The sequence below is a fragment of the Parasteatoda tepidariorum genome, chromosome 4 (genome assembly GCF_982258835.1).
Source record: "Parasteatoda tepidariorum strain Cologne lab strain chromosome 4, Ptep-v5.0, whole genome shotgun sequence".
NCBI lineage: Eukaryota > Metazoa > Arthropoda > Arachnida > Araneae > Theridiidae > Parasteatoda > Parasteatoda tepidariorum.
The window spans coordinates 2,021,708-2,310,065 of record NC_141758.1 but is presented as its reverse complement, the minus strand read 5'-3'; the positions used below and the strand labels follow the sequence as shown (position 1 = coordinate 2,310,065).

Below are 288,358 nucleotides of genomic sequence, written 5' to 3'. Positions count from 1 at the left end.
TTATAATTTTAAAAATCAATTCGCTCAAGGGTTTACCTAAATTACTATTAATATTTAATACAGTCATTAAAATAAATTTCCTTGTTACATGTTATTTTATTATGTTCTAATAGGTTTAGTATCTCTCTTTTTCAAGAATAAAAATAGTTTCAAATTTTGGTCTTCATATAAAACTGAAAAATGAATTTTAAGTAGAGAGGGCTTCAAAATTATTTTTTGTAGATGTATGCTTCAGGGAAAAGAGGAGTTAAAATGGGAGTAAATGAAAATTATTTTACATACACTGATAAAGATGGTTGTTGGGTGTTTTTTTATATTTTGATTTCATATATTTTAACAAATGAACTGATCGGATAAATTTCAAACTTACACATTTTTATTTATAATTATTTAATATTTTCTACACAAAAATTTGGGTTTTTAACAATTGTCAAAAGGAGAGTTCCATATCAAAATAATTCAAGAACATAATTGATTGTTCATTTATAATTTTATATGTAGAATACCACTTAATTATAATGGCTAATAAACATCCTAACACCAAAATTTCGGATTTTTAATACTCGTCAAAAGGAGTTTTTGACATGACGGACAAAACCACGGTTAAAACTGTCAATTGTCGAAAACTTTCCCAACTCTGATACTAACATTATATTGATATCAGATCGGCAGCATAACGTTGGTAACGGTTTTCAGTAAATTCTTAGTAAAAACTCTTCAGTCAGCGGAAGCAATTAAATAGGTAATCCAAATTAAGTACTTATAGTTGGTAAGCACTCATTTAGATTTTCACTCTAGCTATATCAGTAATTCTAAAATTCGACCGTCATATTTAGTGGGGGGGGGGGAGATAAAATGCATCAGAGAGAGACAGAATCAGTGCAGATTTAATATGACAAGCTCGTAAACAGCTACAGAAGATACTGCAGACTTTTGCTAACTACAGAAAGATTTAATTAATGCTAAAGTTGTTCAAAGTGGCACACGTGCTGCCAGGTGTTCGTGGAAACACTCTAATATACCAGTTGGGCTTTTCCACGCTTCAAAGGACTTCCACTCTGTTTCCTCATCACTTTAAAACAGTGGCGCAGAATATTTAGCTTTAATTCACCTTAGTTCTGAAAAGCTATGCTATTCATCCTAGTCTTCGACTTGCTGTATGTTTGATTAACAAACTAATTTTATTTAAAAAGTAAGATTTTATTTATTTATTTATATATATATATATATATATAAAATAACTTTACTGACCCATACATAATAGTTACCAAATAACGAAAAAGGATGGTAGGAATTTTAAGCCAAGAAGGGTAAAAAAAAACATTCCTGGTGTAATGAAATACCAAGAACTAAGAGTTATGCTATGTTCCAGAACACTACTTTGGCGTTAAGTAGTTGCCACCCCTTTCGGTGATAAGACTCCATAAATTTTTCTCAGTGCAGATTCAGAGCCTGTTAGTGAGTGTCAACGTGGTACGCAACCCCCATAGAAAGTCTTCACCCATATATTTTGTTACACCTTTGAATATTTCGATTAAATCTTGGAACACCTTTTATATCAAATAGAGTATATGCAACTTAGGATTCCTAAAGGAAAAATACTGCTCATGACATTTCTGTTTCTTCCAGATTCAATTCTGTTACAAATTAGATTGCTTTTTTAATTGCAGTGATTATGCTTCAATAGGATGCTAAATGTAATTTTTTTACAGATAATTAAAATATTATTTCCATTGACAGAAAATCAGGAATTTTAAATAGTTATTTAAAAATTAAGTGTGAAAAGGAGGGAATTTCGTTTCTTCAAGGTGACAAAGGAATTTAAATTTTTATTAAAAATTATCATGAGATTGGTTTGAAATTTTCAGTATAAGTTCATATTGTTAAAAACTTATTTACAAAATTTGAAAAATTTAAGAAATTCAAAGAAATCAACGTTTGGAATTATATAGATTTTTTTGTATCATTCCTCACGCTTAAAATGACAAAATTCTTTCAAAATATATATTAGGTAACATAAAAAATTGGCGGAGTACTTTTTCCAATTGTTTACTATAGAAACAAATAATAAGAGAGCATTCAAGAACCAGCATCAGATTGCAATGAAAGATATATATATAATAACTAAATTAAAACTTTTTCCAACAAAGTGTTAACATTTATATTACTTTCAGCTTAATAGAATAAAAATCCATTTCACTGGAACAGTTTGAAATTTGTCAAAAAGGACAGGACAAATGGCTCTTTAAAGTTATTTATTGAGAATTCTACTTTAGAACAAAGTTTTCCTTTTTGTTAATATATAAATAACGAACTAGTTAAGTAATTAGACGCTTTTTAACTTAAAAAATAAACAATTTTCGAAACAAAAATTCTTAGGTATGCCGCTAGCTGCTGACGAGACAATGTAAACGAAGGGACGTGTTCAAAGCAGAAGACACCCTAACTTCCGTCAATTTGTACATATTCAAAACGTTTGTTTTAAAATGATTAGTTAAATGCCTGGAAAACAAAAATATATATCAAAAGATTTGACGAATTTTCGTTCATTTGAAAAGAACTAATTAGCTTCAACTCTTTCCATTCTATCAATCGCGTAACAGTGGAGGGGATGGGTGCACTTCTATAACCTGAAAAGTTCAAAAAATAAACACTAGTTGGGGAAAAATTGCGCCCTTCTATTCTACGAAGAAAGAACAATTTTCATCTGAGTAACAGAAATCTAGAAAGCTCTAGGCACACGTCAGAAATTTAGCACTTTAGTCTGTGGAATGAAATTGATCCACCGATTTATTGCCTATTTTAAACTGGCTGGAAGATTATTATATTGGATGACTAAATCGAAGAGCTATTCGAGAACCTCCATTATTTCCTTCAGAAGTATGGAATGTTTTTGAAACTATAAGTAATGGCACAGTACTAACAATTATCAAGAAGCTACTAGTCACAGAATGAAGGAGAGAGAAAAAAAAAAAAAAAAAAAAAAGAGTTCGACGTGGATCATCTAACGTTAAGGATAGTTCATAGAAGGCGTTTAAAGCATCCAAAGTGAATCATTTGCTCGGGTAGAAGAACTTAAGAAAACGAAAAATGTATCAAAATTGTGAAACGTTTTGAAACTCAAGCTTTTCAGAATAATTAGAGCTGTCGAACACAGAATATTTGTGAAGGATTGTCTACAATTTTATAATTAACAAAGACGAAGTTTCAATGAACACTAGCCTTTTCATATTTCATTATTTATATAATAACTAATTCTTAAAAGTGTATTAGGATTGTAAAGCTTGGTATAATTTATTAGAATTGCTGTGCTAACTACCTCCAAGCGGTGTCATCTGAAATCTAAAATAATTCTTACCTTGAAACAAAGAAAATGTTCGAAAAGAGGCTAAATGTTGTCAGCCATAACTGGAACTGGCAACCATAAACTGGATAACAGATTTGCCAGTTATCAAAGTAAACAAAATTAGAGATTACAATCATTGAATCTGTCACATTTATAATTCTCTATTTTGCTACTTACTAGAGTAAACTATTGATACAATTGGTAGCTATAGTTTATATTGTGGTATTGCAAAATTATTTGATCCAGGCGTGTTTGATAATTCCCTATACTTAAAATGTAGAGAACTCAATTTAGATAAATTCTTAATTGCTTTTAAATATGAGTCTATTTGAAAGTGTTCTGGAGTTAAAGGAGCTAACGACACTTTGAATCAAAATGTAAAACATTTATTAAAGAACATTTCCATGATATTTGTTATCTAAAAATATAAAACTTAAACATTAAAATGTAAACAGTTAAAAAATCGAAATAAACGCAAAGTTGAAGAGTTTGTTTGAAAACTTGAATTTAGAGAAGTTCTTTCAATATATTCTTCCTTATCAGCAGTCATTCATGGACTTGCTCCTGTGGTGCTGCAGTCTGCTAAAATAAAATTCAATAACTTAATTTGAAATAACTGATAGCATTAAATTTCATAGATTTAATATGAACAAACGCTATAATTTTCGTCAGACGCATATAGACGTACTGGTCTGAACTCTAGCTCTGTCGACGCGTTTTCCCCCAATAAGCCTATCTCATGGTTCCTTACTTCAGGAATGTAGTTCAGTAGTTAACAAAAAAAGGAAGTTTCGTCGGAAGAATTCCCAAGATTTGACAAAAAGCTCTGCCACGCTATTATGATTCTTGTAAACTCCGCAACTCTATTCTCGCTTCTTTGAAAGAAATGGGAATAATTTGAGAAACGCAAGTGATGCATTTCCGACGTATTTTTCAAAGTCTAATCGAGAGAGACTATACAAGTCAATAGAACACGCAGAGTTTTAAAAGTTGTGAGCTTTGTGTACAAAAGTACCATTTTTGACGTGACTTATGTACACTTTTCCTATCTACGAGCTATCTAATCATGTAAGGTACATTTTGCGATGAAATTTTATGTTTAATCAAATGAGAGAATTAGAGCTCATGGGATTAATAGTTTTGAAGTTTAGGGACTTCATGATAAATGCATTTCTGAATTAGCACATTTTATACAAAAATATACACTTCAACTTTGAAATATTAGCCCTTAACTCATCGTCTCATTCAATAACGCGAGAAAAATTTATATTAAAGAATACCTCACATCTGTATAGCAATGTAATATGGTTAAATAAGTGCAAGAACGAAATTTTAAACTAGTACGAAATTTTACTTTAGTACATAAAACTTCTAAGATATTAGCCCGATTGTCAGATAAATAGAATATAACAAATTCAGACTATGTGCCTTGGATGTTCAGAAAGTTCCTGAATAGCAATGTAGAGAGTATAGATGCGTGTCAAAAGTACTCTTTATACATAGAAAGACATGCATGTTTAGAATTGCTTCTATTGACTTATGCATAGTAAGATTTAGAGTAAGAGAATAGATAGGAAACCATCTCATTTGTTTAGATGGCAATATGAAACGAATCAATAAGGACAGAAGTTTGATCTTCGTACATAAAAAGCTTATAACTTCTAAACAATTAGTCAGATGTCTTTGGATTAGTCTTATTTAAGCCAGCTTGAACAATACTTAAAAATAATCACAAAAATGTCTGCCTTGCCTAGAAGATATTAAATTCACCCCTTCATATCACCCCCTTCTTTCACCCGAAGAGTTTATTAAGAATCATATGTAACATAACGAAATTTTCTTTGAAAAATCTTGCTTCTTAATTATTCTGAAGAAGCATTTTCCTGGATTCTTGGTATAAATCACTATTCCAGAAATAAAGATTATCAAGCCGGTTTCGGGTCCCTTGTAAATTCGGTATAAAGTAAGAATTTTAAGTCGAATTAATTAAATATAGTTAGTTTTTAGTTTAATATAGTTAGTATATTAAGTTTTTAATTAAATATATATTTAAATTCCAACACTAATATGTATATTTAAAAATTACTGCTGACACATTTCGTTGCTGTAAGCTGATTTTAAAAATATTTTATAATTTCAACTTAAGTTCAGTTAAAAAATCCGGAATAAATTTGATTTAAATCTATTCTTTTAAATTTCATTGGCAGTGTCCAAAAAACCATGTCTAGATATCAAGACGAGAAGGGTACATATTCTAAAATCTTTGTAAGAGTTGTTTGTTACAGGATTTGAATACAGAACAAAACTCTATACTTGCGGAAAACGAATGCCACTACAAGCAGAGCTGTTCATGAAGTGCGGTGAAACTGAAACAGAGAGCTGGTTTGATAAGATTAAGAGCTCCAGTTTAAAGCCAGATATTTTCCTACAATCTGAATAATTTTAAGCTAGATGGACATTAGGACCGTTTTAAACTGAGAAATCAGCGCTATCAATATAAAGTCCGCGCAGTTTTGCATGAATATTATACACTTTATACTTAATTAAAAATTAGCGTAAACAAGTTTGACTGCAAAGTTCTCGAATTTACTTGTTGTTTTCATTTATCTGACTCATTTTCAGAGATTTATTCTATTGTTCAACTTTCAATAGATTCTGATCAAATCTAACTGTAGCTTTTAGCGAAATATTGATCAGCCATTAAAAATGAAAGTATTCGTTTAAAGAAATTCAGAGATTCTTTAAATTTTGCTAATTAAAATATTACAAACCTCAGATTATCGTTAAGTAAACTAACCTTTTTTACAGATCCCTCCCCCCCCCAAAAAAAAGTCAACATTAACTCAAATCAAATTTTGGAGATCATGGAAAATTAATAAATTTGTCACCATAAAGAAATAATTACATTAAATCGAACATTCTTAGAATTCTTTTAAGTACAGAACTACGATTATTTAAAAAACCCCATTATCTTCATCTCAGTGCGTATGAGATCTACGATACAATTTGAAGAAATTTGTAACAAACTAATTCTAAACTGTATTTGCAAAGACTTTTTTTTCCCTCCAAAATTTAGATTTTGAATCTAGCTTTACTTCGCAAATAAAATAAGCGTCTCAAAATTAAGAGACTTCCCTAGTTTTGAAGAATCTTGCTTTCCCCTCCACAAGAAAGTATATTCCAACTTTCCAAATCTTCCGTAGGAAAAATGAAAGATTAGCCGAAAGCATGAAAAAAAGTGGGAAGCGTGAAAATCTCGTAACTTTGAGACTTATTAGATTAGGAGTACAATTTTAACTATCAATAATCAAAAATTGTAAGTGTCGAATTACCTTTCAGCAAATTTCATCGCTCGATGTGGATCAATGGTTCTTTAGGATCTTCATCAAGATTCTCGCTCTCTTCAGAGGTTTCTCTCACTTTAGATAAAAATAAAGTTTTATTTTACTACTGTGTTGTGACCTTTTTACGCAGAAAATAAAACTGTCATAAAAGAGCCTATTTTAGTTTTTAATTTACTTTATAATAAATGTACTCATTTTTTTAATGTTTGGGTAATTTTCAGCTTTAGAAAAGGGCTGACATTAATTGAATAAAGCACTGTAAACTCGTTACAAATAGTCAACTATCATCTGATCTCTAGATTGATAAATTGACAATTCCGAACAGAAGAAATAATAGCATGCCAAAAATTTTTTTAAACGTTCTAGCCTGGTGATATGGTCACGAGAAATAAAGGCGAAATTTCGCCCAGTCATTTTGACAACAGCGAGAAGGATTACAACCGGGGGGGAGGGGGACAAAATCTGGCTTTTTTTGTATGCTACTTTTTGGTTTAGGATGGAAAATTTCTGATGGCGTATTTAAAAACGAGAGATTTATACCCACATTTTGTATATGGTGTAATAATTCTACAAGCTCTGGACAATTTTATTACTCAGTACTAAACGAAAAACTTTAGAATAAATAGTTGTTTGAACGGTTATAAAAATTCTCTTAACAGATCATGCCAGGGATGAAAAAAAGTTTAAGTCCTACAGGAATTCCTCTTATAGCGAGTAATAAGCTTCCTTAATACTTCCAAAAAAATCATAATTTTAGGAATTTTCATCATTTGATCAAATTTGCAGAGGGTGTGTTTGTTTTTCAGGGGTGCCTTTTATGGCCAAGAATTAAGCCACCCATACGTCACATGCCGTTTAAAGAGCGGACTTATTCATACATCCATCCCTAGACGCAATTTTGACCTGAACCAGAGAACGATCACCATTCAATTCGGTACTCCCAGTAGTATGATTTGTTATGGGAACATTGTGGACTTTGTGAGTCGACAGATTTAATGTACACCAGTCATTTACTGCACGGGGAGACTTGTCTGCGGGGATCGAACTCGCGACCTCTTGGTCATGGGCCCAATGCCCTAGCAACCAGGCTATCCCGGTCTTCGAAGAAATGTAAAGTAGATGCTTTAATACTTTTGCAATAATTTTCATAAATTCTAAAATTAATACTTTTACTTCTAAGTGATCAGCAAACTATTAAGTGCATTTGAACAATAGTTTAAATTGACTACTGAAATATGTTTAAAGACTTTCAACTACATGTGCATGATAACACTGATCAAGGCCTGAATTTCTACAAGCTGAAAATTGTTTACTACATAAGTGTCAAGTGATGGAAATTATTAAATGTAGGTACGATTTTAGTTGAATCTCATGCGAAGCTTTTGTAGAAAATGAGCACGATTAAAATTACGGTTAAGATTGCGCATTGCGAACTTTGAAGTGAAATATTTTGAAACGTATTTTCTAATCCAGCCACTTAAACACGCATAATAGTGTAACTCCTAAAGTAGATTACATGAGCCGGAAAGCATATCTATAAATGTTAAATTGCTTACAAGAAATTTTTAAATCTAACTATATATAAATCTGTTGTACGTTATATATGTTGTACGTAAAAATCGTATTTAATATATCCTTCCGATTGGCAAGCCAAAATATTAAATAACCATTGTGAACTTACCCAAATTTGTTAGAATATATAAGGTTATAAAAAATATAAATGCGCACAAGCAAACAGAATTCTTTTAGTACACATCCTAAGAGAATCATTCAAACTTTTGTAAAGAAAAACTTTACTGCCGAGAAACAATTGCGAAGCAATAATCGGGGCTGGTGAGCGGTAGTGAACAGGGGGCTTTGTCCCTTAGTAAGTACAATAAAAATCAGTAAATCTATAAATGCTTACTTCTAAAAGCTCCAGTGGAAGATTTATTTTCTGGCAAATGGATTTCTATAGCAAGTTTATACAACCAGACACCGATAACAGCCCCAATGTGAGGAGCTATGATTGGTATTATAAAATAACCATAATTTCGATGGCTGTAAAAAAAATAGAAACTTATTTTACTGGTGATAAAAATTCCAAAACTTTATTAACAAAATATTTAAACTCATCGTTTCCCAATTTAACCAGTATGGGTATCGATAAATAAAATTGTAGAAATATGTAGTCACGCAAGCTTTTCTTCGAAACTATTTTTAAACTAAAAGTTCCATGATCAATATTTCTATGTTAACTGAAAACTGTTTCCATATTTTCTAAATTAATCTAACCAGTTCTCACAAACCAGATTTAGTTTAGTTTGTTATTGAGAATAATGTTTGCAAAGAGCGTAAAAAGTTTAAAATTTGGCTAATGACAAACTGAAGCAAAATTTAAACATTTTTTTTATCAAAGTTAAAAATAAGCATATCAGATTGAGTTATAATGCATTCAAAATATACTTAAAATTACAAAGAGACTGGGTATTAGAATGGGGAAAGATTTGTATCTGGCTTTATAAACAAGGAAGCAGTGATCTGATGCAGGCTCAAACAATATTAACAGTTTTCAATGTTAATGATTTAAAAGGCTACACACATGAACAGTCTTCACATTAAGGAAATATAACTACTTTTTTCAAAAGTTTAGAGCAGTTTTATAGATTGTAGTTAGATTTGTAAAAATACCTTTTCAGAAACTAAATAGAAAATTAGCTTTACGGAGCGATCTCAATCTTCATAATTTCAGTTCTCTAAAGGATTAAACAGAGGAGCGGATATACTGAATCTTTTAACAAAAGTATCAAATATTAGGGAGATTTCGCGAATTTACGTTAGCTTCCGTACGCAAGACTCCAAGAGCCCGTAAAATATATCAAACTTATGTAAGTGAAAATAAGAGATTTCGCAAAAATCCGTAAGTTAAAAAAGCTTCGGTAGTAGAATCTCATTTCAACTTTGATCACAAAATCAAAAGCAAACATTTACAACGGACGATCTTTGAGGCTGTGGCATACAAATAGAGATGCTTTTGCTCTACATATAACTGCGGATCTGTGAGCAGGAAAATTTGGTAGTTTATAGATTGATGAATTCGGCGATGAAGAACGCAGCTTATTAATATACAAAAAATATTATTGAACTTCTATTTAACTTCTTTTAACTAAATTGTATACTTAAATATAATTCAAAAAAATCGAAACTTTATGTAGTTTTTTTAGGGAAGAAGTGCTACTAGACAAACATAGTTCATTAAAGTCATAAAATTATTGAATGAACCGATTGTTGTAAGATTCATTTCTAAATTTCTTCAATAAAATTCTTCCAATTCGCATTCCATATTTATAAATTCAGTTAGATTGGCTTAAACAGAAACATTTAACAGATATAAGCAGCTTACTGGTAGCTTTGTCTCTGTAGCGCAAATAAAGCCAACATAAGTAGCATCTAAAATAAAAGAGAGCATGCGCAGCTACTTCAATCTTACGCACGGGAGCGTATGGAAGCTAACGTATTAGTGCAATACATGCCCATTAAATTATAAGCTATAACGGTATAAATCGAAAAAACTAGGTTCCGTAAAAAGTCCTTGAACAGAGTTAACTTTTGAAAACTAAGTTTGAAACCTTCCTGACGATCTATCGTGGGCTTCTCAACAAAAACATGAATATCAAATGGGCACATTCGTGTTTTTGGTGCAGTGAAGAGTATATATTGGGAAAATATGTTTGCATTTAGCTCATTCCTTAGATCTTTGCGAGATTTTTAACTTACTCCATTGCTTACCATTAAACACTTGCAATATAACCAATAGAATTATTCTTGGCGAGATTTTCACTCTTTTGTTTTATTTCTCTGCGACTGACAGAAGATTTGATCGTACTCAAGAATCTAGTGATAAACATCAAAAATACAATGGAAGTTTCGAACAGAAGTCTGGATAGATAAAAATAATAGCGTGCCTCAGGGTGAATGTATTCTCCATCTGATAATTATGGTAACGACCCTTATTTGAAGGAACAGTACTATTCACAGCATATATTTTGACGCGTGACAAGAGTCAAATTATCTGTACAGTCGTGAACACAATCTTAATATCTCTTGGTAGGACCAGATTTTCACGTACAAACATTTCAAATGTAAAATGAATGGATCAGAGGGGGGGGGGCTAAATTATAAACACTATTTTAAACTACAAAATGAGACAAATTTGCCTTTTTCTAAAAGTTTAGATCAACCTTCAAACAATGGGTTGTCACAATCTTAAAAATAAAAAACGATTCAGGCAGAATAGTTGAAAGTTTGTGCCACCCATAAATATTGGATACATTTTGGAATTTTATAATATAAATCTTATAAATCTAAAAATTTGTCCTTTACTAAACTAAAGCAAAATGTTGTTACATGGAATGAATAGTTTTAAAGGCACAAAATATATCCAATGACATGGTGAAATGCGCAAAACATTCAGAACTTATTTACCAAAACTAATTTAGTCATGCTTCCAGATTTTGGGTATTTCGATGGTAAAAATCTGTCGAAAAAGTTTACTCATACACATTTCGTTATTTGAAATATAGTCTGCTCAAATCAATCCGCATTTAATCTCTAAAACCATTAAAGTTTCATATTCGCTAATAAAGCAATCATTAGAAAAAAAAAGTCTATTATTTTATGTTGTGAAACGTTTTAATTTCTAGAAACACATGCAGTTTAAGAAAATTTAGAGATTGAATTTATTCGGTGAAACAAGAGAAAAAAAAGGTTTGAGTTACGGAGAGAAGATGAACATACCTGAAGACCTCCAATCCATATCCAGCCATCAGAGTAAAGAGTCTTGGAGACAAATCTCTGGCAGGGTTGAGAGGAGCCATGCAGTTGTATGGTAACGCATATACAATAGCTCCCAACGCAAGACCGATAAGTAACGGATAAAGACCCTTGTGTGTGGCTAGATTTTTTGGATCAATTATTGCCACAACGGCCATCAGTAGTATGGCTGTAGCTATTACCTGAAACAGGAAGAACATAACGTTCTGAGCAGAGTAGCATCCGATTTGAAGCCAGACTTTGCATAACAGTTTAAGATGAAACAAATTTTATGAAAACGAATGGAATACCCGAGGAAGTCATTTTAAAAGCAATGAATAAAACTAACGAATAAAGTTCTTGAAAGTCAATCGAAATCTTTCCGGTCCACCTGCATGGAATCTATAGTAAAATCTCGAATGTATTTTTAGAATGATTTGAGTAAATAGTTTCTTCTCTAGCATTAATTGCTTAAGAAAAAGATTTACAGACGAACCTGTTTTGGTGCGGTCTTGTGAGATTTTTAATTTATGGGATTTGTGCGATTTTTTACTCTGAATATGAAAATTTTAATCAAATTGGAACATAATTGACGAAGTTATAAAAGATTTCTTGTTGATTTTATCGACCATTTAGTTTTTCGATGAGTATTTCACTACTTTACATAATTGCGTCAGTAGGTTTTAGTTGATGAGATAGTTTGAGACTAGAAATTTGCTTATTTTATCGAATAAGTGGAAATATACTTTTTCATTAGTTTCTGATCTATGCAAATAATAAGTTCGCTTAATAAAGCGATTTCGCTTAATAAAGCGAAGAGGGAGGTAATTTCCTTAGACACTAAGACTGATTTCAAAACAAATAGCAGAACGAGGATCCACAACTCTGACTCTACGAGACATTTTTTTTACGCTTTCCCCATCTATATCTTGAAAATTTTTTTAAACTTATGTTGCGAAACTATTTTATAGCTATTCGTGAAATTTTGTGAGGCGTTATGCGTTTTTTATGTGGCCTATTTACCGCACAAAAGTGTTTTAGTAATTTTATTGAGCCGATGGCATCTTTCTCTAATAAAGCATAAGAGCCGTCACAGTATAATTTAACGTTACATTTTATTGCGCAAAAACTAAAAACTTCGAAACTTGACACAACAAAGGTGTGTAGAAGAATTTGGATTGCGAACGAATAAAATATTTAATTTTCTATAATTTAGAGAATTACTGTTTACTTTGAGGTAAAAAATATGCGGGTCACTCAACAGGGTGCAGAAATGCAATTTTAAAATTTTGTTAATAAACCTTTGCTCGAAATTGCAATTAGTTCGAAACTTATAGCAAATTTAAGTGGTTTTTACGAATGTTTCTCTTTTATTTTAAAAATAATTTAGATTTCTCCAGAGATCTTTGTAAGCTCGCGCTTCACATCAAAAATTATCAATAGTCATTAAGAATGAAAGTAAAAGATTTTGCTAGTTATAAGATACGCCATTTGTATCTAGTTTATATAAGAAGGCTTAGAGAGGATAATTTAAAAAAAAATTAGAGCTGTTATGTGATTAAGTTATCTTTATATATAGTTAGCTAGTAAAATTAGTAGCTCATTAGTTAACCGTGTGGCACATTCTGTATTCCTTAATTGAACGTTCACTTGCTTCGAAACGTTCACTTGCTTACTTGCTTTCGTTCACTTATTTTGCTATCATTAATGTACTAACAAAATTTCATTGCAAAAAATTAAATTCGGAAAATATAAGACTTAAGGAGAAAAAAACTATTGCTATGCATTTTTAGTCTAGCTTTATAGACTATTGCGTTAGTGCTTACTTATTATATTTACTTTTTATTTTGAATTTTAAAGTTCGGTGGGAAATTAAAACAAAATTTCTGAAAACCATTCCCATTGTTTGTTAGATCCTTTCTCTTTCATTTTAACTAAAACTATAATTCAGCGAGTTTTTCATTTTCAGCATGTGTAGACATAAAAAAATAAATTTAGAACTAGACTTTATTTCTCTTCATTTTCTGACGCAAACTTATTTTAATACTCTGATAAAATTATGAAAATTTTGTTGCTTCACACAAAATATTTAAGATAAGTATTTCATATGGTAAGTATATTTACAATTGCTGTTGAAATTTCTAATTCCGGTGTTGCACTATAAAGATAATCACTTAAGAGTACTTGGAATGGATGGTATAAAGAATATATTCTATTCAATTGACTCACCTGATCTACGAAGGCGGCCCACAGGGAGACATGCGGGGGAGGGTAGGTAGCAAATATTTGTGCTGTTGCATTGAGATGAGGTGGAACTAGTCTCTCGCCACCGTCAAAGTCGCCGATAGAATCTAAGGAAAAAACTTATTTCTAGAAACTTAAATTCAGGAGAGAAATTCAAATTCTATTCTTTAGCATTAAAGTAACAAGCATTTAAAGAAAAGGAACTGCCAAATTACAAACACAACTGTATTAAAAACTACTATTTCATCGAACATCGGAGCTATCATACAAAATTTAAATGATAAATCTCTAATTTGAAACTTATAAAATTAAATATAGCCTATGTTTTGAGGACCTAAAAAGTCCGTAAAAAATGTCACAAAATAAAAATTCTTAAAATTTAACATTTCAATCTAAAACTCTTTCCCGAAATGTATATTTTAGTAATATTAATGCATGTATATTAGCAGAGATAGATGTCATAAATCATATTTCAGAGCGAAGTAAATATTTGTGTATCTTACGAGTCAAAACTTTTCGACCCACAAATTATAAGAAATCGTAATCATTCAACAAAGGGCTTTTTTCAAATTAGTTTTGCAACTGTGCGAAAAGTTTAGTTCTTTTAATTTTATTGGTGTAACGGAATACCCAAATTTTTTTATTAAGGTCTAAATTCTCTTTTGCAGGTACCTATTTTGAGGGACAAAAATACGAATCAGTCAGCGAAGGTTATTCAGAGTATGTGTGTAGTTAAATGTCGTCTGCACTAGTTTTGAGCTAAATTTATTTTCTCGTGCCATTAAAATTAAACGTTATTACGTGAAAATCAGATAGCCGAGCCACAGGTTATTTAAGCTTTCTATATTTTATTTTGAGCATTGTACATAACCACGTGAAAATTTTCAAAATCAGATTTAATTTTAAAAAAAAAGTTAAAGAAACTCATTTTTATTCAAAAAATATATTTCGCAAAAACTAATCACCTGATTGGAATTTTCCAAATTTTGATAGTAATTTGAAATAGAATACCACAACAGTTGGTCAAAAAGTGGGTTATTAGTAAAATCCTCAACACATTTTATAACCAGGTTTACACAGATATTAAACTCTAGGAGTTCGTCGATACTCGTTGAACTGGAGTATCGACAAACTAATTTTTTGCAGTTTTCAGGTTTTGTAACTGGATTTTTCAAGCTGTCTAACGTTAAATGAAACAAAGACAAACATTTATGAGAGAAGTCTTACCATAGTATACAGCAAACACCAGAACAGCAGCTGTAAGTGCTCCCAGGTATTGTGCCAAGAAGTAAGGCAAAACTCTATTCAACTTTATTTTTCCTACTGTTGCAAAAGCCAAGGTAACAGCTGGATTGGCATGGCAACCTTAAGAGAAAGTGATTTTAATATCTTAACACACAATTTTATAGAAAACTTGCCTACAGGTTTATAAAGCATTACGAGAAACGAATTAGAGATTAAATGGGTTGTTTTTGTTTTCCTCTATAAGTCTTCAATTAAATTGTTTCACACACTATAATTATATACTCTTTAAATATAAGTACGAAGAAATTTAGTTTAAATTCCATCCCTCAGCCAGTTTAATTAAGAAAGAAGGGCTTCCCCAGGCTATGAACGATTAGAGAGTTCGCGTATTTAAAAATACGTATACATAGAGTAGCTGATTCAGATCACGTTAGTAAGATCATTAGCTGTAAGAGTCTATCATACTGTGTGACGTGACGGAGACTATGGTCCACAGCGAGTGCCTGGTCAGTCATCGGTGACTGACAGTGTAAAATGCGATATAACTAAACATTTGCACTGTTATTTGTGAAAATTTAATTTTTTACTAAACAAATTTTTACTTATTACAATCTGCTAGCAGTGCATTGCTAAACCACAATACGAGCGTTAAGCCACACTGAAGGTCTGACGGAGACTTCCTTATCTCAAAGTGTTACCCAGGAGTGATTTAAGTATACAATTAAGTGGTTCACTATTAACTCTTTATATCTCAACATCTGATTTTAATAAAAATTACTCATACATTAGAATACATCATTCTGAGCATGTAAAAAATAAAAAAATTTACAACATAAGAAAAATCATTGGAAAAAAATTGATTGTTGCATTTCTGCACCCTTATGCAAAATGACAAAAAGTGCTTGTTGCATTCCTGCAACATTGTGAAAAATGGCACTAACATTGAAAGATTAAAATTTCAATTGATATGAAATTTTTTAAAACAGTTGTTACTTTTGTTGTAACAAAGTCCTACACCACATTTCTCACAAATAGTTTGTGTAAATTCTTTGCATTTTGGGTATTTGCATCTGATTCTTTTGTTAGCCCAATTAGGCCAGTGCCCAATTTCATCTTGGCGCACTGGTTTTGGCCGACAATCGCCGAAATCGTCCTTCAAAATTTGTTGGGGCAAAGACATAGGCTTATTGCGTATGTTGCAGATATGCAACACGGTGATATCAAGGGTTAAGCATTCTGTTTCAAAATCTGTCCAAACAAAACTACATACACGTACCAGAAAACTGGAGGTGACGCATAAGTTCGCACTGTGGTGGTGCCTACGAAGTAAACTCTTCAAAATTTGGCAATTTAAAGTTTACAAATTATGAACCAGAAATTTATAAATTCATAAAATCACAAATTATCGTTCGTGAACTTTCATTCAACAGAATGATTCAGTTCTCATGAAAAGACTCAAATTTCTTCTGCTTTTATCAGCATGAATTTAAAGGTATCTTTTAAGTTAAAAATTATCCCTAATTTAAAGGTAACCTGTAATATTTATTGTGCTTTCTTTAGAGCCCAATTCTTACGTTTTTGGTAATTCCAATCTAAGGGCTTCAACTTAAAAGCCATGTTAATTATAGAAGTAAAGTATCCGTATGGTGGTTAAGGAGCCGACCTCTTGTCAGAAAGGTCCCATGTTCAAATCCCGTACAAGGCATTGATGTTTTCCTTCTCTGTATTATCTGTCGTTACTGTGAGAGCAATGTTGGCCCACCTAATATTAGTGATCTTTAGAGAGGGGCCAACAAGTCTGCCCTTCTCATATTCGAACGAGAAAAGTCAATATCCGGGTAGGCGATGGAAAAAATTATCGAGTAATCTTATCATTTAACAAATAAATATTTATCAGAATGTTCCATAATATCTAAACTTTTGACCGTTTTCCAATTAAGGACATTCAGAATAGGAAAAGTCATTCAAAAATCCATTATTTGGTTTTTAAAATATTAAAAAATTTACAGTTCACTAAGTAATATGCGCTTAAATCAGTTTTTCTAATAGAGTTATAAGTTAATGAATTTGTATTGGTCCATTCATCAATATGTAGTTTTTGTTGGCAAAATTTCTCTTGATGAAATTTTTCAATAGTCTCACAACTTCAAAAAGTTCCTTGCTCCGCAGTTTTAGTGTAATAAATTTTTTTTAGATACTCTTCGATGTGTTTTGTTTAATTTCAAATGCATTTGATTAACTCAATACCTCAATTTTTGTATAAATTGAGCATTGACATGTCCATTAACATTAAACATGTCCAGCATCACCTTAAAATGTAAAAATATATGTTTTAGTATAAACTTTGTAACTAACAAGACCAACTAGACAATTATGCAATTAAAATTATGAGTAAATTATAAGGCATTGGAAATTAAATTTCAGCTACTAAATTCTCTAGTGAAAACATAACTAGCCCTAAATTAAATATTTAATTTATTACAAAATCGTATGTGTGAGTAGCACTGATCATTTAGCAAAATAACGTTAATAGAATTGGTAGCAATCTACGAGACCCCTTTCGCAATTGTGATCTTTCGATTGAATATTTAATTTTAGAAGTATCAATATGTTGAACACGAAGAATTTTTTTGGAGCAAATGAGAAGCAAGCGCGCCCTCGTAGTTTATAGTTTTTTGAAGATAAGCTTATAAACGTGGATGTGGTATTGTTTTCTGCATACATACCAGAAGCTCTCCCAGTGACTGCAACAGCCACCATCAGTGCCAAACCCCATCCGAGGGGTGCTGCAGCCAGACCAACATTGTCGGCGCGGGCAAACATCAAAGTTGCTATGACGCAATCCCCCAAGAACTGAAACACAAAATGAATTATCAACAGGAAATATCTTAGCTAAGTTCTCTGTAGAAAATTAATAGTCCAGATCTTCTAGATGAGCGAATTTTTTAAACGAGCAAAGTAGCTTGATCGATTTATATTTGAACCAACTGAATCAAGCCTACAAAGGTGCAGTTGCAAATATAAAGAAATGACTTTTCGGTCAACAAGTATCTACAATAGGCCTGAGTTTTTGCAACGCTCAACGATTTTATAGGAACTTCCAATAAAACTAAAATGCAACACTGAGCCTGAAATATTCTACAAAAATCCGCTAAAAAGATTTCGGAACTATTTCTTCAGTTTGATTCCGTCAGCTGAATAAATTACCTGCAACATAAAAATGACTAATGATAAATGCTACTATGAAAATATTTTCGTAGAAGGAATAAGATAATTGAACTCTAATATTTAGTAACATTTCAGATTTGATTGCCGTGTGTTTCCGAATGAGGCATTTCAACATTTGACTGCTCAAGTTTTGCTTTTACTCTACTGTAGTTTAATCAAAACTCAAACCTTCCAACATAGCCAGTAGTCTTCATTCTGGTTTCAAAAAAGAAAACTGCATCCATCTCAATAAATTAAAATTACCAAGCCTTAAAAGTTATGTTTGAAACTAATTCATTTTACCGATATTTATCCACTTTATTTTAGAGATTTTCCAAGTCTGTTAAAATAGAAAAATTTCGTAGAGCCATGGACAATAGAGTAGAGATACAAAATGCCTCAGGCAACACGCTGAGGATAGAGGCGGCAAGTCAGGCATATGAGAGGCCCAATACTTTTGCATCAGCATATCACGTCTGCTCCTCTTAACGCAAAACTAGAGATGGTTGACTGAATGTAAACAAGAACAAGCTTCCTAAAACCGGAAAAATTTAGAAAGCTTCCGATGTATCACTCCGCTCATCGTACACTTACGAGGCGATGTGTGAACAGGCTTAATATTATGGGAAGTTTTATTGTAATCTGTGTTTAAATTTACGCGTAATTTTTTACCATCTATAAGAGTTCTTGAATTTACAAATTTTAACTGGTTATGAGATTAAAACAAATGTAAGAAAATTATAAAAACATAGAGTAAGGTTTGCTTTGTTTTGAGTGTTATCCCTTTGACTATATTTGTGCAAAATATCACCGATTTCTTTTGGGTCGCATCATAGCGTGCTAGCGGAGTTTTTTTGAATACATTTGCTTCGGAGAAATTTAAATTGAACACTACAAATATATTGGATGACGTGCTCTTTCAGGCTTAGACATAAAAATGATTCGGAAGTAGAAACCCGGAAGTTTGACGAATTTTTCCCCTAGCTCCATTTGTGCCTAGCTTTACACTGTCACCCACCCATAGAAATTAGCCATCTGTTCTTGACTGCTTGCCTCCTCAGTATGTAGCCCGAGAGCGTAAAAATTGGTTTGAACTACTTTAAGAGTACTTTTTTTTACCGCATAAAACAAATTTATCAGTAGACTGAACTGTATGAACTTATAATGAAGGAATGAGTTAAGGGGAGATTGCTCAGAACGAGATGCATGAAAGATATATGTGAATGACAGAAATAGGTGGTTGCTGACTTCCACCGGTGAATGTAGACAATCACATGGTCTTTGGTAAATGTCCGAGAGATACACTAGTTCTAGTTAAGTGCCACTGTCCGGTATGCCCTACAATGTTTTGAAGGCCAAGTGCCATTGCATTTAACCGGTATTCCGAGCATTGATGTTTCTCCTAATCTACCCTGTGTAGATACTAAAATATCGAATAAATATATTATCAATGAATAAATTAATATCAAATCGGATATAATAAATATTTCGGACATTCACCAAAGCGACTATGTAATTGTCGACAATCACCGGTGAAAGCAGCCTGTCTTTTGATTTCGGCCATTCTCTGTAACATCAAATCTATGTTTCAAATACTTTACCATAAAATATAAATTAATGAGAACTAGTTAAATTTTTAATACTCTGCCATGGAATAGACTCACTAATCATTTTAACTTTTAACATTCTAAAGAGAAAACTTTAGAATAATATTTTAATATTTTTATTAATATATTATAATTAATATTTCGTATTAAAACAATATTTTCATCTACACCATTTTACCGAAATTCAAAAATTAAAAATACGTAAATCTGTTAAGAATATTGGGGAAAACTAAAAAATTTTGAAAACTTTTGCAATTTGCAAAACTTCCCAGACTTTGATTTATTTTATTATTTTAGATATTCATACTGAAAAACTCATTTTGAACCATACACTTATATAATTAAGTATATTTGATATGAAGGGATCTTAATCCAATGCAAGACTGCTAATATGTCTAATTCCTGCAATTTAATGATCTACTATCCTTTATTCATGAATAAGCATTTATAAAATAACGTGAATTTCCTTTTCTGATGAAATTTCATTAGAACATTTATAAATCATAGAGTAAAATTTCAGATTTAGGTAGGTAATTATTGGAACTAATAAATTTCCAAACCAGCTTGCTGACCTCATTTTAATTTCTTGAGAAAATCTTTTTGCTTATAACTTAAATGTTATTCAGTGTTGAAATGTTTAGAATTAAACGTTTTTATTTTAAAAAGGCAATTTGAGTCTGATGCCAAGTAAGAGAACCGTAGATTAAATTGCACCATAAACTGGTATATTTGTTAAGTAGTTTTAAGGAACACTTTAAATGGTGTTGAGTAGTTACTTAGCAATTTATTTAGAATTTTGACTCTTTCCAATATATATATTGTACGGTATTCAAATTAATGCTCGAGGGGTGTGTAAGGAAGTAATTAAGCAGGTATGGGAGCATCGATATGATTTTTCTATCTCCAAACAGAGATAATTTTTTAATACTTCTGCTTAGAGAGCTGAAATGTCCCAAACTCACACTTATGGTAGTTTGAGTGATTTAATGGCTGCCGGACAGACTTTGAACTATTATGCAAGGAAATTTTAAGACAATGAATCTTGATGATATCACGGATATTCCTTGAAGATAGTTAAAATAGAAATCAAAGTATTTTCGCACGAACAAAGAGCTAGACTTAAAAAAAGATTTGGTTAATAAATTGTTTAAAACTAATTAAGGTGTTGGGTTTGAGAATTAAAATATAGCTAGCAATCAGCCTGCACAGCATTAAGTTTATATGTTGCATAAAATAATTTTTAAAAAGGGACCCAACTGGTATCTAAAGGCAGCTAATATTATTAAGAGCAGAAACTCGAGTTAATACTCACCACTAGTAAGAATGTTGCAAAGAATTCAGATATACTTTCCTTCAACATATCATTTTTCAGTGCTAGTTTTCTCAATTCGCCATTTAAAATCTCTTCTTCTGTGGGAGGCACTACAAGTGAACAAACATTTAGTACGCATTTAAATGTCTCCAGACTCAATTTTTATCAACTATGATATCTTACTAAAACATTCAAAACCAATATTCAAACTGAATTAATTTCTTAAACTTATTTCAGTCTGACTACAAGACTAGCTTACAGATGAACCAATTTACAAATTCCATGTTCAGAATTTGTCAGTTATGAAAATAGTTATGCACGAGAAGAGTGTTCTTTCGAGAACAGAACTTACTCTAAACAATAATTTCATATTACAATATTTTAAAGCATGTGAGTTCAAAGTTTAGAGAAATTAACAAATAACGAGTTTTATGGATTAAGTATAAAAGAGAATAGTCTTGGGGAATATTCAAGGTTATTTAATACACTTAGGATTGCAATCAAAATATTTTATACAACATAAAAACAATGGTTTAACAAATTTTTCCATAGTCTGTGCATTATGATTGGCCAGAAAAATCCGATGGTGGGATCTAGTTTTCTCACATTAATTTTCATAATGGTTTGGTTGTCATCATAAGCTTAGAATTGATGCAAGTCATAAAGGTATTGTTTTCCGATAAATAGTTTTGCATCCCTAATTTAAAGGTATTTACTTGTACTGTTATTAAGTTTGAGTGTTTTCTGCTTAAAGAGTTTAGGAGGATTGTTATATTATTATCATTATAATGTAATTTTACGCTACATTTTAAGATAGTTATTTAAATCTGTCTCATCTTATTAACCACCTTACATATATTTCTGGTGCAAATTTATTAATATACTATTATGAAATATGGTTAAAGAGAATATTTGGCTGATTTAGAACTAAATTTTCAGCTTCATGCACAAAGTGATGAATGCAAACATTGTTTAAAATATTCATCGTACATTTCATAAGCAAAAATATTTAATGACAGTTCATTTGTTATAGCAATATACTTTTAATTTTAAATGTTATTTCAAAAAATTTACTTAGAAAAATGATTTATGTTCACTAATAGATTTTAATAGTATAAGGGAAATAGTTGGACGTGGGAAGCGGCGGGACAAGTGTTTACTATATATATTTTTAGTTAAATAATTTCAAATGTTTTTTTTTACCAGGAACTATTACGAAGCAATCATCGGAGTAGGTGAGCGTCAGCCCCTTAGTTAAAGTTATGGTCTAATGCTTTATGATTTAAGTTATGATTTAAAAAATGTGATTATAATCCGTAGAGTACTTTTAAGGGAATCCGTTAGGTCACGTGCGGTTCACAAAAGCACTTGTTGCATAGCAATTAAAAGCGCACTACTACCAGATTTAAGTACATAAAAATTTCAAAAATGAAGTAAATTCAGTGATAATGTAAGTTTAGTTTTACATAATTCGACACTGTCACTGGTGACAGTGTATATAAATGTGAAGTTAGTGAAGTTGAGGCGAAACTTTTAGATTTAAACCGTATTGTACTTAAACCCCAATACTGAATACTACGGTCCAATTTTTACGAAACCACACATGTACTATTTTATAGATTAAGATATTTGAATTTATATTACCAAATGAATTCCTTTTTCTGTATTCTTAAAAATACTTAGGGTGGAAATTTTAAGTTTGGATAATTTTAAGAAATTCTGTAACCTTAGAATCTGGTTGTAACTTAGGTCATTTAATCTTGCTTTTATGAGTTATATTCAGCTAATCTTTTCTTTCAATGTAAGTCGAGACAATTTAAACTTAATAAAGAAAGTGCTAGTATAAAGGGCTATGCTTTACACAGCATATAAATTTTTAAAATAGAAACTTGAGAATATGCGTGACATGTAGAATTTTAACAATTCTTAAAATTCTAAAACCAAAATTTTATAAAATTCCCTTACTTAAAGTTTCCATGTGCCGAATCCGTAGGTTGACTTTATTACTAGTTGTTGGGATTTTATCTTCGGCCATGTCTCCTCACTTCAATTCTGCAGAAATAAACTAATTTTAGGTTGGATAAGGAAAAAATAGCAATTTAATCATTCACGCCATATTTTGTTTAAAAAAGGAATTTAATTTTAGTGCTATTTTACAACTGAAGAAAACAAATCTGGAATAGTTTATATTTTGCTTAATTTAAGAAAAATATTTCTCTAAAATGTTTGTTGAAAAAAGTTAGATTGTCGTATTTTTAAAACAAACATCCTACCTAAAGTCTGTTTTCACGTCCAATAACCAGGGAGTCCAGCTTTAAAGAAAAATTTAACCTTTCATTCCACGAAAACATGAAAAACTCGGAGAGGAGTCCTAAGACTAATAAACACAATGATTTTTTTTTTGTAATAAAGCTTGCATTTTCATTATAAGGTCAACTATTGCTCTATAATTCGACAAAATTTATAGTGAATAAAAGGACTTAAAAATCGACGCAAAATTGCAAGGAACATTGAAATCGAAACTTAAATAATGACGCATCAAATTTAAGGACTGGTAGCATAGATGCTATATTCCAAGTAACATCAATACAAATACATTATTATTAACATAACATTAACTTAAATTCGATGAGATTAAAAAATAATTACATTTAACCTGTTTATTTGAAATCTTTAGCTAATCAAACTAGAAATTCTGTATTTCTTACAGCAAATACTCAAAATTTTAAGTCTTAGAATAGATTTAATATGTACTAACTTACAGTGAGAAATCTAAAATCGTGTTGTAAAGTTCGGAATAGAATCACTTTCAAGACATATTAGATTGAAGCATAATTCATTAAATGTTTATGATATCTTAATTATAACTAAACCACGAAGTGAAGAGAATTTCTACTTTGGAACAATATTTAAAATCGATGCACGAATATCAAAATAAAGAAAGCGTTCAGAAAAAATGTGCACAATTGAGAAAACTAGAAATATACAACATAATCAAGAATTAGACTACTTTAATTTCTATTCTCCGAATACATAAATTATATTTGCAACCAGGCAAGTTAAAATTTATTTAGCCTTATAACTTTAGATGGAACAAATATATATGCTAAAATAAAAGTTACATAGAGATGTTTAAATTACTGAAGTTTTGTTATTTTCTATGTTGATCACTGGAGTTAAGTTTGTTTCAAAATGAATGTTATGCTTAACCCTCCATAAGATTATAAACAAACTTCAGAAAATTTTCTATACTATGCATTAGAATTTGAATGCCTTGGTAAAATAGTATTATTAGCTATCCTAAGCCCCTTTTTAGAGTTTTCCATTTAGCCAAACTTAAAGACTTTAACAAATAGGTTTGTAAGTAGACAAGAAAATTTTAAAAATTGTTGCATTGGGTATAATATAATTTTTTCTTAAATGTAAGTATTTGTAAACAACTATTCATTCTGACAATCTTAAAAAACCCGGAAACAATTACATTTATCTTTATTTTAAGTAGAATACATAAGAAATATATGGATAACAATAACGTTAATAACATAATGTAAGAAACGATAGGGAAGAAAAACTAACGACTCATTAATCATTAAAATTAATGACTGTAAGCCGACCTTTAGTCTAAGTTGACCACCAAGTGATCAAGTACCGTCAAGATCAACTAACACATGCTGTACTGCACATTTTAGAATTTCTTTTAAATAATAAAGTATAAGTGACATTAATTTATTATATTTGTGTTGGTACAATGCTTAGAAAACACAGCAAAATTTATATATTTGTATAATTTAAGCTGGTTGCATAGAAAAAAATAAAATCGTTAAGCAGCTATAGACAGTCATTTAAAACTCAATCTGCATCGTCAATTTTTTAAACTAGATGAATGTTTCAACACTAAGAATAAATTAATAATGTTCTTAATAAACTTACTTTTTTTTTTTTGAAGACTGCAAAAGGAGTGAGAGCATCAACTGAGTGGTAAGAGGATGTAGAAACACCAATTTTAGCGCATCACCCGTTTTAAGTAGGGAATTACTTACTTGAATTCAATTCAATTCGCTCAACGAAAAGAATCTGTGTCATCATTCTGTGAAATTCAGAGTAATAAAGGGGGGCCTCATTGGCCGAACAGGTCTCACAGATTCGCCAAACGCTCAACCGTGTGGAAGGTTCGAATACCGCAGTTTCCTTAGATATGTCTTTACATTGTTTTTCTCCTATTTTGTGCTTTCTGTTAATCAATATGACATTGTTCACTTGACATCTGTGCATCAACTTGTAATGTACTTTGCAACGAGCACACAAGTCTGCGTATGTATGCGGAACAATAAATACATTTAATGATGCTTTTTGTAAAAGCTCTGAGATTCTTTATTGACTTTGGGACACAAACCTACGACCTTCTTGGGAGTGATCCGGGGTCTCTAGGCTGATGGGTCGCTTTTAAGGTCCTACTAGAGTTACACAAATGAGACGATAGACAAATGTTTGGGATTAATGATGATTCGAAGAGGAGGGGGTTGATCGCTGCACGATTTAGATTGGAGGGCAGATGTTAATAGCAATGACACATCCCAAACAGGCATGACTGGAATCGCGAGAGATACGCCATTAGAGGGAATTCATGTACAAAAAGTGTAATCCGAAGAGACCTTCAGCCCCTACCAATCTATGGTAGGCGAAAATTAAACCCACCTCTGAGCGCTCTCTTGGGGAGTAGGCTTTATCGGATAGAGTTTAACTCACAATAAGGTCCTAAATGTGATTAAAATGGTACGTTAGTTCTAAGATGCAGAGTTGGGCGTCGATAACAGTCATCGATTACAACTTTTAATGGATTACATATAATGACTGTTAGATAATGAGTTGTTTGTAATCACAATTACTGTTAATTACGATTACAAGTAATCATGATCTCTGATTACATTAGAAAGGGTAAAATGTAATCGATTACTTTTTTTGATCACAGTAATCAATTACATTCAATCATGATTACTAATTTTGGTAACAGCTGTCATCAGATTTTACAATAATCGATTACTCTTAATCATATTTACAAATATTCATCATTTTGATTAAAAGTATAATCGTGATGACAATAATTAATTTCTATAATCAAAGCGAAAGTGAAAGAAAAAAAGTAGCAGAATAACAGCTTATGCGTTTCACTGAAACTTTTCGGAATAGAAATTCCAGATACTTCAGAAAATCTATGTCTTCAATCATGTTTTGATATTTATTTTAAATTATAGTCGGATATTCGATTGTAGTTTATTTTTCTTAGATTGTATTAAAGTGCACTCTTTCTGTTTCGGAAACATCATATAGATAAATGTAAGTGGTTCTTTTCTATTAGCTGATACTACTGTAACAATAAACAACACAATTTATACATGTCATATATGAAAAAAGTTATTTTCGATATAAAAATTTCATATTTTTAACAGAAATTATTGTTATAAAAAATTCAATATGAATTAGATTTTTTCGTTATTTGACATGCGTACTATAATAATAGAAATATAGATTTAAAATTCTTACTTTATTCTGTTCTCGAAATTTAATATTGTTTTAAGAGTCGCTAAATTTTTTATATATAAAGGCTACTCAAACTTCCTTTGAATGTTTGTTTACTTGATTAATTCTGCAACAATTGGCTTCCTTATTTGTTCATGCTACTGCACACCTGAAATTTGCATTTCTACTTTCAAAAGGTTAAAAAAAGTAATAAAATTAAATAAAGGAAAAAGGCACTTATTAATAGAAAAAATAAGTAAAGGTAGTTTATTTGCACCGCAATAGACGCAATGCACAATGGGGGTATTGGCTGTGAACATCCCTGAGAGGATAATCCCAAAACATATCATTACAATGGAATATTTGCAAGCGACATATCTCGATACTGATTGGTTGTTGAAACGTGGCATTTGTTTATGTTAGCAACTGTTCTGTCCATTCTATTTCTAGTAAGCCAAGCCTGTCAAGTATCAATTCTCGTAAGTGAGACATTATGTATTCTTACACAAAGATTTCAATTCTTTCACTTTCTTAGTTAACGCAAAGACAGACACGAAACCATGTAGAGCGTAAACAAGCTAATTATGCACCAAAGTTGCCAGGTACACAGAATAAAAATATATCACAGTTACAATAAAATACATTAAAAAATAATAAATCTAAGTTAAGAAAAAGACGTGGACGGGAAAAAAATTATATTTCAACAAATTCAATGTGCGATGCGACTATGTATTTAATTAATTTCACTTCAATTAAGATTTTAATTTATGTGCAGAAGCTTAACCCATCTTTAACACGCCATTTTGCTTACAAATAATCATGGCGTTGACGTCATAGATCACATGTGTGGGTATATGTGATCCTCTTCTTCTTGAAGTGCAAGTACCTCATTTTGATCTACAGCAGAAGAGATGGTTCTGCTGCTTTGGCAGCCCAACGAACTGTGTGCGAAATTGAGCACTTAACCATTGAGCAGGTTAACGAGGACCGATACCTCGCAGGTTGATGACAGTGGTCACGCAACTGCTCACTGACCTCTACAAGTGGTTTTTGACTTTGAATATCTACTGGGAGCCGTGTTTAACAATCAGCCTACTGTGGAGCTTTGAACAAGAAAAGTTACTTCAGTCTTAGCTGAATTTGATTGTATTCGTTTGCATATAGTCTTGCTCATTAAACTAATGACGGAATCTCTCAATTAGTGGTCCAGGAGATGCAACCACTGATACGCGTCTATAGCGCAGGATTCAAGCATTGAATCAGCGATCCAGTAATACAGAGAGAGGTCAATGAAAGCTACTCATCTAACAAAAAACAAATGAATCTCTTAAATTTCGGCAAACGTGTTCCAGTTGCCATAGCAACAAAATGAAATAAATGTTTACTAAATGAACTTAAATGATATTTTAATGTTGTGAAGAGCATTGTTTTTATTGTGTTTACGATGCTTGCTTGTGGAAAAAGTCACCTGTCATTTATTTTGAAAGGACGATACAGCAGCATTGGAATGGTGAATTGGAGTTTGAGGTTGTTAGAATGGTATTGTGCCTTTTAAATTATTCCATTTAATACAATAAGTATATTTTAAGTAAAACAATCTTTGTTTTAAACTCTTTTTACTGTTATAAATGTTTTCATTCATTTCATCAGAATAATAAAAAGGTAAGATGCATTAATCTATCAAAAATGAATTTTCCACTAACTCCGTTCATTTTTAGATGTCGATGGGTACTATTTTCTAACCATGATTTGTGCAGCCATTTGATGAAAACAGAAAATACAAACAATGAATTGATTTGTTTATATAAATGTGTGTAACACTATTGGCTTGTCTGGGGGTCAAAAAGAGAAACCGCGAATGGAGAGCTATTTTCTCTTGTATGCGTAATACGATCGCTCATTTATCATCCATTTTATTTGTAACAATAAATACATGATTTTAAAATTAGGTTATTTAAAAGCTCAGAAGTTCAAATTGACAGCCGATTATTCACAGTAGGCAACATTTTAAAAATCCTCCCCACCCGTCAAAAAAGAAAAAAAACTTTAAAAATAAAAATTTTTTTAGAAAATAAATTAAATGATTTTCTTGTAATAAATTGGCCTAAATCCTAAAAATATTTTGGTATACTAATATTATAAAAGATTTTTAAGAACTTATGAATCATTTAGGTTTTACATTCGCGTGATTTCTTAAAGCTCAATTGAAAGGCACTATTAACTTTTGAAGATAACCATGGTTAGGGCAACCGAAGATAGGTAGGCATTTTATTGACGCCGCACTAGAGCTGCTCAATGGGCTATTGGCGACGTTCAGGAAAACATCCCATAGGATGATTCGAAGACATGTCATCGCAATTTGGATCCTCTGCAGAGGGGATGGCTCCCCTGCTTTGGTAGCCCGACGACCTGAGCGTGAAGTTGAGCCCTTTGCGGTCGAACAATTTCACTAGGACCGATACCGCGCATCTTCGGTCCCTAAGCAGGCTGATCAAAGTGATCACCCACCAGCTTACTGACCGCAGCCAGTGATGCTTGATTTCGGTGCTCTAATGGAAACCGTGTCTTTACGACCAGTCCACTGCGGGAACGGCAACAGAAGAAACTATGACAGTTCGTTCTTGTATAATGAGGAAGCGAACGTAACCGTTACTACTCTAGTTCAGCCTTGGTTCATCTATTGTTTCCTATGCTTAATACGGTGATAAAATCAGAATTGTAATTTTTTTCTATATGCAACGCAATAACAAAAAAAGGAGTGAATGGGATAATTTTTTTTAAAAAAGAAAATAATTTTTTTAGGTGGACTAAAAGCAAATATTATCATATCACTTACGTAATGAATTTTAATTTTGACTAAAATATCCGCACACATGATTCGAAAGTTTACATCGCTTTTAAAAGATGAGTGAATTTCGAGAGTCATCGTTTTAAGGTCTAACAAAAATTCGATTACTAATTTTCTTTTTAGTTCACTTGAAAAATATTTGTTTTTGAAATATTTATTTTTTTTATCATTTTTAGTCTTGTTTTCGTTAGTTTGCGAAGAATGATCCACAAATGATATTTGTTTTCCCTATTTATAAGAAGTACGTTTGTGAGCTTTTTATTTTGGCACGAATTGGTTTTTAGGAGAAGGTCCACAACTTAAAATGCATTTTTTGAATGAGTCCCGAACTTCGGGGTCGGGATGGACGTAAACTTTTAGGCATCTCTTCGTATTCAGAACACTAAACAAAGAATGGTTTTTAAAAAAATCTAAACTCGTACAACCTCTATAATACCACTATCTATATATATATTTCTCTTACACGGCACCAAAAAAAAGCCTCATTACAACTCCCCGAATGGCAACGTTAGAAAATTGACCAATGATTGCGGCTAAAAATGTCACATGGCAAATGTCACATGAGGTGGCTCAACATATAGCGCTTTTAAAAACGGAAACAATAACCAGAGTTAACATTATCAATCCATTATATATATAACCAGGTTGTTCAATTCAGATTCATGCCCTAAAAACATGATAATATTTAATTTAAACTGACTCAACATATAGCTCTTTTAAAAACGGAAACAATAACCAGAGTGAGCATTATCAGGTTGTTCAAATCAGATTCATGCCCTAAAAACATGACAATATTTAAACTCAATTAGGAATTAATTAGGCTGGCCTTCTCCATGACTATAAATAAGGTCGGACTTTTGAGAAAATCAGTTTAGTATTGACTAAACAAGTTTTTAGTCATGGACAACTTTATGTTGGCCTGTCAAGAGTTAAGTCATTTGACAGCCTTTCAGTAATTGCTCCAAGATGCCAAATCTAAAATTGTGTTTTCAAAGAAATTCTAAATGCTTAGTGTTAATTTCTTAGAGCTTTGCAGAAAAAAATGTTATTGGAAAAAATTTAATTGAAACTTCTATTGGCAGTACGCAAGGGGAACTGCCAAAATCAAAACTCCCCGATTAGAAATGTAGCATGGCGACCTCCACGTGGTATTTCTCGGGTAATGCTAACAGCCATGCATTTTAATTTATTGTATGTAAAAAATCCTTATTTTGTTCTAAAATGTTATGTACTTTATCACAAATGTTAATTAATATAGAAATTGATTTCAATAATGCTGATCACCAAAAAATATTTCATTTGGCGAAAAAACAAATTTTTGTGTTCTTGAAAATGAAAGACTTTTTGAGGGTTATTATTTCACAAGGAAAAGTTAGGGTTTAAAGTTTATACTTTTAAATAATAATTTTTTTTTCTAAAACTTTCAGAATTTCTAGCATTAACAAATTTATTATACACATTTAGTTGAATTTAGGTGAGTAACTGTAATATTTGATAATTTATTTTGCTAATATGTTTCTCATTTAGCTAATGTTTTGATTTTTTCACCATGTACAATCTAAATAGCTAATATACTTTTTTAAAAGCCAATAAGAACATTGATAGAATTCTTCTACATAAGTACAATATAGGATTGCGTAGCAATTCTCGGGGGTTGGTGAGCGTTAGCGAGCAGGGGGCGGAGCCTCCTAGTTTATTATAAATTTCTAGGACTCGTCAGTGAAAAGAACTGTTGACGTTGACTTTTAAAAAAGACTAGAGAAAAAAAATGTGTTAAGTAATTTATATAAAAGGACAGCATCACATTATTTATCCATTAGTTTATCTCTAAAAAAGAACTATTTTTCATAAGAGAGGCTCGAATGCTATGTCAAATGCTACGTCCATATTCTTAAATATACATCCTCAGATTTGCCTATTTTCTCGAACACGAGCTTTGAGCTGTGTCCAATTTCATAAACGCACATTTTGAACTGTGTTCATTTTCTTAAACACGCATTTGAGTTTTCTTACATTTTCTCAAACTCTCATTTTGAGCTTCATTTTGAATTTTGGAATAAAAAATAAAGCGTGGAATCAGGTATGTCACAAAGAATCAGGCTCAAGTTTAAGATTGAGCACTCTAACTAGCCGGAAAGTGCTCGAATTTTTAATGAAGTATAAATACTGTTTGCACTATAATGCAGCACAGAGCTTAGTTTCAAACACTCCAATAAGTCTGAAAATTGGCACAGTTATGGTAAATTGCTTTTGGCTGAAAAAGGATAATAAACTCTAATTCAATTGAGCTTTGTATTGTCATTCAGCGCAGAGTTATATTTTGACCATTACGGTTGGTCAAAAAATTGTTAAAATTTTGAATAAAGATCCTTTCAGATATAATATGGCGGGTATTGTAGCTGTTATGCGATAATTTATTGTTATCAGGCCAAGAGATTTAGAGGGAGTTTGAGAACTTGAGTTGCTTGTAAAATTGAAGGAATTTTGATTAATTATAAATTCTATGTGATGATAATATGACATCAAATTCTTCTTATTACAGTCAGAAAAAACTTGCATTGACTTCAGAGATTCATTAAAGTCTTAAATGCAAAAAGTGGTTGAAATATCAAAGGTCAAGTTTCGCATTCACAGAGACGAAAACAAACAAATGAATGCACAGTAATAATGCTTACATAATTATAATAAATAAAATAAATATTTTAAGAATTACGTTTTTCAAGTTATGCTTTATGAATTACGCTTTCTAAAATACTCTATTTTTTGTCAGACCATAAATTTAAGATTTGAGGCGCATTTCTTTTAAAAGACGTGTGGAATATTTTAGAAGACGAAAGTAATGAGACCTACGTTTTTTTTGGATGATTTTCATTCTCCTAACATAATAACTGAAGTTAACATTCCATAACTTTAGCTAGGTGAACTTTTCATGAACGATCATTTTTAATTAGCGACAGTATCACGATAAAATTCTGCTTGTAATGGTCAGGAAATAATACAGAACTTGCTTTGTAGAGAAGTCGAAGGGTTCAGTTAAAATTTGTGCCCTTCAGATGGTCACAGCGAAAGTGGTTTCATTAAATTCTGTTTTAGCGGTCAGGCAACCATTGAAGCTTACATTGTTTTGCTTTATTGATTAATTGAAATTACATACATTTGCAGGCTTGTTTGCTCAAGGCTTACAAACTTTTGTCAAATTGAAGGATAGATAGAACATTTTAAAGAAGGACGTTACATCCAGGGTTACGGTGGGATTCCACGCTTCGCACTGCGTTTGGCGGGCGATACCGCTCGGCAAAGGAGGCCCCCTTGCATTGTTATCAGGCATGGAGCTTCACATAAAATTGCATAAATTAAGCGGGTCGAAAAAGGGTAACATTATATTTTTCCTTATCGCGGTTTCTAAAGGATTGAAATTTGTTTTGTGTCGAATAGCCCCGCCACTGTCCCCTGAACTGAATTGATAAAACGAAATTGTGGTTTTGTGATCAATAGTTTTAGTGTCTGCGTATGATTCTTCAATTTCAAGAAAGAACAAACATAGGCTATTATAGTCTTTGCTAAGGCATTTCAAAGTTACGTGCCTTTCCCAATCTCCACACTTTTCTCCTCACCCTTACCATGGTATCGACACATATTGCTTTTTCCTTTGGCTGGTATATTTTCATTTCTTACTGAAACATATTGCCGTTAGGAAAAAGCAAGATTTTCAGTAACTATGTAACGGAGAGGAAGAGTGTGAAAATCGCGTAACTTATATACAAAGAGTATAACTATATCCGCAAGCATTGGAGGATCATGTTTCTCAGTTTCTATAATTTCTTCAGATGCCACTTCTTCTATTCTTAGGAGAACTTCGATACTTTCAAGTCACCACTGAACATATATGGCAGTACTTTTACTTTCGTTACTTGTACCGTCGGTACAAGTAAAAAGTACGTACTTTTACTTGTACTTCGTTACTTTTTAAATTTAGTACTTTTACTTGTACTTCCGTTACTTTTTTAGGGAAAAAGTACAAGTACTTGTAACGGAAATGTTGAATGAAATCGTTACTTTTTTCTAAAACTCGGTAAGCTTTCTAAAAGAAAAAAAATTTTAATTAAAAAAAATGCTTATGTTTTTTTAATTGCATCTTGTACCTTGCATTTTAATTGTACCTTGCATCAAATTTAATTGGTTGGAAGAAAAAGCTAGGGAGGAGACTACAAAAAAATTGGAAAGAATTGTCCAAGCTGAACACCCTGCTATAACTAATAACGTAACAGAAAGAAAAAAAAACAGGGATTTTAAATTTTCTAAAGCTGAAAACATCATGCCAATCACCAGCGACAGAAGAATTTATGGCATACATGAGCTCAAATGTCGAAACGGAAAGCATATCAATTTTGAATCGATATCCAATCGTAAAAAAATTATATGTGAAATATAAGTACCTTCTAGTGCTCCCGTGGAGCGCTTATTCAGCGTGGCTAAGCACATTCTGAGAAATTCTCGCAGCAGACTCAGTGACACCACTTTCGAAATGCAATTATTTTGCAAAATGAATAAAAATATTAATTAGCAAGTTGTTTTCATTCATTTTCGAGTTTTATGCATTTATTTAATACATTTTAAATAAAAAAATGTTGGATTTTGTTATTACATTTTTCAATTTTTTTTTTGAACTCACTAATAATACATTTTTGTTTTAATACATTTTTTACTAAGTACATTTTTAACTAGTACATTTCTTACTAAAATTATGTTTATGCCCGACCTTGTCAAAACGCCCAGTCAAATCTTTAAGAACTTCAGAACTATTTGTGCTATTGAAAACTATTATAATTACTATTTTAACTCTTGAAAACTCGAAGGTATTAATTTAGCCGCTGATACTAAAATTCGTTTACAAATTTTAATTTTTCCGTTAGGCAGAAATGTTCGGAAAATGATTTTCGTGCATGACTTCAGCATTAGTCATTGTTACGAATAAAACTGTAGACTGTTCTGTTTCAGCTTATACTGCACATTCAATTATTTTTTACTAGCTCAAAGATCACAAAGCTATCTGAAACCCCGAGTTTGCTTTGTTTATGCTTTTAAACTGCGTTTCTATAGAGTAAAACAATTTTAAATCAATGATAATTTAAATAAATAAAAATAATAAACTAAAAATTAAAATCAATAGATAAAATTTCGTTTTCGCGCAAATCCATAAAAAGTTTGATATTAAAATTATATTTGATTTTAAAATTATATTATACGATTATATTATAAAATTATATTATAATATTCTTCCGAATTTGAAAATGAATTAATGTCCATAACTTTCAAAATTAAAAATAATTAAATAAATAACAACAATTTTGCAAAAACATTAAAGAACATAAGAATATTATTCAATAAAATTTTAGGTTACTTTGAGTTTTCGATTTCCTAGAAATGTACTTTTAAATCGTTACTTTTTTTGTTTAGTACTTGTACTTTTACTTGTACTTTTTACTCGTTACTTTTTAAAATAAGAACTTTTTACTTTTTACTCGTTACTTTTTCTAAAAATACTTGTACTTTTACTCGTTACTTTTTAAAAGTAACGTTGCCATATATGATTTCGAAGCAATACGAAATGAACTGCGAAAGCAGTTCCGGGGGTTGGTGAGCGCCAGCGAGCAGGGGGCGAAGCCTCCTAGTATTACTAATTATTACAGGTAATAACAAATAATCATAGTTATGACCTGCAATATAACCCGAATAGTTATACTACGGGTCTTAAAGTTACCCAGGAATTACTTAGTTACTTAGGATTACCATTGGAAAAACCAATTAATAGTTTCAATAATTTTTGCGACATTTTTTAAATATAATATGTAACTCATAATTATAGTAGTATCTAATGCAAGAATTGATCATGATTTAGTATCGATTTAAATATCTCCAATGTTAATAAAAAGAAACTTCCCCAGATTTTTTGACACTTTTCGACACATTTTTGAAGTCAAAAACCTAACCCTGGTTGGTATCTATTAACGATACGGAAATATAAAAGAGTTTATAGTGCTTGTTATAACTGTGTATTATCTTTGAATTTTTTTATTGTTAAACAATTACTAAAAAAGGCTATTATTAAATGTCACTTTTATGTAACAATTTGCCCTTTGCACTCTGAGGCGCCATCAACAGTCGCCACCATAAAATTAAAAAATGTTTACACCTTATTAATTCGTAACCACATTATTTAAAGAATTTTAAAATTTCTTTAAAAGTACTGTACTATGAATTTTAAATGATTTCGTGCTTATTTTAGCTTAAGCAACATTTTAAAGATCTCGGAGTGCAAAGGGTTAAGTAATGATGCAGGTTAACTTAAAAGAGTGAATAACAAAATTTATCGTTAAATAAATAATGGTATAACTAAACAGGAAAATGCTTCGAAAATTCCATCTATTTAACCGTTATGACAGCTAAATATATCTAGTTTTTTTTTCATTGAGTATGTCATCCATCTGCCAATAAAAGTTCAGAATCGGTCAGACGAGTCTATTTTTTTTTTACGTTTTTGTTAACTTGCTTTCGGATCAATAACGATGGAAACTTACAACCGTAATTTTATATCTCTTTCCGACTGAATAAAATGCTCACATTTTAACTTTAACTCCATGCTTCATGACAATGGAAGTTTCAATAATTTTCTAACAATTACATTATCGTCAAATAGAATTTATCGCCAATAAAAATCTCTTCCATTCCCCTATCTGGTAAAGGATTCCAATAGTAAACAAACTTCTGAATTTAAATACTATGCATGTTTCAGACAGATCTTGCCGACTTCTAGCAGAATTTATCTTCCTATTACCAAGTAGAAGTCATCATCAATAAAGACTTCAACCCATTTTCGAACAGCGTAAGTGATCAAATTTCAATTGCTGTTCCACGTCTGACAAGTTTCACAATGTTTTTCTGACAGTTGCGGACGAAATCACCCTCCTACATAATCAAATAGAATTTAACACCATTTCTAATTCCGACTATTTTCTAATTAGTTGTTATTCAAATTTGTCTTGGATCTCTATACTTCATGCCAACACAAGTTACAATTGCTCCCTAAACGATGCGAGAAAAGTTTTTCCACTAGTTTATTCTTAATCGAAATTTCCACATTTTCCATGTACAAAACTTAGACGCATAACTAAAAAGTCAAAAATATTAAAAAAATAAAGAAAAATTTAAAATATTGGGTTTTAATGTGGATTAAAAAGAAGAAAATAAGGCGTGCATTACTATAATATTAGGTGGACCGGAAAGTAATGCCGTTTCGGTGAAATTGAAAATTGTTATAAAGATTTTATTTTTAATCAGTAATGTATTCACTCACGTTAGCAACAACCTTTCAATGCCGGTTCAAAAATGAATCGAAATGGATCGAAAAAAATGAATTGGTTTTTGAGACTAACGAATGTTTAATGAGCCGAAACAACATTACTTTCCGGTCTACCTAATATTATATGTTATCACTAAGGCCCGGATTTTGATAACATTTGCATTTTTTTGCATTTTTGGACATTTTTTGTCCTATAGAGCATTTTTTGAGATTTATAGGGCATTTTCTTTAAATTTTGAGGCGTATTTTGCATTTTAAAGCATTTTTTAAATTTCTTGTTAATTTTTCCAATTTTTATTGTTTTTTATAATTTTTTATTATTACACTGTCTTCCAAACAATGAAGAAAATCTCTAGGATATTAACAGGTGAAGCAACATCTTTTCAAATTGAAGAAGAATTGTCAGTAAGTGTGACCGTCCTTCTCAAGTAAGCACCAATAACATTAGTAGACGTTGAGAGAAGCTTCTCCTGGTATAAAAATTTGCTTTCAGACAAGAGACGCTCGTTTACATTTCAAAATATTAAAAAAAAATTTAATAATCCACTGTAATTCTGATATTTAGTAATATTATGAGATGGAAGTTGTATATTCATTTAAGTTTCTTTACAAAATGAAAATGTTTTGGAGTCAATATATTTTCCTTTTTTTTTGTTATTTTAGGATATAAAACATATTTTTCAAACTTTAATGAACGTAGAACAAGTATTGCATTGCTTTATATTTTTTGAAACGACTCATAATAATTTTAAAGAGTAAAACATTGCTTTAGTTCAATATTTTTCCTCCATTTAAGTCATGTCATAAGGCATTTTTAGCACAATTTTCGCATTTTAAGGGCATTTTTTGCACTTTTAAGGGCATTTTTTGCACTTTTTAAGGGCATTAATTGAGATTTTTTAGGTCATCAAAATCCGGGCTCTAGTTATCACTATCAAAAATCCATTCACACGTCTTAATGATTGATACACCAAATGTTTTTCTGAAATAAGCAAAATTATTTTATTCTTTTCTATGTACAACGTATCTTTTAAAAATTTTTGAATTAGTTTAAAATACCCACCATCTTTATCAAGAAAACCAAACCTTTTGATAAGTTTTTTTTTTGTAAATAAACTGAGCTGCATTTTTTTTAATCATACGCTATAAAGAATTAATATAAACAAAAACTTTTTATTTCCTATTGAATATGCACTAGTTGCAATATGAAACGATTATTTGCCAATTTGGTGAAATGTGCAACAATTTTCCTGGTCGACGGAGTTTCACACTTCCAGCAAAATTTTTGAGAGAGAAGTCAAAATAATGGTATTTCGCAAAAATGAACGTCACGACTGAAACATGTTTGAAGACAGCAAAAATATTCTCACCAAAACATTGAAATATAAAAAAGTATGTTTTTCATGTTGATTCACGGTCAATAAGCCAATTCATCATCCGTGAATATAAGATAGTCAATGGCTATCTTCTTTGTATCCTATAAATTCTACCGGAGGACACATTCAATGAATGGACGGGGGAGAGAAATGAGTCACGTGTATGTTATCATAAATCCCCAACTTACCCTCCAAATTCAGCTTATCATCCCCTCATCTTAATCTCTAAGTAATGGATGATATAGGGATAATCTTGGAAATGAAATCAATAGCTTTTAGGGAAATGCTAAAAATGCGTATATAATATTTCTGAAAATATCGCGAAAAAGAAAACGCCGAAGGATTTTTCTCCGAACGTAAATTCAGGAAGGAATTTTTTTTTTTCTTTCACAGATGGATTTCAAAAGATTTTTTCTAGCTTGGAAATTCCGAATATAAATTCCTCAGCTTCCAGAGGGTGAGTTTCGTTAGGCATTCAGGCTTTTCTTCAACTTTTCGTTTCAAAATGATTTTGACTCCTAACATTGTTGAGGTCTCTTTCAGAAAAATATTTTTTTATCCTGAGACAAAATAACAATTTGAAATAAAGAAAGTTTCAATATAAATTTAAAAAAAAAAAAAACTTAAGCTACTTTTTAGGAAAAAAAAATGCCTAATAGTTTTGAAGATTATGACGCTAATATTTAAATTCTTCTCATGTTGAAAATCAAATATATATTAAATTTTAAAAATTTATTTTTGAATAAAAAATCATGCAATTGCTTTTTTTACTAAAAAGCTAGCCATTAGTAAAACATAAAAAAAATTTGGCTCAAATTTCTTTTACACTTAACCCGTTCGTAGCCATTATCACGTGCTTCTCTCTTTACAGTCCACGGTATCATTTATGAGAGGAGGCTTTAACACAGCGTCCCATGATTAAACAGACATGATCTTAATTTGGTGCTTGCGTATTAAATCTCTTATTAATGCATATACGAACTCTTTAGTACGTATACTCTCGGAGCACGCGAGCCTGGGGAAGCACTTCTTTTTTCTTTTGGTGGTCCTGAACAGGTTTTACAACGTTGGTATGAACATGGTTTTTGATGATAGAAATAAAATAACTATTCCATCAGGTAGAACACATATGTGTGATCTAGTTGTTTTGCTCAAGTACTGCAGAGAAATCAATAGGCTTTCAAAACAGTCCTGGCAATGTCAAGGATTTTTGGCGAATAGAGTATTTGATAGTCTGTGGGATTTAGGTAAATGAACAATTAAAAATATGACTTGGAGAGAATTGGATTTCAAGATAAGTGAGGACAGGTATTATAACTTTTTTAGTCATCAGGGGATATCTTCATTCCTTTAAAGTGTCCTGCACGTAGTCTGGCTACGGTAGTTGAAATTACCTGGTTGTAATTAAGTTCTGAAATCGAATTCTTCTTAGGTGGTTAGGAGGTAAGTTTATGTCTGTGTTTCAGCATCAGTAAGGGTTAGGCTATTGGAGAGTGGAGGAGAGTTTCAGGCTTCTTTGGGTAGGTTATCGTCCTGCTCATTGCTGAATATGTGTATGTGGGTCGGTATCCATTGCAAAGTGTATAATGTTTGGACTGCAGGCTTATTCTGTTTACAAGGGCAATTATTTCTTTGGCCCGCTGGTAATTGTCCCTCAAGATCACCTGGGTCACAAATCTAGAGTCTGTGAACAGTAGAATGCCATAGAAACTCTCAATTGCCCGGTTGTGGTAATTTTTTTCCTGTAGGAATACTATGGGATCTGTGTTCACCATTAGGATGAATGAAATAGATATAAGCACCGCCTTTACCAAGGTCAGAGTAAGAGGATCCATCCGCGTAAGTAATTACTTGGTTTTCGGCCGAATACGAAAACTCCTCGATGGTGTGGATGCTTTTCTGATTGAGAATTGCAGATGACTCCTTTTTATTACAAGGCTGAAAAAGGTTTAGATTGATTAATAGAATTAGATCATTAGATGAAGAAGAGGATCATTAGATTATTATAAGAAGCACGGACAGGAAGAAGGGGTTTCTTTAATGATATCTATATTTTTATGCTGCCTTATTTCATGGTCATATTACTGAGTGGAGGACCGTTTCAGTCTAGATCTACTTGTCTATGCCTTGAAAGTGTTGCTGGAGATGTGACAGTCTGCTAGACTTCGAATTTTGCCTGTAAATCTTATGGTGGCTAGTTTTCTTCTATTATCTTAGGGGGTTAGGCAACACTCAGTTTCTGGTTGAACGTTCCGACAATGAGTTGATATTGCAGATTTATAGACTTTGCAGAGTAATTTCATTTTTAAAAAAGGCATTTTAGAAGGTCCGGCAGCAATTGTACCAATCCGCTCATTTTCTAAACGCTGTTTTCCATCCTTTGATGATTTACAGAGCTGGAGTCGAGTTGTAAGATGGGCGGGAAAAAAGCAGTTGTTATAAAAGAACTCAGAAGCCTGAAAAAAAAACATAGCACTGATTAAAAAAAAGCACATGATTAATTGTAATACAAATATAATGGATTCGATTAAAGTTGTTGAACCTAAATAATAATTATTCGAACTAATTAAATTTCTCTTAAAAATTAATTAATATATAAGAATTTATTTATGACTTAAGAAAAGGAACCTTCCTCACTTCGTTCTGTTCAAGAAAATCATCCTCAAATTAAACTTTGAACCTTAATTAATTTTTAAAAAAAATATCTAATTATTACAGAATAATTATTTAATTACATTAAATTTGGGTTTGACGGCCCGAATCGATTTTAACGTTACTTTATATCAGAGTTGATGAAGTGCTTTTTTTTCTGTGATTCGTGTTTTAATTACTCTCTACACGAACGTCCTAGGCTCCCTGAGGTTGATATTTTTGTACATATTTTTAATTATGTTTAAGTCATAGCGGATTATTGTAAATTAAAGTAAAAATTAGCATAATGAACAGAAATACAAAAAGACGTTCCAGATAGCCTGACACATTTCAAAACTACGGTGACAAATGGAAAAAAATTGGAAGATAATTATTTTAGTTCTTTTTATTGTGTTAGAACGTGTTTTATCTTTTAATTGTGTAATTTGCCCCGTAACCTGAAGTCCTGCTCTTACTCAAATAAAAACATGAATTAGGAACAGTGAACAATCATTCTTATTATAATAAATCTTCCTTCTAAATACATAATTATGAATTGTGTAGAGGAATTGAAACAGAAGAAACTTTGAATGAAGACTTATCAAAATAATGAGAGTATTACCATCAAAGATTCCATTTCTCACTTCAAAACACGCTTAAAGACGAAATACAGGGTGCTTAAATGCAAATATAATAGCGAAGGATTTCTGAAAATCGACTCATTAAATATTTCACGTTTAATGATTACATTTTCAAACAAAGAGATTACATAATTAATGAATACTCGAGGAAAATGAAATAAAATTAAAATAATCACACGATTTTCAAAATACATTAACTGCAAAAAATGGATTATGTTCTGCCTTGGTTGTTAAGGGCATAGCGAATTTTATTCTGTATTTCGTATAACAAATGTGAGTTTATACGCGTTCTAACTTTTACAAATATACTAGCTGGACTACAGATGCAGAACGGAATTTTAAATGTTCTTGTATTGCAAATTACTGAATTTTAGTCATTAAATAATGATGTCTAATATTTCTTTTAATAAACTTAATATTTCTTACTATATATAAAAATCTAATGATGGTATAGTAGTTCTTCTTTGTTGTTAATACATTTCTATTGGCTAGAAAATCATATAGTGGGATGCAGTTTTCCCAGATTAATTTTAATATTGGTTTGGTTTTCATCAGCCTAAAATTGATATAGGTCATGAAGTTATTGTTTTCCTACAAATATTTTTGATTCGGTAATTCAAAGGTTATAAATACATCTATCTATATTATATAAAACGCTAATACGTACGTATGTATCAATAAAACCGATGATATTTCTTTTCTCGCGCTGGCAACAGTTTACATTTTTAATTGATTGGATTCGGCGCGCAAGAGCACGTAGTGAGCATCATATGGCTGATCTATATTATATAAAACGCTAATACGTTTTAATTGATAGGCTTCGGCGCGCAAGAGCACGCAGTGAGCATATCATATGTCTAATCGGGTGAATTCTCACCGAATTATCAAAAAAATTCTCACAAAATTATCTTCATCGAAGCCGATGCTTTACATCCGGCTTTCAGTACTATTTCATATTGTTTTACAGCACATGATTTTAGCCCTCTGGTGGGAAAGACTTTAAAACAAAACTTACAACAGTTACTTTTCTCAACAACTAAAATTTAGAATGGTGTGATTAAGAAAAATATGTGAACTGTTTGCAATTTTAAATTAATATTGAAATGTACAGGCTTAGAATTTTCTACAGTGAAAAGTTTTCGGAACTTCAGTGTTCAAAAAAGTATACAAAATCTAGACGTTAAGAACGTATCCAATGAGCAAGCAAAGCGAGCATTGGATTTCGAACATATATGGCAGTACTTTTACTTTCGTTACTTGTACCGTCGGTACAAGTAAAAAGTACGTACTTTTACTTGTACTTCGTTACTTTTTAAATTTAGTACTTTTACTTGTACTTCCGTTACTTTTTTAGGGAAAAAGTACAAGTACTTGTAACGGAAATGTTGAATGAAATCGTTACTTTTTTCTAAAACTCGGTAAGCTTTCTAAAAGAAAAAAAATTTTAATTAAAAAAAATGCTTATGTTTTTTTAATTGCATCTTGTACCTTGCATTTTAATTGTACCTTGCATCAAATTTAATTGGTTGGAAGAAAAAGCTAGGGAGGAGACTACAAAAAAATTGGAAAGAATTGTCCAAGCTGAACACCCTGCTATAACTAATAACGTAACAGAAAGAAAAAAAAACAGGGATTTTAAATTTTCTAAAGCTGAAAACATCATGCCAATCACCAGCGACAGAAGAATTTATGGCATACATGAGCTCAAATGTCGAAACGGAAAGCATATCAATTTTGAATCGATATCCAATCGTAAAAAAATTATATGTGAAATATAAGTACCTTCTAGTGCTCCCGTGGAGCGCTTATTCAGCGTGGCTAAGCACATTCTGCGAAATTCTCGCAGCAGACTCAGTGACACCACTTTCGAAATGCAATTATTTTGCAAAATGAATAAAAATATTAATTAGCAAGTTGTTTTCATTCATTTTCGAGTTTTATGCATTTATTTAATACATTTTAAATAAAAAAATGTTGGATTTTGTTATTACATTTTTCAATTTTTTTTTTGAACTCACTAATAATACATTTTTGTTTTAATACATTTTTTACTAAGTACATTTTTAACTAGTACATTTCTTACTAAAATTATGTTTATGCCCGACCTTGTCAAAACGCCCAGTCAAATCTTTAAGAACTTCAGAACTATTTGTGCTATTGAAAACTATTATAATTACTATTTTAACTCTTGAAAACTCGAAGGTATTAATTTAGCCGCTGATACTAAAATTCGTTTACAAATTTTAATTTTTCCGTTAGGCAGAAATGTTCGGAAAATGATTTTCGTGCATGACTTCAGCATTAGTCATTGTTACGAATAAAACTGTAGACTGTTCTGTTTCAGCTTATACTGCACATTCAATTATTTTTTACTAGCTCAAAGATCACAAAGCTATCTGAAACCCCGAGTTTGCTTTGTTTATGCTTTTAAACTGCGTTTCTATAGAGTAAAACAATTTTAAATCAATGATAATTTAAATAAATAAAAATAATAAACTAAAAATTAAAATCAATAGATAAAATTTCGTTTTCGCGCAAATCCATAAAAAGTTTGATATTAAAATTATATTTGATTTTAAAATTATATTATACGATTATATTATAAAATTATATTATAATATTCTTCCGAATTTGAAAATGAATTAATGTCCATAACTTTCAAAATTAAAAATAATTAAATAAATAACAACAATTTTGCAAAAACATTAAAGAACATAAGAATATTATTCAATAAAATTTTAGGTTACTTTGAGTTTTCGATTTCCTAGAAATGTACTTTTAAATCGTTACTTTTTTTGTTTAGTACTTGTACTTTTACTTGTACTTTTTACTCGTTACTTTTTAAAATAAGAACTTTTTACTTTTTACTCGTTACTTTTTCTAAAAATACTTGTACTTTTACTCGTTACTTTTTAAAAGTAACGTTGCCATATATGCCACTGAACAGCCAATCAGCTGTTTTCATTTCAACTTCTTAGCCTTGAATCTGAATCACAGGAGATCACTTTCATCTCCAAAAAGAATTCTTATGATCGAAACTAATCAGCATTCGCACAAAATGGAGGTGAAAACTACGAAACCCTCTCATGGTTAGCCCGATTCCGACGGAACTCTTATCTGTCTTTACCAAATTATAATTTGCATCAGCAGTTCAATCTCTGTGGGAAAAAGTAAGCTTTAACCATCGACCTCAGAGATTGTTTATAGGTAAATCTGTCTCTGTTAAGTCTTGCCAATTGGTTTTGTCAACTATTTATGGGTCAAATATTAAATATTAATTGTCAAATATTTGGGATGCAACGCAGACCTACCTCCTCGTGGTGCACCCTGGGCAACGTTCCAGTAACAGCAAAGTGGTCTACAACTTCGGCATTTTATCTGGATGCCTTCCCACCGACATTTTCGCCATGCTTCGGAGGTTAGCCTTGACGTTCTGCAGTGGAACGCAGGTGGTTTGTCTCTACCAAAAAGGATTGATCTAATTCATACACTCGCGAAACGGAACATAGATGTCTTCGCCATAATGGAGGAGAATCTTACTCATGATGCCACCAAATTTTATCCTTTTCCAGGATACACTACCTACCTATTACCAAAGTATTGAAAGGTAGCAAGTGGAATTTTAGTTGGCATTAAAGACACATTAATTTCTAACTTTGAAATTTGTAAAGAAATGGGAGAATCTGAAGACAAAAGCGAAATTGTTAAATTAAATGTTTGGAAAGAAAGTCTTCACTTTAAAGTTTATACGCTTTATATCCCCCCAGGTAGTAATCCCAACTTATCCACGCTATCAATTGATAGCAAGACCATTGTCATTGGCGATATGAATGAGCATTCCCTGCGCAGGTGTTATGGTGACACTAATGCTGCTGGGTTGGAGATTTAGGAATTTTTAAATTCTACTCCTCTTGAGCTTATTTATGATGCCTCTGATCCATCGGCCTATTTACATTACAGTGGAAACGGCACTACACCCGATTTGCTTTGTGCGACATCTGACCTAAGTGCTTTTACAGAGCGTGATGCTGTAGAAGATCCAGGCTCTGGACGTAGACAGATCATCGCTTCAATTCTTTTTCGTACAAACAAAATTGCTATACCCTCTTTTCAACATAAATCTTGGAATTTTAAAAAAGCTAACTGGGAAAATTTTCACATCTTAACCAAAGAAAATCTGCTGATGAAAAACTTTGATCTTACAGCGCATCCTAGCAACATCGTTTCCCAATTTAATAAGGCTATCTCACTTTGCGCGAAAAACTCCATTCAAAGAGGAGAGGTGAGGACTTACAAGTGTTTCTGGTCTGAGGAGCTGGATGGATCAAAAGCTAAGCGGGATAGATTAAGAAGAAAGGCTGAGTTAACTAAAAGACAAGCAGATGTCATACAATGGAGAAAACAAGTGGCTATCTCTAAGAAGAACGTTCTAGAGGCGGCTAAACAGAATTCCTTCGATAACTTTATATCCATCATCAACTACAAGGAAGATAGTATTAAAACGTACAAATTTTTGAAAAACTTACAGAATAAAAAATTATCCAATAAAAAAGTACCAATTGACTTTAATGGTAGAGCTTTAACTACTGATAGGGCTGTTGCCAATGCTTTCGGCCAATCATATTCAATGACTCAGAAAAAAGGGCCTTTTGCCCGGAAAATGTCAAAACAAATTAAGAAGGAGCTTAAGAAGGCTGAGCACGTGCCAAACAACTCTAAGGGCACCCATGATGTTTTTACAACTCCTATAACCTTAAATAAATTAAAATTTACCATCGAGAACCAAAAATTTTTTTTTATTTTTGCTTTGCCATTGGAAATAAAATAAAATAAAAAATTTTCAAATATTTAATAATTTGTACGAACTATGTATCCTCTCGCTGTTCTCAATTTAAATATAATTATTGACAAAAAAAGAGGCAATTTCTTTTGGTAATAGGTAGTACTGTTATTACTCAGTTGATGCTATTTTAATACTAATAACTAGGACTGGGCGATATAAGAAATTTTATATCGTGATGCATCGTCAGTTTTGCATCGCGATATAGCGATGTATCGCGATATAGTATTTTTGAAATTCATTTACTTGTAAGGCGCAGAAAGTCGGATTTCTATCAAAACTTCATACTCAGATTGATTTAAATCAATTTATGAATTTGATGTATATGTTTTGCTTAAGAAAGATATTAATGTTGTATTTTCTAAAAATGATCGCGCAAATAACGAAAGATTTCTTAGTTTAAAAGTAAATAATAAAAAAATAAATAAAATTAAAATTTATCAATATATTTACCTATCAATATAGAAAGAAAATTTAAAAATAAGTTCGTTAAAAATTATTTGTATGCTTAAAACAAAGTGCTAAACAAATTAAGCAAAAAAAAAAACACTTTTAGAACAACACTATTTTTTATCATTATTATTTCACATAAATAATAAAGTTAAATAGAATAATTACCGAATTCTGAACGAAAAAAACAAAGAAAGGTTTAATTTCTTAAAAATAAAAACTAAAGAATTATGATATTCGATAATGTATTCAACTGACAATATTGAAAGAAATTAAAAAGTGCTAAATGATTTTAATAAAAGAAGTCGCAATCGCAAACATTACTAATTTTTTTAAATAAACAAAGTTGATTGACTTATGTCCAAATCCGAAAGAGGAAAAATAAGTTTTGTTATAATTTTATTTATAAAAATGAAAACAACTAAAGATTTATAAATTTAAAATCAATAATAAACCATTAAATTATTATTTTATCAAAAAAAATTTTAATAAATTAAAATAAAGTAAAAAATAGCCTAACAAATTCAATTACTTTTTAATTTAATTCTTTATGGGCACCTTAAATTAGATTTCCGTTTGTAATAAATTCAATAATGTAAAATAATACTTAAACATATAATATCAAAATTAATTTTCACATTTAAAAATAAAAAATAAAGTTTTGTTTAAAAAAAAAATTACCTAATTAATTAAGAAGCACTTCTTTATATATTCTTTTCAATAATAGATTACGTTCAGAACAAGGTAACGACGGCGATCACAAAGTCAGTTTCACTGAAAATAATCTACAAGAAACGATATCAAGTCGCGACAAAGCAGGAAAAAAAACTAAGAGGTGCGGAAACGAACATGCGAGATCACGATATATGTTCTCAAAACTGATTCTGATTCTACCGCTCATCAATCAAGGCCGTATCAATGTAACGATACGAACATAGTCTTCCCCAGCGCGAGTTGGCATCGGAACGTAAAAGATCCTTTCGTGTCTTGCATCGCTATATCGTTCGTCTTCTTTACTCGGCGGCTTAAATCAGATTTCTGATGCATCGCCTGGAACGAAAGTCGCTGCATCGGCCAGCCGATACAGGCGTTAAATCGATATGTCGCGATATATCGATTTATAGCCCAGTCCTACTAATAACTATCTCTCGATATCTACTATAGTTACTGTGGAAATGAGTTTTATACGGCCTGCTGGAGAAACTGTTGATTAGGGTCATTTTTGACAATTAGGAGTTGGTCTCGACCCATGCCAAACGGTACTGGATATCTTTAATCTTTATTTTGATACCTTTAATCTTTTTTTTTAATCTCTAGGATGAACTTCTAAAAACATGTTTTCTTTAATCTAAAACGGCAAAAGCCTTTTGGAAAAGCAATGAATAATAATAATAAAAAACTGACATTGTTTTGTCTTAATTGTGTCAGTATATCTCTTTTAGTTATGCGCCTGATTTCATTTTGTTGATTTTTACCCATTTATTGATTACTTAGTTTTCTTTTTCATTCAGTTTACAACAATAACAACATACTGATAAAGCTGCGTAAGCACTCATTTATATTTATTTTCACCCCGAATATGCTCAGATTTTTTTCTTTAAAATTGATTAACAAGGTATTGTGCCTGAAACGCAAAATATTGCGAACCAGAAGCAATAAAATGACATATTGAAGCCTTTCAAAGGCTATTTTGTTTCGATCGATTTTTGAAGTATCGAATAGTAAAAAAAAATCTGCATTCCTTCTTAATGTATGGAAAATGCTGTTCCGGATTTTCAGTTTTCTCCCCATTTCTTAACGTTTGATGCCAACCGAGTGACCTTCTAAGGCTGATTGTTGATTTTTGCCGCCAAGTCACCTTGTTCTTCCATCCGAAGATTACTCAAATAATGTCACTTATCAGGTTCATCCACTGAATATCTTTAGAATGAACATATTTAGCAATATAAATGATTGTCATATATTTGTATTGCTAAAATAAGAACTTCCCACGAATCTTTTAAAAATTTCTCTTACCTGGTCTTTCCACTGAGCTCTTCAAATGTGTTATTGATCTTTTTAGAAAGCATTATTTTCTAAAAAAAAAAAATTATATATATATATATATATATATATATATATATATATATATATATATATATATATATATATATATATATATATATATATATATATATATATATATACATATATATATATACATATATATATATATATATATATATATATATATATATATATATATATATATATATATATATATATATATATATATATATATATATATATATATATATATATATATATATATATAAGTTAAAAAATTGAGAAAATATGGAAAAAATAAAAGATAATGACAAGAGAAGAAAATTATTAACAATAATTTTTTAAAAGTATTTAAAAAACATAATTTTTAACACTTTAAAAAAAAAAATAATAATTAAAATTTGGAAAACAAAACTAAGAAAAGATATAATCTCTTCATCAGCTCACACGATTATATCCGCAAAAGGAGTGCTTTCTAATATTGTATTAATATAGCCAAAGCAAAATATATCAATACAACAGTGTGAGGAGCACTAAAAAAATTTAAACGAAATTGGAACACATTAAGTAAAAAAATATGTACGGAAAAACAAACAAATATATCGAGCAAAAAACTGAAAATAAAATGTAAAGAGATTAGAGAACAGTACACGAAAGGAAATTTACATAGTGAGGAGCGAATTAAATGAACTTACGCGTACCGGAATCTTTCAAGAATGATTTATAATATTTTCGTAATAAGATTGCCAGATTACAATATATGAAAACAGAAGCATAAATAAAGTGATATCTTATGGCACGTTCTTACAGCAAAACTGAAGCGCGTCTAAGTTGTTAGTTACCTTGGGTGGGCCCGAAAATGGATGCGCGCAAGGTAATAATATAATACAGGATAATTTAAAGTTTGTAATTAAAAAGTTTGATAATTAAAACAATTTAAAAAAAAAAAAAAAAAAAAAACAGGATTTACTCGTTTTGAATTAATTTTTAGCAGGAGCCAAATTATTATTGCTGCTGAAATCCAAAAATTAGGCTCAAAGAGCAATGCCCTAAACACATGAAATTAGATAATAAAACTTATTAATTAGTTTCGTTTTTCTCTTTGTTTTCATTGTGCTATGTTATAGTGATCATATTTAAAGCAGCTTTAGCGCTTGATATTATCTACTATTACCTTACTTCCGTTTTCTTTTTGTTTCCGTTTTTAGTTCGGTTTTGTTTTTATTGTGCTATATATATATATATATATATATATATATATATATGTGGAGGTTGACGTCAGGTATAGTTTGTACCGCCGGTACAAGTAAAAAGTACGTACTTTTACTTGTACTTCGTTACTTTTTAAATTTAGTACTTTTACTTGTACTTTCGTTACTTTTTTAGGCAAAAAGTACAAGTATTTGTAACGGAAATGTCGAATGAAATCGTTACTTTTTTCTAAAACTCGGTAAGCTTTCTAAAAAAAAAGAGAAAGAAAAAAAAAATTCTTATGTTTTTTAAATTTATAAAATTAATGTGACATATATATGCATTCGCAGCTAACATCGTGTTTAAATACCTTTATCTTTTAAAATTGTCATTCCTGAAAGGAAAAAGACGGCTCTTTTGAAGAAGAGCTTCATAGTAACATTATTAAAACAACAGTTTGTAAACCTTCAACAAAGCTCTTTTAGATGGCGTGCGCGAAAGGTTTCGCTATGTGAAATCGCAGGAAGATTTATTATATGCTGCAGGTCTGGTACCTTGAATCAAATTTAATTGGTTGGAAGTAAAAGCTAGGGAAGAGGCTACAAAAAAACTGGAAAGAATTGTCCAAGCTGAACACCCTGCTATCAGGGGTGAAAGCGAGACGGAAAAGAGGAAAGGCTGGTAGTAAAACCATTTCAGTTATAGCTAGTTTTGGGGAGGAGTTTACTTATTCTTTTTTTAAAATTTTCAACTATATCTACTTTATCTTGGAAAAGAAGCAGTTTTATATATATGCCAGAATTATAAAAGAAATCTTGATAGTTACAGATATTTCATTTTTTTCGAAAAAAATGCTGGAATGAAATGTTTTACATACCAGGTTTTTCTCTTTTCCGTCTTGCTATATAAGGGCTTTCCCCCATGCCTGCTATAACTATAACGTAACAGAAAAAAAAACCAGGGATTTTAAATTTTCTAAAGTTCAAAACATCATACCAATCACCAGCGACAGAAGAATTTATGGCATACATGAGCTCAAATGTCGAAACCGAAAGCATATCAATTTCGAATCGATATCCAATCGTAAAAAAATTATATGTGAAATATAATACTGCAGTACCTTCTAGTGCTCCCGTGGAGCGCTTATTCAGCGTGGCTAAGAACGTTCTGAGAAATTCTCGCAGCAAACTCAGTGACACCACTTTCGAAATGCAATTATTTTGCAAAATGAATAAAAATATTAATTAGCAAGTTATTTTCATTCATTTTCGAGTTTTATGCATTTATTTAATAAATTTTAAATAAAAAATTTCGGATTTTGTTATTACGTTTTTCAATTTTCTGTTTGAACTCACTAATAATACATTTTTTACTAAATACACTTTTGCCTAGTACATTTTTTACTAAAATTATGTTCATGCCCGACCTTGTTAAATAACGCCCAGTCAAATCTCTAAGAACTTCAGAACTATTTGTGCTATTGAAAACTATTATAATTACTATTTTAACTCTTGAAAACTCGAAGGTATTAATTTAGCCGCTGATACTAAAATTCGTTTACAAATTTTAATTAATCCGTTAGGCAGAAATGTTCGGAAAATGATTTTCTCGCATGACTTTAACATTAGCCATTGTTACAAATAAAACTGTAGACTGTTCTGTTTCAACTTATACTGCACATTCAATTATTTTTTACTAGCTCAAAGATCACAAAGCTATCTGAAACCTTGTGTTTGCTTTGTTTATGTTTGTGCTCTTAAAACGCGTTTCTATAGAGTAATACAATTTTAAATCAATGGTAATTTAAACAAATAAAAAAAAAATTTAAAATCAATAGATAAAATTTCTTTTTCGTGCAAATCCATAAAAAATTTGATATTAAAATTTTATTTGATTTTAAAATTATATTATACGATTATATTATAAAATTATATTATAATATTCTTCCGAATTTAAAAATAAATTAATGTCCATAACTTTCAAAATTAAAAATAATTAAATAAATAACAACAATTTTACAAAAACATTAAAGAACATAAGAATATTATTCAATAAAATTTTAGGTTACTTTGAATTTTCGATTTCCTAGAAATGTACTTTTAAATCGTTACTTTTTTTGTTTAGAACTTGTACTTTTACTTGTACTTTTTACTCGTTACTTTTTAAAATAAGAACTTTTTACTCGTTACTTTTTTTAAAAATACTTGTACTTTTACTCGTTACTTTTTAAAAGTAACGTTGCCATGTATGTATATATATATATATATATATATATATATATATATATATATATATATATATATATATATATATATATATATATATATATATATATATATATATATATATATATATATATATATATATATATATATATATATATATATATATATATATATATATATATATATATATATATATATATATATATATATACCGCAAAAACCAATCTTAATATATAAAAAAATTTAGAATCTTTATAGAAAATGGCGAGAAATTATATACATTGATTAAATCAATATTTAAGAGAGGAAAAAAAGAACAAAAGCATTTCCTCAATTTGACTAATCACAGTTGAGGAAGGCTGACGTACAGAAAATTAAAACACGTTTGACTGCGGAAAAGAAGCAGAAAAGAGATGAAAGATGGTTCTGAGAAACACATTCAAGTTTTAACTTGCTGTGAAACAAATTTTGATGCTCCGTCTTAACTGTGATTTATTAGATTTTTCCTTTGCTTAAATATTAATCTAAGATCCTCCACGCGTAAATTTATTTATTTTCATTTAAAAAAATGCGTTCCTCATAGCTCTCGCTCGAGATACATATTTATTGAAAGTGTTAAACATTCTTTTGAAAGAAAATTTCTTAAAATGCTGAAAGAAGCAACTGTTAATAGAAATTTCGAATTGTAGCTGAATATTTAGTAGCAACAAAATAAGCAGTGAACGCAATGGAATATAATCTCCTCTTCTCCACCTCAACTCTCTGAAACTCAGTTTTCCTCAGAAATAGCAAAGAAATCATTCATTACAATGTTGACTTGAAATTTTATTCATTTCATTAAATTTGTATGTTCAGTTGGTGAAAGTGATGAATCTTAGTGATTCGTTTTGTTTTGTAATAGGGCATCAGACATCGATACGGGTAATAGAGACGCTTCGTAGAAAGAGTAGTTATGTTATTTTTTAAGGCTCACACTGTAAATGTAGGAGTAATGTATTTCAGGTTTCCAGTTTTCTTGAAATATTTTTCTGTTTTTGATTCATATGATTAACTTGTTTAATGCTCTTTCTTCGATGTTATTAATGAAAAATTCAATGTTTTGTTCAAGAAAATCTTTATACATGCATTGTTAAAATGAGTCTTTTTTTTGGAATAAAAAAAATTCTTATTATTAACCATTCATAAAATGTTTTTTTTAGCAATTGACTTACTCTCATTCCATTAAAGTGAGATTTCTTTTTAAAAAAAAAATTAAATTAATTAAGGAACATTTTTTTTTGGTACTGTGCAATATGTTTTGCAAAGTACTGAAATTCTCTCATTTTGATAGTTTTTTTAAAATTAATCTATACATAATAATAAAAGCGGCTGTGTGTGTGTGTGTGTGTCTGTAATCACAATATATCGCCCCAGAAGCCTCGCCCAGGCACGAAACTCGGCACATAATTGTGTTTTGACATAATGAAGAAGTATTTTTTTTCTTTTTCAAAAATTTGGATTAGTTTTTTAGTTATAAGTCATTTTGTAAGAAAATCTATGCTTTTTCGTTGCTTTCAAAAAATTGGCTGTTGCCAGCCAATTTTTTGAAAGTTAACTTAGAAATAACAAACCAAACGATGTTAACAAAATGCGTAGAAAGCGCAACTAGATCGAAATTATACAAGCGCAACTAGATCAAAATTATAATACCTGAGCGCTTGACGTAACAATCGTCTTCAAAGAGCCATATTCAAAAAACTAGAACCCCTGAATTAGACAGGCCGACTCATCATCTATTTTTGCTTCAAAGAGCTAATGTATGCTAATGCGAACCTTACAATTGAAATATTAATTTTCGACAACTTAAACCAATAATATACGAAGGAATTAATAATTTAATTGTAAGGTTCGCATTAGTTTACATTTATCAAAGTGGAGAAAAGTTTAACTTTTGTATTAAAGATGTGGCAACATATTCGATACGTAAATAGAACGCTTCGCTTTGATATATTTGTCGCTGTTCATAATTGTTATAATAAGTTTTTCTTCTTCTTTACACGCTCTATTTTTTTTTTCTTAAGCGAAGACGATAATTTTTGTAGCGATATAGATATAGAAATTGATACAATAAAAAATTATATAGAAATAGAAATTGATACCATAAAAAATTAATTCGTTTTCGTGTTCTTTTCATGTATTTAGCATTTTAGTTTTTTTTTCTTAAGCATTGTAGCTATATAATATATAAAATAGGAATTTAAGACAAAATTGCAGGACAGGAACACTTTAATTGTCCACTAATCTTCAGATTTCCTGCTATGTTTTAAAAAACTTTATTTGTGAAAATCTTTAGCGTGGCGGACAGCTGGCCGCCTCAGGCGGCTAGTGAGCAATAAATTTAAAAAAAACGTTGCTCACCCATGACTGCTTCTCATTCATCATCGTTCCTTTCAAAAATGTCGAACTCTTTCGAGAAAAAATTATTTTTTTGCTAAATAAGTGTAATTATTAAGCAAATTTTTTTTATTATAAAATATATATATCAAGAAGAAAACTTTACGTGATTAAAAATTTTAGAATATATTTCTAATTCCAACTTTTTTTCACGTAATTCCTATTACGTAAGTGTTGTATTTGCCAGCGTCGATTGTAAGACTTATCGTCACAGTCTCGGAAACGAGTTAACAAAAAAGTAGTAAAAATCGTTTTACCTATGAGAATTTAGCAGACATTTTTCGGAAGTTTTGCATCTCTATCCATCCTGAATTGAAAGAAATTTAAAAAAACATAACACTCAGTTGTGTTGTAACTATATATAGGTAGGGAAATAGAGTTACACTTTTTTCATTTGCTTTTCGTCCTGATACAAAATAAAATTTGTTTTTTCACCATTCTCTTGCATCTGTAACTTTATCCGCTCAGTAAAAAGGAAAACTGTTTCTTGGAATTAATGATTCTATTCTCTTTTTGAAATTTTTTGAAACACAATCCATCAAAGAAGGTTATAACTTGAATCTGATGAGTCAGTCACAGTAAAAGGACTTTCAAATACCCACCACCAGATCAGTGATGTTTCTTATTTCCTTATTAGTGAAACACAATACTCAGTATATTGAATTTATATATATCTTTATATATAAGAAGAGAATGTTTTTTTATACATAATAAGAGAATGGAATGATAAAACATAGCCAATCTCAGAAGACTTCTGGTTAGTAACGCAGAAAACAGTCAATCAAAATTGAGAACTCATGTGTGTGAAAAGGTAATAATTTTTAATAATGCTGTCTGCAGAAATGTTACAAAACTTACCAGCTAAATCTGGTTGCGATTTTTATTTTGTATTGAATGTGGGAAATATATTGAACAGAGTTTACTTTAAAATACTTATATCTTTTATTAAAAATGGATCGCCATGAATATCTTGGGCGATATCAACAGCGACATAAGGCTGAACATAATTTAGCAGCACAAAATTACCGAGAAAATAATCGTATTGCTATCGATATGCGACAGCGGAATGCGCGGCGAAGAAATGTTGAAGATTCAAGACGTTTAAATGAAAACGAATAATATAGAAAATAAATTGATAAAAAATGTTGTATATAAGGAGGTTTTGTAAATAATTTTTAATTTTATCATTGTTTTTCCTTACTTTTAATTGTTTTTTACTTACTTTCAAAAAATCGTTCAGCCAGAAATATTAATTTAACAGTTCATATTTGTTTGAGATATTTCTTAAATAATGTATAAAAGTGCAAATCATTGGTACACAAAATGATGTGAAACGAAAAATCAATGAAAAATGTACATATCTAGGTTTTGGGAATATTCAGAGATCTATTGTAAATAATTTTTAATTTTATTGTTTTCACCTTATTTTTGTGTAACAATTCGAACAAAAATGTTTATTGATCATTGATAACATAATTTTTTCATTTTACATTTGTTTTTTTATTAGTATTCAATATGACAAAAAAACTAAATTGCTTAATTTGTCGAATTTCAGTTACATATGTGCCTTTATTATATAATTTGCTTTTTGTCTGATTGAAACTAAAATATTTTGTCAGTTGACAGTATTGAAGTTATTTGGGCAATTACTTACAATGATTTTTGCTTTTGAAATATTACTCAGCATCAACTTATTATTGTTACATGTTTTAATTTGTTTGCCATATTTTAAAATTTTGTTTCATCAGGTTTTAATTGTTTTCAGTATAAAATTTAAATTACTGGGGGGGGGAGATGAAGCACCATATCGGGAGCGTCTGGCATCCTATGAGATCAACACTGACTTGAGTTAGGGGTAAAAATATATTTGAGGGTGCCCCTTGTCGAAATTGGCGACTTATGTTTGGCGCCATTCCTGTTAGCGTGGAACACAGTGGTAACAGGATTGGCTGCCAAAATTTAATGATATTTCAATAAAACATTAGAAAATTTCAACAAAACATCAGCACAACTAATAAATAATGTTACTAAAATCTCAAAGCAGATCTACAAGCTAAAACCCTCCAAGGCTCCATCCTAGCCAGCATGGTTTAATAGCAAGCTAAAAATCGATAGGAACAGACTAAGAGCTTTATGTAAAAGATACAACAACTGTCAGGACCCCACACTAAAATTACAAATAAAACTGGAACTAAGCAAAAGCAAAGCAAACTACAAAAAATAAATCAACAAAGCAAAAGAGCACTCATGGAAAACATTCTGCAATACTCAAACACATAACTACGGGGCTGCGTTTAAAATGGCCCATAATAAACTCTTCAAGCCAACCGACCTTAAATTACATATTCCTAACATTAGTCAACCAACCAAACAAGAGGCAATGACCTTCCTCACAAAACATCACTTCCCTGACAAAGACGCAAACATATCAGAACAAACATATAGCCTCCTCGAACACAAAACAACACCAACACAGAACCCAGGGTCGAGCAAAACGAGGTAAAGGATGCTTTATTCGCATTCAAAACAACAAAAGCACCAGGTCCGGACAGGCTGGACTTCATGATATGGAGAAGGGTCTTAGAAGCCGACTTAACAATCTTATCTAACTGGGTCAATAAATGTCTGGAGCTTAACCTTTTTCCGAACAACATCAAATCAGCAACAGTAGTTTATTTTGCAAAGCCAAACAAAGATCTAACACAACCAGAGGCCTACAGGCCCATATGTCTTCTACCAGGGAAACTCTGGGAAAAATTATTTATCAGAGACTGATCCATCACCTGGAAAAAAACAACAAACTCTGCGACTGCCAATTTGGCTTCAGAGAAGGCAGATCGACTGAGTCGGCTCTAAAAACTGTAATTAGCGAGGCCAAAACAGCCAAAAAGAATAAAAATTGTAAACGGCAATACTATAAATCCCTAATATCGGTCGACATCAAGGGCGCCTATGACTCCATACAGTGGACGCACATAATACACAGATTAAATTTTATAAACTGTCCAACTCAGCTCACAGACATAATCAACAGTAACCTCTCCCACAGGTCAGTTGAGTTCAACGGTGGAACTGATATAACTAAAATCGATATCTACAAGGGTTGTCCACAGGGCTCCTGCCTAGGACCCCTACTATGGCTTATCATTGCGGATATCTTTTTACAACAGTTCAAACACGACCAGGTTAAAACACAAGCCTTTGTAGATGACTACAGCTTCATTGTCTCAGGCAAAGCAAGGAAAGACTTAGAATCAAATGCTAATGAGGCAATGACACAATTCAGCAACTTTTGTAAGGCACAAAGCCTAAAACTGTCAATTAACAAGTGCAACTACATCACTTTTAATAATCCTTTCAAACAGAGACACAGTCTGCGTAGGGACCGAGGGTGAGCGGTATTGGTCCTCGTTAAACTGTTCTACCGTAAAGTACTCGACTTCGCGCGCAGGTCGTCGGGCTACCGAAGCGGGGGTGCCATCCCCTCTGCGGAGGATCAAAATTGTGATGGCATGTCTTCGGATCATCCTCAGGGATGTTTCCCAGACCGTCACCAATAGCCCATTGTGCAGCTCTAGTGCGACGTAAATGAACAAAACAAAACAAACAAACAGAGACAACCAATAATCAAAATAGACGGTAACACAATAAAATCAGTAAATCACATCAAATACCTAGGTATAGTATTGGATCATCATCTAAACTACCTAGAACACATTAAATCACTAAGAACAAGAGCCACAACACTACACAACAATCTCATAAAACTAGCCCCAAGGACCTGGGGCATTAATACTAAAATGCTCAAGCATTGGTACAAGACTGTAGCAGAAAAGGCCTTTACGTACGCTGCAGCAGCATGGGGTACTGAAGTAAATAAAACGGCGATCAAAGAGCAGCTCAAGGTGCAGTGGCCCCTACTAGTCAGAATAACAAGATCATTCAAAACAGCACCCACACCAGGTCTGAATGTTCTGGCAGGTTTACCGCCATTTCACCTGCAAATCCAAAAAGAAGCACTACTAGCTAACACACTAAGATTCAATCAAGAAAACACACAATATAACATAAAAGCGGGTGATTATCAATAAAAGATAAAAACACATATGGTCCACCCGGCCCATAAGACTAGCCATAAATACACTAACCTACCAACAGGTACTAGAACTAGCAGGACAACGACGGTACAAATCTACACCGATGGCTCCAAAACAGACAATGGCGTGGGAGCTGCATTCTGTGTTTACCACAACAACCAACATACAGATACATACAAATTTACGCTAAAACAAGAAAACACAGTGTTTCAAGCAGAGGTTTTAGCATCAAAGAAGCCATCAATTGGTTAGAGACACACAGCTGCAAAGATGCAAAAATTTTCACAGACAGTCTGGCTAGTATACACACTATTAGAAAAACGAAACAAAAAGACCCACATGTGGCAGCAAGACAAAGACAAATATAATGGGTGGCAGCGCACACAGGTAACATAGGTAATGAAGCAGCAGGTCACGGGATTCCCAGAGGTGTTCTGCTTCCGCCATCGAACCTAAGAAATAAACTTAAAAAGATCACACAAAAACTTTGGCAAGCATACTGGGACGAAAATGAAAAAGGCCATACAACATAATCATATTATCCTAAAGTAGACACAGACCGACTCATAGGCCATCCAGCAGCAATACAATTCCTTACTGGACATGGCTTCTTCCCCTCATTCTTACACAGGATGCAGCGAATAAACACAGACACATGCCCATGCGATGACACAGGTACCCCAAGTCACTACCTACATGACTGACCACTAACTGAATCGTACCACCTCAAAAAACCCAATGAACAAGGCAGAACGATATTTTCAGACAGTTTCAAAAACAAGCATATTATGCAAAAACTAATAAATATTCTAGCCATAACCAGGAACATCACAGACAATATGTCATAAACCTAATAATAACTTTGTAAAAATACTGGCAGCAAATACAATCATGAGGTGTCAGGACTCCAAGCAAACCATTGCTGCAGCATAAAAACACACTCTGGCCCCATCCCTGACCAGCAAACACTTGGCAGGCAGTCAGTCAACACAAACTGTTGTCCGTGAGGCTAATAATAATAATGATAATAATAATAATAATAATAATAATAATAATAAAAATAAATAAATAAATAAAAACCACAAGCTTGATCCACACAAACAAGAGATGGCTTAACTGTCGATAAACGCACACACAATAATACACTAATCTATATCATGATCCACCAAAAAACTGCCTCATACTCATAATAAAAATAGGTAAAACGCACAACACAACATAAACAAATTACATATCATACAATCAACCACGGACTGGCTCACAATAGCAGCCAACGTGACTGATCATCACACACGCCACACCACTGACCCTGCTCCCAGTCCCCGGGGACAGACAGTGAGTCCGGAGCTTTTCAGCTACCCGTGATGGCCATTTATGTTAAATGTAAAAGAAAAAAAAAAGAAGGAAATATTAAAAAAATAAATAAATAAATAAAATTTAAAAAAAATACCTGTGACGTGACTAGCTATTTTATATTGTACTGTTATTGTCGATGTCCATCCTTTGAGTCTGTAATGTAACGCTGCTAGTTTATCCATGTAAAATTAAATTGTCGCTACTAGGCCGGGATAGCCTGATCAGTAGGGTGCCGGGCCCATGTCCAAGAGTTCGTGGGTTCGGTCCCCGCCGGTCGAAGACTCCCCGTCTAGTAAATGGTGACTGATGCACGTTAAATCTGTCGAGTCTCTAAGTCCTCCATGTTCCCATAACAAATCAATACCTCTGGGGACCGATCCAGGAGTTTCCTTGTCTTCTGGATTAGTTCAAAATTACAAGGCTACGGCGTTGAACATTAGTAGTCGTAAACCCAAAAATTGGGTCGACTGTTCAACGGCTGTCATAAAATAAAAATAAAACGAAACATCAGCCAAAACTTTATAAAGAAACAGTGAACCCGATATGAGCAAAATTATTAAACCCAAAAAAATGCTTTTTGAATCGAGACAAAAATTAATGGAGTAAGCACAGAAAGAAAAGGAAAAAAACAACTAACTTCTTCGTTAAGCTTGAATAACCTCAGATTTAGGTGTGCCGAATTCTCTAATAGCAGTTATATACTGTCTAAATTTATCATGAATAGAATCTGTGTACCTCCATCGCCACATAAATTCGGCGAAATACGAATCGAAAATGGCGTCTGTGGTACCGGACAGGCGATGACACTTTTTTCTGAAGTCCCTTTTTATGACTGCCCACATACCTTCGATCTTATTGACCAGAAGCAAAAGTAACCTTACCAGCCGGTTTATAAAGTAGAACTAACGGACCTCTGAAATTACATATACCGATGAGCATTTAAAAATAACGCTAAAATCTAAACCAATCAGAATCACGATTGAGTTTCAACATCGCCCTGCTTGGCGATCAACCGCGATTACAACTTGGCGAGAATCAAGGGGTACCCTCAAATATAGTCTACTCGAGTTAGGCTCTGCCACGCGTGCTTCGGATACGGAGATTAATCTCCGACTAATGCCCTATAGTAATGTGTTAAATCATATTGCTTTCTCGCTTTATATAAGTTCATAATATTGTATGTATTAAAATTGCTTTATATAAGTTTATAATGCTGATAATAAGAACCTCTGACATTTTACAATCCTATCATATTCTCCCTATGTGATGTTGGTGAAGAAAAATTGCCAGCTAATCTCCAAGAGAATGACTTTAATTTTGTTGGCGAAGCGAACAAAAATGTAATTGCGTAGCAATTACACAGGGGTTGGCGAGCTGCAGCGAGTAGGGGGCGGAGCCCTCTAATATATATATATATATGTGTGTGTGTGTTTGTGTGTCACGGCGAAAGACCGAAATCGGTGGTTGTTGACTTTCACCGGTGAATGTCGACAAACACCAAATACGTCGGTGAAAGATCGAATATTTCATTACATTCTTGTACATTCGGGCCCTCACCGGTGTATGTCGACAATCACAGATATGCTTTGGTGAATGTCCGAAATATTTATTACATTCGATTTGATATGTATTCATACGTGGATATACTAATTACATTTATTCGATATTTTAACCCTACACTGATGTTTTTTTAAGGTTAAGTGCCCCAGCCCGGTATACATTTGCCCGGTATACCCTACACTGATGTTTTTTAAAGTTAAGTGCCACTGCCCGGTATACATTTGCCCGGCATACCATACACTGATGCTTTTTTAAGGTCAAGTGCAATTGCCCGGTATATATTTGCCCGATACTCCAAACACTGATGTTTCTTCTAATCTATCGTCAGTAAGTATTAAAATATAGAATAAATGTAAATATATCAAAAAAATATAATAATATTAACGAATAAATTAATATAAAATTTAATATGACAAATATTTCGGACATTCACCAAAGCGACTATGTGATTGTTGACATTCACCGGTGAGAGTCAGAAATAAGGGCATTTAGCAAATATTTCGGACATACACCAAGCGACTATGTGAATGTTGACATTCTCCAGATTTCGGTGTTTCACGTAACATACATATATATATACATATATATATATATATATATATATATATATATATATATATATGTATATATATATATATATATATATATATATATATATATATATATATATATATATATATATATATGTATATATATATATATACATATATATATATATATATATATATATATATATATATATATATATATATATATATATATATATATATATATATATATATATATATATATATATATATATATATATATATATATATATATATATATATATATATATATATATATATATATATATATATATATATATATATATATATATAATCTCGCTCACATAATAATATACATATTATCGTTAATTAGTTAGAAATGTAAACTTTATTTATAAAATGAATCTATACTGCTGAGTAAAATGCTTTTATGAAACTGAATTATCATTCACATGAATAAATATTTTGAGATTTTAATTCATCTTTATCTCCGTGTCTTCTTAATGTATCTTTGCCCTGCAATTGAAACAAACGACGTAAGTGCTCCACGAAACATTTCGATAAAAGTAGATTAAGAACTATTTTCTTTCTATTGCTATGAACACTAAAATAGAAGTTCAAAATACTGATATAACAATTTTTCTTTAAAAAAAAAATTGCCATCTCTAGTTTATCATACAAAAATGTCCTATGTATAAAAATCTCAATTATGAATTTTTTGTCGCTAGTGCTGAATTTTCAATTGCACGGTAACACAGAGTTTATCTAAGATCAGAGTTGGCTGGGAAACGAGCCTTTCGACTCATTGATAGTTCAGAAGATCTCAGATTTAATTTGAAAATGTCTTATGCTTCTTTTTCGAGAGTATCTGCTAAATGAAGAAGTAATCTGTCACTGAGAAACAACAGAAATATGAAGTAATACTTGTTGTTGATGTTTCTAATATCACCTGCCTAATACCAGCACGCCAGCTTGATGAAACCAAGTGAACTTAAGGTGGAGGATGCGTTTCTTATTTTTTTTAGTGTCGCCATCTGTGGCCAAGAAAGCGATTTCAACCAGACGCATGTCACAGCCCGTTGGGCGGACCCATTCATGCATTCATTTATTCATTAACAGATCGTAATGTTGACCTGAACCAGTGAGTGAATCTCTAATTCAGTAGGTATTGATTTGTTATGGGAACATGGAGGACTTTGTGACCCGACCAATTTAATGTGCATCAGACACTATTTACAAAATTAGAGTCAACAAAATTAAAGTCGTTTTCTTGGAGATTAGCTGGCTAATTTTCTGCACCAACATCACATAGGGAGAATATGATAGGATTGTAAAATGTCAGAGGTCCTTATTATCAGCATTATAAACTTATATAAAGCAATTTTAATACAAACAATATTATGAACTTATATAAAGCGAGGAAGCAATATGATTTAACACATTACTATAGGGCATTAGTCGGAGATTAATCTCCGTAACCGAAGCACGCGTGGCAGAGCCTAACTCGGGTAGACTATATTTGAGCGTACCCCTTGATTCTCGCCAAGTTGTAATCGCGGTTGATCGCCAAGCAGGGCGATGTTGAAACTCAATCGTGATTCTGATTGGTTTAGATTATAGCGTTATTTTTAAATGCTCAACGGTATATGTAATTTACTACATGGAGAGTCTTCGGCCGACAGGTATCAAACTCACGACCTCTTGGCTATGGGTCCGATGCCTTACCATCCAGGCTATCCCGGCCACAAGTAGGATTTTGAGAAACAAATGAAAATTAGTTCTTCTTAATTAGTTCTTCGGTGAGGCATTAATTGAGGTCGTTCCTATAATCTAATCAAGACAGCTTTCGAAATGGACATCATTCGAGAAAGAAATGAACATCCGAACAATCTCAACTCACTTGAATTTAAGCAAACATAGAAATTCATTTGCAAATTAGGTGTCTCTTAGTTTAGTTTAGGAATTGTTAAAATAATATATGAAACCAACTCCACCCACTTCTTTACCAACTCCCCAACTGTAAATACGATATTTTAATTTCTTATCTCCGAAGTAATACAATCCAATTAAATGCAATTCGGTACAAGAGAGGACTCCCCTTTGTGTGACCATTGACAGTCCCCAGAATCTGTAACCGACAGTAAGTTGCCTGCTGAAGTGATCCCAAACAATTTTTAACCAGATTTAGGTCTGGGGATATGGCTGGATAATCCCTTCAGCAAATATCTTTACTTTTCTTTAAAAAAAAAATCTCGACATTATGTGGTCTACGTGTCGTTCACTTTTATCCGTTAAAATAAAACCAATACTAACTAAAAACCAACCGAGATTCCTTAATAGGCTTTCGTATACTTGATGTTTCTTTGTTTTTTTTGTATTTAAAAACTTGACTTTTAATCTTAATTTAAAATCTAGTATCATGAGTAAGCACTTTCAGAAAAGATTCAAAAAAATGTTTATAATTAGACTAAGAAAAATAGTGTCTCTTAAATTTTATAACTTTTGCAGTAGATTCCTGCTGATTCTTTTTAATAAATGCTAACCAATGAAATAATACAAAGTATGGTTTTGAATAAAAAATTCGAAACTAAATATTTGTCTATTTTTAGCTTTTTTTAAAAGTTATTTTTTTACAGCTTAAATTAATAAAAACTGATTTAGATTGACGCTAAAAAATTTATTTTTCACCTTAAATTACGTAAAAATAGATATCATAAATCGTAAAACAGACGGCTATATTATACTAAACTACTTTTCGAAAAATACTGATCGCAATCCTGTGTTCGGATAATTTTGTCCGAAGAAATGTCTGAGTAATCTGGAATAACACACACCTCTATCTCAAATTCTGATAAGATGACTGCTTTATATTTTATATGAATCGAAAGATACTGCCGAATAAAGAAAAATTTCCATCATCAGTTTATATGTAAGGATAAAATAAAGAGGATCTAAAGCAGATTTCAAATATTTCCTCCCTGTCTCTACCCCTTCGAGAATTGTGCTCGGTCGGAAAAAGAATGGCCTCTTAAGAGGACACCATACCAGGGGAGAAATTTTTCATTAGAAATTCTGTTTCACCTCCGCATGTGGAACAAAAACAAAATTGTTATGCATCGAAGTTGCCAAGTACACAAAACAAATATTATATCACGGTTACAATAAAATACACAAACAAATACCTTTTCTTCGTCGTCGACAGTTTTTTTCTTTCGATCTCGTACAAATATGTAAATATTTTCTCTATTGTTTTCTATTTTATTTTATTGCACCAGTGTAAATGTTTATAGTATTCTGACTCCGGAAAATATTATTATATTCTAATCTAGTATAATCTCAATTATGTTTAATTTCCTATCGATTTTATCACATGTTTAACCAACTGGTTTCCTACTTATGACTTTAATGTTGGGTACTTGGCAACCCCCCTCCCCTCAATTCTGCTCTCACTTCACTCATTCCCCAATTATATTTCTCAAAAATCCGACGAATCAGATAGTGCCGCTTCGAGATAAAGCACTCAAATATGATTATATTCTAACAATTATAAAGAATCGTAGAATAATAATAGTGAAACTACTACCACTTTTACTTTTTAAATTATAAGTTGTATATATAACTTATCATTTGAACATCAGCAACAGTATACCGCAACTTATCATGAGTTTTGTAAATAGCCAAAAATTATTGCAAGTGGTGGCTATGACTTAATTAAGGTTAGAATAGCTAGTATGTTCCTAATGGGATACCTACAAGTGATGTCTTCTGGGTATCTCGATCTTGATTAGTTGTTGAAACGTGACATTTGCTTACGTTAGCAACTGTCTTTCCATTCTATTTCGAGTTAGCCAAGCCCGTGAAGCATCAATTCTCTTAAATGATGCATTCTATATTCTTACATAAAAATCCTTTCGCAAAGATTTAAATTCTTTCACTATATGATTCTTACTTTACACAAAGACAGAGATGTAGCCATGTAGAACATAAACAAACTCATTATGCCTCGAAGTTGCCAGGTACACAAAACAAAAATATATCACGGTTACAATAAAATACACAAACAAATAATAAATTTATGTTAAGTTAAAGACGCAGAGGAGAAAGAAACATATTTCAACAAATTCGAAGTGCGCTACGGTAATGTATTGAATCAACTGCATGTTAATTAACATTTTAAATTATGTAGAGACACTTAGCTCGACTTCAACACTCCATTTTGCTATAAACGATCTGTCGGTGCTGACGTCATAGATCACATGTGTGGATATACATGGTCTTCTTCTTCTTGAAGTGCAAGTACTCGATTGTAAAATAGATATTCTGTAATTTCATATGCTTATTTTATGGTTTAAAAAGGTCAAATAAGTTTAAAAAAAATTTATTTCAATGTATCCTTCATGTGAAGTGCTTGAAAAACGCGAATTATCTCAATATTTTTAGGTTTTTTGCCAATGAATCGTCCAGGCAGTCAATCAGTTGCAACATCAGATGAGCTTTAATTTCTTACACCAGTGTTTTTAACAAAACTAAAGGGTATTAAATTTGGAAATTTTTAATGTTTCAATTTTACGTTGATTTTCAAAATGAACCTCGATAGTTGTAACATTGAAATAAATTTCTTGTAATTTAGATTTTTTTTTTGATTAGTAGAAACTTTTTTAAAATTTTCTCTCCAAAATCTTCCCAACATAACTATTGTAGTAGGCATATTTGATACTTTTCCCCTAACATGGTCACTTACTTTAAAGTAGCATTATTTATTGACAATATCAATCAATTACCTTATTAGATAAAAATGAGACAAAAAAATGCATATATATGTAATAACAGGGCTCCAACCCTGTTATCAGTGTTGTATTTAGCTTGAAATAATTGCAGTCATAAGCCATCATACGTTCTAAACAGGTTTATTAAATGTAGGCTGGTATTGCTAACAGTTGACGTCCACGCTCCCTACGGGAGGGGAATGGACAAGACTCCGGACAATTCCGGCACAGCTTATTTGGATCACATCATGATGAAAAGGACACGCAAAACTATGCGTTCTTACGTTTTATACCAACATAGATTTGAAGTAAAAAGGCACATTCGTACATTCCTTGTAACCTTACGTATTAAGGAAAATCATTTCTGCTTCCTTTTTGGAATTGAAAAAGGGAACGATTCTAAAAATAACTCTTCCTTTGAAATATAAATCTATTTATATTTCAATGGTATGTTTTCAGCCTTGAATTCCCAAAATAGAATCTCTCGACGTTTATTTTTTAACAAAGACATTTTATGAAAACGAAAGAGATTTAATTCTTTTATTAATACAAAAGTATTTAATTTTTGTATTACATATATATATATATTTATATTTTGTAATTATCGGGCATTTAAGCTTAATTGACAGCAATGTTAAACAACACGTTTTTTTTTTTTGAAATAGAAGTCTTAAATTTAAACCATGCCTTGCTTGTGAGGTAAATAAGAAATTAAAAAAGTTTAATTTCAATATTTTTAATTATTAGGATAAGTATGGGATTAGCGGTTAGCTGGCCTGATGTTCAATAATATTTCAAAATCGGACTAAAAAAAGTTTCATTTTGATAATACGTAAATAATTAGGATGTTTAGTAATTATCGGTATAATTAACTTAATTGACAGGCATGCTTAATAACATATTTTTACTAAGGTAGAAGTCTCAAATTTTTGAGTTTGTTATTAGATAAAGGGAAAGACTTAAAGGTTTCATTTTGATATTTTGAAATTATCGAGGTAATAGGGGTAAAACAAATTATGTAAAACTGAAACTTTCATTCTGTTACCAGAATTAAGAAAAAAATATATCAATGAAGGCCTTAAGTTTCTTTCGAACTTTAATTCCAATCTTTTCGAACAACTTTTCCGTTCAGCTGTAATTCTTTCTTTCTTTGTCTTGTTAACACAGAGCAAACATTTAAAAGATTGTCAAAAGCAATTAAATCCTCCCGGCAAATCTATTCGTCATTAATTATACTAATTTATGTTTACAGAAAAACTAACTACGGAGTTGCTTTGTTCTTTTTTTGCAAAAAGGACATTCTTTTTATTTCTGTCATAATACCTTTTGATCCTAAATTAGCATTTATATTAGTTGTTTCTTGGCATCTCGATTCTAAAAGATTTCTTAACAAATCTTTGACGACGGGCGAAGTTTGATTAAATATGCGGATAATTAATATAGCGACGGGAAATCAAAGTAAAGAAAAATCAATCAATTTCAAAGGAAATGAATTCTATAAAAAGGTTAAGAAATGGTAGCCAAAACTGAAGCCAGAACCTTTTATTACTAAATAAAAATATTTGTTATTTAAGGTTACAAATAGACTGAAGGCTTAGCAAATTTAGGTATATATTCGGTAAAATATATTTTAGTTGCCCCTTAAGACCCATGAATGCTCAGTCGCCAAAAGTCATCTGTTTATAAAAAAAGTGATAACAAATATATTTTTATAAGAAGTAGATATTTTTTTGCTATTTACCACTTTAACTCTAAAAAACGCATTGAGATGTGACCTCAAATACAAATATAAATGTTTATATTATTGAAAAATTATCTGTATATCTTTCTTTCATACGGGTTAAGTAATTAACTCTGTATCATCGATTTATTTTATTTTATTTTCTATCCGTGGTTGAACAGCTGACCCAATTTTTTGGGTTTACGACTATTAATGTTCAACTCCGTAGCCTTGTCATTCTGAACCCAGTCCGGAAATCAAGGAAATTCCTGGATCAGGGAGAATAGGGAGAAATTTGCCTTCGTGGAGAACTATTTGATGGAACTAACCCGCATTTTCGTTACACGAAAAGAAAACCACGAAAAATTCCCACTGTTTGCTTGACGGCAAGGGACTTTAACTCATGATCCGTCTACCACTGAGGATATTTTACGTCAGCTCTGTGGTCGGTGCAAGCCGGATGTAAAATTCGTAACGACCAGCCATCGCTGAGATTCGAACCAGGTTCACCTCATTGGATGACGGTCGCTTTATCCCCTGAACCATTACGGCTTCCATCATCGATATAAAAAATAATCAAAAATAACATGGGGGAATATTTTTTTGTTATCTGTTTTATGGGTTTTTTGAATTTTTTTTATATATTTTCGGTAGCTGATTTCAAATCTGCAATCTGTTCCTCTCTTCAAGCTACAGTTTTTATGCAATTAATAATATATATTCCTAACTAGGATTTTTTTTGAAATTCAGTTGAGTAAATACTAAGTGCCCCCACATTTCTTCTACTCCTGTGGCTAATTAGGAGTGGTTTGGAGAAGGGGATAATGCATTTCAGTTTATGATGCGAAGCATTAAGGTTCTTCGCATTTTGTCTGAAGTTTTATTTCTTAAGGTGCAAAAAACTGTACAAAGTTCATATAAGCCTATACGCTCTTTATAAGCTCATACAAAAAAAAAAAAAAAATAAATAAACTGAACAATCCAAAAAAAAAATAAATAAAATAAACTGAACTGAAAATATCATTTTGTAAAATATTTGTAGCTTTCCGAAAAGAGCTAATTTGAGATTTGACATCACCACACCTAATTAGATAAGATAAAGTACTTGCATCAATAGCACAAGCAATTTATTCCCAGATATCATCAAATCAATACTGTAAGATCATGTATGAAACTAACAGGCATATGCCGACATTACAAATTAACGTAATTCCAATCTTTTTTTTTATTGTTTGTTGGTTTTTCCGATGAGTTTACATTGTTAAATTATGCAAAACACGTTTTTAGAAGTTCAATTCAGCGAAACTTATTTTAAGTATATTTTTTTCATTCCTATGATAATAGCCGATTTAGTTAAAATCAATCACAACGAAGCAATTTTCCTTTAACTACGGAATTCAATATTTCTTGTTTCAATTACTGTAGATTTTATGTTTATAAAAACGCGTTTAAAGAGGTTAACTCTAAACGAAAGTGGTTTCACATAACTTATTATTCGTTTTCACGTAGTATCCTCATTTTTTTTTTACATGAGCTTTTCTGACAACGATAATAATAACTGCGTACTTGCACTTCAAGAAGAAGAAGATCACATATACCCACACATGTGACCAATGACGTCAGTGCCCGCTTATAGTTTGTAAGAAAAATGGCGAGTTAAAGTTGAGTTAAACTTCTGCATATAAGTTAAAATGTTAATTAAAGTTAAATAAGTACCGCACCGTATCGAATATGTTGATATATCATTCTTTTTCATCTACTTCCTTTACTTAACTTAAATTCATTATTTGTTTATGTATTTTATTGTAACTGTGATATATTTTTATTTTGTGTACCTGGCAATTTCAGGGCAGTTTATATTCTACATGGCTTCGTGTCGATCTTTGTGTTAAGTTAGAAATATAAAGTTAAGAAATAGAAATCTTTATAAAGGAATCTTTGTGAAAGAATGTAGTATGTGTTACTTGATGGATTTGACATACTCGAAATAGAATGGAGAGAATAGTTTCTAACGCAAACAAATGCTACGTTACAAAAACCAATCTGGATCGAAATAACTACACTACGACACTTGCAGGTATCTGATTGAAAAAAAAAAAAAAACAGCAATTAACTTCTAGAGTAACTGAGGTTTGACGAAATAGAGTTGTAAGCTGCAAATATCAGTGATGTTATGCTTTAAATAATTGAAAAAATCCGTTTTCAGTTTAGTTTCTGACAATACGAAACGTTAAACTCATGAAAAAAAATTGTTTGTTTTGCATGCCTCCCGAATTTTCGAATTTGCATTTTTCAACCATTTTAAGATCGTTAACTAAAAATGTCTCTTACAGCAGTTGTCCATTCATTAATACCCTGTCACAAAACGGTTCTAATTTAGGAGAGACACATTCACATAAATTCTTCCTTTTATTATTTGGATTTTGGTAGCTAGAAATGTCTTGTTTTCGTCAAACAAATCATAATAATGAAACACTTGTCTACTTTTTTTCTTCTTTTCAGTAAAATGAAGAGTAAACACGACTCACTAATACCCATGAATTTAAAAAATCCCATTGGTGATCACTTTGATATTAATGTTAAAAATAGTTATTTATGAGATGAACCTCAAAGTTTGTTCTCAACTAAAGGTAAACGTCTTTTAGTTTCTTCCAAAAAACTTATAACATTTTGAAGTTATACTTCTTATGCGACTTCCAACAAGGTTGCGTTAAACGATTGGCCGAGAAATCACGTGGTAGGATCCAGTTTTCCCTCATTCATTTCCATATTGTTTTGGTTCTCACTAGCATAAAAATAATAAAAGTCATAAGAGTATTGTTTTTCTATAAGTATTTTTTTAGTTTGTTTTGATACACATATAATTTAATAGGGTAGTATTTCTTATTTTCAAATTTAGTGGATAACAATTGTAAAAAATGAGTGAAAACAATCTCACGGACAATGCGACGGATTTAAGGTTATGTCAAGGTACGTCTCTTGTGAATATCAATTGATTGTTAGGTTTTCTCTTTTGAAATTATATTATGACGCATTCACATACATTATTAATACAAATACATTTTCCCGGGCGAGACGATGAGGCAACCACAAGTACTTCCACTGGTTCAAGAGGTCCACGAGGGAAAAATGCACAATATTACCGTGATTACAGAGCACGGAAGCGAGCGAATAAGGAAAAAGAGTCGTTGAATAGAACTAGTGATCCTTCTACGACTGCTGATTCTTCTACAATTAACGTCGCAGGTTGCGAAGTTTAACTTCTTTTGCGCGGAGGGACTCCACGCACTATTTTTTTTTTTAACAATTTAGCTTTATACTGTCAAAAATCCACTGTTGAAAACTTTTTTTAAAGTATAATGAAACTGAACATTGCTTAAAATGCTCCGATTAAATATTAAACAATGGACCTAAATATTAAACACCTATGTTACTCTATCATTAATTTAAAAAAAAAAAAATATCTGAAAATTCGATTAGTTTTTTTTCTAACATTACCCATAATCATTACTCACTAGTTAATATTTTTACGAGATAATTGTTTAAAAAACGTAATCAAATGCTGCTCTTTCAAAAGCTCACTTTGAGAAATATCCAAATTTTTTTAAAACTTGTTTCCAATAATTTTGAAACGTATCAATTCTCAAACACGCAATTTTATCTATGCCCAAATTTTTCAACTGCGTATTTTGAGAAATTTCTATTTTTTTTTTTTAAAAAAAGGTGCACTTCAAATTAATTATCTTTAAGACACATTTGATGTTTTTAAACGTGCATATCCGTTTTTTTTAAATATGCATATTAAAGATTGTTCACTTTTCTCAAACATACATTTTTAGATCTGTCCAAATTTTTCAAACGGGAATTTCGGTAAACGTGAGTTTTTTTTAACATCCATTTCAAGCACTTCTCTTAAACACACATTTTTAGTGACGTTCGAATTTCTCAAACGCGTATTTCAATTTATGTCTATTTTCTTACGTGCATCATTTGAGCCATCTCTAAAATAAGAAGTTCGACAGCAAAACGCTGCTCTAGAAAAAAATTAAATCCTCTTTGTAATTCATATTATGCAGAGATTTTTTTTTTCGTGCAGTGTTGTGAAAAAACAAATGAATGCGTCGTAATGAAAGAGTACCGAGAAAAGTTATTTAATGCCATCGCTTAGTGTCATTAATATACTGGGTGTTAATTCTCATTAAAGAACTGTTCCGAAGGGGGATGTATCATCGAGTCTGGAGATCGAGGCACGAGAGGGCGTGCGATCGTCGAGGTCCCCTTCCATCGAAGGCCCTCACAATGTGGTCTGCGCCTCGGCACGAAACCTTGGACTTGGCTGCGCAAGGTAAGCGATCATTTCTGTTCTGTCACGCGCGCTTTTTCTGCCATTCTTCGGAACTTTTTTCTTTTCTTCGTCTTAAAAATAGAGTTGGGTTTCTTTAATTATTTTTTCAATCAAGTGATTCAATTCCATATTTTAATGGGTGAATTTTCAACTGTTTTAACTGTTATGATATATATAGATAAATAGTGTGTTCAAATTTATACCAGTAGGGTTCCGCGTTACTTTAAAGTGTTAAATCACAAAACTATTGTCATTAAAAATACAGTATGCTCTCGATACCTCAAAGTGGAAGGGACGCTAAGAAAATATCGAAATAACAAGATCAGAACTAAATATGTTCTAAAATGAAGAAGAGTGAAAAATATGACTCTAAAAAGTAAGAGTCATGAAACATAACTACCACTAAATATGCACATGTAATGGATAATAGTTGACTATAAGTCTAAATAAAACGATTATGATTTTATTTTTTTGAAAGTGAGACAAAAATAATGATGCATTCAATAGAAAATAATGGGTTTACAATGAACTTACATTGTGATGTGTGAAAAAAAATTCATTTTCTATTTCGAAAAAAATTCGCGATATCAAGCTTTCGAGAAGAAATCCTTCGACGTAGGAATTCAAATGAACATTATGAGTGGATATGTAACGCGAAGGGGAAAAATATTTTTTTGACATCACAATGTCTTCGAGCTATCGAGAGTATACTGTAGATAGAAAAGTTGTATATTTTCGAAAAATTAAAAGGAATGAAATTGATACAGAAAAAAATTGAAAAGTGAAATTCAGTTTCAAAAATAGAACATTACCAAATCATTAATAATATACAAAGTTATTTTTCTTTTACAACATGGTTTTAACCTTTACTTGTTTTGAAAAACATCAAAATGTGTTATTCCAAAGTAGTTTTAAAATCTTAAGCATCACAGAAAGTATAAAAAGACAGATACAGTCTCAGACTTAATTGTATCTCAAAATTTCAATGATCATTTTTATATTCAATTCCGATTTTAAAATAAATTAAAAAATACAAACATTTAATTAAAATTTGAAATCCTCTTACAGGAAAATATGACTTACATGACATGAAATAGGACTCCTTACTTTCAAATTGGAAACCATTTAATTTTTTCGTAAAATCAAAGACATTCTTCATCATCATTCATTTTCTGTGTACTTATTTAAAGTCATTACTACTTATTTCCCAAAGTATAAACACATTCTATTTATTATCATTCAGAGAATCATCCATAACAATATTCAAAATATTACATTCACAATGTTTTTCTATTTCGGATCCATTGAATTCAATTTATTTTGCTTAATGACGGTTGTTAAATTCTGTATAATTATTATGTTCCATGGTTTTTGACTACTCAATTAAATTTTATTATCACACTACTTCATTAAATACCTACTATTTCATTTAATCTTCAAATAAAGCAGACAGATAGCCAAAATGAGATAAGACTTGTTCTGTTTACCATTGAATCGAGATAGATGTCAAATTTAATATTAATAAAGAAATGAGACTTATAGATTATACTATATTATGCTATTGTTTAAATTTTAAAACACCACCTAAGTTGAATATAGAATGAGCTTCTTGTCATAAATAGTTTGAGATAATGAACTATATTACTATAGGTTTCACGAATATTGTTAATCAGCGAGGCAATTCATTTTATACTTTTTTTTCTTCACGAACCTTAGATTTGCTTTCTCTCAAGATTTCAAATCTCTACATTTTTAGAGCAAAATAGTTTACCCGTAGCACACTGAGTACTTCAAAAAGCGTTTTTTAAAATAATATACTTACGATGCAATATTATTATATAACAACTGATAACCATAAAACAATGAGAATATTACAAAAATGCAATAATAAAATAATGTGGAATGCGAAACTTTTAAATCTCAAACTGGGTTAATAACTGAAGCGACATCGGAATGCTCATTAAATTATTTCAGCAACAACAACATTATGGACTGGAAAAGTATTAAGCATTATATTGAGGTTTGTTAATGTATTATTTTTCTTCTAAATTTTCTTTTATTTATAACTTCATTTAAAAAAATCTCCAATTTTGTTTCGAATAAAAATTATTTTTCGAAATTTTTTCTCTCCATGTTTTCTTTGGAAACTTAGTGTTTCCTTTTTCAAATTTGTTTTCTTCATTCACGTCTGGTGAGTCTTGAGAATGAAATTTTTGAGCCAGTGAAAAACGTTGATATTATTCATCTGAAGTAAATGAAGCCCTTTACATTCTCTATAGTATACATGTTACCATAAATGAACAAAATCAAAAGAATGTCGACTTTCACCGGTGAAATGTCAACAATCACTATTTTGAGTGTCCGAAATATTTGTAATATTCGATTTGCTATTCATTTATTCGTTGAGTCGATTATATTTATTCGATATTTTAATATCTGATGAGGATAGATTAGGAGAAACATCAGTGTTCGGAATATCGCTTAAATGTATACCGTGCAGTGGCACTTCACTAGACCTAGTATATATTTCGGACATTCACCAAAGTGATTGTCAACATTCACCGGTGGAAGTCAACAACCACCCATTTCTGTCATTCACAGTAACATAAATATACTTCCGCTTCAGTTTTTTTTTTGGGGTGGGGGACTACTCATTTAACGTTTGTCTTTGTTTAATCGAAATGAATAAAAGAAATAAAATATAGATTACTAGTTTTCATTTTCTTGGGGAAAAATCACACAGAGAACACTCGAGTTTTTGTTGTTACTGAGTCAGAAAAAGGAGAGTGAAAGTTAAGTTTTATTTTATGCGTCCAGAATTTAAGAATTCTCATTCACTTAGCTCGAGATGCTTTAATATTCAATCTAAGAGTTGACACAACCGCTTTATTTCAACAATTTGAACTACTGGTAATTAAAGTTACTACATCAAGAAGATGACACGCCACACTCGGAAAATTTGAATGGCAAATAAAACATGTTTTTTTAATGCGAATGATCAGATTTTCAGCACATTCATTTGAAGCAGGCGACAGTGGCGATACCTATAATATGGTGATAAGTGTCGATACGTATAAAAGCAGATGTTCAACAGCAATTTTAACAAACCGATTTGCTATTGCATGTACAAATTGTTGCTCAAAAAGCTGCATTGAATGAAAAAATTTCTACAAGCAAGTGATCAAATAAAGACTGGAGAGGGTTGCTGTTATATTATTGCTGCTCGGGTTGACCGAGATCCCTCAAAATATTGAATCGATAAATTCATACGAAACGCTGAGTTCAGCGGACATCCACTAAGAAGGTAAATATATTATCTGCTTGGCACAACCACATTACGAGTGAGGAAGTCGTTTGTGAGACAATACGTTTCTGATGAAACAGTTCGATGATGTTCAAAACAGTGAGGGCCAACCAGCGTAGTAAACGAAGTTTGCATGGTTGCAAGTTAGCAACGATACATCACAGGCAGGAACACCTTCAGTGGTGGTGTAATCAATTACCATCCTGCACTCATAAATGGCGGCGCGTCATCTCTACAGAGTAATGCCGTGTCTATATAAAGAAAGATCTGTATGTTTGGTGACATCAAGAAGAACGTACGATCCAAAACTTGCATACTGGATCAACATCCACTGTGATTATATTGGTTGCTATTGGATAAGTTAGTCTGTAACATCTTGTTTGCATTCCTGTCTATTTAAGCGTCAACCGTTACATTTCAGACATATTAAAATCAGAGGATCTGTCCCATAATTGTGGATTTTTTGAGGTTCAATTCAGCTCGTTGCCAGTATTATTCTGATCTTTTGCAATACAAAATATCACCTGCATTTGTCGTAACCAGCACGTTCTCTTGATTTTTGGAACAATTGAAAAGGTGTAGCTAATGGTTTTCGAGAGACTGATTCGCTTTCACTCATCAATTTTATTTCATAACTGCCCACCCGGTTTTAGCTTCCCAGAATACTAAATAGCGATTAAAGTAGATGGAATTAAAAACACTTAATTTGTTTAATTTCTCCCGTACTTAAGAACTTTTCCGCACAATTAAAAGTTTATATATATATATATATATATATATATATATATATATATATATATATATATATATATATATATATATATATATATATATATATATATATATATATATATATATATATATATATATATATATATATATATATATATATATATATATATATATATATATGTGTGTGTGTGTCTCCCGAGGCCCTACCTCCAATGAAAATTAATAGGAGGTAGGGCCTCCTTTGGCTGCGATCACAGCTGCAACCCTTCTGGACACGCTTTCCACTAAATTAGCCATAGTGGCAAGAGGAATTTCCTTCCAAATGTTTAACAGGAAGTTCCATAGTTCATGCTTGATTTTGGGGAGTGGGGTGCAGGCCCTCAATCAACGGTCCAATTCGTCCCAGAGATGTTCAATTGGGTTAAGATCAGGGCTCTGCGCCGGCCACTCCATGCCTTTAACGTTGCTGTTCACATACCAATCAAGAGTCCTCCTTGCAACATGGGATCTTGTGTTGTCGTCTTGATACAAGCAATCATCCATATCGTACGTTGCCCACATGGTAGGAGGAACATGATTGTCGAGAATATCCCAGTATCCATCGGCATTCATCATACCATCAACCTTCACCAGTGGGCCAGCCCCATACCAGGAGAAACAGGCCCATACCATCAATCCTCCTCCACCAAACTTTACAGTTGTCCCGTCACTTTCTTCCAGATAGTGTATATATATATATATATATATATATATATATATATATATATATATATATATTATATATATATATATATGAGAGAGAGAGGTTGTCTGTACGTTAGCAGTGGACAAAATTCTTCTGAGTTGAATTCAGTAAATCAAAAATAAAATTTTAAATCGTAAAATTTACTATCACTCTAAATATTCAAATATAAATGTTCTTATAAATCGGAACATGTTGGCAAATATGCAAATACTACTGTCAATGACAATATTAAAACCATATTCACTGATATCTGTGAAAATAGCACATCAAGTCTGTTACTCTCCTTTTTTAGACATATAAATGGGATTTTTATCGGAGGTTTGTAACTTTTGGTTCTGATTTCTTAGGATTCAGCCATAATTTTTGAGTCACTCCCTCTTACCACTTACAAAATTCCCGAATATATTACGGTAAAAAGTACTGGCTCTCTGAGCACAGCATCCATGAAATTCATTTTACCATAAACATCCTTTTTAACTTAATTCCTTTTTAACGTAAAATGTTATACCGTTATATATATTTAATTAGGGTGGTACAGAGATTTTACAGCAAATATTACTGTCAATATTACGGTATATCAGATGCTTTATTCCTTAAATTTTCACAGTAAAAAAGTGTCATTTGAATTGTTCGATCTTTCAATTTAATTTTCTTATACTTATAATCTGCAATTTCTATTTCTCTGCGCATGCGTTATTTCCCCAGTGTTGAATTTAAGTTCAAACGTATTTTAATATAAATTGCATGATTCGCTCAAAGTAGAATTATTTTCATGCAGAGTAAATGAATTGATATACATATGCTTTTATAAATTACAGTAATTAAAGTAAGGAATTATTTATTTCTATTATTAATTAAAATAATATTATAAAAAAATTTAGTATTTAAATTTCTTTAAAATTTTCAGAATATTTTTCCGGCATGAAAACTATTGTCAAATTTTGTGACAGCTGATGATAAAAACAAAATATTTTAAAACTTGTTGCAGTCTTTTTTTAAAAGCCTTCGCTCAAAATTTATTTGTCAAACAGCTGAGTTGGAAAGATAGAACTAAAATCAATATTTCATCGCCGAATTCACAGTAAAAAAAAAAACAACGAAATGCCATTGGAAAATTGTTCAAGTCAACTATTTTTTAAGTAAAGCCAAATAATCTCGATAAATTGAGAACAAAGCCTTTATAGCTTTATTTCACGCTTATCACAGAATTCATTGCCATGCAAAGAACTGTGGGCCACAGTTTTGTCTGGAAATAAAAATTATATTTATTTATTTAAAAATTTGCATAAGGAAAAGTAATTGTTTTTCTTTAAATTGTTTTTAGTTTTTTCAATTTTTTGAAATCAACTCCATGAATTTATTTTTTGATTTATTCCTTCTTTTATAGCATGAAAAGCCCATAGTTAATTTTTCCTGTTATGCTGGCCTACATAAAATAAAAGAAAGTCAAAATACCCCAGTCTACTGTATTTCATTGACGTATACTTTTTTCATGATTTTTTTTCATGAATATAGACATTAAAATTTTTTAGTCTTTTTAGTGGAAACCCCGCTTAATGCATTTTATTTCAAATTTTCCTCAAACATAAATTCATATTAACTTACACAGCTGTAATTATTTCATTTTTTTTAAAATCAAGTTCATGAATTCATTTTCATTTTTCATTTCATTTTTTTTCATTTCAATTTCATTTTTTTTCGTTTACAATAAGAAGAGTCTATCATTAATTTTCTTTATTATACTAAACAACATTTAATTTTAACAAAAGCCAAAGTAACCAGTTTTATAACACTGCGTTGCCCTATACTTTTTTCGTGACTATAGTCACTAAGAAAAATATAGGCTTTTTAGTTAGTTAAACTACGCTTACTAAATATTTATCGAACATTGTGTCAAAAATCGGGAATTTTTCACGGCAAAGCTGACGTTTAAAACAATTAAAACCAATTTGTAAGTTGCATTAAAATGAATCTATAAAAGGTGTTAATTTTTTTTTATAATTAAGACTTGTTTTTATCTGGCTTTCTTCAATCGTCCATCATAAAGTTTTGTTTTGTCTGACTCAAACACTCATTCACTTCAATAAACTTTAAGGCGTTATTTTTTACGATTGTACCAAAAATACTTAACAGGGTGTTCCGTAAAGATCGCTCTTTATACATATTTTTAGAATCCTTATTAATAATGAAGTAAAGTGTGCACATACGAAATCGCAAAATAATATTTCAGTGTAATAAAAAATAATAACGCTATAAGTGTTTGATTCAACATAGTTGAGTAAGGCGGGTGAACAATAGATCAGAATCTGTTTAACTGCTCGTTGAAACTTTAAGGTTTTTCTAACGACCGTTATCCAACTCATCTCCCCTTTCTTCCCACAATCAAACACATTTTGGTGTTTGATACACCAGCCTTTTTCAACTGTGTATGTTAGGTTTCGTTAGTGTTCTTAGTTCGTAACCCCTAATGTCTGAATCTTTAGTTTTGATATGGATTCTTAAAATATACATTAAGGGTGGTCTTGACGTAACACTCTGTCTGTATGCATTAGGAGTCAGTACCGATTGACTCCTATAGTGGCATTATTGATGAATAGGATCCTGCTTTGTGATGATCGATCATAACCTGATTATCTCCCATCACAGAGTTTATTTGCACAATAACTAATTATGCACGTTAAAAAGTATATAACGTTGCATTCTTCTATGTCAAACCCTCTTTATAAAGCATTTTATGGTTAATCTCTAAATCATAATCATTCGGAAACGAGTTGTTGTTATCTAATCAAAACTTCCTGCATTTAATAAAAATGATAACGTTAAGAATTACGTTGAAAGGTAATTCTCACCAAATTAAAATATTTCAAGATTATCTCTTCAACTATTCAGTCTCTACGGTACACGTTGTACAGCAAATACATGACGATCTGAAGATTTTATAACAAGTATAGACTATGTGATTGTGAGCATTCCCTAAAGCGTCATCAAAAGGTTGACAGCAGTGTTTGGGGATCGAAGTTTGTTCTGAAGGTGGAAATTCATTAATACGAGTACGGGAAGCGGTTAATTACATTGGATGCAATTCTTCTCATTTGTAATTAGCCTTTCTCAAGTAAATGAATAGGATTGGAGTGTTAATCTTGTTGAGTATTTGTGATGCTAATGATGAATGTGCAGAATCTGTGGAGTAGGATTTAAAGAAAATTTTTGATGAATTCCATTCTGGTTAAACGAAACAACGAAATGAAGAATAATTGGAAAAAATATTTATAATTTGCAAGTGAACAAAAATATTACTCACCTGAATAATGAGACAAATATTTCAAAAATAACTTATCATCAATTTAATTTATCAGATTTAATTGTTTTTGAGCCTATGAGGGAAATATTGAAAAAGCATAAAAATTCCATAAACAAATTTATTTACACCATTTGAAAAATTGATTAAAAATATTGGCAAATGCATTTTATGTATCCTATTTTTAATTGTTTCCAAGTTCCAGAAAATTACCTGAAGAATCTTCTTGCAATGAAATGTTTATTACTTATGTGAGATATCGTGTTTGTGAGCTTTTAATATCCAGTTTTTCTCCAATAAATGTTTCTTAAAATTTCATTACTTGTAAAGTTTATTTTTTCAACTTTTTTTGTTATAATATGAAGTACTATTTTTCCAATTATGTAATTTTAAAAAATATCTCGAACTTTTATTGCGCATATATAAGTTGAAATTAATATTTACTTTGTATTATTAATATTTTTATCGAGGATTTGGTGATTTAATAGAGTACAAATTAGAGTCTCCATAGTTCTGATTACGATCATAATTCATCTTTATAAAGGGTATTACGATCTCACTGCCGTTAATATATATTTATAAATTAATTTTAAGAAATTGTAGTTAGGAAGTAAGATCAACGGGGCTCTAAAATTAACCTTTATGTGAGGACGAAACAAAATTTCTCAAAATCTGTCGAATCAGTAGTGAAGGAAAAGGTATAAAGCATTAAAAAAAAAAGGATTAAACTTGGAGGTGTCTCAAAAACTTCCTTTCAAATCTTTCCCTTTTCCCGGCAATCAAAGAGATTTAGATGATTTCAGTCTCTCTTCCTTTGTAATAATTCGTTAAATTTTCGTAGTGATTTTTTTTTTTTGGTTTTTTTTTTTGTTCACTATATGTTAACTTGAAATCCCTGTAGAATATACTTTTTCAGGTAATACTGATTCTAAAAATATGTATTAAGAGATGGTCATTGCGGAACATCTCTTCCCCTGTTAGTTAATTATTTTGCTATGTTTTGTTTCTCAAATTTGAAAGTCAGGACAATGCATAATCTTTAGTATTTTGTGTGCAGTGATATTTTGTGCAATGATTCTTTGGGGTGGTAGCGATCGGGCAACTGGAACACGTATGGAGTTTGAGATGAGTTATCATTAAAAACTATGAGCACAGTTATCTAAAAATTGATGATGAATATTTACTGATGAACTGTATGTACATTGCAAACACTTTGATGTAATATCTTTCGGTATATGATGTTGAAGAACCCAAAAAAATTAAGTAAAGGAGCACATTTTTCCGGGCAAACACCGACTCGAACGTTCATATAATGGTGGAATTTAAATCTAAACATTTTAAATTAAATACTCTTACACCAAACTCTTCCACTTTCACACCATACGAGAATTATTTTCACTGCCGAAAACACCAATGTTGGTGTTATTTGAATATTCGACATTCCAGAAACGCCAAGTAGAATATCACAAGTATTTAGCTCACGATCTGGAATGAGTTGGCGAGAGTTAATTGTGCTATTTAAATGCTGATATTCATCAACAAAGGCAAACATTTACCATTAAATATTATGTATGATTTGTGTTGTGTTAGAAGAATAATTATTACTAGGAGGCTCCGGCCCCTGCTCGCTAACGCTCGCCAACCCCCGAGAATTGCTATGCAATCCCATGTGGTTCACGCCGTGAATCATGGCTCGCTGCGCTCGCTTGCCAATGAACACAATGTTCTAGCACAAAGACATAGTATTTTATCATCAAAGACATAGTATTGTACTTATGTAGAAGAATTCTATCAATGTTCTTATTGGCTTTTAAAAAAGTATATTAGCTATTTACATTGTACATGGTGAAAAAATCAAAACATTAGCTAAATGAGAAACATATTAGCAAAATAAATTATCAAATATTGCAGTTACTCACCCAAATTCATCTAAATGTGTATAATAAATTAGTTAATGCTAGAAATTCTGAAAGTTCTAGAAAAAATTTTTATTATTTAAAAATATAAACTTTAAACCCTAACTTTTCCTTGTGAGATAATAACCCTCAAAAAGTCTTTCATTTTCAAGAACACAAAATTTTTTTTTATCGCCAAATGAAATATTTTTTGGTGATCAGCATTATTGAAATCAATTTCTATATTAATTAACATTTGTGATAAAATACATAACATTTTAGAACAAAATAAGGATGTTTTACATACCATAAATTAAAATGCACGGCTGTTAGCATTACCCGAGAAATACAGCGTGGAGGTCGCCATGCTGCATTTCTAATCGGGGAGTTTTGATTTTGGCAGTTCCCCTTGCCTACTGCCAATAGAAGTTTCAATTAAATTTTTTCCAAAAAACATTTTTTTGTGCAAAGCTCTAAGAAATTAACACTGAGCATTTAGAATTTCTTTGAAAACACAATTATAGATTTGGCATCTTGAAGCAATTACTGAAAGGCTGTCAAATTACTTAACTCTTGACAGGCCAACATAAAGTTGTCCATGACTAAAAACTTGTTCAGTCAATACTAAACTGATTTTCTCAAAAGTCTGACCTTGTGACTTATTTATAGTCATGGAGAAGGCCAGCCTAATAAATTCCTAATTTAGTTTAAATTAAATATTATCATATTTTTAGTGCATGAATCTGAATTGAACAACCTGATAATGCTCACTCTGGTTATTGTTTCCGATTTTAAAAGCGCTATATGTTGAGCCACCTCATGTGACATTTGCCATGTGACATTTTAAGCAGCAATCATTGGTCGATTTTCTAACGTTGCCATTTGGGGAGTTGTAATGAGGCTTTTTTTGGTGCCGTGTAAGAGAAATATATATATATAGATTTTAGTTTTTCACTCTCTGAGAAATATATTAAGTGATTTTATAGTTTATAATTTTTTATCAGTTTCCGTTTTGGTAAGCCTACTTCGAATTTGTGTTAATATTATCTGTGGGCTAAGTGTATGTTTGACTTACAAACTAATTTTATTTTAAGAACTAGTGTAAAATGAGCAAAAAAAAAACTGAATACCCTGAATAACTTTTGATCTAATGATCGTATCTTCACGTTCCAGGACTCAATCGTTATGGCTCGAAAGGGAGACCTCAACTATGCTAATTAATAAGTGCAGACGATGTTTTAAGTTGCAAAATCAGAGGCAAGAACGTATTTTCTCTGAATAAACATGTCTTTTTTTCCCTACCGATTTGGATTTCTAACCCCCAAAAAATAGGGCGTAGCCGCAATCTGGAAAACATGGTGTCAACAGTTTGGTCACGAGAGCGGTACAAAAATTGGACCCCTTAATGTTAATTTTACTTTGGCGTATTTCACTATATCTGGAGAACTTTTTAAACGAATAGAAAAATTTTTGCCCACAGTTATAAAATTCGTTTATCCAAAGGTAATTTGCAAAAAATAATTTTTAGTAAGTATTTATTATTTTTTATTATTTTCTTTGATAATGCTCGAATTTTTTTTAATTGCATTACAAATTTTATATACATCATTTTATATACAATTTCATATACAAATTTTACATCATATAAAAGAATATAATTTTACAAGGCAAAATACAAAATTTGAGCTAACTCGGACTAATAGTTCCTAGAAAATCAAATTTTAAATATCCGACTTTTTTGAAATTCAATTTCTTAGGAAATTGTGTACCGATTTTGTTAAAAATTTTGTATTTTGACTTGCAAAATTACGTTTTTAAAATGATTCAAAAAATTTCATGCCTTAAAATTCAAAATTTTTTCGGCCAGTTTTAAGTAAAATAATAAAAAATAATAAATATAGTGTAATGAAACGCTGAATCCAAGAACTATTAACTGTGTAGTGGTGTTGCACCAAATGGTGCCAACTACTTTAGTGTAAAGTACCATTTTCGACCTGAGGTACATGAATTTCTTTTTACGGTGAATGAATGTACTAGAATTTATGTTGTATGGTCATGATCTCGCATCACTGTTAAAAAAAAAGTCAGCGGTTCATCTGATACTGGCGTTCTCCTTAAGATTGCCAAATCTAAAAGTATCACTAACGTTTTCAGCCAAACATGTTTGCTGTGTTGTAAAAAAAGTTTCTATTCAATTTACTAAAATTACTGTTCAAAAGGATCAATATCAAGAGCAGTATCTCTGAAACCAACATTGATGATTTTCCTCATAATCTGATTTTGAATGCCGTGAAATTAATTAAAAATTTCTCTGGGTGGTCACAACCAAGAGAGCATTTAAAAAATGATTGAGAAAGATTAATAAACTCATTGGGTATTTGCACTTCAAGATGGAAATCAAATATACCCACACACAAGGGGACCAATGACGTCAGTTCCGGCTGATTGTTTGGAAGGTGTGTTAAAGAATTAGGAGAATGGATACTTGGCTTACACGAAATAAAATGAAAAGAATAGTTTGCGAGCTTAAACAAATGCAACGTTTCAAGAATCGAGATATCCACATGCTACGTCACTATACCATTTTCAGTGACCAATGTAAAATAGTTGCTAGAGTATATTTAAACTGTATTACAAAAGTCTAGTATGGAATTATGGTAGAGCATGTTTTAAACGAATTACAAAAGCTTTTGGACCCTCATTAGAAGTTCATGTAATAGTTCAACTTCAAAATAGTAACAGCATGCCGGTCAAAAGAGTGGTGAAATAAGAGTTTACTGGAAGTGTACTAGTTGAGTTGTTCTTGTCGGAATTAATTAGCGAATCGGTCATAGCCTATTTAATTCCAAGTAAGTTTCAATCCTCTTTACTAATTGATGAAAAATATTGATTGTGGTCGATTATTTGCCAAGCAATTTCAGTCTTCTTGCCAGATTGCTTTGACAAACTACTCATATGAACTACTATAAAATTCATGTATGTTTTTAATTGTATAATAGAGATATTTACGTTCTCATAACATTTACATAACTCTGTCAATTGTATAAAACAATTTCATGACATTTAACTTCTATTTACTTTGGTTCAGTTCGAATTCACATTAATATTCTGTTAAGGGGCCGATTGATTATAATGTAGATATAACTGCGTTTAATAAAATGTAGATATAACTGCGGTTGATAAAATGTAGATATAACTACAAAAGGAAAATATATCCATATAATCTTCCATCCATATAAAAATGAATGCCTGTGGATGTGTGTGTGTGTTTTTCATAGAATCCTAAACCATCTGACCGAAAACTATGAAACTTTGCATACAGATATTTCAAAGCACGAGGAAGGTCACGGTCGACATTAAAACATTCTACGACAAATCGTTCGACCGGGATGAGCGAAAAACGAAAGGGAATTTTCTGATTAGTTAAGCATTAGCCATTGATTTAAATTTAACGATTCAATTTTTCACAGATTTTAAAGATAATTGCTAGCTTATAGTTCTATTTCATCCAAAAATAGTTTATTGCACGCATTTAAATATTTAATTATTTTATATTCGCTATGTTAGATAAATTCAATGAACATTACCGGGTATCTGGTAGCACGCCTGGTGTACGTCACCAAATTTATACTTTGTCTGATACCACACTCTCTAATTTTCTTTATTTTAATTCTTTTAAACGTTTTTCTAGAAAATTACTTATTTAAAACCAACGGTAATGGAATAAAAAAGTATTTTTGTATTCAAAAGCAAAATTAATGAGAAAGTGGCACAAATTCCTTTAGTAGAAACATAAAAAATCGACCCCAATGAGGCTTAATAACGTCAATGATGATTAATTAAGATAATATATGCATATTGAAATTGAAGAAATAGGCTGTGTTCTTGAAAACAAAGAAATAGAGTAACAGTATTTATTTGAATAGAGAACAGTAAGAAAAATCGTCATACTATCACTGGCGACAATGATGCTTAATTAATGCTGGTAAGGTGTATTAGTTGAAATAAAAAAAGTTATTTCTGAACTAAAATGTTAAATTAAGGAGAAAAGATACTTATCCGCATTTTGGGTAACTAACCGTAAAAAATCTGCATATTATTATTGACGCTAATAGTAAATTAATATTGATGATGTGTGTTAATTGAAATAAAATAAAATAAGCTGTGTGCTGAAAAGCCATGAAGGAAAGATTAATGGGAAATTCGTTTAAGAAAGCAGTGAAAAATCGCCATTCACAGATGACGCATAATTCATATGTATCAGTGACGATAATATGTACTACTGGTGTTATGGCATTTGGCAAATTGGTTTTAATAGGAATTCTACTACGGGTTTTCCGTAGTTAAGGAAAATATTTCTTCCAGTAGTACCTAAGATAGTGTATTACTATTTGAATGAATATTAAAAGAACTTTTTTTCATCTCTACTTATGAATATTTTAACAGTAAATTAAATGTCAGATAGGGAAATGGTCATGCTCCAAAATCCTTTTCAAGTTCTAATATTTTTTTTCTCAAAAGTAGGCTTTAGTTTACTGACATATGTATAAACTCAAATGTTGAAGGATTATGTAATAAGTACCAAATATACTAATATAGGTATAAAATATTATGTTGATATATTTGGTGATTATTGAAAAAGTACCAATACTGAGCAGTTTTAATACCGATACTTTGGAATTAAACTTTTTATGGCCCCTCGAAAGGGATATGTACTAGAGAAAATCACTTAATAGTGGTAAATTTTAACTATCATGAATTGGCCGAGAGTAATAGCATCATGCCAAGTGGTGCTAAATACATTTTTATCTTTTTTTCTCAATGATATGAATGACAAACAACGAGCTTTACTTACTTCAATGACGTAAAGCCACCGAATATTATAACATATAATATTAAATAAGAAAATTAAATTATTTTAGCTGTCTTAATTGAAAAACTTAGTGGAAGAGTCAGGTAAGGAACATTTTCAGAACGGAAAAAGAAGTTGTATCCAAATTATTTTATATTACGAATTTATTTGAAGGTGGGACTGATAATTCTTTACTTTATTTGATTTACCACTGCCTTATTTGAAACAAAATCATGCAAGCATATTAGAAACTAATATGGATTAGTTATATTAAGATAAAAGTGAAAGCAAGAACAGTTCTGATGCAACCACTTTTCGTTATTTTCTTTAATTCATTAATATCCCTAAAAATGTCGTTCACCTGGTTCTTCCATCAAGCTCTTTAATTGTGCTGTGTTTCTCAGTACTGATTTATTGATTGTTCTATTTACCCCTTGCGGAGAACGGGTATTCAGCTAGTTGTATTTATAAAAACATTTGCTGACTTCAAACATACGTTATTTAATAAATAGCCAAAAATTTATGGTTTTCTTCATGATTTGGTGGAAAAACATTTTCGAGAAAAACAAGAACTAAAAGAAAAAAACACAAAAAATGTTATATCGTAGTCATTGAATACTAAATGTAATATTTCTGAATACTAAATGTAACATTTTGTATTATTTACGCGAAGGTAAACGCGTAATGTAGACAACAACTTCAAATAGTTAAGCATGTGATATCAAGTTTATAAATGTCGTTTGTGTTCAAGGATTGACAATTTTGTGAACGGAATTTATAATTTGTCAAATGAATTTACACTTTCCCTAAAGAAATAATTATTTTTTACTTACGAAATTCACCTTGTGTTCATAGACCATACATTTCTTAATCATATCTGATTTTTCCAAAGTAATTTCGCTTTTATTATACTAAAAATCTATTTTATAAACGAATAACTTTTGTAAAATTAAAAAAAGTTTTTGCTAAAATATTTATGGAATGCAAGTTATTAAATAAAAAAAAACATGCAACCCATCTATCCTTCTTTCCCTTGAATTTGTAAAAATACAGCGGCTATTAAAATCTGATTTCAAAGTAAAATAATCCATTATCATCCTCCAAATACTTGAGAAATGTTGTCATTAAGAATGTCTGAATAAAAGGAACACTTAATAATAATTTGTATCCAATTTTATGACGTAAATTTTTTTCCCCTGTATAATATGCTTTTTCTTTTATCAATGCTCAAACGAACAGCTCAATCACATCTGAATTTGATGTTCAAACGATACACTGAGGCAATCCATAGACAAGTTGGTGAGTTTTAAGTGAAAGTGTCTCGAAGGGTATAGTATCCAGATTATGTGACATTCATTCCGAAGGGCAGATGTTACCGAGAGGGGGGTCATGTCACAGTCCTACCAAGGGTCACAAACAGAGAATCAATATGAATCGATGCCTCAAGGAGATATGGAATGACAATTGTACAGAACAGCATTAAATGCCGTCACGTGAGAAGCTCTTGAAGTGCTCTTAGTAAATTGTTTGACTTGGAGTCAGGTTCTCGACTCTAGTACGCTGATGTCGTGCACTGCATTTATGATCAGAAATTCAAATACATTTATAAACATTCATTTCAATACTTGTGCTGAATTGGGTCATATGGTTAACTGTCGTACATATTTAGGCTGTTAGATTTTAAAGAAAATAACAATATGTTTCAATCTATGTTCAATCTAAAGGCTTATGTTTCTATCTTTATTCCAATGATTGCTGTGGGTCGATAATAGTAGTAAAACAGTTTAAGAATATTTTTTTAAAAATTTTTTTGTGCTCTCTTTTTAATCAGAAAACAAAGATGGTATGTATTTTTTTTAAATTTACGATTACCATGAGCTATGAAAATACCGATAAACAAATTTCGTTTATCTATTACGCTGATTAAAAGTTAAAAATAAATAATGGATAAGTTTCTAAACAATTTTTTCTTAAGAACCTACGATTCATAAATTGTCATTTTAAAACAGTTTAATTTTGATTCTCGCTATAAATCTGAAAATAACGATATAACAGTGACTTTTTTTGCGATTGGAGTTGATCAGAAAAAAAAAAATTAACACAATTCCTATTCTTTAATTTTCTCAGGAATAGCCCATAAAAGGTCGGCATCAAAAATCATTCCGTATATGTAATCTGACCGGCGTTCCCCCCCCCCAAAAAAAATCAAATAACTGGCTTTAAAATTTTTATTCGGATATTTCTATGCGGATCTAATTTAATTTAACATTCTGAGAACAGAAGAAATTCTTTAACAAGAATAATTATTTAAAATATTTGGAAAGGTGAAAAGTTATCGAATGTTTCTTTTTTAAAAAAATTTGCTATCAGAGTTTTAATTTGAGAACGCTGGTCAGCTTAAATGACAAATAATATATGAAAAAGGAAAAAAGTGGCAGTTCATATTTACTTATACCAAATGAATTTTTCATGATAACATTTTAAAAAAGCACTATATATTTACTTCTCATATGAATATAATTAATTACAAATATTGCAAACTATATTACTATTAATACATTATGGTAGACAGAAATATTGTTTTTCTGTAATTATTAATATATTATTGGGTAGACCGGAAAATAATGTCGTTTCGGTGAATTTGATATTTGTTATAAAGATTTTATTTTTAATCAATAATGTATTCAACCTCTTTAGCAACAACCTTTCAATGCCGGATCGGAAAGGAATCGAAATGGATTGAAAAAAATGTAAATTGGTTTTTAAGACTAACGAATATTTATTGCTCCGAAATGACATTACTTTTCAGTTCCCCTGATACTAATATAGATTAAGCATATATTACTGTTAATATATTATGGTCGGCAGGAATATTGTGTTCCTGTAATTATGAAGATATCATTTTATTCTTTTCTTTATTAAAAAGCATAGTACTTTTATGCTACTAAGGTTAGGTACTAATCGATTAATTAGAAAATAATGGTGGGACAGTTTAGAAAACGATTGCTTCTCTAGAGGGATGAATGTCAGTCAAAAAATAACGATTGAACAGTTTCAGAACAGATTAATATTTCAGCTTGCTGTTAATCTGAAAATACACAAAATTCTACTTTCTTATGATAACTATCATCTATGTGGAAAAAATCGACAAATTTATTGCATTTTTCCTTTATACGCTCTCTGTTCATTGGAAGTATGGAACTATTACGAAAACATTTACACACCTATAATCTTCTACCGTTACGAAAATAGCAATAGAGCAGTTTCAGTCCACTTACTTTAGTCAACAAATAAAGCAACGAAACAGTTTTTCGAAAGTAGTTTTTCAAGGTGTGTTAAGGGTAAGAAAATAATAACTGTTCTTTTCTAAACGATTATGCCTCGATGCTTCTTGTTTATAAGCAAAGTTATTACTTGATTTTAGATTAGAATTTTTGCTTTTTGTCTTAACGTATTGCGTCACCACTATTGCAGCATTGACTCAAACAGTTTTCTATTTAAATTTTTCGCTATAACTCAATAAAATATGACTGCTATAACAAAACCCTGTTATAACTCTTGGAAAGTAAATAGACTGTAGAAAAATTAAATTATAAGTGATAATATAATTCACGAAATAGAACGGCGTTTCGTGGTTAATGTCACGACACACCGGTGTGGCTGCTCAAGAACAACTTTCCATTTTGTCTTATCTGATGATGCACTTTTTTTAAGGTATTTCGGGATAAGATCTTGCTCAAAGCAATCAATGTTTCAGTTTTCCTCAAGTTCCTACACTATATTGTTTAGCCGTGGTACATTTTTTTTTTCTATCCTAACGAGGTGTCCCTCTCACTTTAATCTTCATATTTTAAATGAATTTCATAATATTCGTTATACCTCTTATAAAGTTGTGAATTGCGAAAGAGACCGTTGAAATCTAACTCTATAAACAAATCTAATGATGGTGTCACAATTTTCTATTGTTATCCACGCATTTTTATTGGCAGGAAAATCCCGTGGTAGAATCCTTAATTTCCATATTGTTTTGGTTGTCATCAGCATAATATTAATAAAAGGCATAAAGTTATTGTTTTTCTATAAATTTTTTTTATCCCTAATGTAAAGTCGTGTTCCTGTACTGCAATTGTTACACTTTTAGTTCAAGAATTTAAAACTAAGAGAATTGTTTTATGTATTATTATTATTACCATATAATTCTGCTCTTGATTTTAAGATAAAGTTATTTAGAAAGGTGGTCTGATCATTTTACAATTATTATTTTTGCGCCAATAACATTAATATACTGTTATAAATGACAGTTGAAAAGATCTGTTAAATGATTTAGAACTTAAACGATCAGCTTCATGCACAATGTTAATATGCAAGCAAAAATAGTATTTAATATACCCGCCTGTTTGGTAAGCGAAAATATTAAATTACAGTTATGAACTCATCAAATTTGTTTGAACAATTAAATGTTATAACGATATAAATTCTATATAGAAAAATGTTTTACTTAGAAAAATGACTTATTCCCAATACATCTAACTATTTATATTACTTATAGATAATAATATTTGGATTTGGGCAGTAAAGACACAAGCAAAGAGACTTTATTTTAGTATGTTAAGTGAATACTTTTAACTTTAAGAAACAACAATTATTTCGAAGCAATCTTCGGGGTTGGTGAGCAGCAGTAAACAAGAGCATCCTAATACAAAAAAGCAGAAGAAAACAAAAAGACCTTTAAATAAAGAAGTAGCTAAATAAAATTTTCTAGAAGTAGCTAAATAAATTAAGAAGGTGTAACGATGCTAATATTTCAAATATGACTTATTAACATGGAAGCATATAATCTCTCTCTCTCTCTCTCTCTCTCTCTCTCTCTCTCTCTATATATATATATATATATATATATATATATATATATATATATATATATATATATATATATATATATATATATATATATATATATATATATATATATATATATATATATATATATATATATATATATATATATATATATATATATATATATATATATATATATATATATATATATATATATTGCAGCGTATCTACCACTACAAAATTACAACTATAATTCACTAGTATATAAGACATGTTAACTCGACTCTATGTCGGGGTACCTTTTCATAGATGACGGTTGACATTTTCGATAACTCACCCCACATTGGTGACCCGGACGTGGTGTGAACGCGCTTACCTTGGCAGTACCACCCACTTCGATATGAATACGCCTACATCGACAGTAACGTCTACTTCATTGGATGGTCCACATTGAATTGTTGACTTGCTACTTGTGACTGCGACATTACCCACCACTGTTGCTACTCAGTCTCGATTCAACGCAACGTCGGCCTGCATACACTCGACTGCTAAAGGCAACACAGGAGCGACTACGACCGTGAAGTTAATACACCTCTCACATTCAGCACTCAAAAAGTACGGTGATCTTAAAACAGCTCTCCCGGCTTCGCACAAAAACAGCAATGATTCAACTAGTGGTATCCATTCATCGAATTCTATCACAGATATAATTCTGGTGGGGGAGTACTGTAGCGTATCTGCCACTACAAAATTATAACTATAATTCACTAGTATATAAGACATGTTAACTCGACTCTATGTCAGGGTACCTCTTCATAGATGACGGTTGACATTGTCGATAACTCCCCCCACAATATAAATGAATGTCTGTGTGTCCTTTATAGACTCCTAAACCATCCAACCGCAAGTTATGAAATTTGGCATACGGATAGTTTCAAGCACGAAGAAGGTCACTGTCAACATTAGAACATTCTACGACAAATCGTTCTAATAGGATGAGCGAAAAACAAACTGGAATTTTCTGATTGGTTAAGCGTTAGTCACAGTTTTAAATTTAACGAATCAATTTTCACATATTTTAAAGACACATCAGTGATAATTGTTAGCTTATAACTCTAGTTTATCAAAAAACAGTTCATTGCACGTATTTAAATAATTAATTATTTTATATTCACTATGTCAGATGAATTCAATGAACATGGTAGCATGCGTGATCTATGTCACCAAATTTATAGTTTGCCTAATACCACGCGTTTTTATTTTATTTACATTAATTCTTTTAAACGTGTTTCTAAAAAATTACTTATTTAAAACCAACGGTAATGGACTGGAAAAAAAATATTTATGTAATCAAAAGCAAAAATTAACGGGAAAGTGGTACTAAATCGTTTAGGAGAAATATAAGAAATTGGAGCCAATGGGGCTTAATTACTCCAATCATGATTAATTACTTAGGGTAATATATGCTCATTGAAATAAAATAATAAGCAATATACTCGAAAACAAAATAAATGGAGTAAAGGTATTTAAGAACAGTAAGAAATTGACATACTGTCATTTATGACAATGATGCTTAATTAATGTTGGTAAGGTGTATTAATTGAAATAAAGAAATGTAAAATCTGAGCTAAGAAGCAAAAATAAGTAGAAAAGATGCTTATTCGCGTTTTGAGTAACGGTAAAAAAATCAGCACATTATTATTGACACTAATACTCAATTAATTATTTTATTACCAATTTATTAGAAAGAGGGACAAATATCTCTTTGTTTTTATTTAATTACCCCCGCCTAATTTGAAATAAAAATCATGCAAGCATACTGAAAACTGATGTAATTAGTTATGTTAAGATTTGAGTGAATGCAAAAACAGCTCTGTAGCATTAAATATACCCGTATTGATACAACCACTTTTTATTTTATTTTCTCTGATTCATTAATTCCCCTAAAAATTTCACTATCCTGTTCCTTCCACCAAGTTCTTTAATTGAAATCGGTTTATGATTTTCAGTTTTGAGCATGTTTCTCAATACTCATTTATAGATTTTTTAAATTTTTTTTTTTTACTCTCCCCGTGCGACGAACGGGTATTCAGCTAGTGTAAAATAAAATATAATAAGTAAAGTAAACATAAAAAGTATCCATTTTTCCATTTTTTCTTTAAAAAAAAAACTTAAATTGAGAACAATATTGTTTGTAAATTGCATTCAAATTTAAGGCTTGAAAAGTAGAGAGGCATGGAATATAAGAGGCTTTCATTTAGGAATATAAATTGGAGAATCGTGCTTAAGTTGTTCCCAGAAGGGGATGAGATATCATTAAGGGATTATGAATGACATTAAGAATTAATTTGCCCCGCAGTCTCAAAAGAGGTAATCTATTTACATAGCCGCCTTTATGAAAACCTCTTCCCTGAATGTAAAATTGTTTCCTTTCCCCGCATTCATCATTTATCAAATTAGACGTCCAGTAATGAAGTGTTGCCACCGATGTCTTAAAATTCTCTGCCCAAGACTACGCAAATAGGAACCCGAAACGTGGTAAATGAATCGTGTAAGAAAGAGAAAGGTAAAAAAAAACTTCATTATTTACAATTTTTACCATCATCCGTCTCATCTTGTTTGCTTTTGGGGTATTTATCCATATTAAAATTGAAAATTATGCGATACTCCTGATGGGTTATGACAGCTCATTGTAAATGACACCCAGTCGGTGAGCTTTTTATTATGGACACTGATCAAATGGAGTGACTAAGAAAATGGACACATCTCAAAATAGGTGTTTAAGAAGGTGGAAACAGGGAAAAATGCTTATTTTCCTTGTTCAATTTAAACTTAACGACGAAAGAAAGGAATTTCATACTTACTTTTCGTTCAAGTACAATCATGACGTAGCGAAAGTTCGGGGATCGGGTATATTATACAGATAGGACTTTTTAGGCATCTCTTCGAATTCGGCACATTGCATGATAGAGTAGTTTTAAAAACTTGCCAATTCGTTCAGCGTCAATTTCATAGTACATATTTATAGAACCTGTGATACAGCCTCGTCAAAAGAACTGATGACTTTTAATAATAAAAAGAGACACTTTTGGAAAAATGCACAATGGGATTTTAGAAAATGAAAAACATCACATTTCGAATTTATTTGATAAATTAGTTTATTCTTAAAAAAGAAAAAAAAAAGCTTCTCATAAGAGAAGTTTAAAAAACAGAATCTAATACTATTTTCTCATTTCGAGTCGGAATTGTTGTAACAGATTCATTCCTAGCTTTCTCATTGGTTGTGATGCAAGCAGATCCCCTGACAATGTTATTTATACGATAAATCAAATGCAATGGCGGTTGAAGTTAGTTTTGAATCGGACCATTCACTGACTTCTGAAAAAGGAAACTAAATAGATATTGCACGAAAGTTATTCAAAATTTTTTTAAAAATCTTTTTTAAACCTTTATGAAATTTTATCAATGAACAGGACTGAAAAATCCTGAAGAATTAATTCTTGAAATTAAAAAAAGACTTTTATAGGCTTTGTCTTGAATGAGATATACTTTAATACTTACACTTTCAGAAAATCTGTTTGATTTAATGGAACCATAATATTGATACTTCGAACCATACCATCTTGCCAAAAATTCAGCAACCTAAATGACGTGTTAAGTTCAACCATGTTTTAGTTCAAGTTGGACTTATAGTATCGTGTAATCAAGTTCAAAAGACATGATAACATAATTTAATTTGAAATAGTTATAAATTACAGAATATTCGAACTATATCATAGTTTGGAAGCATTCAGAAATTTCCGATAATGTAGAGAACAGTCATTCGAGAAATCTGATATTTGACAAACGATCGAGAAATCTGATGATAGACAACAAAACTGCATGTGAAGTGCGCGCTAGTTAAAGACCCTGGGCACTTTTAATACGTTACGCAGAAATTAGTTATTATCATAGTCATATTAATGAACTTAATACATAACGCGCTTGCGTAACAATTGCTTAAAACTATTACGGGTGTAGCACACCCGTGCATAAAAGGAAAGAAGAGAGTCACAAATGCAAATTTTTCTCATTTTCAAACTTCGCAATATGCAAGTTTTGAGTTTGACGTCGAAGACGCTGCTTTAACAGCCGCGAATTTGATTTTGCTTTCAACTTAATGTAAGACAAAGAGGAAAGGAATGGTCAACATTCATTAAGCGCGTTGTATCGATGAGTGCGATGTCTCAACGAAGTCATTTAACCGAATCAGAAGCTTGGAGAGTTGTCGGCCAATTAGAAGGTGGTCAAACACAAGCGGAAGTCACAGAAACCATTGGAGTTTCACTTAATGGGATTTCCAGGATCTTGAATCGTTTTTTAGAAAGTGGAAATGCAGGCCGGAGATCGGGTCAAGGGCTTAGACGTGCAACAACGTTCAACGAAGACCATTATTTAACGTTAACGACTCGGAGACACCGAAATATGAATGCCACTTCTCTTCAATCTAATCCTCGCTCGGATACTGGCACCACAGTTTCGACTCAAGCTGTCTGAAACCACCTTCACGTTGTAGGTCTGTATGCTCGCTGACCAATAGTGTGTGCCGCGTTAACAGCAAGGCACTGTCGCGCCTGCAGGAAGTCAGGAACAGAGCACATAAACTGGATGAGAAGTGAATGGTGCAATATTCTTTTCTCTGACGCGTCCCGTTTTTTTTGTTCATCCTGATAATAAGCGTATTTTCATCTAGAGTGAACGTGGCGATCGTAACAATTCGTGAATGAAAGTGTAAGATTTGGCTGTGGAGGAGTGATGGCCTATGTTGGCATCTCCATTTTTTTGGAGCACCCATCCCCATACCATTCGAAATGGAGCTCTGACAGGTCACCAATATAGGGATGAGATCCTGGGACCTATTGTATTCCCATACGCAGCAGCAATTGAAGATGACTTCATGTTAAGAGACGACAATTGCAGGCCAGTTCTTGCTAACTTGGTGAATGATTTCCTTTTGGAGGAAGGTATGATACGAATAGATTGATCAGCGTGTTCTCCGGATATGAACCCAATCTGGCATGCTTAGGACACTCTAGGCAGAATAATAGTTGAGTGCCTACTACCCCCACAATCTCTTCAAGAACTGAAAGAAGCTCTACTGGAGGAGTGGGACAGAATGCCCCTCATTAATAACCTCATTGACTCGACGTTCTTGGCCGTCCGGGGAAACAATAACCCCACTAAAAAGGAAATACTATTTTTCTTATATGCACAAATTTTAATTTTTTCCTTTTCTAGCAAAAACGCATTTTTTTCTGCCAAATAAATGTCGTTTTTATTTCTACGTCTGTCGACAAAAGCTTTCCTAATTTTTACTTTCCTCATTTTAATCTTAAAAAAGTTCCAGACTTATTCAATTTGAATGCTCTCTCTAGCTTAACATTTTCTTATTTTTCTTTTAAATTCAAATAGCTTATTACATACATTACAAACTTTTAACGATTTCTTATAAATGTCTATTTACCAAAATTAAAAAAATAAATAAATAAAAAATAGGACGGTATGAGTAATAAATAATTTAGTTAAATAAAATCAGAGATTTCATTAACCATTTCACCATGTTTTATTTACCTGATATCCGTATCTTATTAAATCTAATCTAAAGACGACAAAATGGGCAGTCGTTTGCTATTCTTGTACTTTTTTTGTTATTTATTACATACTTCGCACTTAATTCTCTCATTTTTACCTAATCTAACACGCATTTTTCCCGAGAAAAAAGAAAGATCGCAGAAAAAAGGAGAAGAAAAAATAGGTTTATTTGAAAATGGGAGGCATATGTGAAAGGTACCTAATCTTATCTATGAAAAGACGACAGCAGAGAAAAGAACTTTTGTGTTTTCTCCAGCAAACGGATAAAAAGAGCTGGATGCGTGTGTGGACGAGAGAAACAATGTGTAATATTCCGATGCATGATTCTTAATCTTTGTGAGAAATCCATCTGCTGCATGGGATTTATGAATTTCTTTAGGTGAGTGCTTTGTAAAAAGAGAAAAGAGTGAGAATTCTCTAGTTCACATTCTGAAAAACAATAAAAGTTGACATATCAGAACAATTATGCTTGTTAAGTATTGTAAAATATATCAAAGTTCGATCATTTAAAGAAATCCAAGACATGCATAACAAAATTGTACATTTCATGTTTTTAATTTGTGGTAAAACTTTAAATATTATGCTTTAATATCAACGTTTATTTTACGTAAATAGCTAAACATTTTCATTTCCATCTTAATATTTTTATGAACAGGTTATGAAATTCCTTTATTTAAAATTTCAAAATAAAATAACCTATCTTTCATTTTTATAATTTTTACAAAAAAACTAGGCAGTATTTTTTAAAATTTATGTTGACAAATGGTGATAAAATATGCGTATTTTAAATGACACCCAGTTATATTTCAAAGTTTATGAGATACATCGTTTTAAAAATGAAAAAAAAATTTTTTTTTTAAAAATATATACAAAAAAAAACAAAAACAAAAAAAAACAAAACAGAAAACAAAGCTAATTCTTCTGTCGAGTTCTAACTGAGGGAGAAACATTTTACCTTTTCATTATTTTCGTCATTTGATTAGTTTTGGATAGATCCATTTTTTATGCAACATAAATGAGCCAAAACGTAACATTTGCGTTTCATCAAAAACTGAGTAAGTTGAACTGTTTCATTTTTTAATAATAGCTTTAATTTTTTTAATCTTCATTGATTTACTATGTTTTGAAACATTTCATTTTATGGTTTTGCTAAATATATGATATACAATATATCAGTCAGAAAAATACATGTTTAATAGGGTGTATACTCGCATCTAATACGATTCTCGCGCTTCATACTGTTGACCTGGGCCCAGGGCACCCTTGAGCTCATCGATGGTCATTGCAGGTGGTCATCGATCTGCAATTGAGTTTCTAAGGGCGTCCCATACGTGCGCGATGGGAATACTTATTACAATATATATATATATATATATATATATATATATATATATATATATATATATATATATATATATATATATATAGCTGAATAATTAAAAAAGAGAATAGTTTAACTCCCCCCGAAAACATGTTAAAACTGAAATGGGTTTACTGCCAGCTTTTCTTCTTTTCCGTCTCGCTTTCACCCATGATATATATATATATATATATATATATATATATATATATATATATATATATATATATATATATATATATATATATATATATATATATATATATATATATATATATATATATATATTAATAAATTCATAATTATTATGAATAGAAGAATATTTCAATATCATCTTATATTCTATGATTACGTGTAGTGCATTTTTAATTTTTAACAACGTCTACTCCTACCATCTTTAATGAAAATCAAACATTTCTTTGTTTTTTTTTCATTAAAATCAAACATTCCTTTAGGTAATAGCTCTGTGAGGAGTTAAAAAAAAAGTATTAATATAATCAACAAAATATTTTCGACACTAAATAAATGATTATTATTATGCAGCTTTTATCAGTATTTAAAACATATTATGTTTATAAGTATATTTTTATTTTAAGGAAGGAATTATATTGCACAAAATGAAAAATTCCTTTTCGAGCAAAATATAACATTGTATATTTTTGACTGAAATGTATTTAAATTTTTTTTAACATAAAAAATGTACTAAACTTTTGTTTAACATGGTCCTTTTCCCTATGCTCCGGTTGCGCAGTTGTTTGAAATATCGCTCACACCACTAATGAAGAGTTAAGGGTTACGAGTTTGATCCTATCTGCCGACTAAAGAATCGGCGTGTATGCGCGGGAAGATGCACGTTAAATCTGTCTTGTCTGAAAGTCTTCTCTTTGTGCTGCAACTTCATAAAAAACGAAGAAAAAAATTTTTCCGCTACGTTTTCCTCAGAATACTAGATTAATTGTGACCAAGTTTCAAACCTACTTACAAAATTCATCAACAGATGGTGCTACTGACTAAGAAAAACTTGAAGAAGATGTTTTCTGAAGAATATTCCTGTGACAATGGATGGTGTTTTCTACACTAGGAAGCGTTGCAAGCTCTATGGGTCACTGTTTCCGATGTATTTTAAAGCCATTTGGCACACAACGTGATCAAGACCGTAAGCATCCGGCTTGGGAGGTAATGAAAACGTGAAATCTATATCAGAAAAAGAAATATTATGAAACAATTATTACCTTGTAACGGATGCCTAAACAATACCGCATGCAATAATTAATAAAGGTGACGCCATATAATAAGAAAAAAAAATGAAAAAACAATACGCTTTTATCATTTAATTATTGGTAAAATTATAAAGGGTACCGTAAACCGGGGCGAGTCTACCCATTTTTTCAGTTTGTCAACTTTCAAGTGGTCAAACTTATGTAAATATTAAAGAAAAAAGGCTTTTAATGGGTGTTTCGGAATCGCTATTTATCCCTCTTTAAAGCTGTGAAATCGATTTTAGAAAATATTAACAGTTACGCTGTTACTGTATATTTTTATTGAACTGCTGACAAATCTCTCGTATGGGGCGAGTCTACCCATTCTACTAAAATGAATGTTAGCATTGTAAATAATCAAATTTTACTATTACACTGTTATTTTAGTTACTATATAGGATATTTATGAAGTAAAATTCATAACTTTATTATATATTCCATTTTTTTATTCATAAAATAACACAAATTGAGTAATTGATCGATTATCCCATTTTGATCACAGTTTTGTTTTTATAATCATTAACATTAAAAACTAAAATTTTTTTCTGATTATTGTTGATAAAAATAAATTAAAATTAATATAAATTTACAATTAAATAATCAATAAATAATAATAATTAAAGATTATTAACAAAATCGAAATTCAAACATTGGGAATCATGAAAAATTTCGTATGAATATAATTTCGAACCATCTGTAATAATAAATAATAATTTATTTAACTTGCATTAAATAAAAAAAGTTAATTTTGTAATATAAAAATTGAAAAAATAGGTAAAATAAGCATATTTTATATTTACATTTACATTTAACCTATAAATTTTCTTATTAATGATAAATTAATCAATACAGAATTAAAATAATATACTCAAATTCATTTAAAATGACTTAATTTTAATATAAACAAAGTTCTAAATTATATTATTATGCTTTATTAAAACTAAATACGAATGGGTAAACTCGCCCCGCGAATTCTGGCTTTTTGTTTACAACAGCAAAACTTACATTCTTTCTGCTTTTTTTCATATAAAATTAATGTAATCTTAGTCTTAGATAAGTTTATCACTTAACCAAAGTGAAAATAGTAATAATAATAATATACTTACGGAGCACCAACTAAAAGCTTGCTGATTTTCAATACAAATCTCTCAAAAGACGTTTGAACAGGTCGCTTAAAAAGACACCAAATAAATAAAAACGGATCAAACTGCTACAGCGCCATCTTCCTTAGAGTCTGAACTAAGTCCTCCGTCGGTAAAAATATTTTCTTTGCAATTTAAAGTAGTGAAAATTAAATAAAACTAAAATGGGTAGACTCACCCCGGTTTACGGTATGTAATTTTAACATTAATTGTGAAATAGTAGTGTTAAGCAGTAGTAACATACGGTTTGATAAATAATGAATAAGTAAACCTAACATTTGAAAAAAGAATCGTTATAAAACACTTCTTACCTTGTTAATAATATATGCTAATTTCAAATTCAAACCTGAATTATAATGTATAAACTTAATATTGCTCCTCGAATAATATGCTGACACTAACGTAAGATGGTGCCCAGCTTGCTACAAGAACAAAAAGTAATAAACAAATGGAAAGAGGCCAAATCAGGACTGCCAAAAAAGCAAGTTATTCGAAATCTAGCAACCACGTCACCTTTTTTAACAATATATCTATAAATAACTAAAACAAATTTTCACTTCAAACTGACCAGAATTACTTAATAACATTAATATCTTATGAAATACGGCAGATTTGAGCTGAGCAAATACTTAATTTATTTCTTTTATTGAAAACAAAATCATCCGTTTGAAAATATCGCCTCGCGGAATAAGCTGTAGTAAGCAATTGCAAACTTTCTAACCGGAACTAGAGCAGGTATTGAGCTCGAGATCGTTATTGTTTACATTTATATTGAAAACACCATCCATAACAATGTGGAGAAGTACTGCGAATACAGAAGTAAAAGTCGGTCGTTCAAATACTTTTGTTTAAATTATTTGACATGCAACAAAAATGTAATATGATTTTCGTTCGGCCACCCTATCTGTTTATGAACAGAATTACTAATTACAAAAAACCATACATTTCTATCTCATTTTCTTATTTCTATCTCTGTTTTTTAATTGACACTTTCGGCACACTTTAGTCACGCACATCGATTCAATAGAGTAGTTACGAATATAGAGGGGAGTTACAAGCAGCAACTATAAATATATGACGTAAGGGTTGAGAGTATTGTGTGGCAATTCATTGTCAGAAATGTTATCGTAGGAATATTATGTACTGGCAGTTCGTTCCTTTTTTTAAAGCTGTATTTTTATTAATCCAAATTATCATAATACGATGTTGATTTTACATTTTCTAATAATTATTTTAGAATATTGCATTCAAATCTGGCTATCTTTTCTTAAGTTGTTGATTTTTAATGACTAATTTTTAGAACTCGCCAATTCGGTTACCAAACCGGTAAATTACAATTAGGTATTATCTGTAAGCTATTTCTGTATGTAAATTTTGCCAATAATTGTAAGGAAGCAACATTTAAGCTTATTTAAAAAAAATAATAATAGTGTCGTTTCAAATGTATGCGCGAATGATGAATGAATGAAAGTTTGGGCTTTCAATATGCAAATCTTATCCAAGAGTTGCAGAAAATTCTATCAGCACCTTCTTTCCATTTATATTAATTTATCTTAATGGGTCAGGCTTTTCATGACTTTAATGTTGAAAATGACTTGAGCTTTCACATTTTTAGTACTGCATCATATGCATTCAAAAGCTAGCGAAGAAAATACAATCATTAATATTGCTTCAAACAAAAAGTAGCTAAACATATATTTTACAGCAGTAAAACAAATACTTTATACTAATAATTCACGTATCTTTAATTTATTTTGTTTAACTTATACAGGGTTAAAACTTCGCTGTCAAGTCTTCTTCGGACCAAACTTTGTGGCCAAATATTCCCCGGACCAAACCTTGTGCAGCCAAAACTTCCTCGATTCATTACTAAAGAATATTTACCATAACTTTGCGACTTCGCCAATCCATAATTTTGCAGGTACAACACTTCACCAGCTTATAACTTCACCCTTACTTTTATTAAAATTAAATTAATCCTGAATTTGAATTTATTAAAATTATATATCTTATAAATTCTTTTATATCTTATATCTTATATATTATTTTATTAAAATTAATGCACAAATTAATTACTAATTTAATGTTAGTTATTAATTTACGAATTTGAATTTACGAAGTTGCTTCCATTCAAAGTTTTGCACTCAAAGTTTTATGCAACGAAGTTTCGGCTGCGGAGTTTTAACCAGTTTGAAAATTAGTTTGTGAGCATTAGAAAACTACATTTTATTAAAATTTTCTGTGCTTTGTTAAAGCTTTAGAAACTGAAAAAAAAAATCTGAATAATTATAGTTTATATATGTTTTGAGTTTTAAAATTGGGAGAATGAGTTTCTAGAAATATAGCAAAGAGAGGGGGAAGTTGTAATATTTTCATATCAGTTGAATATAATATTTACTATCATGCAATAAATCATTCTGTCAATTCTTGTTTCCAAACAAAAGATTCCTTAGAGAACCAGCAATCTTTTTTGATGTAGAAAAAGGAAGAAAAAAATAGAAATTTTAGGAGGAAAAGGTAAATATTTTCTCTACAACTCTTATCTAATTCTGGATTAAAAAAAGAAAAGAAAACATGATAAGGCCATCTGCCTAAATTTTACCCAACTTTTTTTTTCTTCGAAATTTTAATAGATTTCTCTCCATTATTTTCTTCTTCAAAAATAAACATTTTCAAAACTCCCGGATATTGAGATTGAATATTAGCTAAAAATGGATAACTTTGATATTGAAATAGTGCATCGAAAAGATAAATGGTTTATACGAAATGGTAAATGAATAATGAACAATATTTTCTGAGAGATTTTTCACTATTAGTTTGTCTATGATTGATTAACTTGTTGACGGATTATAATTTATCGCTTTTGTTGTTACTCGTTGAATTACTTTTCAGTTTTTATTTATTTATTATTTCTTTAAACATTTTTTTGTAGGATTTACAGATATTGGCAGAAATATTAACTTTTCAGATAATAAATATTTTTTTCCCGCATAGTCCGTCTGAAAAAAAATAGCTTCACATAAAAATGAATTTTTAAAACCTTCAGGGTTACGGTTTCTCATTTCAATTGGACGTCCTATTTTAGAGATTTTTCTGATGTGATCTCATTTTTTAAAAGTTTAATCTCTGTTGTATATAGTTAATAAAGTTAAACTATATGAAATAAAGCTTAAATAATACCACATAAACACACTATATTTTGGTTTTGCAATGAAAAACGTTGATCAGTGTCCAAATACAATTTGAAAGAGGGAAACTCTGTGCACACACTGAAGGTTCACTAGAGAACCAAAACTACAGCGTGTTAGTTTACGTGGTATTATCTGTGCTTTATTCACACTATTTAGCTTTGTTCATTTATAAAACAAAGTTGACCCATTCTTCACTTGGATACTAATTCATCGTTCAAGAAAAATCATGTAGGATGGATTCTTCAGTGGTTCATTTGACCGTGATGAGAAACGACTTATGCTTGTAATTGTTTAACAATACGTATGTCCAAAAATGGAACACAAAGTATACACTTCGCTTAACAAATTTTGCTAATCTTAATGAATCGCATCTTTTAAATTTATGTATAGGAGGGTATTAGGAAGAAATGTAAACGAAAAATACTTGACAAATAATCCGGCAGTTTGTGTGTTTCGGCTGCAATAAATGCTTTAATTAGCAGATCATTAGAAATGCTAGTTAGTGTTGATAGTTACAGAATTTTGGAAATCTGCTGTTTCTGAGCGTTTTAAATAGATTCATTGATAATGATTTTCGGAAATAGTTTCAAAGTAGTCAAAAGTATTATTTAAATTAATGAAAATAATCTAAAATGCCTAACTCATATTTTTCGCTTGATAGAATATTTATTATGGCATCCAAAAGAAAACAATGTATTTTTTGACACTTTCCTATTATAAAAAGAATTAAAAGCATTAGTTTCATAACAAAATACACAAAATGTTGCAATTCCTTTTATATTGCATACGTAAAAATATTTAGTTTAATTTGGTTATAAGCTTACTGTGGGGAAAACATTCATAAAAGTTTAGATATGCATTGTGTTTACGTCTATTTACTAAGCAATAACAAAGAGAAAACTAATTCCAAAAGATATAGTTCCAAATTTACGAGACTCTCTTTTCTACCGCTTCATCTCTTGACGATACAGGACTGGAATCGAGTCACTGACCATGTGGGCACTAAAATAATGAACCGAAACTCGAGGCGTCCACTTACAGTGAATCTCATCACATGTTGGTGTCCCTGGTAATGAAGTCGCAGATAGTATAGTTAAAAGGGACACCGCTGAGGTTGCAACATCTGATTACCTATCAAGAGATTTTCTCTCTGAAGGCATGGTTAACCCTATTGTTCACCACTGGTTTTCTCTGATGGTGCTATAGCAATTTAAAGGTGGATCAAACGACAGTTTTGCGATCCATCAGTGGCCATTTAAAACGCTTAACTTTCGAATTTAGACGCAAAATCTTCTCAACATGTGACAAGTGAAATTTGAAACCTGCTTCGCCCGAACACATCCTCGAGTGTCTGGAATTTTCCTCTCTTGCAACCCATTTTCGTGTGTGACTTTGACAGACCGTTGTGACTCATGGATTGGATAAAGCTGTGGCTATAGTGTGAGGGATGGGAAACAACAACAACACGAAGAAATATAATTTATGCGCGCATTGTAAAGGATGATTCATAATGAAGTAAACAATTTTTATGCATTATAAATCAGGAACGATTTAAGGATATATTTTACCTGCAGCAGAACTGTTGGGATTATTTTAAGTTTTGTTAGTGACAGTCGTGGATGTTCTATGAGTAACCCTTTAGAGACACGACTGACATCTAGCCGGCTGACTCCATTTTCACCAGAACGCGTGTTGAGATAATCTGAATCAAATCAATAGATATGATACGCTGTTTCAGCTTCGCTAGATAAACTTGAAGAAAAGGGACGAATATCTTGTGCTATACGTAACCCTACGGTAAAAAATCACAAGATGTTACGGGTTTGGTCAGGACTTTTGAGTGGTCATCGGCATGTTGTAGCACGTGGTTCAACCAATCCATCGGTAAGGTAAGTTAATCTCGCAAGTAGGCGACCAGTGGTGGTGCATATATACAATTGGAGAATGAAGTTGTCAATGATTTCCAGTAACAGTAGCATCAACCAAGGAGTAAATATGTCCAAAAAATTAGCTTCCGTAACAGTTTGCTTTTGCAAAAAGAAGGGACTGAACACTTGGAGAATCTCTTGGGAGAATCTCGCACGTATATTGCTCTGTGAATTTGGGTTTCCCCAGAAAGCGAACATTTCGCTTGTTTGCGTCCCTATTGCCGGGAAAGGTTGCTTCATCGCTAAAAATTAAGCGAAATTGATCGCTACCTATGGATTTAATTCACATACCTTTACACACGTTTGGGCAGAAATGGATTACCGACTCGATGTAAGTCGTGTGACAGAAAGGTCAACTCATGGAACATCTGCGGCTGTTTAACAAAACCTAAAATAATCCCATACAAATCTGGAGGCAGGTAACGTAGTATTTTGCATTGATTAAAGTGCATTGAAACTGTATACTTTATTACGAATCACCTTGTATATCTAATTAAAATTTTATAACAGTTTTGCTTTTCTTGAAAGCTTAAAATTTCAAAGGTTTGGAAAAGTTCAATAGTCTCATTCAAGTCTTGTGTCAATAATTGTCTCTCGATGTTGATAGGTGTATTTCTTTTTCTTGACCAGTTAGGGTTCAAGACACTTAACCGTACAGCTGCAGCTTTAAAATATGGTTCAGCAAATAAATGAATAAATCAATAAATAAACAAGCTGAAATAAATAAATAAATAAATAAATGAATAAAGAAAGAAAGAAAAAGAGAAAGAAAGAGAGAAAGAAGGAGAAAAGCAATAAGAGTTAGATAGAGAGAGAGAAAGAAAGAAAGAGAGAAAGCGAGAAATAAAGGAAGAAATAAAGGAAAAAAGGAAGAGAGGAAGGAAAAAAGGAAGAAAGAAGGAAAGTGAAAAGGAAAGAATTTTGTTACCAAAGCCCCCCCACCCCCCAAAAAAGAGGAAGCTATTTTTTACTCAAATTTCAAGCCCGATGTGGAAGCAGGATCTATATTTCGATTAAAATTTTTTTTCAATCTATTTGTATTGAATCCACGTAGAACACTTGCCGATCTATTAGAATATAAAATTGCAAAGAAAATGAAAATGTGTTTCCGGCCTACCCAAATTCGCACTTCAAGATTTTAACAAATATCTTTAGAAATATACACCAAAACATCTGATATTATTCTTTAGAGTAAATTCCAAATGTTCAAACACACATTTGATACTGCAATACTTTTCGGCTGCGGTGCTTGAAAAAAAGATGAATTCCGGGTCAATTTCAAACAAATAAAGAACCGTGAGATGGAACATCCTTTTACTTTTCGTCTACAACAGTTCCATTTTTCTGGAGACTTATTGAAGTAGAGAGCAACGCTCAGTAGAGAGCTCGAGGGAATATTCCGGGAGAAACTGGAAAACCCATTAAAGTAGCTCAATATAAGACTCAAACCTGCTCATACACAAGAAAAAAAGGTCTTTTCATGCTTTTCTTCCGATATTTAAAGAGAAAAGACATCCGAATGCCAGATTTTTTTAAAAGTTTTATTCCGTTTCAGAAAAAATATGAAACCGAGAAAATGTTTATTTGACATAAATATAAGTGCATTTCGGAAAATTTCCAATGGAATGAACAGGAGAGCATTTGAAGCAGTTGAACGTTCTTTTAAAATAAGTAAACACATAGTCACAATTTCTTTTACCAAAGTTTTTTTTTTTTTTATCGAAGTCACAAATTTTCTATTTTAATGTTTGAAACTGAGTTCAAAAAATTTTGATTTAAAAGTGGTAATATATAGCGTAAATAATTAGAAAATATGTACGAGAGCCTTAAAATGAAAATTAAAGATGAAATTGCTAATTAGTTTAATCTTTCACTCTGCTATTTATTGACCTCATTATAACGATCGAAGCAAATATTTTACTTCATTCAGTCTTTGTTATGTTGCTTTCACATTAAAAAAAAAGATTTTAAGAAGATTTGCGTAACTGCATAGCTACGTTTAAACACAATGAATTGTTTTCTTCTGTTTCTACCATTTTCAGAGCTGCCGACTTACAATTTATAGAGATATTATTTGCCGAATAGTTTATGATATTTAATTAACAATTCCCAACATTGTTATCAATTCTTTTATCTAGGATGGCCACAACCGGGAAAATTAATAACGTGGCGACTCATATTTTTGAAGCAGTTGCACATTTTATAGGTCTTTATTTCCCTTTAACGATAAGAATTAAGTGGGTCACTCTTAAGATTTATACACATTTCTTTTAATTTACAAATATATGTAGATAGAAATAAGTAAAATTAATTAAAGCAAAAGTAACGTAAGTAAAGCACAAAATAAAGTAGAATAAAGCGAAATAAAACACAGTTAATAGAGTTCAGCAATAACAGTAATAATATTAATAGTAATGATAATAGTAGCACTGTAATAATAGTAAATAAACTACAGTAACTGTAATGAAAATTGTAGCAATGGGTAATAAAGAAGTATTAAACGTCCTTGATCAAAATTTCTGGAAGTGGATTAAAACTGGGTGGAAAAAAAATATTTATGAAACTGTTGACTTGAAAGTTCCAGCTTACCATAATAGTTTATGTGGTAATTTTTTAAAAAAAATGGCTATGTGGTAAAAAAGCAAATGTTTTAAAGTTTTGTCAAAACTTTAACTATTGACTTATTTTTATCGAATCATTTTATAGATATCCTTATTTAATTGTAGTTTTATTCAAAATCATACTAAATATAAATGTTAAAACTTACATTTTACTGCCCATTTTAATTTATGAGAAATCTTCTGTTGGAATGGAAAGGAATCGGAAGGGGAATATTATTTACTAAAATACCATTCATCATCCAATCAGCTTCTCAATTGCACAAATAAATCGAAAGAAAATACTGAGCTTCAAAAAATTCCATTCATCCTTAAAAATCAAGGAGCTACAAAATAGACGCCAATTTCTTTCATCGCAAAAGTAAAAGTTGATTCTTGGAGATTAGAAATAAGAGAATCAGAAAGCGGATAAAATCTTCTTTTAGTTTTCAAGATGGAAACAAATTGTAAATGAATCAATCGAACGAAATAAGAATCGTCCATTAAAACGAAAAGAATCGAAACTCTCATGTTGGTTTTGTTAGGAAAGAATAGAACCAAGTAAGTAAAAATAATAGGATGTTTTTATCCTTATCTCTGACAAGAACTATTATTTTTTTCAAACTTCGCTTTTCATTGAAGAAAAAAATAAGAGACATCTGAAAAATGGCCTCAAAATCGACCCAGTAGTATTTTTCCATACAAATCGGCTTAACGCTTTTTTCGGTTAAGGAACTAAATAATTACGGGGCAGTTTTAGAATTTTGTCCAAAAATACATTACATTATTATTATTTTTGAATGTTACTTCTAAAATTTTGCTCTAAATTCGAAGTAGCTATAAAAAACAATTATCTATAAGCCATAACAATTATCCATCACACCCATATTTTAAAATGCTTTTTAAAATATGACTCTACATAGACATTTAGTAACTCTTTTGTTTCATTCGTAAAATTTATCATAGAAGAAAACGACTTTCATGTTCACGGTAATTAATATTAATGACATAAACCAGCGGTTCCCAAATAGTGTTCCGTGGTGCCCGAGGATACCCTGGAAGGGTGCCCGAGGATACCCTGGAAGGGTGCCCGAGGATACCCTGGAAGGGTCCCAGGGATCCCGAGAGTTCGTATGTGACTTAAATTCATTTGTAAAATTTTGCTACACTTTACTTTCATTAGAAAAAATATTTCATAAGAACCTAAAATGTTGGAGGATACGAACTAACATCTTTAGGTGTTGAAAAAAAAGCAATTTTTCTTTCGCAGCAAATGTTTTTGAAGATTTCACGTGACAAAAATGTTTTCAAAATTTAAAAAATCCTGCTTGAAGCATTTAGAAATAATCTCATTTTTACTCAAACAAAGTTCGGTCGACCAAAATGAGAGTTGAAAGTTAATAACATCTTTTTAGATTTAATACAATAAGCAATTTTGAAATCATTTTATAGGATTGCAATATTTATAAAACAATTCTTTTTTAATTATAATGGTATTGAAAAAGGAAATAAGTTTTTAACTTCCTTTTGATCAATCCGACCTAAGCGTGTGTAAAAATAAACATCATTTCTAAAGTGATGATGTTTCGCATTGTTAAATCTTCCAAAACATTTGCCGCTCACAGAAAAATTGCTTACATAGGATTAGTATAGAAGTGCTTCCATTATCTGGTCAACCCGTATATTTGGTGCTTGATGACAGTATTAAATAGTATTTTTTAAGGAAAATTTAAGGGTGAAGAATTATCGAAACAGCTTTCCAAGAGTTCTGTTCGAAATTCTTGAAAGGCTACTTTTAGAGGTTTTGGTGGGAAAACAGCAACATAAAAGTATATCTTTGAAAAGAGCAAAAACTTTTATTTACATTCGATGCTACGTCGACTTCACAGTGAATTCCCAGACACTGTAAAATTATAAAAAGTGATGAATTAATCATAAAAAGAGCAACTGTACAACAAATTAACAATAATCCGGTTCTTTTGTCAACATGAAAACGAGTTATAAAAAGAAAAGTCTCCACTATATTCCATACAGAACTAAAACACTGTTGACCGGGAATGTAATTGATAAAGTATATTATGGTTATCTTTAATTTATAATTTATTTTCTTAAAATTTTTAATTCTTATGTCAAATACATGCCTACTTTTACGCCTATCGGGTAAAGTTTAAAGTTTTATATAGGAAAACGTGGTCAAATTTATACTTCCTTTTATTTTTTGATTTATAAATCTAATTTAAATTAATTTTGATCAATATTGAATATAAATAAACTAACATATATGTAAGTGCATGAGAATTAGCCGATTGAGCTAGTCAACTTCAACAAAATCTTCTTATTTGAAAATCTAACAGAAGACAAGAATAGCAGCACACTATTCCAATGACCCATCCTATTCCAGACATCAATACTTCAAGCTGTATAATCGCTCAAGTTGAACCTCGAGTGGAACCCTAATTTTATAATATTTATTAGATGATGGTTTTATCACCCTACTGCATATAAACTACAAAGTCATAATTTAACGATTCTGGAACACTTCATTTATTTTCCCACCACCTCACCGAATCATCACGTAAAACAAGTACATGATGAATGGAACCCAGATATTTGACTTAGTTTCGTTTTAGCCGATTGGACTTTTAAACTTTCAGCGAAAAAATATTTAAAAAATGTCAAAATACTTTATTAACACATGCGTTAAGCTTTGTATAAAATAGTTCATAGTATGAGAATTTTGTCTTTTTCCTTTTTCGAAAAAAATCACCCGCTTCATGCGTTAATTCTTACAAAATACCCCCAGATAACAATGCGTTAGTGGGCAAAACTAACAAGAAGTAGAAAAATTTCAAACATAACACTATCCCAGGCAGGACACACCATGAGGTGCAGTGACGACGTTTCACAGAATATGACTGTTTAATCGCGTTTTTGCACCACCTGACCTATGGAGGGTTGCCACATTTTCCATCCACGGTGGGTGGAAAAGAAGCACCGAAAAATAAAGCTCCTCATTAGAAACTATATGAATTGACAGATTCAATACAGAATTGATCCAGAATTTAATGTCATTCATTATTTATTTCAATGAAATTGGATTCTAATTAAAAATGAATGAGTGCATAAGGATTCATACAAAGTGCATGGAAAGGAACTATTCTTACTTCATATTATTGACGAAAATAATACATTTCGATTAATTGTATTTATTGCATTAAGATAATATTCAGATAAAACTTTTTTAACTTGTTAGTTTTGTTAAGATTCCTAACTTATCAAAATATGAACCTCTGCAAAATATTATTTTAAAGCATTATTTAAGTTATATAGAAAATTAAAAATGTATTAAATATTAAAATTTCCTTTCAGCCAACTTCAAGTTGAACTTTGAGTCTTAAATAATTCTCTTTTTTTTTAAATAAAGAAATATCGAATAAATTCTCAAATGTTTTTAATGACGTTAGTTTTAGATTCAAAGGTATAAATAGAATAGAACGTTAAATGTAGATAAAAAGTTGTAGAGGGTCTTTTAACAGTGCTTCATTCTCCACTCTCGAGCCTCTACGATAGCTCTGAGATGAGGAAATGACTTTATGTGCTTTTGTTTTCTTTTATAGAGTGAAACTTTCAGGAAAGACTATGCAGTGATCACCTTTATTTACGACCACTTTTGGGAGGCACGGAATTTTTTCCATAGACTTTGTGTTGAAAAAAAACTTTAAAACCTCTCCCAGGAAACGTCTGCACCCAATACAGAAAAAGTTCAAATAAGGAAGCACAAAAAATATCAAAACAAAGAATGTAACAAAACAAATAAGTACATTAAAATGTATTCAAAATATTCGCTTGACACTCTTATTTAGAGAGCTCTTTTTGACGATACAATCTCATGTTGCAATCAGATGATGCTATCAATGATTTATTTCTAGAGTTGAAAAAATTAAGTTAGAAAAAAAAATATTTTAGAAAAAAACAAGCATCTCATACAAATATCTTCTCATCTTTTAAAGCTAACTAAATGTTATGATATAAAATTAAATGCAAACTTAAACGGAAAACATATTTATTTACTTAAAATAGATTTATCATTCATAACTGGTAAATTTGTTTTTACACATAATTATATCAGTTGGGATCATTTTTCTAGACTCTAAATATTATTCATGGATTCGTCTTTTCACGACGCCAACAGAAATCACATTCCCACACCAAAAAAGAATAAAAAATGTTTCGCAGACTGAAATTAAAATAGTTTGCGAACTATTATGTACCTTTGATAACAATTTTGAAGTCAATGGAAGTAACCTCTAAGAACGACCATTTTACTGTGGAACGGAGAGTGGTCGTTCTCCTGAGGTTTTACTGTATTGTCAACCCTCTAGCATAAAAAAATATCTTCACTGTTTTGCCTTATTGGGTCACCATCATATAAGTATAACCCTAAAAATTTTTTACCTAAAAACTCATCTGCTATGTCCAATGATGGCGTTTTTTAGAGTCGTACGACAATGTAGGATGTCTTAAAAGATTTGTTTTATAACCCGGTATATATTATCTGAAGAAACTGTCTGCCATAGGTAGAAACCCGGATGTCGTAGCTCTTAGCAATATTTAACCCACTAATGGTTTAGCAAATTAGTAAATTTGGGAGAAGGTTTTTCCCCAGTACACTATTTCTCTATCTAATTAAATGAAGGGGAAAAAAACTTATTTTGTTACATGAAGAAAAGTAAAAGTTAAAATACGACTTTATACGCGCAGAACCGTGATCGCGAAACAAAAATTAAGATAGGATAAATTTTGCTAACACTTGAAAACTTCACTCCTGGTCGTTCAAGTGGGTGCCAGGGGCCACTTGCGGCCCTATTCCCATTCATCGATGATTTATTGTAGTGAGAATCATGGTGGTTGTGAAAATGCAAATGAAGTAGAAAAAGAGCATTTTGCCATTATAATATACGTAAGTGATGTTTCTTATTTTTCTTGTATCTTGGAAAGTAATGCATCATAACAGAAGAAGGCTGCTTTCGGCCGTATGCTAATGTCTTCTATTGACCTGGATGTCATTAAACTCGGTTTCGCTGTATTGTTTGACTTTGTAAAAGAGAAAACTTTGTGATTATCAGTTCTAATTTACTTGATTATATTATTTATATCTGATGGCCTTTTTAAATAATTTGAAAAAAAAGTTAACTGCTTTCGTTCCTTCATTTTAGTATTCCAAGATCCCAATAAAGTTTGAAAAAGGTATCCAATTCATTTCTAAAGGCACCCGACATATTACAGTATTAATTTTCACTTCATTTAGAAAGTGATAAGCTTTTAAGTCTTCGAGCATTTAAATAATTATCATATCCTAGTAGCCAAAAATATCTAGTTTCATCCAAAGAATACCTTTGAACAAAAATGCCAACTGCAACGGATTCGACAAAATATTAATTTAAAAAAAAGTGGAGGACTACAGACTAAAATTTGCGGAGTGTCGATTAATTTTGCCAACTTTTTTAAAGGGCTCAATACAGCCTAACTGTGACAAAGTGGTGTGTCATACAAGCTTTCAATTTATAGGTAGTAGGAGTAAAAACCCTATGATTCGAATTTGATAAATCAAGAATCACACATTGAAAGACTCTGTCAGGAACAAGTTGGCATCTTTGTTTCGCAAAATATTCCGCCGTAGTCTGGTAACACCCATTCAAAATATGGGGGTTGCACACAATCTGGGAAATAGAGTCGGATTGAATTATGTCAGTCGAATGGTTCCTGGAAAATTAAGTTTTAAATGCATGACTTTTTTTGAAATTCGATAATTTGAAAACTGCTCAGTTGATTTCATTCACATTTTGTAATTTACAATATAAAATCAAAAATCAAATTTTTCTGCTATTATTAAATAAAATGTTAAAGGATAATAAGTAATTATTACAACTTCTGACCTCTGTCTCGATGAAAATGTTGGGACAAAATTTTATTTCACAAGAACTGTTGGATCGATTTCGTTCCATCCGATCCAACCTTATTTCCAAATTGCGTTCTCATTATTAAATAAAAAGTTACTTAGGATGATCTGCTTTCATTTGGACGATGCACAAACTATTCATACAGAAATACAAATACAAATAACTGGCTAATAATTCCAACGACTCAAACATTTCTTTCAACAATTCGCTAACGAAAAGGGAAAAATAAATTTTTTTATTTACTGAGTCACACTACGAATCAGTTCTAGAATTTCTTCTCAACACTCGTGATAACGAGCGTCAAGAAAAATGTCGAATGCAGAAATTAGAAAGAAGTTCTCAGTTGAAGTACCTTTGGAAGAAGAATTATTAAAGAAAAAGAAAAATGGCATTTCCCGATTTTCATTCCACCGTCGTCTTGGTAACGGCAGATACGCTTATCTCCCCTCCCCTCTTTCAACAAATTTTTTTTGCCGGAGCATCGAAATTTATCTTAAAATACAGCCATTTAAAGCAAAAAAGACAGAAAGACATAACATAGATGCATAAGTTGTTGTTTTTTTTTTGTTCATGTCAGTTACAGTGTTTGTTGAAGCCACAGATAGGTTAATGAGTATATACAAAGATGCTCTCGGGGATAGCATTCGAGAGAGAGAGAGAGATGTCCAAGGCAAAGGCTGAACTATGTCACTTGGCTAGAATAATTCCATCAATTACGTGATTTCGTGGTTTTTGTTTACACTATTCCTATTAGGCGATTCTTATTACCATTTCAACAGATATGTGTTCCTATTGATTGTTAGTAGTAACTGATTGATTAATGAGATACCTGCAAGTGACGTAGTGTGGGTATCTCGATCCTGATTGGTATTTGAAGCGTGGCATTTGCTTACGTTATTAACTGTTTTTTTCATTCTATTTCGAGTAAGCCGCGCCCATGAAGTATCAATTCTCTTAAGTGACGCATTCTATATTCTTACACAAAAATTCTTTCACAAAGATTTCAAATTATTTTTATTTCTTAACACAAAGACAGGCATGAAGCCATGTAGAACATTAACAAACTAAATATGCATCGAAGTTGCCAGGTATACAAAACAAAAATATACCACTGATATATTACGATAAAATACATAAAAAGATATTAATTCCAAGTCAAGTAATAGACGAAGACGAAAAATAATTATATATCAATAAATTCTATGTGTGATAAATCGCTGTATTTAATTAATTTCTCGTTCATTAACATACTAACTTAAGGGGAGAAATTTAACTCAACTTCAACATGCCATTTTAATTATAAACGATCAGCTGGAGCCGACGTCTCTCTATGAATACTATTAAAGTTACGTCTGTTATTTACGCTCTGTTATTATCTGTTATTACATCTCTATAAAGTTACGAACTGTTATTAAAGCTGTTATGGAAGGTAACTTCGTCCAAACTTGTTTAAACTGTTTACAAGTTGAAAGTCTGTGAAATATCTCCCTGTTTTTTTCCTTATTATCACTTTTCTAACCATAGGTAGGCAATAATACTTGTATAACATTGGCGCTGAGTGTTCATCATTAAAATCGATAAGGAACAGAATAATGCATAGGTGAAATTTAATTTCATATAACATTATATGATACAAAGAAATACAATATATTTTTTGACATTAATATTCTGAAGTCTTGAAAACTTTAGTACAAGTTAATATACATTGTGTATAGTGTAGAATGCGTTATAACTGAAAGTATCTATTATTTTATAACAATGTAAATACCAATTATACAACAATGTGTTATAACAATGAAAGTACAAAATAACTGATGCGTTCCACATATTTATCTTCAGGGCTGTTTGTATACCGGATTAGACATAAAACTAGTAGTAAAATCATTTTTTTTCTAGCTTCGCAAGGAACAAATGTCCGCGATTCCCAAGACCTTAAAAGTGAACAGTCTGGTTTCATGCACTTATAATATGGTCCTTGCAGGCAGGGTTCTCCATTTCCCTCTCAAGAACATGCTAGATATGAAATGGTTTTACAACCAGTTCCATAATCTTTTCCTGAATAAAAACAGCCTTACTACGCTTTCTACTTTAACTTGATTACAAAATAGGTTTAATTTGCTTAACTTCAGTACAACTCAAGTGTTTCAGCTATTTTTTGTATTCCTACATATCGTTGAAATGGACAACTTAAAATATTCCTCGATTTCTCGACCTTAAGAAAAACATTAAAAATCAGGACAATCCTCACAGTGGTTGAACTTTGTACATTCAAATGCGTCGAGAGCTGTTTCAACATTACTTTGGCCAATTATAATTAATAAAACTTCTTAACAAATGATCTTTCATAATAGAAATAGTTTAGCTGTGATCATTCTCTGATAAAAACAAAAAGAATGTTGCATTTTAAAAGAATCTTTCGAGTTTAATTTTCCTTTTAATCCTGTTCTTTTGAATTCCAGTGAAAAATTTCTTCTCAGTATAAGTGAATAAAAGACTTAATCTTTTACGCACAATGCACACGATTCTTAAAGCGAGTTTAGAAAATTTAATTTAATTTTTGGATGTCCAAAATAACATTCTTTTAAAAGTAAAATACAATTAATTTAGAAAACGCGGGAAGGAAGAAGACGTTTTTCGAAATTCTTTTAAAGTTAGAAAGCTGAAAACATTTTATTCGACAAATTATAATTAACGTCACATCTGTTCTGTGGTGAAGTTCGTTTCCTGGCATGAAACATTTTTTTTCCTTCTTAAACTATCTTATGGAAATGAGTTTTATTTTTAATAAAACGCTTTTCACTCATTGGATTTAATATATTTTCCTTTCAATATTTTTTTCAAAAAACTGATAAACAAAGACAAATAATAGTGAATCTGAGAATCACTTTTTTTTGTCCATTTCTTTTCCAATTTTTGTAAATAAGAAACTCCCACAACTGTCACCAATCAATTCGAAAATGAAATCGCGTCAGCGTTTTATTCGTCGAACAATGAGGGGAAATAGTTTTCACCTCGGAAGTGTCGGAGGAGAAAATTGAAATTTATTTACTTCGAACATTACTTTTATTGGAATAAATTACTCTCGAAAAAGCATTGGTTTTTTATTTTAGACTTGATGTGGAATTGGAGTCAAAGAGAAAATTTTGTGGAATGCAGAGTTGGAGTTGAGGAGTTAAAGAAAATTTTGTGGGATTTCGGAGATGGAATCGAAGAGTTAAAAAATTTTAGTGTTAATCGAAGATGGAGTCGAAGAGTTAAGGAAAAAATTTTCGGATTCGGAGTTGGAGTCGAAAACATTTACCTCACTTCGACTGCAAAATAGAAAATGAACTAAAAGTTCTCAAAACTGACTGTCTAAAGAAAGCTTCAATTATAAAGTCCGAAAATAAGACTTATACACTTTTATTCTATCCTGATGGGAAGTTGATTCATTGTACGCATTAGATCTTCAGAGTTGAAGTCTGAGAAAATTTTGGAGTTTTGCACGACTCGCTTTATTCAAGTAGGAATTTTTTTTTTTTGATTGAATGAGAGCTATTTGAGCGAACAATTATGCTAACATAAACAAAACTATTACTCAATTGAATATTATGAAAAGTGTTTTGACTTATCACCATATATGGGAACGTTTCTTTTAAAAAGTAACGAGTAAAAGTACAAGTATTTTAAGAAAGAGTAACGAGTGAAAAGTAAAAAGTTTTGATTTTAAAAAGTAACGAGGTAAAAAGTACAAGTACAAAATAAAAAAAAATAACGATTATAAAATACATTTCGAGAAAGTTACAAATTCAGAGTAATCGTAAATTTCATTAAAAAATGCCAGAAATTTTTTTTTTAAATGAATTAAATTTAAATTTGAAGGTATAAAACTTTGAAATGCAGGAAAATGTTACAAAACCAAAAGAGAAATTCAATGTTAGGAATATGAAAAGTAATTTTAAATTACGCTCACTTTGAAACTACAAAATCTTTAGAAATTCTGTTTTTACTTTCAGAATTTTCAGTAAAAATTTAATAACATTATAATTCTTTGCTTAAAGAATTAAGTAAAAACAATTGTATTAATATACAGGCAAAATGCATAAAATTCATTAAAGTAAGGGTTTCACGTTCCCTCCCACCAGCCGCCCTCTCCCTTTCGGGAAATTGCAATTCTTAAAGATATTTCAAAAAGAAAGTTGGATTTCAAAAATATGTAATACATTAAATTTATAAACTAAAAAAAAAATTCGAAAATTTCGAAAAAAAAATTTTTTTTCTGTGAAGGAAAACTTATAAAAAATTTCAGAAAAAAAAACGATTTCCTTCGACATTCTCGTTACAAATACTTAAACTAAAATAACGAAAAAACAAGTATAAGTAATAAATTTAAAATGTAACGAATGCATGTTTGTCACAAACTCATTTAATCTTTTAAAAACCTTTTTTTTGACCCCATGTTTGACTGAACAACTTAAAAAGCGCTCAGGAAATTATTGAAACTATTGTAAAATCAAGATTAATAAAGGAATCATTAACAGCAAGTCTTTAAATTTATAAATTGCAAAAATAAATGTATTTTGCTAAGTTACTAATTTAGTTACAAAAAAATAACCTATACGATATTTTGAGTTACGCAAAAACATTTTTTCTCTGAATTAATATACCGTTTGACAGATTAGGATTTCTGACCTCCAAAATATGGGGGTTAGCCACATTCTTGGAAATAAGTTTTCCATAGTTTGGGACCAAAATTTGGACCTTTCCAAAAATACGACAATTTTGAAATTCGATTTCTCAGAAACTATTTGACCAATTTCACTCAAATTTTGATTTGATAAAATTATCTAAAAACGTTGTAAACCCTATGATTCAAAACTCTTTCTACTGTAATTAAATAAAATAATGAAAAATAATACATATTTACTAAATGCTATTTTTTGCTTAGAATTTTCTTTGGACAGAAGAATTTTATAATTGTCTACTTCAAAAAGACTGACATAATCCAGAATAATCTCCCTACAATACCTCTGTGATTGTAATGTTACCTCGCTTAAAGACGTTAAGTGATGATCAGCCATGGAGCGTAATGCATGCCCATACCGGCATGTTTGGAAACTACAGATCACGAACATGAACCTATTGCTTTACACAACATGTTTTCCTCTCTCTCCACACTAACTGGTAGACAGAATTACTTTTCATGGTGAATCGAGATTCGAAGAACATCACTCTGAACCTTTGCTGGTTACCCTCAACCAATACGTTCTTTATACCAACTCAATCTTTCTCGACGATGGTGTGTTTAGAGCGGGATACAACAAACAGGTTTCTGTACAAGTAAACCAATTTGATTTCATCTCATCTCATAGAGTTTTTGGAGAAACATGTGTATCTATTGTGTTTGCAAAGGCCAACAGCTATTTACCTAGGAGTGACATTACTGTTCTTCTTCACTACTGAGAATACATACAGTTACTCTTGTTCTAACAACGTTCACGTGCATGCTATCGTATGGCATCTCCGTCGGCCTCTTTTAATCGCGAGATGACACTTTTTCACACTCTCGATATTGCGGCATTAGTGGTGACATTTTGACCTGCTTCTAGTCATCTAACTGTTCGCTCGTGATCACTAGAACTCAAATTATATCCCGCTAACATTTTGCACTTAATTATTGCAACACCGCACCGAATTTCACAGAAATAAGTTCAACAACCTATGGCGCTATATAGAGGGGATGAGAAAACAGTATTCCTTTTTAGTACTTTAAGTAAATTATTTCAACTTTCGTTTAAAAAAATGCTTTATGCCAATAAACAACAGTTTTTGCGAAGCAATCATCGGGGGGGGGGAATTCATTGAACAGGGATCTTAGCCTCTCAGTATTGAAAAAAGGAAATCAAATGTGACTATTAAAATGAGTAATAAGTATATTTATTCATAATATAACATTACCTATTGCTAAAAACGATGCATGAAAATAGTCTAAAATATCAGTTGATGCAACATTTAAAAACTATTTTTTCCACCCTAAAAACCTTTTATTTTAATTTGCTACTCAAGTTTTTTTTTGTTTTTTCTTCTCATTACATACGAAAGCTTGATACAATTTTGCTAATCTTCCAAAATTCAGAGGGAATTCTTTTCATTTACATTATCCATTCTTTCATCCATTCAAAAAATAAAGGTACAGAAGTGAAGAAAAATAGTGTGTCATGTAGAAAATCATTGTTTATTGCGTGTTCTACTACATCCAAATCGGTAAGGATAATGTGGTTATGCTGAAATTTTTTTGTGATGGACTATTAACATTTGGGTTCACTTAAGCACTTTAAATTGATGTTATTACATTGAGTAATATTAATTTCCGATCTGAAACATTCTAAAAGAGGATTTCGAACATAATTTTGTAGTTTCGTCATGAGGTTTAAACAGAAATGAAAGATTCTTTCCATAAGGAAATAATATGTTGAATCATTCTTGCCATGACTCTTGTCACGTTGACTGTCAAGAAGCATCAACATATGTTCGAAACGAACATTCTTAAAAGAGATGCACCTGTCGCCTTCTGTAAGTCGAAACTCATCTCTTCAAACGCTATTCTGCCAAAATGTACTCCGCTTCCGAGAAACCGGAATACATTTTTGCCATCTCATATAATGCATGAATATTAAAACGAAAATAAATATTGCACTTATGTGTTAAAATAAAATATGTTTATGAAGTTACGAAATGTGTTTTAAAAAAAGATAATTTATATAGTATCTGTAAAGAAATTATAAATACACTCCTATTTTAGAAAAAAATTGAAAAGAAAAAAAGAAATGAATGTAAGTAAATGTTTTCAATTAAATTTTTAATGTTCATTTAAGCTACATGTTTTTCAAATGTTCGCAATCCAAACAATATTTCATAATAAATTAACATAAATGTGTATTATCGAATGACATACTTGTAAAGAAATTATAAATACACCTTTGAATTTTAACAATAAAAATATTTTAATGACAGGTAATATTGATTGGAACCTGCATGAGCTTTAAGAAGTGAAAATATTGTATTTGATATACTCTTAATTAAAAGTTGAATGTATCCTGTATCGATTTTGTCTCAGCATTCATTGCAATGAATGAACTGAAGATTTATTGTTTATTATTGGCATAAACAATATTTTCTAGTTGACCACAAGCGCTTACAATTGGATTGAAGCCTGGGTTTCGTGATGGTCAGTCCATCTCAAACCACTTTTTTGTTCTCATGTCGCAGTGTGGCAAGAAGCATTATCTTGAAAAAATATAGAATTTTGTTCGCCTAATAAAGACCCAAATGGTATTAAATGATAATATAACATAGATTGATAAGTTTTTGTATTACAGGGCCGATTGCAAATTATTAGCCAAATATCAAAAGTATTTGAGAATATTCGAAAGTCTTCGCCAAATCGAAATCTTAACAATTTTTATGATTTTTTTCTCGTAGAAAAGTATTTTACGGTAGCTTGTTTTAGGCTTATATTATTTGGACCCAATTCTGATTGGTTATGCTGCTCATCTAACAATAATTACCGTAATCGAATAAGAAATACTGATTTTAGAAAAAAAATCCTTTCGACGTATTCTTAATTTCTTTCCAGTGGAAAAAAATCATTCGTCAATACTTTCGCCAAAACATAATTTTATTCTCCTAGTTTACGATTTTCTCGCATATGGCGAAGGGGCGAATGCTTAGCGCGGGATCTGCATACATTGATTAATTATGGTTAAATCAGATCCCCTCCCCCAAAAGAAAACAAATGCATGCCCACCTTCCATTTGCTTGCCTACTAAAAAAACTCCGGTCAGATTAATTGCGAGAGGTTTTCGTAGTTTTCCGCTTCATGTAACGCAAATGCAGGTTAGTTCCACCAAAAAGTCCTCCACGTAGGCAAATTTCTTCCAATAATTGATCCAGGAGTTCCCTTGTTTTCTGGATTGGGTTCAATATTACAAGACTATGGAGTTGAACATTAGCAGTCACATTCCCTAAAATTGGATCTGCTGTTGAACGCCGCTTATAGAAAGTATTCACATTAGGATAGATTTTTTTCACGAGAAACGTACAGTAAAAACAACTCTCTTAAGCATTTAAGTTAAATTCCTAAATCTGATTCCTCTGATTCCTTAGCTTCTGAGGCAACAAAAACATGTTTTTAATGTCTACATTTAATATGAGGCGTTAAGCAAACGATTCATTATTTTTGTAGCTCCCTTATGGATTTTGAGATGTTACTACAAAATAAATTTAAGCTTGAATGCAGACGGTTTAGAATCAAGTTTTTTGCCCCCATTTGACGCGTGAAATGAAGTGAAAACACAGCGGTTTTTTTAAGTGATGACCGAAAAAAATGTACACTTAAAATAAGAAACTGACTGCCTGACTGATATATTTGAATCAGAGTACTTAACCCTGAGGGTTATTTTCTCCTGATAATTAAGGGCAGGGGGCGGGAGAGGAATAATAGCTAGAAGCTCAGTTTAAATTGGGTGAAAAATATTTATATCCTTTAAGAATGAAGTCTAGAATATAAGTAAATAACATAAAGGTATTAATCAAAAAATACATGTGCAAGAAAAATAGTTACAATATTTATAACTATATACAAAAAAGAGGGTAACTCCCAATGCACCTCCTCCTGCAGCCGGGCTTCGCAGGTTCAAAAATAGACAAATGTATTCTACCACTTTCTCATAGGAATGATTTTTTTACATATAGGCTATATTTTGTTCCTAAGCATTGTTTGATTAACTTTATAAATGCAGGGATACAAATTGAAGAACTGAAAATTAAAAAAACTTTCTTTAGCAAAAAATTATATGAAGTGGTAGAGAATTAAAGAAGAAACTTGCAGAAATTAATTCACCCATATCACTTTTTCACTCATTTTTGGGTAAATCTGAAATGCTCCTCTTGTTGTATTTGTAGAAAGAAAGGTTGAGTAACTAATTTGTAGCTTCAAGCAAAATAATTTTAAATCAAATTTTCTTAACCAACAATCATTGGAACAAAAATAAATTTTGCAACGACTAAAAATATTTTGCATACAAAGCGAAGCAAGTTGTCATCCCTTTAATTGTTGCTGTTGTAGTAGTTCATTCAGTTCGCACTAGAGCTGCACAATGGGCTATTGGCGACGATCTGGGAAATATCCCTGAGGATGATCCGAAGACATGCCATCACAATTTTGATCCTCTGCAGAGGGGATGGCACCCCCGCTTCGGTAGCTCGACGACCTGCACGCGAAGTCGAGCACTTTACGGTAGAACAGTTTAACGAGGACCCATACCGCACACCCTCGGTCCCTACGCAGACTGATCCAAGTGGTCACCCACCCGCACACTGACCGGAGCCAGTGATGCTTGATTTCGGTGATCTGCAGGGAACCGTGTCTTAATCATCAGTCCACTGCGGGACCCCTTTAATTGTTAAAAATTTAATTTTGATGAATCCTAATTTTAAGTAATCTGGTTTTATTAGTGAATGCAAAATTGTCCTTATCTAATGTAATTATATTGTTGTTTCCAATCCACATTTATACACTTTATTCAATTTTATAACCATCGTTGAACAGTGGACCCAATTTTTTGGGGTTTACGACTACTAATGATCAACTCCGTAGTCTTGTCATTTTGAACCCAAACCAGAAGACAGGGGAACTTCTTGATCAAGTATTGGGAGAAATTTGCCATCGCGGAGGATTTACTTCATAGATTTGACCCTTCAAGCCGCCTCTGGGCATCGAACCCCAGTTTCTTACAATGACAGTTCAGTGTCCTTAACCACTGATCTATAGCGGTTCAACCCATTATTGATCCATAAATATTTCCTTTTAATCATCTTATTAAAAAATTAATTTTATAAAAATATTGCTCATGTTTCAGTATTACATTCAAAGAAAAATGTGATGTGCTAACATGAACAAATTTATATTCATCCATATAATATTAATCCAAAAGGATATTTTAAAATAACTATTTTGCCTGAGGAATTTAAATGGATTTGAAACAGACAAGTTCCAACGATTGAGCTAAATTCTGAGTGACGTTCTTCTTCTAATGCACGTTAATTCTGCAGTATAAGATTATGATGCAGAAAACGATCTCTCACTCGTCAATGCCCCCTAGCGTTTCACAGAATCGAAGTTATCTTGCGTTATTGAAGCCGGAACGCCTGAGGGTGAGTCGCTAAGAAGTAGCACTTCACATTCGACAAATTTCCATCCATGCAAAAGATCTCTTCGAATTCAATTTGCGCCCAGAAAGACTAAAACTTTGACTAATTGAAAATACCAGGAATTACTTACAGTTAGCAAATGCTAGCTGCCACCCATTCGATAAAAATGATATCCAAACAACGATATTCACTCTAAGTTAATTTGATTTCCGGTGAATAACGGCCTAAAGTATTGCTTCAAATATATTTAAAGACACAATAAAATTTCGTAAAACCTTGAACCAAACATAATTATTTGAATGTACAAAACTTGCAAGCATTAGACAGTTAGTGTTTGATAAGTTATTATTATTATAGAAATCGAAAAAGAATATCTAAATAAACTTTGATCTTCTGTTTGGATTTTTATGTACAGTGCATAAAAAAAGCGGAATGCCCAGAATAACTTTTGATCTAATGTCAGGATTATCACTTGCATGGTTCGATGGCATCATCTTAAATGTGCTAATGAATGAATGCAGACTAAGCAACGAAATTAGACTGTACTGTTAAAAATGTACTTTCTCTGAAGAAACGTATAATTTGTGTCGACAGATTTGGATTCCTGACCTTTATAATGCAAGAAGGGGGAAGCCACAATCTGGGAAGCACAATCCCAATACAGCTGGAGCAGTCAATAGTTTAATGTTAAGTTTCCTTTTTGCGTATTGTGTCCTATCTCGAGGACTATTTAAACGAAGCAAAATATTTTTGCACACAATGATGAAATTTATTTGTCCTGGTATAATTCCATTAAAAAAAATTTAATAATTATTTATGCGTTTTTTTATTACTTTTATCAATAATAGTCAAAAATAATATTATAATGTAAGGTACGGAAATTTTTACTTCATTCCAAAGGATGTAATTTTATATGGCAAAATACAAAAAGGGATTAGTCGAACAGTTCTCAGTCGATTTTCTCAGCATGTGTCACGTGCGTTGTTCTAGCTTTATGGATGCCACTTGTTTTCTTTACATTAAATTTTTAAGTAACAATAGAGATGAAGAAACAGCTATGAAGGATTTTCTCCGTCCTACTAAAACGTTGAATGATACCCAGATTTGTTCCTTTCACCGCATTCAGTGATGCCGACATTCGAAGTATTTTTTCCTCTTCTAGAACATTTCTAACAATAAAAGTTCTAACAGGGTATTCAACCAGAGAGCACACGATTTCGAATTTAAATCGGAAACATTGGAAATAAAATTAGTATCTCTAAGAATTTCATAAATAGATTTCGAATAGATTTGGAAGATTAAATCATGATTAAAAATAAATTCTCAAAACTTATCTTGAATATTTCTTCCATTTATTTCGAAATTGAATTTCTGTATGGAAAGACTGACCATAAAAGGTCTGTGATAGCGAAATACGTTTTCTCTTTTGTTTTCAATAATATTTTATAAAGCATTGAAATGAAATAGATTAATAGTTAACAATTAGCTCTTAAGTGGGAATTCTGCAGTGTGTTCTACCCACTAGGATTGTTAAAACATCAATTTACTAATAGTATGCTAACTCGATGCCATCTTGAGGTACCATTAAATAGATGAAGGTTGACGCAGTCTCTAGACAAATAATTTAAAAATTCAAATAAAACCATTCTTTGGTAAGTGGTGTTGGCAAAATGTATGATAAAACATTTTTCGGTTTAGTTTGATTTAATTCATTTTTCCTTAATGCCAAGTCTTTTTAGTAAAACACAAACACGTTTAGTAGAAAGCAAAAATATTGCCCTATTTTAATAAAAATATGGAGAAAAAAAAATTATTTAATCTTCTATATTGACAAGTTATCGAATTTAGAGTATCGTTTATAATAAAATGAATTCTTTTTTTTATCTTGCACAATTCAAATCTCTATAGAAAATATGCGAACATTAATAGAGGAAAACAACATAATAATCAGGATTGGGATGGAAAAATGGTATTTAACACGCGATTTTACAATTTACGCGAGTTTTTGAAATAAATTTAATGCACTACGTATTTCTTAATGATTTATATATTTCTAAACCATTATTTTTAGAAACAAATTTTCTCCCAATAAAGTTTTCAAATAGGAACAAAAAATAATCCTACCTAGGTTTCATTAAAATATTTTAATCTTTATTTTCTTAAGATCATAATATATTTGATCCTTAAACAAACGGTTTTTGAGAGAGTAAATAAAATCGTTGGATGTTAAGATCTCTGAATTCTCTGAGAAGAAAAGAATTTTTCCGATAGTCCGAAGGGAACTCATTAAATATGATAGAAGAATACGCCCATTCGATATGGCTGCTGCAGAAATTTTACTCCGAGTTTCGAATTTCTGAGCAAATAATGGAAAACTTTTCCCTACATCTAATGCACCATCAAAACTTTGATAAAATAATAACGAAGTTTCCTTCAATTTCCAATAAAGTGAATGTTCGGAAAAAGGAATACTTTCACACATTTATTTAGACCTAATTAAATGACGTTTCATTATGTGCTTGTGGAGTGGAAAAAAAAACAAAAAAGTCATGGTTTAAAATCCGATTTAATCACAAAAATTATTTAGGTTTAATCTTTATGGTTCAATTGGACAACGTGCCCTATAAATTAACATTTTCACGACATTTGGAAGAAAATCTTGAAAAAAGTAATTCGATAAACTAATTAAAGAAATTTTCTACTATCCAATTATTAACTATTATATAATGGTAAATTTGATAAGGTTTTGATCTAAAAGAAATAGAATTTTCTATACAAGATTCTGAAGGATAAATAAGAGATTAGTGTATATACAACATACTTATAGAGGGAGAAGAAAATTCTGGTAAAATGACAGTTTTGAATGTTTATGACATTTTCTGGTAAAAAAAAAAAAAACAAACGTAATTCTGTAATAAAAACCAAAATATGCTCTTTTTATTATAATTTATTTCCCATATGGTAATTTTTTCATTCATATGGTAACCATTCATCCAGAAATTCTGGTATTCAGAATTAAAATTCTCATTACTAAACATTTAGTAAAAAATACAAAATTAAAAAGTAAATTAAATCGAATAAATTGTTTTTATGCCTTTCTCAAAAGAATTATTAAATTGAGAAATTACCAAATTTTATCACATTTACCAAATTAATCATAGCTTATAACACTATATTTTATGGTTAATTTTGCCAAAATCATTACCAAAGCGCTTCGATAAAAATTATAGATAAAAACTACCAGAAACACGAAAAATTTAACCATATTCTGGCACTTTTGTAGGCACTCAGTGTAGGCAGATTGCATCATAATAGCATTAAAATTTTCTAATCCACTGACGCTACGAAATTTTATTTTTTGGAGGAAACATAGACCTTAGTTAAAAATTAGTAGAGTATTCAATAAAAAAAAAGAACAAAAGGGCAAAATAACGATAAAATATTTTGGCGTAATATTCTAAGAATATTTAAAGTTCATATTAAAAATATCGGTTAAAAATGTTGCAAAATTCGCATAAATTTTTTTTTATGCGTAAATTGTACAGTAGATCCTCGATTAATCATTTCTCATAGAATCATTCATTATGAATACAGGAAAACAATGACTGTGGAACAACATAAAATAGCAAATAATTACTTGAAATGTATGAAATGTATTGCACTTAAAAAATTAGAAATTGAGAAGATTATGTACTACTGCAAGAATATTCACAATGTGAAAGAGAGATAAAGAAAAACTTTTATTCATTTAAAACTAGCTGAATACATTTGGAGAATAAAAAAGGGTAAAAAAAAAAAATCAATGAATCAGTACTAAGAAACACTACGAACTAAACTGAAAGGCATATACGGACAGAAAGAGCTTGATGGAAGAATCAGGTAAGTGACATTTTTAGGGGAATTAATGAATCAGAGAAAATAATGTAACGTCAATATGGATATGTTTAACGCAACAGAACTGCTTTTGCATTTACTTTAAGCTTAACATAAAAAATCCACATTAGTTTTCAGTATGCTTGTATGATTTTTATTTTAAATTAGTCAGTGGTCATTAAAATAAAAGAATTATTAGTCCTATCTTCCAATAAATTGATAATAAAATAGTTCTGCAGAACAACTTTTTTTTTCATTTCGGAAATGTCACTTATCAGGTTCTTCCACTAAATTTGTCACTTAATATAGCTAATGCTTTTGTGATTTTTACTTCAATATTTGTCGTACATTTTTTTTTTATTTAATTATATTTGTTGCTCTTTACTGTGGCTTTACGGTATTGAAGTAAGCAAAACTTGTTTTTATTAGTTCATCTCATTAGAATAAAGATAAAATGTACTTAGCATCAATTGGCGTGATGGCTTCGTTAAATATCCCTTAAGAGGGGGTAAAACACTTATTTCCAAAGTATCGATTTTGAACTGCTTAGGACAGTATTATTAATAACCAAATATATCAATATTATATTTAATACATATATTAGTCTATTTGGTACATATTACATAACCCTTCACCATTTGAGTTTTATACGAAATACATTTGTCAGTGGTAGCCAACTAAAGCTGAATTTTTTTTAAAAATAAAATAGAATTCTTATTAGAACTCGATAAGTAAACTAACTAACTAACTCAGTGGCGCGACAGCCCATTAAGAGGGCCAAGGCCGACTGTGCCCATCTCAGTTTTCTTGACCTTGGGCTCTGGGGTGCAGGAGCATATGTTCCGGTCAGGTGGTCAGCCGAACGCGGAACCCCCAGTGTTAGTTCCCAAGCATGCTTGGTACTCATTTTATCGACCCACTGAAGGGATGAAAGGCTGAGTGAACCTTGCCCGGCCCGAGGATCGAACCAGGGACCTGTGGCACGACAGCGCGAAGCGCTACCGCTCAGCCACCGGGCGTCAAACTCGATAAGTAGTCAGGATCATTTCTCTATCTGACCTTAATTTACTGTTAAAATATTTATAAGTAGTGTTGGAAAAATGTTAAATCAAATTCATTAAAATATTAATATATTATCTTTGCTATCAACTGAAAAAAATATTTTCTGAATCAGCGGAAAACCCGATGTAGAATTCTTATCATAACTGCACTAATTTCCACAATACTGCTATAAGTAGGACACATAAGCGTCATCTGTGAATGGCAATTTTCTACAGTTTTCTTCAACAAAATTCCTTTAACGAATTTCCTATTACCTTTTCTCCATTAACTTAGCTTTTTAGCACATAGCTTATTTTATTTTATTTCAATTAATATATGTTGGCGCCGTTGGCGAGTTTGAGTTTCGCCAGTAGCTGCAGCTCACTCCATATTAATTTTTTATAAGCTCTCGTTCTTATTGTATTTCGTTCTTATTATTTTTCGTTTAAATAAAAAAACTTGTTATTGTTATGAACTATTTGCTTACTTGATCTATGGATACTTTATTGTTATGGTAGGTTCGACCCTACAATATATATTAACAATAGATATTAATTAAGCATCACTGTCAGTAATAATATGGGGATTTTTTCATTTTCTCCAAAACGAACAAGTAATTTTCTTCCATTATTTTTGCATTTTAGTACACAAGTTATTATTTTTTATTTCAACTTATATACATAACCAACATTAATTAAGCATCATTGTCGCCAAAAATAGTAAGACGATTTCTCTAGTTCTTCTAGACAAATAAATACCTTTACTCCATTACTTTTGTTTTTAGAATATAGCTTATTTCTTTTATTTCAATACGCATATATTACCTAAATTAATTAAGCACCATTGGTGTCATTAATAATATGGGAATTTTTTACGCTTCTTCTAAACGAATTAGTACCACTTTTCCATTCATTTTGCCTTTGAATACATAAATATTGCTTTTTTTTTTTGTTTCAATTACCGTTGATTTTAAGAAATTATGTTTTCAGAAATACATTTTAAAAGAATTAATGTAAATAAAAAGAGCGCGTGGTATCAGACAACTTTAAAATTAAAAATTTGGTGACGTAAACCACATGTGCTAGCACGTAATGATTTATTAAGTACGTGATAACTATTTAAATTCGCGATCGCAACGAACTATAGGGGGCGTTGTTGTATGAGACGCTTACCTGCGATTTCCATATGAACCGTCATTCAGTTACTCTGGAGACGTCGTTAATGTAGCGTGTAGCATTGCAACGTTCCTTCTTTAATGTGGCTTATTAAATTTAAAAAAGAAAAATGCTTGATCTTCTTTCTTGTACAACCGAAAACAAAATGGTATCTCTTTTTATTAGAGAAGGAATATCCAAAACACATCGGAAAAATATTTGTACATTAACAGAAAAAAATATGTATATTCTTATAAGAGTTAAAACCTAATGCCCGAGAAATAGTATTACTAAATGTAATGATATAACATGAAAGGCCCATTTAAACTTTACATTCTATAGTTTTAAGAATCATATTAGTTCAAAAATTAAAATGAACAAAAAGTATACATAAGCCTCATAATTTTATGAAATTTAATTTTGTAAACAACGTTTTTTGACAACAATTTTTATTAAAAAATTTCAAGTTTCAATAAAAATCATTATTTAGAAACTAAGAAAAGTAAAATAAAGAATGCTGACGAAACAAAAAAAAAAAAAAAAAAAAAAAAAACAATTCTTTTTTGTCGCCATTTTTAGTGCTACGAATATTCGTCTTTGGGATTTGCCAAAAACAAAACAAGATGCAATTTTATTTTTTCAGGAGGGAAATATTTTACCGAAAGAACGAAAATGTACCAATTCCCACAACATAAAACTTTATCTTGGCAAACGTACGTTTTGGAAATGTTATTTCATTTGGAATCTTATTCATCAGAGTTCATATGGCGATATGATTGTTTTGAATCTATGCTAAACTCTATATCGGCTCATTTTCCACCGAAATCCAATTAACTATTTTGATTTTAAATAAAGTGTTTTATTTTATGAACTGTCGCAAAAATTTTAAGTGTAGATTGGCGGCACTTAAAAACCGCCAAATCTGTAGCGGCGGTGGCGTTAATACGTCGTAAGTACCGAATTTTTATTCCATACTTTTCTGAATCATATTATTTCAAACATTGGAATATACAAGAAGTATACATAAACACATAATGTTATAGCATTTAATTTTTCAAAAGTATTTTGAGAACAATTTTTATCAAAAAATTATAAACTAAAAAACGGAAAATAAAGAATTCTTAGGATAAAAAAAACGATTTTAAGAATTCTTAACATTGAAATAAAAACTTTCATATTGTTTCTTTTTTTATTATTCTTATAGTTCTTAATCAGACGTAAAAAACCATTCTGTAGAGAACCATCATCAAATGAAAAGAAAAATATTTACAAGCAAATTTTTTATTGTAAAAATCATTGCACTTACCTGATTTATGATTCCCGGAGAATTCCAAAATGATAAGTTCCTTGTTTGAAAACTTTATTCTCAAATAATAGATACATAGTTTATACCTTCATTACTTTTAGATAACATACTACACAGCAAAATTTTATAATTGATATGAATTTGAATATGTAGCTAAAAACAGAATAGCTGAATTCTAGTTGAACTTATTCTTTCAAAATTAAAAAAAACTTACCAAGAAAACGATTTAAATTAATTAAGAATCAGCACAAATGGCACTATTTCAAGTAACTTGGATAATTTTTTATTGTTGTTTTCCGAATTATATGGATACAGAAATATATACTATTCTATAACGAAGAAGAATATGCTATAACTATTACAATTCTGTATGTTCTGAATTCATATTTATTCACTGGAATGACGAAAGCAATGTTGACGTCACTTTAATTCGTAATGAATTGAAGACAGAAGAAATGCATTTTACCTTAATACACACATCTGTAACAGTATCCGAAATCGGAAGTCATCAGTTGCAAGTTTGTTGATAATAGAAATTAAAAATTATTGAGGAATTTTTCTTCAAATGTTTGGCGTGTTCTGTTCCTGAAAGATTTACTAATATTCTAGAGATTTTTTTCAAGTTCTTCGGCCTTTTCCTTAGGGAAATTTTGTTTCTTATTTGCTGCTAAAAAATGGCGTCTGATTCAGTCAATGACTTTGATGGAACTAAATGAAAACGTGATAAATTAATGTCCGATATTTACAGGCTCCCGCTAGACGGCGTACTCGAGCGTTGCGATCGCGAATTATTAAATACGTATTAAATTGTACATATTAAGTTATTTAAATAAGTGCAATGAGCTACTTTTTAATAAAATAGAACTATAAAAAAAACAATTATCACTGATGTTATCTTTAAAATATATGGGAAATTGAATCGTCTATAGATAAATTTAAAACAATGGCTAAAAATCAAAAAATTCTTTTTCGCTTTTCGCTCATCATGCTCGAATGGCTCGTCGTAGAATGATCTAATGTCGACAGTGATCTTCCTCATGCTTCAAACTATTTGTATGTCGAATTTCATCGATTTCGGTGGGATGGTTTAGGAGTCTATGAAAGACGCACTCAGACAGACATTAATTTATATGTACTCTTGACTCATAGTCATAGAAACTCATCTTGTACTCATAGAAATTTCGTATTAAACAAAGTCTTTTCTTTCCAACTCTAATAATACGTTTCTGACATTTATAACAGATTACTCTTTTTTTTTGTAAATTAGAGTGAGTGCAGAGAGCTACTCATTTTCCAAAGCTATGAGACCTTCTAAGAATTTTGGAACTGATTGCGGTTGTGCCTCATTGTCTTCATTGTATCATTTTATGATTCTTCAGTGTCGGTAACCATTTTTTCAACCAACATTGTATCCCAAGTTTCAATATTTTCATCAACTCATGCATAAACATCAAACATGATGTCTGAGTTTTTTTCAAACTTTTAAATTCCTTTTATTTCATTTATTATTATTATCATTCGTATTTTCAAAACGAAATGAAATTTTTTCACATGTCGTTATAATTTCTGAACGATGCACGCGGAAATCTTTTAGCTTCGGAAACGTTCTAGAATTTTTCTGATATAACACAATAAACTAAGAGATATACTCTGAAAATTGCGAAACATTTTTTAACTTATATTCTTTTCTAAGACGTTAATCGAATGCAAAAAATGCAACAATTGATCAAAATTCAATTTACTTTGGTTATTCAAACTATCAAAAAAGCATAAAAACTAAAGCGTGTTTGTTTAAGAAGATCCAGCCAATCTAAACAATTTTGTATAATTTACGACGATTAAAAATTTTAAGTACGATGCGTAAACAGAAGATATTAAGCCATTTTTTTAAAAAAAAATATGTCGTTTTTATTCTTCTAGACAACTTTTCCGCACTAAAGCTTTCCAATATTCAAAACTCCATTTCAGTCGACGCACTTTTGTGTACAGTGAGCAAAATAAAAAATGAACCACCCTGAATAACTTTTTATCTAACTGTCAGATCTGCAGGTTTTCGGACTCATTCTGAATGGTTCGAGGGGGTGACCTCAAATATGCTAATTAGTAAGCGCAAGCGACGAAATCAGATACAAAAACATACTTTCTCTGAATAAACATACCCTTTTTTCAACGGATTTGGATTTCTGACTCTGAAATATAAGGAGTAGCCGCAATCTGGGGAAATATGAATGAATAGTTTGATCAGGAGAGCAGTCTTAGGAATTGAAGTCATAAATGTTACAATTGTAAGAAAAAAAGTTAGTTATCAATACATTACTCTCAGATTCATAAACACATCGCATAATAATAAGATTCTTACTCAGAATTATAACACCCCAACTAATGAAGTCATTATAGTCAAGAGGGAAAATCTCATAATAGATAGAACGGGAGTTCAAGTCCCAGTATTGACACTACAATATATCCTCTTCCAGTGTTTGTTGTGCCCTGTACTCACTAATTTGTGTCCCTGGACTATTAGAATACGATACTCTTATTCCCACTACAAAGCTGCTTAAAACAGAAAAGTCTAGCTTTCCATCTCTTACCGATAGGTGAAAAAACCAGATTAACTATTTAAACCACATTCCACAGTTCATTTGATAAAACATAACTTAACCAGAACCTAACTCTAGTCCCCATTACTTAACGAAAAGCAAAGCTGTAATTAAATTTCATTGACCAATTAAATTTTATTTTTTATGATTTTTTAACCACGCTAGCTGTAAATGTTTTCAAAAAACCGTATGGTTTTGTATTCATGCTATTTTTTTAACCATGCAAGTTGTAAAGGGTTTCGACATCATAAAGGTAAAAAAAAAATGTTCTTTACCGATAAGTTAACGGTTAATTGAATGGACAGACTGCTGCCGGCTACTTAAGTAATTTAAGTAATATTTTGTAGAAATTCAAGTAAAAAAATTTCTTTAAAACAATTTCATTAGGTGCGTTTCTTTTTTAAAATGACCAAACATTTAAGTCGTCATCGATTCTTCGATTCCTCAGATCCTGTTTTATAATGTTTTTTGAACTAGTTGAAATTCGTGAATCGGTACAAATAAATATATAAACAAATAAAAATATAAAAATAAACATCGCAAGCCATATCTAAACGTTGTAAACATGTTTAGTGACTGGACTAAGTTGCTGAATAAAATGGAAAGAGAGTAAATGGTGTCCGATATTGCTTGTTTCAAGAAACTTCATAGGTTCGTTAAGCTCCAATTTCGCTCTGTAAACAATCATTTTTTTTTAAATCGTCAATCAAATGAATGATGGAGTGTGATGCTTGTAAACTATTTATTTGTTTCTCAAAGTAAAATAAAAATAAATGAGATGAAAAATAAATGAAAGAGATAAAAATAAATGAAAAAGGCTAAATGGGAATTAAAGTGATGCGAAACTATTAACTTATAACTTTCAATTAGCTGTATGGAAAATAATTTACAATTTAACAAACATATTTCATTTTTATATTAAATTAGATTTTGGTTTATTACAAAACTTTTACTTAATACTTTTAAAACTTATTAAACATGCAGTTCATGTAAACAAATAGTGAAGAAAAGCTTTTCTTGTCAAAGAATATGATTTCAGTTAACACTGGGCAACTGTCACAGAGCATGAAAAAAAGCTTTTTTGCAAAAACTTCAAAATTTACTACGGTTAACTGTAAATAATTAAATGAAAGTACCGTGTTTTTTAAGTAATAAAACTTTTTAGCATGCAACATTTTTATAAGATGGAGCGTTAAATTGTAAAGTTATGAACAAAAAATAGTTTTCAAATGAGACAGTTAAGAACATTGAATATAAGCCCCCAACGATGAAATATATTGGTAAAAAATAATTAAACTCTTTAAATTCTTTCTACGATTAAAAAATTATTCAGGAGCAAACTTTTCAAGAATATAAGAAAAGTTTTTATTGGGATGGAAAGTTTTTAATAAAAACTGCAAAAAGTTCCTCTTAACATTAAAAGCAATAAAAAAGCGTATTCTAATATTAAAATAAAAAAAATATTTATATATCCGCTAGTTAGAAAAATTATTTTCAGCAAAACAATTTGTGTTCATAAATTTTTAACTTGATAAAGGGAATAATTTGAAGTTACTATTAAAAAGAGAAGAAATTGCTATGATACCTGAATTTCTAACAAAGTTAAATTTAGAAGAATTTTTAAATGTTCGCCTGTCCATGAAATATGCTCACTACTTCCATTAAGACAAACTTTTAAGAATAAAATTATGTAAAGATATTATTTGATGAATATTAATTTCGTTAAGTAATACTGCACTCATATAGAAATATCCAAAACATTCAACTTTCCAACTAGAAGGTTAATCCCCCTGTTCGCCGACGCTCATCAACCCCAATGATTGTTTCACTTTTAATTGCCGTTTCTTGTCATAAAACAGTTGAATTTATTCAACTAAAAATATATATAAACTGAAAAGAACACTTGTCCCGCCGTCCAAATATTTCCCTTATGATACTATTAAGATCTATTACTGGATATAAATAATTTTTCTATAGTAATCACCTTTTGAAACAACATTTAAAATTAAAAGTATATTGTTAAAACAAATTGGGTGAGGTCACAACTGTAAATTAATATTTTTGCTAACCAAACGGACTGGTACAATCCTTGCATTCCTCACTTTGTGCATGAAGCTGAAAGTTTAAGTTCTAAATCATCTAAATCTAAAATCGGTTGATTATTAGTATACGGTTTCTCTTGGATTATTACTAATAATCAACCGATTTTAGAATTCATTAAACATAATAAAATTAATTCTATTGCGACTTTTGATTTCCAGGATCTATTCAATAGCATTCCCCTTTATAAACTAAAAGATGTCCTTTTGAATTATTGCTATGATCTATATATACATTTCTCTTACGCGGCGACAAAAAAAAGCCTCGTTACAACTCCCCGAATAGCAACGCTAGAGAATCGACCAATGATTATAGCTAAAAATGTCACATGCCAAATCTAGCTAAGGTGGCTCAACATATAGAAACTGAAATAACCTGAGATAGCATCAGCTGCGTCAATCTCATACTATTAAGCTAGGCAGAAGTGAGTAGTCTTGGTCGATAGATCTCTATTTTAGTATTTGTCGAAAGCGCTTTTTTTCACGAATTTATATATTACGAATTTATTGGACGATTTTTGATTTATATCACGAATTTATTTGTTTTATTATTGTTATTGGTTATTCATTTAAAAAATGAGTCTCAGTCGTACTGTTACGCTTTAAGATTTTACACTACAGCACATTTCTAATAGGTTTAATGAATTACATGTCATTTATTGGAATTCAAATTTATTTTAATGACTTAGTATTTACTAAAAATATGCAATTTTTTTTAAAAAAAATAGTTGTTATATGGATTTGAATGATTGTTTTGAATTCTTAGAATTTTGTGCATTTGCAATGTACCTTAGATAGTAACGAGCAAAGCGAGCTTGGTTTGCGAAGCAAACCATACAAGATTGCGTAGCAATTTTAGGGGGGTTGGCGAGCGTTAGCGAGCAGGGGGTGCAGCCCACTAGTTTTAAAAATATCCTTTGTTGCGATTTTGATTATTGGGAAATTCTGATTAATTTTTGTATTTTTAATAATTATCTTTATAATGGAAAGGATATTTTTCTTCAAATTGATGTAATGCCACAAGGATCTAATTATTCATCACTCTTAGCTAACTTATTTTTGCATTATTAAGAAAAAATTTATACTCTTAGTATTAAATTTTTTTTAGATATATTGATGACTTAATTATCTTTAATTTTCAAGATTATACTATTTTATTAAATGATATTTAACCCGAGGAATTAATCTTGCTTCGTAATCTTGATGATAATATTAATTTCAATTTTTTGGATTTGGATAATATACAAGTAGAAAATATCTGCTTTGTTGATTTATACGATAAAAGAAATGATTTTAATTTTAATATAAATAAACTAATTACTTCAAATTCTAATGTTTCTGTGAGCATCTATTAAAATACCACTTCTATTGAAGTGAATAGAATTAAAAGGATATGTAGTAATATTTATTTATCCAAAAAACAAATCGATAAACTCTTTCAAAGTTTGATTAAAAACAATGGATACCCAACTTAAGTAATAAAATTCTATATAAAATCATTGAGTTAATCGTATATTATTGTGGATACATTTATTAAAAATTTTCTTTGTTAATGCATGTAATTTTCCCATGTGCAAATCCGTTTCGGGTAAATCCGTGGCCAAAATTCCTTTACTAAAAAAATTTCTTTGTTAATTTGTATAATTTTTCCATGTGCAAATCCATTTCGGGAAAATTCGTGGTCAAAATTATTTACTAAAAAATTCTATTACTAAAAAAATTTATTTGTTAATTTATATAATTTTTTCATGTGCAAATCCACTGCGGGCAAATCAGTGGCTAAAATTATTTACTAAAAAATTTATTTCTCAATTCCTAAAATTTTTCCATGTGCAAATATATTTCGGGCAAATCCGTGGCTAAAATTATTTAATAAAAATTTTTCTTTGTTAATTTATATAATTTTTCTATGCGCAAATCCATTTCAGGCAAATCCGCGTGTAAAATTATTTACTAAAAAAATTTCTTGGTTAATTGATATAAATTTTTCCATGTACAAATCCGTGGCTAAAATTATGTGCAAAACAGGCAATTCATGTTTCTTTCTCTTTTCTATTTCATATTTTTTTCTTAAATAAATATTTATTTTCTAAAATTATTTGTAGTCAACTTCTTTAAATTATCCAGTGTAATATTATCTTGCACACATCCATTTTCGGGACCATCCTTGGTAACTAATAAATCAAACGCACTTCACTAATACAGTAAGAACGCACTTTAAAACAAAACTCCTCTAGTTATGCTCAATTTGCTCTTTTGCTTTCATATTTTGCAATCTGGCAATCTTGTTTGGAAAATATTTTAAATCATTCTTGAAAAGTTTCCCGTTCATGTAAGTTCATTTGAATTCGCTATTCTCTTTATAGATTATGTTTTATTTTGTTTTTCTTTATATTTTATTTTCTGTTTTTACGTGTTATTTCTACTTATTGTGCTCTATTTTATTTCTTGTCATTTTAGCAAAAAAATTTTTTGAGTGCTCCTCACACTATTGTATTGATATATTTTGCTTTGGTTACATTGATACAATATTAGAAAGCACTCTTTTTTACGGATATAATCGTGTCGGCTGATGAAAAGATTATATCTTTTATTTTCGGATTTTTTAAGAAATTTTATCCTTTTTTTTCAGATTTTTAAATTTTTAGCCCCCAATTGTTTGTTATTTTTTTATTATTATTTTTCTTTCCCCCCCTTTTTTCATATTTCTGGAATTTTCCTTTGTTTTATCTTCATTTTGAACTTATTTCATGAGTTCTATTTACTTGCAGCTTATGCGCGATAAATGAAACTTAATGTTTTTCTTAATTTTCTTCGAGTTTTTTTGTATTTATTTATTTTGCTGTATATATATATATATATATATATATATATATTTCCTAACTTTAAAAATTTCTCTAATTTTTTAGAGTTATTTTTTTAATCAGTCGTAATCTAATTTTAATTAAATTAAACCAATTATTTATTTTTATTACGTTTTATTAAAAGGTAATATTAATATTTTATTTTTTTCTCAATAGTCTATGCAACGGTTAACTTCTTATCTCAATACAAATGTAAAACTCATTCACTCACTGTCGCGACTCAATCGAAAACAAAATATGTTTATAACTCTCTGTATTTCTTACCACAAACTGTTTCAATTACATGGTTATACTAATTCTCTCACTCTTTTTGGCGATTAGTTTTAGTTAAATTATTTTCAAATTTAATATTGATTAAAGGAGGTTGGCTTTATTTTTTGGCTACCTTATCTTTCTACAAATCGCCAACCATGGATCTCATCCCATGCTTCTAACTTTAAATTGCGAATATTTACTTTTAATTTCGAATTGTTGGTTAATAGAAGGAAACTATATCCACTCTACACTTAAGATTTTGAACTAAACTGTTATGAAAATATTCTACACATGTGGCTCAATAAAATATTGATAGCGACTGTCCATTCAAAAAGTTTCAGCAATGAAATCAGAAAAGTTCGAATAAGCTGCAAACAGCCTAAACTTCTAGCCTGGAATTCCGAGGGGAAAAAGTTATCTAATTTGGTAGAGTGCGAAGGAGCTGTCAATTATTTGCAAAACAAAATTGGAGGAATAGTTCAGCATCTGGGGTTACTTCAATTTAATCGTTGTGGCTTTGAATATGGATATGATGTAAATTAGTAAAAATATTTTCTCTAAAGTGACATAAAAACGAGATATTTTTCTTTCCTAATTGGGCTTTCTATTTCCTGTTTAGCAATTTTATAGATCATCGTCAATCCGTCAACCTAATTTAAAATAATCTAACGCCCTTGTTACATAATTCAAAGGGATTCTCGCATGAATCATGTTACAAAATAAAACAGATGAAGTGAAAAAAGCATGCTTTCTCTGTATAAATATATCTTTTCTTTTACAGATTTGAAGTAGAAATGTTTCGGAAAATAACCACATTTTAGTCCCACTATAATGAAACAAGCAATCAAGTGCAAAATATTTTTTTCTGAAAGCTTAAAAAGTTAACGTTTCACATTTTTTCTTAAGTGCCTTTTAATATCTATTAAATGAAAATATTGAGCTTGTGCTGAACAAAACAAGCATAGACTCCTTTGTGATTTAGCTTAGTAGACGGGACTCTAATTAAACGAAATTTCAATCTATTTTAATGAACAGGAAAAATACAAAATTATACAAGTTTCCTAAACACGACATACAAGTGCATCATGCAAAACAACAATGAAGAAGAAAAAAATCTCTCTCCTATATTTGCTTTTAATTAACTCCCTGCAGTTCGTTCATCTTTTACTTCGGATATGACACGTGACTTATGCATCCAGAAATATACTTTTTTATTATTATTATTATTCTGTACAGTTCAAAGCATTGCCTAAGGGTCAAATGAAAATATGTTAGATGTGATGTGAACTACATTCATTTTTCTTCATAATTTTTTTGTTGCTTTTTGTTTGATATTTTTCCCTTCTAATAAGCATTTTACGAAAAAGATTTGCTCTTTTTTTTCAGCAATTTAAATAAAAAGTTTAGTTACTTTTCTTTTTTTTAGTCAAATGCCTAAGGAGATACTTAGAATAGTTTTATCGAAAAGGGACTTTTTTTTTAGTATGAAAAGTTTGACATCTTAAAAATATTTCACTCCTGAAGGGTTCTACCCATCCCCTTCTCGCTCCCGCCCCTTAATCCCCATAATTTTTTTGACATAGTTTTTTTCTTTATGGTAAAAAGGACTATAAATCAAAATACAAAATTGTTTCATTAAAAGAATCCAAATAATTATTCTATTAACACATATTTGGTTCCACAAATTTCGTTTCAGATTCTATTGGGAAAAAATTAAACCAAATATTTTTGCTAATATTGTAAATTTATCTACAATTTTGTTAGATCCCTTTAAGTGTATGGCTCCCTTGTCATAACTTAGAACAAATGTCGCGAGCAGCTTTTGAAGTGTTTGAACCTGCACTAAAAGCAAGAAAAAATCTCAAAATTAACATAAATGAACTCGAATAAGAAAACAAAACTATGTTTCTGTTAGAACAAAACATCATCTTTTGAATGATTTATAACAGTATGGCAAAGCATGTAATGACATGCTGAATGTTAACAATTTAAAAAAAGCTGCAGCCGAACTAATGTTTAATCGAAAGCAAATGAGTTCTTTACGTTTCTCATTCTTAAGCTTATAACTATCTACACTTTCAAAAAAATGCTTAAAAAGCTCAAAAAATTTATTTAATTTACAAAAATAACATGCTAAAAAGTTTCAAAAAGTGCCTAAAAAGTACCTAAATTTCGTTTTAAATAAACGACATTGTACAATCAGTAAATCAAATTTGATGATTAACTAGAAACTTTTAAAAATAAATCACTGACTAATTTAAAGGGTCAAAAGTTTATCTTTATATGCGACTGATATATTATTTATGACTGTTACGTTCAGTAATGAATAAATTAGGGAAACGAAATTATTATAAAAATCACAGTATTATAAAAATTGTCATGTTATATATTATTATTAATAGCATTTAATAGTAAATATATTAATTACTAATTTATTGAATCCTCAAAAGTATCTTAAAAGTAAATGCTACTTATATCTTATTATTATTGTTTAAGCGCTATAACATTGGCTAAATAAATAAGTTAATGAATTAATTATATAATTTTAAAAGTATCATAAAAATATGAATGTTATCTATATCTTATTATTATTATTTATGCACTAAAGCACTGAATAATAAAAAAGTTAATAAACAATTCATTAAATTTTCAAATGTATCATCAAAATATGAATGCTATTTACATCTGATTATAATTATTATTATGATTTGTGCATTATCGCGTTGAATAAAGAAATAAGCTAATGACTAATTAATTACATTTTTAAAAGTATTACAAGCTACTCATATCTTATTATTATTATTTATGCACTACAGCATTAAATAGTAAAAAAAAGTTAATGACTAAATAATTTTATACTCGAGAGTCATGATCACAAAACTCAACCAATAGATAATTCTTTCATTAGGCTCAAACCCATTAAATTTTAGATCTACTTTGTTAATATGTCTTTAAATATTGCTAAATATCGTGGCTTCATGTCTCAATTTTGTTTCAGAAATTTGAAAAACTTTTTCTAATTTATCGTTCATTCTTTAAAAAGTATTCCATTTCCCCTAAACAACTCGCGGAGTGAATTTAATGATGTTCTGCTTCAAATAATAATGTGCAAGGGGGAAAGACTTTCTCATTTATTCAGTCTTTTTATTCTATAAATTAACTTCATTTATGCAACACACGCCTTATTTCACTTGTTTTTAAATGCATTAAATGCAAATTTTAATTAAATAAAAGCTTTGCATGCATTTTTTTCCTGAGTTTTAGTTAAATGTTTTTAAAAATTATGCTGTTAATTAATGTCCTAGAATTAAGAAGTCTATTTTTTTATATTATAAAAATTGCATGAATATGAAGGAAGCGTTTTCAAGTGAAAACATGCATTTTAATTACAGCATTAAAGTAAGAATCCAGTATAAAAGAATAATACAATGCTTACTCGATGTCACTTTTTTTTAAAGTTAAAAAAGGTAAATAACCTTTCAACTTTAAATTTTTTTCGTAATATTCCAAGTTTTGAATTTACATTATTAAACATAATGTTTTTAAGTAAAGCTTTAAATGAAAGTTTTCTTTTGTTAATTGTAGCTACCTCATGAACAAAAATGAATTAAAATGATATAATTATTCACTTGATGGACTCCACTTTCTGCCCGCCTCATTCACCAATCCCCACAATTAATTTAAAAACTTTTTTTTCCTATATTGACGATAAACACATCAAAATTGAAAAGTATTCAAATGAAATATTCCAATGTTTTTTAATCATTTCACCACAGATTTAATTCCAAATTCTTTTGAAGTATAATTTAAAATTGTGTACGTTTATCAGTTAAATTTTCTAAACAATCTTTTTTTTTTAATAATCAGTGCATTAATTCTTTTTATATTAATGGAAGTGGTCGGAAGTAGTGCGCTCCACCTTCTATACTATTGTAGTCGCAACTTTTTCTACGTAATTTGTAGTGTAGTGAACTATTTTTTAAAAGAAGTAGGGGTAATGCGATTTAAAAAAAAAACAGTAGTTTGTAGCTATTCCTGGCAACTACTTTTAACGTTAGTTAAATAAAGAAACAACGTTCAAACGCCTGAAATGTGTTAAATCTGATGGTGTCTGAATCTGAAATGTGTTAAATTTGTACATATTCTCTGCGGCCCATCAACGTACTCAATGAGAATGCCTTTGTGGCCGAGCGTTAATACGCTCTACGTTTGATGATCGGATAAATCATTGCGAATTCGGTCGAAATGCTCCTGAGAAATCAATTTTCGAAAGTTCTTAAAGTTCGATTTCATCGGAACTATAAAGTACATTTTTGTGTCTGATTTCGTGACTAAAAAGTATCGTCTGCTTTGCTGTCACCCCCTCAAACCATTCAGATTGAGTCCTAGAACGTGAAGATTCAATCATTAGATCAAAAGTTATTTAGGGTGGTCCGCTTTTTGTTTTTTGTATTGTACTTTACTTCTTGGAGGGTAATAAGGAATTGATCACTTAAATCACAAATATTTGATAGTTTTCTACCATTTTTTAAAGCACTGTCGTGAAAAGCATAGAGTTTAAAAGTTAAAAGAACAAATTTGTAAAAAGTGCTTTAGAATGCCATGTAAAAATGAATATGAACTTTGAATATGAACGTAAAAATGAATATGAATATGAACTTCTTAATATCTCCTCATATTTAACGAAATCAATTTTTTTTATTCAAAATCATTTTGAATATTAGTGAAAATTAAATTATCCAGTTAAGTTTGTCTTCTAAAAGTAGTGAAGTCATGACTACATATCAAAAGTAGTTTAGTCACTATATTTAAAGAAAATGTAGATTTTCCGACCACTGATTAATGTAACTGTTTAATATTTTTTTGCTTTATTTACCTTTTATTAATTATAAAATAGTGTCTCTGAACATCTCCATCTCAAAATGTTGCATAATAAAGTATTATAAAGACGATTTCTCAAAATATATTAAAGGAACAAAATTTTTTAACCTTTAATAATCAATTCACTCCATTAATCCCACGTTATGCCATACTAATCAATTTACAAACCGTAATAATAACAGAGAATACTATTATAAAGAGATGTTAATATTTTTTTCTTTTTTTTAATGGTGGGCACTTGGAATGTATTGTCCTATTGGCTTCTAATGCCAGAACTGCTACTCTCTTCTCGTTACCCAGTGGGCACCCGTGGCGAAGCCACGGTGGTGGAGCTTTGTCGCCCACGTCACCCAAACACAAACCCGTTTATAGGGCTGGTTACATACGCACAATCACACAAAGGAGAAAGGACATAGAACACAGAGATTGAGAAAGAAACATCCATGCCCTGAGCAGGATTCGAACCCGCAACCATCAGCTCCGCAGTCAGGCACGCTAGCCACTCGGTCATCTGGTCGGCAGAGATGTTAATATAGAAACTGGTAAATCACAAACAAAAAAGGATGGTACATAATTTTTGGGTGAATTATGTACCATCCTTAGTATATCTGGATCTTCTAGTGTTTCTAAGGATCATATCGTGTCATTTTTCTGTCCAATGAAAATGCTCGAATAGGTAATTTGATATTTTATGACAGATAGATGATTGGCTAAACAATGCTGATGTTTCAGAAATTTGCACTGTAATTTATTGAAGTATCGTTCGACGAGGATATATTTTTTAAAGGTCCCAATTTTATAAATTTGTTCAAAATCTTCTCACTGTTAATCATTTTTGATTTGCTAATATTTTGTTTAAAACAGAAATTATTGTTATTTTTTTTTTTTGGTTAATGGCGGGCACTTGGGTCTATTTCCCATTGGCTTCAGAAATGCCAGAATTGCTACTCTCTTATCGCTACCCAGTGAACATCTATGGCGAAGCCACGGTTGTGAAGTAGCGTCGCCCCCGTCATGCAACCACAAACCCGTTTATAGGGTGGGTTACGTTCACACAGAAGAAAGAACATAGAACACAGAGGGAGAAAGAAACATCCATGCCCTGAGCGGGATTCGAACCCGCAACCATCGGCTCCGCAGTCAGGCACGCTAACCACTCGGCCACCTGGTCGGCATAAAGCAGAAATAAAATGTGTGAAATATAACTCAACTTTCATCATAATTATAAGACAGAATTGATTTAACAACGTAACTTAATTGTTACATATCGTTAATATAAAAACTGACTTTTATTTCTTCGTCATCCATTTTTTTTAAGAGGACATTTTGCTTTTTAAAGGACAATTTCGCCACGATAAATACTTGAACAAAATGTTTAATTAAAAGAATTACATATTTTACTATAAAAGTGATCTTTGCATTTTCGAAAAATATCTAATAATTATGAATGAGAAGTAATCACGGGGTTTGATAATCAGATCGAGCAGGGATCGAAACATCGAAGAACTTAAAAAATAACATAAATGCACTTAATAAAAAATTATACTTTTTTGAACTATTTGATATAGAATAATATTCTCAGATCCAGGTACAACAAATTATCAAAAATTGATTTTATTCTTCGCCTGGCATAATTAATTTTCGTAAGAGAACAAATTAAGCAATATTTATAAAGGTAGAAAATCATTAATATTGATAATAAGAGTAATTAAAATTTTGGGGTATGCAAGAATTCATTTCTTTATATTAAAAGAGAGTTTTGATCCAGAATTTTAAGACATCAAACGATTTATTCTTGCACAAGGAATAAAATATATTAAATCTTCTAAAGTAATTTAAAATTACGAACAAAGCATATTTAATTAGGAAGAAAGTTAGAAAATTTTCTTGAATATAAAAATTAAATTCAAATATTTGAGAAATTAATTTATACTCTATTAAAAGTAAGACTTATCTTTATGTAATGATTTCTTTTCAAATAAACTCTAAACAATTTATGAAAATTAATTTCATAATAAACTTTTCAGTTGAAATATAAAGAAAAACAAAATATTCTTTGTGAAATAAAGTTTAGCTAATTATCAGTAGCTCACCAGTAAGTTCTTAAATATTTATTCTAAACATTTTCTATGAACTTTAAAAGGATTTTAACACTTTTAGCATTGATGAGGCATGCTTCAGTGTGTTTAATTGTTTGGAATTAGATTTTAAAAAAGTTTGCAGAAGAATTTCTGCTTTTCTTTTTCAGTTAAAAATTAAAAGGGTTAAAATTATTAGTTACAAAATATTTAAAACAATTATAACAAACTTTTTAGGTATTTATTCTATTATTTTATTGGTTTAAAATAAACATGAGTAACCTTGCGTCAAATATTTCACGCTTTAAAATACTGTTTCCCGGAAAGATTATTTTAAAAATCCTTTGAAAACTATTATTATCTTGTAAAGTGGACCAGAAAATACAGTGCTTCCGTCGACTGCTGAACAACATATTATACGTTTTTAAATTCTTTTTTTTTGCTGACCTTTACAGCAGGATCTTTGTTAAAAATAAAAAAGTTATATAAAAGTTTAAAATAAAAAGAAAACAAAGAAGAAAAAAATTAAGGAGTAGAAAAAAATTATTACTAAATAAAATGTTTTCAAAAAAATATTTGAAAAAACAAAAAGAAAATTTAAAAAACCGAAAAATTAAATAAGAAAATGATATAATTTCGTCATCAGCTCACGCGAGTGTATACCCGAAAAAAAAGAGTGCTTTCTAGCATTGTATTAATATAGCCTAAGAGAGAGATATCAATACAATAGCGTAAGGAGCGTTAAAAATATTGAAACGAAACTAAATCTTGTTAAGAAAAAAAATAAGAAATGAAACATATCAAGCAAAAAATAGAAAATGAAAATTAAGGAAAAATACAGAATAGAACACAAAATGTAACATTAAAAACGAGTAGCAAACGCTAATGTACTTGCCGGTATCTTGCAAAAGTGATTTCAAATATTTCCGTAACAAGTTAGTCAGATTACAAAATATATAAATAAAAGCGTAAATAAAGGATAGTGGGATGTATTTTTTGGTGCGTTCTTACTGAACTGCCTTTGACTTGTTTGCTACCTTGGATTAGACTAAAACAGGATGTGCGTAAGGTAACAAGATTATTCTGGATAAGTAAAAGTTTATAATTAATGAGCTTGATTCTTAATTATACTATTTTAATTTTGATGCTTTTCAGGTTTCGCTTTGGCTATGTTAAAAAAATATTAGAAAGCACTTTTTAGCAGATATAATAGTGCGATCTGAGAACGATATATATTATAATGGCTATATTAATAAAATATTAGAAATCACGTTTTTTTTGCAGATATGATAGCGCGAACTATCAGATGTAATAGTGCTAATAATTTGAGAACGAGATCTTTTCCTTATTTGCTCCTTGTTCTTTTTCTTTTTTTTTAAATTTTTTAAATATTTTAAAAAAGAAAAACATTTATTTTTTATGCATTAAATTACATGTTAAGTAATAAATTGCTTGTTAAATTATATGTTAAAATAGCATTATATGTTAAGTTGTCTTAATCAAATTAAGCAATATTTTTTTGACTATTTTCAAATTCTAGCAGAAAAAAATACATTTAGTAAAAATATTTCCCTATTTCTCTTAAAGTCAAAGGGTTTCATTTTTAATTGCATCCGTTTAATTGAATTTAATTGAAATTTCAAATAAAAAACATTTCTCATATTTTTCATGTACTGTGCTCCAAAAAACACAGAACACCCTGAATAACTTTTGATCTAATGATCGGATATTCCCATTCTAGGACTCAATCAGAAAAATCAGATACTTAAAATTCGATATCTCAGGAAGTATTCAACTAATTTCGCTCAAATTTTGCATTTTGCCATGTACAATTATGTTTTTTAAAATAATGCAAAAATTCAAAACATTACAATTCTAATTTTTTAGACCATTATTGAATAAAATAATGAAATATAATAAGTTACTACTAAAAGTTATTATTTGAATGGAGTTATGTTTTGATAAATGAATTGTATATATGTGTGCAAAAATTTTTCAATTCGCTCAAGAAATTCTCGAAATGTGGCAAAATACGCAAAATATAAAATTTGTATTTAAGTTTTCAATCTTTGGTCGTTCTAGTGATGCAACTATGGGGACACTATTTTCCAGATTGCTGCTACACCCTATATTTTGGTTGTCAGAAATCGTCATCCGTTGAGGCAAACGGTATTTTCATTCAGAGAAAATATGTTTTTTTTTTCCTGATTTCGTAACTTAAAATATCGTCTGCACTAATTGGTTAGCATATTTGAGGTTACCCCCTCGAACAATTAAGACTGAGTTTAGAACGTGAAGATCCGATCGTTAGATGAAAAGTTATTCCGGATTGTCCATTTATTTTCTTCTTTCACTGTACAAATTGATAAACTAGTTAATTTGCCTCCTGTGAAACTTCACCTGCTGCAATATATTAACAAATATTGAAGTTATTTAAACTAGCCATCTAACCTAAATCTGTAAAAAGAAGTTTAGTGTCACCAATTAACATTAAGTTCAGGCAATATTGAGAGATAAAAGTCACCCTTTGTATACAAGACTTTGTATTTCTTGATAATTAGGAAAACTCTTAAATTCTGTGCTTTAAATCCACCTGTTCTAAGGTTTTACTTTACATTAATGATGAGAAAAACGTTAAAAATGGTAGAAGAAAAAGTTGACTTAAAATGCAATTACTATCACATGCATTTTAAGACAATCCCGCAATTATAGTTACAGTGCATGATTAGCGTGTTTTACGTGAATGTTTAAATTGTTTATAGATCGTGTTGTTCAAAATTATTGCAATTACGACTTTATAGATTTGATTAGTTAGAAATATTTTGGGTTTTACTTTAGTGTGAACTCAATTATTTCTATAGAAAAAAAAAATTTTAATCAGTCAAATATTCGCCACCTATTAGGCAACTTCACGATCCCGAACTCATAAAACTTTCGAGAACATTCTATTCTGAAATTTTTACATTTTAAAAAGCTTTGTTAATTTTGAAATAAATGATAATCTGATGGTGCAAAATCGTTGTGTATGAGAAATCCACCACTACAATACGAGACCTCACACATTTTAATCAACGCGTTCAAACCTGCTTGGTTGGCTAATAATATCGCATCTTCCATGTAGCCCAACCATGCATTTTTAATTATCCGAAACTATTTTGAAAGAACGTGTTTTATAAGAATAACTACATTTATGAGCAAAGTTCGTTTACATAAATCAGCCAGACTGAATTAAACTATGATTTAAATCAACTGATTTAAAAATATAAAAAAATCATTTATTTAAGTCAATTTTTTTAAAGAAAAATCTCATCCATTTAAAAATCTGCAAAATATTTTATATAAGATTATTTAAATTAAATACTGATTTTTATTGTTTTAAAATATATCATAAATATATTGGTGTGTAAATAAATTTAAATTATCACATTTGTATTCGTACTTGAAATACGACACCTTAGACATGGCAATTTTGAAAACTTTTTTAATCTTTTTGATTCCTTAAAATACCAATAAAGAACAAAGTAAAAAATTTTGAAATTTTTATGCACTTAAACAACTGTAAAAATTAATTGTTATGCATTAATTTTCATACAGATCACGAAGATAATGAAAATTCTACTGATTATTGGCTTTAAAACATAACCATCAAAATTATCATTTTAAATATATTTCTAAATCTAAAAGTATGCAAACTTTTGAAAAGAAATTAATATGGCATAAAAAAAACTGTTAAGATAAGTTCAAGCTGTTTTTTTCTTCTTTATTTTTAAGAAAATTAAGTTATTTTATGTTTAAATAATTATCTTAGACAATACAATTTATATTCTTATTTCGAACATCTTTTTTTTAAAAATTGTGAAATTAATTTTATGATTTTTCCATTTTAGCACGATTTTCAGTGATAAAATTTCATTCCCTTTTCAATAATTTTGGTAGGTAAGTACTTTATTTACGTCGCACAAGAACTGCAGAATGGGCTATTGGCGACGGTCTGCGGAACATCCCTGACGATGATCCGAAGACATCACAATTTTGATCCTCTGTTGAGGATATGTCCCGATTTGGTAGCCCGACGACATGCGCACAAAGTTGAACACTTAACAGTAAAACAGTTTATGCAGGATGATCAAAGTGGTCACCCACCCGCATACTGATCACAGCTAGTGATGCTTGACTTCGGTTATCTACTGGGAACCGTGTCTTTAAGATCAATCCACTGCGTGACTTCAATAATTTTGAATAGTGGAAACAGTCGCATACATTATATATTACTGCAAAACAATTTTAAATGAAGTAATATAGTTTTAAATCTATTGATATGATTTATTTTCAATAATATTTCAATTATACTTATGTTTATAAAACTCAATATAAAAAAAACTTTCATAGTCTTCTTTCAAAAAAAAAAACACAACAAAATCCGATTTTAATAAGCGAAATCTGATTTAAATCGAAACAATCGGATTTTTAAAAAAATTAATAAATATATCGCGAACCCTGATTTTAAGTAATACACCAATATATAATTCTTAACAGTACAGAGCCACAGGCATTAAATATGGTTTACCAAAAATTCTTAACTAAATCTTACGAAAATGTGAAACATAATTTATGATTCCTACCACAATAATTTGAGTGAAAAATGTGAATGCGTCTGGGAAATGTTGTCGCAATTTCGATTTGTATTCCCAAGAGCATCATTTCTTCACGAAATTGGGGAGCGCACGCGAGATTTCACAAATCCTTAGAGAGACCTCAAGAGTGCTCCCAATGATATCCAACCGCTGCTGTCGTCCCTCCTCAGAACGTCAGAGGAAGAAAATTCTCGTAATGAGGAGACGTTTATTATATGTTCGGAAGTGGAAACAGTTCTTCCATCCTATCTTGTTCAGAGAAGCACTCATCTAACAGGTCGATAGTGTCCAATTTGTCATCATATGAATTACAGCGAAATAATTCATAGATATTTTATAATAGAGTCATAATTATAAGAATTGAAGGTATCAACAAATATAAATCGTTCGACATTTTGATTATCCCACCCCCCTGCGTAGTTACTTTTCATTATTGTAAGTACATTTTGTCCATATGTGTTAATCGTAACGAATGGTTTGAAAATGAATCGGACGAGTTTAAGCTGAAAAATGTAGATTGTACTATCTAATAATAATAAGAAAAAAAATGACTCGTTGACGAAACTTACAGCAATTCAAATAGAGAATGATTTTTTTGTCTCTCTCAGGCATTACGTTTTATTATTATTATTATTATTTTTTTATTTAGAAATGGTGAGATTAAAAACAGGCAACATTAAAACTTTTTCGAATTTTATGGTTACTTTTGATTAGCATAAACTCGATCACGGCTTAATAAAATAAAGATCTCGAGAAAAAAATACAAAAATGTTTTTTCTACAAAAATTCAAAAATTTTTCATAATAAAAGTACAATAAAATTGAGAAGAATTTACGAAGCAATTAAATTGGAATTTCGAAAAGAAAAAAAAAACTGGTGTTAAGTTCTCAAATCAACGAAAGCTCTTTCAGCGTGTCACATTTCAACTCCGTAGTTGCTTTTTAGCGGGATACAGATTAGATAAACACAGAATTTTACTGCAAATTTAACAGTTAATTATCCGCCAACTATTCAAAGTTACAATAACTATTATACAACGTTACTATAATCTATTTGTCGAACGCTAAATTTTTATTCATTTTTACTTCCTGTATATTTTCCTACTACCTATTGTCATTTCAAATTTTTATATCCTACAGTTTCTGCACAGCAGAACAAAATGTAACGCAAGGAAAGGGAAAGTAAGAAAAGATTCGCGTAAAAAACTCTTAAAATGGCACAACAACTTATTAGAATTATTCGAACTAACTAAAATTTCGAGAAAAGCTCGTGTTCAGTTCATAATCATTTACGGCTTTTTCAGAATGATAAATTTCTACCTTGTAGTTGGATTTCTTTGCAGTAAGAGAGAGAGAGTTGATATATGTATGTGTGTGTGTGATAGATATGCACATTGTCTGTCATTAGTAAAAGGTACTACAACATAAAAAGAATTAGAAAAATTAAAAAAATGCTTTTTCTATAAAGAAAACAATTTGTGTTCATTTATCAGCCACCACAATAAGAAAACTTAAGAACAATGGATCAAAGTTCAATCAGCAAGAATTAAAAAAAATAATAAAAAAAGAACTTGAGACTGTGAATCCTTCACGAGACAGCGGATTAACACAGAACATTCTTAGCCTCCATCGCAGACGCTACATATCAATGAGGACTAACGATTCATTCCGAAAATACTGGTGTTAGATTTCAAGATTTATCTGTCTTAGACCCTCGATCGTGGTTTTTGTGACGCGCTTCCCCCTGTCTACCGGTGAGTTGTGGACTTAGGGTTGCAAACCGTTGTCTGGAATTACTATTAAGATTATAAATATAAGTGTATACTATTCAAAATAATGATTCCCTCCTTTCGACCTGCATATGAAAATTCCATTTGTATGTTTGTCAATATTGTTTTATTGGTACAATTGTATTCATTTCCTTTTTTAATGTCAAATGAATAACTGCGTGTCAATCTATTTTATCAGAAAATAAATCTCTTCGTAAGATGGAACGAAGATTCTCGTCTTCGTTAAATAGTGGATTCAGAAGAAACCTTAAAACTGTCAACAGTACATATACCTTCTTCTTTCGATATAATCAGCAATTTCTATCTTTCATTTTCTTGTAGAGAGGGGGACGCAGAAAATATTGCCTCCGAAAGAAATAATCCCAGCAGTGCATCTCCTTTAGAAAAAAATTTTTATGCTAACAAGAAAGATATATTTTCTTTTTCTTACAAATAAGTGTATTTTCTCTCTAACTCTTTCGATACAAAAGGAAATAAATCGATTTTCAAAACATACTTTGATAAATCAGCGTAGTGAAAACTTCTAAGAGTTGAGAAAACTTAATAAGCTGTGACATAATCCGTACTTGATTTTGCTTTAATAAAATAGAATTATTTTTGAATGTTTTAAATGTTGGTTTTGATCAACGATTCGACAAAAATTATAATCAATGATTTTAAATCATTTTTAATCACTTTGTATGAGTTTCCTTAATTCATTTCAAGGAAAAATTTCGAAAAATAATTTTGAATTCCGGCACACTCAGTAGATTATTGAAATAATTAATTAATTTATTTTTAAAGTAAAAAACAACATGTTAGAAGGTTATTTTTTATTGTATAAACCACATAACAAACACTTGGTCTTATTGAAAAAATTCTGCTTCATTATGAAAACAAAATTTAAATCGAGGAGAAAATAAATTTTATTTTATTAATACCAACACTTTTCGGGGGTTATAATAATAGAAATAAATATCCACTTTCAGTAGACAAATAACCGCTATCTTTTTCATAGAGATATTTTGTTTTTTCGGAATGAATATCTTGTTTGCGTGAAATAGATGCGTCTTAAAGATGTCACACTTAATGATATTTTGCGAAATTAGGTGTCTGTACTCTTCTAGTTTAGATAAATTCAAACAATCTTTTAACGGGGTTGAGAAATTCGGTGTACCTCACACCCAATACAGAGAAATAACGCTTTTTATTGCTCTTATTATGTGCCATGTACTTCTATTTTATGATGTTTTTTTAATTTAAAACGCAGTTTACTTCGATTATAATTTTTATTTAATGATTTATTTGCATGTTTTATTACCTTTATGCTTTTTTTGGCTGGGCGTTATACAATTGGAGCCGAAACATTTTAAGTTTTCGTCAGGAGGCTCATATATGCATTTTTTCCCGAGATTCTTTATCAGATTTATTAATCCTTGATAGAGCCATGATGGTTCAGGGTATAGAGCGTTCCCCTTCCCATGAAATGTACCGGGTTCGAATCCCAGCTATGGCTGGTCGATACGAATTCCGCATCCGGTTTACACCGACCGTAGTACTGATGTAAAATATCTTCCGTGGTAGGCGGATCATGGTTTAGAGTCCTCTTGCAGTCAGGGTAACCGTGGGAAATTTTTGTGGTTTTCCTCTCTATGCAACACAAATACGGGTTAGTTCCATCAAAAAGTCCTCCTCGAAATCAAATTTCGTTCAATACTTCATACGGGAGTTTCCTTGTCTTCTGGATTAGGCTCAAAGTTGCAAGGCTATGGAGTTGGACATTAGTTGTCTTAAACCCAAAAAATTCGGTCGGCTGTTCAACGACGGTTCTAAAGTATAAAAATAAAATATGAATTCTTTCTATATTTCAACAATACTTTAACGAAAATAAAAATGACTTTAAAACTAGTAAGTAACAAAATAGTGTGCTGCATAAATATTTAACTAGATTCCAAACATACATTTTTACTACAGACAAACCATTTCATCAGAAAATGTTTGTATTCGAATCTAGAGTTTACTCCAAAGACCAAAATCAGCAAATAGCAGAGTAGTAAACACACTTTAGCTATTCTCATGTGACTCCTATGTCGAAACATTTTGTGTCATGAAGAGAGTGAGATAAAAGTGTTGTTGGGCTTCACAAAGAATCATGGTTCAATTCAAAGAACTAAATGGTTCGTGTGAGTGCTGCTTTAAATGCTTTGTAAGGAGCATTCTTTTATCTCAATTCAGATAGATTTAAAAATCTGTTAAATAGTTAAAGTTATACAAATATTTTCTCTACAATGTCTTGGTTGTTAAAAAAAATTTAAAAAGGAAAACTAATCTTAATTAAGACCAATGTCGGTAAATATTTATATATTTATTTCAAAACTTGTGTTTCTAGCAGATAAATCAGTTTCAAGCGCAAAGTGATGAATTCAAAAATTGCATCTAAAATATTAATTTAGCAAAAATATAAAATTACAGTTGTGAACTTACCAAATTTGTTACAACAATATACTTTTAATTATAAATGTTCTTTCAAAAAATGATTTATGTCCACTAATAGATCTCAATAGTATCGTAAGGGAAATATTTGGAATTGGGATGTGATGGCACAAGTGTTCTTTTTAGTATATGTATGTTAAGTTGAATGATTTCAAGAAACAACAACAACAACAAGAAACAACAATTATTGCGAAGCAATCTTTGAAGTTGGCGAGCGTTAGCGAACAGGGGGCTTAGCCACCTAGTAACATAAAGGTGGCTACTATGTTGCGGCAATGGGTTCTTATGTAATCAATATTTGTCAATTTTTTCGCTCTTCTGCGTAGCTTATTACTAGTGGCAGTTGAGTTTTTAGAATGTGGCTTTGTAAGCATACAATAAAGTCCCGTTAATTTAACACTAAAACGCAATTTCATACACATAGGCATACATTTATTATCTGGTTGTCTAAGGCCGCCATCGACATTTAACCATTCATCCGGAAATTTTACTTTAAAGTAGTACAATTAATTAATGAAAAGATATAAACACAGAAGGAGAAGAGCTCTCTTGCTCTGTGTGAATCCAGAAACGAATAAAAGAATCGTGCTAAAGCACTAAACAATTGTAATAAAGTCCGATCATCATACCTTGAAGGAGCGTCACATTGTTTAAAACCATACTGATCTCGAAAGAGCAGTGAATATAACTGGGCGTTGTAAAACTATTTTTGGCAGTGGATGAAACCTAGTAAAGCAGATAAACGTTTGCTAATAACCCATTCAGAGGACAAAAGTTTCATAAGTAGATATGAACAGGTTGACTGTAGACCTAAATGATACAACTACGGTTCTCGAGTCGGTGAAATGTTCAAAGTGAAGTCTTTGCTCTAATTCATCAGCTGTTATTTATTGGGTGTGAATGCGATGTCCAGATCAATAAATCGCATACTATCTCGAACATAGCAGATGCATACTGGTATAGGACAAAATAATAGGAGCACCTGTGAAAGAATGGAGTCGTCATTCAACCGTCCAATAAACGGCAGGTGCGTGTCGCACGAGTGTGCCACCTAGTGGTTATGATTATGTCCGACCTCTCTGACCTTAAAAGAGGCATGATAATCGGAGCTCGCCTCGCTGGAGCGTTCGTGTCCGGAACATCGGACCTTGTGGGTGTTTCAAGGACCTCTGCATCAAGGACTCTGTCGGCATACACAAAGTTGGTTAAGGTGTCTTTGGCGAAACACAGCAGCGGCAAGAAGTCGAAGTTGTCGGACCGTGATAGACGGGTGTTGAAGAGGATAGTCGCTTGAAAACGCAAGACTACACTGCCGGTGACAACGTCCGAGATGAATACCCACCTTCAGAACCCCGTATCCATGAAAACTATTCAACGGAAGTTGCATGCTGCTGACATTCATGGCAGAGTAACTATTCCAAAACCGTTAGTTTCAGCGCAAAGTGCTTTGAAGAGACTACAGTGGTGCCAAGACCACTTAAAATGGACAAAACTGCAATGGGAACAAATCATCTGGTCTGATGAATCCTCGTTTACACTATTCCAGACCACCGGACGTGTGTTCGTGTGGCGAACGCCGGTAGAAGCATTTCATGTTGACTACCTGGTTCCAACCGTGAGACATGGAGTTGGTTCTGTGATGGCGTGGGGCGCTATATCTACCCGTGGATTGGGGCCTCTCGTTGTCTTGAGGGGGTGGTCAAAGATGACCATTACCAAAGCATTCTCGCAGATCATCCTCACCCTGTGCTTCATACTCTCTTTCCGGGAGAACGTCCAGCGTTCCAAGATGACAACGCCCCTGTTCACACGTCTCACTGTGTTCAAACATGACTAAATGAGCATAATGATGAAGTGGAACATCTAATGTGGTGTTCTCAGTCCCCTGATTTCAATATCATTGAGCCTTTGTGGGGTTTTTTAAAGAAAAAAGTTCGTGCTCGGTTTAATCCTCCGCGCATACTCTCTGAACTCGTGACGGCCCTGCAAGAGGAATGACTGCAAATTCCGCTGAACTTTGTTCAAGACCTTTATTTGTCAATCCCACGTCGAATGCAAGCTGTTATTCAAGCCAAAGGTGGCCCAACTCCTTATTAATAAAATATTTTTATTTTTTCACAGGTGTTCCTATTATTTTGTCCTATACCTGCAGCCTATGACTCACTCTCTAAAAGTGCCATTGGAGCAATTCCATAATTACCACTGGCTGTTAAGATCAAACTTGTTAAAACAAGAATCATATGTGATTGACAAAAACTTTTCTCTCCTATTCAAAGACGCTCCGTAAAGCCCTAAGATTTAATAGAAAGATAATAGAGGTTCTGAGAATTAAGACTTTTTTTTAACCAGTAAAGATTTTTGAAAACTAAGATTAATCAACAATTCATTATTTGTTTAATACTATTTCAGTTATTTTTAAGAAATTAAATGAAATGCCACTATACGTTATTTTAAAAACAAGACTTGAAATAATTTTTTTTTGAAAGTATACATTTATAAAAGAAGAAATCCTTATTATTTCTCATTGTACTTTTCAATTTAGATGCAGAAAATCCTCAGTGGCCATGTCGTATGATTATGCGGCACGTAAAAGATCCCTGGAGTGCCTTATTGGGTCTTGGCATTTCCGGCAAAATTAAATTCCTAGTGCACTTCAGCATACAAATAGAGTCTCGGTGTTGCCATCTAGTGTGGCAGAAACAAGACGTCCAAATTAACATGGCCAACGGTATCTCACCCATTGTGGTGGTCTTGAAAGAGTGGATATCACTTCTGGAGAACGCACTAGGTCTGCTCATTGGGAAGACTGATGGTGCAGCTCATTGGAAATAAAATAATAAACAAAACTTTTCATTTTAAAAATTTCGTCGTGTTGAACTTTTCAATTCAAATATTTGATACAAATTCTCAACGTTTAAATAATTATATATGTTCCTTGAATTTTCATTTCAACTAAATTTAATTAAATAAATTAATAAAGCTAGCTTCTTTTTCAGCATTTGCTTGTACCAAAAACTAATTTTGAACTTGCTAACTTATTGCTGAACTTATATATATATATATATATATATATATATACACCGAAGAGCCGTTACATTATAACCACCCTGCTAATAACATGTAGGACCACCTTTAGCCCTCAAAACTGCTAGCACCCGCAGTGGCATTAATTCCACAAGGTGCTGATAGGTAGTCTGAGGTATCTGGTACCAAACGCTCACCAACTGGTCCTGCAATTCCCTCACATTGCGAGAGGGTAGCGTGGCAGCTTGAATTTGGTTTTCCAAGTAGGACCACAAATGCTATATTGGATTAAGGTCAAGTGAATTTGGGGCCAAGACGTGACTTGAAAGTCACTGGAATGTTCCTCGACGATTCGACCCTTATGACATGGAGCATTATCCTGTTGGTAAACACCATCCCGCGCAGGAGAAACTGTTGCCCTGAATGGGTGAACCTGGTCTGCAACTATGTTCAAGTAGCTTACAAACGTCAGGGAGGTCATAATGTAATGGCTCTTCGGTATATATATATATATATATATATATATAATAAATAAATAAATACATGAAAACACTAAGAAAGTTAAGAAAAACAATAAGTAACATTTATTGCGCTTAAGCTGCAAGTAAACAGCACTCATTAGATAAGTTCAAAATGAGGAATAAAACAAAGAAAAATTATAGACATATGAAAAAAAGGGGGTGGGAAATAATAAGTAAAAAAAACAACAAACATTTTATTTAAAAAAAAAAAAAAAAAAAAAAAAAAAAAAGTGAAATGTTAATTAAAAAACCGGAAAAAAAGCCGGAAAAAAAAGATATAATCTTTTCTTCAGCCCACACGATTATATCCGCAAAACAGAGTGCTTTCTGATATTGTATCAATAAAGCCAAAGCAAAATATATTAATACAATAGTGTGAGGAGCACTCAAAAAAAAAATTTTTTTTTTATAAAATAACTACATAAAAATAGATCATAAAAAGTAAATATAACATGTAAGAACAGATAATAAAATAAAATAAAAAGAAAAAATAAAAAACATTAAAAAGGGGGGACTATAAAGCGAGTAGCAAAATCATAACAACTTACATGGACAGTTATTTTTCAAGAATGATTTAAAAATTTTTTCGCAGAAAGATTGCCAGATTACAAAATATGAAAACAAAAGATGAAAACAAAAGCGCAAATTGAGTGTAACAAAAGGGTTCTAAAGTGTCGTTCTTACTGCACTGCTGAAGTGATTTGTTATTCTGAGTTTTGATTTGTTAGCTACCAAGGATGGGCCCGAAATGGATGTGCACACCCCTTTTTTTCATATGTCTATAATTTTTCTTTGTTTCATTCTTCATTTTGAACTTATATATATATATATATATATATATATATATATATATATATATATATATATATATATATATATATATATATATATATATATATATATATTACTGGCAAAGAATTTGCTTTTAAGCTAAGCTCATAATGTCTAATGTGATCACACTATTAGTTTTAAACAAATTTCAGGTGCACTATTTCAGACTTATTTACAACCATTCATGTTTATTAAGCTTCTGATTGAACGAAAGGAATTAAATAAAATATATTTTACTTTTTTTGTAAAAAGTACTTTAAAGAGAACGAAAGCTTTGGTGTTGAATTAATCGATTAATTGTTTTCGCTTGGATCAACACAATGTGTTGGAGTATATTAAATTTGTGCAGATCATGCAACGTTAAATTGACGATGATTAAACATAATTAGACGGAAAATGGATCTGGAAATGTCTTATTAAAATCTAGGAACAATTCAGACGCTTCGGTTCACGTATGAATCGAATTCGCTTCATTAACAGACTCATTTTAACCGTTTGCGTTTCTGATTCTTATTTTGCACTAATGAAAAAAGCGTGACTTTAAGAGAAACCTGATATTAGGTTAATATATAAATTAAAAGAATTTTTTTTCAGTTAGCTATTAATTTTGTTGAAAAATACAACCAGAAAAGCAAGAATGTAGCACAACTTAAATATTTTATCTAATTAATATGTTTTGATTCATAGGAATATTCAGTTTTTCCAATTTAAGTGCTAAGATTAAATGGCTAGAGTTACCAGTCTTTATTTTGAAAATGAGATGTTGATCCGGGAAAAATTAAGCAAAAGCATTTAAAAAGTTGATGAATAGTAGAATGTTCCGAAATTTTAATTCATTGATTCAGTTTGTTTCATATCGGAAGTGAAGATTTTTAAGGGTTCGAAGGTTTTTTTTTAACAAAAAAGACATAAGAAAGTGATGGTAAAACGAAAAAGAAAAAACTATTTCAGTACTCGTTGTCTTTCAAAATAATCTTATGAAACATAAAAACTTTAATGCCCACCCGACAGAATGCATTTCATAACTATATTTAAATATTCTAATTTTTCAACCCTTCTTCCAATCCTAACATCTAAATAAGCAAAATATTAATTAATTTTTTTTCATCGTCCAGCTGCTGCTCACAACTTTGCCCACACGAAGAACTTTGATTATAAATCTAACAAGTTTCAAGAGATGTCCGCAATATAGTTAAAGTTCTCTGTGTATTGAATTTCAGTAATAATTCATAATCCATCCAGCAGCCATTAAATCACGCAAACCACCGTTGGTATAAAATCAGGACCTTTCAGTATAGTAGACATCAGAAGTATTAAAATTTTTTCCATCTCTGTCGTGAGATAAGATAGAAAACTCATACTTGAATGTAACATTACGTGACTTTCGATCCATAACTTGAGTTTCGTAGAATATACTATTTATTGATCGAAAAAGCAAGTTTTTTCAGCACCGTTTATGTTTAATATTTCTACAAAAAAGAAAGAATCTTTAGAAAGGACTAATATTTTAACGTCTCTCGTGCATAAGTCATAAAGATTGATGCTAAATTGAGAGTTTTGTGCAAGTAAAAAGGGCAGTAAACAAAAAATTTTTCCGGTGACAGCAGAGTTTCTGTTTTAATGTATCATTCTTAGTTTAGTAAATTTGGTGTCTGTTGCTTTTTCCATCACTACATGCAAATTCTTACAAGGTAAGGTTGAACATTTTGAAATTTTCGTAATTCTTGCATTGTTCCATAATTTACTCATGTTTTCGTTAATTTTCATACATTTCTCTTCCTCACGAGTTGCTTCTTGCTTTTTTAATACTTTTTTTTCTTCGAGTTATTTTTGCCATTTACTAATTACATAAATAAAACTACATGCATCCATGTAACATGTGCAACAACAAAAAAACTTACAATAAAATATGGAGTAAAAATATCGATGAATAAAATTTAAACAAATTTAATATGGTAATGAAACGCTTCTTAAATTAAATATTGAAGAGTTATTATAAAATAATGATATGCGAAGAAAGGATCACCCTGAATAGCTTTCGATCTAATGATACAATCTTCACGTTCTAGGACTCAGTCTAAATGGCTTAAGGTGGTGATTTCAAATAAGTTACTTAATAAGTGCAAACGATATTTTAAGTAACGAAATCAGACGTAAAAATGTACTTTCTATGAATAAACATACCTTTTTTTTCCAGACGAATTCGGATTTTTGACCCCCCAAAATATAAGGGGCAGTCGCATTCTAGAAAATAGGGTTCCCAAGTTATGTCAGGAGAATACTCCAAAGTTTGGACTCCTTAGTGTTAATTTTACTTTTTGCGTAGTTCGCTATACCTCGAAAACGTTTGAACCGCATTGAAACTCTTTTGCACACGATTATAAAATTCGCTTATCCAAAGAGAATTTCCTGCAAAAAATAAATTTTAATATATATTTATTATTTTTTATTATTGTATTTAATAAAGGTCGAAAGAATTTTGAATTGTAAGGTATACAAATGTTTAGATCATTTTAAAGAATATAATTTTGCAAGGAAAAATACAGAATTTGAGCAAAGATTGAGTGGTCGAATAGTTTCTGAGAAATCAAATTTTAAATACCTGAAACTTTTGAAATTTAATTTCTGTTTAAATATTCGACAGATTTTGCTCAAATTTTGTATTTTGCCATAAGAAATTGCATTCTTTAAAATATTGCAAAAATTTTATACTTTACAATTCAATTTTTTATTTTGCTCAGTGTACCTACATGAACGTAAGGTTTACTGAAAAGACAATTCTTTATAAATTTAAAATGTGTTATACATTTCAGTGATTGATTTGAATTATTTTCTGAATGCAGAAAATGCAGACCTTGCAGGCGAGTGAGTGACCATCGGTGGACAAATGGAGACCTGAACATGTCCACCTCCAATGCAGACGGCGGACGAGGGGATTCCACAACAGTTGAAGACAAAACATTCAACGAGACACAAAAGGTAACTTTTCTCACTTGTTGTCTAATAATGGTGTCAATAAATTTTTTATTGGCTGAAAAATCACGTGGTAGCATCCAGTTTTCCCACATTAATTTCCATTCTGATTTGGTTGTCATCACCATAAAATTGATACAAGTCATAAAGTTATTTTTTTCCTATAAATATTTTTGTTTTACTAGTTTAAAGGTTAAAATTACATGTACTCTTGTTATGACGTTTTTTATTTTGTTTGATGTCTAAATTAAGAGTTTAGGAGGATTGTTTTTATTATTACTAGAATAATGTAATTCTACGTTACATTTCGAGATAAAGTTATTTAAATAGGTGTCTGATCTAATAAACCGTTTTACAACTATTATCTTTTGGTGTAAATGACATTAATATACTATTATGAATGACGGTTAAAGAGATTCGTTAAATGATTTAGAACTTAAACTTTCAGCTTCATGCACAAAGTGATGAAAGCAAAAATTGTATTTAAAATATACATCCGTCTGTTTGGTAAGCAAAAATGTTAAATGACAATTGTGAACTCACCAAATTTGTTATAACAATCAATATACTTTTAATTTTAAATGTTATTTCAAAAAATGACTACTTAGAAAAATTATTTACCTCCACGTGGGAAGTGGAGTGTTCCTGTTAGTAGATTTAATTTTTAAATGAATAATTTCAACTGTTTAATGCACAAGAAATTATTGCGAAGCAATCGTCGGTGTTGGTGAGCGTAAGCGAACAGGGGGGCCCTTAGTATTGGTTATTCATGCGACGCCGATGAAATGTTTTCATTATTACAATCCTAAAGAAATAAATGCATAGCTTAGATAGCTATGATGATTATTCAACTATTAATGCTTGGTTTACATATTCAGATCAACTTCTCTGGCTTGATCAGTTAATTATTTTACTATCATTATCCGTGTGGTATAAATATTGCAGAAATCTAGAATACTAGTGGGCTGCGCCTCCTGCTCGCTAGCGCTCGCCAACCCCCGAAAACTGCTACGCAATCTTATATGGTTTGCTTTGCAAACCAAGCTCGCTTCGCTAGCTACTAACTTAGGTACATTGCAAATGCACAAGATTCTAAGAATTCAAAACAATCATTCAAATCCATATAAAAACTTTTTTTTAAAAAAAAAAATCTTTTAGTAAATACTAAGTGATTAAAATAATTTTGAATTCAAATAAATGACATGTAATTCGTTAAACCTATTAGAAATGTGCTATAGTATAATTCGTGATATAAATCAAAAATCGTCAAATATATTCGTAACATATAAATTCGTGAAAAAAAGCGCTTTCGACAAAATACTAAAATAGAGATCTATCGACAAAGACTACTCACTTCTGCCTAGCTTAAGAGAATGAGATTGCCGCAGCTGATGCTCTCTGGTTATTTCAGTTTCCGTTTTTAGAAGTGTTATACGTTGAGCCACCTCACATAGATTTGGCATGTGACATTTTTAGTAGCAATCATGGGTCGATTCGCCATGTAAGAGAAATAGTAACGTAAACAAAATAAAGAAAACGTTGCCACCGGCGGAAAAGAAATACAGCCAAAATTTGGGAGCCACGTAAGAGAATTATATATACTAGATTCTGGGTTGACATCTCTTAATACCATTCTGGCTGGCGTCACCTATAATGAAAAGCAGTACAACAAGCAGACGATGATATTTTCAGCACTACATGCAGACGATGATTTTGGAGCTTCTCGATATTGATTGTTTGGTTATGAGAAGGCGTTTGGAGATGAGTATGAACTATTGTCGGATTGATACGGAAACTATTGTCGGAGGAAAATGTAAAACTATTGTCGATAAAAAAGTTGAACTACCCGTTACTTGAGCAAACAATTATTGAATATCATAGACCAAAGAATTTACACTATTTGTTTCTGATGTCCTAACGTGAAATGATTTGTATGGAATGTCATCTTAATGAATTAGAATGGATGCGAAATCTTCATAATGTAAATAAATGTCTTTATTATAAAATAAAAAAAACTATCCTAACACTCGTCGCAGTACGCGCGTCAAAAAAGTAAAATAATGGTAGGTATTTCATTCATATTCCATTACTCAATTAATTCTTTTTAAATTAAAAAAAGAGAACAAGAATACAAATTTTCGTGCAAGTGAATAGTCGGTATCCGTAATGGTGCTCTTGTTGAAACAAACACCTTCATTGAAATATAAAAATATAGAAAGGACCGACAGTAAATCAAATCAAATCTATCAAATTTATGGAAGAGAAGATTAATTATATCTTTTATTATTCTAATAAGTGAAATTTATGAGGGTATGGATTTCTTTGGATTGAGCTCTATTATTCCAGAAATCGTTAAACGGCAGGATTGAAAGCTGTCAAATAGGTTATGGAGATGTCAAATAGGCTATAAAGATCATTTCTCAAAGTTTCAGGAATTTCTGCCAAAACATCATTGACTCCCTCCTATCTATTTTGTTTAAAAAAAAAAGGGAATTAATATAAAGTTCCTTATCATTCATCTTAAAAGAAAATTTTTTATTAACAATTATAAATATTTCAATTTGTGAAGGCTTACAATAGAGGAGACACCCTTAAGCCGAGATAGTCATCGTAGAGCAGTGTCGTAGTAGGTCAAGGGTGCAACATCCCTGAGAATCTTACCAGAGGGGTCATTTAAATGATATAAATTTGATAATATAAATTAAATATAAATTTGAAATGAACAGTGCATAAAATTTTAAAAATATGATCGAATATTCAAATACTAAGACTTAGTGGTTGGTGAGACTCATCTTGAATATCCTATTTTATTATGACAGATTATATTTTAAGTTATGAAATAAGACACAAAAACGTATTTAATCTGAATAAGAATATCTTTTTTTATAAAAACATTTTTGACTTCCAAAATGAGAGGAGTGTCTGAAAATGGAGTCCCCATAGTTCAGTTAGTTTAGGAAGTAGTTAGGAAGTGTGAATTCTTTCATGTTAATCTCGATTTTTTTTTCTTCATATTTTGCCTTTTTAAAGGAAATGTATTTATAAATTTTCATCTTTTGACAGCTAATCGACCGTTTTCTAACAAATTATGGATTTTTTTCATTTATACCTGCGTTTATTAAAATGGTATAAACAAATATGTGTCTTAAAATTCTACTCACTTAGATTATTAATAAAATGAAGAACAAAAAAATTCTTTTTTGCATGAATGAGCACTGTTTTTATAATGTTCCGATTTAGAGAAATGCTCAAAACGATAAACTAGCAGTATGGGGCTCTAATCTTATCTCGGAATTTTACGCAATTTTGTTAAGATATAATAGTGGTTTGAAATATCATATGATAACCATGGCTAAAAGTAAGACGGTAAAGAATAAAAACTGGCAGCAAAAAAAACGTGAAAGAAAAATAAGCTTTTACTATTTTTAATTCTATACTATTCATAACTGATTACCTTATTTTTAGAGTAAAAAAAGTCGTAAATATATGCTTTGACTGGAAAGAAGTATCTAGGTATTTATGGATGTATTAATCTTTCCGTAAACAAGCTACAATGAAATAATTTTTCTATCAGTTTTCTTTTCTCTTTTCCTTGTTGATATACATTGACATTCATCCCTGATGCAGGAATGCTACAGGTGACTAAAAACGTAAAAAGTGGTCGAAACTCCGTTCACTTTTATTTATTTATGATCTCTTTCATTATTAATTCGCAATTACCACTATCAATGACATTTCCGATTATTCATTAAAACAAAAACATTCCTCTTTCAATAGTAAACTAATAAAAGTATGCAGTTAAAAGTTGCTCATTTTAATTTCTTTCAATAAAATTTTGAAATTTAGAGTCAGTATTTTTTGCATTCTTAATCGCTCGTGGCAACCCTGCTAATGCCTATCTTTCTGCTTTCGTCTGCTTTTAAAGTCCCCATAAACACTCCATTTTTTAATGTTTAAGTATTCGTTTTTCAGGAAGATGTTGGGCGTCCTTCCGCTGCCTCATCGTCCACTGTGGCATCCATCCTTCGCCGGAGGATGTCCTGGGGAATGTGTCCACTCTTCAGAAACGCTTTCTGGGATCCCAGCCTGGAGGATGCCTACCAGAAGTACTCGCACAGGCAGAGAAGAAGATCATTGGTCGTCGTCAATCTCATGGATATCATCTTAAAAGTGAGTTGCTGCTCTTTTCCTTCAGAATCGAATATTTAAGAAAGTGGAAAATCGACAACTAAGCAAACGTTAATATTTTAATACTTTTGTTACCACCACTACATTTACATTAATATTTCACTGAAAATGTTATCGTATAAAAGTAAAAATACTGAGATCTTGAGATCTCCCTGTCCGCTGGGCAGAAAAAAAAACACTGCACGGCGTGGAGGTAGTGGGTTAGATTCCCACAGTAGCCCTGGATGTGCTGTTCTTCTCTATGTTGTTCTATCTGTTCTTCTGCTGGACAAAGGCTTATAATCCTAAATTGAGCACATAATCCTGCAAATGTACGTAATAAAGCAATAAAGTAAAAATACTTCTAAATGTTGAAAGGGTATATCTAATAAGAAGAAAACCCTTACGAGCAGTTTCTTATCAAAGTTTTTAAAACTCTAATTGAAATAGTATTGCAACACTTTACGCAAACCATACTTTAAGTAAAATTAAGGAAAATAAGCTACTAATATTTGAAAGATAAATACTCAGAGCTGTTAAAGAAAACAGTGTTTGTCGGATTCAGTACAATTATGTATTATACAGAAGCAACCAAACCCAATTTCAGTTATTAAATCTTAGAAAATAAGATGACTGGGTCCCATTTATAAAAAGGGCCAAGTTAAGAAGCTGAATTTTGAAAAGTTTACATGCAACCAAAATAAGAGAAGACCAAACACGAGGTGGATCTTAAGACCATGGATGGCATCAATGGATGGAGTGTCTTATCGAGCCAGAGGGAAATCCTGATCTGCACTTAGCTGTCATGCTATTGGAAGGAGAATATACGTTAAAAATATATTTATTTTAGTTTCCATCCTACTTTAAAAACAACAATTGGAAATTTTTAGCTGAATATATTGTAAATTATTAACATGTCCTATAGACCGAAAACTTAATGAAAAATGTCTTTTATCACATTTTATTCTCAGTATGATGCTGCATCTTAGTTGTTGTTCTTTGTTGTAAAGTGTTGAACTAGTTTAATCTGCCTACAACTATAATACATAAGTTCGTATAAGACACCACTTTTTTTCCATCTATCCCGCGGTGGCTCCATCATCACTGATGTTCCCCACTCCACGAAGATTACTATCCAATCTTGTAGAGTTTGCATTGCAAACCGTGTTCGCTGCTCTCGCAATTAAGCTAAATCTAATTTGAAATTTAGTCTAGCATAAAATTTGAAAAAATTAAATCAATAATTCCTCTTTAAAAATTAAAATTTTTTGTTAATGAAATAATATAATTTACTGAAATAAAAATGTTTAAATTTAAATCAATGATGTACTGTCGTAGAACTTGCAGAAACAAAACAATAATAATGCTTTTAAGAAGCAATTACTATTAAAAATTCAAAGCTTTGTCAGAAACACAGTTATAAACTTCAGAATTTTGAGCTATCACTGTATAGGTGTCAAATGACGTAACTGTTAGGAAGTTAAATTTAAATTTCATGCAATAGCAGCTTACTTTCAGAAACTAAACATTAACTATACTGTTCAAAAACAAAAGAGCATGAATAATACTTATTTTTCAATTAATAAAATTATTATAAGACCTGCATAAGCATAATTAAATCATAGCATCGAATAATTTATTTGTTGATATGAACTCTTCGCTTTTAACCTTTCAATTTTTTTCACCTTATACATATAAAAAAGCAGTGGAACATATGAAAAATACTATGGACAAAAGAGGGGGGCGAAACTTTATGGAACATAGCAGAAGCTTATTAATTTATATGTATTATTGTTAGAAATTTGCATTTAGTAAGTTTACATGATAAAATAAGTTTTAAAAGTTTGCGTTTTGGCTTACACGTTGCATCCCCCTATTCTGGCATTTTAAGTAGCGGTAAGCATTTTGTTTTAATATGCCGGTTGTATCATCATGAAATAAATTGAATGACTCTAAGTTCAAATCTTCCTGCAATGTAAGGAAAATACAGGGTGTTTTTTAATAGACATTTTCAAAGTCCTGAAAGGTTAATTGTGAAAAATACAAAGCATTTTTAAACTCTGAACTCGTGAGTTCATGGACTGCATAGAATGAATTAAAATTATTAGAATCCAATTTGCTTGTCTAATGGAGCTCGGATGTAATCACTTTTCTATAGGCGATATTTTTTTGTTTGTTTAAACATACCTTTTCAGACTTGTAAGGTCAATTAAGGCTTATAAACTCTTTTCAACTAGAAGAATAGATAGCAAAATACAGAGACGGACAGTACAAAGATAAATTCGGGGTAGCAAGTAGATTCGAACCCACTACCTCCACCCTTTGCACACGTGTTTGGCGGACGATACCGCTCGGTCAGGGGGGCCTCTCTTGGAGAGTTTCATAATTTTAGCATTATATTAAGAGTATATTTATTAAGAAGAAGTTGTTAACAGTTTCGATATTTTTTTTAACTTTATTTTTAGAAAAAACTCTCATAAGCATTTACTGATAATCAAAAGGTGAAAAAAAGTGTCGAATCAGAGACAAATAAAAGTTCCGTTTTAAAATATCGTAAAGATCTGTAAAAATATCGGAAATTTTTTACTTATTAAAACTTCACAATTATTCTGCGACGCTCTTGTTTCTGTCTGCGTAGGATTATTTAAACAGATAAACATCACTAATTTTTCCAAAATAAATAAGATTTACAAAGCAAAATAAAGAAAACAAGTTGTTAAAAAAATTTCTTTATTTGTATCCCTGTTCCTGTCATAACCATTATTGACAATTTTCGTTAAAAAAATTTTTTGCTTAATTTTATAGATTTGAGGAACACATCAAGTAAGAAAATATTTGCTTTTGCTATATAAGTGGACTTTATATAAACTATAGTAGTATATTGGACGCGGATTTTATTCTTTACTGACAGTATTTACAGACTTAATAAAAAACATACTAACTTTCAGCCTGATAGAACATTTCTTTTTTGTTAGAACTCTCAGAAAAAGAAAGACTCTCTTTAGAGTAGCATCTTAAGCTAAAAGAATAAACACAAGAAAGAACTTAATAAAAGATCTCTTCTGACAAGCAAAGATTCAATTCTTCTTTTATAGAAAGAGTGGATTTTGCTTGCGAAAGACAATATGTTTGTTTTCCCTCCTTAAAATGTTTTTGGAAAAAATATTTTTTTTATCCCCGAGAACGAACAATTCAATTTTCTACTTATTTGGAATTCCTTAGAAATAAACTTAATTAAACATGCATTCGAAGAAGTTCAATTACAGTGAAATTCTCAGGTATGTCGGTTATGGTTGTTATGCAAATAAACTAAAATTCTCCTTTTAAGCCTTTCGGTCCTAATTTAATTTAATTTATTTTTACATTACTTTCACAACAAAGTGATATCATCTGGAAGTAAATCAAGTATTAAGAATTCTCATCCTAAATGCTGATTAAAAGTGTTTAAAATAACTTATGCGGCAATTCTGTTACTTTCGCTTCTACAATGCACTCTTATAACAGCATTTTTTACTTTTTGCAATTTTCATTTTTAAATTTAAAGATATTAATAAGAACCTGTTTCAAATCTTTCAGAAATTGTATTTTTTTTTGTTCTACTATATTATTTACACAGTACTATATAACTGGTGGTAAAGTTTGAATGCTTAATTACATTTTGAACAACAATATTTCAAAAAATTTCTGAATTTCTTATGCAAGACTAAGTTTAAGGCCATAAATTATATGTTACTTATTAACTTGATCATCCATTATATGTTTACAATCAAGATTAATCCATTATATGGTTTCTACCTTTAAGAAAAGGTATTTATTATCTCTCTAGACTAAAAATCCGTAAACGCAGCTACTGTCTTGAATGTTCTACCTTACCTTACTTTTTCCTGACTTAGAAATCCATGACTTAGAAATTCGATATTACGAATGTGTGCGTGAAAAAATGAAGAAAAAATGATTAAATGTTAAACCTGTAAACCTGTAATAAAAATATTATTAGGGCCATTCTGAAGACCACAGTAATTCAACTACCAAAGTTGAAATTTGACGTGTGGAAAGGGCCAATTTTTATTTATGAATTTGACACAAGTTTTCAAAATTAAAATTTGTTCGAAAGTTATGGCAATTTATACTAACTAAACTCATGTTTGTGAAAATTGCAACACCATGAAGGACTTACGCGAGTGAGCTGAAATTTTCAGGAAATGCAAAGTAGAGCATGATATGTAAATGATTAGAATTTCAGACCCGTAGCGCATGCGTATGCTGAGCAGCGCCCTCTGAGCGGCGGATGGATCTGAATAAATAGACGGCTGTAGCTAAGCGAGTATGGTTATCGGTGGTTATCTGCCAGTGGTAAACGTTAGCTTAGTCATTACTTATGCCTATTCGACGAAAGAGAGCAAGATTTCAACAACTTACGGAGTTCAAACGGGGGAGAATCATCGGCCTTCGTGAAGTTGGATTATCTTATCGTGCCGAGCCGCTCGTGTGCAGCAGCACAGTAATGCGTGTTTGAAAGCAGTGGATGGACGAGTGTCGGACAACTCGGAAATCCGGGAGTGGACCCCGAACTGTCACGTCAGCTCGCGATGATAGACACCTGTTCGGCGTTGCCCTAACAGCTCCCCCTGGACAACTGGCAGCACAGTGGTCAATAGCTACAGGTGTTTCATTGTGTGCTTTATCAATTCGTAGACGTCTGCTTTTGTGTGGACTGCGCGCAAGGACTCCTTTATACAGGATCCCCCTCACGCTAAACCTTCGCCGCCTGCGGCTGCAATGGACCAACCAGCATAGGGACTGGCGTGCTGATTGGCAGCATGTCGTGTTCTGACAGATCTCACTTCAATTTGTGGTACCATGATGGCCGCATTCGTGTCAGACGGTATGCCGGTGAACGCCATCTTCCGGAGTGCGTTATCGAACGCCACAGTGGACGAACTCCCGGAGTTATGGTCTGGGGTGCCATAGCATATCATGGACGATCTCAATTGCTACGAATTGTGGGTAAACTGAACAGCAACCGGTACATCAGTGAAGTTCTACAACCCCAAGCTGTTCCCTTCCTTCAAGCCTTGCCAGGTGCTGTATTTCAACAGGGCAATGCCCGCCCTCATATTGCTAGGACTGTTCAATCCTTCCTTGCATCGTGACAGGTACAACGTCTTCCTTGGCCGGCGTATTCCCCGGATATTTCGCCGATTGAACATGTGTGGGATTTCGTTGGTCAGCGTCTCGCTCGTAATCCTTGTCCTGCTGCTTCTACAGACGAATTTTGGGTACGCATACAAACAGTATGGAATTCTCTTCCTCAGACAGACATTCAAAGTATGCTTGACTCCATGCCACGTCGTGTAGCAGCACTTATTGCGGATCGTGGTGGCTACACAAAATACTGATTTCGATCTCTGTTTATTGTTTGTTTGCTTTGAAAGTTTAATCATTTATTTGTACCACTACCACTCAACTGTGTATTAAATTTCATTCAATTATGACGATTCCTTCATGGTACTGCAATTTTCACAAACAGGAGTTTATATTACAGGCTGCAGTAAAAAAACTCTTCGGACGAATATTTTTAATGTAACTTTATTAAAAATAAGTAAATGAAGAAAACGAAACGAATAATAAGAGTAGATTTTAAATTTTTCAATGTATCCGCGATGTAAAATTCAGCAATGAACCGCAGGATTTTAAATCTATCGATCGCTTTAAGGAGTTCAAACTTACGTGTGGTATAGAGAAGGTTGTCGACGCATATTAAACAAACGCTCACATTGTCGTTTTTCTTGCTTAAACAATTCTAAAATAGCATAGCATCAGCTTGAGATTCTAAAAAAGTCAAAGAAAAATTAGAACAGAACTCAGAACCTATGCAGTATTAACTGATTCGTCCGATTTTCGGGACACAGAATGGGGGAATGAGTGTCATTGGAAGGAATGGGGTTGTCAAGACCAAATAGTTAAGCTATGAGTGGGAAATCATTCAGTTGAACATATGATGAAATCGATGGAAAATTCAACATAACTGAGATTAAACTAGATTAGAATATAATAATATTTACTGGGGATCAGAATATTATTATCATTTACGCTGTTGTAATAAAATAGAAAAAAATAGAGAAAATATATGCCACTATTTACATATTTACACGAGATTGAAAAGAAAACTGTTAACGACAGAGAAAAGGTTATATAGTCCGGCAACCACTCTGTCTGTGACTCTGTTATAGTAATGAACCAGGTGTCCTGGAAATACCACTAGTTTTCAAATAAAAATATGTTGAACTAAGTAATACATTGTTAAGTATTTAATAATTAAAGTAATGGGCAAAAAGAAATGAGCACTCGAATTAAATGAACATTCGAATTTTCTATTCTATGATGCAACAAATTTATCCGAGTTTCTTTGCCGGCCACTGTACTGTATTTTCCTGATTCATCTCCTGGACCTCTCTTGAACGTACATTTCTTGCAGGTGTCTCTCGTGAGTTTCGCCTACCTGAGGGATGGACTGCATGGATTGATGAGTGTCAACCTGTGGGCTCAGGTTCTTCCATACCTAGTCATGAATTTCCTGTTGTGTTTCTGTGCCTGCAGTCGGTGCTTCTCTCACAACTATCTGCACTGGGGTGCCCTCATCACCTGCCTACTTCTCAACCTACAAGGTGAGTACTATACCGGTAATACAGGGTGTTCCGTAATAACCACCCAGAATATTTTTTTTTAAATGAAGTCACCACTAAAAGTCACAAAATAATAAATATGTAAAAAAGGGAAGAAATAAAATCCTTTCTTAGCAATTGGGAGATTATTTCTGAAGTCTTAAAAATCAAACTAGGGGTAGAAATAATTAAAAATCTGATTATTTGATCAGTAGGACAGTGACGTACTCGCCTTCCGTTCTTAATTTTTCTTTCTTAAATAAACTCTTTTTAGACCATTATAATGTTTCCCATGTTATTATTAGCCTCGATAGTGATTGGTCAGATTTCAGAAGCATTTTTTTTTTCTCTCTCTCATATATAATTACCGTAAAATGGAGTTGGTTGACTTTTTAAAAGTGTTTTTTTTTAAACGTTATCTCGTTTTTTTGTTTTGTATTTATTTTTCTTTATTTGTATTGACCCACTACAAGGCTTGGTTGAGTTTCTCCGATAACGGCATTGGACGGGGTTTGATTTCTCTGTGGTTGTCTGATTGGATTACATTTCCCCAATCTTGTCTTAGTGGTTCGGAATATACATAGTGTCTCAAGCAGTTTCAGAGCCGATGAAGTCCAGATATTGTGGGATGTTCACCATCTGAGCCTTGATCTAAATTGTGATATAGCATTGTCGTTTTCGGATCGACTTCATGGGTTAATCGACACTCTTGAAAAAAAATTTTAAACTGTGATTTTTTTTAAATATTATTCCAAAACTATTCCGTGATTTCGCTCAAATTTCGTATCTTGTCATAAAAAATAACATAAAATTTTGTATAGCTAACAATTTTAAAATGTTTGCCTTTTACTATGAAAATAATAAAAATGAAAATAAATGATAGATAGAAATAAATAAACTGGAAAATCATGGACAAACTCAACGCTCATGAAAACGATTGCACGACAAGTGACTTTTAACTTATTGCTAGACATTGATCTTATAGCTGACAACATCAAATATAGCCCCATTACAGCATTCTTCCTGATGTGATACAGGCGTAGCCCTTTTCTCTAAACTATCACTCCATTATTTTAATCTCAAATAACACTCGCCGTTTAAAATACGACAGTTCATCGGCACCACGGTATGCGAGCAACTCAAAAGGATCGCGGCCATGAGGAAGATTAATTGGTAAATGTTTTAGCAACCCAGAAACGAGTGGAATTACCAGGACGCTTGGGTCATCACTGTAACTGACGAGGTAGTTGCCGGACTAACCATCGCTTATAAACCTTTCCTCCGTCGTTGATAATTTTTTTTAAAATCTTGTGTAAATATGTAAATAGTCCATGTATATTCTCTATTATATTCTATTTTATTACATTGTAATATATAATAGAATAATTGTAATATTTATAGTATTCTTACCCATGTAAATATTATTATATTCTAATCTAGTTTAATCTCAACCATGCTTAATATCCTATTGATTTCATCGTACAGTGATCCGACTGGTTTCCCACTCATAACTTTACTATTTGGTGCTTGACATCCCCCTAATTCTGCTCCCACCACTTCTTGCATTCCCCCATAATATGTCTCAAAGATCAGACGAATCAGTTAATGCCCCATCGAGGCAGTGCACTCAATTTGAGGCTTGTTCTAATGTTCTGAATAATAAAATCAAACAATAAATAATTATAATTAATTATATTTTAAATTGCTTACGATTTACAAGTTCAATGATTGTGTGGAAAATATTTTTGATTTCTTTTAAATAGTTCCTGAGGTTAAATGAAATACCAAAAACTTAAAATAGACTTTTGAAGAGCCCAAGCTTTCGACCGTTCTTTTTGCTAAATTATATTGTTTCGTTTTCACCAGTATTTTGAAAGTCATGAATTCAAATCCATTACAAAAACATGAGTGTAATGAGAGTAAGAGCATATATCTGCATGATTTCTTAATTTAGTTGATAATTATCATTCATTAATAAGCTTATTTAAATTTAACTATTTAAGCCATTAAGAAGTGCGGTCATTGAAGTGAAAATACAATCATTAGAACAAATGGTATTCAGTATGCCTTTCCCCCCTTTTCCTGCACCTATAATTTATTATACGTACAAAAGAATGTTTTAATGAATAGGAAAAACTCGCACTTACTTTTAAGTCTTTAAGTTCTTTATTTAACAATTTCAAATTTACCAATATTGTATTAAAGTATCTATAACAAAATATAGGCATTCAAGAATGCTTTCATGAATACGAGAAAATAACCATGCATTTTAAAAGCATTTAAATCTTTCATCGTTTACCTTTAAAGCTGGAATTTGTTAATATTATCTGTGTTTAAAGTAAAAGAAACTACCCTGAAGAATTCTCTTTCAGTCTTTTTTATTCTCCAAGAGTAAAACTAACATGCTAATGTTTTTATAACCCTGGGCAATATTTTCCGCGAATCAAATAATTAAATTAAAGTACGCTGCATTAAAATCTCTTCCTTTTTTTTAATGTAGCACAGAAAAAAACATTTCAAACACCGTCTCATTGAAAAACAAACTAAACGCCCCGCATTAAAATTGCAGGTAAATAATCCGTTTTAAAGTGCTGTTTTTAGTTTTCGCAGCTGATATCAGCCGTGTTTACCATTTTCTTCGAAATAAAGTGGAAGATATAAGCCCCCCATTTAAAAACAATCTTCTAAGCTCCCCCTCCCTGCTCTTTTAGAAAATGTTTACTTTAGGTAAACAGAGTCCAGTTAATTTTCTCTGGGATCTTTTTTTAAAGGATTGTTTTTTAAAGATATGTTGTAGAAAAACCAAATTAAAAGACTTTAATGTTTTCTATGACATTAGATAAATGCTGATAATTGAGAAAAAATTTGTTTCAAACTGATCTTGGCTTTCGATGTATTTGTATTAATTAATTGTTAAAATTTCAAACATTAACGTTTTGTACGTAAATATTCTTCATTTACGTTTTTATAAAAAAAAAATTAAAAAAAATAGTAGTCATAACATAATTTAATTATTCAAATTTATCTCCATTAAAAAATTTTGAATGAATTTTAGGGTAAATGTGATTAATCCGGCGCATAGTCAACGATGATCGTTTATAATCATGACAAAATTTAGTAATTGTGATATATTATTGCATATTTACCAAATATACAACTTAAGACGCTCTACGATCTGGGACTTCGTGGTAATTTACCCATCATCTTGAAGAACTCTGGAACTTTGGTGGTAAAACTGGGTTTTCAGGCCTCTTCATTCAGGCCGAAGGTGTTCCTCAAGGCAGTGTTTTAAGTGTCATACTTTTTATTATTCGAGTTTCGCTTATTTTGAACATACTACCACCTCATGTATTTGGATCACTTTATGTTGAGGATGCTTCATATTCTGGCTCTGATATGCGTGTCATTGATGCCCAGATGCCCTTCAAAAAGATTTCAAAATGATATGAGCAAAATGGTCACACACAGTCACCCACGAGAAGCTCTTGCATACGTTTTTGTCGATTACGCAGATTACACAATGATCCTGTTGTTTCTATTCGTAGCGTTAATACACCTATTGTGTCGGATACAGAATATATAGGCATAATTTTTGACAACAAGCTCACTTTTCTGGCCCATATACTTTATCTTAGAAAATGTTGTGAAAAAACTTTAAATGTGTTACATGTTTTCTCAAATACTTTCTGGGGTGCGGATCGCAACGCCCTACTCAGAAATCTACAAAGCGTTGATAGTATCATACATAGATTATGCTTGCGCAGTCTATGGCCGTGCAATCGCTTCAAATGTGAAGCGGTTAGATAGAGTTGCATATTGCTATGCAAATTTGTAGCAGCACATTTCGAACGACCCCAGGAGAAAGTTTATATGGTGTATGTAATCTCTCACCTCTCTATTTTCGGTGGTATACAGCTCTGTCTCACATTTTACTTTCGTGTTATGTCATCTAACTCACATCCTCTTCGGCATGAGGTTATTCCATTAAGCTTACGACGATTATAGGATGCGCCACCCTCATACATACCCCCTTTTAATGCTCGTATGCGTTCAATCACTCAGACATTTAATTTTTACGTATCACCATCTCAATCAGCTGATCACTTACCTAACAAACCTTGGGTAATTTTTTCGTATCACATTTATTCTCCATTTGCTTCATACAGAAAATCCAGTATAGCTCGCTCTTATCGTGTATATTCAGCTATTCATCTCTCATCGGTATAAGTATTCTCAGTATGTTTCCATCTTTACGGATGGGTCAAAATCTCCAGTGCATGCTGGATGTGGAATCATTATAGCTGATCTGAATGTAGTCATATCATACTTGCCATATGTTCTGTTTTTACTGCTGAAGCTGTAGCTATTCTCATAACTCTACGACTTATCTCATTTGCAACAACAGCGCGAAAGTATTGCATTTACTCTGAGAGCCTAAATGTTTTCCTTGAGATGAGTCGTGTTAACAACGAAGCTCATCCTATTTTATGTATTATTAAATATCTATTGGTTAGCCTTCACAAAAAATGGTTTTAACATTGTTGGATCCCCAGCCATGTTGGTATTTCAGGTAACGACATGACTGATTCTGCTGCCTGATCTGCTGCGACTCTACTAACACTATCAGTACCCTTTTCTGACATGAAGAATTATATACAACATTTTAATATGTCTTTGTGGCAGCAACACTGGGATTTAAAAAGTGAGAGCAAACTGCATACTATTAAATCCACGTTAGAGCCTTGGCCTGTGTCGCAATTGCGCGGAGCAGATGTCAAGCTCACTCGCCTACGTATAGGACATACTCGGCTGACTTATCTTCATTTGCTGTTGGGAGAACCCACCTCCATGATGCGATATTTGTAAAGATTTACTTTCAATTCATCATATTTTTTTTGCTTGCCCATGTTTTATCCAACAACGCCTTACATTTTTTTGGAATTACGATTTTATGTATAAAGGTCTTGTTAGATAAAAATCACCATCCTAACATCTTTGCTTGGTATTGGAATTTTGTTTCATACTTCTTATCATTTTAGTAAATTTACCCAGAAGTTTTATCCATTTTAAATGTATGTAACTTTACAACATTGTTTTAAAATTTTTACTATCTTATCTGATTTTATACATGTGTTTTACAATACTTTACCTTTTAATCTGCTTTTAAAACCGTGTGTTAGGCGCAGTATGTCCTTTTTTGGTCCTTGTGCCACTAAACCCTTCATTCAATTCAATTCAACAAATATACCGTTTAGTTTATAAATTCCTCAACTCGTAATGGAAAATGCAATGAATAGAATTTTTTTTAGAATAACGAGGTTTTAACTCACTTCCACAAAGGAATATGATATAATTGTAATAAATGTTCATAAACTAGCATTGTTTTATTATTATTATTGTTTTGATCATCACTTCAAAACTGCCAACCCATACAAAAGTTTTTCCCGCCATTATTTGAATGAATTTAGTTACGAATCTTTAACGTAAAATAAATTCAGAAAATTATCGTTCAAAAATGCAGCTTAACCGCCATTTTGAATCACGCGCGTCACCTTAAATAGTGTCTTTTAATATTGTTAATAAAACTATCCGACTGCAAATACGAGGGAGATTTAGCACTTTTACGTTAGTCTCCGTACGCTCCAGTACATAAGATTTAAGTCAACTGTGCATGCCAGCGTTCATTTTAGATGATCCGTATCTTTACGTTATGTTGGCGTGATTAACTCTAGAAAGACAAAGCTACAAGCACGCGGTTTATTGCTGTTAAATGTTGTTTTCTGTTTAAGCCTACCTCCGAACTTAAAACATGGATATGGAATGCGAATTTGAAGAAATGTATTGATGAAATTTAGAAATGAATCGTGTGATATTACAACAATTGGTGGAACGAAGAGATCGTCTACAGCCATTGTAAATGTTTGTTTTGATTTTGTAGTCTAAGTTAAAGCAACATTCCACTAGTTAGCGTTTTAACTTACCGATTTCTGAGAAGTCTCTTAATTTTACTTACGTAAGTTTGATATTTTTTCACGGGTACTTTCGCATTTCACCAGAATTGATGCATGAACACGAAGAGTGAGCATGGGCAATTACTTAAAATCTTACGTACGTTGAATTAGTGAATTGTTCTTGTTGAATTAGTCTTGTTCTAATCCATTTTGAGTTAGTGTAACCAGGCTGGCTAGACAGCGCCGGAGAGGGCAGACAAACAGCATTTCCGAAACAAAAATCAGCAAATGTTTCGATTTAAGTATGTTACAATGAATGACTGAAATGGGTTGACTTCCATCCGCGAATCTTGACAATCACATACTCGCTTCAGTAAATGTCCGAAATATGCCAGGTTTGCCCTTCATCAATGTTTTTTTAAGGTCAAGTGCCACCACCCGGTATGCATTTAATCGGTACTCCAAACGCTGATGCTTCTCCTAATCTATCCTCAGAAGATATTAAAATACCGAATAAATATAATACTATCAATGAATAGATAAATATCAGATCGGATGTAACAAATATTTCGAACATTCACCAAAGAGACTATGTGATGGTTGACATTCACCGATGAAAGTCGACATTCCCTTGTTTTCGGTCATTCACGGTAACATATAAAGACAAAAATTAAAACTAATCTGTAAAAGGAATGTTTGAGTTTTGTATTTTTAGAAGAACAAAAAAAGTTGCGGCAAAACTTTATAGAATTTATTTCATTTCTCTTGAATTTAAAATGGCTAATACTTATTTGTAATAAAAATTAATTCAATTTATATTTAATATTTCAACATAATATGACTTTTAAAAAAATGAATTTGTCAAATATGAAGCTGTGAAAAGTATGGTAAGGATAAATTAATTAAAGAAGAAATCTAAAACGTTATCAAAGTCTTACTAATCTCAATTGAAGTTGGAATAAAAGGATTAAAACAGTTTCATTGACGAAATTAAAATGAAATATGTTTTTTTTTTCAAATCTCTAACAAAAAGAAGGTTTTGATGTTCTTAATCAAGTCTTTTTCGTTCATTATTCGCCAGGTATAGGTAATATTTTTATTTGGTTTTATTTTGTTTGAACAATTTTTAGAGACCTCTTATATACGTTTAGTTTGTAAATTTCTTTTTTTTATGATTTTTAAAATAAATATTAATAGATGTTATTCAGAAACAAACTGTGTGAAATATGGAGCTTTGCAAAACCTAATAATAATGATCTTTTTATGCAATCCAATTAAAATATTTCATAAAACATTACCAGAAAAAGTTATTTTAATCGAAAGGATCTAAAAAAGGGTTTGTGAAAAGCCACCTTTTCAAAAGTAAAATGTGAAAAAAAGACACCCATTTTATTCGGCGTTTTAATATTCTCGAACATATATACAGACGTAAAGTGTGTTTGGAAAACCGTCCATGCAAAACGGAGGATTTTCATCCAAGAAAAGGTATTTTTTTCATCCCATGGGAAACTGAAATACTACTTGAAAGGCACACTTGAAATGTGGGTAAAAATATATATACTACAAAAATATATCTCAACTTTATAATAGATTCTACAAAATATACAATTTTCGCAAAAAAACACCAAAGTAGGGACTTAAAAATAGTTCACCCTGATGTTTTAGAGAAGAAAAATAAAAACCTGAATTGATTCGATAAAGTTTAATATAGTGAGCGGGTCAACTTGTGTGTAGGTTACCGAGAATGACCGAAAGCAAGAGAATATCGACATTTAAGCGGTGAATGTCAACAATTACATAGTCGCTTTAGTGAATGTCCAAAATATTTGTTACGTCTGATATGACATTTATTTATTGGTTGATATTATTATATTTATTCTATGTTTTAATATCTGCTGAGGATAGATTAGGAGTTACATCAGCATTTGCAGTACCGATTAAATGCATACTTGACCTTAAAAAAAAACATTGATGTCGGGCATACCGGGCAGAGGCATTTAACAGGACCTATATACCAAAGCGACTATGTGATTGTCAATATTCACAGGTGGAAGACAACAACCACCCATTTAAGTCATTCATAGTAACATCCAATTTACATAAATTTGTTTTGTTTAAACCTATTATGCGACAATATTTTTATTTTAGAGTTATGTCATTTTTCTAAAAATTGAAAAAAAAGAGTGGACACATTTTAATTATAACATTTATATTTCAGTAACAAATTATTCGTCTTTACCAGAATGGCTAAAATATCACTAATTTGATTAAAAAACATTTGAATGTGATAGTTTTAAATTTAAAGTAATTTATAAAACATATCACCACTTTCTTAGATAAAGTACTTTTTTCATACTTTCAAAACTATGCAATTAAATACCCCGTCGCCGAGGTACGACTTGACAAAAAATTGTTCATTTAATTTATTTAAATCATTCATTTTATATAATTATTTAATTTTTTTCTTATTTTTTCTGAATTTATTACCACTTTTTCTTAAATTTGGGAAAGCGCAAAGTTGTTTCTTGTTCGGGTCGGAAAATCTTTATAAGCTTTTATTTCAAAACTTACCAATCATTCTTATTTCTTATAAATTTTTTAGTAACCTAAAAGCATCATACCACTGTTATTAAATTCCATTCATTACTTAAACCTTTCACACCAACACGGTGGCCAAATCTTCCGATTTCGGGGAAGATTTTATGCTTGGATTTTTGATTATATGAATGTTATACAGTGAAATTTCCAGGAAGGACCCTCTCTATGTAGCGACCTCCTCTATTTAAGACTTTACGTTGAAGAAAACCTTTAGATCATCAAAGCCTCACCAAGCGACCGGGCATTCCTTTCCACCAAATGCTGAAAAGGTTAAGTGAGAAAATACATAAAAATATTAAAAAAAACAAATATTAACAATAATAAGTCAATTAAAATGTATTCAAAATGTTTGTGTGAGACTCTTATTTAGAGAGTTCTTTTTGACGATAACAACCTCAGATGCTGCAATCAGAGTGCATTGAAGACTATCAATGATTTACTGCTATTGGATCATTTTTGTTGACGTTAAATTTTATTCATATGGTTTTTATGACGATAACACAAGTGACATTTCTGTATCAAGAAAATTATGCTAACTGAAATTAAAATCTGAAATCGTTAGGGAAAAATCATGTACCTTCGATAGCATTTTGAAGTCAATAAAGATAACCCCTTAGAACGACACAGTAGAACAGAGAGTGCTCTCTCCCAACAGGTTCATTTGTAAGTTACACAGAAAATATTCATTTGATTTAATTTTCTGAGGCTGGAAAGATAATAAATAAATTTTATTGACAATCATAGATGCCAACCTACTGAACAAAATATTTAAACTGCCAATAAATAAATAGTTATTGTTAGCAAAATTTGTTTCATTTTGCCACCACTTATTTTTACAAACCGACTTTAATCTGCAGTGAACTGATCATTAAGACACTGTTCCCAGCAGATCACCGAAGTCAAGCATCACTGGTTGCGGTGAGTTTGCAGTTGGGTGACCACTCGGATCAGCCTGCGTAGGGACCGAGGGTGTGCGGTATGGGTCCTCATTAAGCTGTTCTACCGTAAAGTGCTCGACTTCGCGTGCAGGTCGTCAGGCTACCGAAGCGGGAGTGCCACCCCCTCTGCGGAGGATCAAAATTGTTATGGCATGTCTTCCGATCATCCTCGGGGATGTTTCCAGACTGTCGCCAATAGCCCATTGTGCTGCTCTAGTGAGACTAAATGAATTATAACAGTAAACTAACTTCCAGGCCTTATATATGTGCTTAATTTGTTTATATGACGTGGTTTATCATTTTGAACCATTTTTCATTCATTCAAATCAAATCATTGATCGTAAAATTTACAGCCCTTTTAATTATTTTTTGTGATAAGTTGGCATCTATGCATACAATTATCAAAGCAATTGGGCTCATGCACTCCAAGAAGAAGACAAACCACACCCACTCATGTGACCTATGATATCAGCGCCAGCAAATATTTTTAAGTTAAATGGGGTAAGTTGAGCTGAGTTTTTTTACATGGTATAGAATCTTAATTAACATTAAGTGTTAATTAAATACATAGCCGTATCGCACATCGAATTTGTTGAAACATAATTCTTTCTCGTCTGCTTCTTTTGCTTAACACAGATTAATTATTTGTTTATGTATTTTATGACAACCGTGATATATTTTTGTTTTGTGTACCTGGCAACTTCAATGCATCGTTAGTTCGTTAATGTTCTACATGGCTTTTTGCCTGGCTTTGTGTTAAGTCTTTCTGTAAATATATAGTGAAAAAATTAAAACCTCTGCGAAAGAATCTCTGTGAAAGTATATTGGCTGTTGTGTCACTTAAGAGAATTGGTACTCGACAAGCTTGGCTTACCCGAAATAGAATAAAAAGGACAGTCGCCAGCATAAACAGATGCTACGTTTCAACAACCAATCAAGATCGAGATGCCCACACTATCTTGTCACTTGTAGGTATCCTATTGTTATTTCTTTACCACTAAATAGACTTTCTTAAAAAGTGCAGATGTAGGCAGCTACATACTTCTGGAGTTGCTTCTAAGCAACAAAACTTTGATGGATCTTCATGAATATTTAGAATTGGGACTTATTGCTTCGTTTTTGAGTTAATAAACATAGTAAATGTTCGTTTTTAATAATTACAATTTTTATTGAAGTTAAATTACGTAGCAACTCTTCATTTAGTGAACTACAATACATAATGTAGTTAACTAAGAGATCGACTTTCTTTTCTAGTAACTGTACGTTGTAGTTAACTGACATGGCAACTATTTTCTATTGTTTTAGAAATTTAGGGATGCCAACTTTCTAAGCTTTTGGGAAAAATTTCTTCTGGCAGCTAAGTTTATGTTTTAAAATTTATTTTTTGTTCTGCAAATTTGATTTAGAGTTACTTTCTACACTACTGCATGTTAATAATTCAAAAGTTCCCATAAAACTCGGCTTTGTTCTATCGAGATGACACTTTAAATGTGTGGCAAAATTAACAAAAAAAATGAAAGCTTTAATTTTTAACTTTCTACCACTCTATAAAATATTTTTCAAAATGCGTAGTACTTCGCAGACCAACCTAAAATTATAGTTGTAGTTTCCGAACTCTTTTTATTAATAAAGAAACCTTTTCTTTTTTTTTACCAAACGAAATGTAAATTCCCTTCTATTTTTATATTTGATTCCAGGTAATTTTTTGCACTAAAGAGAAATTTGAAAAAATAAAATGAAATATTTACTGACTTATGGAAAAGGGAACGGATAGAATATGGAGGGTTGAAACAATAGAAAAGAAGAAAACAAAGAAAAATTCAAGAAATATGGAACGAAATAAGGAAACAATGGGAATGAAAAGTAAACTAGAAATTTGTTTGTTGTTTGCAAGTAAACAAAACGTTAAAGTAAAATCAAGTGTTCTTCCTTCTTAAAAAGAAACTTCTGAAGTAGAACTTAATGAAAAGACTGTATTTAAAATAAAATAAAAAGAAATGAAAAACGAAGAACTCACGAAAATAAGTGAACCAAACTATATTAGAACTTTGCGGGATTTCAAGGAAGATTTTTAGGAATTCTTCATTTTTAAATTCTAAAAAAAGGAGGAAACAGTCTTTGGTTTCCTTTGATGTAAAGTCATCGATATAATTTACGGTATTCTTCCAAATAGTTGTAAAAAAGTATGCTAAATTGCCCAATAAATCCCCAATCCGAAATCAAATAAATAGGATTTTTCAGAATGTTTTATTAACCACTGTCGTCATATTCAACAAAATAAATGTTTATTTAACCCAATAAGAGCAAAGAGTGTGAAAATACACTTTTTGGTAGTGGAGCTATAAGTTTCTGTTAGAAACAAAAATGTTCTAACACATACGCTGCTTTTTTTGGAACAAACATTTAATAAAAGGGTACACAGTTAAAAACTAATGCTTTCAAAATTTTGGTAATTCTACCAACTTTTTAAATTCTCGCGATGAGAGATCTATATAAACTTTTGAATTATTTACATAGAGTGGTGTGGAAAAATAATTTTAAATCAAATTTAAGAAACAAAGAATAATACATTAAATTTAGCTACCACGAGCAGAATTTTTTCCAAACAGCAGGTGATTTCAAATAAAATAATTTCAAGCGTGGTAGGTCTGTGGGGGAAAAAATGCAACGTAGGACTGAGAGATGGGTTCCCCAAATCCAAAAGTGATATTTATGCAAAAGAAAGGGTTGAACTCTTAATTTATATTGTTTGTAACTGAAACACTTGGACTGCTCTCTTATGGCTAGCTAGTGATCACATTAAGACTCTCAAGGATCGTGTGAAAATCTACGCCACCTGCATAAAATGCTCCGATTATGCGGTTTCTTCTAAATACACTCTGGAATGTTTGGGCCTCACTATGGAAGAAATTTATTCAAATCTCCTACGTCATAGACTTTCTTCGATTCAATGGTCATCTGGACCTGGTCTGACTCCGCCAGACTTTTAGTATTAAAAATATCAGACTTTTAGAGGTAACATGTTATCTTTACAACAAGTACAGTGAAACCTCCTCGATGTAGCGACCACCTCTATTTGCGACTACTTTTTGGAGGCAGGGAATTTTTTCCATAGACTTTGTGTTGAGGGAAACCTTTAGGAGAGACTATTAAAACCTTTCCCAGCAACCGGACAAACATCTGTATCAAATGTGCGGAAAAGATCAAATAAGGAATCACGAAAAAATAACAAATCAAAATATTTAACAAAACAAATAAGTAAATTTAAATCTAGTCAAAATATTTGTGTGAGACTCAAATTTAAAGAGCTCTTTCTGACGATAACAACCTCATGGTGCAATCAGAGTGCACTAAAGACGATGCTTATCAATGATTTAATTTTAAAGTTGAAAGTTAAATTAGGAAAAAAAGTTAAGTTAAAAAAAGAAAAAGCATCTCAAGCAAACAAACCTCTCCTCATCTTTTAAAGCTAACTAATTTTTATGATATAAAATTAAATGCAAACTTAAATAAAAAAGTATAATTATTTATTTATTTAAAATAGCTTTATCATTCATAATTGGTAAATTTGTTTTTACACATAATTATATCAGTTGGGATCATTTTTCTAGACTCTAAATATTATTCATGGATTCGTCTTCTCATGACGCTCAGAAGTGGCATTTCTGCAAATGTTTTCAAAAATTTTTGTTATTTGTAGAATATTAAGTGAGCACAATTATCGTGTTCCTTCAACAACAAAAATGAAGCATCAGAAAATTTAGGTACTAATTTTTATATTATTTTAAAAGAATAAAGAGGATATATCACGTAGTACGTAGAAAATATTTATATAAAACATATTTTGTTCATATTTATATCGCTTATTACCTTATTTCAATTTACTTATATATATCCCAGACTTCGTTTTTCAGCAAAATAAAAAATGTTTCACTCAATTCAGACCTAACTATTTGCTATCAATGCTCCTCCCTTCCTACCCTTTAAATTATTTTCGATGTAGATGAAGAGGCAGATAGCCCCCCCCCCCCGGGCTAGGTACCTCGACCTAATCTTTATTTGCAGTAGAAATATATACCGTCTTCTTATAGGATAACTGTGGCTCCATCTCTCGAAAGTTTATATAACTTCGTATTTTAGTATTTCGATGATAGTACATTTGTACTAATAGCTATAACTTTATGTGAGACCTAAATATTTTTGTTTGCAGTAATTACGTATTTTTTCTTACAGCCAGCCTGGACGTGAACGTTGTGTCAGGGTGTGTGTCTTTGAGAGAAGGCACCATGGAACTGATGGGTCCATGGAGGATTCTATTCGTGGTGTTTGTCACCTACTCCATGCTTCCCCTCTCCCTCCTCTGGTGTCTCCTGTGTGGGTGTCTGTCCAGTCTCAGTCACGTCATTTTTGTCACATCCATAGGTTCGACGAGTGAAAAAGACTTCCTCAAAAAAGTAATCATTTCTCTTTCATAATTAATCAGAAAAAAAATATTTCTAACAATTTTATTCCTACTCATACAATATTTCAAATCTATAAAAAAATCTGCAAAACATTTTAATTTGCTCAAAAAATTCAATTCTGATGCTAAATGGTGCATAATTGGTTTTAATATTGTATTTTTTTTTTATTCTTTTTTTTGAATATGTAAGAGGAAGATTTGGATGGTAGTAGAATAATTCGGCAATAGAATTATACTCATTTTTTGTATTGTTGTGAAACAGTAAAACACAGAACAATAGCTTTATACAGTCAATTCGCTATAACTCGAAGTACGATAACTCGAATATTACTATAACTCGAGTTTTTTATGAAGTCCCGACCCTTTTATCTTCAATTTCATGTTAATTATTCTCGATTACTCGAATTTTACTCCCTTTAACTCTATTTTTTTGGGGTCTTTTAAAGCAAAAAGAAAAACCTAGGAGATGATATCTTGCCCCTTCCTTTGCAACACACGCACAATGTCTTTCGCACTCTTCATGGAGAAGCTAAAGCTGTCCCTCTTGAAGTATGTGAACAGTGGTTAAATGAAACGTTACCAAATTTACTTCAAGGATACAGTTAAAATGATATCTTCAATATTGATAAAATGGGTTTATTTTTTAAATGTCTTCCAAATAAGACTATGTTTAAGGATGGAAACTGCTCGGGGGGTAAAATGAGCAAGGATCGTTTGACTGTCCTAGTTGGAGGAAAATACCGAAATCCCCGATGTTTCAAGAATGTAAAAACGTATTCTTTGGATTAGAATTCTAACAGAAAGTTTTGGACGACATCAGTTTTATTTGAAGACTACGTAAGAAAATTGGATCGGAAATTCTTCGCTAAAAAAAGAAAAGTGATACTTTTTATGGATAAATGCACAACGCATAGTTATCTACCTAATTTGTAAGCAGTAAACTTGTCCCGCCAAACACAACAGCAAAGTTGCAGCCAATGGACCAGGGTATCATAAAGTGCTTCAAACAGTCTTATCGTAAATGGTTTGTCAGAAAAGTGATCTTAAATATTGTAAGCATTTAGAAGATTTGTAATTAATAAGCATTAATTAAATAATCCGACAATATTTTGAAAGTCCAAAACCGAAACTAACGGTAAGTCGAACTTCCGATATGTCGAAGTTTTTCGTCAGTCCTATCAGATTCGAGTTATCGCGAATTCACTGTAATATTATTTCACGCAATATTTATTTTGTTATCAATAGTGAATAAAATTATATTACCGAATTCTACTACCATCCATTTTTCTCCCTCTTATTCCAAATTATATTCCTGCTGATTTTTATGAATAAAATGTTCAAAAACTAACTAAATAATAACACTTAAGTAGCTATTATTAAGTAGATTAACTTTAATTGATTTTTTTTCTTCTCTTCGTACAAGGATTTTTCCGACAAATTTTAGTAACAACTCAACATTTCTTTCGAAGAAGTTTTAAGTATTTAAATGATAATCATTCCAAAAATGCAATGGTTTTAAACACAGTGGTTGATCAACCAAAGTTTGGTTTGTAAGGTTACTAACGAATAGTGGCTTGTTTACTTACAAATTACTATGTCTGATCTATTGTTAGGAGGAAATTTTGTTATTTCATTTGCATCATTTTAATCTTCTTTTAAGCTAACTAAATGCAGTTTCATGTACATATACTGAATTATCTTTGAGACTAAAGTGTAAGCATTATGTTTTAATGGATTATAATTTATAAAGAAATATAAGATCATTTAAATACCTCTTTTCATGATCTGAATCACATTATTGTAAATCTTTACTGATATATATTTATGATTATTTGCAGTCGGTTTATTAACAAAATTAAAAGACACTATTTGAAGTGTTGAAGTGACTCAAAATGGCCAAATTAACCTTCAATAATATCATGTTGCGTTTTCTGGCATGCAATTGCATTGGTAAAAAAAGAAATATATCTCGAGGAATATTGTTTTATTTCCTAAATAAATGTCTATTTATTTATTAATATGAGGTGCCCTTTCGCAAAATAAAAGTCTTGCCAGACCAAAAGTAATGAAATTCATGATAATTTTAAAAAGTTCGAATGTTTGATCAAATTTTATTTAATCTTATCTACTATTAGTTGATAGAATTCAAGAGTCTAGCGTTTTCTTACACGCCAGAATAATATTGGTTCTATCTGATGTCAAATATAATCGTTGCGCTACGTGGATTAACTGCTGAAAAATATGTACTTGGATCTTCAAAATGGCAAAAGTAATTATTTCAGCACTTATTGAAAACTGACATTGAAGATAAACATCAATTGTTAACTCTTAGTGTTGTAAAATAGCTTTTTTGTCACATAAATACAAAAATAGCTGGCAAAAAAAATGATTCAAAATGTATTATTCAATGATTTCAACTAAATTGGTGTCAGAATGAGAAATTAAGAAAAAAATATATACTTATTTTTGGTCGAGCTATATGTTGTCTTGCCCCTCACCGACTCTCATTTATTTATTTAATAAATGGTAATTAAAATTAAAATAAAAAGTTTCTGCGTATCTCTACTTCATTTAAATTAGGTGAGTGAAGAATTTAAATTGTTTGCACATTGGATATCGAGCGCAAAGTACGGCTCCGATTACAATGAATTATATTTGGTAAGATTAATGTAAGATTCCTAAAAAACTATTTATGTTAAAAAATATATGTAAGATTCCCAAAAAATCAAATTGATATTTTAATTATTTTAACCAAACATATTTTTAAAATGCAACAATTTGGAGGTCAGACATTGTATATCGACCTCCTGATTGCAGAAAACGCAGAAACCAAGTTTAATTCTAACTTCTTTTAGGATACTAAGATTCTCAATTCCGCTTTTTGAAAGTTGCGTTACTTTGTTAGTTGCGTTCAATAAAGGTGATTTTATAGAATGATTTACTTGTGATTATTTGCTAGAAGAGATGTCTAAGAATTCAAATTCTCAAATTCACTATAATTTCGATTAGCTGTTCAGTTCATCGACAGTGAGTGGAAAAGAAATGTAAGTCAGACAGTCCATCAAGAACGTTGTTTATTCTTTGAATTGACTAAAAGCTTTTTATGTCATCAGTCAATTTCAAAAATATGATAACATGGACACAAGCATGATGAAATACCCATTTTTTCTCCGAAAATGCATTTGCCAATCACATTTCGACAAATAAGCTGTCTAAGCTTTTTTGTTTGTCTGGTTGGTTTTAACGAAGGTCTGTCGACAAAAATCAATGTCTTTATAAAAAGAAGAAGAAAAATAAATCTAGAATAGGGGAACTTAAAAATAATATTTTTCCCCGCTTTAATCCGGACGAAGAGGTATGTCGCCATTTTTTAAAATGACGAATTCGTAAATAGATTTTTTTTTAACAGTTTAAAAAAGATTTTTTTGAGTCCTTATTTTATGCGTGCTCATGGGCAAGCAGTCACTCAAATTTCGATTTAAATTTTTAGTTGTGTTTTCTTTTTAATAGGGGACCCTTGAAAATTTTAACATTATTTTTCTGTTTAAAAGAATTCACGCTGGTTTTATATAAGGATTTAAAAGAAAGTGCATTATGGGATTTTTGAAATATATTTCGAAATTTGATGGCTTCGTAAAAATAAAGAGAGCTTAAATATTCGGTCTGATAAAAATATTCAGAATTTATACTGAATAGATACACACAAAGTCGAGTTCTTTTCAAAGTATTTTTTTATTAGCACTTCAATACAAATAAGAATGTATGTTATAAACGGATCATTTTTTCCCCGTTCAAATGTTAAATTTTAGAAAAAAGTTTCACTCACACTTAAAATGTTAAAAAAGGAAATACAATAAAAGATGTAAATTAAGTTGAATTAAAAATTTTAATTTGGTCTAAAATTGCCTGTGGAATGCATCGCTTCAATTTCCGTGACTGAATACAAAAATGCGGAATCAAACTGAAAATTTACTCTGCTTTACATAAATATTAATTATCTCATCCAAATTAGATGACTTAAAGAAATTAATCTAATACTATGAATAAAAGAATATGGTATAAAAATATACTGTTTGTCTAGAAGCCCACTAAAATTGTGTATATGGGAAACGGGTCAAATGATTGAAAATAATTTACTAACTGCCATCTAAACAAATAAGCAATTGTTTCCTACTTAGGGGCAGGTGAGGTAAAGTGGGTATAAAATGAAGCTTTTTCAAAGAAGGCTCTAAAACCGTTAAATTAATTTTACTGAACATTTTGATGCATTTTATACACATTAGATTTATATAGATCAAATAGGAAGCATAATTTATCTATTTTGTTTGATTGTTTTCTTACAATAATGATTTCGAAGGAGCATTTTTTGATCTACTCACTTTACCCCAGAGTGAGCCAATATGCTATTTTGGTAATTCTAATTATATAATCTGTCTGTTATATGTTGTTAACCCCCCCCCCATCATTCTTCTCTTTAAAAAAATAAAATTTATAAGAAATTTTATTTTTAGTGTTAAAATGACTATGTAGGTCTGTACTCAAACGAATAAATTATTTTTTAACTATTTCATTATAAAACACTGAGCTTTAGATACTAACCAAATCTGAAACAATATCCCTATCATACAAGACTTTGTTAAACCTAACCCTATTCCCACTTTACCCCACCTCAGAAAACAATTCATAATAAATTAGAACTTTGAAATTTATTCTTAAATTTCTATGTAGATCTGTTCTTCAGATGTCCCTCTACCAGTTTGAACCAAAATGAATAGTTTTTGCCAATTTTTAATGGTATTCGAAGAAAGTTCATCAATAGTTTTAACAAACATACTTTATAGGTTCATCATGAACAGATAGTTTGTAAACATTACATTTTTTTATCAGTTTTTAAAACTGGAATAAAAATACTTGTCACAATCTCAGTAAATGTCTTTAAAAAATATTAAAAGGAGAAAATATATGGGTTAATTTAAACATAAAATCACTTTACAACGTGTACCCACTTTACCCCACCTGACCCTATTTTTTTCCCCTGAATCGAATGAGGAAACTAACCCCTAGACGGTACGACTACCAGTTTCGAAATCATAATGTTTTTACAAATAAAGTACAATTTAGGACATTTTTTGTTAATGAATTGTTTCACTCTGAATTGAATGAAATCAAAACTAAGTAGATAAAACTGATAGTGGGAAGGTAAAAGGAAATGCATAGATCCCTTTTATAAACAATAACTAAAAAGTAATGTTAGACTCCTTTTATAGGTCAAGTACCAAAATTATATTTTTTAACCATAAAACCCTTTTAGCTTTGAAAATATTAATCCTATCTGCCTATCTTCCATTAAATATTTCGTTAAACAATTGTTTAAATAGTAAAATCTCGTCTTTTTCTCCCTTTATATCCTACACTGTCAAAACCTATTCACATTGAAGTTGAAAATTGTACAAATGAATACTTTTTATCTCAAGTTAATACACATTTTAAAGAGAGAATGATAAATCAATAACCGAGAAAGCTCGCACAAAGCTCAGGTGCCTTTTCTCCGATTACGAATTATTTTTACCAATTTTAGCCTATACTTGGAAACCATAATAATAGATTATTTACAATCGACACTCGAGCATGAGAAGATGAAAGTATGTTTTTTTTCCGAAGAAGTGAACTTTCATAAATTGCATACATGTTTTCAATTGTGTAATACAGATGTTTTTATAAGAAGACTTGCATAAATACGTCAATTGCGTTAAATATTTTTATAATATTTAAATTCTATTCGCTTCTGTTTTGTGAAGCCTAGTTCGAAATCATCTTAATATTCTCTTTGTTTGATGAGCAAACTCATTTTATTTTAAGAATGAGCGAATCTATGCATCCTAAATAAATGTTATTACGTGAAAATAACGTGACTGATGTGCATCTTACGGTCATTGTAGACTCTACTGAAAATAATGGCAGTTACTTTGTACATCAAGTAGTGCAACGGAATTTTCGTGTTGTTTAATGAACTGTCCAGGATTCGTGGTGTCATAAAGAATTCGAGAATCACTAATACATCACTTTGGTGTAACATAGCTGTTTCCGATTTTGGTGTTGAGATTGTAGCGTAATAGAAATGACGACGTGAGTTCTAAAAATTTATTTCAAAACTTTATACAAAAATTCTTGAAACGAAAAAAACTAACTATTAATTTTACAAAAACTCATAAGAGAGAAGAAGAAAAAACATAATGCTTAACTCTATCAAGCTATCTAACTATAGCTCGAAATAAGTTTTAATAAAATCTGCTCTGAACTCTGTTTTGCTAAAATATGCTCGTTACGTAGCAAGAATAATAAAAAAAATGTACAGTGATTGTTTAGAAATTTCTAAAATCTCCTTCACATTTATTCGTATTCCTTAAGAGCGGCAATCCTTGAATGCGCTAAATTAAAAGTAAATTGAATGCATTTTATGAATGCATATGCTAAAGTGTTTTAAAACACATGACATTTCATGATATTGCGTTGAATTAAGTAATTTACCTGAACACTAAAGAAAGGATGGGAAGAATTATTTTCGTAATCTTCTCTTATATTGCGAAAGGAAATGATAGGAACAGCATTTCCATATCTTGCGTAAATGTGGAAGAACCGGAACCTATTTACAACATTTTCACAGCCTCTAATTTCGTGGACTTTTCCATCTCTCCCTTTGTAATAAGAAAAATGAGTGGATTTGACAGAAAACCATCAACTTGTTGGTTCTGTGGATTAAAACACTTCCCCCATTTACTTGGTCCTATAAATGATAAATAAAACTACTAAAAGCTGTTAGCAAAAGCAAAAAATAAATAAAAAGGAGATCTTTCCGAAAACAGATCGATCGTGTGAATCTTTTCTTTTTGTAACTTTGAAGAGATTGGATCCTAACTTATCGGGAGAGATTTTTCATTACATTCCCTCCCCGCCACACCACACGCACAAACAATTTATCGTTTTCTTTCTTTTTTTTTCATCACTTAACGTTCATATCGGAAGATGAGGAAATTTTATCGTGTTTGGTAACTCGTTGCAAATTGATATTCATTGGTAAGTGAAATCAATTCCCTTAACGGAAAATATATGTTGGAACAGAAAAATATACAGTTCTATGTAAATCTAAAAAGGAAAAATACACTCTTTAAAATCATTTTATTTTTCTAAGTTTTTGAATGACTGATAACGTTTCAATAATTTTATTTTACTTCATAACCGTCGTTGAACATCCGACTCAATTTTTTAGGTTTGCGACTACTTTTGTTCAACTCCGTCGGCTTGTAATTTTAAACCCAATCCAAAGAACAAGGAAACTCCTGGATTAATTGTGCTGAAGTAACTTTGCCTTCGTGGAGGACTTTTTTGATTGAACTAACCCGCATTTGCGTCACATGAAGAGGAAAACCACGAAAATCTCCTACGGTTAGCCTGACGGCAAGGGTCTCTAACCCATGATCCATCAACCACTGAGGATATTTTACGTCATCACTGTTGTCGGTGCGAGCTGGGGGTGGTATCGTCCAGCCATCGAGATGGGATTCAACCTCATTGGAAGGTTCTATTCTCCTGAGTCACCACGGCTCGCTTCAATAATTAATAGTAAAAAATAAGTTGCTTAGTTATTGTTTTCACTAAACTCTCATTAGGGTTTCAACAAGCTAAAATGTGGCTTTACTGTTACGCCCAGAAGCAGAAACCCTCCCAAAGCCCGGCAAAGTAGTGAACGCTGAAAATTAATTACTGCATCTACAGATTATTTTTCTACTAAGTTTATTTTTTTTAAAGTAAAAAAGAAATGAGAGAAATTGCTGAAACTTTTTTTTAAAAAAAACATCTCCAAACTTGTGTACAATAAAAATTAAAGAGCTGAATTGCGAGAACAACGCAAGGAACAAAAAGCAACGTTTTTTTTTCTACTTGATTACAGGCTTAACTCTATAAGGGTTTATTCTATTGTCTTAGTATCAAATCTTAGTATCTATTTCATTTTCTTAGTATAAAATTTGACTTTAATGTAAACAGCATATAGTTTTTATGCATGAGGACCCTATATTTTCAAGTTTTGCTTCTTGTATGAAAATTTAGGGTTTTAGTTTGAACAGTTATAATCTATGTCTGATTGCATTGAGATTGCTGACACATTTGGATTTAAGAAGAATGTGGTGCAGATTCGCAGCATAAATTCTGTTACTTTTGAATGTATCAACTCACTATATCAATATATAATTCATACAGTTGAAACTTTGTAAATCGTTTCTCTCACTATTTATAAAATCAAAAACATACCATAAAATTCTGTTATATTAATAATAAATGTAATTATCGTTACAGTGAGTTTGATCGTCACAAGCAAATACACTTGTTCAATGTTAAAATAGAAGTATAAAAAATTAGGAAATAGTATGAAAACTATTGACCTCATTTATCACTTTGAATATTGATTTCAATTACCAAGAAGGGAGCTGGACAGATACGTTTTTTTTATAAAATAGGAGTATTCTTTTGTGGCAGGGTTTCTAAAAATGTCAGAAGAATCCATTTTTTTTAGGAGAAAGGTAACTTAGCAGGTGATTACACATGCACCTTTGTTTTATAAACAAAAAGGGTTAATATTCTCTGCTAGAACTAAAGTAAAATGGTGTCCATTTTTTACTTTTCTTTATTGATGCCATAAATAAATAAAAATGCCATCGCATAGCTCTCCTTTCTTAAACTGCGTATTTTCCTTGAAAAATATTCATCTCAATAGCAGAAGTTAACTCGTTATAAACACTCAATTTTTGCAAGTTTATTACAAACATTTTAGCGGTGACTTTAAAAATTGTTTTAATGGTGGAGTATGCAGTAGTCGTTACAGTAGTTAATATTTTTGTTCTCTTCCTTGTGTCCAACAGATTCTAACAAACTGCCTGTTGTATACGTGCATCAACCTTGTGAGCATGTACACGAAATTTCTGACAGACAAAGCTCAAAGAAACGCTTTTTTGGAGACGCGGAGGGCCATTGAGACGAGACACAAGACAGCCAAGGAGAATGACAAACAGGTGAGCATTGTTGTACTTCAGATACTAAGAAAAGTTATTATTTTAGATTATACGTGCTTACACTTCATTTCTAAATTAGGGTTGGTAAATATGGGTTTTTCTGTTGCTAAGGTTTTGGGCTCTCTTAAAGAAAGAATTTTTTTTTTTAACTTTTTTCTTTTTCAGAAATGAGTTTCTTGTTTTCCATTTCTTAGTGTTTCTTAATTGAGATACGTTTTATTTACCATTTTTTTACTATATTGACAAGTACAGGACAAATTTTAAGCTAAATTAATTTGAACTTGATGATGAAATGACTCGAATGAGCAACACACACGGATTAGCAATATGTCCCTGTTAACAACTCGAGAAACAGAAGAGTAGATGTTCTATTTCAGTTTCATGAATGACAAAAAAAATATATATAATAAAAACTTTGTGTTCTATTTCATTTCATCTACATTTAATTATATTATGTTAACAAATTTGATAAAACATCTCCTTTTAATTTTCTTAATAAAACTTTTGTAGAGTGGTTTGATGCAAAAGTTTCATGTTAAATGTTTTATTTTGGACAAAAACTATTGCAAAGGTTAAACATTTTTGTAAAGTTGTATCCTTCGAGAGAATCCTTCCAATTTAGAAAATAAATAATATCAAAAGTATGTAACCAATTCATATGTCTTTCATTCGAAGTTAAATAGGGTCAGAGTGAACATGTCCTGATTAGACCCTCCACCATGTGTCCATGTCATTCCCGGGGACACATACGTTTGTTCATGCGTAATGAAACTATGTAGAGCTAAAGTTAATATCAAAATAGCTGAAAAACAGTGCAATTTATAACACAGTATCACCTTCTTTTTTTTTTGAAATTCTGAAGATAAAATATATAAGAAAAAGAGAAAATTTAAGAATTACTTTTGTACCTTAAAAATCTTCTTTTTCAAATTTCTACACGATGTGATCGTGAAACTGCACATGGAAGAATACATCCATGTTGCTAATCTATGAAATCTCATAGAAGAAATTTGATAAATAAAAAAGTTATTCAAGATGTCTTCTCTAACCCATGTCCACATGAGGACTCCTTCTCTCGATATATTTTTATTGGCAAAATGATCTCTCTTTTTTTGTAGAATATAGACTACTAAAAAAAACACTTTTAAGAAGATTTAGAGGGGGGAAAGAACAGTTTATATTCATGAAAGCTGATTCTAAGAAGAAAAAAATTCCACTGGGATAGGTACTGTTTTTCCACAACATGTCCCCTGTGTTGTAACTCTCAGGGGGAACAGATCTTCCATGTCATTGATTTGACAAAACTTAGTCGTCCTCAAAATGCAATAGATGGCTCTACAATCGCATTTTTTCTTTTTATGGGAATGGACATACACCGTTTTTTTCTCCCTGATCTTCAATAATGAATTAGAAGTAACCACAGGGGTTGGTGAGCGAAGTGTACAGGGGGGGGGGAATCTTCTAGTTTTTTTTTTTTTTTAAATATCTCGGTAAAAATTTATTAATAGGGTGCAAAAACTATTATAAAAAGAGGCTAGGTATCCATACAGGTATACATACATCATTTATAACCCTGTGTGACAAAGAAATTGTGCAATAAATGTTCCTAAACTTAGAAACTAATGCGAATGATACATTAAGTTCATTTGTATATTTTGAATAAATTTAGTTTAGGAATTTATAATTTGAAAAACAACGGATTCATCATTCATTTGTTAAAACTGATTTTCGATGATTTTAATAAATTACTGCGTTATTTTTCAGTAGTTTAGTCTAACATAGGCTCAAAAATCTCCAATTGTGGTTAACTAAATTTTTAACCAGTTATAATCTAAATATTTTTCATAATGTTTATAATATTCATTAGAGTAATGTTTTTTTATTTACATAATTAAAAATATTTATCTAAATAACTTTCATGAGATGAAAACTTTTTCTTTTGAGCTACAGGATTTACATTTTAACCCGTCGGAGTCGAGTAAATTTTTTCGACTCTTATAAAATTTATTTTTGCTTTGACTCCACAATCTTAATTTTAATATCCCCTCTCATTGTTTTCTTACTTTTGAGGCATAATAAAAAAGAAACGAAAATTGTGAAATTTCAATTCACAATTATTAAAATTCTGAAAAACAATTAATAAAACTGGCAATTTTCTTTCAATTATTTTTGTATTACGATTTGGGAAACTGTAATATCAGAATTGATCAATTTTTTCCCCTGTTATTTGAATTTATTCAGAGATGGCTCTGCCATCGCATTCATTTTGGGAATTACCTTTTTCCTAAAAGGAGTCCATTTTTGTTCTAATTGACAACGAGCAAGGTTGTAAAGTCTGAGATGGCTTGTTTATGCCATGTTTTCCTACCTTGTAATAAAAGTTGCTAAGTTTTATTTTGAAGATTCTTCAATAAGTCAAAGAAACCACAGTTACTACAGAAACCGATCTCCGAAAAAAAATACAACACAAATAATTTGCAAGAAAAATAATCTATATTGGACACTTTATAATAAATGCTCTAAGGAGCGACCTTCGGTACAGTTTTCACTTCAGTTTCACCGCTATGATCAGGCGACGAAATGAATCACTCAGTCACTGGAAGATTACACTAGCAGCCATCATATCACTAGCAGTGACACAATTCGGTCGACACTATTTTCTGGTGATTCGGTGAACATCTCATAAGCGAAACCATTCAAAAAGTTTTCTTAAGAAAAGAAGCAGAACAGATCGGGATAAGATAAGAGATAAGCGGACCATCCTATAATTAATTATCTATTTCTAAAATGCAAGGTGTCAGATAGACGTTCAACAAACACTGCCACAGCTCCTCCTTTGATTTCCAACTCAGAGAGGCCAACTGCTCCAGTTTCGACAAAAAAATTGAAAAGCGGTTGAGAGCTGCAAACTAAAATTTAAAGGATTTCGGTTAATTTTGCCAACTTTTAAAAAGGCTTAATTTAGCAGAACAGTAACGAAGTGAGATATTGCATAAGCCTTTGAATTATTTAGAAGTAGTGGTGAGCAAAAACCCTATAAATAAAATTCATTAAATCAAAAATCATTCACTAAAAGACTCATTCATTAAACACTGTAACATTTAAGTTGTTATAGCTGAACAAATCCTGTCATACATATAGCCATTGAGCCACAGTGTTTCAGAGGAAAACGCTCTCGCCTCCCGATGAGGTGGCCCAAGTTCGAATCCCAAAGATGGATGGCCACTCTCTGCTCGGACCAACCATAGTGCTGCTGTAAAATATCCTCAGTGGTAGACGGATCATGGATAAAAATCACCTAGGCTTCGGGCTAACGAAGGGAAATATTCGTGATTTTCCTCTCCATTGAAAACAAATGCGGGTTAGTTCCATCCAAAAGTTCTCCGCTGTGATTAGTTTGACCCTATGGCTGATACCTCATCATCTGGATAGGGTTCAAAATTACAAATGTCCGTGTTTGAACATCGATAGACGTTCATCGAAAAATAGGTCGGTTGTTAAATGCCAGATATTCAATAAAATAAAAGTGTAGCCATTAGTTAAAGTTTAATAAATGATCACGGGCTGATTGCAGAAACAGTTATTTCAAAGCTTGTATTCGAAATGTTAGAAATGATTCATTGAAAATTAAGTACAGTCAGTGTTATTTCTTTGCAGGAAAGATTGTTGTTGAGCGTCCTTCCAAGATTTGTGGTGCTAGAAATGATTAGGGATATGGCGTCTGATGAAGACGACGAGTATCAAACTAACAATAGGAAAATATTGTCTGCTCAACAATTCCACAGAATTTACATACACTGCTACGATCACGTCAGGTACTATTTAAGATTTTTTTATATTTAACAAAGTATTTTAAAAAGAAGGTTTATCATTAGATAAACTTTGTATATGCAAGACATATACTTTGCATATACTTGACTATAAATATAATCTTCCCGTTAAGAACTATCTGGGCTTTAGAACAGATTTAATATATTTTAAAAGTTATTAAATTTAACAACTAAGCAAACTTAAATGATTTAAAAGCTATTAAACGTTTTAAAAATCACCAATTTGGCGACATTTTTCCACCCAGATGAAAATTATCAATATCACTGCCTTATTCTCAGTTTTTGAACATTTTTATGAGCACAGATAAAGCAGCATTTGAGCAAACTTTTAAATGTTAAAAAATTAGACCACAAACGCTTTTCATTGTCACACTGTGGCTTTTCTTCATATTGACGCTTTGCGCCATTTTCACAATAATCGTAGGCAGCGCTGGGCTCAGATAGACTAAACTTGACCTAACATGAGAATAACACGACATATGAGTCACAGTTTCAAACTCACAGCAGTTACAAAGACAGCGTGTTATTCACAAAGAAGCATCATTTCATATGACGACGGAGTCTTCAAAATCATAAGGAAACGCAGCAAAGGAAATGTTTTTTGAAACCTATCTTGCCTTATTTTTAATTCCACTTTTTGATCACTTTTACGTCCACTAGTTAAAACGTTATGATCAATAACTTCAAATTGTGTCGAAGAAATATTCATTTCAGTATAATTCAGTCAGATTTTAATTCGCAACGTTATTTTTCAGCATACTGTTTGCTGATATTCAAGGTTTCACGGCCTTGGCATCCAGGTGCTCAGCGCAAGAATTGGTGCAGGTGCTCAACGATCTTTTTGCTCGATTTGACAGACTCGCACAAGTAAGTGACTTATTTACTAAAACTTTTTTGGTTTACTCAAATGGAATCTCCAATTTCGTACATTTAATTCATTTGTTCGTGTATTTGCTTCGAAGTGAATCGGCAATTCGAGAAACAGTAAAAGAATCAGTAGGTTTATCACTAAAGCTGAGTCATAAAATTTCGGCCTCAGGGATCTAATTTTGCTGAAATTCGTTTGGTTACTACGGAAATTAAGAGCATCACAGCTTAATTATCATGTAATTTATTCAGGTTTATTTAATGTAAGTATGGGACTGATTTTAAGAACATGCTTTTTCTAAAAAAATTTACAGGTATTTATGGTTGTAAAACAAAAATAAACTAACATATAGTTATTTACAATATTATTTTAAAACTTCTCTTCGCAATCATATTTGCAATAAATGCTTAAAATATCGCCTACCAACAGTCATAAAAATTAAGTGGAGTAGTGGACAGTAGCGGGAGGATCTGGTCTGAGAGAAATTGTCACGTACAAGTGAGTTTTTAGCCGTGATTACAGACTCTTGCGAATATGTTTCTGCTCAAATGGTATGACAGACAGTGGATGTCAATATTTTAGATCGATTGATGATTGATTAACCAATCCTCCGTAAAGCTAGATTTATCGGAAATCAATTATTTTTTCTAAAGAACTCCATTACCGGAGGATGTAAGAGTTCTAGAAATACCTGACATTAATTTTTATGTTGAAATTCGTAAAAAAAATGTATAGTTTAGTATTGATAATCTGAAAAATGAAGTTGATTTGAAACTATTTTGTCGGTATGCTCTTTAGAGTAATAATTTAAGTAATATTAAGTGAAATAGTAAGTTTCGTCCCAATGCAATTATAAATGTTAGCAAACTTAATGTAGTTTCTACTTATGATAGGATTTTAGAACAAATAAAAAGGAGTAAAAATCACTTATTAAAGAAGCGCAAAATTTTGCAGATTTGAAAGTTTAGCTTCAGTAGAAAAGAAATCTTGCATGAAGTAAGTAAACCTCTATACAGCCGTGCAATTGAAAAATCAACGTAAACGACAAAAAATTCAAAATTTAGATTTTTATGTATTTGGTATCTTTATATGGTAAGCTACATATTGCAAAAAAATTAAGAAATAAATTATTTTTTTTTTGAATTTTATCTTAGCATGCATAACATTAGCAATAAAAGGAGAAAAGTTGTCAAGCCACTTTTCTCGGAATCAATCGTGAAGCACTTACGTTGTTTTTTTCAATTGCACAGCAGTATACGCTTCTTTCATTACAGCAAAATATGAAAACGAACAATCATAAGAAAACAATGAATTTAATTGTCCCTGAGCACTAATGTTGTAGGGTTTTCCAACAATTTCTGAAGAAGTAATATGGATTGATAGCTGAGGATTTTAATAAACAAAGATGATTTTTTTTATCCATATAATGCACAGTTTTGGTACATTAGTTGATTGGAATTACATACATTTTCAGGCTTGTGTGCTTAATTTAGGCGTATAACTCTTTGTCAAATAGAAAGACAGATAGCAAAATGCGGAGAAGGACAGCACGAAGATATATTCAGGGTAACAGCTGGATTCGAACCTGCTACCTCCACTCTTAGCACTGCGTTTGATAAGTGATACCGCTCGGCCAGGGTGGTCCTTATAATGTATAGTATAGTTTGAGTATCGGTTAAGTTATGGAATGACATATCGGTTAAGTGGTATCTTAGGTTTTGTTGGCACACACGTATTTTTTTGTCGAGATTTTCAATGGCCATTATTCATAAATGTGGCTGAATTACATGTATGCATCTCTCATTTTCCTCTTTCAAGGCATGGGGGTTTTGTGGGCTTAAACCATCCACCTGAAGAAAAGAATAATGAAAAAGATCCTATGTATATAAATCACTTGATCTAGGTGGGCAATTCTGATCACCAAAACTGTAAGTTACATAACAAAGTGCTCTACATTGTTCAACAATGAAAACGTGTTTTTCTTTTGCGTAGGGCTCCATTTTAAGTAACCCTGAACTGACAGCGAGCTCGTAGTTCTATTCTTTGGAAGCATTTCTTACTCAAATAGCGCAGAAGTCAAACCTTTCGTAATATTTTTGATGTGTTGTAACCACTTGTGTGTACTTTTTGGTGTTCATTATCATATTGTGTATAGGAAGAGCACTGCCTGCGCATCAAATTGTTGGGTGATTGCTACTACTGTGTGAGTGGACTTCCAGAACCGCGATCTGACCACGCTCACTGTTGCGTAGAGATGGGACTCCACATGATACACGTCATCAAGTAAGTTCTCATTGACCCATTTTAAAATGTTGTTCTTCAGAATCCATTTTAAAAAAACAACACTTTGAAAATTATGAAATGTGGATATAGTACTATTGCTGCATTTATCAAAATTACTGGGAACTGCGTTCCTGAAAAGGGACGCATTTGTTTAGTAAATACATTCGCCCGTAGTTGGAGTCATAGATTATAGAAAAGTGTCCATTTCATAGATCTCAATTCCTCCAGATGTTCTAGAATATTCAACTCTTGTATTGAGAGTGATAGTCAAGTTTACGCTTTTCTATTTCATTTCTTTGATTTAAAAAAATTAATTTTGGATGATTCCTGCCAACACTATATATAAAAATTAAACAATATAAAAATTTATATTACTTATGAAATTATGCTACTCAGGTAAAAATGTAAAATTAAGTCCCTGCCTGCCCTGTTATTCAACTCTCATATGACATCTTTTCTAGTCAAGGATGTCACGGATGGCTAAAAATGGCAAATCTATTAAAAGCTAGCTTTTTTCTTTCCGTTTACTATGGAAAGAAAATTTTTTTAAAAAAGTCTTTGTTTTAAATATAAATAATTTGCAATGTATGCCATGGTGGTAACTTTATTTGCATAATTAAATAGATAAAAATGAGTTGAGATTTCACCACTTCTTTACGTTTTAAGTCACCTGTGGCATCCCTGCTTACTGAACCATTCTTGGAAGGAGCAAATATTCGAATGGGTGCATTAGAAGAATTATAGAATCCAATAAACCAAATTCATGAAAAGTCTTCTAAATAGAATGATCTTTCCAACACCTTCCACTTCAGATTTAAAAATAAAAGATAGACTTCAGATTAAAATTTAAGTATTTATGTTATCAATAATATTATAGTTGACAGAATTTATCGAAATAAATCTTCATGATGAATAACTTGGACTAACAATTTTTTCGCTTTGTAAAATATGAACCATCTCTTTGAAGAGCCGCTAGAAGCAGAAATGGAACAAGCTTAAAGAATCATCACATTTGTTTCAGACAAATCAAAACAGTCGTTTAAAGATGAAATGCTGGTCAGTAAATTCGCAGATTCTCAAGAATATCAACTGCTCCACAACCTGAAAATATTTTATGAAATATTTTACTAAAGTTTTCAGAATTTTGTTTAATTTTGAAAACATTTTATGAGCCTCCCCATGAGACAACATGAATATTTAATGTATATTTTTTAAATTAACTATGCGTAAGGGTGTGCATAGTCAGTTTTCCTTAATATTTTTTAAATCAAGAATCAAATCTAAAATATAATGAGATACTTTTTGTATAATCGATTACTTTTATTATATAAGATGTAAAAAGTAACCTATCATTTCTGGTGTCTATCATTAGAGGGTCATACATCGCCTCCTTCAATAAAAGGCCTTCCACACCATTCTGAGCAGATTGTTTTATAAGGTAATCAGTTTTCGCATTAAATCAACTTCAAAAATAGCAATTCGCTGAGGGATTTTGCCTTATTTATATATCTGATACAATAATATATGCTGGTTAATAAAGAAGTGCGAAAAATAAATTTTATTCTTTCATTAAATAGAAATTAAGAAAGAAATTTCTACCATTTTTTTATTTGCTTGCTTTCCCTTAAATCATAAAATGTGCAAACTCGTATGCTTTTTTCCTCTGTATTTCATTTACCAGAAGCAACCACCTTAAAGTTAAAACTTCAAGATGGATAGGAAGAGGACCGTTAACGGTCTCAGGTGCCTTACATCTACCTAAAAAATGAATACTCAAGAAATTTTCTCATCCTGGCACATTTTTTACTCATCTACAACTGCAACTAAAATTTTTGAAACAAACCTAGTTAAGAGCAAGCTGCTTTTATTATTTCCATTTACTTTTAGTTATTCAAGCAAAGTGCTCGAAGTTTATATACAGTAACCTCACTGCCTGCTGACCTAAAGACTCAACACTAACTGAATTTAAATTCGCGATAAAAAGGATAGGGGCCGCTTCGAGGTCCAGGTAAATTGCACTAGGCCTCAGGCGCCCAGCTTAATTTTGATGAAGATGATAGAATACTTTTTAGTGGTCAGACCTGACTACTTTTAGGATGTCGTGTGGAGACATATAGTTTTAGGAGGTTATGAGTCGATCCAAATACCCTCTAATATTCGAATACGTTAAACGCACTTTTCATATCTGCTTTACATTAAGCATAATTTTATCATCAATCCTATTGTACTTATCCTTTGTCAATTAGCAACTTAAATGCTTTAAGAAATATATTTATTAGAGTAATACTGAATGAGAATGGAAATTCACATCAAAAATATAAGTAGTACTTCACTTTTTATATTATAAAAAGACATTTTTGTCACATAAATTCACTGAAGCTATTTTCAAAGGATCCCCAAAAAGTAAACTGCCATACACCTAACTCACCAAAATAAGATCAAAGATTATATATTAAAAGAAATCTTATTCCTCTACGAGTAAATATGATCCTTCAAATGTTCCATTCTGCTCCAATTTGCAAGTGATAAGCGGAAAAATTCAAAACTTCCTGCAAGTTGTGCTGCATGCACATAATTTGTGCTGTGTAATCATCCTATTTCATTTCAAGCAATCAACGGAATAAATAAATCTCACTGATATCTGTTCGATGCACTCATCAGTGTCTGCATTCAAATGTTGGTACACTGATCTATAAATGATAAGTATATTTATTCGAATCATGATGAGTGACATAATCTAGTAAAAACGTCGTTCAAAATGGAGGTGAGCGCCATCTGGGACAACTCATGCGAGGTTTGAAGATAATATTGTAGTCTGGAAGACGAGAAACGTGTTTGGCTCTAGGTTATTAGGATTGGCGTTAAAGTATGATTTCTTGAAGTGAAAAATCCATTCCATTTCACTTATGCTGAGTATATTTTAGGTTTGTTTTCTTACATAAATCCTCGATATTATTATATAAGGGTCGAGATCCAGTTATTTTGGACATTGGAGTTTACGTCATAGAAAATCGCTAAACAACGATTCCCCCCTACTAAATATCTCCTATTGTAGCCCATATGAATTTCCAATTAATAACTCAATACCGTCGGCGTTAAAAAAAAAGCATTTTCTTTTCTGGTAATTATTAATAAATCTAAAAATAATACTTTATTTTTAGCAAACGTAACAAAAAGAAATATCCACTAGGCATAAACAAATAACTTTGACCAAACTTTTTGCACCTGTGCATTAATATAATAATATCCCATAAGACTGGGGTTGAAGAACCGGGGTTCACTTAAGAAGTGGTAACAAATGTTTAATGAGGTTGTTGAAAATTTTAAATGCTTTATTTACATATTAGTTTCAGGAATTTGCTAGCTTTAATAACAAGATATATTTCCATTAATTTACATGCATAAACTGACAGTTAGGTATTATCAACAGAAAAAAAAATATTTCTTCACTTTATCTCTGCCACTATTCAAATTTTCCCGTTTGTGGTAAACTTTAAAACGGTATTAAATTGAAGCACTTTAATCAGCGTTGAATCCAAAAGCTTGATAATACAGAGAGTCAGTATTATCATATAAAATAATTTGCCGTTTTTTTCCTGTGCTATTTATATTGAAATAATTTGATGAACAATAGTAAAATGTGGTGACGCATTATATAATTTGTGAAGGCGGATGTCAAATTCATTTTAATGTTTTCACTCATCGTCCAAATCACTTAAGACCCAAAAGAGACCCCCCTTTGAGCCGGTGGGGGGGGAGGAGATTAGAGGATGCATTAGAGAAAGGATTAAGGGAGATCTCCTTATGCAGGTTGGTTCGAGAAAAGACGAAAGTGGATCTAAACATGAGGATCGGAGTGCATTCTGGGAGTGTCCTGTGTGGTGTCCTAGGTCTTTACAAGTGGCAATTCGACGTCTGGTCCAATGACGTCACGCTTGCCAATCACATGGAATCCGGAGGTATTGCCGGGTAAGTTTCCTTATTTAGTTGTGAAATCGAAAATTAATATAAAAGTTTGTTACTGTGGCATTGCAATGATTGCGTTGATAATAAAATACTGAAGTGGCAATCACATAAGTAAATAATCAGGAGTCTAAAACTTTACTTAAGAAAATTCTTATTTATGAAATAAATTAAATCGTTATACTCTTTTTTTTAGTGGTAAGAAAAACGGCAGTATTGATTTACAACATTCTAAAAAAATTCCAAAATTTATTTGCGGAGTGTAAAATATTTGCATTGAAAAATTTTGCTCTTTGTGACAACGTAAGATTTCAAAGGCAACAATGTCTCATATTTTTTACTCTAAGGTGATGATTATATACTATAATGTCTAGTACTATAGGTGATGATACTATACTATAGTGTCTAATACTATAGGTAATGGTAGTGAATTAACTGTACTATTAAAATAAAATATCTGGAATTAATTAGTTTAAGCGTAATTAGTTTGAATATTATTAATTTGCTTTTAAATGAAAGAAAATTTCCATAACCGTTAAGCTAAAGAGAAAAATATTCTTGATTTCAATTATTAGCTCAATGAAAAAAATCAACGTAAAACATTTTAATCTAAAAAAATAAACTAAATACTGGGTAAACTAAATAAATTTTTCAAATAAATGAAGTGCAAAACTTTCTAAAACTTGAGAAATTAAAATGCTACTTCAACTGTCAACTGATATCCTATAAACTAAAACAGTCTGTAGGAAAAACCAAGGAAAATTTTTGAATCCCGTGCAAGTCAAAGTTGCTTCTGTTCTCTGAGACATTAGAGAGATGTTGCTAAGAATTCGTAGAGCTCTAATATAATTTTCTACTTAGCGTCACTGTGATTTGTAGAGAAGTTTTCACTCATGCGCTATGAAGCTCAAATTGTGTTAAAATTAGAATAAGGAACTTCGCAAAATCTATCTATTTTCGCAACGAAAAAAGTGCTATAAGGCTTTAATAAAACGAGAACGAGATAATACGGAAGAGATTGACCTTTTTAGTTTAAATCGGCTTTGTATTCAAAAGGAACTTATATATTTTTTCCCATGTCTTCTACGTATCTATATTATATAAAACGCTAATACGAATGTATATATCAATAAAACCGATGATATTTCTTTTCTCGCGTTGGCAACAGTTTTCATTTTTAATTGAAAGGATTCGGTGCGCAAGAGCACGTAGTGATCATCATGTGGCTAATCTTTATTATATAAAACGCTAATACGTTTTAATTGATAGGCTTCGGCAAGCAAGAGTACGTAGTGAGCATCATATGTCTAATCGGGTGAATTCTCACCGAATTATCAAAAAAATTCTCACAAAATTATCTTCATCGAAGCCGATCCTTTACATCCGGCGTTCAGTACTATTTCATATTGTTTTACAACACATGGTTTTAGCCCTCTGGAAGGAAAAACTTTAAAACAAAACTTACAACAGTTGCTTTTTTCAACAACTGAAATTTAGAATAGTGTGATTAAGAAAAATATGCGAACTGCTTGCAATTTCAAATTAATATTGAACTGCACAGGTTTAGAATTTTCTACAGTGAAAAGTTTTCGGAACTTCAGTGTTCAAAAAAGTATACAAAAGCTAGACGTTAAGAACGTATCCAATGAGCGAGCAAAGCGAGCATCAGATTGCGAAGCAATCCGAAATGAAGTGCGAAAGCAGTGCCGGGGGTTGGCGAGCGCGAGCGAGCACGGGGCGAAGCCTCCTTGTTTTTAATTTATTTTATGGTTTTTATTTGTTTTTAATTTAATTTATTCAAAATTTACCTTTATCAGGTCATTTTCCCCCCCGGTGCATATCTCTTTCGAGGAGTCGTAAGACACTGATTTCCAAATCATCCGTATTAAAAAAATTCAGTGTTGATGCAGTTTCAATAACTTCTAAATATATCAACATCATGTTTTATTCCTATATTAGAACATATGGCCATAACACCAGAGCTGCCGATTTTTCACGATTTTTGGGAATATATCTTCAAGTGTTCAGATAAAAAGCCAGTTTGTTCCATGTGTAGAGGTGAACAAAATTTTTGATTATTAATTTATTAGAACATCGATATATTACATTCGGAATCTCTCATAAATTTTTTTCTGAAACAACGGAATTTCCGATGGTATGTGGAATTAAAATACGATCCTATTGTTAACAACGAGAATTCCTCACCTACTCTCCATAGAGCATGGAAATTCACTTTGCCCTGATTCTCCTCTCTCAGCCACTGCGGCTTTTTTGAGTGCTGGCTTTATTTTTCTTTTCTGTTTCACGTACGGCTATGAAGATTTTCGATTTTTTTTTCTGTTTCACTTACGGCTATGAAGATTTTCGATTTTTTTTTTCACTTTCAGTTTTTATTGGCCACTTTTCACTTTCTGTTCCAAATCACTTCTGTTATCTACATCTAGGCTTTGAGCATGTCGACTTTACCCACTTCATCATTTTTTGAAGCAATGGTATTTTTATTTCATCCAGTATATCCTTCCGCGCTGCAGTCTATTGGGAATTTATCATAACCTTACTATTTAAAAAAGTTTTTGTATTTTACTGTTACTTTTTACTTGTATGGACAGGAAGGTGCATATATCTAAAGCCACTCTGGATTATCTTGGAGATGCTTACGAGGTGGATCCGGGAAACGGTGAGAGCAGAGATGCTTACCTGAGGACGCATGGAGTGGAGACATTCCTCATCCGAAAGACCCATCCTTCAGTCTCACCCTCAAAGGTAGAAGTTTCTCTTTTAACCCTTTGCTTACGGCTAGTAAAACTCCAGAAAGAGAGCCGCTATCACGCGGGCTACGTTAAGGAAGAAAATATGTCCACGCTCGTTAATACTAAAATCCATGAGTCCAATGAAGCACTTTTCTAGAGAAAGTTCTAAAAATGCATCATAAGCTCACAAGGATTTTTGAATTTTTTTGTGTGTGCATAATTTACACCAGTAGTTAAAATGTAACTTTTTATCTGTTAAATGAATTTGAATACCTGTTTGCTATGGAATATTTTTAATCATTCCTCTTGCATTTAAATAATTTTTTAGAAATTGAAGATAAGCATTGAGTATATTGATTGAGTATTGCATTGAGTATTATAATGGAGGAATTTCTTTGACAATTATGAATTCTTGCTATCGGATCGGGATATTTATATAAGATAGTGATATTTATATAAGATTTATATAAGATCGTGATATTTATATGCTTTTAAAATTATGGTGGTATTTAAAAATTTAAAAAAGCTTAATCAGTGTTATTGCGTGTCTAACCAACTGATTTCATTTATGTTAGTTTTACTTATTTGTTACTAAAACATACATATATGAATGCATATAATAAAAGGAATAATAAAAGAAAACGATGCAGTTAAAACTGTAAGATGTATGAAATATTTTCAAAAAAAAAAGAAGGCAGTTAGATTTTTCCATATATCTCTAATGCATGGAGAGAAGTGAGAAGAATGTTTGCTTGGAACCACAATTGTTGTAAATCTCGGTCGAGAGGGAGACAAATTACAAACAACAAATTAATCCAAAAGGGTAAAAATAAAATGTAAACTGGAATACATTTTATGGCTGAATTATATAGTCTTTATTCATTAGTAATATCACTTCGTGTTCTATGTGGCTGTTTTGAAAGATCACGCAATTGTTGTTTTCATTCTATTTCGAGTGACTTAAACCTGTCAAGTATCAGTTCTCTTAAGCAAAGGTATTATATAAAGGTTTTATATTATTAAGCAAAGGTATCTATATTCTTATGCAAAGGTATCAGACAAGTATGAAATAGCATAATACTTTAAATTCAAATTTAAAAAAAGTATCTCTATTCTAAATATATTTTGATAGAACTATCTTGTTTCTTTAAAATAAACCCAGCAAAATTCAATGTAATACATTTTAATTAAGTAAAAAACGAACGCTACGCTTATAAAAAAAGTTATATTAGACATGATATTTAAAATAAATACGTGTGCTCATTAATTCTATTATTTGTGTGATTAATTAGAGTGTAAGCATGTTTTATAAATTCTGACAATACTAAAAAAAATTATAACCAAAATAAATTGAGAAAAAAAGTTTATTTCATTTAATGTAATCTGCGTGTGGCTGCTATTCATTAAAATTGAATTAACGCATGCAAAAAAAAATTTCTTTTTTATTCTCTGCGTGCACCCGATGAATAAATTATCCTTGAAGCAAAGAGGGAAATTATTATTTAGTAAAAATCTTAGGCATTTTTAAAAATTACACTAACTTATCTCTAAATACGACGAAGAAAAATGCAACTTAATAATTATTATGAAGAAAGAAAAAGCTTTTTTTAATTAAAAAATAACTTTTTCTTTAACAAAACACTAATGATACGCTTTTTCAAAAGATATTTTAATACATTTATTTTCATTTACGATTATTTTGATCTGTTTTTTCTCGTTCATAAAAAAGCTGATGTTTGTTTCGTAAGTTAATTAGAACATAATTTGAGATGTATACAAATGATAAGAAGTAAACAAAAATGATTTAGCTTGTTATTCAGTTTAAAACCAAGAGGAATCTTCATAGCTACCAACATTACTGCTTCAACCGGAAATTTTTTCTAGTGGCAACAAAATGTAAATTATGTATAACAAGATTGTTATGACCTGAGCAAAAGATTAATAAAAAGACATGACAAATGCTTCATTGGAAGAGGATTGACTCGATGCTTTAATTGTAGGAATTTAGATATTTGTTAGCAATCGATAAACAAATTCAATTTCTCTAATTGTGTCCATCACATCTTAATTATTTCAGACCGTAGCATCCATGATCAATTTTTATTTTTGTAATTTATAAGTTTAACTCAAAAAGATTATGACAATCATAACATAATAGTAACGAAGCCCATAATATTCAAAATAGTAAAAAAAGAGTTTATTTAAGAGTTTATTAAAAGAGTTTACTTTATAAAATGAATCATAATTCTTCAAGCTTTAATGTTTAATCTTCTACCACTTTATAAAAATGTTTTCCAAAAACGAAACAGTTTGCACATTCCTTAAAACGAAAACGGTGTGGTATGTCAGCCACTTAGTATTTTAAGGTTGTTGCTGGCCCACACGGTTAGCGGAGCTAAACCAAGTCCATGACGCCAGAGACTCTGAGTAAGTCTGTAACAAAAAGTGGATCTGAAAAGAGGTCCACTTTAGAGATATTTAGGCATTGAAGTATATGTTCAGGAGTAGCTTGTTGGTCGTTACACTTAGTGCAAACAGGGAAAACTCTTGAACCATTACTGAACAACATAGTTCTTAGGTGACCACTTCGAAATCTTGATATAACCGTCTGATCCCGCCTACTGCACTGAAGGGTCAGGCTGCCACCTGGGCGGTTGCACTGATACCAATGATGAACAGGAGGAGCCACAGGATCACGAAGCCTGTTAAAACGGGAGTGGAGCTCCGAGAAAGTCAGAGATGCCGAAGAATGCAGGGGCAGATCAGTTCCGCTCTTAGCCAAGGAGTCTGCAATCTCATTACCCTCAACATCGACATGAGATGGGATCCATTGCAAGTGTATATTATGGGAGAAAGAAAGGGTCTTCAGCTTGTTTAAAATTGATATTTTAAGTATTTTAACACACACACAGTATTTTAAGGTAGAAAGATTATCTTTATGCGACTCCATAGCAAAAGGGAAGTCATTTGTTGACGTTGGTTCGGAAAACAATTTAGTTTTTTCCTTACAGACAAATAAAACGCTTTTTTCGGAAAGACCGAGATTCTAACCTCATCACCAAAAACTCTTTTTAAAGCAACAAATAATAGATAATTTACTACAGTTATTACTATAGTAATTGGTTCATTTTTAAATTTTTGAATTAATAAAATCTAAATTGAATTCAAATTTATTTGAGTGTGATAACATAGCATACTGCAGAAAGTTAATATTGTACTTTATAGTATTTGAACTACCATACTACTATATAATACAAATAAAAATAATCAATTTCTTTAAAACGTAAATAAATAAAAAATTTCCATAAAAATACAGAAATGGTTAAACAGAAATTGTTCTAGATTTTTTAATAAAAATCACGTTCTTTTATACTAACCAATATTAAATCTAAATGTTTATAGTAGACCTAAACAACTTAGCCGGATATTTTAAAAAAGGGGGTTTTAAGATCATCAATAATAACCTTACTATATATAAAAATCTAATAATGGTGTCGCAGTTTTTCATTGTTGTCAATACATTCTTATTGGCTGGAAAATCACATGGTAGGATCTAGTTTTCCCTTATTCATTTCCATATTGTCACATAACCTTACATGACATGACCTGTGGTTACATAACATATAGAGCTCCTGATATCTAAAGGTCTGGTTTCTTAGGACAAGCGCCTTATCTGGGCGTCAGCGGGACGTCAACGTCCCGCTGACGCCAACAAAATACTAGTTTGTTAGCTCAAGGTCTGGTTTCTTTAAGGCCTGGTTTCTTAGCCTGTCGTCCTAAACGTCGGCGTCAGCTGGAAATCAGCGCTAACCTCTGATTGGTTTATTTGTGAGTTTGATAGTATACGTCATCGAACGCTTATCTTGAACTTCAATTGCCGTCCAACTCAACTGCAGTTGGATTACAGCGTGACGTTAACCACAGAAGCAATGGCGGACAACATCCAACAGCACATTGAAATCAGCCAAGATTTTGATTTTGACATTAAACATAGCTTCTTCATTAAACATAGCACTCTTCATTTAGCTCAGCTATAATGTGTTTTTTCTTGAACAAAGTCATTATTTGTTCTCTAAAACACTGGTCGACAATAACAAAATCAATACAAATTCAAAATAAATATTTGTTTACTTTATTAACGCATGCGCAATGAGAGATAATGTCTGCGTTGGACCGACTGCTCACGCTGAGCTAACAAAAAAGTATTTTTTTGGCGTCAGATCTACGTCAACTTTCCGCTGACGCCCAGATAAGGCGTTAGTTCTAAGAAACCAGGCCTTGAGCTAACAAACCAGTATTTTGTTGGCGTCAGCGTGACGTTGACGTCCCGCTGACGCCCAGATAAGGCGCTTGTCCTAAGAAACCAGACCTTTAGAACTAGCGCCTTATCTGGGCGTCAGCGGAAAGTTGACGTAGAGCTGACGCTAAAAAAATACTTTTTTGTTAGCTCAGCGTGAGCAGTCGGTCCATCGCAGACATTATTTCTCATTGCGCATGCGTTAATAACGTAAACAAATATTTATTTTGAATTTGTATTGATTTTGCTTTTGTCGACCAGTGTTTTAGAGAACAAATAATGACTATGTCCAAGAAAAAACACATTACAGCTGTGCTAAATGAAGAGTGCTATGTTTAGTAAAGAAGCTATGCTTAATGTCAAAATCAAAATCTTGGCTGATTTCAATGTGCTGTTGGATGTTGTCCGCCATTGCTTCTGTGGTTAACGTCACGTTGTAATCCAACTGCAGTTGAGTTTGACGGCAATTGTAGTTCAAGATGAGCGTTCGATGACGTATACTATCAAACTCACAAATGGACCAATCAGAGGTTAGCGCTGATTTCCAACTGACGGCGTCCTGTCCTAAGAAACCAGGCCTTAACTCTGAGATAGAACTAAGTCTAAATACTAATAACGTTTTGTACATTCAACAACAACAAAAACTAAGAATGTCATTTTAAAACAATCTGTAGCTTTCACAAAGAAACAGATTGCAAATAATAAGCGATACAAAAGTATCTAAGATCTGTTAAAAATCTCAAGAAACAAAAAAAATCTCAAGCAACAAAAAAAAAATTCCCCAGTGCTATTATTATGTAACTCTTATTTTCCCATTTTATATTTTTTGTCTTTTGAAGCTTAGTAATTTATTATGAAAAGAACTAAAATACATAATATATTCTACAGTTTTGTCAGTCGTTCAGGGGTTTGAAGAAGGCGATGTGCAGACAAGACAGCAGAAGTGATGAAGACGTTGGCTGGAATCCCGAAATACCCTTCGAAAACGTAAGAAATAAATTTGGTTATTTACACTTTGAAACACACTTTTTATCAAGATGTATGCTCTGTAAAAACATAAGAATGTGTGTTTTGAAGACCCATATCTGTTGTCACTCTTTACAGTCTCTCGTATTATCTAACAAGAAAATGAGTAGTTTTTCGTAAGGATTAATGGGTGATAGAAAATATCTTCATTTCAAAATCTATTACAACACAATAAAAACTACGATATCTCTCCTAGAAGCCGTGGTGGCTCAGGGGATAGAGCGTTCGCCTTCCAATGAGGTGAACCAGGTTCGAATCCCAGCGATGGCTGGTCAATTCAAATTCCGCACCCGGCTCGCACTGACCACAGTGCTGACATAAAATATCCTCAGCAGTAGACGGATCATGGGGTAGAGTCCCCTTGCGGTCAGGCTGACCGCGGGGGGTTTCGTGGTTTTCCTCTTCATATAGCGCAAATACGGGATAATTATACCAGAAAAAGTCCTCCACGAAGGCAAATTTCTCCCAATACTTGATCCAAAGGTTTCCTTGTTTTCTGGACAAGGTTGCGCAGTTAGGCATTAATAGTCGCAACCCCAAAAACATTGGATCGGCTGTTCAACGACTGTTATAAAATAAAATCTCTCAACTGATTTGATGTTGATCAATCCTAAAAGTAACGTGAAGAAACACTTTTTTTTCTTCAAGTGAACACCAAATCGAGCTGCCATACACAATTTAAAAGACGTAAGAAATGCAAAAAGTTGACACGGAGATCACTCGCTTTTACAACATTACGTTAAATATTTCCGCTCCCGAAAACTCCAATGCTTTCGCGTTTTGATTTCCAAGTTGTCGAGTGCTTGAGGCTGTTTTCAAGAGTACTTTTCATCTGCAGAAAGTAAAGTTCGCCGTTAAAAATATGTATGCATGTTTTTAGTTGCGTCATAAAGATACTTATATTTTAGTTGTCAAGTCTCTGCAGACTGCATTCCATAATTTTAATAATAATAAATTGCATTAATGCTTTGCAAAATCTAGTTCGAATTCGTCAATCTATTCTCTCTGCTACGCGTATGTTTGATTAACAGTCATTATTTAAGTCATTTTATTTTAAGAAATTAGTACTTGTATACAACCTAAATCACTTATTCTTAGTTTAAAGGGCTGCCAACTTTTATAAAAGCTTTTTGAGAAAATTTCTTCTAGCGGTAAAGTTCATGTTTTAATGCACGATTCTCTTCGAATGAAAGAGCTTCCCAGCAAATCAATCAAACTCCGAGCATGATATCAATGAATACGAAGAAAAAAAATTGATTATAGTTTTATTATCATCCATAATTTTATGATTAATTTCATTAAACAAATTCCATATTCGAATGTATATTAAGTCAATACCTTTATAAATGTATTCAGATCTTTCTCATTTACACTCATGTTCATACATTAAAGATTATTCAGAATCACATAGAAATGGAACTTTAAAGTAAAAGTTTTTACCGACAGAATGATCACACTCATCTTTAAGAATAATATGCAAATTACAGGAAGCCACCAGATGATGCCACGATGCACACTGCGCAAATTACAAAAAGGACCATCCTGAATTATTTTTGATCTCTAAATGACCGGATCTTCAAATTCTAGGACTCAATCTTAAAGTTTCAAGGGGGTGACCTCAAATAATCTAATCATTTAGTGCAAACGATACTTTAAGTTACAAAATCAGACACTAAAATGAAATCACATTTTCAGAATCGTATTAAAAAATGACGTGTTAAAATTGTATTAATCGCATTTTTAAAATAATTCGATTTCGCAGGAAATCGAACTATTTTAAAATTCTACGACTTTTAAATCTCTGTTATATTACAGGGGTGGCCAACCTGCGGCTCGCGAGCCACATGCGGTTCTTTGAAGGATTATTTGTGGCTCGCGATAAATGTACCCGAGTTCCCTTTTCATTTTTGTGCTATTACATTTTAAAAAATTATTATCGTTCCGTATGTGTTTTAAAATGTCTTTTAAATTACTGAGAACAAATATGAAAGACTAAGTGTAAGTTGTTCAATTCAAGGTGAGTTTTCCATTTGCAATATAATTATGACACAAAAAGCTTCTGGACAATTAGAATGAATAAAGATGTAAGAAGATCAAGCTCTACAGTTAAAATATAATTCGACGTCGATTTCTGAATTTTGAAAATTTGTACCAGAATCGAAGTATCATGAATTGAAAAAGGCTGCTTGTCGAATTATTTCAACATTCGGAACAACGTACTTATGTGAATCATTTTGTTCCACTTTAAAATTCGTTAAATCCAAACACCGATTAGCATTAACTAATGAGCATCTCAAAGAATTACTGAGAAGTGCTGTCACCAAGTATTCACCAAATTTTAAAGAATTATCAGGAGAAGTAAAATAAATGTGTTTAATTTTTAATATTTTAATTCAATGCACATATTTTGTACTTTTACTTACATGTTTTCAGTAAATATAATTTATGTAAAAAAAATTAATACCTTTTTTGCATACCTTTTAAATACGTATTTAATTGCGGCTCGCGAAAAATTTGAAATTTTGAAAAATGGCTCGACTATCAAGAAGCTTGGCCACCCCTGTTATATAACATTCTTTAAAATTATGTAAGAATTTGGCTATATCACATTTTAAAAAAATATTTGACTATTATTAAATAAAATGATAAAAATAATAATAATAATAAATATTTACTAAAAGTTATATTTTGTATGGATTTATCTTTAGATGAACGAATTTAATCACTGCGTGTAAAAAAATTTCATTTCGCTTTAAAAGTTTTCGAGGTAGGGCGAAATCCGCAAAAAGTAACATTAACATTAAGAGACCCAAACTTTGGATCGTTCTCTTGACGAAGCTATGGGGACCCTATTTGCAAGATTGTGACTAACCTCGATATTTTGGGGGTCAGTAATCCCATTCCATTGAAAACGAGGTATGTTTATTCAGACAAAGTATGTTTTCGTGTCTGATTCTCTAACTTAAAATATCGTCTGCACTTAATAATTAGATTATTTGAGGTCAGCCTTTCGAACCTTTAAAATTGATCCCCAGAGCGTGAATATCCGATCGTTTTATCGAAAGTCATTCAAGATGGTTCGTTTCTTATTTCGTACCCGGTACGTCACTACACAATGACGAAAGTGTAAGAGAGAGGTATGTAAGGAATGCTAGTTAAGTAGTGAAAATTGAACCCAAGCGCTATCTAAGCTGCTTTGTGACATAAGCAAATTGCTATGGCGCAGAGGATGCATGTGAAAAAAATTTTACGTGGTAGAATTATCGGCCACCAAGAATCTGGACGTACTGAGATGACAACACTCGAGGAACTTGGAATCGTCCTAAGTGTCCCCTCCAGGCGTTGGCAATGATTCCATGTGATGATGGAAATGTGAGTAGACGTTACGGCTTCCGAGTTACAGCACTGAATGAAGACAGGTATTCGACAGCAGTGACTGTCAAATAAAGTAGATAGAGTACAGCATCCGACCTGTCAAAAGTTTGGGAAATCTTAGTCTGTATGATCGTAGGCCTGTCAAATTTGCGTATTTTTTATTTCTAAAGCCACACTTGCCAATATCAGCAAGTTTTCTTGGTGAAATCAAGCGAATCTAAGATAGAAGGTCTTCTTGTTCATCAGAGGCGCCATCTATGGCTAAGAATACAAATTCAGCCACACACACATGTCCCACGTTTATAGGGAAGATCCATTCATTCCTCCACAAATCGTTATTTCGCCCTGAACTAGAAAACAATCCATATCCAATTCAGTACCCTACAGAGATATAATTTGCAATGGGAGCATGAAGTACTTTGCGACCCGACACATTTAACGCGCACCAGTCACCATTTACTGCACGGGGATCGAACCCACGACCTCTTGGACATGGACCCAGCTCCCTACCAGCCAGGCTGTCCTGGCACTGTCAAATGTGCTCCACTCATGGTTACTCACTGTCGCCAGCGATTTTCCTGGAGAATATTGGAGTGTGGACATCGTCACAATGCATGGGACAGGCTCGGCCGAACTGTATTTAATCGACATACAATGTATTAATCATGTAATAGTAAGTTTTTGTAAAGGAGATATTTCTTATAATTGCTCCAGGAAGCTCGCATTATCCTTCATTTATGAACAAGAGAGCAGTTATTTTACACAAATTACGTTCTTTCAAAACCGTTTTAATTTCTCGCAATAAGTTCAAACGTATCATTTATCAATATAAATCAATTCCTTTAAATCATTCGACACCCATAGCAAACTCAGAGTATCTTCTAGTGGAAAGCAGCTTTAAGACCGATTTGAATTTTAATAATTCCTGATATTCAGCTAAAAGGAGGATTGAAAATATTACGGTAGTGTACCGATGATAAAATTGGATGATGTATCAAATGATAAAGTATGTTTGCCAATGATAAAAAAATATGTATAAGGTGTATCAGTGAAAAACAACATCAATACTAAAAGAGTGATCCTCTTCTGCTCAAATACCAACGAATAATTAAAAAAAGAGCAATGTGGTACAATTTCAACAAATTCAAAGAGCATACTATTCTTTCAATTTCATTGATCCAAACAAAATATTTATTTGCATACATCTGGACAAATACAAACACTGGTGTGCAAAACTTAAGCAACAAGTGCGTTTTTTGTCATAACTCTACAAGAAATCATCCGATTGACATGAAATTTGAATATGATGTACATTATTTTGTACTTAAACGATGGTAAAAGGATAATGGCGCAAAAATGACTATAAAGCTTAAAGTAGGGTATGGAGCAAAAAAAGGCTTTATTTGACATATAGTGGCATTACACATGATTGCCTGAAGAAGCGTAAGTACAACTGGCAGATGTTCCCTAATATGGGATATGCCCTCCCCTTACTGTAATTGTTGCTTGGCATCTTCTCGCCATGCTAAGCACCAGATTATCCAGGAGTTCTTGGGGTAAACGTCTCCATTCCTCCTTTAACGCATCTTTCAGCTGATGGGTGTTACCAGGAGGATACTGTCGTGTCGAAAGACGTCTCCCTAATGCATCCCACACATGCTCTATGGGATTTAGATCTGGAGAGTAGGCTGGCCAATCCATTTGTGTGATATCTTCACTTTCCAGTAGCTCTTGAACATTAGCAGTACGGTGTGGTCGGGCATTGTCATCCATAAAAATGAAGTCTGGTCCAATAGCCCCTCGGAATAGATGCACATGGGGTAGGATTGCCCCGGTCGAAGATCTGATGCTCAGTTCACCCGTTCAACATAATGCCACCCCAGACGACAACTCCAGGACCACCACCAACCTTCCGAACAGCTGTACCAGTAGTTTTAAAGGCATTCCAAGCACGAGAAACAACACTTTTGTTGATCCCGAACTCTTCGGCGACACTAGTCACACTACGCCCCTCCTCAAGCTTCCCAATCATTCCTCCTCGAGTAAAGTCGTCTAAATGATTTCTTGAAGACATGTTTCACAAAACAAATCACTTGCACTTGCAGCGAATGTGTTTAACTACGGTGCTCTTCATCCTTTTATCACAGCTTTGACCTGCGCGCGCCGACCCACAAGGTTTGTGTACACTTACATCACCTACGACGTTTTATTTCTTAAATTTGCATACAAATAATCTTTCTACTGAATTACGTGCATATTATATTGCAATTTCATGGCTATCTTATACTTTGTTCGGGAGTTGTGGCCGAAAAACCACTTGTTGCTTAAGTTTTGTACACCAGTGTATATGATAGGGATGTACTGCCAAGAAGTTACTTAAGATAAAGTTAATTTGATAACACAAATTGAAGTCAGGATAATCAAAAAGATAAAAAATATTCTAATTGCCAAAGGATCGAAAGTGGTATCAGAACAAAGCATTGTTGTTGACCGACAAATTACCCAATTTAAAGGTTCATGGTCAATATCTCATTTCTTATAAGGAAGATAAACATGGCTAAGTACAAAAACATATACGCAACAATACACTTTGGATCAACAAAATTGACATAACCATAATAGACATGGCATACTAAGAAAGGCAATGACCAAAACCGGTCAAATAAAAGATATATATAAACAAGTTACTCACCCCATACATTCATTTCCGTTAAGGCATCTTGCTGGAGAAAAGAAAAGTACACACACCATACTGTCTCAGGAAGAAACAGAAAAAATTCCACACTTTGGATTCATATCAACAACTTTTATTCTTGCACATATCTTTGATCGCCAGTCGGAAAAGGGGGAAGGAAAACGACTTTGAGTTCAACCGGACAGGCAAGGATTATTCCCTTACCGCCACAATCTGATCCATACGCAAAATAAAATGATCTCGGCTTGCGTCACGACGACTTTGAATTGATGGCGGCATCTGGCAAGAAAAAGTTCACCGAAAGCAGGGGATGTTCCGATTCAGGAGATTACCTTTTTTTCTTACAAGGAGAACTAAATCAGGGAAAACGGTTTACATTAAGGTTGGTAGTCAGAAGCGGATGATTTTTTTTTCTTTTCCTCGACATCATAGAACGATGACGTTTCATGAAAAAGATAAATGGCGAATTCCTTCGTTGTCACCGGTCAACAACGCAACAGACAACTATTCTCAAAAAGACAAAAAAAACGTTTGGCTCATCTCAACGGCAGTTCATTCTACGCGTTGGTGTAATCCTAGGATTTAATAAAGATGAAGGTACGACATGCTGCGCTAAAAGTGCTCAAATCAAGACGGCAAAGAAAAAAAAGAAACGAAACTTTTTACAGCTACATCTTCGACTGTCTTTCGAGCAAGTCACCAAGAGAAGTGATAATGGCGTCTCTTCAGCGAGGGAAAAATACGAGTAGTGTAGGAGGGAGAGCGGACAAATGTGATTGGATGGGGGGATCACAGGATAGTTACGCCAAAACCAATCAGTGTGATTGTCAGACTATGAATTTCAATGAACAAGGTTCGAGTAAGAGTCAGAGATCACGAGTTCGAAAAACCTCTGAAGGAGGGAGTTCGAACATTTAAAAATAGTTTAAAGACAAAATTTGCATAGTATTAATTTTGGGTGTGTAAGTACCCTCTTTATGCAGCTGTTATTTTGTATATATATGACAAATCAAGATTGGATTTGATGGTTTTGTTTTCTTTTGATTTTCATGACTGTATGTATTGAATTCGTTACCTCATGTTATGGAGAGGATTGTTTCTCTTTTATGATGTTTAAGTTAAGTTATGATTTTTTTTGCTTAATAAAATTTCTGATTAGCTAAGAGAAGACTTTTTCATTATGCGTCCCGCAGTGGACTGATCGTTAAGGCACGGTTCCCAGAAGATCACAGAAGTCAAGCATCACTGGCTACGGTCAGTGTGCGGGTGGGTGACCACTTGGATCAGTCTGCGTAGGGACCGAGGGTGTGCGGTATTGGTCCTCGTTAAACTGTGCTACCGTAAAGTGCTCGACTTCGCGCGCAGGTCGTCGGGCTACCGAAGCGGGGGTGCCATCCCTTCCGCAGAGGATCAAAATTGTGATGGCATGTCTTCGGATCATCCTCCGGGATGTTTCCCAGACCGTCGCCAATAGCCCATTGTGCAGCTCTAGTGCGACGTAAAGTAACAACAGCAACAACAACAATTTTCATTATGCTTACTAAGCATTTTCCACAACGCACTGAACTCTGCCAGCAGTGATCAGTATAACCACGTCATACCAAATAAGGTATTAAAAGGAAGATGTTATACTTGGAGGGCGTGATTACACCATTTCTGAGAACTTCAGAATCCGGATTGAAGTGGTTTAGCACACCACGTGCGAACTGAAGGTTCTTTGAATGTTATGGGAAAAAGGTTAAAACAAGTGACGCAAAGTCGTAAATGTGAGGGGAGAAATTGGCCTTGAAAAGGACAGCGGGGTCAATTCGACCTAGAGTCATCAAGAGGTGAAAAGATGACACAAAATGTGTTGCTAACGAGAAGAAAAAAGGAAGTATTTCCAATTATCTTTAAAGAGCATGAGGTAAAATTTAAAAGAAAAAATTTAAAAACGGAAAACAACAAAAATTGTTCGATGAAGGAATTAAATTAATATAATTAAAAAAATCGTCACACATCACCGTGACAGTATGGGGGTAATAAGGAAAAAGAGGATTTCCGTGAAGCAACACGTTATCATGAGCTTTTTTTGCATAAGAAATAAAAACTTTTGACAATATATATTGAAATGCATTCTGCATCAAGTATAATTACTAATAGTTAGAAAGCACAAATCGGCTGTATGGTATCCCAGACTTTAGCATTGGGGTTAGTAGAAAATGGGTCGCAGAAACCACCTTAAGTGCAAAGGCAAGGTGATAAGATATGGTAGGGCTACATCGATTTATATTCTTTGTGATGGGTTAATCGATATCCCCACTCTCTACAATTTCCTCTTTTCAGTTACCATGATTTCAGTAAATCTTACTTTTTTCCGCACCAACATATTTTAACTTCTTACTGAAACGAACTACCGTTGGGAAAAGACGGGACTTTCCGAAACCGTGGTAGTGGACAAAGAAGAAGTGTAGAGAATGTGAAAATCGCTTCACCTTGAAACGCCACTGCTATTTGCAAAGAAGGTAGTGTGCAGGATTATAATTGTATAACTCTCACGATAATATAATTAGATATATAATCTTGCACAGCTTGAGTCGTTTCTCCAGGTGTAATTTGGTCGTATACAATTGAGTGCGCCAACTTTTCCATCTTGATGAGTGCTATTGACAACAAATTTCCTATGTTCTACTTGTTTTCGGAAATAAGATCTCCAAAAATTTATACAGTGTAAGAATATTCTACACATTAAAAAGTGAAAAACCGCACTTTAATTGTGTTCAAAAATAATGTATTTTTAAATTTTTAATTCGATATTTCAAAATTTTTCCCCCCAGCTGGATTGCATGAGGGCTGACTCTATGGATGAAGAAACGGCACCCCTTCCTCCGGCCAGTGAGGAGGAGAGGGGGAAAAGCATTAGAAAAACATCCACCCACAGGCCCCTCACCCCTACTGTCAGTGAAGAGGTTGATGAGCTGATCGAACAGTCCATAGAGATCGAGTCCAACAAGAAAATGCGGAAAGACCACCTGTCTTGGTTCAGCCTCGCTTTCAAATCGCCAGACACTGAAACAAAAGTAAGTGACGGGGGTAGACTGTCAATATTTTCCAAATTTATCTTCATTCAATTCTCGAATAAAAATACAAATTTTGTCAATGGACAATAGGTGATGGTAGCTTCTTACATAGGTGATGGTAACTTTATGATTCAAAAAGCAACTAGCGCCGTTTTTAAGGGTTCTTTTTTTTAACAATCTTAGTATGAATGACACGTAATTTTAACCTTGGTCAGATGACGTAGACAGCACTTGAGATTGTGCATCTTTTTTCAGACTTTGTCACCTCAACCAACGAAAGAACATGGCAGATTTAACGTTACCTATCTGCACGCCGATTGTTGAGTCGGCCCTCGGGACTGAGCTCATGTCTCTGCACCGGTAGTAGAGTACTAACAAAATAGAACACATAGACAAGTTTTGATCAAATGAGCAGATTATCCAATCACTAACATTCAACTTTAACGCCTTAAGTAAACTGATTATTTTTTGTCTACATTATTTGAAGTTATTAAATGAGTCACAATTTCATACTTTCCATAAAGAAACATAATTTTTTTTCATGAATTTATATATACTAGAGGGCTAAGACCCCTGTTCGCTGCCACTCCCCAACCCCGATGATTGCTTCGCAATAATTGTCTTTTCTTGGCAGAAAACAGTTTTCATCCCCTTAAATTAATAAAAATTATTCACTTAACATATATGTACTGAAAGGAATTCTGTTTGCTTACTCTTGTGCCTCTACTTCCCACGTCCAAATATTACTATCGATTAGTATTATAAGCATTTAGATCTCTTGGTGAACAGAAGTGATTTTTCGAAGTAATCATTTTTTAAAATAACATTTATATTCTTATAACATTAGATTGCTCAAACAAATTTGATGAGTTCATAACCATAATTTAATATTTTCGCTAATAACAGCAGTACTGGAAAATAACTTTAAATTAGGGATACGAAGATATTTAAAGGAAAATAATACCTTTACGACTTTTGTTAATTGTATGCTGATGACAACCAAAACAATATTGAAATGAATGAGTAAAAACTGGATCCTACCTCGTGATTTTTAGCCAATAGAAATGCACGGACAACAATGGAATACTGTGGCACCATCATTAGACATACTCAAAATAAAATAAAAATCATCCCTCAGCTGTAGCTGATAAGTTTAGTTGTAGCATTTTAGCAAGCAGCATTATTAAAAATTATTACCTTTTCACACACATGTGTTCTCAATTTTAATTGGCTGTTTTGTGCTTTACTAACCGTAAGTCTTCTGTGATTGGCTATTTGTTATCATTTCACTCTCTTCTTATATTATATATATATATTTAAAAATAATGATAGAGGGTTAGAGAAATAAACGGTACATCCATTATGAAAGCTGTAAATATTTTATGCATAAATTTTGGAATTTAGTTACAAAATAATCCAAGAAATAACGTTGTACGTAGTACAAAAATTCTTAAAAGAACACAAATGCCGTAAAACTTTAATCAAACAGTGATATTCCCCTGCCGGAAACCCATGTCCTATTAAATATACGATTTAAACCTTCTAATCCTATACGACAACCTTCTTTCACGATTTAACAAAAGAACTAATCGTCCCGGTCATCAGTGACTTTCAGCGTTATCTGTCGGGAATTTTTTTTACTAAATTCGATAAATAATTTTTGTTATAAAATTTTTACAGTTTCCCCAAATTTATAAAATACAAACAAAACCGTTTGTTTCATCGCTTCATCTCCCTTTGCTTTCGAGATTTTTAATTTTAAAATCAATCAGGCCTCCACTAGACACCCTATAGCTTGCATTTATCTGGCATAATGCTAACGTATAAAATTACATCCAAATTTCGTTTTCATTCAAATAAGTTTCTTTCAATTTTCAACGTTTTCTCATTTAAAAAAACCCTCTTTTATGACTGCAAGCTAATGGATAAAAGAGATCTTATTTCCATTGAGAAATCATATTACCCTGGATTGTCAGATTTAATTACAAATTCGTAGTCAAATCTTTATGCCTCTTCTAGTCGTGTGTGAAAAAGGGTTTATTTCACTTCCTGGAGAGATCGTAATCAATAATTCTGTCTCTATGTAACAAAATCCTGCCGATGTAAGCAATTATTCTTTGAAGTCCGTCATTGATATTTAAACGGATACGGGGAAAAAAAATTTCCGGGATTTAATTTTTTTTTCTTAGTTATTATAAATTAGAAAATTCTTCAGTTTAATTTAAAGTATCTTTAAGAGATAATAAATCGAAGTTAATAAATAAATGAAATAGGTTACTCAATAAGGCGAACATGAAGATTCCTTTTTTTTGCATATGTATTCCTTGTATTCTGTCTTGTATATCTTTTTACACCACAAAAAAATTACATTTTTTACATGCAAATGTTTTCTTTTAGGCATAAAGTAACACGTACCACAGGGAAGAGGGGAGAATGGGGCTTAACTGAACTTCTTAAATAACTTTTTTAATTTATGGGTCAAATTTCTTCTGTGAGATATCGTGGATCGACATCATCGATGTGTGGCGTAACTACCACTATAACTATTGAATACCAATTCACTAGTATATAAGACATGTTAACTTGATTCTATCTAGAGGTACCTTTTGATAGATGAAAGTTGAAATAGTCTAAATATTAATTCTCCTCATTGGTGACCCGGACGTGATATGAACTCGTTAACAAGATGGATGGTCCACATTAAACAGTTGATTTGCTTAATGTAAACTGCTTAAAGAAAAAAAAATCCGGTGTAGTAAAAAAAAGTCCCTCGGTCATAAAATTAAGGGAAAAAAATTATGAACGAAATGCTATTAGCAAAAAAATGAAGAAAATATAATGAGCAAATTTAGTATAAATAAATAAACAGCATGAATCAACTAGTGGTATCTGATCATCGAATTCTATCATAGATAAAATTCTGGAAGGGGAGTAATGTGGCGTAACTACCACTATAAATATTGAACACCAATTCACTAGTATATAAGACATGTTAACTTGATTCTACCATAAGGTACCCTTTGATAAATGAAAGTTGCCATATTCTATAATTAATTACACCCCAGATGTAAACTTTTTTTGTGCAGTTGCATTATCACACTGAGAATACTTTCTAGCAACTTGTATAAGAACGTCTTTAAGGTGCAAAAACGACTTTAAAGTTTTCTCTTTACTCTTTTAGTGTCATATTATAGGTTCAGAATTTCAACAGAAAGTCATAATATATTATAAATTATACAGCAAACAGTCCTGTCTTTACATCGATCCATTGAGCCATGCAATCCGTTCATCATCCGTGTAAAACTAATTTTTTATTAAAATTGATTCAACTTAAAATTCGTTCTCCACTTTTAAATAAATCAAATTGAATAATAGCCTTCAAATGTTTTGATTTGCGTTCAAATTGTTTTCCTCGGTATAGTGAAATGCTCTATTATAAATGAGTACTTAAATTAAAATATTTCAATATTTATTCTGCAATAAGTTTTAGATTAAAATGAATTGCATTTTGGTTTTAGATATACTTTTCTGAGTTGTATTAAGTGAATACATAATAGGTTATCAAGTTCACCCGCTCTAGTCCCATCGATTGTGGGGACAAACACAACCTTTTTTTTTATTAAAAAAAATATTATTATGGAGAAACTAAACATCTTTGTAATTCCAGATGTATACCAGAATGCAGGTAAACGTCCAAATCATCGTTAAAAAATACTTTCAGAGTTAAAATATACATATCTATAGATATATAAAAATCTCTTGTCACAGTTTTAGTGTTTAAACTCCTCCGAAACGGCTTGATCGATTTTGATGAAATTTTATATGTAGTATATTCAGTAGGTCTGAGAATAGGTTTATAAATAATTTTTTTTCATTTTTCGGACAGATTTAACGTTTATTTTAAATATATCTTTATTTAATCGCATTCGAATCCAAACTAGACATACAAATAAAAAGCAATATTCACGCACGTTGCAACAAGTCATGGAAGAATTTACCCCGACCCGCCCTTATTTAGGGCATACGGGTAAATGTTTATTAAAATCCAAAAAAAAAATATCCAGAGGACAGTAGAAACATAAATTACATGAAATACACATCAGACATGGCAACAGCCCATGAACATGGCGCAACAAGTCATATTAAACTCTAATACTTATGCTCGCCCTTTAAAGAAGAGTATCAAATATATTTGCAAGTATGTGAACAAAGGCAGTGATGTGGCAGTATTTCGAGTTGAAAATACCAACTGCTCTTCTAGTGAATAACAACGATGAAATAACGCTGTACCAAATTGGCCGGTACATCAGCTCCAATGAAGCTGTTTGGCGTATCTTCGGTTTCCCAATTCATGAACGCGATCCAACCGTTATTCCTTTAGCCGTCCATCTTGAAAGCGGTCAGAGAGTACATTTCAAGAACGAGAGATACCGAGAGAGTGACCGAGCTATAAATCCACCAAAAACTACACTCACGGAATTTTTTGAAATGTGTAATCGTGCGGATGCTTTTGGTGCCTTTGCACGGACATTACTTTACTCAGAAGTACCACACTATTTAACTTGGGCTCAAACAAGAAAATGGACACCCCGCAAGCAAGGCACACCGGTTGATGCATTTCCCAGTTCATTCAAATCAAACTGCTTGTGGTGAGTATTTACAGTCAATCCAAGGCAGACTGAGTGCTTTTTTATTTTCGACTGCTGTTGGTTAATGTCACCGGCTCACTGTCATTTCAAGATATACATAAATTCGATGGACATTAGCATTCAACGTATAAAGATGCATACCTTGCACACGGCTTGCTGAAAGACGACAACCAGCGGGAATGTATTTTTGATAAAGCAACATTAAACTGTACTGCAAAGCAAATTTGTCTACTATTTGCTATAGTATTAACTACATGCTTCCCGGCCCGTATAGAAACGTTATGGGATAATCACAAAGATTCGATGACTGATGTTATACGGTATCAACATCGCACACGTTGCAACAATCTAACGATAGCATTCAGCGATGCTATGTACAATTGAGCACTGACTGTTATTGAGGATCTTTGCATTATTATTGCCAACTTGCGACTCAGTCATTTTGGTATGCCTTCGCCAAATCGAAGTGCATCTGATTCATTAAACATTGACATAAATCGTTAACTTCAATACAATACGATAGAAATGGCAGCGATTGCTACTCGCAATGTTCCACCAATGAATGAGGAACAAAGGAACATTTATGACCGCATTATGCTCACAGTCTCAGCAGGACAAGGCGGAATTTTTTTTGGATACACCAGGTGGAACTGGCAAAACATTTATTATTTCGCTGATTCTCGCTGAAATACGATCAAATAATGGCTTCGCGTTGACCATTGCATCATCTGGCATTGCGGCAACTTTATTGGATGGAAGCAGAACAGCTCATACAGTATTTAAGCCGCCACTAAATATTCAAAACAACCCAGATGCAGTGTGCAGCATAAAAAAGCAATCGTCTACGGCTACAGTGTTGAAACACTGTAAAATTATCATCTGGTGTGAATGCACTATGGCACGCAAGCATTAGTTTGAGGCATTGAACAGGACATTGAAAGATATTAAAAACAATGACAAATAATTTGCGACCTTCAGTTACTCCTTTCAGGTGGTTTCAGACAAATTCATTCCGCGTTCAACGTACGCTGATGAGATTAAAGCTTGCTTGAAATCATCTCCACTGTGGCGTAATGTTGAAAAAGTTCAACTAAAAGTAAATATGCGCGTCCAAATGCTTCAAGATCCATCCGCTGAAATATTCTCAAAACAATTGCTAGATTTCGGTGATGGAAAAGTTACTAAGGATGAGACAGAATGCATAAAATTACCGGACAATTTCTGTACTATCATTGATTCACAAGATGCTCTCATTAACCTTATATTTCCCGATGTACACACGCAGAAAGGGCGATTTTAGCAGCAAAAAATGTGGACGTCAACGAATTGAATCTGAAGATACAACAGTTATTGCCATGTAACTTGGTGACATATAAATCCGTTGATGCAGTCTGCGATCCCTTTGAAGCTGCAAATTATCCAACAGAGTTTTTAAACTGATTGGATTTACCAGGCATTCCACCGCATAATTTAGTACTCAAAGTTGGATCCGCGGTTATTTTGCTTCGTAATTTGAAACCACCACGGCTGTGTAACGGCACGCGATTAGTCGTTAAAAAATTAATGAACAACGTCATTCGAAGTCATTATTTTAAATGGCAAATTCCGGGGTGAAAGTATATTACTTCCACGAATCCCTATTATACCCACAGATGTGCCAATTCAATTTAAACGCATTCAGTTCCCCGTTGGATTGGCATTTGCAGTGACTATTAATAAATCTCAAGGCCAAACAACGTCTGTTTGTGGCTTAGATTTGAGCACACCATGTTTTTCGCACGGACAATTATACGTGGCATGCTCTCGAGGGGGCAAATCATCCAGTTTATTTGTGTTAGCTAAAGATGGAATGACAAAAAATATTGTACACTCCATTGCACTAAGAGATTAATATTGTTGACTAATATTTTCAGAATTCGTTGTACATATAATTTATAAAAAAAGGTTACAATAAATTAAAAAAATTATTATTTGGAGTGTTGTTATTTTCACATTCCGTCATCGTTCACAGCGTTCTATGCCTCTTCCACTCATATATCACATACGCACACACTTACAATAAATAAGATATATTTTCATACTCTAGAAATAATTCATATGGCAAAACAACGTTTGCCGGGTCAGCTAGTACATATAAAAATTTGCAAAATCCTCCAGTCTCGACTGAACTCAACTTTCCTTCCGAATCACGGGAAGAGAAAATTCCAAATATGCTTTCAATCCTTTTTCTTTAATTCTCACAAATAGACTAATGATGAACATATACTCTATTTGTTTGTATCTTTCGATGCATGTAAAATGCAAGGACGCCACCTAATCACGATTTGAGATATAACTCTCGCGTATTTCAGTTTTTCTATACATTTTCATGAAAAAATTATGCCAATACAAATTTGCAATGAACAGTCAATTTTTGATGCATAGATTAATAGTATACAGTTTTGCTTACTTTTTCGATAACTATCGTTGTTTTAATGCAATTAACGTAAAAAGAATTTTTTAGCTTCACCCAAATCAGTTTTCATCAGTTAAAACTGCTATAAAATTAAATTTTGAAAAATCTAAAAACTGAGGAGCATGTCATTTAAAATTATTTACTCAAACCTACCCATCGCATTATTTTATTGCTTTAAAGTTTTGAGAAAAATTTAAAAAAGTTCAAAAAATTTCCGAGCGCAATTTCCTTTAATATAAAATCTTCTTCTTCTAATCTAAAATAGGACGGGAGAGTACTTTTGAAATTTACATAAAAAAAGTTTTCAATCTAGCATAATACATTTTATAATATGTAATAGAAAGATTTTAAGGGTATTAAAGGAATAGATATAAATGGGACACTTAGTTGCCAAAACTAGCACTGCGGAAAGTAGTTGATGAAAGGATTTTAGTCTTAAGGAAACGTTTAAAGGTATAAAGACGACGACATTTAAGTTACTGAAAAGGGACTGAGTAATTTTATGAAAAAAATGATTGATTTTATCATAACCTAATTATCAATAATATAAAAGAAAAAGTTATGAAAAAAGGAAAAATCTCCTCGATACGAGCCACAGTCCGCAACTCGAAAAAAAAAAAATAGAAGCCATCCTAAAGCATATTCGAAAAGAAAGTTAAAAAAGGAAGCTGATTGAGAAATTTTTAGGACAAGACACCAGACAAGCGATATCCAATTAAAACTCAAAGAGTAGAAAATTTAAAAACTGAAGGTTAAGACTGGCGAAATAAAAGTTTTAAAAAAATAATAATAATAAAATAACAGAAATAAATTAACACCTACAGTCTGTGATTTTTTTAAGAAAACACTTATAAACTATGTATGACTTAGCCTAGGATTGTGACTAAATGCAAAACAAAACGAGGATCCGTTTCCTTAAATTTAATATCAGGCATGGGTGCAATGACCGCAAAGAAGGTCATAAAAAATTAAGTTTCTTTTCCGAAGGAGAAGGGAAATTTTACGAGACAAGAAAAAAATTCCTGATATTCACGTTCAAATTAAGAAAATTCACTTAATTAAGAAAAAAAAGATCACTGACAAATTTCGCATAAGCTAAGACTTATGAAATTAAGGGTAAATAACGACTTAAAATAATGAGATGAAAATAATTAAATAAATGATTAAATGTAACAAAACACTAAAATTGTAACTGCGACAGTGAAGTTAGCTAAGTGTAACGCCGTAATACAAATCGAATTTGTTAAAATATGTTCTTCCTGCCTTCGCCTTTTATTTAAATTAGGTTTGTTATTTGTTTGTGCATTTATTGCAACCGCCATTAGTTTCGCTTTTTGTACCTGACAAATTTATTCCATAAATGCTTTTTTTTTTACATGGCTTTGTTTCTGTTTTTTAGGCTAAGTAAAAAATGAACTAAATCTTTTTTTATGAAAGAATAAGGAATGTGTCACAATTTGTCGGGCTAGGCTTATTCGAAATAGAATGGAAAGAACAGTTGTTAACATAAACAAATGCCACATTTCAACTGTCAATCCGGATCCATACCCATGATGACATCGCTTTCAGACATCCAATCGTTAGAAACATTTTTTGGGGGAATAGAGACTTATAAACTTTAATTTTGTGAATGTTCCATAGCGTGGTCGGGCCATAAGTTTAAGTGTTCTCTTCTAATAGAATTTTTAAAAAATTCCTCCACTGTAACCCACCAAATATAAGGAAGGCTGTTCCGAGATTGACTAACAAGTTCATAGGGCAGATGAAAGGTAGGTAGGTACTTTATTTAAGCTGCCCTAGTGCTGCACAATAGGCTATTGGCAACGGTCTAGGAAACATCTCTGATGATGATTCGTAGAGATGCCATTCCAATTTTAATCTTCCGCAGAGGGGATGGCTTCCCTGTTTTGGCAGCCCGATGACCTGTGTGCGAAGTCGAGCACTTTACAATAGAACAGCTTAACGATACCGCACACCCTCGGTTCTTACGCAAGCTTATGAAAGTGGTCACTCACCCTCTTACTGATCGCAGCCAGTGATGTTTGTCTTCGGTGTTGTACTGGGAACCGGGTCTTTACAATCAGTCCACTGTGGGAACAAAATGAGACATGAGATTGTCAACCATACAAACAAACAAACAAATTTTTGTGTTGTTAGTGAATTTGTAGTTGCTTTCGAGAGTGACGTTGAAACTTGCGTTGGCGATTTCCTCCCTCCCAACGTGGTATGTGGCTCCATGTTCTAAGGTTCTCTTTCAGAATTGTTTTATCACTTTCCTTAATGCTGCCAGCTAAATAACGGAACACCCTTCTTTAATTCTGCTTTCTTATCTACTAGGAAATTAATCTATAATTTTGAAAATATTTGTTTCATTTTATTTCTCGAAATTTGTTCTATTGAACTTGGTTACCAAGTTGTAAATTTAAACACTTAGACGGCTGAACGAATTGCGCCTGAGTCTGAGGTTGCCGCGGTGCATTTCTTAACAGCTACTACTATCCATCGCCAAGTCGGGAGATCTTCCCGATCGGCCATGTACAGATAATTTACAAAACGGATCTCCTTGTTACGAAATTTGTAATAAATGCTTTCAATTTTAAAAATTGGCACCTGTGCAATACAACACATTTTAATAAATAAAATAAAATTTAAAAGTTTTCTTACATAATTTTTTAGTCAGCATATAAATAAATTCCGTTTAAATCGTAGTTCAGTATCCCTTTTCTGATGGAAGGGAAAGGAAATAACGCCTTTCTGCTAATAACAAGCTATATTTATAAATTTGTTAAGGTTATTTTTGAAAAACTGTTAGGAAAGTTTTAGCCAACCTTCTTTGCTTAATCTTAAAAAAACGTCGATAGTAAGAAAAAAACCGCACTTTTCAGGGAATAAGAATAATTTGTTAAATAGGTTCATAAAGTTAGCAGACATTAAGAATTATTTATTCATTTTCATCGCTATTAGATAATTTAATCGAGAATTTCATTTCATTTTATTCATTTTAAAAACTCCACAAATTGGAAATTTAAAACAATTCTTTTTAAATATTTAACAATTTAGGCAAATTTAAGGATTGCATAATTTTTAAGGGATAAGATGGTAAATAGGGTTTTAAATTATAGCTTTGCCTAAGTGTAAAGCACTTTTCTAGTGTAAAGCAAGCCCTATTAGATTGCATAGCTATCTTCGTGGTTTGGGGAGCTGCAGAAAACAGGGTATGGAGCCCACTAGTTTTAAATGTTTTGCTTCGCACGATTTTATTTAAAAACTAAAATTACACCTTTCCTTTGATTGCCCATATTTATAAAATTGTGAGTAGTGGCAGTAAATGATCGAAATGGGTGAATGTTGACCATCACACAGTCGCTTTGGTAAATGTCCGAAATATATACTATGTCTAGTGAAGTGTGCCTCTTCACGGTATGCCCTACATCAATACTTTTCAAGATCCAGGATGCATTTAATCGGTACAGTGATATTTTTCCTCATCTATCCTCAGCATCTATATATATATTTCTCTTACACGGCACCAAAAAAAAGCCTCATTACAACTCCCCGAATGGCAGCGTTAGAAAAGCGACCAATGATTGCTACTAAAAATGTCATATGGCAAATCTAGACGAGGTGGCTCAACATATAGCGCTTTTAAAAACGGAAACAATAACCAGAGTGAGCATTATCAGGCTGTTCAATTCAGCTGCGGCAATCTCATACTATTAAGCTAGGCAGAAGTGAGTAATAGATCTCTATTTTAGTATTTTGTCGAAAGCGCTTTTCTGAAGTACTTTGTACAACACTTCACAACACTTCTCTTTTTCACAACACTTAAATATTTACTTTAATTTCTTCATTTATAGAGAAAACAGTCGGCAAAGAATTTTGTAAGGTTAAAAAACATTTCGCTAAAAAAAGAACGAATTCTAAAAGAAATAAAAATAAACAACTTAGAAAATAAAAATACTGTTGTCAGCCATAGAATTTTTTGAAAGTTAACTTAGCAACATAAATCAAAATGACATAGAAGCGCAACTAGATCAAAATTATGATACCTGAGCGCTTGACGTAACAAATCCTTCAATTCTATAAGTGTTGTATCGCCAAATGCCCAAATTAACAATTGCAATTTCAAATTAATATTGAAATGTACAGGTTCAGAATTTTCCACAGTGAAAAGTTTTCGGAACTTCAGTATTCAAAAAAGTATACAAAAGCTAGACGTTAAGAACGTATCCAATGAGCGAGCATTGGATTGCGAAGCAATCCAAAATGAACTGCGAAAGAAGTTCCGGGGGTTGGCGAGCGCCAGCGAGTAGGGGGCGAAGCTTCCTAGTATATATAAAAATATCAAATAAATATATTATCAATGAATAAATTAATATCCAATCGGATCTAACAAATATTTCTGACATTCACCAGAGGAACTGTGTGATTGCTGACATTCACAGGTGAAAGTCGACATTCTCTTGATTTCTGTCATTCACAGATGTATGTGTATAATTTCAGTTTCATCAGATCAGAGACAGAGTGTTTCGATCGAATACTTCATGTGCCTTTGCTGTCTGGATTTTCGTGGCCCTCATCCAAGTCGTCATGACACCCAAGTAAGTGATCAACACGTTCATAACGTAAGTTGTTTTGGAAAGGTTACTGAAAACAGAATAGGGTTGGTAGTCATTGTAAAACCATTGTTGGTAGCAGTTATCGCTCTTCAGAAAAGATGCATCCAGTTGTTAACGAAGACAATACCGAATACATGTCAATTATTAAAACACGTGCATATTGCAAATGTTTCAATGTAAACCGGGATATCTAAATTCGAACTTGTTGACAATTTTACTTATCTTGATTCAAATATTAATGCCTTAAACGATATAAGTTTAGAAATAACGAGACGCATTATAGCAGCTAATCGGTGCCTTCATAGCAGAAAAAGTCAAAATTAATTAAAAGACACTACATAAAACAATGATTAGACCTCTCTTAACTTATGGATCCGAAACATGGTCTTTAACTAAATGACAAGCAGACCTGCCTTGCTGTTTGACTTTCTGGTGCTGTAAATGTGGATGGCTTAATGGGACAACGACATAATTTAGAATTATATAAGCTATTCAAGGAAGCTGATGTCTACAAATACATCAACATAAGCCGCTTAAAGCTAAACGGGTCACATCTGTCAAATGGACCCCTTCTTCCTTGACATTTAAGATCTTCAATTACAAACCAATGAGATCTAGAGATAGGCCTAAAATCAGATGACTTGACGGTGTGGAGGAGTATTTAAAAATCATTAGAATTACTGAGTGACGAACAATTGCAAAGAAAAGAGCAAAATGGAGGAAGGTTCTAGGGAACGCTCTGGGCTAGAAAGGGCTCTATTGCCAATAGAAGAATTGTAAATAAGAATCAGCAAAATAAACAAATTCGTATTCAAAAGAATTGCTAAAATTGATTTGCTTGAATGTAAGCTAAATTTGTCAGAATATAAAAATTTGTCGATCCCTTATTATGTGTTCAAATTAATCAAAAGTATAAAATAATGATACTGTGAAATATATATCATAAAATAATAAGTAAATACGTGCATTTAAATTTTTTTCGTTGAAGTATCAATCGATATATCTATTAAGTATAAGAAAAGTAAAGAAAAGAACAACATCATTTCGACTTATGTAGATATTCTGGATTACACTGAGAAACAAATTTTTACTGCATAACTACTTGATCTTATTTAATTCGGGTGAGGGATTTTCAAATCTCAAATTAGTTTTGTTTAGAAAGCTGCAGATTCTTTGAAAAAGGTTTTATTTGTGTATTTTTTTATCTGAATATATATATATATATATATATATATATATATATAGAAAATGATAATACATTTCGGTTTTTGATGTGATACTATAAGGTCATATATTTTTTTTTATCAAAGTTTATTTTCAAAGGAGCAGACAAGTGTATATATATATATATATATATATATATATATATATATATATATATATATATATATATATATATATATATATATATATATATATATATATATATATATATATATATATATATATATATATATATATATATATATATACACTTGTCTGCTCCTTTGAAAATAAACTTTGATAAAAAAAAATATATGACCTTATAGTATCACATCAAAAACCGAAATGTATTATCATTTTCTTCTTATCACTCTCTACGTAGCAACGAAATGGGGACACTTAGTAGTCGTATGAATTTTTAAAAAAATCTTGGCTAGAAATGTATTCAAGAAGAACTATAGATATAGCCAAGTATAGGTAACTATATGTACTACTTTGTGACCAGGTACGCAAAAATGTCTAAGATTTGATCAAAAATTTCATGCAACACAATACGAAAAATTTGTTACCCAGTGTAATTAGTAAATAAATGCAGATAATGAAAAAATGATGACCATTTTTCTGTTTTCTGAGATTTACTATAAAATGTGAAATATCACTTTAAATGCAGAATGTTGCTTTGCAACTATAAATCAGAAAAAAATATTTTCGATTTCCTACTTTGCATACTAAATTTACGAATAAAAAATTAATCTGAACTAAATTTAACGTAATGAAGAAAAAAAGAAATTAAATGTAACAAATTAATCTACTAATTATTAAAATTAAAATTGAAAAAGAATTAAATTTGGACATGAAAATACAAGCTTTATTCTCAGTTTTGAAAAAAAAGTATTAGTTTTATTTAATTTGAAGACAAATAATTCTCAAAGCAAAATTAAAATCATTCCATACATTAATTATTAATTAAACCATCGATACAATTAAATTTATGCATTTCTGTTACATTGCTCTGAATAAAAAATGACTCCGCTTTTGCAAAATTTATTTTTACTTTCATATTTTCATCATGAAGACTACTAGTAGTCATTATTTTATATTCGCAATTTTATTCACAATATTTTTTTTTAATCTTCTGCTTTCATTCATCAAGAATATCATTTTTATCATCTGGTTCTATGCCAGGAATTGCCACAGACACTCCCGACTATATTTATGATGAACTATAGCATTACCTAAAGCATTCATGAGCGTTATTATTCAAAATAGAAAAAATATCATTCGCAAATAAAGTTTTCTGGAAAGTTATGAGACCAAGAATCGATCCTGAATTGATAGAACTCATTTTCATATTTTTCTTAACCTTATCTTGAACAATTCTCATCAAATTTGATTGTCCACTCCAAACAAACGTGATCGGATGAACTAAAATTGGTCTGCAATTGTACCATTGTATATATACTTGTTCAGCACAATGTATTGTGCATGTGCAAATTATAAGAAACATTTGAGCTCAAACTGAAATAACATCGCCAAAAATGAAGATTTTTCTGTGTTTTTTTTTTTCTTAGTCGAATTTGTTTTGTGAAGTTTTAAATTTCATTATTTAAATTGATTTACAATGTCCACTCTAAAGGGAAGATCAACTTTTCTAATCGTAATTTGATCACACACACATTGGATTTTATTTTATTTTATAACCTGCGATGAACAGCCGACCCTATTTTAAGTTAACGTCTATCAGTGTTCAACTACAAAGCCCTGTAATTTTGAACCCAATCCAGAAAATAAGGGAACTCCTGGATCAAGCATTAGGACAAACTGACCTACGTGGAAAAAAATTTGTTTTAACTAACCCACAACTACGTTCCACGAGAGCCTTCTACGTTTAACCTGACAATAAGGGGATTGTGATAAATCTTCTTTTATTTTCTCAATATCAGATCATGTCCTAATTTGGTCATGTATAGCCCACACACAGATACATACACAAAATTGGAAACTATGATCCATTAACGTGAAATAGTACCAATAAATCTTCATAAGATCAGAGCTGAAAGTAAGACGAAAAAGAAAAATGAACTGGTAGTGAAACCATTTCAATTTTGGCTATTTTTGTAAGTTACGAAATAAACTCTTACTGTTCTTAATTATAAAGTAAACTATTCATCACTTTGCATGGGTAAAAAAAAGCTCGATATATGTATGTTATGAAACTCTTACAAATTCTGGTATGTATGTATATTTTAATCTAAAATGAAATTATTTTCTCTTTTCAGTTTTTTTCTCGTTTCCGTCATAATCTATATCGCGGTAGCCACTGTTTGGAAAAATTTAAAAAGTGGTGACACATGTCTCATGAAGCTCATGGAAATTTAGGCTTTAATTTCACTCTTATTTTAGGAATTGAGAAATTAATTGTTTCATAGTATAGAATTAAATATAATTTCAGCTCTCTAGTGACTGTGTCAGTTTTTCCTGCCGTCACCCTTTTCTTGGCTGCTACATTTGCTGCAGTTTGCGCCTCGACGGCACTGGCACCTTCTGCCGGATGGGCACGAGTTCTTGAGTCAGCCCTAGACAATCGTAGACCGCTTAGGAATGCCATTTTCTGTGCCACAGTGGCTGCTATTGTGATTGGTGCTACTGCAAACATGGTAAGTACTTTTTAAAAAATAACATTTAAACTTCACACTCTTTCTTTATTATGAGCTTTTATTAAAATTATTATTATAAAAGTACAGTGTGCTGAATTCAATCGAAAAGACTTCGTACTAACACTATTTTTTGTTAAAAAATAAAAATTCTTGAACTAACTTACATTGAGTTGCTTTTAAAGCGTTCATTCTAAAACTACGAAGCTTGAGAAGGAAAACACTGAGTACATTATTTTCCTCACTAAAAATCTCCTTTAGTTTTCAGTTTAAAGTTTTGTTAAAAATCAACGAGAAGTTAAAAATCAAAGAACATCATTTTCATTAAATGACGCGTTGTTGGCGCAAACATTTTAAAATTTAAAACACGCGATAATTACCCTCATTTGATTGCCAAGTTTCATCGCATCGCCGACTCTTAAATTGTTTAGACTCGCGGAAAACTTATTTTATTTATTTTTTATTCCATTGTATAAGGGTTGTAACATCGCTGGAATATTTAACAAGCTTCGCATCTTCCAATAAAAGTTACCGAACAATTTTTATTTTTGTTACATTAAAAGCTTATTCGCGTTTCTGCCTCCTCGCACATTTTAGTTAAAGTTTCTGTTTTCAGAAGCATCTGTCTCTTTTCATTAATGTTGAGTTTCGAAAATTCTATTTTATGTCTATAAATATTTAGAGAGAGATATAAATTACGTTTCACTATTATATTGTAAAACGTCGGTGACCTTTTTCATTCTGAACATAGCTCAAAATGCGAGCTTAGGAAAACTGACACGCAGCTTACGTGTGCAATTGAAAAACCTACAGGAAGAAAACTACAATTGAAAAAACTATAAGTGCATCACGGTGGATTTCGGGTAAAGTGGCTTGACAACAATTATCCTTTTATTGCTAATGATATATGAACGCTAAAATAGAATTTCAAGGATCTGATGAAACAAAAGTTAATTTTGAAAAATCTATTGCAAGAGGTAGTTTACATATGTAAAAATGCATATATAAAATCAATGCAATCATGTATATATATATATATATATATATATATATATATATATATATATATATATATATAGGAGGTTTCAAAGTTTTGTTTAACACCATTTGGGCGATAATTGTAGTTAAAAACTGCATTCACCAGTAAAGCGAGTTTGACGCACGTCGGATCCAATCTGTTTTGCGGTGGGTATGACGTATGTACTTGTCGGTTAGAATGAAAAATGACCATTGACTATGAAGACTCGAAATTCTAATAAAATATGAATGGATGCAAGGGTATCAATAGAATGGATGAGTATTTTATATAACGGTAAAGGGGGGCTCGTGATCCGAAACTAATTATATACCACTGGTTATTTGCTCGGTAGTCTCCTACACATTCTTCAATCGAATAAAATAAATTCAAAGCATTCTATCTAAAAAATCTCTCGTTCGTCTCATATTGTTCTTATATTCTACATTATGTATTTTATTTATTTATTTATTTGAAAAGTGTTTACTAAGAATGGTAACTTTTTCAGAAATGGATTGTCAATTTTTAGTCAATAAAAATGTAATTCAGTGGGTGCTCTTGAGTTTCATGGTTAATTTTTTCTTCGCCTCGTTCTTTTCTTTTAGCATCATTTATATTCATTAGTTTTTAGTTCATTCATTGAGAAAGCAAGTGACGAATTCTTATACTTTTGCATTAGCTCATGGGACTCTAACCTACCGCTTGTTTCCCCAGTGTGTGGCCTGCCTGAAATTCTTTTGTGACACTGTTATTTCATGTTCATTTTAGTGACTGATTCATGGATTACCACGCTGCAGCAAAAGAGTGGGACATTAAACATTTAAAACTTATGTTAAACAAAAATTGATAATTCTTCCCTTCATTGGTATATAGAAAAATGTCCGATTTATGCTCATGCTTAATAACATGCTAATGTCCAATGTGTACCTCATCATACACAATTCATTCTTTTTGAATAACCTAAGAAGATAACACGTGTTTTGATAAGAAAATAAAATGCATTAATAAGTATCTCTCTTTATTAAAAAATCGTAAGGGCCACCGATGCCGCCACTATTTTAAGTATTCGTTGCATTTTGTTTTTAAGCCATAAGATTTAGAAACTTGAAATTTCGAAATGGTGTGGAAAAATGTATACAGAATACAATGGAATTTAACATTCGATAATTAGTTCGAGAATTATTAACTGTTAAACTTGTAGGAAGAAGATACCACAGGGGTCGTTCTACAGGGTTCAAGAAGTTGTTACAAAGTTGAAACTCGACATGCAGAAAGGACCCTATTTATTTAAGAATTTAGTGTAAAGTGTTTTTCGAAATTCCAATTTGTTCGATAATTATTTTGTACATTTATTTCGCAGGATTTAAGTGAATCAAAAATCATCTCAGGATTAGAACGTTTTGTTAAGGCACAATTGTTCCTCCCATTTAAACTCGAGCAGTCAGAAAAAAATATAATAAAATACTTTTTCCTAGTTTTTAAATAGGGAATAAATTCTTACTACTATTTCTTTATTTTATTTATCTGGGTTTACCATTCACTATACGAATTAGTTGGTTATTAGTTAGTTAGTTCACTAAACGAATTAGTATACCGTTTACTATGCGAATTAGTTGGTTAACGCAACGAATAACTTAAAAGCATCACGATTCCCAAGTGATGCATGCCACAATTGGCGATCTTCCGTTTTTTATGCCAAATGCTCATTTGTCTTTGTAGATTCTCAAGTGTCTGAATTTATAAAGTTTGGCTTCTTAAGGGTTCCTTTTTGCCTGCTCAATCGAATGCTATAAAAATGATAGGTTTCTTCAAAAAAAGTGTGTTTTTACTTCCAAATAAGCATATTCTACTGGTAGAATACGCTTATTTGGAAGTAACTTTTATACAGATTTTATGTGATTTCGTTGAGATATTGCCAAAGTACTTAAAAGAATGAAAAATCCGATTAACCGTTTAAACGTTTAGAGGGTGATTCACTGATAAAATAAATTTTAAAAAATCTATAAAATATTTTATTATTAAAGTGGTAGGCAAAAAGAAATAAGCGCAAATTAAAAGAAATTAGGTTAACTTCGATTCTTCGACTCGATTTTTTTTACCGCACCCTATAACTAATTGTGAAAGTTCAGTTTGAATTGATTTAACTTAATATATGTAAGGAGTGTAAATAGCTGCTCATTTTTTTTTCTTTTTTAGTTTTCTTGTGAGAGACACATAATGTTAAATGTCACCGAAACTGCTGTGGAAACAAACAATTTAGCCTGTCATCATCCCCAAGTAAGTCACCCTTAACACTCAAATGCATATTAGCTGTCTAATATGGCGACTAATCGTTAATAATTTTTTTATCATTTTATAATTGTCATAAACAATGAGATGAATACAAATAAATGTACAGTGTGCAAAATAAAAAAATGACCACCCTGAATAACTTATAATCCTATGATCGGATTTTTGCATTCTAGGACTCAATCTTAATGGTTCGAGGAGGTGGCCTCAAATATGGTAAATTCATACGATATTTCAAGTTATGAAAGTATTTTCTCTGAATAAACATGCCTTTGTTTCGATGAATTCGGATTTCTGACACCCCAAGCTAATAACTCCTTTTGGTTTCAATATCAGCAATTTTGAAATCATTCTTTAAGAGTTTACAAAGTTATACAATATCTCAACGATTACCGGCGAAGGAGGCAATAACTGATTCATTGGAATTTTAAAAGAATAGGGTCGATGATAGATGTTTAATCAATAAATTGACAAAAGAGAAGTCAAAGAGACACGAAGGGCCATGACATAGTACGGCATTCGATGTCAAACTCTCACAGATATCATGAATTTAATTGACAATGAAGATTATTTTTCGTGAGCATAGATGAAAAGGAATGTAAAAAATTATCAATGAAATAATGCAAAGCAAAAATTCGGATGAAATACAAAATTAATTACAAGGCGGATTACTTTGCACAGACTGAAAAATATGATAAGAAACATGGTAACATGGTAAGAAATCACTAAGCTATGTACAAAATAGAATACTATATGTAAGCAGTAAAGTCTCAAAAATATGCTACTGTAAAAATCTAGTAAATCCTAGGTTTTGCTGGTAAAACATTAGACTACTAAAGAGGCATGGTAAATGTCTGAAGTATGATTACATAGGATTCCATTTCGAACTTTTACCAATGCGTTTCGACAAAAGCCCGAAACGAGGTGATATGAAACAAGGTCTTACGATAGGATTTTCCATTCGTAGATGTACTGTGTAGTGTACCGCTAGTGAGGGCTGTAAAAAAAGTAGCTGAATTGCGGCATGCGAATTCAAGACCACAAAAGCCACCCTTCACTTAGCGATCTGTTGCCAAAGAAAATTTAAAAAAGTCGTAATTTAGGAGCTTTTACACTAGAAATAATACGATGATTTTAAGCTATATATATATATAATTTTGCAGTGAAGAATTATCTGGGCTTTAGAACAGACAAATAACTTGAATATTTTCACAGTTATTAACTTTTTTTAAAAATCTCCAATTTGGTGACATTTTCTCACCTGAATGAAAATTATCGAAATTATCGCTTTATTCTCTGTTTTTGCAAATTTTAAGGAGCCTAAGTAATGCAGCATTGGAGTAAGTTTTTAAATATTAAGAAATTAGACCACAAATGCTTTTTATTTTCACAAAACTGTGACTTTTCTAAATATTTTGCGCCATTTTCAAAATAAGCGTAGACAGCGCTGTCCTTAGATATAGGCTAAACTTGACCTAACAGTTATGAGTAACAGTTGTAAACTCACAGCAGTTATAAAAATAGCATGTTACTCGCAAAAAAAAAATAAACATCATTTGATGCGATGATAGAGACTTGGAATATGAAAGGGTTGAGGGTAACCTTTAGCCAACTGGGTGTAATTTGGGTGGATCACTGAGCTCCTCTTTTTAATTCAGGATTGGTCTAAGATATTTCAGTTTGGATTGAATATTTTATTTCTATTTTATTAATTAACCTAACCTGACCTAATTAACCTTGCTCTTAACCACGGCATTATTTTAAGAAATGGTGTGCCTTAACCAAGATAGCTGTTGTGACTAGTGGTACAATGAAATAATATGCATAAGATGAAACTACAATAAATTATAATCTAGCTTACCTGCTAATTTAAATTTTTAAATACTCACTATAAAAATTAATGTATTAAAATCAGTAACATCAACGAAATAAAAATTTTTAAATTATAACACACATAGAAAATGAAAAATGCTAAACCATGACACCTTATATTTCTTTTCTACATTTCTCTCATCAACTTTTCTTCCTCCATTTTCATTCAATTCTTTTTCTTCATTTTTCAACTCTTTTTAGTTCCAATCCATTCTGTCTCAGTTTACTGCCCTACAGAAACCCATCCCCTGAAAAGTTAAAACCCAATCATCTACTATCCAATAACCCAATCAAAATTAAATTATCTTTAATCCATCCTGAATTAAAAAGGGAAGACTCAAAGATCAACGCCAAAGATTATCTTTAACACCTTTCCTCGCAGTTTGATCGACAACATACTCGTATATATATATATCGTCCTTCCAAACAGATATTTCAAAAACAGACTGGAAATTCAATTAATCTTAAATCTCTATTTAAAAAAATGTTAAAATTAATAAACAGTTTAATTTAACTAAATATTAATATAAACAAGCTAAATTAAAATTTAAATTAAGTTACGATACAATTAAAGATGCCGTTGCAGTATACTGGACAAACGTAAACTGACACTTAGCCTTAAAGAAGAAGGAAAAAAACGTCGTATGTAGAGCAAACCGGAGTCAATGGCCCTCACATCCCCCTGATTAATCATATTATTAAAATAATAAATATCAATTACTAGAGATTGATTAGTATAGGGTTCGGTGTTAGATTTAGCGAAAAACATTTTACCATCTTTATCGGGAGAGTAAAATTCATTGTATAGAGAGTGTGTTATAAAACACGCTGGACTAAAGAGAGGGAAAAAGAAAACGATTCATTTAAAAAATCAACAAATCGGCTTACATCATTTCTAATTCTCGTAACTGGTTAGTACACAGCTTAAAATAAAACAAGAACAATCTCAACAAACTCCATCGTACCTAAATGGTCTGCTTCTTTTCCCCCTTTTTCTTGATCTAGTTCTATGAATGCTTCTATTAGCTGAATATATTTATAACTCTACAAAATTTTTATTTTATTACTTGGAAATCTAAATTGTGAAAGTGATCAAAATAAGGTATGATTCAAGATTGTGTCGATGGAACTGTCTTACAATAATTTTTTCTAAGAATTACAAGAAATTGAAAGCCAAATGCAATATATTTATGTTATTTTACAAATAGGAGTGCGTGTAAAAAAGCTAGGGTAAAACACAATACTCTCAATAACTACTGAAGTGATTTCAATAATTCTCAAAAATAATTTTGGCTATCGTTAAAAGAAATCTCTCGTTTCGAGATTTTGTTGAAAGCTTGTTTGTTATGATGTCTGACAGGGTGGTGAGTGCAGGAGATAAATAATTGAAATCATTCTTCAGGATTACAATACTTATAATAGACTTTTTTTTAAATTATAGTTGCATTGAAAAAGAAAAAATTTCTTTAAATTTCTAAATTCATTTTAGACGATTTCGCATGCCTAAAAAGGACATCATTTCTTAAACCTACAAACATTAAGTTTTGAACTGTGAAAACGGTGTTTTCGTGTAAAATCTTAAAAATATTTGACTGTGCTAAAGAAAAATTGTTTGCATAGAGGTAGTATAGAAATTATTTTCATTTAACTCCTGTATCTATCATTCTTCTTATTATTAACTACTGTAATCCTTCCAGGTGGGATGTAGACTTAAAATGCTTCATATTAAAAATGAACTATTAACCAAACCGTTAAGTGTTACATTTATGTAAAGCAAGACACATTAATGTAAGTTGAGTCTTCCCAATAACAGCAGACTTCAAATCGTAGTTTTCCGTTTTCTTCTTTTCTTCAGTTAAAATAGTTTAATGATAAGATAAAAAAGAGTATCTGTACGAAATTTTAAAAATATAGCTTATTATCTCAGGGATTAGTCTGGTCAGGAAATGATGAAATATAATTCTGAAATTTTTCATAGATTGTAATTTTCAAGCGTTACCACACGCTGATCAACAAAAACTAAAAACTATTTTGGATTGTGAGCGTATATTTCCCAGTTCTATTAATATCGTGGAAAATATCAATTCAGAGTTACGAAATTTTGGATACCTCTCTATATGGTTCTGCACTAGATGTTAAGATACTTTCCATCCAACAATCCAATTATGTAAATGTTATTTTTTGAAAGTTTTACGGTTGTAATATTCCCTTAAAAGTCTTAACTTTGATAACCTTATAATCGATATTAGAGATAGTTCGCAAATTTACATTATCTTCCGTAATTGCGCATGCGCACTTCTAGAGCGCGTGCTTGTGAAATGGTGCCAGTGAAGAAATAACAAATTTGCGTAAAAGAGAGTAAGAGATTTTACAAACCTCTGCAAGTTATAAACGCTAACGTAGTGGAATGTCATTTTAACTTTGACCACAAAATCAAAAAAAAAAAAAAAACACATTTACAATAAATGTAGACTATTTGTTTAAAGCTGTGGCATACGATTCAAAATGCTTTGTTCTACGCAAAACTGTGGATCTGTGAGCAGAAAATTTTGGTAGATTACAGATTTTGATGAATTCAAGCTATAAAGAATGCAGCTTATTATTATAAGAGTTATTGAGAACTTCTATTGATTACTTAACTTGTATAGTTAACTAAATTGTGCAGTTAAAATAAATATAATTTATAACTTTGAAGCAGCAAAAATATATCTAGTTACTAATGGAACTAGTGCCATTAGACAACCATAATGATAAATAAAAACCAATAAAATAATTTTTTATTGAAGCCAATGGTTGTAAGATCACACGATTTCTAAATTTCATCCATACATTTCTTCAAATTCGCAATCCATATCCATGTTTTTAGTTCGAAAGTAGGCTTCAACAGAAAACATTGCAAACAAAACAGTATTTAACAGCTGTAAGTACCGTGCTTAACGTCAATCACGCCAACAAAAGATAGGTAGCATCTAAAATAAACGCGAGCATTCACAGTTGCTTCAATCTTACGTATAAAAAAACGGGAGCTTACGGAAGCTAACATAAAAGTACGAAATCACCCTAATGTAAAATTTGCCGTTGTTTAAAGAATTCTTTCGTTATCTTGAAATCTGAAGTGACCTTCAAAAAACGAAGCTCTTTTTGAATAATCTCAAAATTTTTAAAGACAAAAATGCTCACCGTTTTTATTGAAAACATTTTTTATAAGCATGAAACTTATTAAATATGAACTATTTATTGTTTTATAGACTAGAGTGGGGAGAAAAAAGGCTTCTGTGCTAAAATTGTCTTAATTAAATATCATTTAACGATTTTTGCTTGTGTCGTTGTCGTTAAATGCCAAAAGTGGATGATTATAATTTATTCTCGACAGTAAAAGACTGTCCTAACTGAAGATTTAACTCTCATTATTAATAATGAGAAAGAAAGATTAATTAATTGAATTTAGCCAGTTAAGTTAATCTATAAAATGATGAAGGTTTACGAGAGTAATTCCGATAAAACTCGATGGAAACTTTTATTTATAATGAGGATGACTGAATATGCAGGAAGTTGTTGACATTGAAAAATTATATTTTCTTCCCACTTTGTGTTATGTCTTTTAGATAAATTTGACTCAGGTTTAAAAAAGAAATTTATTGTATAAGATTTTGAATGTAACAACTAAAAAAAGTTTTTTGGATGATTAACGAATTATTTATTAAAGTTACTATTTAATCTAAATTCTTTGTGCTATTGTGAATTATTCTTAGGTCGACATCTAATAAGCTTGAGAGAAAAAATGAAGGTATTTTGACGAATCTTTCAAAAGTTTTAAAGCAAAATATGATGTTTTAAAACAGTGTTAGAAGAACGAAACTTTCAACCGTTGTAATGGTTAAGTTATAAAAACCAGCTTCACAAAACTTGGCCTAACCCGCCCCTCTATTTTTGAAGTAACAAAAAAAATATGTTTTCCAAATAAATAGATAAATAAAAATAGAGTTTTTAAGTTGAAACAAGAAATATCTGCAACGATATTGCTATACTTATTGTTTGAGATTGTTTCAATACCCTAAGCTTTACAGAAATAAAATCCAACAAACCGGCAAAAGTATTTCATTTTGTTTTCCTACGCCAACTTTGTTACAACTCTGTACTTAACTATTGTTGTTTAGAGATTCTTGGTTACAGGTTCAGGTATTTCACATTCCTTCATTTAGCACAGGATTAAATAAATTTTTAGGCTCCGATTTTGAGAAGAAAATTACCTTTTGGAAAAAGTCTCTGTGGTATTTTATACTAGGAGGCTCGCTGACCCTCACCAACCCCGATGATTGCATAATTTCAGTTGAAATGATTCAACTAAAAATATATATTTTCTCTTGTGCCTCCTCTCCCACGTCCAAATATTTCCTTTATGAAGTGAACATAAATTGTTTTTCTAATTAATCATTTTTTTTTGAAATAACAGTTAAAAGTATATTGTTATAACAAATTGGGTGAGTTCACAACTGTCATTTAATATTTTAGCTTAGCAAGTGTATATTTTAAATACAATGTTTGCATTCATCACTTTGTGAATGAAGCTGAAAGTGAAGTTCTAAATCATTTAACGAATCTCTTTAACCATCATTCATAATAGTTTGTTAATGTCATTTGCACCAAAAATAATACTTATAAAACTATTAATAATATCAGACACCGATTTAAATATATTTATCTTGAAATGCATCGTAGAATTAAATTATTCTAATAATAAAAATAATAACAATCCTCCTAAACTCTTAATTTATAAATCAAACAAAATAAGAAAACGTAATAATAACAGTATAGGTAATTTTAACCTTTAAATTAGGGAAACCGATATATTTGGAGGAAAACAATAACTTTATGACTAATATCAATTTTATGTTGATGGCAACCAAACCAATATGAAAACTATTCCCAGTTAGCAAAAATGTATTGACAACAATGGAAAATTGCGACCCATCCACTTTTATATATAGTAATAAAGGAGGTTAAATGAGCCCTCTTGAATATGTAGTGATAAAAAGGTTGTTTATTTTTTAGTATTTTGTGCTGAGCTGGATCTTAACTATGGTGGCTTGTGTATCCTTCCTGAAAGTGCATTACCTCCTGAAACTTGGACTTCTCTTCCTTATGCTCACCATCTACCTACTCCTCATGCTACTCCTATTCCGTGACATCTTCGAGGGATTCTGCGAAAGGTATCCTCCTCTTCTTCCTCCCTTTGCTGCAAAATAGCTTGGATCCACGAATCTTCACTCAAAGGACCGTTATTTTTTTCGATACAGAGACACCACTTTTTACTACGGTCCTGTACAGAGTTGTCAGATTAACCCGATATTTTATATTTATTATTATACCTATTTATTATGCCCATTATTATTACCCAATATATGCCCTATATTTGCCGTATATAGGCTGATGTTGACCCTTTAAAGGGCCAATAATAAAAAATCTAGACGGCCCAATATTGCTCTCTCGTTGCATGTTGATTTAGAACCCATACTGAGACAATTTTGAGCCCAACTGGGACTAAGTTGTAGCTTAAGGCTCAGGGAGCTCGTGAAAAAAAAATTTCCAATTATAACACAAATGGTAGGATGTTACATTAAAAAATGTAACATTTAAAGCAACCCAATAAAACTTATCAATTGCCTTAAAGAAAAACTACTCTAACAGACGCAATACTTAACTGAATAAAAAATTGAGATCCTGGTGTCTAAAAAGAAACCGAGATTTAAAAAAATTCAAAAGTTTCGTTTTTGAATTATTCAAGTAGTTTTCAGAATGACTAGCCTCCTATCCGGAAACTTCTATAGAAGTTAGAGTTCCTATCTAAGTCCTAGAAAAATCAAAAACTGTTATATCAGTTTTCTCAAGGCTACATTTTTTTGAAAAAAAATTAACTTTAACTTCAGTATTACAACTACATTTTCTTAGCTTTTCCACTCTTGTATAGTTCATTTAAATTTTAAAAAAATTTAATTGGTATGTATAATTTTAAATATTGATATTGCTTTTAATTTTGCTACTGCATGAGAAAAAAACTTCGTAGACAGTAACAACCATGGTTTTAAGAAAAGAAAATCATTTTAGTTTGGGTAGACTTAAAACGAAAAACGTAAAGAGTATTACTTTCGATAGGCGTAGATTGGGAAAATCCCGAGTGCTTAAGAGAGATGACTGAGATTTGTATAGTGTACCTGAGGGTTTATTAACAATTCGTAGGCCGCGGCCCACAAGCTTGGTACTGGACGGTGGACACTGGTCGAGAGTCTGAGCCGAGATGAATCCTTAGGGTATAATACCAATTTTTCGAATGATTCACTAAACCCAGTTTATATAACTCCAGTTTAGATTTTTGCCATGGATTTGTCCAAATTGGATTTGTACATGGCAAAAGTATCAATCTAGATAACTAAAAGATTTTAATGTAAATATGCTCATTTATTAATTTTAATACAAAATCAACTCGATGATTTTGTATAAAATTTAATAACATCTGTTGAATATCTGTTGGTTTTTATCAAATTTTAAAAAAAATTTGTCTATTTTTTTCTTTTTGATAAATAAATAGTACTACAAATTCCTTTATCTTTATCTATTTGATTAAAATAGTATTTAAATAAATGTTTTCTGAAATATTAGAATTCAATGTAATTAGTTTTTATTAAACTTAAAATCTTTCCTTTTATCGTATGTCAAAATGGCACATATTTTCTTCTTTTTTAATATTTATATCCAAAAAATTACAATTAATATTAATGTAACGATTACGAAACAATATTAACTCTTTTAGGCAAAGATTATTTAACAAAATTACTAAAGAAAATTAAATTAAAAAATTAAAGAAAATTAAATCATCAATAAATCAAAAAACAAATTTGATATTTGGAGAATAAATTTTTTTCTTAATAATGCAAAAGTAAGTTTAAAAGGGACGAAAAATTAGATTCTTGTGGTATTATTATAGTATATTGTCTATTTGAACTCCAAAAAAATGCTCTAAATAATTTTAACAAAACAATTCTTAATTTTTTTTAAATTTTTGCACAAAAAAATTTTAAAACTTTTTTTTTGTTTGGATCCTTATTTTTCCTTTTTTTATTTATTCCCTTGTTTTCTTTGTATTTTTCTTTTCTGTGGATTCTTGCTGCTTAATCGTAGTAATAAAACTAACATTTCACAAAAAGCAAATTAACTTGCTTATCAATTTGAGAAGGCTTTATTTTTCTTTGTGAGAACAAAAAGCTAGTAAACTGTTTATTTCGTTTACGGGGCAAATATTTTTCGTAAACTAGGTATTAATTTCATGCTAAAAACTACAAAAAAAAATACGGAAATTATTTTTGAAAAACTGGGTCCTACCATGTAGTAAAAATATAACGATAATAGCGGAAAACTTCGATTATATTTTTACATATTAGTTTGAAACTTATTTGCAGCATTTGAGTTAAAAATTGATAATTTTAAAATTAAGTTAATATTGAATAAATTTCCAATTAGTTTAATTAATCAGCTAAATTTAAATCCTTTTCTAAACTATCAGGATTCGCGCTGTTCACGTAAAGTTTTCGGTTTTCAAAAATAGAAGGAAAAAAGAAATAAAATCAGTAAATACCAAGAAACTAGTTTTAGACCCAAAACACATTTTTGTCTAGTTTATGAACACTTTGAAATCTTCATACTGCATTGTTGTTGTTTGTGGCAGTCCTGTTAAGTATGAAGAAAATTTTGGAACAAGAAGTGGAACATGAAAATAGTGTTTATTTTACAAATTCTATTCGCTCAAAGTTATTAAGTATCAAACAAGTATATCAAAAACTTAGAAAATTGGAATGTTTTTCTAAGAAAGAATAAATTGAAAAATAAAAATGTGAAACCATGTTAATTAAAAGTGGAAAATATTTTTGTTATCTATTGGAGGTAGAAAGCAAGAGTTTATTAATTATTCCAGCTACAAACGAACAGAGAAAGCAATTTATCGATAATACTTTGCACACGTGAAAGGAATAATCCTAATCTGCAGCTCTTATGGCAATTTATTTATTTTTTTTAATATCAGATTTTAAAAAGAAAAATATTGTCTTTCATTCATGTGGATTTAAAAATTATGTTAGTTTTTCAAGAATACCGAGAACGAACTTGCTTTTTTATTTTTTTTTTCTATCTGCAATTTTTAGTCCCCTTTTCCTGTCCACAAATCTAAAATGAAAAATAATCTGAAGATACTGTGGTTATCTACAACTTCCATTTTCATGCTAAAGAGTTTCTGACACCTTCGACCCAGAACAAAACTGACAACAGAGAAAATTGGCCACTTTCTAGACATTGTTCATTATGATTGACAAAGTAAAGTTCGAAAAATTAGTGTTCTATTAGAAATGAGTTATGGAAGTATGGAAAGCATAATTCATGACGATTTGGAGCATCGAAAAAACTCAACGAGGTATGTACCTGAAATTTAGAACAAAAAGAATAGGAAAAAAAGACATTTGTCAGAAACCGCAGTAACACAACACAAGTTACAATCATTACACTGGAAAACAGCTGAACTTTCTCCTTATCGTCTGGACTTGGCACCTTCAGGCTAATTTTTTTTTTTTTTATAACCGTCGTTGAACACAGACCCAATTTTTGGGTTTACGACTACTAATGTTTAACTCCGTAGCCCTGTAATTTTGAACCTAATCCAGAAGACAAGGGAACTCTTGGATCAAGTATTAGGAGAAATTTGTCTTCGTGGAGGACTTCTTCATGGAACTAACACGCATTTGCGTTACATGGAGAGGAAGACCACCGGAACCTCCCACGGTTAGCCTAACGGCAAAGGAACTTTTTTTTCTTACCTCCAAGCCCTGAGCATGTGCCTAAGTTATACAAAACCCTTAACCATATAGCCCAGGACTTGGCCACTAGTCCAGTTCCACTCCAGCCAAGGAACGGGTCCAGTCAGCGGCATTAATTTTGAAATTTTGATATGTACAAGACAATATTTGCAATATATAAATAGTTACAGTGCATAAATACAGTGATATAGAATTTGTTACATAATAATCTCATTGAGACTATGCTGGATTGTATAATATACACATCAGAGGAAGAAAATAACAATGATGTTCATTATTTTACAAAGAAATCTTTAAGAATAGTTGTTTACAATGAAAAATTTAACATGATATTTAAAAAATAATAATAATAATTTCCTTTTAAACTGAAAGTGTGGAAATTATGAAGAAGAAAAAAGACAAAGAGAAAGAAATTATACAGTATAAATTTCTGAAATAAGAAGCTATTAAAATTTTAATAAATAGTCATTATCTGCTAAAAAGTTCATTACTGTTATTAATCTTTTGGTTAAAGTATTGTTTATAATGAAATTTTTCTGCCAAATTTCTAAATTCGGGAAAGGGACTCTAAACCATGATCCGTCCACCACAGAGGATATTTCACGTCAGTACTGTGGTCGGTGCAAGCCGGATGCGGAAATCATTTCGACCAGCCATCGCTGGGGATTTGAACCCGGTTCACCTCATTGGAAGGCGAACCCTCTATCCCCTGAGCCATCGTGGCTCACAGTCCTTTAAAAGTAAAATTCTAATATTTAATTTTTTTTAAAAAACTCTCATTTCTATTTGATCCATCCTCGTATTTTAGCAATGTATAATGTTACTTTTTCCCTTTTAGAAAGAACTGCGTTTCCTTGAAGCTCCGAGCAGTTGTTCTATTGGTCATTTTCTTTTACATGGTCAGCTATCACTGCAGATTGGTAGGGTATTTTATTCAATGTTTTCGCTTTTTCTAAAGATATTTATAATGCCGAAAGTTTTCATTGCCATTGCCGTAAAACAAACTGAAATTTAGTTTCGAAATAAGGCCTTTGATATTAGAAAAAGTCTTCAAATTATCATTAAAAAAAACTGTATTTATCGATTCTTTGCTACAAATTAACTATACTCTTTGTAAGTAGAATCAAAGTTATGCGATTTACCCTTTCAGTTAATGTAACCAAGGAAAATCTTACTTTTTCCCCACAGCAAATAAGTATTCTGTAAGAAGTGGGAATATTCTAGGGTATATTTGCAGTGGATACCGTGGCAACAGAGAGGGTAAAAGGTTGGAGAATGGGGAAATCGCGTTTCATTGAAATGCCTATTCTATTTACAAATAATGTAGGGAAGGGTTTAAAGGCTATTAGAGAGCCTAAATTAAAACAGACAGATGTCTTTCTTTTATGTGTAGAAATTAATACTAAAGGAATTATATCGTCTTTTGAAAAACATTTATTGAACAATGTTACTAAAATTAATTTTAAACAAAACATTTTCGCGAAAATCGAGATAAGTCGAAAACTTGTTCATTCTAATAGAATCCATAATCAGAACCTTAACTGTTTTATGTAATTTAAGTCAATGCAAAATATTCAAAAATCAAAGACAGCATCCGTTATATGTATGGCTTCATCCCGTCATTAGTTTCAGATCACTGTAAGATGGATGATTAATCATCGCTATAAATTTTTTCTTAACGATATTGGTTTTCATACATCACTCTTGTTTTTTAACAGAACCAATTATCCAGTTGTAGGGACCCAGCCAATCTTTTCAAACAACCCATGAGCCTAAAAGCAAAAAGAAAGTCATTTCGGTGGGCAGTTCATCAAACGATTATGTAATCGTTTGATGAACATATAAAATAAAACTTAAATAAATCCTGTAAAAAAGGGATTAAAGTGACGGTGACATAAAATCTATTTTTTTATACACTTTATGGTCAAGAGTATCATTTATCTGTGAAAATTCAACACTTGACGATAATATTTTTATTGGGTCTCGATTTCTTCCCCCAGGAGGACGATCGGACATTGAAGAAGACTTAAGAAAACAAAGTCTTCAAAGAAAGGATAAAAGGAATCTTCTTTTTTTTCTTTCTTCCTTTCTGTCTAACTTTCCCAAGACGTGTTCGAAATCTTTTAAGTCTACGTCTCGAATTTTATTTGAAAAATAAGGGGAAGGGGAGATCACAGTCTAGATACCGAGATGATCTAGTTTCCTATCATCGATTTTTTTTTCTTTCTAGTTTCCATTTCTTTTTTTTTTTTTCACTTGAATTTCTTAAATAAAACGTTGAATTTCGTATCTTAGATCTGTAATTTAAGGTTTCAAATTTTTCTACGCCTTTGGAACTCGAAACCAGGGTTCAACTTTCTGATGTGGAGATCCCATAATATTTTCGAAGATGATACCCCTAAGCATTGCGTGAATCCGACTCACAACTGAGTAAAACTGTCAATTCCTTTACTTGTATTGTAATATACTATTACAATTTTGGGTCATAAACATTCATTTTAAGACACATTGTTTTAAGACGCTATTATTTAATTAAAAAATTCGAATTCATACGATGGAAAATTCTACCGCATTTTTCATACATGCATATCCTTATCGTAATTTATTCAATACGTTCTTATTAGAATAAATTTACCATATTTTTCATAGGCATTTTAAAATAATTTCTTAAAAATAACAAAAATAACAGTAAATAAATAATTAATTATTGATTATATACAATTGTAAGCACAGTTTTCTAAAATCTTAACTGGTTAAAAGAAGTTTAACTCTCGAAGCCCTTCCACGGAATCCTTGTTTTTAAAATAAATAATCCCTGATTTTAAAATTTGAATTTATTACACATTGAATGCGTAATAGGTGAGAATAATGAAAGAAAGACAACTAAAAACATTTTAATGAAAAATAAATATAGAATGAAAAATAAATATAGAGTAGAAAATAAAACAATGTGAAAATTAAAAAGAAAATTGAAAAAGAACTAGAAATAACCGGAAAACAAAACTAAGAAAGGAAGATTTAAAAAAGATAACAGTATTGTAAAAAATTTGATGTCATGTGAAAAAAAGTCTAGAAAAATCTTTAAACCAAGCATTAAAAGGAGTTACAAATTTAAATGTATAAATGAAATAGACTTTTATAAAATATTTAAAAAAAAACTCAATAAATTACGAAAATAAGAAATAATAATCTATATAATCTTGAAAATAACAAAATGTAAATTAAACAAATTTGAAATCTAAAGTATAGAGTGGGAGTCCTGAAAGCGGATTGATGAATGCTTCAGTTTCTCGAAAGATTTTATTAAGATCTCAGTTTTAATAAACATGCGATCGCTCAAACACTATTTTTGAAAAATATGAAAATAGTGATGCACATTGTTTGGAAGTTTTAAAAATACTTCACGCATCCATTATTAATATTTTAATTTTATTTACAAATGTTTAGGACGTTAAGGTTTATTAGAATTTTTTTTTTTTCTTACGGAACTATATTTTGCTGCAGTTAGGTATTTATTAACGTTACTTCCATAGTTTGAAAAAGGCCTTTTACAAACATCGCAATTGAACATTTTTTATTCTTTAATTCAACTTCCCACACCTAGTCATGTAAGCTTAAGCTATTAAAAAGCTAATTCCTTTTCCGTTTTGATCACCATTATCAAGAAAACTTGAAAAAAAATGCAATAGGGACATATCTAAAAATACTTTTTTGTTGGAAAATACAATTCATGCACCACTACATAATATAAAGTTCAATGAAGTTGGATGAACAAATTTCATGAAACACTTTGACTCATTTATTTTTCCAATCCATTTGCATAAACATCTCAATTCTTCTTCAAACAGATCGAGATAAACGTCTCGGTTGGATTTCTTGTGGAAAACTTCAGGCTCAAAAAGAGTTGCAGGAAATGCGAGAACTGAGGCAGCATAATCAGCAATTGTTGAAAAATATTCTACCCGATCATGTCGCATCCTACTTTCTTCTCCAGGACAGAAATTATGAGGTAATGACTTTTTTTTCTTTAATTATGCAGAAAAGGTGAATTTGTTATTGCTAAAAGTATTTAAAAAAAAATTGTCCATGATTCATTTAGAAGAGGTATTTATTCATCAGTTTTGTGTAGCAAAATATCGTTTGTTAGAATCTTAGGATTTACTGGATCTGGCGGAAATAAAATTATCTTCAGATATAACCAAGTTTTCTGTAGGATTTCGTATACACGATATCTCGACAATAGAATCTCTCATCGAAATAATCTACCGTGGCAAAAATAACCAGAAAAAAAAACATTTAAAACTTGGATTCGCTACTGACACCGAAGCATTTTGTAGACCCAAGATTTTATTCGAAGGTCAGATCATGGATGCACTATGAAAAGCCTAATCAGGAGTTCTCCCCACAATTTATTTTGTGTTATTTATTTATCTTTTTAACATTCACTCATTTTATTTTATAACCGTCGTTGAACAGCTTTTGGGGGGTTTACGACTATCAATGTTCAAAATCCGTAGCCATGTCATTTTGATCCTAATCCAGATGACAAGGGAACTAATGGATAGTATTGGGAGAACTTTTTGAATGGAACTAATACGTATTTGCGTGACATGGAGTGCAAAACCACTCGGTTAGCCTAACGGCAAGAGATTCTAACCCATGATCCGTCTACCACTCTGGATATTTTACGTCTGCATTGTAATCGGTGCAACCGGGTTTCGGGTTTCGTATCGAGCCGTATTCGTAATCTATTCGTAAAATTCGGAGAATCGTATCAATTCATATGTTCCCAGCCATCACTGGGATTCAAACCCGGTTCACCTGATTGGCCCTGTCTCTCTACGCCACATCTATCTATCTACTGTCTACAAATCTATCTAGTATTTACAAATCTGTTGTGTTGTTGTTGTGGCTAATCTCGGAATCGTCCTAGCAGCGCTAGACGACTCCTATTAATCCGAACACCCTCCAAAAAAGTCCATAAAAAAGACTGGATCTACTCGTACCTTTATCTACAAATCTATGTATCTAAAAAAACTATCTTACTACTATGTTTATCTATCTACTATAAACAAATCTGAAATCTACATATAAGTCAGGAATATGACTGCAAATAAGAATCCGATCAAGAATCAAATATAAGGTTGAAGAGAGCGTTGCCACCACGTAAAACGTAAATCAGATTTGTCCCCCAAAAAATTTTTTTTTGAGTTCCACTCCATGCCTACTGCATGAATTGCGGCAGACATTATACAGTCTTATATAATGGCATAGATACTTGCATATAATGTATATATATATATATATATATATATATATATATATATAAACTGCTGTTTGTAGAAAATGCAACACCATGAAGGAATCATCAGAATCAAATGAAATTCGCAGCAAATGTCAATTATAGGATATTATGCAAATTAATAAAGTTTCAGAGCCATCGCGCGTGCGTGGCGCGCGCAGCGCCCTCTGAATTGATGCTGAAAGCGTATAAATAAAGTGCTGTAGCGGGACGTTGAAAATAGTCTATGATTATTTGTTAGTGGCAAACGTTTAGTGAGACCTGAGTATGCCTCCACGACGGAAGAATAAGAAAATTCAAGCAACTTACGGAGTTTGAACGAGGGAGGATAATCGGCCTTCGAGAAGGAGGATTTTCCTATCGCGCAATAGCAGCTCGTATGCAGCGGAACAGTTCCACAGTGATGCGAGTTTGGAAGCAGTGGACCGACGAGCACCGAACAACTCGAAAAACAGGCACTGGACGACAGAAGGTGACGTCAGAGCGCGATGATCGACACCTGCTCCGCATGGCGGTGAATGATCGCACAGCTTCCTCCAGGCAGCTGGCAGCACATTGGTCTACTGCTACAGGTGTACAATTGTCGGCTTCGTCAAATTCGTTCGTCGTCTGCTGCGCCGTGGATTGCGTGCAAGGGTGCCATTATACAGGATTCCCCTCACGGCGGATCATCGACGGCTGCGTCGGCAGTGGGCTCTTGAGCACAGAGACTGGCGAGCTGATTTGCACCAAGTTGTCTTTTCAGATGAATCACGCTTCAATTTGTTGGACCCATGATGGCCGTGTTCGTGTTAGACGTTATGCCGGTCAACGCTGCCTTCCTGAGTGTATTATTGAACGACATAGTGGTCGAACACCCGGAGTTATGGTCTGGGGTGCGATTTCGTATCATGGACGATCCAATTTGATACGAATTGAGGGTAATCTCAATAGCAACAGATACGTCCGTGAAGTGCTACAGCCCGAAGTCGTTCCTTTCCTTCAAGGCATCCCTGGAGCTATCTTTCAGCAGGATAATGCACGCCCACATGTTGCGCGGACTGTTAGAGACTTCTGTTCAGCACAACCGGCATTGCAACTTCTTCCTTGGCCTGCTTATTCGCCGGATATGTCGCCTATTGAGCACGTGTGGGATATGGTTGGTCGGCGTCCTCACTCGTGATCCGCGTCCTGCAGTTTCCAAAGACGAACTTTGGTTGCGCATACAAGCGATATGGAATTCTCTTCCTCAAGCAGATATTCAACATCTGTTTGACTCCATGCCACGTCGTATAAGCAGCACTTATTGCAGCGCGTGGTGGCTGCACCAAATACTGATTTCGGACGCTTAATTTGTTTCTTTTGTTTTGAAAATTTCATCATTTATTTGTATCAGTACAAGTTGTTTCTGCATTAAATTTCATTTGATTCTGATGATTCTTTCATGGTGTTGCATTTTCTACAAACAGCAGTTTTATATATATATATATATATATATATATATATATATATATATATATATATATATATATATATATATATATATATATATATATATATATATATATATATATATATATATATATATATATATATATATATATATATATATATATATATATATATATATATATATGTATTTCTTTATCGGTTCGGATTTCGTAGTATTTTCGGATAATTATTTTGATTTGTGTTTCTTTTAATTTATTCCACTTTATTTTCCCATTAAAATTGGTTTTTGCTGTCCCTCCCCAACAAATATAATATCTAAATTGTTCTAAATGCATGGCAGGAACTCTATGCCCAATCCTACAGCTGCTGTGGTGTTCTGTTTGCGTCCATTCCGAATTTCGCTTCTTTTTTACTCCGAAGGACATCAATAATGAGCGTCGAATGCATAAGACTTCTCAATGAGATTATCTTCGACTTCGATCAGGTAATTTCCCACCTCACTTCACTTCATTTTACTTCTAATTCAATATTCTCTGCATATCCATTAATTTTCTTCTTTAATTTAATCTCATTTTATGTTATTCTCTTAACCAAATTAGAATGGGCTTTAATTTACTAGCTTGCAATAGATTTAATTTGTGTTATCATTGTTTATTTTATTTTAATTTTTAATCGTTTTCATTGGAATATTTTCTGTTTTTATTAACTTCTTTTCATTAATATTGAGATCGAATGTTTAATTGATTCATGCCATTAGTTTATAAGTTCTATATTTAGATTCAACCGTATCATTTGATTTAAATGTTTCGATATTGTTTTTTAGATTAAGTACAATTTGTTTTCTCGGCACAAAAATATGATTTTTTTTAATTTTTTCAAATTTATTTAAAATGCTTGTCTTTATTTTAGTGTAATTGCATTTGGTTTCATTACATTTGGTTGGTTTGGTTTGTAATTACATTTGGTTAATTTATGCAATTTTAATTAATTTTTTTTTAATTTTTCTGCACTTGAATCAATAATTCTAAATCCTCCATCAGACATCGCAAATTAATTCATGCTATTGTAAAAATGATACATGATCTATTTTGTTTTATCAAAAATAACACTATTCTTTTTTTATTCCAAATAATAATGTTCTCTTGATTTATTCTCAAAGTATTTAACAAATAAATTTTGCAAAAAATTAACAAAAATTAAACATCTACAATTTCAATTTTAGAAATTTCATAGATATTAGCCAAAAAGACATTTTATAAACATTGGACAAGGCTAATATATCAAATAATGCTAATGCCTCATCGTCGATATATTTTTTCAACGAATTTTAAAGAAATTTCACTTCAGATAAATATTTCTCAATTAAATCAAAAATGGTACCTATATTAATCTTTGGAGATTTCCCATAGAAAGTTACTGTGAATATGTTTTGTACTTTTTTCATACATTGCAAAACTGTACATTATTTTTTTACCCATCATTGTATTTTAAAGATATATATATATATATATATATATATAAAGTCCAGTCACATTAATGTGACCACCTGTCAAAATCCAGAATAACCACCTTTGGCAGAGCGAACCGCTACGAGACGTGCAGGAAGAGAGTCGGTCAGGTTTCTGAATGTGTTCACTGGGATGTTGAGCCATGCCGACTCCAATGCCATGGCCAGCTGCGCTAGATTACGCGGTTGAGAATCCATGGCACGAACAACCCGATCGAGGTGGTTCCACAGATTCTCGATTGGGTTTAAATCCGGTGAGTTTGCTGGCCAGGGGAGTGCGGTAAATTCATCCTGGTGTTCTTCGACCCACGCACATGCACTGCGAGCTGTATGACACCTCACATTGTCCTGGTGGTAGATGCCACCATTCTGAGGACAAATCATTTGCATGTAGGGGTGGACGTGGTCCGCAAGGACAGATACGCACTTGTACTGATCCATAGTGCCTTCCACAATGATGAGTGCACCCAGTGAATGCCAGGAAAACATTCCCCAAACCATAACGCTCCCTCTTCCAGCCTGCAGCCTTCCGGCAATTGTTGCAGGGTGTTTGCTTTCAGACGTTTCACGCCTAGCATAAAATGTGATTAATCGGACGAGCATAAAATGTGATTAATCGGAATAAGTCATCTGTTGTCACTCTGTGGACGTCCAGTTGCGGTACTGGCGTGCAAATTCCAGCCTTCGTCACCGATGAACAGCAGTCAGCATAGGTGCATTAACCAGGCGTCTGCTGCGGAGGCTCATGCGCAGCAACGTTTGCTGAACAGTTGTTGAGGATACACTCTTGGTAGCTCATTGGTTCATTTGGGCTGTCAACAGTTGCACGTCTATTCGTCTGAACGCATCTCCGTAACCTTCGTTCGCCTCTGCCATCTTTGGCCCGTGGTGCACCACATGTGCCACGTCGCTTGTTTTGTATAGTGCCATTTTGCCATGCACGGTATACTTTTACCACGGCGGCACGCGAACAGTTCACAAAATCAGTCGTTTCCGAAATGCTTCCACCCTTGGTCCGAAAGCCAATAATCATGCTCTTTTGGACGTCGGATAAATCGCTACGTTTCTGCATTGCACCAACGACTGAAATGCTTTTCGATGCCCTAGGACATCCAATATGTACACTACACTGTAATATGCTGCCACCTTCACTTTTTGATTGGTTATTTCAGGTTTACGTCGAAAGTAGATGGTGGTCACATTAATGTGACTGGACTGTGTATATTGTATACATTGTGTATATATATATATTATTATTATTATTATTATTATTACTATTATTATTTCAGTTGCTGGATGAGGAACGTTTCAGGCCGTTAGAGAAAATAAAGACCATAAGCAGTACTTATATGGCGGCATCTGGTCTTAATCCCAGTAGAAAGGTTCGTCATTTTACCCACATTTGTTTTACATAAGAATACTTCATGGTATTTTATCTCAGACAATCTGTTATTTGTAGAAAAAAAATCAGAGAGTTTTATCCATTCTCAGTTACCTATCTGCTAATTTACAATGCCTTTAATGGTTCTTTTTTATAGATTTTTCTCTTCGTTTAAGTTGGTCCCTATTATTATATGAGCTTTTATTTATTTTAAAATTTGTCACAAATTTTAAAAAAATCAAAGTCTTCTTTTTTTATTTAAGAAAATGTAAGGAAAATCAACAGAGCGGGTCGCTAAAGACCGCTGGATTGGAAAATCGCAACCCGCCGTTGAAAAAAAAAATTGCTAGAACAATGGATTCTATGGTAGTATTTTCCCTATACACTAACTCGTTAATTTTTTTTATGTTGCTTTCTAAACTTCGAGTCACGAGGCCAAAAAGGTTTCCGTTCTTAAATTTAAATCATCAAAGAACATATTTTTTACAAAATCTCTTTTTATGATAATCTATATGGTCTACCTTGGACTTTTCGATATAGCAAGGTCAAATCAAAATATGTTCTGAAAAGTAGAAAAAATATTCTAAAATATTATTCTAAAAAGTAGAGCCATGAATCATAAGAATTACTACTTATAAATATGTATGTCATGATAGTTGACTATAAGTTTAAATACAGCAATGATAATTTTTGTATTTAAAGTTAATTTTAAAAGGTAAGGACGCACAAAATGAATGATGCATTGAATAGAAAATAATTGTTTTATAATGAACTTACATTGTGATTTTTCCAAAAAATTTCATTTTCTATTTCGAAAAAACACTTTAACATAGCAAAGTTTCGAGAAGAAACTCTTCGACATAGGAATTCAAATTAACATTACGTATAGCCAAGGGGGAAATATTGTTTTGACATAAGAAGACTTTCGAGATATCGAGAGTATACTGCATTTTACGAGGAATTTCGTTATACCGAGCATTTAGCTGCATCTTTTTTCTTGCCATCCAGTCTAACTAAAAGAGTTTTCATTTCAGGGTCCGGAGGAGTGGGGTCACCTGACGGCGTTGGTGGACTTCGCTTTTTCTATGCGTGAAGCACTCGACGAACTTAACAAGCATTCTTTCAACAACTTCAAGTTACGCATAGGTAAATAACACGAGCTCATATTAACCAACCATGAAAAAAAAATTTTAACTTAAAAACATGCCAATGCATTTTAAAGAATTCTTGTAAAAAGAGGGCGGAAAGCACTGTTCACGACCATCAATATTCAAGAATACGTTATTACCGAATGAAAAGCTTTTCATGACAACTTTCAACTTCATTGACTTTTGTTTCATGGTTAAAATTTAGAGAAAAGAGAGTTCAGGTAAAACCAGAGTAAATTTTTTTTTCAAAATATCAAAATGCAATTAAATTATGGCAGGAATACTCAAGAATACACAGGGGGAATAATTCTTCCATAATTTTTTTAAATTTTGATATTTTGATAAAAACAATTTCAGCCAATTAGACCCCATAGTTTACTCTGGGTTTGACAGAGAACACACTTGTCTCTGAACTTTTAACTTCAAATTACCAATGGAGATAAAATAGAATGTGTCATGAAAAGTTTTTCCCATCGGTATTACGCCCTTTTAAGTCAGAAAGAAACAAAAGCGTATGCATTTTGATCAATCAATATTAAAATCAATAAGAGCGGAGGGGGATAATCAACCTTTGCTGTCCTATATCACCTCAGACTTAACATCGAAATTTCACAACTATTAAATAAGAAAGATATTATTAAGAAGTTAAAAAATTTTACAGCTTAATATTTGGTGAACACATTATTTTAAGATTGTTCGTTATATTATAAATATATTTTATGAAGTAATTGAAATGATTTAGTACTTACATCAATTTAAATAACATTAAATAGAAATCAAATTGCAACGAGTTAAATATGCCTGAAACCGGTTTATTTTAGGTTCAAGCTTAAAGATGGTTCTTCAAAAGGCAAAATCACTAAACAGAAGCAATATCTTCTGATGGTTTTTGTTTCTCATTTACTATTTCCAAACACAATTATATTTCGTCACACTATGATAACGTTTAATCCCCCCCCCCTTTCTATTAATGTGTGACCCGTTTTGTGAATTCTTTTTTTTTCACATAACTTTTTAATCAGAATTCTAAAAATGTATTATTAAAAGGTGTTTCTAACCTAAGGTTGTTCAATCATCAACAGGAATCAGCCACGGCCCCCTGGTGGGCGGAGTGATTGGTGCCAAAAAGCCAGTTTATGACATCTGGGGAAATACTGTGAATGAAGCCAGCCGCATGGATTCAACGGGTACCTTTGATAAGATTCAGGTAAACCACAGCAACGAAACATTTTCAGCAAATTCGGAAAACAATATTTTGAAATATAAATCAATACGCAACAGCTTAAGACTGTTACTCTTGGTAAAAAAATACTTGAAATGACTAATGTTGTTATACTTACCCAAAATAAAAAAAGAAATTTAAATTTTAATCGAAATCTTGCATTATTTTGTTCCACTACAGTCTCAGCTTCTATTCTTTAGTATAAATGCAATACACTTGTCTGTTTCAAGAATAAGTGATAACTTAAGCTGTAAAAATGTTAAAATGTTCCATTTCACCCAAAGCAAATTTGAAAAAAAATTGCAGAATCTGCAGTATCTGTCATCCTTGTATTAACAGTATGCATTCGAAGGGTACAACTTATTAAAATAGTTTTCTTTTGCACTTTTCAATATTGACTGTAGTTCTTCGGGTTTTTTCTCTCACTTTTGAGCCTTAGAAAGTTTCTGTAAAATTTTCTGATTCATCCTTAAATAAAGTCTGAGAAGGCTTCATAAAATAAATTTTAAATGTATGAAATGTCTTGAGCGTGATCTTTGTAAGTCAAGCATTTTAAAAAGAACTCATTACCACGACGGCAAACACCCTATTAGCTAACTCTAGAACATTAAGCAATAACAGACTCATAGTTTTACAACAAAAAATTTAAAATTACATCGAAAGTTTTTGACTTTAAAATGTCAATAGTTAAAATTAAAGTTTTAATTCAGATTATCATAAAAGAAATTGAGTTAAATTTAGAAATTTTTCTCTTAACTGAAGGGTCCGTCAGATTCCAAGAATCTGTCTGGATTCTTAACCTCCTTTTTGAACTATAGAATTACATTGTGTGTGGTTGTTTAGTTTTTGACTTGCGTCTAATGGAAATTTAAAAAACAATGTTTGAAAAGTATTTCAGTTTTAATATTACGCTAAAGCAAAGTACCCTAAAGCAGGGATAAAGAGGAAGTAAATGAATGCTAGATAGATCTCTTCCGCAATAAAGATTTTAAATGATTAGAGGGGGAACTTCAGTTCAGGGGGGACTGGGGAAAATATCAAAATGGTACCCATAATCTATATATATATAAATGAATGTCTGTATGTATGTCCTTTATAGACTCCTAAACCACCCGACAGAAAGCTATGAAACTTGGCATACAGATAGTTCAAAGCACGAGGAAGGTCACTGTCGACATTAGAACATTCTGCGTCAAACCGTTCCAGCGGTATCAGCGAAAATCGAAATGGAATTTTCTGATCGGTTAAAAGTTAGCCATTGTTTTAAATTTTGCTACAAGCGATTCAGTTTTCAAATATCTTGAAGATAACAGCAGTGAAATTTTTCATCTTATAGCTCTATTCATTTTGAAAAGTAAATTACATATACTTTAATATCTATCTATATTATATAAAAGCTAATACGTACGTATGTATCAATAAAACCGATGATATTTCTTTTCTCGCGCTGGCAACAGTTTTCATTTTTAATTGATTGGATTCGGCGCGCAAGAGCACGAAGTGAGCATCATATGTCTAATCGGGTGAATTCTCACTGAATTATCAAAAAAAATCTTACAAAATTATCTTCATCGAAGCCGATGCTTTACATCCGGCGTTCAGTACTATTTCATATAGTTTTACAACACATGGTTTTAGCCCTCTGGTGGAAAAGACTTTAAAACAAAACTTACAACAGTTACTTTTCTCAACAACTGAAATTTAGAATAGTGTGATTAAGAAAAATATGCGAACTGTTTTCAATTTTAAATTAATATTGAAATGCACAGGTTTAGAATTTTCTACAGTGAAAAGTTTTCGGAACTTCAGTGTTCAAAAAAGTATACAAAAGCTAGACGTTAAGAACGTATCCAATGAGCGAGCAAAGCGAGCATCGGATTGCGAAGCAATCCGAAATGAACTGCGAAAGCAGTTTCGGGGTTGGCGAGAGCCAGCGAGCAGGGGGCGAAGCCTCCTAGTATTATATAAAACGCTAATACGTATGTATCAATAAACCCGATGATATTTCTTTTCTCGCGTTGGCAACAGTTTTCATTTTTAATTGATAGGCTTCGGCGCGCAAGAGCACGTAGTGAGCATCATATGGCTAATCTGGTGAATTCTCACCGAATTCGCGATCGCAACGAACTATAGGGGGCGTTGTTGTATGAGACGCATACTTGCGATTTCTATATGAACAGTCATTCAGTTACTCTGGAGACGTCTTAAATGTAGCGTGTAGCATTGTAACGTTCCTTCTTTAATGTTGCTTATTAAATTTAAAAAAGAAAAATGTTTGATATCCTTTCTTATACAAGGTGGTATCTCTTTTTTTTTTAAAGAAGGAACATTCAAAACACATCTGAAAAATATTTGTAAATAAGTAGAAAAAATATGTATCTCCTTATTAGAGTTAAAACCTAATGCCTGAGAAATAGTTTTACTAAATTTAATGATATAACCTGAAAGGCCTATTTAAACTTTACATTCCATAGTTTTTAGAATCATATTACTTCAAACATTAAAATAAGCAAAAAGTATACATAAGCATCATAATTTTATGTAATTTAATTTTGTAAATAAAGTTTTTTGACAAGTAATTTTATCAAAAAAATTTAAGTTTTAATAAAAATCATTAATTAGAAACTGAAAAACGTAAAGTAAAGAATGCTCACGATACGAAAAAAAAACAATTCTAAAAATTCCTTATATTAAAATAAGCAACTTTAACGTTTTTTCTTTTTCGATTCATAATCGGACGTAGAAAACCATTCTATAGAAAACAATCATCAAGAAAAAAACTACTTAAAAGTAAAATTTTTTATTTTATTAAAATTAACACTTACCTGCTTTATAAATCAGAAGAATTCCAAAATGATTTGTTCTTCGATTTTTGTTACCATTTTTTAGTGCTACGAAAATGCGTCTTTGCGATTTGCCAAAAATAGAACAAGATGCAATTTTATTTTTTCTGGAGCGAAATATTTTGCCCATTGTCCACCGAAATCCGATAAACCACTTTAATTTTAAATAAAGTGCTTCGTTTTATGATTTGTCACAAAAATTTTAGGTGTAGATTGGCGGCACTTAAAAACGGCCAAATCTGTAGCTGTTATGGCGTTAATACATAAGTACCGAATTTTTATTCATACTTTTCTGATTCATATTACTTGAAACATTAGAATATGCGAGAAGTATACATAAACACATAATGTTATACCATTTTTGTTTTCAAAAAAAGTATTTTGACAACAATTTTTATCAAAAAATTATAAACTATAAAACGGAAAATAAAGAATTCTTAGGATAAAAAACGATTTTAAGAATTCTTTACATTGAAATAAAAACTTTCATATAGTTTCTTTTCCTATAGTTCTTAATCAGACGTAAGAAACCATTCTGTAGAGAACTATCATCAAATAAGAAAAAAAAGTTTTACAAGCTAATTTTTTATTATAAAAATCATAACACTTACCTTCTTTATAAATCCGTAGAGTTCCAAATGAAATGTTCTTCGTTTGAAAGTTTCATTTTCAAATAATATGTGCATAGATTATCCTTTTATTACTTTTAGATAACATACCACACATCAAAATTCTATAATTGTAAGATCTCGATATGAATTTGAATATGTAGCTTAAAAATAGAACAGCTGAATTCTAGTTGCAATTATCTATTCTTTCAAAACTAAGAAATACGTACCAAGAAAACGGTAAAAAATTTATTAATCATCAGCACAAATGACACTATTTCAAGTAATTTGGTTGATTCTTTATTGTTGTTTTCCGAATTATATAGATACAGAAATATATACTGTTCTATAACAAAGAAGAATTCCATAACTACTGCAGTTCTTGACGTTCTGAATTCACATTTCTTTATTGGAATCACGAAAGCAATGTTGTCTTCATTTTAATTTGTAATGAATTGAAGACAGGAAAAATTATTTTACCGTAATATACACATCTGTAACAGCAAGTGATCATGAAATTGTAAGTTATTTTGTTGGTAATGGAAAGGTAAAAATTATTAAGAAATTGTTCTTCAAATGCTTGGCGTGTTCTGCTTCAATGTTTGGCATGTTCTGGTTAGTTTTTTCAAGTTCTTCAGCTGTTCCTTAGGGAAATTTTGATTTTTATTTGCTGCTAAGAAAATGGCGTCCATCATGGCCGATGATTTTGAGGGAACTAAATGAAAACGTGATAAATTAATGTCTGATATTTACAGGCTCCCGTTAGAGGGCGTACTCGAGCGTTGCGATCGCGAATTATCAAAAAAATTCTCACAAAATTATCTTTATCGAAACCGATGCTTTACATCCGGCGTTCAGTACTGTTTCATATTGTTTTACAACACATGGTTTTAGCCCTCTGGTGGGAAAGAGTTTTAAAACAAAACTTACAACAGTTACTTTTCTCAACAACTGAAATTTAGAATAGTGTGATTAAGAAAAATATGCGAACTGTTTGCAATTTCAAATTAATATTAAAATGCACAGGTTTAGAATTTTCTACAGTGAAAAGTTTTCGGAACTTCAGTGTTCAAAAAAGTATACAAAAGCTAGACGTTAAGAACGTATCCAATGAGCGAGCAAAGCGAGCATCGGATTGCGAAGAAATCCGAAATGAAATGCGAAAGCAGTTCCGGGGGTTGGCGAGCGCCAGCGAGCAGGGGGCGAAGCCTCCTAGTTTAACTATAATTCGCGTAAATTTCTTTATGTCAGGTGAGTACAAGAACGTAAAATCAACGAGAATAGATTTCGTAATTATAGGTCGCATCTCGGATTTAGTATTCGCGATCGCAACGAACTATAGGGGGCGTTGTTGTATGAGACGCATACCTGCGATTTCTACATGAACCGTCATTCAGTTACTCTGGAGACGTCGTTAATGTAGCGTGTAGCATTGCAACGTTCCTTCTTTAATGTGGCTTATTAAATTTAAAAAAGAAAAATGCTTGATCTTCTTTCTTGTACAACCGAAAACAAAATGGTATCTCTTTTTATTAGAGAAGGAACATCCAAAACACATCTGAAAAATATTTGTACATTAACAGAAAAAAATATGTATATTCTTATAAGAGTTAAAACCTAATGCCCGAGAAATAGTATTACTAAATTTAATGATATAACATGAAAGGCCCATTTAAACTTTACATTCTATAGTTTTAAGAATCATATTAGTTCAAAAATTAAAATGAACAAAAAGTATACATAAGCCTCATAATTTTATGAAATTTAATTTTGTAAACAACGTTTTTTGACAACAATTTTTATCAAAAAATTTTAAGTTTCAATAAAAATCATTATTTAGAAACTAAGAAACGTAAAATAAAGAATGCTGACGAAACAAAAACAAAAAACAATTCTTTTTTGTCGCCATTTTTAGTGCTACGAATATTCGTCTTTGGGATTTGCCAAAAACAAAACAAGATGCAATTTTATTTTTTCAGGAGGGAAATATTTTACCGAAAAAACGAAAATGTACCAATTCCCACAACATAAAACTTTATCTTGGTAAACGTACGTTTTGGAAATGTTATTTCATTTGGAATCTTATTCATCAGAGTTCATATGGCGATATGATTGTTTTGAATCTATGCTAAACTCTATATCGGCTCATGTTCCACCGAATTCCGATTAACTATTTTGATTTTAAATAAAGTGTTTTATTTTATGAATTGTCGCAAAAATTTTAAGTGTAGATTGGCGGCACTTAAAAACCGCCAAATCTGTAGCGGCGGTGGCGTTAATACGTAAGTACCAAATTTTTATTCCATACTTTTCTGAATCATATTATTTCAAACATTGGAATATACAAGAAGTATACATAAACACATAATGTTATACCATTTAATTTTTCAAAAGTATTTTGAGAACAATTTTTATCAAAAAATTATGAACTAAAAAACGGAAAATAAAGAATTCTTAGGATAAAAAAAACGATTTTAAGAATTCTTAACATTGAAATAAAAACTTTCATATTGTTTCTTTTTTTATTATTCTTATAGTTCTTAATCAGACGTAAAAAACCATTCTGTAGAGAACCATCATCAAATGAAAAAAAAAATATTTACAAGCAAATTTTTTATTGTAAAAATCATTGCACTTACCTGATTTATGATTCCCGGAGAATTCCAAAATGATAAGTTCCTTGTTTGAAAACTTTATTCTCAAATAATAGATACATAGTTTATACCTTCATTACTTTTAGATAACATACTACACAGCAAAATTTTATAATTGATATGAATTTGAATATGTAGCTAAAAACAGAATAGCTGAATTCTAGTTGAACTTATTCTTTCAAAATTAAAAAAAACTTACCAAGAAAACGATTTAAATTAATTAAGAATCAGCACAAATGGCACTATTTCAAGTAACTTGGATAATTTTTTATTGTTGTTTTCCGAATTATATGGATACAGAAATATATACTATTCTATAACGAAGAAGAATATGCTATAACTATTACAATTCTGTATGTTCTGAATTCATATTTATTCACTGGAATGACGAAAGCAATGTTGACTTCACTTTAATTCGTAATGAATTGAAGACAGAAGAAATGCATTTTACCTTAATACACACATCTGTAACAGTATCCGAAATCGGAAGTCATCAGTTGCAAGTTTGTTGATAATAGAAATAAAAAATTATTGAGGAATTTTTCTTCAAATGTTTGGCGTGTTCTGTTCCTGAAAGATTTACTAATATTCTGGAGATTTTTTCCAAGTTCTTCGGCCGTTTCCTTAGGGAAATTTTGTTTCTTACTTGCTGCTAAAAAATGGAGTCTGATTCAGTCAATGACTTTGATGGAACTAAATGAAAACGTGATAAATTAATGTCCGATATTTACAGGCTCCCGCTAGACGGCGTACTCGAGCGTTGCGATCGCGAATGGTGAAAACTGTTTAAAAAAAATAAAGGCAAAAGCAAATTTCATTCAAATTGCACGTTTTCCACAATTATTTATATTTAGTATGCAATTTTAGGCTAGCACAAATAAATATAGTTTTTGAAGATTTCATTGCTGTGACAGTTGTCATTTGAAAACTATTAGATTGTTTATTATTCGAATTCATTAATTTTATTTCTTTCATTTAAAAAAAAATAGATTTTTGTTTCAAATTTTATAATTTTTATATTTTTTATTTATTTCGTTTTTATTGCTCTTTTTATTATTTATACGTGAATTTTCGGTTTAGCAAATTTGCGACCACTGTCCACTTTTACATTTCTTTTTCTTTGTGAGTGAGAATATTTGCAAAAATATGTCGCCTAAACGAATCGCTCTTAGTCGATCGACATCTCAAGCGCGCAAAAAGAGAACTACCCGTGTTTCAGAAACATTGGAGCAACGGGAAAAAAGACCTGAAACTAATCGAGGACACAATGCTTTCTTAGGAATGTCTGAGCAACAGGAAAGAAGACTATTAACAAATCAACTACGAACTACCCAAGCCCGTTCGTCAGAAACATCCGAGCAACGGGAAGCAAGAATGAAAGCCGATCGAGAACGCACTTCGCTATTCAGACTCTGCCAATACTCTGATTTGACTCTCAGCGCATTTCGCTATGATCCGACAACCAACTATAGTCTTCACCCAAGCGTCATCATCGGAAAAATGGATCAATTATGTACTTTTTATAATGCTCTGAAATTTAAGAATGAAACAGCTGGATTTTGCTGTTCTGGAGGCAAAGTGAAACTACCAGATTTAACGTCGCCAGCCGAGCAATTTTCAACCCTCTTATCAGGTCAAACAAGTCAATCGAAACATTTTTTAGCGAATATACGCCGGTACAATTCGTGTTTCCAAATGACTTCATTTGGTGCTACACGTATCGTGAAGAATTACATGCCAACATTCAAAGTGCAAGGCCAAATTTATCATCGTGCAGGATCACTTCTTCCATTGCCTGGCGCAGATCATAAATTTCCACAGATTTATTTTATGGGTAACACAAATGATTAAGTCAATCAACGCTGTCAGTTAAACAATGGCACTAAACGAGAAATTGTTACCTCATTACAAAATTTTTTCAATCAACATAATCAGTTCATTAGACTGTTCAGATCTGCACTTACAAAATGCCATCCGATAATTACAAAGTTGTTATTAGAGCTGACAAAACACCTGCAGGCCACCACAAAGGAAAATACAATGCACCAAGATTGGACGAGGTGGCTATTGTTATAGTTGGTGAAGAATTTACCTCCCGCGATATAGTTCCTTATCGCAGAAATGGTGACGTTCAAAGAGTCTCAGAAACGCATCCATCCTATGATGCATTGCAATATCCTATTTTATTTTGCAAGGAGAGGATGGATACCATTTTAACATAGAATTCAGAAATCCACAAACAGGCGAGAAAAACAATAAGAAAGTTAGTGCCATGAATTTTTATGCATATAGATTGATGATTCACCAAAATGCTGATAATCACATCTTAAAATGTCGACAATTATTTCATCAATACATTGTTGATACGTATTCGAAAATTGAAACCGAACGTCTACTGTATATTAAATTAAATCAAACCAAATTAAGTTCAGAAGAATACATTCATTTACGGGATGCAATAATTAATGATGGTAACGTTAATCCTAATGATGTGGGGAAAATGATTATACTGCCGGCTACATTTACAAGGAGTCCAAGGCACATGTATGAATATTCACAGGATGCCATGACATATGTTCGCGCATATGGGTGCCCAGATTTATTTATTACATTTACATGCAATCCTGCTTGGATTGAAAATAAAGAGCTTTTGTTACCAGGACAAATCATCATCAGATCGTCATGATATTACCGCACGTGTGTTCAAACAAAAATTGAAATCTTTACTTGATTTCATTGTGAAGCGCCATGTTTTTGGAGAGACACGGTGTTGGATGTTCTCTTGAGTGGCAAAAAAGAGGATTGCCACATGCACACATTCTGATTTGGCTTATTGAAAAAATCACACCATGCCAAATTGATCAGATCATATCAGCAGAAATACCTGACATCGCAATTGATCCAGACTTATTTCAGGTCGTTATCCAGAATATGATTCATGGTCCGTGTGGATCACTCAACAACACTTCACCTTGCATGTCCAATGGAAAATGCACCAAACGATATCCAAGAGAACTAACTGCTGAGACTATCACTGGCAATGACGGCTATCCGCTTTATCGACGACGATCTAAAGAAGATGGCGGAAGATCCATCATTTTAAAAATGCGGAACAACGATGTTGAAGTCGATAATCGTTGGATTGTACCCTATACACCGTTGATCTCGAAAACGTACAAAGCACACATCAATGTCGAAAATTGTAATTCGGTGAAAGCGATCAAATATATATTAGTAAACATGTAAATAAAGGAGGCGACATGGCAGTTTTTGGATTGGAAAATGCTACTTCAACAATCGATGAAGTCAATCAATATCAATTGGGACGCTACATTAGTAGCAATGAAGCAATCTGGCGCATTTTATCATTTCCAATTCATGAACGGCATCCAACAGTTCTTCATTTGGCAGTGCACCTTGAAAATGGACAGCGAGTTTACTTTACAGCAGAAAATGCCAGTTCAAGAGCATTGTCACCACCACAAACAACGTTAACGGCATTTTTCTCTTTGTGCAGGGATGACGCATTTGCAAATACGCTTCTTTACTGTGAGGTGCCAACATACTACACATGGAGTGCTTCGGCGAAATATTTTCAACGTAGAAAGCAAGGTAAACCAGTTGAAGGACATCCCAATTTATATTCAACTGACGCATTAGGTCGTCTCTACACCATCCACCCTAACAATGCAGAATGCTTCTACTTATGATTACTGTTAGTCAACGTGCGATGGCCGACATCGTTTCAAGAATTAAGAACAGCAAACAATGAAGTATGTGTCACTTATCGCGAAGCTTGCCAAAAATTAAATCTTCATGAAAATGACTCACATTGGGACGCTTCAATGGCAGATGCATCGAATACTGCTCGACCGCAGCAAATACGTACGTTATTTTCAATGATATTAACTATGTGCTTTCCATCCAATCCAAAGGATCTTTGAGAAAAATACAAAGAAAATATGAGTGCAGACATACTACATCACTTACGTGCAACAAAACAAAATCCAGACATTCAATTCTCTCCAGACGGATATAATGAGGATTTAATTTCAATCGAAAACATATGTTTAACAATCTTCAATAACAATCTTAACGATGCTCATACAATCTTTTCAATCGTTATTTTCTACGACAAACGCATTTTGATATCGACAAACTAAGTTCATTTGTTCAATCAAATATTTCAAAATTGGTTATGGAACAACGCATAGCATACGACAAAATTATGACAGCTGTTACAAATCGAAGCGGTGGATTGTTTTTCTTAGACGCACCTGGAGGAACAGGTAAAATATTTCTAACTTCCCTTATCCTGGCAACAATACGATCACATAACAAAACTGCATTGGCTTTGGCATCCTCTGGAATTGCGGCAACTCTTTTGGATGGTGGCCAAACAGCGCATTAATTACCTTTAAATGTGCAATTCCCTGAAACACCCACATGCAATATCAAACAAAATTCTGTAATGGGTAAAATACTACAATCATGCCAACTTATAATTTGGAATGAATGCGCTATGGCGCACAGAAAGGCATTAGAAGCGCTTCATCATACGCTAAGAGATTTGAGAGAAAATGAACAACTTTTCGGCGGCGCACTTATTTTATTGTCTGGTGATTTCCGGCAAACTCTGCCTGTAATTCCACGTTCAACTCCTGCTGGTGAACTTCATGCATGTCTCAAATCACCAGCGTTGTAGAAACATGCTCAAAAATTACACTTAAAAACCAACATGCGTGTTCAACTACAGCATGATGCATCAGCCGAACGTTTTACAAAGCAATTGTTGGATATTGGTAATGGAATGATGGTAATAGATAAATCCACCCAAAGCATTACACTGCCAACAGACTTCTGTAAAATTATTTCAACCGTAGATGAACTTTTTCACAACGTTTTTCCATATATCTCTCTAAATTACAAAAATCTTCAATGGCTCAGTGAACGTGCTATATTAGCAGCAAAAAATAACGATGTACATGACATCAATGATCACATTCTAAATGAAATTCCAGGTTCTGCAAGAACATATAAGTCCATCGATACTGTAATAGATCAAAACGAGGTTGTAAACTACCCAACTGAATTTCTGAATTCACTTGATTTGCCAGGTATGCCGCCGCACTTTTTAACATTGAAAACGGGAGTACCTATCATAGCCCTCCGAAACATCAACCCACCCAAACTTTGTAACGGTACTCGTCTTTCGGTGAAAGGAATAATGACCAATATCCTCGAAGCTGAAATTCTAAATGGGCAAATTTAAAGGAGAAGATGTTCTGCTACCCCGTATTCCAATGACCCCCACAGATATGCCATTTGAATTCGAACGTTTGCAGTTTCCGGTGTGACTTGCTTTTGCCATGACCATCAACAAAGCCCAAGGACAGTCACTCCAAGTATGTGGTCTGAATTTGAAAAATCCATGCTTCTCCCACGGACAGCTCTATGTGGCCTGCTCACGTGTCGGAAGACCTTCTAATTTATTCGTGTACGCTCCAAACGGTAAAACAAAAAACATTGTTTATTCAAAAGCACTTGAATAAACCTGATTATAACTAGCCGGAAAATTGCCAAATGCTTTTCACCAATTAAGTACATCTCTGACAACAATTAAATACAAAATCAGAAACATCTGAGCAACAGCAAGCAAAACTGGTTATCGATCAACTGCACGTCTCTCAAGCCCATTCGCCCATTCTTTTGAAATATCTTAGCAACGGTAAGAAAGACAAGTTACCGATTTAAAATACATTGCTCAAGCCCGATTATCTGAAACATCAAAACAAGATTTAAGAATAGAAAACGATAGAAAACTCACTTCTCTATTCAAACGCCGCCAATACTCTGGTTTAATTCTTACAATATTTCACTATTATCCAATTACTAATTATATTCCCTATCCAAGTTATCATTAAAAAAAATGGATCATTTATCTGTGTTTTGTAGTGCTCTCAAATTTAAGAATGAAGCAGCTGGAATTTGCTGTTCTGGTGGAAAAGTGAAACTACCAGATTTAACGTCGCCAACTGACACATTATCAACGTTGTTATCGGGTCAATAAAATCAATTGAAACTTTTTTTGACGAATATATGTCGGTATATTCGTGTTTCCAAATGACTTCATTCGGAGCTACAAGTATCGGTGTGCATATGGGCAGCCAAAGTTATTTGCTACATTAACATGCAATCCTGCTTGAGCTGAAATTAAAGAGCTTTTGTAACCTAGGCAAGCATCATCTGATCTTCATGATATTACCGCACGTGAGTTAAAACAAATATTAAGCTCTATACTTGATTTCATTGCAAAGCGTCATGTTTTTGGAAAGACACGATTTTGAGATATCCTATTGAATAGAAAAATGAGGATTGCCAGCTTATTGAAAAAATCCCGCCATGCCAAATTGGTCAGCTAATATCAGCAGAAATACCTGATGTCGCCACTGATCCAGTCTTATTTATGACCATCATTCAAAATATGTTTTATGGTCCGTGTGCATCACCATACATGTCTGTTTGAAAATGCACTAACGATATCCTAGAGAATTAACTGCTTTGACTATCACGGATTTTTTCACCATTCAATAAAATTCTCATTTCAAATCATAATCGCAAATCTCATTTAAACACCTAAATACATAAATTAAAATTCAAACTGAAAGCGTTGCAACGCGCGCAGGGTACAGCTAGTAGTAGATAAAAAAAATTTTAATCCGCCAGTTACAGCCGCTAACATTGGAAGTGTTTTTATTCAGTGTTATCATCGAATGTTAGTGTCTTCTATGCTTCTATAACAAATTAAGCCTCTGGGGGTACTGGATTGGAGATTGATTGTTCTCTGGTTCAGGTCAAAATTGTGATCTGTGGATGAATGAATGGACGTACAAATGGGTCCGCCCTAAAAAAGGGGGTGGCAGAAGTCGTATTCTTGGTCATAGATGGCGCCACTTGAAAACAAGAACAATCGCACTCCCAATGCCTTAATGACCTACGACAACAACAATAACAGCATCGAATGTTAGTAAATAAAAAAAAGTTTAATATGTGCTTTTTGTATGCCACCGAAAAACTTATCCGGCACCCCTTAGGAGCACACGTGTCGCAGGTTCACCAACCTTGGAGCGAAACTGAAACGTATCAGCTTAGAGCCACATTTTACCCTTTCCGGAATAGTACATTTTAGTACATTAACAAGTACAAACCTTAGACAGTACATTAAAAGTGAAGCGACATACACATACGGTCTTTGTTGTATAAAAAATATTAGTTTCAAAAGCGTTTGAAAGCAATTAGTTTATATTTCTAATGGTTTGTATTATGCGTTGAATTAGTCTTGCCAGACTAGCTACACTGAACTAGAAAAAGTTAAGCAACATCCTTCAGTAAACTGCCTTTAGATTGTTTTAATCTTTCCTTTTCTTATATTGACCACAAAAGTAATTGCGCGGAGCTTGAAACCTTTTTCGTTTTCACCTAATTTGCGTACTAACTGTACCAAAATTCAACAACTTTTTAAAAGATTTCTCGAATCTGTATTAAAGGCAACCATTATGATACTGCTCGAAATTTTTTTTATTCACGACTTTACTTTTTTAGGTACCTAAGGCGACAGCTCAGATTCTAGAAGCTCACGGTTATCTTGTCCAGTACAGGGGACTGGTAGCGGTGAAAGGAAAAGGTGAAATGGAAACATACTACGTCCTGGGGAGGCGTCGCTCAGTTGGAAGGCAGATGTCAGTGGGTCGCCATCCCAGTGTACACAAGAGCCTGGCAGCAGTCGTATATGGACTTGTTCGAGCCCGCAAAAAGGGTCTCGGGTCAAGTCTGAGTGTTCCTAGTCCTCAGAGGCGCCTGGCAGCACAGCCTCTGGTGCCGCCCTCTCGTCACAAACTTCAGAGAATTCTATCTGAAACACCCCACCCAGGTAGGAGAAAACGGATGCGTGAACGACGCATGACGGATGCCGGTGGCAGTAGTCACTCTTACCCGGACATGAGGAATGTTGTGATTGATCTCGATCTGAAAGGAATTTCTTGACCTAAATGTTCTGCACACGACACTCCCTCCCACCCTCATTGTGATATTTCATGAAAGCGTTGCGTCATTTCCTTGTGAATTGTTTCATTGTTCCACGGGTGAATGTCCAAGTGAATGCCGGTATTCTTTGCAACTCTATAAGGTTTAACTGAAATGGAATACAAAAAGAAGTTTTATTGCAATGATCTGATCCATTCAATTCCAATCTTAAAAAATACGATTCAAATGGTACAAGGTGATGTCATTTTTTTTATTTATTTTGAATAGTTAATTAGTTTTTCTACTGTTTAAGCGTTTAACGGGTGTTAGTCATCCTTTATACAAGTCTGTTTTAACCTCTTCACATTATCATTGGTTTCGCAGCTTGAACATTTTTGCGTTTGAGTGTATACCGTAAACTATCACACTGAGCCTGGTCAAAACTACAAAAAAAACCTGGTCGTAACTATCAGAATATGTTAAAATCTACCTTGTGTCTAGCTCTATGGGAACATAAAAAAAACATGGTAATTTTTACTGAAGCACTTCGATAATGATTTTGGTAAATTTAGATATTAATTATTGCTTTATACTAAGTGTTAAAATTGGTAAATGCGGTAAAATTTAGAAATTTTATCATACTTTAGAGCATGGTATAAAAATCATTTATTTGGTTTTCTTTACTTTTCAGTTTTATATTTTTATTCAATGGGGGGGGGGGGTAATAATGACAATAATTTTGAAAACCAGAATTTATGGTAAACCGTTATCATATGAAAAGTTTAAATACCATATATTTTGGTTTCACTCGCAGAATTATTGTTTTTTAAAAGAAAGGTTTTTTTTACGTTTAGTACGGTAATTTCATGAGAATTTTTTCTTCGTGCATCCGCACTAATTTATTAGTACATTTATTGGTGCACCTTTTGTACCATAAGATTACGCATTAATTCCCAAAAAGCCTACTTACTACTCGTCAAAAACTACTAAAGGTGTTTTTCTAGACCACCCAAGCAATTTACTTTGTTTATTTTGAGTGTTACTGCATGACAAAGTTGATAAGATGATTGCCATTAATATTATAGAGTAAAACCTCCAAGAAAGACCACCTCTATGTAGCGACCACTTTTGGCAGGCACGGGATTTTTTTTCACAGACTTTGTGCAAAAGAAAACCTTTCTGGCAGACCATTAAAAACTCTTCCAGCTACCGAAAAAACATCCACACCAAATGCTGAAAAGGCTAAATAAGGAAAATCAAAAAAATATCAAACCAAAAATTTAACAAAACAAATAAGTACATTAAAATGCATTCTAACTATTTGTGAGAGGATCTTATTTAGAGGGTTCGTTTTGACGATACAACCTCATGGCATCAGAGTGCATTGAAGACGAAGCTATCGATGATTTACTTTTAGAGTTGAAAGTTAAATTAGAAAAAAAGTTTTTTAAGAAAAAAGCAGCTTCACAAACAAACCTCATCTTTAAAAGCTAATTAATTTTTATGATATAAAACTAAGTGGAAACTTAAACAGAAAATATCTTTAACTTTATCATTCATAATTGGTAAATCTGTTATTGAGCCAAGAGAAGTGATATTTCCGCACCAAGAAAATGACACTGACTAAAAATAAAATCGTTTACGAATAATCATGTGACTTCGATAAGAATTTTGAAATCAACGCAGGTAATTCCAAGAACAACCATTTTACTGTGAAACGGAGAATGGTTGCTCCCAAAAGGTTTTGTATTAGTAAAAACAGTCAATCACGTGTGGTATTTATATTCTTCGAAGTCTAAATCTGAATAGTGTGATAACATCGCTCTTGTTTTGAAAAAAAGTACGATCGACGATCCCCGAATTTAATAGTTTTGCTGATCGAGTTCACGATGATTCTGTTAAGAGAATAAATATTGCGGTTTCCCTACTTTTCTATGTTAATGTCTAATATGAGTAAAAAGATGTTCACCTGGTTCCTTTTTTTACTTTTATTAACCAGTTTAGCATGGATTTAAATTTTAAAAATCTCCCACAGTGTGCTGAATTAAAATGAAGCAAATGTCGTGTAGAGTGTGCAAAATTTAAGTCACGTGGATTGAATAGTTCCTGAGAAATTGAATTTTTAAAAAATGGTATTTTTTAAATAATATGAAATTAACTTGAATGAAACGTTTTATAATCAAGTTCAGTTCCTATGATATTTTGAAATGGAATAATCAGAACGTTCCGAAGAGTGAGGTCGCAACTTTTCCCGTGCAATAAATAACACAAGTTGAAAGCACGTATTTTTGATCAAATATGGTGCATTTTTAAGGAAAAAAATTGCGATTAACAAACAAATTTTCACTGCTATTTTTTATATTTTATCTCCTGTGGCCGGTGACTTCCGTTAATTTTTTCTTATAGCTAATATAATCAAAGTAACTTAAATAAAATTATTTTTTTACAAAAATATGATATTGTTAATTTTGTATTGCAAATATACACCGTTGCAAAAAAAAATTATTTATGCTCTTGAAATCAGAACAAGATGTTCCATAACAGCTATTCAAATTCATTTAACTGACAAGAAGTTTAAACTTTTTCGATCTATTTAATATATTATGCATTTAAAACAATACATTTAAGTTGCAAAGGACACTTGCATTTACATGGGCATCTTTAAATAAATGTCAATAACTAAATATAAACATTACATGCTATGCAATATCCCAATTTATATAAATCATTGCAAAACTTTCTACTCGTATTATTTCTTTAAATTTTCCTGTAATAAATTATTATTTTGAAAATATTTTGACTTGAGAAAATATCAACAATAATTTTGGTTATCCTATTAAAAAGAATTATGATATTTTTTTCTCATCATTTGGGGCCTAAGGCATAAAATATTCAACACTCTTTAGAATCATAACAAAAGTAAGCTTTTTAAAAAGATTTCTAACATTTTAAATTATTTGCAGGTTATAAACATCAATTTTGATCCTCTCTAGAATTAACATACAAGAACCCAATTTTTAGACATATTTAAAATGCCGATCCAAACCGAATCACGCATTCAAAATGAATTGATAACCGTTCGTAGATAAATTTAACGTATTTTGGGTACATAACTTTCTTATTAACAATGGAATAGAAATATGGAAGAAAAAGATTATTTTTTTTAAGAATTTATATTCCTTTAAAAATATTAAGAATTTCTAATTCTTTAACATCTATCAATTTTATTTTTTCATTATAACATCTGTTTGAATTATAATGAATTATTAATTAATATTTTCTATTAAAATTCTTTTTTTTCTTTTCCTGGAAAAAAGTGGTGTGCCGACTTAAACAAAAAATATATTTTACGAGAATTATTTTTTAATTATGTCTGTGTATTTTTATAAGGATTTTGTTTTATTTCGTGAGTCTTCATTAACAATTTATATATTCGCTATAGCTTCATAAAATGTATGAACAATCTTGAAAATCTTTTAAATTTGCTACGATTATATATAATTAATCTTTAAAAGAATAAGTTTTGATATAAATACATACAATCGAAAAGTATCTAATACATTAAATCTTGAAAAATATTTACGCTATTTTTTGTACAAACTTTTTAATTATTACATAAAATGGTGAATCAAACATATTTATACTGTACAATTTAATATATTATTAGCTATACTGGAATCAAGTGATTAATAAACATAGTGAAAATATATACAATTGCTTAAAAGTGACTCCTATTTTTTGAATATATTAAAGAGTATCGATAAAAAAAATTATCTCATTTTCTAATTGTCCGATTCTGAGCAGTCACATCAACTCATTCTATTCCACTTTGAAAGATTTATCTTCCGGAATTCTTAAGATGGATATCCTTCTTTGAAGGAGCATCAAAGCAAAAATATTTTTATGAATCATTAAATGTATTTTTAAATGTTCTGAATGTCTCTATTTTTTAATTAAAAACAAACTTATAATTGTTAAACTGTCTGTTCTATGTGGACAGTACTCAGATTTTTAAATGTTTCTACTTACAACAGCAATAAGGGTTTCGTTTTTCCTCTAAATAACTAATTTGGATCGTTGCTATATTAATTGCTTTAGAAGTCAAGACTGTTTGATAATTCTTATGTTTTAATAATATATTAATAAAAAGTATTAAAATTAATATAATAACAACTGGGTTTGAAAACATTTTAGAGTCATCAATAAATTGAATGCAGCAAATGTTGGGAATAAATCCTACAACTAAACTATTTGAAAATAGAATGAGCTTCTCGAGGTTACGCAATTTTCCCTCTCCATTACCCCCTGGTTTTTTGGTACCCCCCCCCCACGTTTCCGTAAGAAGTTAGAATAAGGAAAAAGTAAACAGCCGGAACTTTTTTAATGAAGAGGGAAATCGCGTGAAACGCCCATTTTCCATCCATCCTGTGTTGACTGATTAAAAATCGACCTTTTTTGTGTCTCTAGATAAGATAGAGAAGGTAGAATTGAAAAATAAACTTGAAACTATTTTTTTAATACCAGCTTTAATTTACCAAAACTATAAAATATGAGATTAAAATTGAAAAGCAAAACTAAATTATTTTTTATGAGAGAAGCATTTAATAATATATTTACTTTTAGAGTTCCAGATCTTCTGATTTCCAGATCTGAGATTTTTGAAATATGTAACTCAGTAAATCTAATAAAATAATTATTTTTTAAATTCAATTAACATTTTTTTATTATTTTTAATTGCAGCACATACAATGATGCATTCTTATATATTTTTATAGAGTATTTCCCTACATTTGGGTCGTCCTCTGGAATCAAATAATGAGATATGCTGTAACGAAAAAATTTACTTAACTAGAATGTCTTACCTTTTTATATAATTTTTCATTGCAATTTAAGACTTCTACCAACAAGTGTAAATTCAGAAATATATGTGCTAATGCAAAGTCATACAAATAATTTTAAAATATTATTTTTTTAAAATACAGAATTGTATTAAATGTATAATTGGTGTTAAGAGGAAGTGTCGAATGATGTATTAACGATATATTAAGAAAGTTCATCAAATTTTAATTATAGAAAATAAATCCATTTAGTATTCATGTCTTTCAGTAAATCATTTCACCCAATGGTAACCATAGAATTATGATGTTCTATTTAATTATCTCATATTTTTATATTTTTTTATTAACATATTTGATCCGAACTGTTATGAATTGCGAAATTTTTATTTTTTCATTTTATTCTATCAGTTCTCCAAAAAATTTTCCTCTCATTTAACTAACTAAAATTATTTATAGGTAGAAAAATATTAACATTCTATTTTTATTTTATTTTTATTTTTTTACTATTCAGGGATAGATTTTTTATAAAAGTATAGCATGTAACACTAATCCCACTAAATTATTCAGTTACTTAATTCTAGAAATGACTTGAATAAAACATAAACAGTGCTATAGAAAGAAAACTTCTTTAGAGTCATTTCACTCCTTTCTATTAATTTTGAGAAGTGAATTTTAAAACTGAAATCAAAATTTTTAAATTACTGCTATTTTATTGGACATTATTATAATTAGTACATAAATCAAACAGAATAAACAAGTTAAAAATGTTTTTATGACTTTTAATTATAAAAAAAATTATTTCCTCGTATTTCCATTTGTCTCACTACTTACGGGAATCATTAGACAAAAAATTCCAAAAAAATACTTCTTAATGAAAGATATAGAACTTACGTTTTTGTGAATGTGCTTTACAATTTCACAGCTTGTTCGATATACAGCTGACACCTTCTGGAGAGATCATCCAACTCTGCCTTGATTTTATTCTATTTTGCAAAATCTCTTTCAAGCTCAATTATTGACAGTGTTAGAATTGTGACAATTGAGACCCTTATTTCAGAATACATAAAAGGGGTCATTCTCTCATTTATTGGTTTCCTAAGGGGCTATCTTTGTTTTGAACAGAAAGAAGAACTAAAAATTCCCGGTAAATCCCTCATTTGGCGAGTGAAATACACGTCTAAATGCGTATAGACGACCCATGTAGCATGATACATTAAATTAAACGTAAAGGTTTGGGAAATTAGTGAAATCAATACCTTTTATACGTAAATTTTACGTTATATTGCCGGAATGAAGTTACCACTGAGATATTTGGTAAAAAAAAACTGCTTTGGTATATTTTTTGTAATATTAATGGAATGGATTTTACCAACTACCCTTCGGTAAGATTGTTTTCCTATGTTTTACGAAAAAAGATGGAAGAAAGAAAATTTA

The 288,358-nt window shown here is 31.5% G+C and overlaps 2 protein-coding genes across 11 annotated transcripts; one reads left to right on the top strand and one right to left on the bottom strand.

Annotated features, from left to right (window-relative positions):
- Positions 1-3,710: 3,710 nt before the first annotated feature.
- Positions 3,711-26,731, bottom strand: LOC107443479 (aquaporin-9). 10 transcript variants are annotated; one of them, XM_087160512.1, is made up of 10 exons: positions 26,638-26,731; positions 23,062-23,148; positions 21,097-21,206; positions 17,697-17,823; positions 14,953-15,090; positions 13,711-13,832; positions 11,467-11,684; positions 8,597-8,730; positions 6,679-6,765; positions 3,711-3,928 (listed from the first exon to the last, which is right to left on the bottom strand). In XM_087160512.1, the coding sequence occupies exons 2-9, from the start codon at positions 23,129-23,131 to the stop codon at positions 6,692-6,694; spliced, it is 993 nt and encodes a 330-aa protein (XP_087016638.1). In that variant the 5' UTR covers positions 23,132-23,148; positions 26,638-26,731; the 3' UTR covers positions 3,711-3,928; positions 6,679-6,691. The 10 variants fall into 10 exon arrangements, 8 of the variants coding, with proteins under 8 accessions (XP_087016638.1, XP_042906416.2, XP_042906417.2 ...); XM_043050482.3 differs by lacking the exon at positions 26,638-26,731 and adding an exon at positions 25,027-25,161; XM_043050483.3 differs by lacking the exon at positions 26,638-26,731 and adding an exon at positions 25,027-25,161 and having other exon boundaries at positions 3,711-3,925.
- Positions 26,732-98,519: 71,788 nt separating this feature from the next.
- Positions 98,520-283,345, top strand: LOC107439048 (adenylate cyclase type 8). Its single transcript, XM_087160509.1, is given in 25 exon segments — positions 98,520-98,721; positions 164,233-164,368; positions 168,335-168,532; positions 175,008-175,197; positions 188,915-189,135; positions 198,059-198,208; positions 201,866-202,023; positions 202,794-202,905; positions 205,062-205,189; positions 209,000-209,158; positions 211,762-211,915; positions 217,088-217,186; positions 226,112-226,354; positions 237,962-238,059; positions 241,733-241,937; positions 245,146-245,226; positions 252,163-252,320; positions 256,807-256,893; positions 259,823-259,850; positions 259,852-259,977; positions 263,042-263,185; positions 265,498-265,590; positions 266,624-266,735; positions 267,820-267,944; positions 281,667-283,345. Coding segments are annotated over 25 exon segments (3,705 nt in total). The 5' UTR covers positions 98,520-98,662; the 3' UTR covers positions 282,108-283,345.
- Positions 283,346-288,358: the final 5,013 nt, after the last annotated feature.

Excerpts from the sequence above, each read along its gene's own strand:
- LOC107443479 (XM_087160512.1), bottom strand. The coding sequence starts at position 23,131 with ATGGCCGAAGATAAAATCCCAACAACTAGTAATAAAGTCAACCTACGG. Across the intron at positions 21,207-23,061 it reads TCGGCACATGGAAACTTTAA|TGCCTCCCACAGAAGAAGAG; the intron begins GTAAGGGAATTT and ends GTTCACTTGTAG. Across the intron at positions 8,731-11,466 it reads TATGGATTGGAGGTCTTCAG|CCATCGAAATTATGGTTATT; the intron begins GTATGTTCATCT and ends TTTTTTTTACAG.